The sequence below is a fragment of the Amblyomma americanum genome, chromosome 8, assembly GCF_052857255.1.
Source record: "Amblyomma americanum isolate KBUSLIRL-KWMA chromosome 8, ASM5285725v1, whole genome shotgun sequence".
NCBI classification, from domain to species: Eukaryota; Metazoa; Arthropoda; class Arachnida; order Ixodida; family Ixodidae; genus Amblyomma; species Amblyomma americanum.
In genome coordinates this window covers 151,027,594-151,315,951 of record NC_135504.1, presented here as the reverse complement: position 1 = coordinate 151,315,951, position 288,358 = coordinate 151,027,594, and the positions used below count along the sequence as shown (strand labels likewise).

Genomic DNA, 288,358 nt, shown 5'->3' with positions numbered 1-288,358 from the left:
TTCTTCCTGTCCCCGCAACAGTTTGTCCATGAGGCTTGAAAAGCAGTATGGCGCGTTCTTCAAACCAAAACTCAAAACTTTAGGACGGAATGTTCCCATTGGTGAAATGAACGCCGCATACCTACTAGCCTCTTCTGTAAGTGGAACCTGCCAATAACCCCTGACAAGATCTAGGGTGGAAATAAACTGAGCGCTACTAACTTTCTCAAGGCGCTCCTCGATGTTAGGGATCGGATAAATTTGATCCTTAGTGATGGAATTAAGCCTGCGGTAGTCGACGCAAGGACGAGGTTCCTTGCCCGGTACCTCAACTAAAATCAAAGGGGAGGTATAATCACTCTCACCCGCCTCAATAACACCGAGCTGTAGCATTTTCTTTACCTCAGCCTCCATAATATCGCGCTGGCGGGGTGACACCCGGTACGCCTTGGATCGTACTGGCTCTGGGGAGGTAAGTTCTATATCATGAGTAAGGACAGAAGTCCTACCAGGCCTCTCAGAGAACTGACCTTGAAACTTTTGTAAGAGTTGGTGTAGTTCGGTTTTCTGCTCAGCCGACAGCGGTGCTTTAATGATTAAGTCACTAATGACCTGATCAGTGTCTTCCCTGTTCGTCACTGAGCCTAGTCCCGGAAGCTCGACCGGAAGCTCTTCGGGAACGTTTACCATCATACACACCACTGCTTTTCGTTGTCTATAGGGTTTGAGCAGATTACAGTGGTAAACTTGCTGTGCTTTCCGTTTTCCTGGCAGACTCACCACGTAGTTAACATCCGACAGTTTTTGAACAATCCGTGCTGGGCCCTCCCACTGCACGTCGAGTTTGTTTTTTAGCGATGTGCGCAATATCATTACCTCATTGCCCACCTCAAAACGACGGGCCCTGGCTGTCCGATCATAATAAACCTTGGCCCTCTGCTGGGCCTTTGCCATTGCTTCACCTGACAACTCCTGTGCCCTTCTTAAGCGTTCGAGGAGACTAAGCACGTACTCGACCACGACTGGGTCGTCGCCCCTGCCTTCCCACGAATCTCGAAGCATGCGAAGCGGAGACCGCAGCGAGCGACCGTACACCAGCTCAGCTGGCGAAAACCCCGTAGCCGCATGCGGCGCGGTCCTTAATGCAAACATCACCCCAGGCAGACACAGCTCCCAATCACTTTGTTGCTCAAAACACAATGCTCTCAACACGCGCTTCATGACGGAGTGGAGCTTCTCAACGGAATTCGACTGTGGGTGGGGCACTGAGCTGTGTAACAGCTTTACCCCACACCTTTCGAGAAAGGCTGTCGTCAAACCGCTAGTAAACACTGTGCCCTGATCTGACTGGATTTCCGCAGGAAAACCAACTCGCGCAAATATGGACAGTAGTGCATTGACTATCTCAACTGAGCTGAGTTCTTTAAGCGGCACTGCTTCAGGGAACTTTGTCGCTGGGCAGATCACTGTCAAAATGTGGCTGTACCCCGCGCCTGTTACCGGCAGAGGTCCCACTGTATCAATAACGAGCCGTCTAAAAGGCTCCGTAATGATAGGTACCAACTTCAACGGCGCCCTCGATTTGTCCCTGGTTTGCCAACCCGCTGACAGGTGTCACATGTCCTCACAAAGTGTTCTACGTCACGAAAACACCCTGGCCAATAGTACTCTTGCAAGAGACGGTCCTTAGTCTTCTTAACTCCTAGGTGTCCGGACCACGAACCGCCATGCGACAAGCGCAACAGATCCTGACGGTAACACTGAGGCACGATCAGCTGATCGAACTCCACTCGTCTGCGGTCTAGATACTTCCGGTACAGGACCCCACCTCTTTCCACAAAACGAGCATTTTTCTTGGCGATACCTTCCTTGACATTGCAGCGCATGTTTTCTAGGCTGCCATCCTTTTTTTGCTCGGCTATCAAAGCCGACCGGCTGACTTTTAGCAACCTATTAAGTCCATCTGACGTAGGCGCGATGAGCAAATCTGCAGATAGCTCTTCTAACTTTCCCGTGTCGGGCATTTCCTCTCCAGTACCTGGTGCCTTCAACGCTACAGGCTCAATTTTATTCAGTTCGGACGTGCTCTGAATATCAGCTTGCTGCGCCTCCGACCCTTTCTCATTGTTCGACAACGTCGGCCCCGCAACTACCGCCTTTGCAGCGAGCTCCCGAACTCTCGATCTGGTTAAGGCCTGAACGCTAGCCTCACCAAACAAAAGCCCCTTCTCGCGCAGGAGGTGATCGGACCTGTTCGAAAATAGGTATGGGTACTGGGGGGGGGGGGCAGCATAGATGACACTGCGGCCTCCGTCTCAATTGCTCCGAAAGGTCCTTCAATAAGCACTTTTGCTACGGGCAGACACACGCTGTGAGCTTCCACGGCTTGCTTGATCCATGCGCACTCGCCCGTGAACATATCGGGTTCTACATAAGAGGGGTGAACTACATCCATTGTAGCTGCGGAATCACGGAGCACTCGGCACTCTTTCCCGTTCACGAGGAAGTCTCGCATGTAAGGCTCGAGAAGCTTCATGTTCTCGTCAGTGCTGCATAATGACAAAAACACGACTTTTGTTTTTGTTTCTGGACACTGCGCCGAAAAGTGACCCGGCTTCTGGCACGTATAACACACGCGCGCTTGCCTCGTCTCGAACCGCTTTCTGCGTTCGGCTTCGGCTGCCGCCGTCTCCTTACGTTCGGTCGGACTGCTTTCACTCGCATCCGCACTACGTGTGTCCCCCCTTGCTCTCATGGGTGTGAACTTCGGCCTCTCAGACTTGGAGCCAAATTCACCCTTTTGACCGTCCTGAGCTCCGCGAGCCCGACGCGTCACAAACTCCTCGGCTAGCTCGGCGGCTTTAGCCACTGTACTAACGTCTGGCCTATCCAAGACCCAGTACCGCACGTTCTCAGGTAACCGACTATAAAACTGTTCCAGCCCGAAACACTGCAGAATTTTCTCGTGGTCACCAAACGCTTTCTCTTCTTTGAGCCACTCCTGCATGTTTGACATAAGCCTGTAGGCAAACTCTGTATATGACTCATTTCTGCCTTTTTCATTTTCCCGAAACTTCCGACGGAACTTCTCCGCTGACAGCCTGTACTTTTTTAGCAGACTCGATTTCACTTGGTCGAAATCCTCTGCCTCCTCTCTCTTCAAGCGAGCGACTACGTCGGCCGCCTCGCCGGGAAACAAAGTGAGCAAGCGCTGTGGCCACGTTTCCCGAGAGAACCCCTGCTTCTCGCACGTTCGCTCAAAGTTAACCAGGAACAAACCAATGTCCTCCCCAAGCTTAAACGGCCGCATCAGGTCAGTCATTTTGAACGATACCCGTTCTCCTGCACCGTGTGCCTGACTTCCATTACGAGCGCGTTCCATCTCTACCTCGAGACGCTTCATTTCCAAAGCGTGTTGACGGTCGCGCTCTTCTTTCTCCTTATCGTTTTGTTCTTTACGTTCGCGCTCGTCTTTCTCTTTTTGCTCTTTACGTTCGCGCTCCTCTTCTTGCTCTTTACGTTCGCGCTCCTCAATGGTCTCAAGGCATACCGACAGCTCGTCATCCTCAGCCTCTAACTCAAGAATAGCCCTTAGCAGTTCTGGTTTTCTGAGTTTGAGACATCCAGACCCAACTCTCTTGCAAGCTCCAGCAATTTCGGTTTGTGCAACGACTTCAAATCCATGGCTGCTCCGAATGCTGCTTTCTCTACTGCCTACTATTGTCTTGCCGCAAACTAACCCGGCAGCAACGACAACCACAATTACCAGTTCTGTTTCTGACACTAACAAAAGCCTGGCAAAACTCAGAAGAAGAAAGTCCCGCACTCACCAAACCTCGCAGCCAAGAATTCAGCGCAGTCGTTCCGCTGCAGGCAACCACTCATCACACAGGGCTCGTTGCACTGCTCCCGGATGGTCGTTGTGCTGCTCAGCATACAGTTGACCGCATATCTTCGCTGCTGGCCTCCGTTGTCGGGATCTCACCGCTGGCAACCAGTTGTTGCAAATGGGTTGCAAGCCCCAAGGGTAGCGTTGGCCTGGCGGCCTGGGGCACAGCTGGAAACATCCGAAGGTCCCGGCAAAGGAAGAGTCGACTGGCAACAGAACAACTTGTTTATTCTGGCATCGCAAAAGAGCAGCCGGTCAGGGCGACCACGTTACTCGAAGGAAGAAATCGAAGTCTCTCTTTGGCGTACGGGGCAGCGGCTTTTATACTCTCGGAGTCGAGGGCAAGAAGGAACGGCTTGGGATGAGTCGCCCGATACGGCGACGCTCAGACATGTTCAGACGTGACGTGCGCGTCCGCCGGGCCGGCGCCGGTCAGACCTCCTCGCCTCCCAGTTGGGGAGCTCCTCTCTCCGGCTGCCGCGCTTTGACAAGCGTGGGCACCAACATGCACACACACACACGCACACACGACGACACGTGGCATTGAAACCTGCCTGGACGCGCTTGGCGGGAGGCGTTACGGCAGCACTGAACGGGCCCAAAATGACCGCCACTTTGAACGAAGCCCCGGCGTCCGTTGCATCCGCGCCGGCTATACCGCGCGTCGTAGGCGAAACGTAACAACGGTCATACATCTTAAGCCTATCATGAACCAGAGACACCTTTTGCTTGTTGTCCCTTTCTGCATTGGTAGATTCCCATAATTTCCTTCGAACATCTGCAGTTTCTTTTACATAATCATTGCTGACGCGAAAATATTTTCCCTTATGTTTCTTGCAATTCTTGAGGATGCTATCCTTTTCCCTGCTGTCATATAATTTCGTTATGATAGGTCTATGTTTTTCTGGATTTTTCCTTCCAATGCGGATTTTTCCTTCTTTCTATTGTGGTGACATGGACACCTAGCTCTTTTTTAAAAATGTTATCTGCAACAGCTGCCCTGAGATCTGACTCTGTTTCGCCCGCCTCTTCAGGTACACCAAATACTAAAAGGTTGTTACGCCGCCCACGGTTTTCAAACTCAACTAATTTTTTGGCCTGTTGCCTGGCAGTATCCTCGAGCTTATCTATTTTTGTGGTCATCTCCTGGATTACCACTAGGTAATCTGACAGCTTTTCGGTCCTTGCTGAGAGAACACCAATTTGATCTTGAATTGAATTTTTACGATCGGTTTCTGTCTGGTTTTCTACGATGGTCTTCAAATACTCTTCCGTCGGGGGCCCTGGATTCTCCTCGATATCTCCCGATGTCAACAACAAAAGCATCACTGACCAGCAGTCAACCAAAATGGCGCGACATCTGCGAGGGCACGGCAGAACTACGAGAAATCTATCGTCACTGCGATAGGAAATAGAATTAGACCACAAACCAACTTGGAAAACGAGCAGAAGCTTTTCAGCCATGCTGTCCCTCAGGAGCGTGCCGTGCCCTCTGAGGCCGTGGGAGTCGAGGTGCTGCTTTTGTAGAAGTTCCGCCGATGACCAAATTCTCGAAAGAAGCTTGTCGGCGAATCGGAAACCCGCCGTCATGTCCCCCATGCGGCCAAGTAGGAATAACGGCCCACGCGGCTTGCATGTTGTCGCATCTGATAACATGTCGTTGTCCAGATGACTTGGCAGGCAGAATGGCAATCCATCCCAAGTGATCGCTGCATCCGAAAACCACGATACGACCTGCAAAACGAGCAGAAGCTTTTCAGCCATGCTGTCCCTCAGGCGCGTGCCGTGCCGTGCCCTTGATTCTAAAATTGTTGTGCCATTCACACCACGGAGTATCAGCCGCCGCGGCGGCTGAGTGGTTACTGCGCTCGGCTGCTGGCCCGAAAGACGCGGATTCGATCCCGGCCGTGACGTTCGAATTTCGATGGAGGCGAAATTCTAGAGCCCCGTGTACTGTGCGATGTCAGTGCACGTTAAAGAACCTCAGGTGGTCGAAATTTCCGGAGAACTTCAGTACGGCGTCCCTCATAGCCTGAGTCGCTTTGGGACGTCAAACCCCCAAAAACCAAACCTAAAAACACCACGGAGTATACCTGGTATAGAGGTCATAATAAAAATTTCTGCTTTCTGAACAAAAACTGATCATTGAATTCCTAGTCCTATTCGCACAGCCTTCTTTCCTCTAAATGAACCAACTGGCACGCAAGAACGTTCTGTACTAAAACATTCCTGCTCTACTGCTCAGTGTAGCCTGACCTTACTCACGAACGTTCCCGTCGTCTAGGTGCTTTGTGTCTATTCTCACATGCTCGAATAAGTGACTTCTGTCAGCCTCGTGGTCATCGGATTAAAAGAGGTTGCGGAATTCGCGACTTCCTGACTAGCCGAGGCGGGTACATTTCGATGGAAGTGAAATGTAGAAACACATGTATGCTGTCAGATGTCGATGGACGTTAAAGGGACATTGAGATCACCGCCATCCAAATTTTGTTGTTATTAAAAATAGATTGTGTGGCTCTTTTCGACTATGCTAATGCTGATGTTTTCAGTTGTAAAACACATTTTCGCCTAATAAGAATTGATTTTAAAATTATAGTGCCATTTAGTTTCATCCCACACTCCCACCTCGAAGTAAGCTCTTGCATAGCCAGCCTATTTATGAGATCCTTCCAACGTACAGGACGTTGCCGCTAGTACATGGCCGCAAAGGGAAGCCGCGCCGTCGTTTTGGAATCTTGGTGCCTGCAAAGGAAAGTGCCTGCTCCGGGGCTCTAAGAGTCCGCCATCTATTCAGGTCAATCGCACGGTCAGCTTAGTTACCAAGCCATCATTGAGTATTCATTCGAACACACTGGGCTAATATGTTGTCGTAGCTCGCTTCGAGGGGCGTTCGGCATCCGAGCAGGTGCTATCAGTGCGCTTACCGCAGACAGACCGCAGACAAGCTGAAACTCTTAACCATTGACGACCCTTTTCAGGTGAATAGTTCTAGCCAAGTAATCGACTTCTTGCAAGAAAACCCAGGGGAAGGCTTTTCGGCCTGCTCTATCGATATAAAAGATTTATATTATTCCCTTCCACAAAAGAAACTGCTGGCATACGTAGAAGAATGCATTGATTCCTTTGGTGCGGTAGCTTTCCAGAATTCTTCAGGCATCAGCAATAGCAACTTCGTGGAGCTCCTTTCTTTTTTCCCCAACTCGACATTTTCCACCTGGAATGAATCTGTTTACCTCCAGAGCAATGGCGTCTGTATTGGTTCATGCATAGCTCCGATACTAGGTGGCATTTATCTCGCGCGCCATGACAGGTTCCTTAACACTCAACTAGACGAAAGCGTGGCTCGTGTTTTTAGGTTTGTAGATCATTTTTTTAGATTTTATAACATGTGCAGATACTGACGCAGAGGCCTTGGTCTCGAAAGTTTTATCAATTTTTCACACCTGTCTTGACCCACTTGTTTTGACGCATGAAACACCTTCTGAAGGAAAGTTACGTTTTTTTAGATCGTGCCATGTGCCTCATGGACAGCCATGTGTGCTGGCGTTACGAGCCACGATGCCAGAAGCCTCTCGCGCCTTTCGCCTCTGCATATTCAAAGCTTGTAAAGCGCGGCACCGCAAAGTTGCGTTTAAGAAATGCCCTAGAAAAATCATGCCATTATGTGATGCAAGACAGCTATCAAAATCAGGTGGTACGCTCACAAGCAGCAGGATACCCTTCCGACCTTCTGATTGCAATATCAGAGAGCCTGTTACGAGAAATCATTAATTCAGGCCGCAGAGATTCCACTGAAAGACTCAAGAAAGAAAAAAGAAAGTGTGTGGTTATTCTTTATCTACACCGCATTTCACATAATCTGAAAAGGGTGGGCGCGCGTGCCGATGTAAACGTTGTTTTTTTCGCGCCCGATAAGCTCTCCCAACTCTGCCGTATTGTAAACAGCAATGCAAGGCAAGGATGGTAGGCTGCGATAAGAAACACCAAAAAGGTTTTGTACCATGTAGCAACAATGTTGTGTACAGGTTTCCGCTCTCATGTGGCAAGCACTACACGGGACAAACTGGTCGTTGCCTCAACAACCGGCTGCGGGAACACAATAACAACGTGAGCGGCACCGCATCCCGTCACCTTGGCATTCATTGCAGAGACTGCACAGAGGAAAGAAGAAAAAAACAGGAAAGCGCCGTGTTATCCTGTTTTCAGTCAGCGCCAAGTGCTGTCAGATAATAGAACAAAAACCACTCCTGAAATCATTTAAGCCCATGAAATCTATGGATCCAAAGATGAATGCGTAAGTGTTTCCTCAATAGCTCTGTCTGATAAAGAACTACGTTTCCTTAATGAGAATAGAAAAACGTCCGCAGCTGGTCTTGTGCCACTGTAGACCTGTGCTCAGGAATAGTCATTATCGCCAATCTGTTTTGTGTATATGTTTTTTTTTTTCATTTGAGATTGGTTGCCACTGTATTTAAGTAGTGGAAATCGCCTCAATAAAAACCAGTTGTAAGTTCAGCGCCGTGTCTGTGCACTTGTCCTTTGTCCCCTGCGCTGCCCCAGCTTTTACAGTATCCGCAGACAGACCCTTGCGCCTCAAACTGAGTCGTACGGCTTTTTAAAATTTGCGCTCTCTCGGAGTAAAAAAATCATGCTTCGAGAATATCTGCACTTCTGAGTTTTAGTTTTGCCCAAATATACACAGCACTTGGCGAAGATGCAGCAGGGAAGACGGGATAAAGGTGGCCTAATAGAAGCGTGACTAGCCCCGTTTTCAACACACATGCAGGAAGATCAGGAACCGCTGTGCACATCAGAGCTGGATAGTTTCATACTGGAGCAGCGCCTCCTCTTTACGGCGGACCACGCGAGGGATGCGAAGATACACGATCCGCGTCGCAGAAAGGTTGAGCTCCAGGTCGTCTCGTGTAATTTCGCTCTTGTTGGCACAGCTCGGCCGCGATTCGTCGTCACATCATGGACGTGAGCCACCGCGCCCCGGGACTTGTCGACCAATTTGCATCTCACCTGACCTCAGGACAGTCACCCATATTTTGTTCGCTTAGACTACCATCGCAGCCCTCTTCAGCGGCATTCAGTCGGACGTTTTCGTGTCCTCGAGTGGTGTGCAGCATCCTTTACCATCGATATCAACTGCCCCGCCGATTCTGCAGCACTGGGGCGCCTGAAGCCAGCCCGAACTCACAACGACTGCGTAGCTCCGCAGGTTCCTGCTCGCCTCTCCGCAACAACCTCGGCAACTCGCCGAGTTCATTGGCGCCAGCACCTTGCTCTCGGTCGTCGCCCAGCTCCTAACAAGGGGGCTTCCCTGCAGCTGCGCCACCTCTTCCAGGTGGACCGCGCGCAGAATACGAAGTTACATGAGCCGCGTGGTAGGAAGCTCGGCCAAAAAAAAAACTGCCCTAAAGACAAGAAAACGGCTGGGCACGTGACCTCTTTCCGCGTGCGCTCTGGAAAATACTTGCAGTCAGCCTTTACACTATGGCTTAGTTTGTAATGTCACATGACTCATCATCATCATCATCACCATAAGCCTTACTACACCCGCTGCAGGGCAAAGGCCTCTCGCATGTCTCTCTAATTAACCCTGTCCTTTGCCAGCTGCGCCCACCCTTTGCCTGCAAGCTTCTTAATCTCATCCGCCCGCCTAACCTGCTTCCGCCCCCTGCTACGCTGGCCTTCTCTTGGAATCCACTCCGTTACCCTCAAGGACCAGCGGTTATCTTGCCTTCGCATTACATGCCCTGCCCAAACCCATTTCTTCCTCTTGATTTCGACTAGAATGTCATTAACCCGCGTTTGTTCCCTCACCCACTCTGCCCGCTTCCGGTCTCGTAACGTTACATCTATCTTTTTTCTTTCCATGGCCCACTGCGTTGTCCTTAACTTAGCGTGATCCCTTTTCGTTAGCCTCCACGTTTCTGCCCCGTAGGTGAGTAGTGGGGACATACATCTGTTAAACACTTTTCTCTTGAGGGTTATTGGTAAACTGCCATTCATGATCTGAGAGAACCTTCCATATGTGCTCCACTCCATTCTTCAAGTTACTTCCCTCTCGTGATCCGGATCAGCGGTCACTTTGGTTTTCTGCATCTTAATTGTTAGACCCACCGTTCTGCTCTGCCTCTCTAAATCATTGATCATGCTTTGCAATTCATCTCCTCAGTGACTCAGTAAGGCAATGTCATAAGCGAATAGCAGATTATTTCGGTACTCTCCATTAGCTCATATACCCAACTGTTCCCAATTCAGGCCTCGGACCTCCTTTCTTCCAAGCTTCTGGTACGGTTGAGGTGATACGGCATTGCGTATACAGGGTGGCTAGTTTTAATAGCATAATTTCCCCTCCGTCCTTCAATAGATCTGCTGTTACCTGACCATCACCAGCTGCTGTTCCCCTTTCCATTGCTCCTAAGGCTTTCGTTACTGGCTGGATAACGCATTTGCTTTGCGCTACTGTTTCTCTCATTAACGCTCTAATTACATTCGCTTGTATAGATTTGTGTAGAACTCTTCGGTTACTTTAAAAGGACTATGCATTGAATTAAAAATCGCTTGTAAATGTTTTCCATGCTTAGAAATGATGCTAAGGAGCATTCGCACTAAGTATGAGTCTTCGGAACTAAGTCGGGAATTTATTATGAATTTTTAAACACCGCGTTTTTTAAACTTCGCAGGGCGATTGGTGTTTTCTTAGCGACGGATATTGGAACTGAAATCGTGAAAATAGACGTCACTAGTTCAGTGACGTCGGCTGGCCACCACACGCTGTGATTAGCTGGAGCCACGGCAGCCACGACGTCACGGGCACCCTTCCGGTAGCCGTGAAGGTCGTCTGCTCGTGCGGCCCCGCGAGCCCCTCGAGCCAGGTCACTTCTGCCTTTCATCACTGCCTTTGCGCAGATGGTTTCATTTACCTCTGCCGTCTCTTTTTGTCGGGAGTTGCGGGGTTACCCGCAGTGTATTTTTCGTCCGCGACAAGAGACGACAAGCAACGCAATCCGACGCGCGCCGCAATCCAGAAAGGCGAAGAGAGACCGCAGACACGCTGCCGAGCCTTCTGCTGGGGCGCCGGGAGCGACAGCCGGAAGTTGCAAGCCGAACGTCAGCGGATGACGTATTCATAGGCGGCGCCCTGTCCCAGAGCTGTTTGATTTATTTTTGGCTAGTGTCCCGCGTGTACGAGGTGATGGGAAGAGGAGGAGCGTAATGTATAATCGTCTATATCTTGGTTGTTATTGATGCTAGACGAAAATCCTTGCACTGGGCTGACGAGTGATCGAATTCTTATCTCTCTTCCGATTTATGTCACCACAATTAATTTGCTGCATAGTCACTTTAACTATCTTTTGACATTGCCGTCCTTGTCTCTTAGCGCTTACATCTGGTTTTTACCTATGCCTGGTTTCCTCTCCACTGCTTTCAGGATATCACCGTTCTTTGGAGCATGATCGATTTTCACCATATTGAGCTTCCTTATGTCGACTACCCCGTTGCGCTTATTTATTAACTCCGATAGTTCTGTTCCTTCTCTCCTGTCTGTAGGGTTAGACACCCTCATGCTTTGGCGTTTCTTAATCAGATCTTTCGTCTCCTGATCTAGCTTGCTGTTATCCTGCTGGGGCGTCCACCGCCTACATTTACTGCGCACTCCTTAATGATAGCTGTCAGATTATCGTTCATTGTATGAACATTAAGATCGTCCTCCTCAGTTAAGGCTGATGTTCTCCAGCGATATCCTGAATTCCTCTATTTTCCCTTTTATCGCTATCTCGTTAATGGGCTTCCTCTTCACCAGCTTCTTCCGTTTGCTCTTTAAGCTTATTCGAGACCTTACCATTCTGTGGCCGCTACACCGCACCATTCCGAGGACGTCCACAACCTGAAAGGCGCCAGGTTCACCGCATGGTATTAGGTCAATTTCATTTTTAGTCTCACTATTGGGGCTCTCCGAGGTCCACTTCCTGTCCTCTCGTTTGCAGAAGAAGGTATTCATGATCCGTAGGTTATTTCTATCTGCAATAACTAATAACTCTCCCCTGCTATGCCTAGAGCCTATCCCATAGTCGCCTACCGCCTGGTCGCCAGCCTGCTTCTTGCCCACCTTCACATTGAAGTCGCTCGCCAGTACAGTGTGCTGTGAGTTTACATTGTCCATTGCCAATTCCACGTCTTCTTAGGAACTTTCAACGGTTTTGTCATCTTGGCTGGATGTAGGCGCGTAGGCCTGCACCACCTCCTATTGTACCTTGCTTGTACCTGCTATTGGGCCTAATTGCGATAGCTGCCAATCAATCGTTAATACTGCAGAGCTCTACATTGCCAGCTATATCCTGATTAATGAGGAATCCAGAACATAATTTTCGTCTATTCGTCAATCCTTGTTAGCACAGCATGTGCCCGTCCTTTAATGCTGTATACGCCTCACTTGTCTTCCTGACTTCACTGAGCCCTATGACATCCTCTATTCGTCAATCGTTGATAGCACAGCATGTGCCCGTCCTTTAGTACAGTATACGCCTCACCTATCCTCCTAACTTCACTGAGCCCTAAGAAATCCCATTTAATGCCTGCTAGTTCATCGAACAGCACTGCTTGGCTAGCCTCACTAGATAACGTTCTAGCGTTGAGCGTTGCTAGGTTCAGATTCCAACGGCGGCCTGTCCGGAGCCAGAAATTCTTAGTAAACTCCACTGCGTCACAGGTCTCACCGCCGCCTTGGTGAGTTGCTCCGCTGCCGCTGGGGGCCGAGGGTTAATTTATTTGATCATGATCAAGGATAGAAGGTTGTGGCCAAGTACTACACCAGGGTGCCCAAATCCTGTTCTGGTGAGGGAGTGCGTTGTTGGTTCTGGTCACCGAGCTCAGGCCGCACGCCAGGCCTGGTTATGCAATTCCATCGACATGAGTTTTTTTTTTTAGCCTGGTGGAGAATTGCGCGGCACCGGGACTCGAACCCCGGTCCTCTTGCACGCGAGGCGGATGCTCTACGCCAACGCTGCACTGTGTGATAAATACCCTTCGTAGCCTATATCTAGCCTGCCCATATGACTCAGTTCGAAAGGTCTTAGGTTTTATTCCCCCACCAAAAGAAACAAAATTAACCCGATTTCTATTTCAGCTCAATTTTTTTCTTTTGGTCACAGAGGCCTTCCTGAGAAATTTGGCCTTAATCCAAACTATCTTGGGCCTGTTTCTGAATTTTATTATTTATTTGCTTCCATGGGGGTTTTTCGTTCACGGGCAGTGACACCGACGATGAGGGTGGTTTCTCTGCGACACCGGAAGTGAGGTTCTACACTGAGTGCCTGAGTATTGCGTGCAGAAGCAACGTCTATCCTGAACTATAATAGAAGATTCAGTCATGACCTGTGTGTAGCTTCGCAAATGGCGGAATTCTTGTGGCGACATGTTCTTCCCTGCCTCTCTCGACGAAGAGCGCCTCCTGCCTCACCTCAAAAAGTTGTTGTTGGGCTGGGGAACGCAATCGTCCCCCGAAGATGAATAACCTACTCGTGCTGGGGCCAAAATACTGTGAGCATCCGCGACTCGACAAAACGCAGCTCCTCTCTCTTTTTAGGGTCGCTGCCAGAAGAGCAAAAACTGATGAAACTCTGAGATGCATCAAGGAAGGCATGGAATCCCTCCCCCAGGAGGTGAAGAAAGCAAGCACGAGCCGTCTTACTGCTGCAGTATCGACCCCCAAAGACGCTGGCGTCAAGCTCTTTCATTAGGACAAAGAGGGTGGTTTTGTCGTCGTGGCAAACGACCTCTACAAGGACAAGGGTCAAGCTGCAGCCGCAGCCAACTTCAGACAAGTGAAAACTGTCAAACTGCCGAAAGTGCAAGAGCAGGAAGTGCAGCTTTGTGAACGTGCTGGCCTTTCAAGACTAGCCACTTCTGTCAAGTCTTCGAAGGCATCTAGCCTTACCATCTTCTTCAGCGCCAGGACACACAAAGTAAGCTGTCCTTTCCGTGTCATCGTGTCCGAACGAGGAACGTGGTAGCGCCAGGTAGCGGTGTTCCTGTAGAAGTGCCTGTTGTACATTGAGGTTGACGATCCTTTCGTCATCAGAAAGCCTGAGACTGTTTCAGAGTTCCTTCAAAATGAGTGTTCTGCCTATGCTGGCGCGTTTTCGGTACATGTCAAGGACTTGTATTACTCACTACCGCAAAGAGCGGTGATCGAAGAAATAAGCAGTTGAATTGACCGTCGCGGAGTCATGAAGTTCCAGAACTCTATTGGTATGAATGTTAGCATGTTACTAGAAATGCTCCGCTTTTATTTACAGTCAACGTTCGCAGGAGTAGACGATAGTATTTTCATCCAAAAATAAGGTGTAATGGCCTGTCCTTAGCTTCGTATGATCGACGACTTCAAGCCAAGCTTGACGGCACCGTTGTAAAAGTTATGCGTTATGTTGACGACCTTTTAGTTTTTTATCGCAAAGGTGACGCCCAACAAACTGTTGCTCAGATTTTGGACGTGTCCAGTACTGAACTTAGCGACCCAAAATTGACCATACTAAAAAAAGCAAGCTGGGGTATTTACTTGTGCTGTCATGCGACCAAGTTTGTTGGACATGTACTCCCCGCGCTCCCGGAAGAGCTTTATCCCCTTCCAGTCGGCCAGCTCTAATATAGTAAAGCGCGAATAGCAAAAACCTGCATGAAAGCCGCCCTGTATAGATCATGTGTAGATAAAACCCAAGCCAGTTTCGACGTGCAGCTAGGTTAATAGGCTTACCTCTGCAGGCTACCCGACAAAAATCTTATCTAGTCTAGCATAGTCGATACTAGCCCAATGCAGAAATGAGAAGGTCACGCGCAAACTAGGCAAGCGCATCACGTGTATTCCGTATGTTCACCAAGTATCGCTCGACCTGAAAAAGATTGTGAACACAGCCGGCGTCAAGCTTCTTTTCTCTGCCAGGAATAAGTTCGGAGGCCTGTGCAAGAGAGTGAACCAGGACAATGGAAATAAAGCGTGTCTGAAGAAACACCCAAACAAATTTGTCAGGTGTGCTGTAGTCTACAAGATCCCACCGTCATACGGCCGTTTTCACATCGGCGAGACCGGACGGTGTGTCAATGAACGACTACACGAACTGGCGAAAGATACTGAAAAACCAATCACGCCAAAATAACATTGTCACCCACTCCGCCGATTGCAAAGACTGTGAGGCGTTTCTGAACCGGACCGCTATCATCGCGCCTGATATCAGAGGCTTTTAACATTCAGGATTTGGCTGGCGCATGAGTAAGCCAACCATCGGTGGCTCTATTCCCGCAGGAGCTGGTCTTTTTTAATCAGTGATGATTTGATAGCTCCCGTATGTATGCCACGTCATGATCGTGCCACATTTGCTTCCCTTCTGTGTTTTGGCTTACCCTACTGCTTTATATTGCCCCCCCCCCTTTTTTTTTCGCAATGTACCGTTTGGCTGTTAGTCCAGCGCATGTGTCTGTCTCCTCTTCCGTCCCGTCCGCCAGCGCTGTTTTCTCGCACCTGTCAACTTGAACCCTATCCCGTTTAAAGAGAAGATGGTGATTACAGCTTTATTGCCACAGAATGGAAGGGGTTAGTTGGGGCTGCGGCGAGTCCAGGGTGGCCTCCAGTCAGGGGCGACCTCTTGAGCTCGCGTAATGAAGGCATGCGTCCCGTCTCCGCAGTGCGGGCATGCAGGGTCGTATTCACCGTTTGTGAATAAACATAATCGGTAGGGGCTAAGGATGGCCTTTGTTTGTAGGCGTCTGAATGTGGTGGCTTGCGCCCTGTCCAGGTCGGGGTGAGTGGCGGATACGTGCGTCTTAGCTCGCGATAAAAGTTTGTAACCTCCGTGTACGAGCGAGGCGCTTCGGCGGAGGCGTCCTTTCCCGAGAGGTCTCCCGTTCCCCGGTTGGTTAAACCTCGGGCTAGAAGGTCGACCCCTTCGTTTCCGGAGTTACCCGCGTGAGCAAAGTTTTGGCAGTATGCTACGCAGAATTGCTACAAAATGACAAAAGCAGTGCCGAAATTAGACCCGCAGTGTTTGAGCAAAAGGCGGTTCCAGTGGGAGGAACTCAACTAGAACTGTTGTGCCTCGATGGCTATGCTCTATTCTTGTGTCACAAAGCTAGTCAAGGTGCTACTGATCAGCTTCGCAAGTTTCAAAAACAAAATTGATGCATTCGACTTACTTGTTGCAACGATTGCGCCCCAAATTACCTTAAGCACAAACACATGGCTACATCACTGCACCCAAAACGAAAAGGCCTCTGCACTCCCCATGTGAGGTCACGCACCTTGCCGGTTGGCCAATTCGTGGCATGAATCCGCCTTTTTCACGACGCGACTGCGCATGCGCCCATCCCCTGGCGGCGGTGTCGCGAAACATATTGGAAGGGTCGCGCGCTCCACTCGAGACCGGCCGTGGAAGTGTAAACACACCGGCTTCCTACGCAGGGTGCGTTGTTGCAGCCGTCGGGCGTTCAGCGCGACGCATTTGGCGATACCTACGAAATGTGTAGCATACGGCTGCAATGCCCAATTTGTAAAGGGAAGCAAACTCGGATTTTTTCGCTTTCCGAGCGCTTCCCGGGACAGCCTTCGACGCAAAGCGTGGATAAAAGCAGTTCGCCGGCTCGACGATCGTGGCCGCCCTTGGGAACCGTCAAGCACGTCAAGACTGTGCGGGAATCACTTTGTGACAGGTACGGACGAGGCACTGCGGTTAAATGCGTGTGCAGTCTATCACAAAAGGTATTCTTCATGGCCAGGAAGGCCTCGAATGTCACCGCGGCATTTTGACTTCGTTCCGACGCTTTTTGCTTTCTCAAGCAAGAAGCCCGAATACGCAAGTGCTGTGAGCCGCTTTCAACGCGCGATGGAGCGGGCAACGAAAAAGTAGCTACGAGAGCATTCATGCATGGTGCTAAAATTTTGTCATAATCTCCTACGGAAATTTCCTTGTTTATGCCACTACACCCTGGCCAATCCCCCCGTGTGGGTATGTGTCATGTATTAAGAGGCAGAAGAAGAAGAAGGTGCGTTATGCGTGTGTTCGAATCATATCCATGATGAAGACATCTGCGTGGTATGGCCGGAATGGATCAATGTGCGCCTCTCGCGCTCGTCTTTATGGACGCGCGTGCTTGTTTAACCTTCCGGAGTTCCCGGATTCGAACCCGACCGCGGCGGCTGCGTTTTTATGGAGGAAAAACGCTAAGGCGCCCGTGTGCTGTGCGATGTCAGTGCACGTTAAAGATCCCCAGGTGGTCGAAATTATTCCGGAGCCCTCGACTACGGCACCTCGTTCTACCTTTCTTCTTTCACTCCCCCCCTTCACCCTTCCTTTACGGCGCGGTTCAGGTGTCCAACGATATATGAGACAGATACTGTGCCATTTCCTTTCCCCAAAAACCAATTATTATTTTTATCATTATTATTGTTTAACCTATGCAGTGGTGTGCTTTAGGAAAATACAGTGAAATGCTAGCAGATCTGCTTTGTTGCGAGTACGCTTGTGCTTTTATAGCTCGTGTAGCTATTCTGCAGCGCTTCAACACAACGATTGCTTGTGAAAACTGTTGTCCCCAGTCATTTTCTGTACTACGGCGTGCACGATGTAGTATTCACCTTTCATGAATGGCAGGCATATACAGCGGAAAACGCCAACCTTACTGATCGGGGATATTTCATTGAACATTATGTTCCGAATGTAGCCTTCATCTCTGAAGCGGCGGCCCTTGCTCAGCTGGTGTTCGCATCGCATGCCGGATGATCGGAGATACTGTGATGACCCCATAATGCGCAGGTCCACACGGGACGGAGAGGCAAAGAGACACCGTATGGCTCAGTTTAAACAAACAGGTATATTCAATAATTACACATGATTAAGATTATACATCAGAGGCTGGGGCGTCCGAGCTTACGTGCCGACGACTTCATGGGGGCGATGGAGTGGCTCCGGAGTTGGGCTCGAGCGGTTGCTGGCAGAAGCTGCACGCCGTCGGGCTTCGGCGCTGAAGGCCCTCTTGGCGAACGATGTCGTCCTGAGCGTGTATGCAGTAGAATTTCAATAGTCGTCCGTTTCTTCGAGGATGGTTCACAAACCCTTCCTCTAGTGTCGTTCGGCTTGGAAGATGAACAGGAGGCGAGCTTGTAGATGATGACAGCAGAGCATAATTTTACAACATACATATACAGAGAGTTAAACTGGAAAAAGCAGAACTGAATTTACAAAAGAACAAACTTTGCACTACTTTACTCATCGACCGGGCAGGTTAGTGCCTAAGTAGCATCACATTACATGCTAAGCATGGAGCCCCAGCTCAGACTGGACTGCATCCGTTTACATGTGCTTTTAAGCACTTGATTAACAGAGGACTAAGGGCGGTCATTTCCAGTGGCCCGCCCAAAGCATCAATTCTCCAATCCAAAAATAACATGCGAGATGGGGACCACCCCTTGGGTTGGGCTTAGCCTCGAACCCAGAGTCTGTTAACAATACAAACTAAATAAACAACAAAAACGCCACCACTCTCTCTCAAGTGAGAGTATACACAGGCTCTCTCTTCGGAGCTAATTCACTAGCGCCTGTCTTTCCACATTCTTGGCGAGTACTGCCTGTCCGCCATGACAGGTGTCCGTCACGGCCCTTCTGGGAATGCGCTTTTGTTCACGAGGCACGGCGGGAAGCTGTGGGTGCCTTCCCGGCGATAGCCCACGTCGAAAGGGGAAGGAGGGAAAGAATGTTGTCTTCGCGGTAGCGCATAGCGTCGGCTGTGGTACGGCGCGCTCTGGCCCGCTGACAGCTCCCTTGTCCTGGAATGTGCCCGGAAATTGGGGAGGATAAAGCCTGTTTCCCCGGGGCGGCGGCGGGTCCGGTTGTTCTGGTCGTCACTCAAAGAGCATGGCTGGGTAATTGATGATGCCGCTGTCACGGGTCTCCGTCTACGCCGCGCCGTCGAACGTGGATCCTCGTAGCACACACGGAATGTCACACTCGCTCACCCTCCAGAAGAATGTTCTCCGAACATTTGAGTCCACGCAGCTCCCCTTGTCTTTCTGAATCGCCTCGCACAGTGCGTCCGACAAAACACTTTTCGCTGCACTCAACACCACTGCACAACACCATATGCCTCCAGTTAAACTTCCCTCTTGCTGCCCTCCTACCGAAGCGAACGGCAGTTAGCAGCAAGAAAGAGTACTTCAGGTCTTCGTCCGGCGACACGTTGCCGGTTGGAGCAGCAATCCCAGCTTCTTAAAACAAAACTTGTTTATTAAAGACGGCACTGACATAAAAAGGCAGGTGAGTAAAAGGCAGTTTAAAAAAAGGCTGTTTAAAAAAAGGCTGTTAAAAACGGCCGAGCTTGAGACTCGGCGCGCTCGTCCCAAATCGTTGTTTCCCACGGGTTTTAAACCCTTTGATACTTGGGCGGAGCTTTACCAAACCAGCTCTCGCCCAATCTGAACCAATAGCCATGCAATGTACAAGTGGGCGGAGCCCAGTGGACCCCGCTCCTCCTGGAACGTGCAGGGCGCATGACTCTGCGTACGCAGCTCGCTGCATGCACATTCCATCGATTGCCACGCATCGGATTGACAGCTAAGGAATGTCTTCCGCGGGACATGATCGCTCCTGGAAGCAGGTGCGGGGGGGGGGGGGGGAAGGGCATTGTCCCCATGGGCTGTCGCGAGCCCAGTGGAATGCCGCCTTTCACCCTAAGCGCGGGCGTCACGCCTCGACGTGCATTCCTCGATTCCCCCCCGGGTATGACCGCTCCTGGTAACAGGTGCGGGGGGGGGGGGGGGGGGTTCCATCGGCCTTGTGGGCTTCCACTTAACACCTCCCCACCAAGAATGTTGGAGGGACACTTGCTGTACAAACAACATACCGAAGCCCACAATAGCACAACAAAAAAAATCCGGCCTTCAACAACATACAAAATGCGCGAAAGCAAAAGGGTCCGGGCCCCCACTGGCCGCTGTACCAGCACAAAAAAAAATAGCCTTCTGCATCCTACTAACAATTGAAAGAAAAAAACATGCTAGGGAAGATACCTTCAGGCATGCGGACGCAAGCACAATTCTTAGTTACACATTTCAGTTACAGGACGACAAGCACAAATCAGACACTCTGGTAAAATCATAAGAAAAATCATACGTGCAACAACATTGCCATAAATTCGGGTTAAAGAAAACATACCACAGTTTTCATGAAGTTCTATGTACATCACAACATAATCCTGACGAGGGCAATACACATAATAACATGGTGCTCTTCGTCACACACGGATTAACTGTCACAACGAGAACAGTTCACACAGGACACAATTTGCACACTGGCATGAGCGAATTCTTCGTGTTCCCCCACTCTCACTCACTGCCTCATCGTGTGCTCGAGCCACAAGGAATTTTTATGCCTATCGCAACCTGGCAGTGGCAGAGTGGGTTAAGGCTGTGTGTTCATTATGCATTTGTCGCTATCCACCAGGATCGAACCCGTTGCCCGGTGGCATCAAAGTGAACACTACGTTCTGCAGCGTGCAGCATTCTCGCATTCGTCCTGCTCTCCGGTTGTGTCTCTCGTCTTCCTCGAAGGAGACGCCGACCGTATGCGCATATGAGGTGCAAGCCTCCACGAAAGGCTTAAACTGCTCGTGTCTAGAGAGCCTCTTAGAACGTGGCATGGCCAGCTCAATGAATTCGTCATCAGAGACCTCTATGTTTGCGATTCGCCTGTCGCCCAGACCCGCAAGGAGATCGCAGCATAGGTCGCGCTTCGCTTCTATCAGTGGTAGTGTAACTTCGCTCCTTCCAGAACATGGGATGAATCCCCCGTCGTCACTGCTCTGATTCCCCTCATCTAGAGCCAAGCTTATGGCGGCTTTGAACGAGCCTGAGTTTTCCGGCTCCGAACAACCTTGCCTACCCATCTGTGGTGCTGGCTTCTTCGACGCCGCTGTGAGTGCGGCGCATGCTGGTTGAACGCACATGCCGCTTTCACATTTCTCTGCCTGGCATGCTGGCGCTTCAGTGAACAACAACAGGTCATTCGGGGCAATCGGGCCGACCGAGCAGTTCATGTCGTTGCGCTCATCAGTGCCATTAGCACCGCCAATAACTTGCTCGGCTGCCTCGCAACACTCGACCTGCAGGGTCTGATCACTGTTCGAATTTTGAACAGACATGTCCGTGGAACTCGCCTCCACCTTGGGAATAAAGGACTGCTGGTCTGTGTCAACATTCTTGGTCGACTCGACAACTCGCGGCTCCTCAGCGCTAACGACAGCTGCATCGTTTGCAAGAACCTGGGATTCCTGCTGTCTGTTTTCAATAGGAGCCGACTGAATTCCTCCGCAGTGATCCTCGTTATTTCCCACCTCGATCAGCGTTTCAACAGCGTCATTCGCGCTAATCGAGTATGGCTTTGCCCGTACCGTCTTCGGCAGTACACGCGCCGCTCTCCGTGAGCGTTCCTCCTCCTCAATTCTCTTCCTCTCCTGCCGGAGCTTCTCTTCGGCTACCGCTAACTGGCGCTTGAGCTCTCGAATGATAGCGTCACCTCGCTCCTTTTCGAAGGCCCGCTTGGCCTCTGACATTTCTGCGCGCTCAGCGCCATACTCATAGTCGTATCGACCTACCCAGCCTATAGTAGCCATTGTGCCTTGTTTACGTCTAACCCTGCGGCTCAAGCACTAACGAGGCAAGTAAAGTGAGAATGGGGAAACTCACTCCATTGTCGGGCTGTCGACCATGTCACTTGCTTCGTGGCAGCAGCAAGTCACGTCCTGAGTCGCAGACGTGTTGCCGGAATCCAGAGCCCGCCGTAGACCTATCGCGTCCTCCAAGCCGATGAAGTCGCCAGCCACAGATGCCGCCGAAGACACCGCGCTTCGCTCCGTCGGTCCGCTTCTCTCGCTCCTCGGCAGTGACGTGGAGCCTTGACTCCGAGACCTCGCCTGGACTTTGGTCCCCGGGGCTTCTCCCCAAGATTTTGTGCTCCGTCAATCTTCCGGAAGGTACTGCCTCCAACCGCTCTGCAGGAAGCCGCTCAGACGATCCTGGTCACGGCACCAGTTAAACTTCCCTCTTGCTGCCCTCCTACCGAAGCGAACGGCAGTTAGCAGCAAGAAAGAGTACTTCAGGTCTTCGTCCGGCGACACGTTGCCGGTTGGAGCAGCAATCCCAGCTTCTTAAAACAAAACTTGTTTATTAAAGACGGCACTGACATAAAAAGGCAGGTGAGTAAAAGGCAGTTTAAAAAAAGGCTGTTTAAAAAAAGGCTGTTAAAAACGGCCGAGCTTGAGACTCGGCGCGCTCGTCCCAAATCGTTGTTTCCCACGGGTTTTAAACCCTTTGATACTTGGGCGGAGCTTTACCAAACCAGCTCTCGCCCAATCTGAACCAATAGCCATGCAATGTACAAGTGGGCGGAGCCCAGTGGACCCCGCTCCTCCTGGAACGTGCAGGGCGCATGACTCCGCGTACGCAGCTCGCTGCATGCACATTCCATCGATTGCCACGCATCGGATTGACAGCTAAGGAATGTCTTCCGCGGGACATGATCGCTCCTGGAAGCAGGTGCGGGGGGGGGGGGGGGGGGGGGGAAGGGCATTGTCCCCGTGGGCTGTCGCGAGCCCAGTGGAATGCCGCCTTTCACCCTAAGCGCGGGCGTCACGCCTCGACGTGCATTCCTCGATTCCCCCCCGGGTATGACCGCTCCTGGTAACAGGTGCGGGGGGGGGGGGGGGGGGGGGTTCCATCGGCCTTGTGGGCTTCCACTTAACACCTCCGCTGTCAATACTGGCGTCTCCAGGGGCAGCACTGATCTTCTTTTACAGATAAACATGAAACTCAGCACCCAAGCCTCTCCTTTCTAGTCCAAACTGGACGAAATAAATTTACCACAGTTACAAAGGAGCTCCCACTTCTAGCACGATCACGGCACGGACAAAAATATAGATAACGAAAGGAAGTAGGGCAGGTTCTGCATGCGCTCCGCATGCTCTCCTGTGAAGGTGTTACTTAATGACAGAAAGGTTTAACTACCAACTCCGATAACTTAACACATAAGCACATAGCAATGTTATGAGCTGCGGCATTACACAATTCTAACCAGTTCACAACTCCGCTCTGTTTACGCCATTAGTCCGACTTAGCTTTCCGATTTCGAAGCGGATATCGGCCTTCATGAGTCATACTAAGTAAGTCTGTGCCCCTTTGTCTGCTTTGGGACTCGCGAGGGCTCGTGGCAGGAGCCTCTCCTGGCGTTATCTGCGCGGCAACCTCGCGCGCTTCTTCTTCTAGCAATGCATGAAGTAAATCCGGTGGCATTCCGGCCGTCACCTCGGGCGCCTGCCGAACAAATGCAGGAGAGGGCGTTTCTTGCGAACTATCTGCGCGCTCCGCTTCACTTCTGTCCCCATCAAAATCCGCGCTTTCACTTTCCTCATTTCGTGAATACTGAACCGGTGCCGACTTGAGGCGATTTGCGTGTATCCTTATCAAACGCCGGTTCACGTCTCGGACTCTGAAGTTTACCGGAGAAAGCTTCTCGACAACCTCGCACGGTCCTCTCCACTTCGTCTGGAACTTACGAGCTAGCCCAATCTGCCTTTGGCAGTTTTCAATGTACACGCTGTCCCCCACATCAAACGGCGCGTCTCTAGCACTGAGATCGTGCACCTCCTTCCTGCGCTTCGCCGCTTTTTTAAGGACTCCTTTGCGATGTCCCTCGCCACTTGCAAGCGCGATTCTAGCTCAACCTTATAGTCGTCCAGTGAAGCGTATGGGACACGACGGGGGCCCTCTGGCACTTCACTAGGCTGGTCCGGGTCTCGGCCGTAGAGAAGAAAGAATGGCGATTCGCCCGTGCTCTCGTGTGCTGCGGAATTGTAGGCAAACATTGCATACGGGAGCCACAAATCCCAGTCCCGCTGGTCGCGCGAAACAAAATGCGACAGGAACCCCGCCACGGTTTGGTTCAGTCGCTCCACCGCGCCGTTGCAAGCCGGATGGTACGGTGTTGTCTGCTTCTTAGCGATCTTAAGCAGCTCGCAAACTCTCCTCATTAGCTGCGACACGAAGTTCGTTCCCCGATCTGTCAAGAGTTGCCTCGGGGGTCCATGTCGGAGCACGATCTGTTCGACAAATGCTCTTGCAACCGTGTCTGCCTTCTGATCTGGGAGTGCTACCGCTTCCGCGTATTTTGAAAGGTGGTCGACAAATACTAAAATGTACTTGTTTCCGGAAGTGGTCGTGGGCAATGGGCCCATTATGTCCATACCTGTCCGCTCGAAGGGAGCCGAAACCTCAGGGAACGGCTGAATTGGAGCTGGTCTTCGTCCCTTGGGTGTTTTTCTTTCGAGACAGGAATGACACTTCGCACAGTAGTCTCTAACATCCCGTCGCATGCCACTCCAAAAGTACAAACGCTCCACACGCCTGCGTGTCTTCGCTACGCCAAAATGACCGGCGCATGGCGCATCGTGAAACGCGCGAAGAACCCTTTCTGTCCACGACCGAGGTATGACGACTCTCTCCCAAGCGGTTTTCTCTGGTCTCCCTTTCCTGGTTGGCCTCGTGCGCCGACACAGGGTGCCGTCTTTGTCAATGAAATAACCTAGCTGTTCGGGGTGAGACGGTGCGCCCTCTAAGCTTTCGATTATTCGCTTCAGGTCAGGATCTTTGCACTGCTCTTTGCGTAATTCGGCGGGGTCGACTACGGGGACACACTCATCTATAGCTGCCACGGCAGCTGTGCGGCTGAGTGCATCAGCATTCAGATGTGTCTTTCCTGACTTGTGCTCAACTTCAAAGCAGTATTCCTGCCGGTGTAGATTCCATCTAGCGAGTCGCGAGCTAGGGTCCCTGACACTCATCACCCATTTCAGAGGATGGCAGTCTGTGACTAGCTTGAATTTGCGGCCGTAAAGGTAGCATCTGAAGTGCTTTACTGCCCAGACAACGGCGAGGCACTCCCTTTCCGTAGCTCCGTACTTTTGCTCTGTGGGGCTCAGCTGTCGGCTAGCAAAAGCAACGGGATGTTCTTTGCCCTCGATAACCTGAGATAGCACGGCACCAACTGCGAACTTTGACGCATCTGTGGCCATAACGAAGGGCAAACTAAAATCCGGGTGGCGCAACAGCGGTGCACTCACTAGCTTCCTTTTCAGGGCCCCAAAAGCATTCTCCGCGTTTTCGTCCCAGCGAAAGGCGACATTTTTGGCTGTTAAGGCGGTGAGCGGCTTAGCGAGCTTGGCGAACTCCTCTATGTGCCTTCGGTAGTAACCGATCAGGCCGAGAAACTGCCGGACCTGGCGGACGCTAGTCGGGGATGGAAAATCCGAGACACACCTTAGTTTCTCAGGGTCCGGTCGCACGCCGTCAGGTGAAACAACGTGCCCGAGGTATTTCACCTCGTTTTTGAGGAATTGGCACTTAGAGGGCTTCAGCTTGAGACCCGCTGCTCTTAGTCGCACCAAAACCTGCTCAATATCGCGCAAATGGTTATCAAAACTGTCACTGTATATGATAATGTCATCCATATACACGAAGCACAGCCTCCTCAGAAGACCTGCCAGGATAACATCAGCGGTTCTCTGCCAGACAGCAGGGCTGTTGGCCAGACCCATCGGCATTCTTTTCCATTCATAGTGCCCTGAGGGCGTGTTGAATGCCGTTTTCTCGGCATCTGCCGGATCCATTGCTATCTGCCAGAATCCTGCCGCCATGTCCACTACCGTGAAGTACCTGGCAGAGCCCAGCTGAGAAAGCGTCTCCTGTATATTGGGGATGGGGTATGGATCGATGCGAGTTACGGCATTTAGTTTGCGGTAGTCCACTACCAATCGATACGAGCCATCTGGCTTTTCCACCAATAGTGCTGGTGCTCCCCAGGGTGACTTTGAGTGTTCGACAATGCCGCGATCAATCAGGTCCTGCACCTGCCGCTCCATCTCCTCACGTTGGGAGTAAGGAATCCTGTACGCACGCTGGTAAACGGGCGATGAAGTGCCGGTTTCTATCCTGTGCTTTATAACGCCACAGCAGCCCAAATCCAGGTTGGACGCGGCGAATACCTCCGAGTAGTCGTTCAGCAAACCAGCCAGAGCCTCCCTCTCCCTGGATTTTACGTGAGAAAGATCGAACGACACCTTTGGAGCAGCCGAAGGACTAGCATGCTCTACAGTTGCGAGTACCGTATCGGTGGGCTCACGTTGCTCTATCGCAGAGGTGAAGAAAGCCAATGTTTTGTTCTTGGGAAGGCTCAGTGGCTGCTGGCTACAGTTAACCACCCGTAGGGGCACTCTGTGGGCGTCATTAACTGTCACGAGGCACGCGGCTGCCTTCAGGCCATTGCTGAGAGAGTCGACCGGCTCAAGCACTCCCACGGCGCCGCTCTCTACATCTGAAGGCACAAACGCGTACAAAATGTGCTCCGACCAAGGAAGGTCGACCGCCTCCTCGACAAGCCGGACGGCAACCCGCGAATATACCTTCTCCAATGATCCCACTGTTTGACGGGTGTCAATATCGGTAATGCGAATCTCAGCCCCTCTCCTGTTCAAAAACGGAACTTTTGAGCCGCCCGCATTAACCTCTTCCTCAGAGAATGAGACTACTACCTTCCCTTTTCTCAAAAAATCCTGCCCTAATATACCTGACACTCCGTTTGGCAGTGACACCGTGTCCGGGCATACGTAGCAGGGGTGCTCCAATGCAATTCCGCCGAGAGAGAAGTGTAACCGGTAGAGTCCACTTATGCCAAGAGGATCCCCCGTTATGCCTACAAATTTGGTTGCCATACCACCAGACGCTTCCAACACCTCGCGGTCCCCCTTCCTTCGAAGCGTGTTTAAACTGCTCTCCTTAAGCAATGTCACCTTTGACCCCGTATCTATCAACAATTCCATACAACAACCATTTAACTTGCAACGCACAACAGGGCATGCCTCGTCGGCCACACAAACTACCACCACCTCATCATCTACTGCTCCCTCCCCACGCTCCTCAGGCTGGGGAGGACTAACTAGTTTTTTGTCTCGGTATCTGGAGCCCCGCTGTAAGCTTGCTTAGGGCGTGTCTCGCCTGCTTCTCTTTGTGGCTCCCCACGGCGCACGTTTTGGCAGAACCTGGCGATGTGTCCGCGACCCTGGCAAGCGAAGCATACGATTTCTTCAAAATCTCGCATACCGCGCCTGTAGCTTTGTGGCGGTCTCCGGTTTCCAGCGAATGGGCGCTGTTGAGCGCGCGCTTCAACCTGGCGTTCTACCTGCTGAGATAGCAGCTGTTCCAAGCGATCTAACCGCTCTGTCAAGAGAGCAACCTCAGGGTTGAGCACCGCTCTCTCTATGACGCGTACTCTCGCTGCGGCTGTCGTTAACGCCTCATTTCGTTCCTCATCCAATGCGGCCTCCACGGCTTGGTCGAAATTGCTCGGCTTGCGCGAGAGCACGAACCGGCGCACGGGGTCTTGCAGACCAGCCACGAACAAAGCGGTCATTTCCTCTTTAAGTAGATCCTCCGCGTATTTCTTCCTTAACTGGTCTCCTTCCTCCTCCCTGCTTAACGTATCGCGTGCTAGGCGCTGAAGCCGCGACGCAAATGTTCGCACGTCCTCCCCTACCATCTGTCCGGCGTCACGGAACCTCTGTACCCGCACGTGACGTGGTTCAGTGTCGAAATGCTCAAACGCGAGCTTCTTAAATTCCGCAAATGATTTTGTGGATTTTACTTTTTCGTCTCGCCATGCAAAATCATGAGCAGCTCCTGCCATCTTACACCTCGCCATTCCCAGCATTTGAGCATCGGACCATCCCCCCATTTTCCCAATCTCTTCTAGCATGGAAAAGAAATCGCAGATTGGAACCCCTGTCTTATCTCCCGTAAACGTCGGAATGACGCTTCCTAATGCCAGCATGCTTGCTCCGAGCGACGGCTGTGGAGTGGGAGCTCCCTCAGATAAAGACATTTTTTTTTTCAAGCCCTCCGGTGCCTCAAGCCTCTCAAATGGGGGTAAAAGTCCCACAATCAGTCCCGTGATTCCCTTTTGATTACAATTTTAAAGTCATGAATGTCGCAGCATTCAGAGGACATTTGCTTTTGAGACCCCACTTCTGACACCAGTGTGATGACCCCATAATGCGCAGGTCCACACGGGACGGAGAGGCAAAGAGACACCGTATGGCTCAGTTTAAACAAACAGGTATATTCAATAATTACACATGATTAAGATTATACATCAGAGGCTGGGGCGTCCGAGCTTACGTGCCGACGACTTCATGGGGGCGATGGAGTGGCTCCGGAGTTGGGCTCGAGCGGTTGCTGGTAGAAGCTGCACGCCGTCGGGCTTCGGCGCTGAAGGCCCTCTTGGCGAACGATGTCGTCCTGAGCGTGTATGCAGTAGAATTTCAATAGTCGTCCGTTTCTTCGAGGATGGTTCACAAACCCTTCCTCTAGTGTCGTTCGGCTTGGAAGATGAACAGGAGGCGAGCTTGTAGATGATGACAGCAGAGCATAATTTTACAACATACATATACAGAGAGTTAAACTGGAAAAAGCAGAACTGAATTTACAAAAGAACAAACTTTGCACTACTTTACTCATCGACCGGGCAGGTTAGTGCCTAAGTAGCATCACATTACATGCTAAGCATGGAGCCCCAGCTCAGACTGGACTGCATCCGTTTACATGTGCTTTTAAGCACTTGATTAACAGAGGACTAAGGGCGGTCATTTCCAGTGGCCCGCCCAAAGCATCAATTCTCCAATCCAAAAATAACATGCGAGATGGGGACCACCCCTTGGGTTGGGCTTAGCCTCGAACCCAGAGTCTGTTAACAATACAAACTAAATAAACAACAAAAACGCCACCACTCTCTCTCAAGTGAGAGTATACACAGGCTCTCTCTTCGGAGCTAATTCACTAGCGCCTGTCTTTCCACATTCTTGGCGAGTACTGCCTGTCCGCCATGACAGGTGTCCGTCACGGCCCTTCTGGGAATGCGCTTTTGTTCACGAGGCACGGCGGGAAGCTGTGGGTGCCTTCCCGGCGATAGCCCACGTCGAAAGGGGAAGGAGGGAAAGAATGTTGTCTTCGCGGTAGCGCATAGCGTCGGCTGTGGTACGGCGCGCTCTGGCCCGCTGACAGCTCCCTTGTCCTGGAATGTGCCCGGAAATTGGGGAGGATAAAGCCTGTTTCCCCGGGGCGGCGGCGGGTCCGGTTGTTCTGGTCGTCACTCAAAGAGCATGGCTGGGTAATTGATGATGCCGCTGTCACGGGTCTCCGTCTACGCCGCGCCGTCGAACGTGGATCCTCGTAGCACACACGGAATGTCACAATACTGAAGAATTTGCTCTTCGGTGGGCACTGCAGCCTGCCTCGGACTTCGCACCCAGCCATCAGTCAATCCTAGAAGTCCTCCAGGTACCAGGTGCTGCCCAGGACACGCCATCGTCGACAGATTCCAACAAAATGTGCTCCGGAGCGGCACTCAGTCCGGCCGGGCTCGGCGCGCAGTACCCTACCAGTGAGCTTCCATCGTTGTACGCGAGGTGGCAGCACAGGAAAATGAAAAAGGCGGATTTTGAATCCAACGCTCAAGAAGCGACGGCCGCTGAGACCTTATCGCTTTTTGCTACACGAATGAACAGTGACCGAACAGTGCGAAGCATGTGACCACAGGGTGGACTTAGGCCACATTCTCACAGCCGGCCTCCTCTACGGCGCGGCGACGACGGAGCCGAAAACCGCGGCAACAACGGAGCGGCGCGGTGTCCTAATCGAAATAGGCGCCGGAGACCGGCAAACCAGTTTGGGCGGGCGCTCGCTCCTCCCACGTTTCTCCTGCGTGGAAAAAAAAAAAAAGCGGCGGTGGCGGAGTCCGAAAGAGATGCCGAAGGTGCGGTGAAAGTCGTCTGTCGTCCGCTTTCGCGTTGCTTTCCTTGTCTATTATCGCACAACAAACAAGCGATCTCGCAAGCGGTGGCAAAAGATAGAAGTCAGTTGAATAACTGCGCAATTCCACATTTTTACAGCGAAACACCACGCGTACAGCACCAAAACACATTTATACGAATATAGCAAGCTACTATTAAAGCGCTGCGCGCACTGCAGTCTCATTATTCTGGCCGATGTGAACGAAATTGAACATATGTAGGGGGTAATGAAATCTGTTATCAATACAGGAATGGTTTGTCAGGGCTTGCTGGATTGTTCTTTATACTAACGTTCGAAAATTAGGCTAGCAAAAGAGTTTGGAGATTATTTTACCAGTATCGGCTAGTTGAAGCAACGAGGCCCTAAAGGTTAGCGACAAGTAAACGGGGTTTCAACGCAGCTTTCATAGCAGGAAGCGGCTAAAAGCCGTCAGCTGGGCGGGTTGGTGGCGGCCTTCGACACAGCGCTCGTGTCGTCGTGTTTGTTCCGTCCTCGTGTTTTTGGGCGCTGTTTTACCATGGATAGTAGTAACCAACTTGGTCAGCTTTCCGTACTTTTTCTTCCAATGCTATTCCTATGATACTCTCTTTTATTACTCCGTTGTTTTCATCTCGCGTTTCTTGAACCACTTAACTATGTTTGCAGTTTTTATTTGAGTTTGTTTTTCTGCTCTTTATCTTATCTGCCCCGTCACCTCTATCCTCCTTTTTGTCTTCTTCACCTGAATGGTTGTTCTTTTCATCAGCCATCCCTTCTCTTCGGTTTAAACCTGGTAACAGGCTTTCCGTCCCCCACTTCGTTACCGTCCCGAACTCCCTCTGTTCGCCATAGTCCACTAGCCGTGTTTTTTTTTTTTTTTAGGTTTTGTCTAAGTTAAGGTTCGTTCTTCGGGCTTCAGAACAGGAGCCCCACAATCCGAGACGGTATAACAGACGAGATCAGGCAACACTTGACTGAAGGAAGGCAAACTGAATCTTTATACAGGAATTCACATATTTACAACAGAATAAACGGCGAGTGATTACGTGGAACTGGCTGAGGGAAAATCTTCCCTCCTTGGCATCACCGAAGATGCAAGGAATCGAAATCTAGCTCAGAACAATTTTCCAGGCTCCGGAGCCCGGTTTTGAAACCTAGGAGCCTGTCCCACATTCGGCACCACACAACCACAACAAACTAACACATGATGTGTATACAATACGCATGGCATGTCTTCCAGGTTCCGCAAGGTTCAAACCCCTTTCCCTAAAATACTCAGCACGGTAAGAACATCAAAATTGCTTTTAAAAAATGGCATTCCGGGAACGGGCACTCGAAATGATTGGCCCACTAGGTTTACGTGCCAGGCCCCATATTTCCACAGTAATACTCAAACTCTCTCCTTACCAAGTAAAAAGAGAAACACTCGACAATACGTCCAAGTCACTCTCACGTGTCGCCGGCTTCCTTAGAACCCGTGACCTGGCGGCTCCCAGCATTACGTCAATTATCGATCTCAACCGAGCCGCTACAGCCGCAAGTAACAAACTACTCGTCTTCGTGCCGACTGTTGACAGGCGTCCCTCCAAAATCTGGAAAGCGGCGCCAGCCTGTCGTTGCTGCCTCTGAACGTGTGTCGTCAGCATTCCTTTTGTAAGTACACCTACGTTTCGTGAACCCGGCCCACTTCTCGAAAGCCGTTGATATGTTCCGTCCTCGGGCTTCGGCGCCGCCGCGGCTCGGCCGCTGCGTCTGCTCGCCGCGCCCGCGCTTCACCGTACGCTACGCTTATTCGTTATCAGCGTTGCACGAGCGTCCAGACCCGTCTCGACCGGCAGTGAGGACGCCTCAGACCTAGGTGGGGACCTCTGTGGGGTTCCGGGAAAAACGTCCCCCCCCCCCCCCCTCCTTCCCTCCAGCTCTGCCTCGGTCGGTCAACGCTCGCCTGCGCGTTGACCGGTAGCGCGAGAAATCCAAATACACAACAGTGGTGCTATTTGAGCGCAACACATGCTAATTCGCTTATCGTATATCCCGCGCCCAATGCAAACACTAAACTTATCGGAGACTCGTTTATCTGGAACGCCTCGTATATTGCCAAATGAAATAAAACCGACAACCGCTCTCTGTTCCTTGGCAGCGGGAGCTTTTCGGGGCGCAAGACACGTGCATCTAACGACAGAGAAAATTAAAAAAAAAGGGGGGTGGGGGCGTGGGACTTCTTTTCTTCCGCCCGGTGGTAGTGGTGGGAACTTTATTCGACACCGGGAGTTTAGGACGCGCAGGTCCTTGGGCACCCGCACGGCCCCACTGGAATCAAACGTTCATGTCCCAGAGGCTCATGACGCTGGCAGCCAGGCCTGTGGCGATGACTTGCTTGGCCGGGTACTGGGAGCCCGCGCACCCACGCATCGCCACCGCCAAAGCCGCGACGCTCACCAGCGCCATCTCTCGCTCGCAGCAAGCAAGCCGTGGGCCACGTGAGGCGAGCTCGTGCTGTGATTGGCACGTTTTTTGTGGGGCGGGGCTCCGTCGCCGCCGCTCGACGGAAACGTAGAGCAGGGGACTGCGACATATTACTAGCGTTAAAATACAAAGGAGAAAGAGCAGAAACACAAAGGACAGACGCTAGACTTCAACTGCCGTTTATTGCACACGTAGAAGAAATCACTATGCGCATCTGCACATGCCCGATATACAAGACATTTGATTAACACGATCGCTGGTTATCGCCGACATATAGAGTACAAAAGAAAAAAGAAATGAAAGGTAAATTCACAATAGATTGAAGCGCGTGCTTTTTGCCAGGTATGCAATTTCTTTACTCGTGAGGGCTATTGAAGGGGAGGTCACGCATTTCTCTCCTGCTTTATCGATACAGAAAGCCTCAAATATTTCCCTATCAATCTGCTTATCGAACCGCCTCAGCACGCGAGTGCTGAGAAAAAGAGGGGTGCACTGTTCCTCCTCTGTTTTCCCATCTTTTGTCGTTTTGCACCTGCGGCAATGGGCCGCCAAATGGCCACCTCCCATCAGCGCTGCGACTGTTGTTCTATGCTTCCGCAATCTGTCATTCAGGCACTGGCCCGTATGGCCTATGTAGCACTTGCCACAAGACAGTGGTACCAGGTAGACCACTCCAATGATGCAGTTAACAAATCGCGTGGCGTGCTTGGTTCCACGGGCTCTGGCTTCCTTGGTGGTATTCACCATGCGGCACATCCTGGACATTTTGAACGGCGCCGAGAAAACAGCGCGTACGCCGCACTTTCCCGCCACCTTTTTGAGGCGATGGGACAGGCCATGCATGTATGGCACACACACAGGACGTCCCTGGGAACCATCATTGCTGAGGTGTGCTGACTTACGTCTATGCCTTACCTCTTTGCCAAGACTCTCGGCGATGGATGTGAGAGTGCTGTCTGGGAAGCCAGCACTGCTCAGACCTGTGGTCGGAGCTGTGGAGGCAAGTAAGGCACCTGCACGATTGCCTGCGTGTCGTCTTGTCATCGCAAGTGAGTGCTCAGCATGACTGGGAAGTTGTGCTTAGGACAAGAACTCGTGAGGCTTCACATGTTCGTGGTTTTCTGTGGAAGCAGTGCCTACCAACCCTTATTGCCTGGAAGAATTGTAGTAGAAAGTGCCTACTAAGTCTGCGCAGATAACTTGCATTGGACAGGAACCGCTACCTGCTGAAGTCGAGGAAGTGCTGAAACTCGGACCTAAATTTAGCATTGAACCTGAGGAATCGCCTGTTTCTCTTTTAGGCAAGGTCAGGCACATAGCGCGCCGCGCTAGCAGTGATGATAAGAGTACGTGTGTCTCAGAAACTGTGGAATGCCTCCCCTCAAAACCGCAGAAATCAGCCTTAAGATTGGCGGTAAAAGATACAGTAGAATTTCTAAAGGAAAAGGATCTCAAGTTACTCGTTTCTGATAAAGAAGGGGGATTTGTTGTTATGCCCACATCAACGTTCAGTGGAAAAGCATGCAGAGCTGTGGAAAAAAAATTTGTGCGCTCCAAGAGTGTCCCGGCAAAGGCGAGGAAAAGATTCTTGGCCCTGTGCCATGGAATGAGCCTTGATAGCCTCGCCAGAAGTATTATGGGTACGAAAAGAGACAAGCTAAGCTTGTTTTTCTCAGCTAAGACCCATAAGGAAGGGATACCGCTGAGAGCTATTGTCGCTGAGCAGAGCTGCTGGCAGGGTGAACTCTCGAAGTTCATGCAAAAGAGTCTTAACCTGCGGCAATTGAATGATCCTTTTCTTGAAAGGAACTCGAAGGAGGTTATTGATTTTCTTTCGACACATTACGACAGCGCAGATATGAGTTACTGGTTTTCTATTGACGTGGAGGAACTGTCCTACTCCATACCTCAGGCAGAGCTCTGTATCGCTGTTAGGGAGAGCATCGAGTCCCATGGTCCAGTCACCGTCCAGAATTCTTCTGATTTGTCAGTTGACAACTTCTTGGAGCTGCTGAGATTTTTACCTTTCCTCTACTCTTGTTGATTTTAACGCTGACTCCTACGTACAGAAGCAAGGTATATGCATTGGTTCGTGCATTGCTCCAGTTTTAAGTGACCTGTTTTTAGCCTGTATCGACAAAGAAATCTTTTCGAGCACTGGCAAGACCTTTGTTGCAAAAATTTTTAGATATGTTGACGATTATTTTGTTCTGTTGAAAGGAGTGGCGCCTGAGGAAAGAGACTGCACTGTGGAGGGCGTTTTTAACATTTTTAAAGATTGTGCGAAGGGACTGGGAGGTTCGTGAGGTTCCAATTGAAGGATGCTTGCAGTAACTTGATTTAAACATTAGCTTTAATGATCATTTGGTCTGTTGGACATATTGTCCTCTGTCAAAAAAGCCAATCCTAAGCTATAAATCGGCCCATTAAAAAAATTATGAGAGGGATAGCTTTGAACTGCTTGAGAGCCGCTCTTTAGAAATCATACGAACACAAGGTGAACTTCAGTGTTCAACAACAGACTCACCGTCTGAGCAGTGCTGGCTTCCCAGACAGCACTCTCACGTCCATCGCCGAGAGTCTTGGCAAAGAGGTAAGGCATAGACGTAAGTCAGCACACCTCAGCAATGATGGTTCCCAGGGACGTCCTGTGTGTGTGCCATACATGCACGGCCTGTCCCATCGCCTCAAAAAGGTGGCGGGAAAGTGCGGCGTACGCGCTGTTTTCTCGGCGCCGTTCAAAATGTCCAGGATGTGCCGCATGGTAAATACCACCAAGAAAGCCAGAGCCCGTGGAACCAAGCACGCCACGCGATTTGTTAACTGCATCATTGGAGTGGTCTACCTGGTACCACTGTCTTGTGGCAAGTGCTACATAGGCCATACGGGCCAGTGCCTGAATGACAGATTGCGGAAGCATAGAACAACAGTCGCAGCGCTGATGGGAGGTGGCCATTTGGCGGCCCATTGCCGCAGGTGCAAAACGACAAAAGATGGGAAAACAGAGGAGGAACAGTGCACCCCTCTTTTTCTCAGCACTCGCGTGCTGAGGCGGTTCGATAAGCAGATTGATAGGGAAATATTTGAGGCTTTCTGTATCGATAAAGCAGGAGAGAAATGCGTGAGCTCCCCTTCAATAGCCCTCACGAGTAAAGAAATTGCATACCTGGCAAAAAGCACGCGCTTCAATCTATTGTGAATTTACCTTTCATTTCTTTTTTCTTTTGTACTCTATATGTCGGCGATAACCAGCGATCGTGTTAATCAAATGTCTTGTATATCGGGCATGTGCAGATGCGCATAGTGATTTCTTCTCCTACGTGTGCAATAAACGGCAGTTGAAGTCCAGCGTCTGTCCTGTGTGTTTCTGCTTTTCGTCCTTTGTATTTTAACGCTAGCAATATGTCGCAGTCTCCGGATCAAACGCACCAACTAGCCCAACTTAATTCTTTAATCACATTGAGTAGGGCCCAGCGGCACCGGCCGCCCGATTTCGGGGGGGGGGGGGGGGGGGGTTCGAAATTCATCCCCCTCCGTCACCTCGGTCGCCGCCGGAGCCGACGGAGAGCGGCCGGTGCCAGTGGGCCCTGTGCTACGTTTCTTCTTCTTGTGGCTACGTGGGGGGAATGAGCTCGTTTTCTGCCACCCATATCGCGGGAGCACAGCTTGGAGCGGTACGTTTCCGTCGAGCGGCGGCGACGGAGCCCCGCCCCAGAAAATATGTGCCAGTCACAGCCCGAGCGAGAGATGGCGCTGGCGAGCGTCGCGGCTTCGGCGGCGGCGATGCGTGGGTGCGCGGGCTCCCAGCACCCGGCTACAGTGAAATACCGAGACAGGGCTGGAGGGAAGGAGGGGGACGTTTTTCCCGGAACCCCAAAGAGGTCCCTACCTAGGTCTGAGGGGTCTTCACCGTCTGGCGAGACGGGTCTGGACGCTCGCGCGATGCTGAGAACAAATAAGCGTAGCGTACGGCCAGCTGCGGGCGCGGCTCATCCGCGGCGGCGCCGAAGCCCGAGGACGGGGCATACCAAGGCTCTCGAGAAGTGGGCCGGGTTCACGAAACGTAGGTGTACTTACAAAAGGGATGCTGACGCACGTTCAGAGGCGGTAACGACAGGCTGGCGCCGCTTTCCAGATTTTGGGGGGACGCCTGTCAACAGTCGGCACGAAGACGAGCAGTTTTTTACTTGCGGCTGTAGCGGCTCGGTTGACATCGATAATTGCCGTAATGCTGGGAGCCGCCAGGTCATGGGTTCTAAGGAAGCCGGGGACACGTGACAGTGTCTGTGATGTATTTTCGTGTTTCTCTTTTTACTTGGTTAGGGAGAGAGTTTGCGTAATACTGTGGAAGTATGGGGCGTGGCACGTAAACCTAGTGGGCCAATCATTTCGAGTGCCCGTTCCCGGAATGCCATTTTTTAAAAGCAATTTTGATGTTCTTACCGTGCTGAGTGCTTTAGGAAGAGGGGTTTGAACCTTGCGGAACCTGGAAGACATGCCATGCAGATTGTATACACATCATGTGTTAGTTTGTTGTGATTGTGTGGTGCCGAATGTGGGACAGGCTCCTAGGTTTCAAAACCGGGCTCCGGAGCCTGGAAAATTGTTCTGAGCTAGATTTCGATCCCTTGCATCTTCGGCGATGCCAAGGAGGGAAGATTTTCCCTCAGCCAGTTCCACGTAATCACTCGCCGTTTATTCTGTTGTAAATATGTGAATTCCTGTATAAAGATTCAGTTTGGCTTCCTTCAGTCAAGTGTTGCCTGATCTCGTCTGTTATACCGTCTCGGATTGTGGGGCCCCTGTTCTGAAGCCCGAAGAACGAACCTCAACTTAGACAAAACCTAAAAAAAAAAAAACGGCTAGTGGACTATGGCGAACAGAAGGAGTTCGGGGCGGTAACGAAGTGGGGGACGGAAAGCCTGTTACCAGGTTTAAACCGAAGAGAAGGGATGGCTGATGAAAAGAACAACCATTCAGGTGAAGAAGACAAAAAGGAGGATAGAGGTGACGGGGCAGATAAGATAAAGAGCAGAAAAACAAACTCAAATAAAAACTGCAAACATAGTTAAGTGGTTCAAGAAACGCGAGATGAAAACAACGGAGTAATAAAAGAGCGTATCATAGGAATAACATTGGAAGAAAAAGTACGGAAAGCTGACCAAGTTGGTTACTACTATCCTTAGTAAAACAGCGCCCAAAAACACGAGGACGGAACAAACACGACGACACGAGCGCTGTGTCGAAGGCCGCCACCAACCCGCCCAGCTGACGGCTTTTAGCCGCTTCCTGCTATGAAAGCTGCGTTGAAGCCCCGTTTACTTGTCGCTAACCTTTAGGGCCTCGTTGCTTCAATTAGCCGATACTGGTAAAATATTCTCACAACTGTTTTGCTAGCCTAATTCTCGAACGTTAGTATAAAGCACAATCTAGCTCGGTGGCTGTGCCACGATGCAGTCATCAAACCCGCTCGTTTTCGCTACGCAGGTAAGTAAGCAATACTCTCTTTTCACAAAAAAAAATCGAGCAACTACGGTCTCATGCAGCTACCGAGCCCACAGTGCTGCCTTTCCTTTGCCCTTCAATGTTCTGGTGTTATGCGTGCCCTGTTGCTCTTGGCTGGCGATGTTGAATCAAACCTAGGCCCTGAAAGGATACTAGAGGAACTGAAGAAACTGACTTAGGCCAGTTACAATTAATCGTCGAGGGCCAAGGTCCTAGAAATCAACTTACAACTACGGTACAAGTTATTTCTGATCTCAGTAACAGGTTATCCGCCCTGGAAAATCATTATCAAGATGTTGTAACCCTACGCACCGACATGGATACAATCTGCGCTAACACTACCCATACAGCCAAAGAAATCCGAGGCATAGAAGCCCGTTTGGATGACGCCGAAAATCGCCCGCGACGTAACAATTTAGTTTTCTACAACATAAAAGATGAGAATGCATCCGAAACATAACCCTAATTTGAAGAAACAGACCTCCGCCTCTGCTGTGACCACATTGACCCCAAAGAAATTGAAAGGGCTCACCGTCTCGGGCGTCATTCTCGTGACCACATTCGACCCATAATAGTCAAATTTACATTTCTTAAAACCAAGGAGCTGATTCTTTCAAACGGCCGTAAGTTAAAAGACACGGATTACAGCACAGGGGAGGACTTTTCACGCCCTGTCCGAGAAGCGCGAAAGCACCTTGTAAAATTTGCCAAGGCTACTACCACTAAATTTTCTTTGCGCTACAAAACCTTGTGCATCGGCTCTAAACGCTATGCCTTGGACGAGTCGTCACAATCAGTACATGAAATCTCATAGCATAAGACTTATCGTCGCGCTACTAATCTTCCTTGTAAAAGCCTTCCCGGTAAACTGCCAAATCTTTCTTTTTCTATTATCTTTACCAATATACGTAGTTTCCTCCCAAAGCGTGAACACATTTGTAATCTTGTTTCATCATCTGCCAGCAATATACTCGTACTAACAGAAACGTGGCTATCAGACGACGTCACCGATCCGGAAGTTTTAGCTGATTTACCGAATTTTAACGTTTTTCGCAAGAACCGCAATGGCTCACGAGGAGGAGGTGTTCTTATTGCCACTAACCAGCTGTTGCCTTATTCTGTTATGAACATCCAATCGGAACTTGAAATACTATGGGTAATCTGTCGTTCTGTGCCACAAATCGTCATACTAGGCGTCTGCTCCACACCCCCCTCCAGTAGTCCAATCTTTTCTTCACGGTTAAACGATAGTCAAAATAAAATAACTGGCAAATATCCCAACGCACGCATTCTTCTTTTTGGAGATTTTAATTACCCATCAGTCGACTGGCTGAACCCAACATCAACAGGCAACACCGAAATGACGAACTTTGTTGACGTTTGTTTGAATTTCAATCTCACCCAGTTAGAAACTGAACCCACACGCGTCACTCATGAATCCTCCAACATCCTGGACCTTATTCTAACTAATCATCCAGAAAGTTTATCATCGCTTACTTACCTCCGCGAAATTAGTGACCACAAAGTTTTACACGCTACTTTCACTGTCATCCTGGAATCGCGCCAAACATTCCATAAAACAATCCGCCTTTATGACAGAGGGAATTACGAAGAAATTAATAATAATTTGATGGCGTTCTTTCCAACTTTGATTCGGGTTTCGATAATCGATCACTTGAAGAAAACTGGCTTACATTCAAAACTAAAATTGCCGAACTCACCGCGAAGTTCATTGCCACCATCACATTTCGTGCCAGTCACAACAAACCATGGTTTTCAAAGCTCTTGAAAACACTCGAAAACAAAAAGAAGAGACTTTTCTAAGCAGCAAAACGCTACCCGAGCGCATGCGCCTGGAACAAATATTACGCAGCCGAATCCACATACCTGCAATCTATCCGTAATGCGAAACGCGATTTTTTAAAAATTGATCTGCCCAAGATCCTAACAAATAATCCGAGGAAGTTCTGGAAAGTTCTAAATCCTCAACAGGCTCCAGTCATCACATTAGCTAACCCACTTGGCGAGATGACCAGTGGCACGGAATGTGCAAATATTTTTAACACCGCTTTCTCATCCGTCTTCTCACACGAAACTGATATGCCACCTTCTACCGCAACTGCCAACACGAGTTTGCATATGCCTTCAATCATGTTTTCTGTGCACGGCATTATATGTATTATTTAAAATATCAAGATGTCATCTTCTGCGGGTGCTGATGAGATCACCCCCAAGTTCCTCAAAAATACTCACCATGCTTCCGCAGCGTATCTATCCAAACTCTTTGCACAATCACTTTCAACAGGTAGCATACCCAGCGATTGGAAGGTGGGGAAGGTTGTTCCGGTCTTCAAATCACGTAACAAAGAATCGCCCCTTAACTACCACCCCATCTCTTTAACAAGTGTGCCATTTAAAATCATGGAACATGTCATTTATTGCCACATAATGAATTTTCTTGACTCTATTAATTTTATTCATCGTGCCCAACATCGCTTCCGTAAGAACCTATCCTGCGATACACAATTGGCTTTTTTCATTCATGATTTGCTTGTGAACCTTGACTGTAACCTACAAACTGACGCAATATTCCTGGACTTCACGAAAGCTTGACAAAGTACCTCACAAACGCTTGCTACTAAAACTTTCATGGTTAAACCTTCATCCTAACATATTTCAGTGGATAAGCGAATTCGTGGCTAACCGCACCCAGTATGTTTACGTTAACGACCAAGCCTCTAGTTCTCTTCCCGTAACATCAGGTGTCCCGCAAGGATTAGTTCTTGGCCCGCTAATATTTTTAATATACATTATTGACCTACCAATGCATGTATTTTTGCCGATGACTGTATCACCTATCGCACAATCAATAACTCCTCTGATCAGTTCGCCCTCCAGAATGACTTAATGAGCATACAGGACTGGTGTAACCAATGGCTCATGGAACTAAACACCAATAAATGTAAACTCGTGTCATTGAACCGAAAACGTAATCCTTCTCGTATAAAATCTTGCACGTCACGGTAGCATTAACTCAGACTTATAAATACCTCGGCGTAACATTGTCCAATGATCTAACCTGGAACGCGCATGTGACAAATGTCATGTCATCCGCTAACAGAAGCCTTCGATTCTTAAAACATCTACGCCATGGACCACAATACATAAAATTACTTGCCTACAAATCACTTGTTCGTTCTAAATTAGAATACGCCTCTGCTATTTGGAGCCCTAAACAAAATTATCTAATAAATTCCTTAGAATCACTACTAAGTCGAGCCACAAGATTCATATATTCGTGCTATTCATATAATGTCAGTATATCGTCATTAAAAGCAGAGGCATGCTTAACATCTCTAGCTTGTAGATGTCGTACCACTAGTATGTGCTTGTTTCATAAATTTTATTACAGCTCACTTCGTCATCCGCCCTGCATCAATCCGCCGGCATGCATTCCCCCCGCATTGGTCATCCCCTTCAAGTTGCTCGGCCTCGTACGCGCACTGCTACATTTGCATCGTCATTCTTTCCACGATCAGCTACGGACTGGAACAGCCTTCCGCACGACATCGCCGCAATCACCTGTCCAGCAGCATTTGTGAATTGTTTAGAGACTATATTTAACAGCGAATAATTCATGTACCTTACGTGTTTTCTTTGTTTATTAAATCTGTTTTATACATGTAACCCACCCCTTATGTACAACCCCCAATCCCGGGGGCCTTTAAGGTAATAAAGTGAAGTGAAGTGAAGCCCTGACAAACCATTCCTATATTGATAACAGAGTTCATTACCCCTTACATATGCTCGATTTCGTTCAATTTGGCCAGAATAATGTGACTGCAGTGCGCGCGGCGCGTTAATACTATCTTGCAATATTCGTATAAATATGTTTTGGTGCTGTACGCGTGGTGTTTCGCTGTAAAAACTGTGGAGTCGCGCAAGGTTATTCAACTGACTTCTAACTTTTGCCACCGCTTCCGAGATCGCATGTTTTTTCTGCGATAATAGTCAAGCAAAGCAACGCACAAGCAGACGACAGACGACTTTCACCGCACTTTAGCATCTCCTTCGGACTCTGCCACCGCCGTTATGTTTTTATTTTTTTTCGCCACGCGGGAGAAACGTGGGAGGAGCGAGCGCCCGCCCAAACTGGTTTGCCGGTCTCCGGCGCCTCTTTCGATTAGAACACAGCGCCGCTCCCTTGCTGCCGCGGTTTTCGGCTCCGTCGCCGCCGCGCCGTAGAGGAGGCCGGCTGTGAGAATGTGGCCTTAGACGGTGCCATTGTGCTGGAGCCTCATTGTTGGTTGGCGCTCTCTTCTAACTGAAATCAAGTTCCTTCCTCGACCAGACAGACCTCTGTCGAATTTTTCATTAGACACATTGGCAAGCATCAGCCTCCTGCCCCGCAAAGTCCGCAGCTGGACGCGGTTACGAAAGGAAAATAAACGCTCATAACTGGTCAATGGAGCTCTCGTTCGTGCTTTCAGCTAGTAATGACAGAGAGATGTGCGCTGCATGTGTTGACAGAAACGAGGCACTTGAGCAATAGCCCATCGGCGTTCTTCTTAGGGCAAATTGGCAATAAGAGTGAAAAAGTTAAAAATTCGGTTGATTAAGAGGAGAGTAACGTGGATGATATTTTAAAACGAGCGTGACAAGTGCGGGACAGCTCAGTCTGCTCCGAGATGGATAGCCGGCGCCTGGACCTTCGCAGCAAGCCAGCAACATCAGATGGCGGTGGTGTCCACCTGCAAAAACCTGCTTTCGCACAATATTTCTGGTTAGCAATGCTAAACAGCCATCTATTTTTTATTTTATCTAGAACAGTTGCGAAATTCGCTTGGTCTCAATCTGTGCCTATTTAGCATTTCCCGAACATGTTTTTCGTGTTTTTAGTGCACACTGCGCCAAAGCCAGTGTTCGCGATAAACTTTGGCACTTTGCTGAGACCACTTTGCCGGTTTTCACTTTGTTCCGTGAGCGCATCATAAAATAACGCAAGCACGATTACGTTTTTGTTGCGCACACAGCCGCACTTGGATAGGCCCGTCACAAGCACGCGACATAGGTTGAAAATCTCGACGCTTCCGCTGGTCATGGCAGCTTTTTCGTTGGATCATAGCTTTCTTGCTATGGCGTTGCGCTTCCATTTCGTGTCGCCAAGGAGCGCCACGCTTCCCATATTTTCGCCCTAACTTCGGCGCTTTGATGCCGGTATTCGCCGTGCTTTCTTTCATGCAGAAGTCGTGGTTTCTTCCACCACGAGCCATCTATAGACGATGTGTCCCTCCTCTTAAACGAAATTCCCCATCATGCGCAAAAAAGGAGATGTGTGTGGAAATCACTGCCCAGGTGTCCTACGAAAGAACACCAACAAGCATAAGCCTCAGACACCACGAACCCCAAGTGTGACAGCGAGAGGCACAGCTTAGCCACCCGACAGAGAATTCACATGGGGAACGAGAACTGCGCGTCGAAGCCACCCACTAGCGATTGGCGTCTATTCTTTGTCATAATCAGACCAATTTCAGCGCATCGGGGCAACACAAACTAATTTCATCATATCGACGTCGTTACATTTCGTTGCAGCAGCACCTTCCCGGCCTAATCATTGTCCCATGCTAGCCAGTGCACCCATTTCCGCGCTGTCCCTTTTTCTAATGGCGGCGTAATTTTTACGCGTTACGGAGCCCGTGTCGCAAGAAAGCCGGCATCGTCTTCGATTGCGGCGTCGTTGACCGCGAGCGAAAAACATACGAAAAATCCTCAGAGGACCAATCTAGCGGCCAACTAGGTCATGTGACCATCTGACGTCGTCACAAACTGCCCACCGGACTGTGAGAAAACTGCATATCGTATCAGGTGGCAGTTAACGGTTCGTCGCGAGAGGTTGCTCGGGAGTGGCGACCAGGGTCGCACAAGCCCCCACCGTTGTCAGCACCTGCCATCGCTGGACAGTTGGGCAATGCTTAACCGCTGTTATAGACAAAATTTCATACAAAGGGGAGAAATCATTTAAAAGGTCGTTGTTTGCTCAGTTCACGACACAGAACTGAAACAAGCCATCCCCAGGCTCTGCCATTGTGCGCCTTGTGGTTGTGTATTTGGAGTTGAGGGGCCAGTTCGGGGGTGACTTGCCTGAGGGCACACATTTCCTTTTTTTTTTTCAGCCTTTCTCTACCTCTCCCGAGTTTTAATTTTTCTGCGTATCGTGTTCTGGAAAATATGTTAATGATTCTTACTAAAAATCGCAGTGAGATTTTCGAAAAGGATGGGAAAGAAATGTCCCGATAACCACTGACAAGAAGAACAAAAAATGTTTGCCTGCTTCTGATTCATTCACTACCTGCATTCGAGCAAGGGAGGGTCCCGGATATCTCGTCAGTACTGGATTGGGGTCTGAGACACCCTTCCCCCCTCCCCCCATCCCCCCAGCCCCCTCAGGCCCTTCTGCTTTTAAGCCCTGTTTATAGCATATGCACAAAGAAAGAGGAGGTGTTCTCACTCGATGCTTTTTAAGTTAGAGCAGTGTTAACAATTCGATTAAAATCACATTGAAACATGGGAAGGGGGAGACCCTAAGAAACCCAAGAGTTCACATAAACCTGGCTTAAAGTGCTTTAGAATGGCCGAAAGCCCATTACTCAAGTGCCTGTTAGGTTTCTTCCTAGACACCAGACTTCCTTCAATTTTGTTGTAGCTAGACTGGGTGCCATTACCACGCTAACTAAAGCAGACAGCTTTTGGTGGGTAAATCAACGCGCTCCTACATGCAATTTTGTCTGCAAAAATAAAACCATGCCGGATTGTAAACAAAATGACAGTTTCAACGACATTAAACCGAGAATGACGTACAAAAGCACTTTGGTTTCGAATTAGCGTGACGATTACCTAAACACAGTCTTAACCGGTGCTTCGAATTCGCTTGGCCCCAATTTTGGGACACAGTCCCCAATTTTATTTAAACCTTTCATACCACGAGAGCTTATTGCAGCGCCAACATCTTCCAAACAATTTTGTTTAAAATTTTCCTACTAGGTGACCTTCCCCTAGCCACACCATGCCCATGTCGTTTCAGGTCAAAGGTAAAGATTCAAATGTCGAGGCTTCAGGGACCCATCGGCATTTTATGGACTGCTAGTGAAGTACTGCTCTCGCACTGGAAGTAGGGGTTAACCAAGTCCCGAACCGGTTCGGAACGGTTTCTTTGAATTGCTCCGTTTCGGGTTCAGTGAGAAGATGGCGAAAAAATATGAGTTGGGGTCGGTTCCAAGAAAAATGCGGGTCTGGTTTCGGGTTTCGATCCGGCTCACCGCCCTGCGCGTATCACGGTGCGAGCGGCCGCTTGCCCTGCGGCTATTTTCCATGCTACCCAGTGCAGCGCTTCTCCTTTCCACTCGGTTCGGCTGTTCGGCTCACGAGAGGGGATTACGGGCTCGAAAGCCTCGACCACGGCATTGGCAACGCAGAAAAGAGATTCATTCATGTCTAGCAAAACGAAAACAAAATAACATCTCCTTATGGAAAACGAACGAAGCAAAATCAGCAGAATAACGCTTCTTATAAAACACAATTCATGCAGACATGGCGGAAGCCAACACTCTCCGAAACCAAAGAGGGTGTATTTTGCATTTTTAAATTATTTGCTATGTTCATCCGTGGGAGCTTAATAGGGCGACTATTTTTTTAAGATGATTGATTAGAAACCAGGAAAACCAACCATATACATCCGGTGGGGTCCGAACTCACGACCTCCGAATATTGCACCCGGTCCTGTACCCACTCATATACAAGTTCAAGTTCAAGTTCAAGTTCAAGTTTATTTTCCTTTCTTACAAAGGAGGAGCCGGGACTAAAAGCTGTGGTAACAGCTTGACTGGAGGTCCCGACTCCTTGAGACAGTGGCAGTACAGAAGGGTCACATCATTTACATCAATTAGTAATGTCATGGGTATCCGATGCAAATCCACATTTACGCGAAGCGCGAACACACATGCAAAACGAAAGTCGCAATACACACATGTACTCAAAGCAAATGTTTTACATCACTAAAATCATGTCTGCTTCTTTCACAGATTGAAATTGTCTCGGCAGTAGTCACGGATATTGTGTTTTGAATTTCTGGTAATATCAAAATTGTCATGGATTAGTTTGTTTAGCAAGAGGGGAAGGTTGTAACTTAAGGACTGGTTCATAGAGTAAGTTCTTGGTGTTGGAGTGATCCAAGTTTCTTTGTATCTAGTGTTACGGCAGCTGTTATTTTCTCTCAGTTGTCCAAGTACAATAAAGGGATTGTCACGTTGTTGTGAAGAGTATTTATAGCATAATAGAAGCCTGTAAAAGTATAACGCGAAGATTGGAAGGATATCATACTTTATAAAGATATTTCTTGTGGGGAAAAGGAATGGCACATTTGCTATGGACCGGACGGCTTTTTTCTGCAGCAAATGCAATCTATGAAGATTTGTTACCCCTGTTGTTCCCCAAACCAAGCTGCAGTATTGGATATGACTTAGTACTAACGCGTTGTAGAGCAACATCTTTACCCTTACTGGAAAAATATGTCTAAAGCGACCAAGTATACCTAGAGCTGAGGAAACTTTCGAACAAATGTGTTCTATGTGCTCATTCCAAGTTAGGTTGTGAGAAAAGATAACGCCCAGTGTTTTTACAGAAGTCACAAGCTCTATTGGTTGGCTGTTTAAGGCTATTTTGAGAGGCCTAGATATTTTCTTTCCCTTGGGGAGGTATAACAGAATTTGTGTTTTTGACGGATTTATGCGCAAGGAGTTTGCATCTGCCCATGAGTGCAGTTTATTAAGGGCTTCGCTTGTTTTGCTTTCAACCTCGGCCTCGGAAATACCTGTGACAAAATAAGTTGTGTCATCTGCAAATGACACAACCTGAACATTACTAGCGCTGTAGACGATGTCATTTATATAAACTAAAAATAGCAAAGGCCCAAGAATGCTTCCTTGGGGCACTCCGCATGTTATATGGAGGGTAGGAGAGGATGCTGTGTTTATATCTACATATTGGGTTCTGTGAGATAAGTAAGATTCTAATAGGGTTAGCGCTAGGCCCCGCACACCATACCTTTCCAATTTAAAAAGAAGAATATCATGATTTATGAGGTCAAAGGCCTTAGTAAAATCGATGTAAATACCCATTGTGAGCTTGTTTTCACTGAATGCCCTAATTATAATTTCTTTTTGAGTTAGAAGTGCTGTCTCTGTAGATCTTTTCTTCCTGAATCCATGTTGAAAATCTAGAAATAAGTGATTTTCGTCAAAATAAGAAGTCACTCTGTGATGTATTATTTTCTCGATGCCTTTGGAAAACACAGGCAGTATAGAAATCGGTCGGTAGTTTGTGAATAGGTTCTTATCACCTTTTTTAAAAATGGGTATCACTCGAGCAATTTGCATTCCTGTAGGGAAAACCCCAGTAGAGAGAATCAAATTATAAATATAGGTAATAATCGGGCACAGTATGTCAAGTACATATTTTACGGGCAATATCTGGAAGCCATTTACGTCCAGCGTTTTACTATTCTTCAAGTTATTGATGGAAGAGAAAACCTCAGCTGTTTCAGTCGGGGCCAAGAACAGCGAACTTGTCTTATCGTTTCCTCGCACGTACTGAGCGTAGTTTCTAATGCAACTCCCATCGAGTTCATTATCTTTCGTTTGCTGAATAAAAAAGTGATTGAAAGCATCTGCCAATGTAACACCGGAGAGCTCTTTTTCCCCATGCCTAAAGGTGCCAAGTGTAAGCGTAGGAGTACCGGGACGCACCAGAGTTCAACTTGCGCCAGGCTGCATCTGGCCGCAGTGTAGTTTCAGCATCGAACATATCTATTAGGTATGAATCCTTAGCTTTCCTCAGCGTAGACGTAAGTTTATTCCGGTAGCTCTTAAATTCTGCAAGTATATTTATATCTTTAGTTTTTACAAATTTGGCATACAACGCATTTTTTTGCTTGACCATTCTCAGGTGTTCTCTCGTTAACCAAGGTTTTCGCGCTCTCTTTGGCTTTTTTACTTGTGTTACTGGAAAATGCTGGTGGTATATTTTCTTAAGTATACTTATAAAGATAAGGTACGCTGTGTTGCTCTCATGGCATTCATACACTGCATCCCATGTTTGTTTTTCAACATCCTGGCGGAATGATTCAAGACGCGAAGATGTAATAACTTGACGATATGTGGGCTTTGGTTCATTCCACTTGATCGGAAATTGCTTGTCTACGAATAAAAAGGTTCCCAGATGATCACTTATACCTGTACAAAGAGTGCCAGCAAATGTAGTGTCTGTGTTAACGTTGGTAATAAATACGTCTAGTAATGTAGAACTTTGTTCTGTGATACGCGTTGGGTTGGTGATTACATTAGATAGGCCATAAGTAGAAAGGGTAAGGCTCAAGTCTTTCTGGTAAGGAGTAGGTACAATCATGTTCACATTCATGTCTCCACCTAAGAAGATCTGTGCTTTTTGCTCCGTCACATATTCTAAAAGTTCTTCAAGGAAGGCTAAAAAACGGCTAAAGGTACCAGATGGCGGTCTGTAGACCACGCAAAACATATTGTCAAGGTGTCGTAAGGTAAGCACTTCAAAATCAGGAGTGACAGCACAGAATTTCTCTTCGGTATCACACAGCAGGTTATCTTTTACCAGGATAGAAACACCACCGCCTCTTTTGTCGTGACGATTTCGATAGAAGCATTGATAACCAGATGGGCAGAATATAGCCGTTTCGCGTTCATACCATGTTTCAGTGAGCATGAGCACAGTGAAAGACATTTCAAATACTTCTAGCAAAGCATGCATTTCATTATCTTTGTTTCTTAAAGATCGGACGTTCTGATGAAAAAAAGATAGGGCAGGTTTTTTCTTTTTGACCAATTTATGAATTTGCTGTGGTAGAAAATCCGTGTTTAGAGCATACAAGCTGTACAGATAAGCTGGAACATTTTAAGCAATCCTAGAGAGCTGATCCTTGCTAGTGATAGGAATAACTGTTGATGTTTCAGTTTGGCGAACGTAGATTTTTCCATTCTTGACCCAGGCGTATTCCCATCCTCGTTCCTTTTTCGCGGCATTTACAGCACCGAAGAGGCGTTTCATTGCCGGACACAGGTGCTCATTGACAAAAATTTTATCATCTTGTTCTATCGCGAGGTCACGAGCCGTTAGCCTGTGCTTTCTTGCTTTTTCTAAGAAATAGTTACGCGGAGCTCTGTGAGTAAACTGCACAATTATGTTAGGGGAGGTAGAATTTCCGGCGGTCTGGACCCGATGGCAGACTTCAATGTCAGTGTCCTTCAGAGGCGTCCCGATTACTTCACCCAACTGTTTTGTCAGTTCGTGCAGGTTTTCACCGTCTACCCGTGGCACTCCTTTAATTTCGACGTTCAGGCACCGCGAGTGTTGCTCGTTCTGCATAAGTCGGGATTCCTGCTCTTTTACTTGCGCATAGAGAGCTTCGCGTTCTTCCTTCAACGTGCTTATACTTTCTTTCAGAGCCTCGTTCTCTGCTTCAACTTTTTTCACGGAAGCTTTCATTTCCTCATAGCACTGGTTTATGAAAGTCATGCTGGCCTTAATATCTCTGACATCCTTCCTGAGTTCTCGCTCGAAGCTTTCTTTTAGCTCGCGAAACTCTTGTTTCATCTCACGCTTAAGGTCCTCAAACAATTTCTGAAGTTCTTTGACAGGCGACGGCTGTCGAATCTTCTGCTTTCGGAGGTATTTATGAGAAGTATAACCGAACCTTGAGACAGTTCACCAGCGCCACCATCTTCCATAGCAGTGGACGTAGTACGTCCCGTATTGCCGCCATTGCCACGCAGGAAAGTGGTCGAACGGTGAGGGCGGTATGAGAACCCTTGTATGCTACCTAGGGCATCAGGACGGCCAGAATCGAGGCCATTTTATTGATTTAGCAGACAAGGCAAGGGAAATGGGTGGGGGGCTTGTTATGCCATACATGAAAGAAGCCAACAGTCACCGAAACCAAGGAGCACAGAGCATGAATTTTTCGTTTTTAAATAATGCCTGATGTTCACGAATGGGAGGGTAGTAAGGTAATTATTTTGAAAGATGATTGATTAGAATGCAGAAGAAAAACAACCAGATTCCGCCGGTGGGATCCGAACTAACGACCTCTGAATTTCGCGTCCGGTGCTCTACCAACCGAGCAACGGCGACGGCTGTCTAATGTTCTGCTTTCGGAGGTGTTTATGTTAGTGTAAGCGTACCTTGAGACTGTTCATCAGCGCCAATCTCGTGATGCAGATTGGGAAAGATCAAAACATAATGTAAAAAATACATCGCAACTGGTCCAGTTATATAAAAAGTAGCAAGAGAAGCGGTTAATTGTGCACAATGCAGATTTTTTTCGCTCATAAATTAATATTGGATATTGTTTTTGAACAGATGTGAGTACGTGGGTACGGCTGAAGTTGTAAAGGTGTGATGCTGTCTATAACCGTGATGTGTTCGCAGGGCTTCCTTTCGCGTTAGAACAGTGAGCATCACTCCCGAAACTACTATGTACACGACGGTGTTTCAAGTGGCAGCGCCAAGCCTTGGGCAGCCGTAGCCAACAGTAATTATGGGAGACTGTTGCCCCCTTCCGACATAGTTTCCACACGGTTCGCCCAGCGGTTGCTCAGCGGGAAGCAGACGACGTGATCGGGCGCTTCGAAGCAGACGGAAGGCGTGCGCAGCGCAGGAACGCGGCCTCTTTTGCACTGAGCGGGTGTATGACGTCACGGGACTGGGTTTCCCGCTGCTAAAACCGTTAAAAAGCCAAAAACGGAGCGGGGGAAATCCCGCAACTGGTCATTCGGGCCGAGCTCGCTGCGCATCCTGCCGAGTAGCGGGACGGAGGCAGAGCCCGCAACGGTGCCCCAGAAACGCGCCTCCGACAGTGTGACGCGTCGACTCGACAAGACGGCCGGATTTTCCCCGGGGCGTCGAGAGAAACCGAACGCATTCGTGGCGACGGCCTATGCTTTCTTCGCTGCAGAGGCTTCACGAAAAAGCTACGAGCACTTTGAATACGATAAAGCTGTAATGAAAGCAGATAATCTGCGGCAAAAGACATATTCAGGGTAGTCCATTTGAAAAAAAAAAAAACATGATTTGTGTACACAACACGGTCACACAAGGGACGAGGGCAAGTTGCAACAAGCTTATTTGGAAGCGGTCACCAGCAGGTATAAAACAAAGGCTGGTGCACGAGCAAAATCACGAGAAAAAATATCTTGAAACTGTGAGCCGCCAAGTTCGCTCATATCTTTCGCAGCTGCATTCAAGAGCTCCGCGCGCTTTGAGGACCCCTGTGAACACGGCCCCTGGTCTAACAGAATCGAGACGGACGGGAAACCGCGATAGAAGTTATTTGGTGCCTTCCCGTCCGACTAAGGCCGCGTCGCGAACATCGCTCTCCTGCAGTTATTAGCACTAGTGATGTCGTAGAGCAACCTCGTTTAGTAGCTTGCCACGCAGGAGGGCGCCCATTAGGAAGCGCGAGCATTTGGAAAGGGTTACGTTATGCTTGTTTTATGACAGTCAAGTGAAATGATTTTAGCCCAATCGTAAGGAGAATTCCCTAGGGTGCAGTTAGCTTGTAATAAGGGAGTAATTAGTCATTAGCATCCTCCTGAGCGCGGTATACTAATTGTTCAGATAGTGGTTGTCACAACGTCAAAAGGAGAGCGCGAACAAGAACCGGACACACGCAGCGCTGTTGTGTTTGTGTGTGGGGGGATGTGTGTCGGGGATTTGTGTGTGTGTGTGTGTGTTTGTGGGATGTGTGCGCGCGCGCGTGCGCGCGTACGTGTGTGTGTGTGTATGTGCGCGCGCGTGTGTGTGTGTGTGTGTGTGTGTGCGTGTGTGTGTGTGTGTGTGTGTGTGTGTGTGTGTGTGTGTGTGTGTGTGTGTGTGTGTGTGTGTGTGTGTGTGTGTGTGTGTGTGTGTGTGTGTGTGTGTGTGTGTGTGTGTGTGTGTGTGTGTGTGTGTGTGTGTGTGTGTGTGTGTGTGTGTGTGTGTGTGTGTGTGTGTGTGTGTGTGTGTGTGTGTGTGTGTGTGTGTGTGTGCGTGCGTGCGTGCGTGCGTGCGTGTGTGTATGTGTGTGTTTGTGTGTTTGTGTGTGTGTGTCCGGTTCTTGGTAGTGCCTTTTTTTTAACGCTGTGACTACCCGTATCATGAACAGCCAACTCGGCGGAGCTTCTACCCTTGTAAATGGTTTTATTCCTCTGATCAAATCTGTAATCTAATTTCCTGTCTTAAACCGACAAAGAACAGCGGTGATGTGATTAGAAACCCTTTTTTTTAATTTTCAATTGCTTTCAAAGTTGATGGCCGACTGGCTTCATTACTTAACCCAGGTTCAGTGTAGAGCATTTTGGCGGAAAATTCAGCGTGGAGGGACGAAGGACGCTGGAAGAGGAAAAAAAAAAACAAGCGCTGTCTCGACACTAAATTTTATTGTGAAGGAAGGAAATATATACACGCAGATAAACGACATAGGTGCGAAAGAAAAATGATGCCTGGAAGAAAAAAAGATGTCTCTGTTAGCACTCCTTCCATCACGTTGTATGAAAAACAGATGGGATTTTTAGACTCCTCATGATGTGTCACCTTGATCTGTGGCGCAAATGTACTTCGGTTTGTTTTTCATTGCACATTGGAGTTGATAAAGTGCCCTCTACGGTATCTATGCATGGCGTGCCTTTCGAACCTACGCCATTTATCTGTGTGTATATATTGCGTTATTTCGAAATAAAATTTAGTTGCGAGACAGCGCTTATTTTGTCCCCCTTCCTGTGTCTTTCGTCCCTCCGCGCTGAATTTTCCGCAAAATGGACTGCATCCAACTCACCCAACTCACCATTGTTCTGCATCAGTGTAGATTTAAGCACGCGCCCTGTTACTGTCACAGTCGCCAAGATTTTGCAGCCGCTGAACTGGCTGGCGATGGCCAACATTCTCTTCTGTGCGCCGATTCAATTTGGCGCCGCTGGAAAACAAGTATGGAGTGTATCGTTCTCATGGCTGTTCCTCGCTGCGGGACAAGTGTAGCGCGCAGACTGATCTTGCGCGACGGAGCGCAGTTCGTTGGAAAAGTCGCTTCCTTGACTAAAGGTGCACCCGCGATGGCGTTATTAACACAACGTTGGAAAAACAAAAAACCAAGTCAGTAAAATTGTCGGTCCGCTTGCGTTGTTATCGTCCTTGCACCAGGGGTGCCCACCAGCGCTGGATTAAGGGGGGGGGGGGGGCTGCAGCCCAGGGGCTCACCTCGGACAGTATTAGAAGGGGGCCCATTTATTCTAACCTGCTTAGTATGGGCAACGGAACTTCGGGCGAGAAAACCAGAACGAGCAGACGGGGCCCCCCGCCTAATGTATCAGTATGGCTTTAGCCTGATCATTTGGGGAGAGCTTGTCGAGCTGCAAAAACAGGAATCCCCCGCCACCCCGGCAGGGCCCTCTTTCTTATGAAGCGAGGTGCGTTTGCTTGGAAGAGTTTTCGTGGTTTCCTGTCAGTCCGTCTGTCCAGTGCTGCCTCGAAAGGAGGGGCAAGGGGGAAACACCTAAAACATGTAATGTGGGATGAGGACCTAAATCTCCCTTGCCCCTCGTCACCACCACGCCACCCTTCACCTTTAAAATAGTTCGGCCGCTGTCCTTCTCATAGAAAGGATGTGCTGCAGCACCCAACAGTGCCTCCCATTCGACTTTTCTTTACCGTGATGGTAATTTGGGCGCTAAGTACCCCACAGTGCCTCCCATTAGACTTTTCTTTACCGTGATGGTAATTTGGGCGCTAAGTACCCAACAGTGCCTCCCATTAGACTTTTCTTTACCGTGATGGCAATTTGGGCGCTAAGTACCCAACAGTGCCTCCCATTAGACTTTTCTTTACCGTGATGGCAATTTGGGCGCTAAGTACCCAACAGTGCCTCCCATTAGACTGTTCTTTAGCGTGATGGTAATTTGGGCGCTAAGTACCCAACAGTGCCTCCCATTAGACTTTTCTTTACCGTGATGGCAATTTGGGCGCTAAGTACCCAACAGTGCCTCCCATTAGACTTTTCTTTACCGTGATGGCAATTTGGGCGCTAAGTACCCAACAGTGCCTCCCATTAGACTGTTCTTTAGCGTGATGGTAATTTGGGCGCTAAGTACCCAACAGTGCCTCCCATTAGACTTTTCTTTACCGTGATGGTAATTTGGGCGCTAGGTACCCAACAGTGCCTCCCATTAGACTTCTCTTTACCGAGATGATAATTTGGGCGCTAAGTACCCAACAGTGCCTCCCATTGGACTTTTCTTTACCGTGATGGTAATTTGGGCGCTAGGTACCCAACAGTGCCTCCCATTAGACTTTTCTTTACCATGATGGTAATTTGGGCGGGGGAGGGTGAGTCCGATAGCAGATTATGATGAGTCTAATGGCAGAGTCTAGGCAGGAAAGGAAAGAAGACGTCACACGTCTTTTTGTCCGCGTGCCGTGGGGCGTGGAATGTTCACTGTTCGGGTTAGGGTTGTGGAAGAGTGAAGGGGGTAGTTGGAGAGCTGGACACGCAGGCCTGTCTCCAGGGCCCATTCCTGCCTAGTAGCTGCGCACCCTCGCGCGCGCTCGGCGGAAAAAGGTCAGACTGGCCGCCGAATTTTCCAGAGAGAAGAAAAACATGACTCAGAGGCGACGGAGGGCGCGTAACTTCGTCCGCGCTAGGAGGCGCCCTCTCCACTTCGTTCTCGCGGTAGGCGTCGATGGGGCGAAAGAAAAATCGAGAACCTCCCAGAACAGACGATTGCTCCGAGCCAATAGAAAGACGAGACCGGAATGGGAGAAGGAATCAATTTGCACCGAGAAGGTGGGCATTTGTACAAGGAACTCTATGCGTGTGTGAACGCATGCTTTGGCGCTAGGAACAGACAGACGCGGCGCGCGTCTGTGAACGGAAGTTAATCGCGGGCTGCGATTAGGGTAGGGCAGGGTGAAACGAGACAAACATTTGCAAACTCCCCATACTGTTTTTACTCTTTTATATCAAAACCCGAAAACGTTGTTTGCATCCTTCCTTCGCATCTTAGCTAAGTGGTCAGCAAAACTAAGAAAGCTTGCAACATCACAACTATGAATAGTCATCAATTATAAAAAGTCCCAATTGTCTCATTTTGCCCTGACCCATGGGGCAAAACGAGACATTTTGTCAAAAGCAAACACAATCAGTTCTTCCACTCAGAACACTTGCAGTGCAATCCATGGGGCTGTGCGCACTCTTCATGAGCCCACTCGTGACACATCGTGCATTGGATCCACACAGAACGAGGCGCTGTGTTGCTCCATATTTCTTTGCTCACGAGGCATTCCCAGTCACATTTGTTGCTTGTTAATCGCTTCGCAGAACGTTTTCCCTTCAGTGCGATATCCTGCGATTGAACTCTGCCACCAACAGCCCGCAAAGCTATTACAGGGGCTAGTTGGTTTATCATACTGGGAACAAATGCGCTGCAAGCGACACAAAAAGGACACATACACACGGCACAAGCGCAATGTGCCGTGTGTATGTGTCCTTTTTGTGTCGCTTGTAGCGCATTTGTTCCCAGCAGCACCAACAGCCCTTTCGTTGGATTTCCCGCTTCGTTTTCTTGAGGCCATACCTGACACCTTGGGAGGTTTTGCTGCAACTAGCTTCGCCTTGTAAGGCGATGAGGTCAGAACGGTGCTTGTCCCCGACTTTCCTCTTTTTTCTTTTTCTATAGCAAGCACAGGAGAAAGAACTTCAATGGTTGTGTCACTATCAACGGGCTCTTCATTGTCTTCGGTAGAAGTAGGCGGAGAGCAGTTAGCGCGGGATTCTTGGCGTTGACTGCAAGTCTCATGTCCCGCTGTGCTGGCCAATGGCGCTTCATCGAACACAGCATCATCCAGCGGCGCACGAGAAAATGGCCAAACACCGCACTTCCGCAATCCATTCGTTATGTTACCGATGTTTCCTGATCGCTCAAAGGCTTTGCTTACCAGCTCACCTACATTCTCCATCGTGATGTGACTCCCAATGTTGCTCAGCAGCCACTCCCGGCAGTTGTTGTACGCAGCTTTGAAGGCTGTGAAAAAGCTTACGTCAAGTGGCTGCAGCTTGTGTGTTTGATCCAAGCTGCTTCTTCCAAAGCACGTACGGACCATGCGTCCTGAAGGATAGCCCTATCCCTGAGGGCTATCCCTCAGGACCTGATCCTGGTAGCCTTGGTAAAACTAGGTATTATGGTCGGGAGCGTTGAACGCACACACCGCTTAAGCAGGCAATTAGAAGATAAGTACCGACCAGTGATATTGCTGTTCTTCGATTTTAATAAAAAAGTGAACCTTCTTAGGAATGCGAAGAAGCTGAAAGGCTCAGGAATGTAACTATCTGAGGACTACCCGCTTAGAATTCAAAAAGTACGTAGATTGCTGTGGTCTACCGTTAAAGATAACTCCGAACCTGAGGATAAGGCATACCTAAAATTTGACAAGCTAGTTTTAAACGGTGCCACATACGTTTGAGATGCAGAAAGGAATGAAGGATGGAAACTTACGATTTCAAATGAAAGCAAAGAAGCTTCCGAAGGCGAAGGTTCTGGCAGTGTCAGTGTTGCCTCAACATCGACACGTATTGTCACACGGAATCAGAAATGAATGACTTATAAATGACGAGCTCATAATACCAAACCGTTAAGACTCGTTTCCTTCAACGCTCAAAACATCGCAAAGAGGACAGCCGAATTCGAAGCTTTCCTTTAGGACCTCGGCCAGCACATTACGTTTGACAAAAACCTGGCTTCATTCTGAAGTCCCTGATGACTTCATTGTTCCCCCCGCCTACAGAGTATTGCGATGCGACAGAGAGACACGCGAAGGTGGAGTCGCGATAGTGCTTAAGGAAAGCATATCTACTGTGATGCTGCCGGGTATTCCTAACCACGAAAGTCTTTTTTGTAAGATTGATTTCTGTGGCAACACTATTGTATTAGGCGTAGTATATCGACCTCCTAATGCAGATGTCGCCTTTCTTAAAGAGCTGTGCGATTATGTTCAACGCTTGCGGTGCAACCGAGAGAAGTCGATTTTAGCTGGCGATTTCAACTTGCCTGATATAGACTGGATCCACATGAGTACTATGGGTGCCAATTCTGGCCATTCTGAGCTCCTTTTGGACACTGCCTTAAACGTGTAATCTGACCCAGATTGTTGACTGACAAACCAGGACCTTGTGGAAACCTGTTTCCCCCCTCCATTTCGACGCGGCCATCTTCGTCGGCGGTCACAAAGCTATAGTCTATGGACCTCCTTCACCCCGCGACGTCACGAAGATGCGGTGGCGCTGACGTTAGCAGCGACTTTCGCATGGTAGGCAAAACAGGTTCCGCTTGCCCATGCCTACCGCAGCTGCCGCAGTTACCGGCGGCTGCTTCAAGCCTGTGCACTGCAGAAGCAGCATATATTGACCAGCTGCGTCACTGCAGGATCCGCGTAGTAGCATAAAAAATGTTAAATTAGCCTCGATAGGTTTCTCGCGCATAAATGCCGCATTCGGAAACTGGCTAACAGGCATTGGGCCACGGTAGTAAAGCGCGAAGTCTGGGAGTCGATAGGCACTGCCACTCAATGCACTTAATAGCATGCAAGTTACTGCGTTCATTCACCTGAACTTCAGGATAGTAGGCTGATAATTGCTCAAGGAAAAAAAAAGACATATGTAGCTGCACACGTACTTATCACCTTGAGCCGGAGTGCACGGGGCGCCGACAGGTTCACTCGCCCCCAAGGAATGCGTTTTTTGTTAATAGCACACCATGTTTAAATGGCGCGCTTTGTGGCATTTAATATTTACTTGAAACTGTTATTTCATTCGAGTAGAAAGAAGTCTGGTAAGTTGTGTCAATCTTGCGCGGTCGCGTTGGTGTGCTTAGAATAGCGTACCTTAAGTGTGCTAAACGCCATATGCTTTTTCATTGTATCATGCATGTGTCATGTTTCATGAGGTAATACATGATCGAGAAGCTTGTTTGGAAAGAAGCAGCCGCAGGCGTGCTACTAACAGACACGTGGCGAGACTGAGAGGGGACGCGGCATGAAAAGTGTTTTCGTTATTCATACATGCGATATGTAACTGAACTTGGTGCAAATATGAAATTCCTACGCTAGTTTCAGTCATTCCTTTTATTTATAGCTATACCTGGTGCAGTTCTGGGTAATTATAATTAACACCGTCATCAAGTCCCCCCAAGGTAGGTCTCAAATAATTGAGTACATAGTGCGCAGTTTTTTTATGCCAGCATGTGCATAAAGCCCTGTTCTGTATGATGACGCGATTAGTTCTTTTTCTGTATGATCAGTACTTATGCATGCATAGTTACATGAAAACGTTTCTTACAAAAAATAACTAACACAATACTGCACGTGTAGGGGAAAAAAATCGAGATTTATTACGCTCCTCAACGTCTCAGGAATAGTTTGCGACAAATGGAATCATTTGATTTTCATGCGAATTACGAAGGTGAGTGATCCAGTCGCAGAAAATGTGAGAGGTCAGTAAACGAACCTTTAAGTTTATTCCCTCGTTTATGGCATCTTCGCTTTCGCTTTGGTCAAAGAAATGTGGCACTGAAATCAAAGAAATTACCTCACAATTTTTGACGACCACACTTCTAAAAAGCGTAATTTATAAATTTGTACTCAATATTTTGCTAAAATTTTTCGTCACGAAACTAGACTTCAGGGCTAGGAAAGAAAATAATTCTAGAAATCAAAAATTTTCATCAAATCGACCAGCTTAACAAGAGGACAAGTCGGCCTGGCTGGCGCGTGGTCATGCGGCTAAAAACAGCGCTAAGCGAGACAGGAGATCGGGGACACGACGCTGTCCCCACTTTTCGCGCAGCGCGACACGTACGTATGTCAGCAGACGATGAGCGCATGTCTGCACCGACGAAACAAGGCCAGCACTTTCCCTCACTATTGTCCCGAAGTAAAATCATTCCGGCTAGTGCAGAGTGTCAAAACTTGTTTTATTCAATGCCTAGCGCATAAATAAACGGCAGGAACGTTTTCTACATGTTTACTACTAACCATATATACAATACACAGTGGCAAACTATTTCTCTTTATATGCCGCACGTGGACAACGCGAGCTCGTGTACTTCGACAAATTACTAAGTTGGAAGCATCGACCATCGCTATGATTCGCAGAAACTGGAAACGCGCCTACAAGCCTTGAAAACCCGCGCACAACACCTATCCGCGACGCCACTCCCCGACCTTTTGCCTACCACGAGCTCGCTAGCGACTGCAGCGCCACCTCGTTTGTTTACAAACATGCAGGAGGTCCATAACACAGCACCGGCTGGGTGAGGAGGGAAGTCTCCCTCATGGAGGAAAGGGAACGGCGACGGGAGCGCCACCTCGTAGGTTACGCGTAATTCTGCGGGACCGGAGAGAGTCTCTTCGGTATCCGGCCAGCCTCGTGAGCGGTTGGAGCCGCACGCTCCCGTCACCTTCCGCGGTAGGCATACGGGCATCCGTTGTGCCTTGCCGCTGGACTTCTTGTTCCAGGCAGCGAAGCGAGCGCAGCAGACGCGCGCTCTGGTCGCCATCCCCAGTAAATGCTAGGGAATGGCTTTGCCTCAAGAATGCGGCGCGCACGGGAAAACCCGGCCGCCATTATCGGCGCATACAAACGTTCGCCGCCGATACCTCCGAAGTCGCGCCCCCGCCCCAGCCGGTAAGTCGGAAGCCCTTACGTAGCCTCTATTTCCGAGGAATGCCTCGTTGATGCTTTGTAGCTAGCTGGCCCACTCTGTGTATTAATTGCAAGTGTAATAAATAGCGTATGAATGTTAACGCTATTGTCGTCCCTTCCCTTTGTCCCTCGAGCACGAACCCCATCCACGGTTAGCGAGCGGGAACGCTACATCCGCGGAGTGGGAGTGCGGCAGGGGCGGAAGGTTGTCTCCCGCTCTATTTCCACAACCTGTGCCTCTGTATCCCACTGTCGCGAATTGGTAACGCGTCCCCGACTTTCTGCAGGGGAACGCTATCGCGTCCATATTCGACCAAGAGGACAAAAAACAAAGAGATCAAAGAAAGCAAAACGAAGCCGTATTTTTAATTTAAAGGAAAAGGGGCCAATAATAAACGGACACAAAATCAAGAAAGACACACACTGAACACGCGTACAACACTACAGAATAAAAGGAAAGAGTTTCACCAGGTACTGAGCGTCCCAGGTGAAGCGGAGATGCCTTGCAGACAGGGCGAACGCGGGTCTATGTAGTGCGACGCGTCGCTGGCGATGCGTCGAAGGATGCGACGGAAGGGAGCCAGGTAGTAGCAGGAGCGGAGAGGAACACAAGGAGACGCCGCTGGTCTCCCGTCAATAGCCCGAAGAACTTGGAAGCCGCAGGAAAAACGTAGCCAGGTACCGTCGACGGCGTCACGAAACGCCGGAGGCTTAAAGCAGGCTGTTCAAGGGTGCTTTTAGGCAGCATGGACCCTCAGTCCATCGGGTGCCACCTCAACACTTCCAAAAAACGCAGGAGGCTTACGTTGGTGATCCAAGGGAGATCACGGCAGCACGTACCCAACGCGTCCAACGGCTGCCACCTCCACCCTTGAATGACCCAATGTCCGCTGCGCTGCCTTCCTTTACACGGGGAACGCCGACTGCGCTCGGAGCGAGCGGACGCATCTTATATGCGGTCTGCGATTTTCCGGCGATTTCACTAGTTTCCGGCTATCTACAGCCACCAATTTTTCACAGGACGGCCCGCCACCCATCCGGCGTCACCTGTGGGACTTTTAACTACTTTCAGGCGAGTGTCTTCAACTTTACGGCCGATTTGCGGCAACGCCCGACCGCGGGAGCTAGGCCTAACGGCTCAGCACGCCTAGTGCGTGCTCTGCTCCCACCTGCGGCGGCGACGCCCGCTTCGCCTCGACGGCGCTTCCCTGCATTTAAAGATGCAGTACACAGTCACCGGCACGGATGTTACCGCCGCGGAGCTGGCCGATGGCACTTGGACGGCGCTCGAAATGCAACGCCGCTACAGACGCCCGCCACCACCGGCAACGCCGCCGGCCAACACCCAAACGCCTGCAGCCACCACTGTCCTGTCAGACCAACGACCCCGCGGCCGTCCACCACCGCCGACTAAAAAACGACCACTTCCTCGCCTGCCTACAGAGGACTACAAACTCGTCTTCCGACCGCAAGGTACCGTCGACCTCAACGCAGTCGGCCCGGCCAAATTGGCGATGGCCATCTACAACGCCGCCAAGATCGACGGCCGCCTTGCAATCACCGCCGACCAAGTCCGCATCCACCCCACAAACAACACTGTTACCATCAGCACACCGGAAAAAGAACGGGCGTTCCTGTATGCTAAAATACAAACGTTAACCATTGACTCCAATGCCATCCGGGTAGCCACGTACGCCCCAGCCCCCGATGACTCCGTTCGAGGAATCATATACAGAGCCTACAGTCACGAGACCGACTCTGAGATCCTCGCTGAGCTCCAAGCTCGAAACCCTGATCTCCCCGTAGTCGCCGCACGCCGCATGGGCCGCACACGACATTTCGTGGTGACTATCGCCAATGCCAAGCTACCCCGCTACGTGAGGTATCTCGGCTTCACTTTTGAGGTGTACCCCTACAAACGCCGTCCGGAGGCATGCTTCAACTGCCGGAAGCTAGGCCACAGGGCGGATGTGTGCCCCCACCCGCGACAACCGACCTGCCGACACTGTGGCGCAGCCCATGACCCTCCTCCAGCTGGCCAACCGCCCACGTGCCAAGCCTCATGCATCGTCTGCAAAGGTGCCCACCCTACAGGCAGCAGAAGCTGCAAATACCGGTTCACGTCCTCCACTCGGCCCAAGTCTTCCCCGTCGGTCACTGACACCGATACCGGCTCCAACTTGGCAAACCCCGGACGCCAGTCCCGGTCCCGAGACCGCAAACGCGGCGACGACAACCTACTGCGGGACGGCTCCTTCCCCCCGCTCGGCAGCGACGGCAGCGACAGCCCTTCCAGCCGCACTCGCAGCCGTTCCACATCCGCCTCACCCAGCTCTCGGGCCAGCTCTCAAGCCCGGCCGGGGACCAAAGCAGCCAAACAAGTTGGATGGAAGACTCCTGCACAAGTCACCGCTTCTCCACCAGATTCACAGGTAAGGGAGCTGGCAGATATGGTCAAGGAACTACAGCTACAATTGGCCAACGCAAACGCTAAAATTCATAGCCTAGAATCAGCACAGGCAAACCCCAAATTGCAACCACAGCAGGTGGCTCACGCTCCCACATCGGACCCTGTAGGTGATCCACGCATGGACACTGAGCAGCCTAAGCGCACGAAGCGTAAAGCACCTCTCCCCTCCTCACAAGCAGACGTAGATGCCAAATTCGAGGCAGCTGATGCGCGAATGGCCCAATTCGAGGGCGCCCTCCTTCGACTCGCCCCCACCATTGACCGTCTAGTAGAAAGCTGCACCACAATGGCAGCCAACATCCAAACCCTTCATGCCAGGCTCGATACCCTCACGAATCCCCCGACATCAGCAACCCCCTTGCAGTCGCCAACCCCTCCTAACTACCCAGCACCCATTATTGTCGCCACATCGGAGAGTGCAACCGCGCGCTCACGTGCAGGCGGCATTCTTAAATCACCCGTCGCGCTATCACAGCGCCCCGAACCCTACGGGAAACGCGATGGCTAGCTCCCCCTTCACAGTTTGACAATGGAACTGCAGGGGCTTCAAGGCGAAGCGGCGAGCCTTGGAGCACACCCTGCAGGCCCAGCCGCACACCCCCCACATCATCGCACTTCAGGAAACATACATGGACACGAAACTTACCAGCTACGCCGCATATAACCAACAAACGACACCAGACCAACGGCCCAACACCGCCATCCTGGTCCACCGAAATTTAGCAGCTAATCATATAGACCTTAGTTACCCCGAGGTTCCGCACACTTTCGTACAGGTCCTACCGAACAGTCGCTCACAAGCCCCGCTCCACATCCTTAACGTCTACAGCCCCCCTAGCGACAAAAGCACACGAGTGGCAACCCTCGTTCGTAAGGCCTGCGCGACTGCACAAACAGGGATGCTACTCATCTTAGGTGACTTCAACGCGCCGCATACCGAGTGGGGCTACCCCCGCAAAGCATGCGGTCGTAAGGGAGCCAAAGTGTGGGAGACAGCCCAAACACTGGGCCTGACACTACTCCTAGACCCCGACAGGCCTACTCGCATTGGAAACAGTGTCACACAGGACAGCTGCCCCGATCTCACTTTCGCCCGCAACATCCCAGACGCACGCTGGGAAAACCTCGGCATGAACATAGGTAGCGACCATTATGTTCTCAGCACAACCTTCACGGCTACACACAGCAAAGCCCCCAACCGAACAATCAGGCACACTAACTGGGACGCCTTCCGATACGTGCGCGCCAAACGCACTTCGGCCCCCATAGACGACCTGGACGCATGGGCAAACGCACTTCTCGAAGACACCGCCAATGCCACCTCCACGACTACCCAGAACGAGGATGGCCCCTCTCCCGACGCAAAACTAATACACATGTGGGAGGCCCAGCGCAGTCTTAGGGCTCGCTGGCTCCGCCAAAAGCACAATCGACCCCTCAAGCTCCGTCTCGTTCGCCTCGAGCGAGAGATCGAAGCTTACTCCGTCAAACTGAGTCAGGAGCAATGGCATCAAACCTGCGACCGTCTTAACGGCCAGTTAGGATGCAAAAACTCGTGGTTCTTGCTCAGACATTTACTGGACCCAACTCACACCAAATCCACATCTCACAAGAACCTCACCCGTGTCATACACGCTTTTCAGGGAACAAATGAGGAACTCCTCGCTACCCTGAAAGACAAATACATCAATACTTCCACTGAAATTCCCATCCCTTCAGGATACACGGGTGCTCAGAACACCAACATGGACGCCGAAATCACGGCAGGAGAAGTCCGCGCCGCCCTCAACCAGATTAAAACCACCGCGGCCGCTGGCGACGACCACATAACCAACAAGATGCTTCGTAACCTCGAAGATCAGTCCGTCGAAGCACTCACGGACCTCTTCAACCAACATTGGCATGAGGGTCGCCTTCCAGACACTTGGAAGCATGCCAAAGTGATTTTCATACCTAAGCCAGGCAAACGACTCGAGCTGGGCAACCTTCGGCCCATCTCGCTCACGTCCTGCCTGGGAAAGGTCATGGAACACGTCATACTCAATAGACTCCACACTCACGTAGACCAAGAGGACCTTTTCCCCCCAACTATGATCGGCTTCAGAACCGGCCTCTCCACTCAAGACATTATGTGGCAAATCCAACACGACATCCTCGATCCGAGACCCATCCGAGCTACACGAACCATCCTAAGCCTAGATGTCAGCAAGGCTTTCGACAACGTGTCACATGCTTCCATCCTGGCAAACCTCTCACAAATGAATGTAGGCACTCGCACTTACAACTACATCGCCGACTTTCTTCATAACCGTACAGCAGAACTTCATATTGCAGACCTCCACAGTGAGAAGATCACACTAGGCACCCGAGGAACACCACAAGGAGCAGTCCTATCTCCGTTCCTTTTCAACACTACAATGAGAGGCCTCCCTCTGCTCCTGGAAAAGATACCTCACATTAAACACTCAATATATGCCGACGACATTACCCTGTGGACCAACTCTGGCTCTGACGGGGAAATCCAAAACTCCCTCCAAACAGCAATCGATAAAGTACACTCCTTTGTACAGGCGAACGGGCTCACATGCTCCTCCACGAAGTCCGAATTACTAGTCATCAGGGACAGACGAGCTCGCCTGCCTGTCCCCGACCCGCAAGAACCTATTGTGCTTCAAGTCGACACACATCCCATACCTCCGGTCCGCACTATTCGCGTTCTGGGTATGTTAATACAGAACAACACGCAAAACTCGGAGGCCATTCAGCGCCTCCGCACCACAGCCAACCAGATCAACGGCCTTATCCGCCGCATGAGCACCCGCCGCAGAGGTATGAAGGAGGATGACCTCTGTCGGCTCACGCAAGCTTTCCTCATTAGCAGGATAGTCTACTCCTACCCCTACTATCACCTCCGCCGGAAGGACGAGGAAGCTGTGAACAGCATTATACGTTCAGCTTACAAAGCGGCACTGGGGCTACCTCAGTACGCCAGCACACAGCACCTCCTCCAACTCGGCATCTACAACACGCTCACAGAACTCATAGAGGCACACAAGACCGCCCAAATCCACCGCCTCTCCCGCACTAAACACGGGCGGCTCATACTTGACCGTCTCAACATCAACCCCATAGGCGACGTCCACCCCACGACGCCCATTCCGATAGGGGTCTATAGCCGCCTAGTTATAAAACCAATCTCCAAAAACATGCTACCTGGCCGCCATGATACGCGCCGTCAGCTGAAAGCCCAAGCACTAGATGCCACATACCTTGCCGACGAACACGCAATATACGTAGATGCTGCACGGCAAAGTGCAAACACATACGTGGCTTGTGCAGCCACGCCACAGTCTACTCTCGTCACCGCCGCCACAGTAGTAGCTCACTCTCCGACAGCGGCAGAAGAAACCGCCATCGCGCTGGCCATCGCTGACCCACGTACGCGCACAGTCCTCAGCGACTCCAAAAGAGCAATACAAAATTACTCGGCAGGTTTTATCTGCCACCCCGCTGCACGCATCCTTCGCGGCTGCACTCCCGACCATAAGATCAACCTGGTCTGGGTACCCGCCCACGCGGGAAACTCTGGAAACGAAGGGGTCGACCGACTAGCCCGAGGACTAACCAACCGGGCGGCCGGCCCCACGGACCCAGACGCTCTTGCCGAGGCTCCCCAGACCTTTGCCGAAATTACCAACCTCTACAGAGAGATGAGACGCCAGTTCCCGCCTCCACACCCCGACTTGAACCGAGCGCAAGCCACCTTGCTCCGCAGGTTGCAGACACACTCTATCCTTAGCCATTCTAGACTTTCACTCATCACAGACGGGGAATACGACCCCGTCTGCCAAAATTGTTACCAGGGAGAAATCGCCACCCAGGCTCACATCCTCTGGGGTTGCGCGGGAAATCCGCCCCCTCGAACCTTACTGCCAGCTCCCTCCGAAGATGGATGGAACGAACTCCTCAAAAGGCCAGACAAGAGCATCCAACTGGCACTCATTTCGAGGGCCCAGGAAGTCGCCCCCACCTGGGGGCCACACCAAGCCCACCTGCCCTAAATCCCGCCAATCTATGGCAATAAAGTTGTTTCTCTCTCTTCCTTTACACCTCGGTTTTTTGACACGGCAGCTCTCCGCTCTTCGTGCTCGCCCCGCTCTTTGTCGCCGTCGCCTCGCACACACCCTTCGAGCGCGCACACGCGCAACGCTGGGCTGGTACGCGCAGCGCTCCGCTGTCAGACGCACCACTGTCAACGTACCGCGTTCACAAATCCTCCGAGGATCTTTTGTGCACCTCACATATGCCCCCCTTCGAAAAAGTTTTTTCACATAGAAAAAACTGCCGTTGGTTCACACACTTATGTTCATGTGGTAAACAGACAAGTTAAACGTTGCCGAAGTCACCGAAGGGACTTTACACAGTGAGACATGGAGGCACATAGAAATGCGCACAGAGGAAGCATGGGGTCAAACTTTATACATCTAGAAAAATGGAAAATAAGACCATAAAACCTCAGACAAACTTTAAACCCGTCTGCATCATAAAGGTGAAAATTTACACACTGAACAACAACTCATAACCGGAAAATTAAACAACTTTTAGACCCTCCTAGACTACATTTGCGCAGGTAACCATTGCAAACACCTGATAGTAGCACTGTACATAGGGCATAACCCTCCGGTACTTTACAAACGACTCATGCAATCGGCGCTTATGTTTTCGGAACCTGAGCCGCCTTCTTTGATTACAAAGACAGATGAGGCCTGCATGGTCTCTTGAGATGTACGCTATTCGTACCGTTTGAGCATATTGATGTGGAATAGCTTCTTAAACGAAAGCTGAAGCACTTTTCGAAAACAATGAGTTCTCTACGTAATTTTATAGTTTTTAGTCCACTGAAACAGAATATCTCATTCAAAAAGAGCCGAAATAAACGCAAAAAGCCGTTTTTTAGAAGAAAACGCGCCTCATCGCCTCAGGGCGCCGAGCGAACGCCGCTCTTGCCCGCGATTGGTCGGGACCGTCGTGACGTCATCCACGGGGATCTCTGGCCGGCACCGACGGCGTTGCTGCGTGGCGCGTTGCTTCAGCGGGCTTTTAATGACTACGTTCTGGAAATTATGGATAATTCAAGCAGTGCTGAACAGTTTGCACTGTCACCATGCATGTTCGAGCCATCAGCAGGTTCAAAAAACGGCGGAACCAACGACGCCGCTGAGTGCGCCGGCAGCGAATGTCAAGTCGCGAAATTTTCACGTGTTGGAAATCTCGACTGGATGGATGGCTGGATGACAGCTTTTATTTACATCGGAAATGAAGAGACCTTACTACTCACCGCCCCCAGCACGCAGGGAAGCCTCCGTGACTAAAGGCTAACAAAGAGACTTTATCTCTTCGCGGCATTAGCCGCCAGGCGGATTGGCTTGTTTCTGCCGAGCGGGTTCTTCGCTGCGCAGCAGGACTTCCCAGCTTTCTCTGCTATCAATATCTGCGTCTACTCTGGGGTAGAAGAACTGAGGATTGGGTGAGTTGGTTGTGATCCATTGTATTAAGAACCAGCGCTAAAAACACACACAGAGGACGAGACGAGACACACTGAGTTGTAAGTTCAGCGCCTTCGATGTGTCTCGTCTCGTCCTTTGTGTGTGTTTTTAGCGCTGGTTCTTAATGCTCTGGGGTAGTCGGCGCATTCCCATATTTTTTGCTTCCGGGTAACCGTGGAACCGCCGGACTGTCGGAATCTGGACGAGCGCGCGCAAAACTATTCCGAAATCGTTGAGAACTACAGACTAAACAGAAAACTGGCACCACCGCGTGATAAGAAGCTAATAGAGAAGCGACCGCATGGCGGCGCCTGCAAGCCGGAAATTCCGTTAACCCAGTATGGGCCTTTCACGTCCTACCAGGGTAACACGAAAACCAAATCTCGACTGATACGTATGTTTTGCGTAGGTGTATGCGCGTGCATATCTTTTGTGTAGGTGCATGTGCAAGTGGCAATAAAAAAACAAAATTGCGTCGAAACGTTTCTGTGTACCGCTGCTGCATAAAAGCCTGGCCACCAACTTCTTGTAACGCCTGTAAACATGTTCTAAATCAGATCACCGGCACGCTTACACGAGTCGCGTGAGGTAAAGCATTTATTTGTTCATTTATTTATTGTTACTTGCCTAATTACCCCCGAAGGCCTTTTAGAACTACAAAATAATGCAAAACTGCATGAGTTGGAGTGGGTGCACTGCTGTACTACAGCGCGAAGAGACGAGGCGACCGGGAGGAAGCTCCCGTGTGCGCTTTCCTTCTGTCGCTTGTTCGGGCTACTGTTCAACCATGAAACTTTTGCACTTACCCCCGTGCGTTGTTTTTTTTTTTCATGCTGAACACGCTTTTGAAAATAATTATGGCTGCGTTTCGGAGCTCGCAGTGCGGCTTATCAACACTACTGTGCTGCGAGATATAGTTGCTGCTGTTGCGTATCGAGATAACGAGCAGAATTACTTGTGGCAGATATATGCGTACCGCTGCTCGACCACTTTGCCGTTCTGACTCAAGGACAAATTTGTATGAATTCTGGCCCCATTGCCGACCGTCAGCCATGACCAAGCGCTCACGAATGCAAACGTTTGCTTTGCTCAAGTATACTAGGCCTATATAATCGTTTTTTTTTTTGTTCTGTTAGCTAGGCGCAGCTGCATGTGCTGCGCGCTGATGAAAGATTAAGAGAATTTCTTGTGCTGCCATGAGGTTCAAGCAATCAGGAAAAAGCAAAAAGGCAGACAGTGCGAAACGAGCTCAAAAAAGTTCAAGACTGTGTGCCTCAGTAAAGCATTGCTGGAAGTGGCTTTAGCTCAGCATGGATGTGAACCAGCTGGAAAAGGCAAAGAGTTTACAAACAGGTAAGAAAGTAATATAACGAAAAGGAGAAATCTTGCTGCTCATATTTTGTGCAGGCAGTTTCGGTATGCTGCGTACCACCAGGTTGCCTGGTTAACGTGGAAGAGGCTGGGGGAGAACAACCGACGGATTCTACCACGCTGTGTGCTGAGCGCTGTTCGAAAGAGGTACCATACCAAAACTGGTTAATATACAGGCTTCAAGCATTACAGGGAACGCCGGAACGAGAGAAAGTAAACGCCACTGGCAGAAGATTACGTTGATCTGTGGTTCGCCAAAGCGCGGGCCGCAGCGAAGCAAGCACAGCCGGCCGGCCGACTCTCCGTGAATGGCGTCACTTCCGCCAGTTCTCCCGCTCTGCCGTCCCCCAACCCGGCGCTTCCGGAAGCGACAAGGGCGTGCCGGCGGCGGGTTTTTAAGAAGCGATTGCAGCTCTGTTTGCGGATAGAATCGGGAAAAAGTTTACACACATGATTTTCAAGGTCCTTTCTTCCCAACCACAGCGTTTCATGCGATTTGAAAACCGTTTCAGCTTCCCTTTAAGTGTGGCCCAAGTCGATCCAATTATCCACGTCGTTCTTTATGCAAACAACCACGAATGGACATTTCAACTGCATCAGGAGTTTATTGTGGCTGCTCGGCAAAAGAATGAGGGCATGATCTCCAACCATTAGGTGCCGCTTCGTGCTGTTCCTGTCATAGTGTTTCTTGTGAGACTGTTGGGCACGCAACAATTTTTGATGTGTCGCTATCACAGTTTGCTCGAGACGTTCTCTTAGATCGAGAACGTAACCTAGGTCGTCTTCGTGTCTTCTCCCAGCTCTTCTCTGGTCCAGGGCTCTCTGAGAACTGCGAGCGGTCCTCGCACGTGACGTCCAAATATCAACTCAAAGGGAGAACACCACAGACTCGCCTGCGGCACCTCTCTGTATGCGAACAGAAGCGGAGCGATATAACGATTCCATGTTTTTGGCTGCTCCTGACTGAGCTTCCGGAACATCTCCTTGAGTGTGGCGTTAAATTTCTCCACTATCCCATTGCACATTTGATGACAAGGGGTCGTGCTGAGATGTTTCACCGCCAAGAGATCACTGAGTTCTCTCGTCATTTCGGAAGTGAAACAGGAGCCCTGGTCAAAAAGGATCTCTTTCGGAAAACATATTCGAGAAAACATCTCCACCAAACCTTCAGCCACGGTTGCTGAATTTATCTTTGGCAGAGCCACGGCGTCGGGATACCACTTGGCAAAATCGACGAGAGTGAGCATATATCTATTCCCTTCCACCGATGTGCGCGACAGCGGACCGACAATATCGACAGCGACACAATCAAATGGAGTGTCGATAAGGGGTACGCGCCCCACAAAGCTTTCCCTACTTTGCCTTTCGGGCACGTCCTTTGACAGGAGTGGCACGGCCTGACATACCTCTTAATCTGCTCCTGCACTCCTGGCCACCAGAATTCTTCCAGAACTCGATCTGTAGTCTTCTTAATGCCCTGATGCCCCGCCAACGGGCTATCGTGGGCAAGCTTTCACACCTGTGACCGGCAAGACTTAGGAAGTAATACCACCTGTCGAACCTCTCTGCCAGAGGCGAGATGATAGAGGCGGTACAGCAAACCCTTTTCAGCATAATACGAGCGCGAAGTGCCGTGCTTGCCATGGAGCACCTTTCCTACTTTAACCCAACATGCCTTCAATGACTCATCGTCTCTTCGCTCTGCTTTTAGCATTTCCTTGGTGAACCTCATGAGACCGACGCTTAAAGCAGTACTTTCCCTCCTTCGACCAGAAACTTAATTTCCAGCCAACACTACTTTTGTGCCTCGCCCTCTCCACTTTCTCTCGCAACATCGTCACTGACTATGCCAGGACATAATTCAGGAACGCCCTCTGATTTCTTCCAATTAATATCTGGATTTGACGGCTCACGGGCCTCTCGTGTATTTCCAATTATGACATCGTACACGGGTGTCTCCAAGCACTTTACCAGGGCAGTGCCAGTGAAATAAGGGGCAGCAATATAGACTTCTATCTCGGGAACTTCCAGACTACTGCCATCAACCAGGAACACCGTAGATCTCGAGCCGGTGAGAGCCGAGTCAGGAACCAGGGCTCTCCGCACAACCACTGTATTGCTCCCCGTGTCCCCGTGAAACACATACGGGCTGGCCTCGGAGCTCTTCCTCTAGGGCAGGCTTTTTCCGGGCAAGTCCGACCACCACCTTATCTTCAGCTGGTTCAAGCCTATCTGCTGTTGTGGACACAGTTTCATGCGCAACACTCTCTGGCTGAACACAACAGGACGACTGTTTCGGGCTTTCGTGAGAAGGAGCTTACATACTGCCCTGTTTTTCGACAATGAACGCAGTAAAGCTGCTTCGGTTTAGAGCGACAGTCGGCAGGCTTATGTCGACGTCGCTTACAAATGAGATACCTTCCTGACTGTCTACTTGATTGTACTACATCCTTCTCTCTCGGAATGGCCCCCTCGAACGATTCTTTGAACGAAGACAAGTTTCTTTGCCGCTGGGCCTCTCGAAAGTTGCCTGCTGCCTCAGCCAGTTTCTCCAGTGTCTTGTACTCTCTTTCTCGCAGAAAAAACGCCAGACGACTATGACAGTTCCTCATGAACTGTTCGACCACCACCAAGTCACGTAAATCATTACACGTTGTAGCCGTTCCCGAAATCTCGACCCATCGATCAAACAAAGTGAGCAAACGTGATGCGTATTGCTTGCCTCTTTCTTTAGCAAGCGGCCTAATTTTTACGAAACCTTTCGCGATAACCTTCCGCTGTAAACCGAAAATGTTGGAGAAGGGCTAGTTTTGCCTTAACGTAGTCCATTGAATCTGCTGGAGACAAGAGACCGAACACGCGGAGAGCCTCCCCAGTCAGACATACAAAGGGCTGCAGCCCATTTTTTCTTGGGCCAGCTATGCCCTTCTGCGGTACGCTCAAAACGGTTGCCGTATGCGTCTAAGTCGTCATTGCGATCGTTGAAAGGTGGTATCAACTTGTGTGGGTTAACCGCTGCTAAGGGCCCCGGTTTGGATTCTCGATTTTTTTTTTTCGAAAATGAAACTGAGCACAATTAAATATGTACAATAATAACTGGACCCATAGCCAGGGGCTAGTTTCGGGTCCAACACAATACAATACAACATATTTGCAGCACGCGGAAACGAACATTTCTATTCCTAAAATGAAAATTAGAACGTTATAAGATTTGCGGAGAAAAAATACAAGAATACAAACAAAACGCTAACAAAAAACATATTTCTCTTCGAAAAAAAAAGTAAAAATTCATACCATATACTTCACATATTCATCAGGAACATTTTGAGGGATTGTACAAAATTTGTTTCTGTTTTAACCTCATTAGGAATGCCATTCCAGATTAAAACTCCATTGAATTCTAATAATCTTTGCCCGTAAGTATTGTGACAGGCGGGCAAATTGAAATGTTTTGCACTAGCAGCCCTAGTCTCCCTTTTAGGAGTTATAAAGATACTGTGGGGAAGCGGTTCATTGAGCTGTAGTATTTTATGAATTGTCTGGGCTATCTTTAATGTATACCCCCACCAACTTGTGCGAGCCTTCATTGGAGCTGCAATCTACGCTCTTCAGCTTGTGCTAGCGACTTTGCATGCTCGCGTTCGGCTGCACGCACTGCACTTTCCCTCTCTTGCTCGGCAGCCACCCACGTGCGCAGCTCGGCGTCTTTCAACGCCATGCGTTCGCCTAATTCGACCAAATCCTTTAGTGTTGCAAGCGTTTCTTTTTACGGACCCACGAAAGGAGGAAAAAAACACGCCTTCGTCCTGTCGCGCGATAGCCAATTGTGGCAGATCGGTAGCGCGTCCACGACTTTCTGCAGGGGAACGCTATCGCACGCCGATTCGAACAAGAGGGCAAGAGAACAAAGAGATCAAAGGAACAAAACGAAGCCCTATTTATAAATTAAAGGAAAAGGAGCCAATAAAAAACGGACTCGAAAACAAAAAAACACACACTCAACACGCGTACAACACTACAGAATAAAAGGCAAGAGTTCACCACGTACTGAGCGTTCCAGGTGAAGCGGGGATACAAGGTGGATGCGGGTGGTTTTAGTGCGATGCGTCGCCGGCGTTGCGTCGAAAGAAGCGACGGAAGGGAGCCAAGGGGTATTGAGAGCTGAGAGGAACACAGGGAGACGCCGGCGGTCTCCCGTCAGCAGCCCGAAGAACTTGGCAGCAGCAGGAAAAACGTAGCCAGGTCCCGTCGACGGCGTCCCGAAATGCTAGAGGCTTAAAGCAGGCTGTTCAAGGGTGCCTTTCGGCAGCACGGACCTTCAGTCCATCGGCTGCCACCTCCACACTTGCATAGAACGCAGGAGGCCTACGTCGGTGATCTAAGGGAGGCCACGGCAGCACCTCCATGCTTTAATGACCCGTTCTCCGCTGCGTTGTCTTCCTTTACACCTCGGTTTTGCGACACGTCAGCTCTCCACTCCTCGTGCTCACCACGCTCTTTGTCACCGTCGCTTCGCACACACCCTTCGCACGCGCGCACGCGCAGCGCTCCGCTGTCCGACGCACCACTGTCGACGCACCGCGGTCACAAATCCTCCGAGGATCTTTTGTGCACCGCACACCCACATACTTGGCTTAGTGTTTATTAGCTCTGCCCTGAAGTGTATTTCTGTTGATGTTTTGCAGGGCTTCTCTGATCATAATCTTGTTTCCTGTGTTTTTTTCCCTATCGGCTTATGTTGACAGCAAAAACCGTCCCATTGTTGTCAAAATTTTTAAAAGAGCTGATGATGCAGGGATTTTGGATTTTCTAGAGACCCACCATGACACCTTTAGGGCTGAGGAGAATGTGAATGTGTTATGGTGCAGGTTTAAAAGGATATGCCTCGATTTTTTGACAATGTATGTTCCTAATGTTATAAAGGAAAAAAAAAACATAACCCATGCAGTACGAGGGACGTCATCCACGCTGAGAATGCGGCGTTCAAGAAATCGGAGTAAGTTTAATAAAAGTATGCTAGGCAGTCTATTAAGAATTAAGTTCAAGCAAGCTAAGGACTCCTTTTTTAATGTTACGCTTGGGTGTTTTCTGAGTGAAGCACAGGAAAAGTTTTGGCGGTGCATTAATGCTAATAAGCAGCGCAATGCGTCATTAATAGGTAATATTTTTTTTCTGTTACCGGGTAAAAAGATATTGCTGGTGCGTTTAATGAGTATTTTCAATCAGTGTATACCGATAAAAACTCGACGTTTCCTTCTAAGCCAGACGGCTACCTTTCTTTAATGCCAGATGTTACTATCTCCCGCGAAGGTATTTTGAATCTTCTTCTAAAGGTTGACGTTAAAAAGTCTAGTGGGCTTGATAACATCCCTTCAGCTTTTCTCCGCCCTTACGCAGAAAGCATATCACATTAACTGAAAGATATTTTCAACGCCTGTTTCTCTCAGTGCGCAGTACCATCAGAATGGAAAACCGCACGTGTCGTACCTGTTATTAAAGGCAATGACCCTACTCGCGTATCTAATTATCGCCCATTGTCTTCGGTTTCGACCAGGTGCAAAATGTTAGAGCATGTGATCGGCCGAGCTTTAAAGGAAGTTTTAGAATCTACCCATTTCTCATGTGATCAGCAACATAGCTTTAGGCGTGGCTTATCTACCGTCTCACAACTGATAACTCAATGCCATGATTTTTTTATTGCAGTTAACAACAAACAACAAATGGACGCTGTTTTTCTTGACTTCGCCAAAGCCTTTGATAAGGTGTCGCACACTAAACTGATAGGAAAGCTTTACACTGCCGGAATCGATCCTAACATTAATGACCTTATTAGAGCCTTCTTAGAAGACCGATTTCAATATGTTCATGTTGGAGATGAATACTCTGATGCATTTCTGGTTTCGTCTGGTGTTCCGCAAGGATACGTCCTGGGGCCTATCCTATTTTTAATTTATGTGAATGACGTAATTAATGTGGATGATTGTGAAGTTAAGCTATTTGCGGATGACTGCGTTTTATACTCCTTAGTTTATACTCCACAGCGGACCAAATTAAGCTTAAGAGTAACGTGCAGAAAATCTCAAACTCGTGGAACCAATGGGGTATGTTTCTTAACGTTAATAAATGTTAGGTACTTAGGATTTGTAAAAAGAAACCTGTTCTGACTCATTCATATTGTATAGCTGGCGTGGCACTTGCAGAATCCCCGTCTGTAAAATACCTTGCAGTTCAGATAACTAATCGGCTAAACTCGGATGCTGGCATCGATATTACTTGCGGGAAAGCTCTGAAGACTCTGAGGTGTTTGAGGCGTAATCTGCCGAAGGCCCCAAAACACGTGAAACTGGCAGTGTGTAATGCTTTAATGCGGCCTCGTCTGGAATATGGCTGTTGTTTGTGGGACCCATTTACAGCCAAGAATGGTTACAAATTAAAAAGAGTGCGAAGTATCGCAGCCCGTTTCATTTGCAACAGATATAAACGAACAGATAGTGTAACAACTATGATCAATTCTATTGGCCTAGAATCTCTCCAGACAAGGCACACTGAAGCTAGGTTGAAATTTCTGTACCTAATATAAAATAATCTGATTAAAATAAACACTCATGATCATATTACTCCTGTTTCACGAGCAAGTACGCGTTATAACGATGTAAAAATGCTACAAGAATTTCGTGCATAGTCTAATGCAGTTAAACACTCGTTTTTTGTCAAATCGATTACAGAGTGGAATGAATTGCCGAAGTGTGTGGTGAATATTCCGAATCTAGAAAGTTTGTTGATAATTTGAGAGCCTTTTGTATGCGAAAGCCTTGTTTTTGCTTCCTTTTTTCGCATAACCTGTATGCTTTTCCATGACGCTAGTCTATATCTTGTTTATTCTTTACTTGTATCTGAGCTCACCCCGGCTTTTAGTCAGGCTACTCCGAAGTATTAAACAGATAAATAAATAAATAATACGGCATCGTCATCTCTGCGGCTACGAACTCGCCATGAAAAAAAAAAAAACGCCAAACTCTGCTAAACCAAACTCTGCTAAACCAAGTGCAGACCAAGTACGCGAAAAACACTAAAACCACTTCAGAAGTTGCTCAGATGGAAAAATGGGCTCTGGCTCCAGCGGCGGGAAATAGTAGCGCCCGTCACGGATGCATGGCCTCGTTGAGGCCACAGGAGCCCAGGCAATGATCTGGCTGGTGGCGGGGCGACGCCTGGCAGGGTGGAGTTCTCTGTGTGGAGGCCAGTTGATCTCCGGCTGGACCTTGCGAGCCGGCCATCGAACAACCGGGCTCTAAAGGAGAAATGCGGCAGGGCCACTCCAGCTTCCTCCAAGATACTAACCCTGTTCGGACGCTCACGTGATCAGGCTGGCCCCGCACGCTGCCACTCTCGCTATGCGTAGGTGCAGCACAATCAATATCACTGCAGTGCCCTTGGCGATGCAGGTGCATGCAGGGGTAGAAAGCAAGCCCAGTAGAGGAAGTGGCCGGTGACTCGGTAGAAACAAGAGTGCGCCTTATTATGGCGACATCGGGTGCAAATTTGTTCCTCACTGGAGGAGGTACTGAAACGAGAAAAACCGTGACTGCTGATACCTCCGAGAGAGATGGCACTTGAGCCTGGGCCCTTATGCTGGGCAGTATGTAAAGTTTAAAACTCCACGAGCGCTTCCCGGAAAGCAAACAGTCCTCGTGGACAGATTCCTGCAGCTCGGCCCTAAGTGCAGTGGTCGACACTGAGTCCTCGTGGCAGCGTGCCACGCAGCGCCTCACCTACACGCCTCCAGCCCGGACTCCACGTAAAGAAGCCGTGCGACACACCCGGTGAGCCAGCAGCCGACCCTCAACGTGCCCTGACAGTAAACAAACCGCCGCTCTTTTGATCTAACTAGCCAGGCCTCTCTCGCTCAAAAAACAGAAGCATAGACCCTGTTTGGTCTGGTTGTTTTAAAACACTTGGAGAAGATCGGGGCACAATATGCCAAAACTTGTGGGCTATCTCGTGGCACTGCGATTATCAAATAATGTGACAGCCGCCATGAAGAGAATACTATTCACCAACTATAGCTGAGGTACAGCGACTGTATTCCACGAGTAAATGCGGGGCATGAGCAGAGAACGTGCTGTATCGTCTTGTCATATCTGCAGCTAGAGGTTACAGGGTCGTACCTATAAAAACGATACCGATTAGGGGAAAGCATCGTCAAGCCAAGCCGCAGTACAAACTCAGCCATTGCGAAGTTCTGTTGCGAATCGAACGCTGTTACGTCACACTGGTGGTAGAGATTCGCGCACGCTGATGACCGTGATAAGCGGTGAACTTGGAATGGCGATTCGCCCGGCCACTCTCTCGCCCCTGGAGAAAGTGGCGAGTGCTTGAAACAAGGGCAAGACGAAAGCGACTTGAACGGGCCTTCTACAAAGAGAAGCAGGCGGAATTCAGCAATCGCGCAAGCTTACAGACGTGCCCGCCGTAGGAACAGGGGCGTGGACACGTCCGACGAAGCGCTGAAGTAGACCAAACAAAATTTCGGGGATCCGCTTCAAGAGGTAAAGTGAAGGTCTGCTGCTGCTTCGGGATTGCGCGCCTTGCGTGTAATCTAGGTCGGCCATCTTTGTCGCTTCGCTCTTTTTCCGTGCCAGCGGGACATCGTTACGTGGCGCCGTCCTCTGCAGTCGCTGCTCGGCGAGGCAGATGACGGCTGTCTTGCCTTGCGCTTTATCTTTAACCTTTCCTTCTTTCGGAAGATTCTTTTTGAGTATGCTGTCAGAAAGAGGGAGTGCGTATTGGGCCCCTGCACTCAGTGACTTATACCTTGCACACTTGGACAGGATTCCTCAAGATCAGCCTGCCACTTCTTGCGTGGTAAAGATTTCTAGATATGTTGATGATCTTCTCTCCATTTCTGACGGTACACCTTGTTCCTTGACCAAGTTATATCGGACCTTTTTTTCCATTGTACAAGGGTGCTTTCTCCCGCTCACATTGACTAGTTAAGCGCTCACTGACTCCGCCTCAACTTCATGGAAAACCACATTTGCTGGCGCTATTCACTTCGCGCTAACAAACCCTTCTGAAATACAAGTTAGCTCATTCTAAACACGTGAAACAAGGCATCATTAACCCATACACATAAAATGCCCTCTCAAAGTGATTTGAAACATTCGAAAGCAGCGCAAAAGAACGGCACAAAAAACGGCAGAAACACAGAAACACAGGACGGGCGCTGACTACCAACCGTTTATTGTGAAGCCACCCCGCGCATTAAAAAGCCACAATAAACCACGTGACAGTCATGGAGCCAATGAACCACGATGCAAGAAGGGGGAAAAAGGGAGCAGTACAGTACTTTCACCCACGCGGCCAAAGGGGGATGTCCAAAACCAAAAGTCAAAGCAGGTGATCACGCAATAAACACTAAACACATCGAAGCAAAATCCGAGTGACAAGATAAAACCGGTAAACCTTATGCAATACTAGAGAGGTCAACAAGAAACGCGGCTAAACAGTAAAAAACAACAAAAAAAAACAAAAACATTGATTAGGAAACAGGTGAGCACGCACCAATCCATAAACAACAAGGCAAAAAGCTGTGTCACGTACTAAAGACAGATAAAAGCTTATATATTTGGTGGCCAACACATAACGCGGCTAAAAACTAAAAATCGTAATCAGGAGGCAACCAAAACAGGGCTAAAATTCGCTAAACGCATCATAGCTAAGGCAGAGTCAAACAGGCAAAAGCTTTAAAGTGGCCATCAATATGAAACCTAGAAAGAATGTAAGTGAATTGACTTAAGTATGTTCAGCAGAGAGAATAGAAGGTTTTATGCACGATCAAGGAAACGCATTTCTTTTTGGTGCATTTCTTTTTCATGCAGGGCATTCAGAGGTGGGGAAGCTAATGAGATTTCGACCTCGTGAGGTAGACATCACCCTCAAAATGACCTCAACCTCTCGTCATGAGGTTTGATTGAGGTGAGCTCGACGATGGCTAGAAATTGTGTGAGTCATCATCATCATCATCATCATCATGAGCCTTACTACACCCACTGCAGGGCAAAGGCCTCTCCCATGTCACTCCGATTAACCCTGTCCTTTGCCAGCTGCATCCACCCTTTGCCTGCAAACTTCTTAATCTCATCCGCCCACCTAACCTTCTGCCGCCCTCTGCTAAGCTTACTTTCTCTTGGAATCCACTCCGTTACCCTTAAGGACCAGCGGTTATCTTGCCTTCTCATTACATGCCCTGCCCAAGCCCATTTCTTTCTCTTGACTTTGACTAGGATGTCATTAACCCGTGTTTGTCAAATCAAGTTTATTTTTTCTTTTCGTCTAAAAGAAAGGGGCCAGGACTAAAAGCTGTGAAAGACAGCTTGACAAGGCCCTGGCCCCCTACAATAATTGGCAGAGCAACAGCTCTGCCAATTATGCCAATGTTCCCTCACCCACTCTGCCCGCTTCCGGTCTCTTAACGTTACACCTATCATTTTTCTTTCCATGGCTCGCTGCGTTGTCCTTAACTTAAGCTGAACTCTTTTTGTTAGCCTCCACGTTTCTGCCCCGTAAGTGAGTACCGGTAAGATAAAGCTGTTGTACACTTTTCTCTTGAGGGCAACTGGCAAACTGCCACTCATGATCTTCGAGAACTTGCCATATGCGCTCCACCCCATTCTTATCCTTCTAGTTATCTCCCTCTCATGATCCGGATCAGCTGTCACTACCTGCCCTAAGTAGACGTATTCCGTCACAACTTCCAGGCTCTCGCTGCCAATTGGGAACCGTTGTTCCCTTGCTAGGCTGTTGAACATTACCTTGGTTTTCTGCATGTTAATTTTTAGACCCATCGTTCTGCTCTGCTTATCTAACTCATTGATAATGATTTGCAGTTCACCTCCTAAGTGGCTCCGCAAGGCAATGTCATCAGCGAATCGCAGATTATTTAAGTATTCTCCATTTATTATTATTCCCAACTGTTCCCAATTCAGGCGTCGGAATACCTCCTGTAAACATGCGGTGAACAGCATTGGCGATATCGTGTCTCATTGCCTGACGCCCTTCCTTATTGGAATTTTATTGCTGACTTTATGGAGGACTATAGTAGCTGTGCAGTTGCTATATATATCTTCCAGTATTTTGACATAAGGCTCTTCTACCCCCTGATTGCGCAATGCCGGTATGACTGCTGCGGTTTCTACTGAGTCGAATGCTTTCTCGTAATCAATGAAAGCTATATATAGAGGTTGGTTATATTCTGCACATTTCTCTGTCACCTGATTGATAGTGTGAATATGATCTGTTGTGGAATATCCTTTACGAAAGCCTGCCTGATCATTTGGTTGATTAAAGTCTAACGTTGCCCTGACTCTATTAGCGATTACCTTAGTAAATACTTTGTAGGCAACGGATAGTAAGCTGATGGGCCTGTAATTTTTCAAGTCCTTGGCGTCTCCCTTCTTATGAATTAAGATAATGTTTGCGTTCTTCCAAGCTTCTGGTACAGTCGAGGTCTTAAGGCATTGCGTATACAGGGTGGCTAGTTTTTCTAGCACGATGCACCCTCCATCCTTCAACAGATCTGCTGCTACCTGATCCTCCCCAGCTGCTTTTATATGCAAGTTTTAAATACTCATGGCTTCGAAAATCTTCTCGACATTCCCACGCGTATTTCCGCTAATGGATCAAGCTCCCTCATAGATCAGGCTTTATCCAACCTAATGACCGCCACTGATGGAGGCGTCATAGAAGCCGATATAACTGATCACTACCCTATTTTTATAAAGTTGAATAACTATGTTAGCCATGGCATACTCAGTTCATTAAAAAAAACGTTTAACTCTGCATTATTCCTTGAACGGGTTGCTATTATTGGCTGCTAAGTGACTAAAGCTCCTACTGACGCTGATATTGCATTCAGTAAGTTCTTTCTTCTTATCTCTAACACTATCGATGAGTGTTCTACAATCTATAAATAAAAAAATTTCAACTCCGAATCATTCCTAGATGATTTCTAGGCTTTTAAGAATATTGAGAAAGGAAGATGACCTCTAAAGTAAACGCAAAATTAACCATTTTACTTCATGCTTTTAGTGCGTTATAAGAAATATTCTAATGTATTAGGCTTGCTCCTTACAACAGCGAACAGAGAGTACTATGAAAGACAAATAAATCGCTCCGGAAATAACGTTCATAAGCAATAGAAAGTAATTAATTCCTTTCTAAACAGAAACAACTCTAAAGCTTCCATATCAACAATTACTTCCGGTAAGAAAACATATGCCAATCCAACAGACACTGCTGAAGCCTTTAGTGATTCATTTGCTCTAGCCTCAGGAGTTTTAGATACTGCCGCTAATAAAGCATTACAACGATCTCCTCATAGCATTTTCCTTTTCCATGTCTCTCCTGATGAAAACGGCAAAATAATACACAATCTGAAAGACGCCAGTCTAGGCCTCGATAATATACAGTCATCCCATATTAAGTTAATTAGCATCTCATTTTCGATGTCTTCGCCCATGTTGTTAACCTGGCCTTGAAATCAAGAATTTTCCCTACTGCGTTGAAGAAGGCAAAGCTAATTCCATTCTTCAAAATGGGACATAAAAAAATCATTTCTAATTATCGCCAAATCGCCATTTAATCATTTTTTCAGCAAAAATAGTGAAAAAGCCTTTGTTATTCGAATAAACAACTACTTAACAAAATTTGACATTCTCGTACCTAACCATGCAGTTCGGTTTCAGAATGGGATTCTGCACCGAATTAGCTGTGATCACTCTCACCTATAAAATTAAACCTAGATCGACGCAGGTAACTTTACTGGTGCATTATTCATTGACCTTTCCAAAGCTTTTGTTTCCATCAACCATGCTATTTTATTCAATAAGCTGGACGCTATCGGCATAACTGGGCCTGCACTTTCGCTAATCAGAAGCTATTTATTCAATACAAAAAGAGCAGTGTTCATCTCAGGAATATACTCAAAATTCAAGACTACTAACGTTGGAGTTCCGCAAGGTTCCCTTCTTGGCCCTTTTCTATTTTTATTATATATCAATGATCTTCCGATGTGTCTTTATAATTCCAACTGTTTTCTTCACTCTGACGATACAACAATCTTAACCTCGGATTACCATATAAATAAAGTGGTTGATAAACTTAACATTGGTGCACAGAATGCATTCGATTGGTGCAGAAATAATTTGCTGTCCAATAATGCATCCAAACCTAGCTTTACAGTTTTTAGGTCGCCTAATTAAATTTTTTGCGAAAACCCGTCTGCTAGCATAAGCTCAAACTCGATCCTTTCAGCTGATCCTTTCAGCTTTCTAGGTGTAGTACTGGACAAACATCTTAAATTTCACACCCACATTACATCCATTTCCTGAAAAATGGCATATGGTATTAGAGGACTAATTAAAGTTCGTCTTTATTTTCATGTTCTCGTTATTATTTCCCTCTATTATTCGTTCATCCACTCCCACATTCAGTATTGCATTTCATCTTGGGGAGACACTTATCATTCGCATTTATCTTCTCTTTAAACTATCCGAAATCAAGCAATTCGCATTATCGCTTATAGTTACTACTCTGCAAATGCCCCTCCTCTGCTTCTATCACGCAATATTTTGTGTGTGCCCAAAATAATCGGCTAAAAATTGTCTACCCTTATGTACAAACGTGTTAGAGAGCTACTTCCTTTTTTGGTAATTTCAAGTGACCAAAATCCGCGTCGCAACGACACACGTTTTGCTAATCACAATAACTTCTTACTCCCTAAACCTAACACTTACTTTTTAAAACTTTTTGAAAACAAACAGGCCGTTTCTCTGCTACCACGTCATGGAAATCATTACCAGTTACCGTTAAGCAGTCATCAAATATCTTTGACTTTAAATCCACTCTTAGTCTGTTTTTACAATCGCCCTAATAGTATTTCTCATGGTAAATGGTACCAGGTTTGTCATTTATATCATTCTATGACTTTTGTTTTGTGTTGTACGCTATTAGGTGTGCAATCATTTTTCATTCAAATAAGTGTTTGCATTCTTTCTCGTATCTCACTCACTGCTCTTTACTGATGCCAACAACTTTAAAAGTTTTGCATCTGCTCTCTGTATATTCTTTTTTACAGTTGTTCTAACAGGAGGTCCCGTCCACAGTCCCTCACTTTGGGATCTCTTTCTGTATTCCAGTGCTTTTATAATCTTGTACCCGAAACATGCGGTAAACGAAACTTTAATAAACGAACCTTGCAATGAGACCTCAACGTTACGCATGCGTTTGAGGTCGAGTGAGGTCTTCATTCGATGAGGTCGAAATTTTGAGGTCGAGTCTTTTTGCAGTGGCCGCGGCTTACTTCTACGAGTGCCGCTTCCGAAGCGGAGTTGGAGCGCACCACCGCAGTGTTCATGCAGCGACGCTTGGTGTTCGGTTTCCCGTGTTTGGACTACCGGACGCCACAGCCCGCTCTTAGCTGTTGTGCTGTGCCGTAATATCTGTTCGACCCGAACCTGCACGAAGACGCGCTTCTCTGGTCTTCCTGGAAGGAGTGCTGTGTCACAGGACACCACTCTCCCTCCCACTTCCCCCCCTAGCGTAGCAGCCATAGCTGCCTGCCGATCGGCTCAAACTCCCAGGAGCGCGCAAAGCACATCACTCACGTTGACCCGTGGTAGCTTTGTCTGGTGCCGCAAACAAACAAGTTGAGTACAACAGGCACGATATAAATTCGTCGCAGCGCGGATGGCCCAAAGCAAGACTGCTTCGTGTTCATGCTCACTGCCGGCGCTGACGTCACGGCTCTTTCCTTGCAGTCGAATAAAGGGATCCTGCTGTACACTACGTGAACTTAACAGAAACTGGAGCAGTTCACACAGGCGAGAGATTGTGATCCAGGCAGTTCGTAACAAGGACGCCTGCTGAATGGTTGAAAAAAGAACGAAGCGCCAGAAAAACCTGTATAACACAGTCGAAGCACTTGGTCGATGTCTTCCCGTTTCTAATCTCACACTACTTCTGTTTATACCCGTTCTGTAATGCAAGCAGACGCAAATATAATTGCAGTTTTATATCCTTCTAAAAAACCTATATATGGTCTTATGTTCCTTGTTCCTTTTCGGAAATTCACATATTATGCCGAAACACCGCAGCACGTACCAGCATAGAGGAGTTAGGGCGGTAAAATATGCAAAAGTATTATGAATGTATGATAATGTGGTACCTGCATCCTTTTCCTTTTTTTAATAAAAGGTGTGAATAGAACTGATTACATGCTGGTGCTGTGCTGCTCAGTCGATGTTTCAAACCTTCTAGTACCTACATTTAAGACACTGGGCGTTGTGTTCAATTAAAAAATGACGGGATGACCATGTCTATTTTATTGCCAGCAAACTGTCTCAAATTATTGGTTTAATTTGCAGATACCGCCAACTACTGCCAACAAGAGCAGTGCTGGCCATATATCATTCACTCTTTAGTTCTCGCCTGAATTACAATTTATTGTGGAGAAAAACGTCGGAAGAAAACATCAATAAGCTACTCGTATTACAGAAAAATTTTCTGAGAATAATTGAACATGTTCCTAGAACATTCCATAAACAAGAACTTTCTTCTAAATACAAAATACTTCCGGTAAATAAATTGTACACCTTTCGCTTAAGCCACGCTCTGAAGCGCGGAATTAATAATCACACGTCCTTCCTTCATGAACTGTCCAACATTGAAGTAAGCTGTAAAGTACACAACACAAGAAACGTTGATCAGAGGCATATTAAAACATACAGAACAACTTATGGCTGCCAAACACTTGAAAACATAATACCGCGTCTACTAAATGCTCTTTGTGTCAATAACATTAACCTGCAAACCACCTCACACAGAAAGCTTTTAGAATATTTTTTTTAATTTACAGACACTGCTTTGAGTTTGTGAAACAAATTGACTGTAATGTACTGTTCATTGTTTTGTCATTTTCTTTTCCTTACGGGAAGTATTTGTTGCGATTATATGCAACATTGTATTGTAATTATATTGTATTATAATTTGAAGCTGTGCCCTTGTTTTGTTGCCAAAGTTCGCAGCGGGTGTCCATGGCCAGGTCAAGCAGTCCAAGAGGCCGCTGTTGAAGGTGGGGATCGGGGTCGCTTCTCGACACAACCTCGGTCAAGATGACGCCCGCTCCGTCCAGGACAGGAGTGCTGCTGAGTGAAGGATTCGTTAGTGGAGGAAGAAGACTTGGTTTATTTTACATATTTACAAGCTTTTGAGTTCTGAAGTGAGCTGCTTCAACTGCATCTGAGGTCCAGTTTTATACACTGCGTCTTCCCTAGATTCCCCAGGAAGGGGACGCCCTCGCCGTGGTGGGTGTGGACAAAACTTTCGCTATCACACACAAACAGACACCTCCGCACACATGGACACGCCCCTGGCATAAGTTGAGCCCGAGGGAGAGGGGTGTGCGGCCAGGACCCCGTCTGGCTGGCAGGCGACGTCAGGTGGTCGGCCCGCTCTCCGCCGGTCGGTGAACTTCGAAGAAACCGAGGCGCAGCCCCGTCGGGAGATAATCCCCAGTGGTTCTGCCATTAGGCATGGCCGGCGAAGCCTGCAGACAAGCCACTGTGGCGATCCGTTCCCAGGCTGGTGCTGTGCCCGGGAAGCCAGGAGTGGTCGGGTCGGTGGACACGTCGGGCAAAATCGGAAGACAGCCGGAACCACTTCGCGGCCCGTGGCAGCGACTCCTTAAACGTATTTTCGCAGAACCCTGCTCCCTGCTTGTCCCACGCAGCAACGACCGGGCGAGCGCGGTAAATGCACCCCGCAGACACCTGGCGAGAGATTCTGTCTTGGTGGAAATCCTCGAGACATGCTGGCGCCAATCCTAATACCAGCTGGCGGACATTCCTAATAACTCCTCCGCGGCCAGGAAAATCTCGTTCGGCCAGTGGTAGCAATCCCTTGCCGATGAGAGATGGGCTGGTCTTGGGAAAGGGATGACCGGTTATCTTCTGCGAGCACCAAAACACCCCCCAAACCTCCCACAATGGCAAACATCGGCCGGTTCGGCCCCAGCAACAAGGCCCCACACGACGCGAAAGCACCCAGTCTGTGCCCCCGATCCACCAGGCTTGTCCCAACAGATATGGTAATAACATAACAAATTCTGACTTCGAGTGGTTCCGCCATCTAAGTCAACGTATCATGGATATTTGGGCCACAACAAAGTCAGAGCCGTGCATGAAATGGATCGAAGTAGATAACTAAACTTGAAAAAAAAACATACATAGGTCCGCTAGTAATACACACACACTCATAAAAGCTGGAGGACCCTTTTCACCTTAAGCACTTCAGAATAGCCTGCTTAAATCATCGGCATTGCCATTCATTTTTCCTTTCTTATACCTCACAGAGAAGTTGTACTCCTGAAGGATGAGGCTCCACCGCAGCAAGCGTCCGTTCTTTTGAGACATCTGCCTTAGCCACGTGAGTGGGCAGTGATTCGTCTCAAAAACGAATTTTGATCCGTATAGGTAGCATGACAGTTTTTGTGCTGCCCAGACTAAGCATGCGCATTCTTTTTTTGAGGCGCTGTAAGCTTCCTCCCTTAGCGTCAGTTTCCGGCTTGCGTACAGGATGGGATGCTCTTCGTTGTCTTTTCCGACCTGACTCAATACAACGCCCATCCCCCTATCACTAGTATCGCACTGAACTACAAACTCTTTTTTGTAGCCAAGCGTTCGCAGTACGGGCCGCGAAACGAGTACTTTCTTTAGCTCTTGACAGGCGCTCTCCTTTTCTTCATCCCAAAAAACCCTTTCGGGCTCTTCCTTTCGTAGCGCATCTGTCAATGGACTCGCTCGTTGAGAATAGCGAGGAATGTACCTCTGTAATACCCAACAAGCCCCAGAAAAGAGCGGATGTCTTTCTTTGTTCGAGGCGTTGGAAAGTCCGCTATGGGCTTAATTTTAAGTTCCGAAGGCTGCCTAGTTCCACGACCTACAATGTGTCCCAGGTAGGTCACTTGTGAACAACAAAAGTCGCACTTTTCAGACTTCAGTGTGAGCCCAGCGTCCCGCAACCTTGCCAACACGCTTCTCAGATGCGCGATATGCTCCTCCCAGCTGTTCGAAAAAATGGCTATGTCGTCCAAGTAGGGGACTGCATAGCTCTGCATGTCTTTAAGTACAATATCCATTAATTTGGAGAAACTATACGGTGCGTTCTTGAGGCCGAAGCTTAAAACTAGAGGTCCGAATGTCCCAATGGGTGAAATGAAGGCGGCATAGCGGCTTGAGGTGTCTGAGAGAGGAACCTGCCAATATCCCCTCACCAGATCTAACGTAGAGATGAACTGTGCCTCACTTACTCGCTCCACTCTCTCTTCAATATTGGGAATCTGATAGAGCTGGTCTCTGGTGATTGCATTGAGTTTTCGATAGTCCACGCATGGACGAGGCTCTTTACCTGGCACTTCAACGAGAATCATAGGGGAAGTGTAATCACTTTCAGTTGGTTCGATTACCCCGATTTCGAGCATTCGCTTAATCTCCGTCTCCAAGATCTGCCGTTGACGTGGTGACACTCGATAAGCTTTGGACCTGATTGGTTCGGAGGAGGTCAGCTCGATCTCGTGAGTGATAATAATTGGTTTTTTTGGGGAAAGGAAATGGCGCAGTATCTGTCTCATATATCGTTGGACACCTGAACCGCGCCGTAAGGGAAGGGATAAGGGAGGGAGTGAAAGAGGAAAGGAAGAAGGAGGTGCCGTAGTGGAGGGCTCCGGAATAATTTCGACCACCTGGGGATCTTTAACGTGCACTGACATCGCACAGCACACGGGCGCTTTAGCGTTTTTCCTCCATAAAAACGCAGCCGCCGCGGTCGGGTTCGAACCCGGGTACTCCGGATCAGTAGTCGAGCGCCCTAACCACTGAGCCACCGCGGCGGGGTCGTGAGTGATCAGGTCAGTTTTCCCTGGCCAACTGCTAAACATCGCTTTCAATTCCCCCAAAAGACCCTTAAGTTCATCTACCTGTTCCTCTTTCAGAACATCAGCCCTCGCAGAGCGCGCAAGAATCTCCTGGACGCTGCAATCCGCATCGCGGTCTGTTGCTAACTCAGGTAGATCAGTCTGTACTTCCTCTGGTGCGTTTAACATCATATTTACCACCTCCTCCCTGCCTACATAAGGTTTCATCAAATTGCAGTGGTAGATGGTAACCTCATTTATCCTGCCGGGTTTTTTCAGGACGTAGTTTGTTTCTGACAGCCTGTGCTGAACTTCCACCAGACCCTCCCACTGCACTTCCATTTTGTTTTTCCTGGATGGTCGCAAAATCATAACTTTATCGCCGGTCTGAAATGTTCGTTGCCTTGCGTTTCGATCGTAATAGACTTTTGCCCCCTGCTGTGCCGCTTTCAAGTTTTCTTCTACTATGGTACGCGTAGAACTTAGTCGGTCGAGCAATTCTAACACATAATTCTCGACAGTTTGGCTTTCTCCTGTTCCCTCCCAGAATTCTCGCAAAATCCGGAGAGGAGAACGTAGGGCTCTCCCATACACAAGTTCAGCCTGGGTGAATCCGGTCGCTCCATGGGGAACTGTTCTGAGCGCAGAGTTGCCGGCAAACAGCTCTCCCAGTCTTTTTTCCGTTCATAGCACAACGCGCGCAGAACCCTTTTGAGCACGGAGTGCATTTTCTCGACACTGTTAGACTGGGGATGATATACCGAACTGTGTATTAACTTTATACCGCACCTCTTCAAAAAGGGGATGGTTAAAGCGCTGGTGAACACGGTTCCCTCATCAGCCTGAATCTCCGCGGGAAAACCGATTCGTGCAAAGGTGCTGAGCAAACCGTCCACTATCTCTGTAGAGCTTAGTTTTATGAGGGGGACTGCTTCGGGGAATTTCGTTGCTGGACACAGCATGGTAAGGAGATATTTGTATCCCTATTTAGACCACGGTAGGGGTCCTACCGTGTCAATCACTAACCGCCGAAAAGGCTCTGTGATCAGTGGAACCAATTTCAGGGGAGCCTTCCATTTGTCTCCTGGTTTCCCGACTCGTTGACATGCGTCACACGACTTCACGTACCGCTCCACGTCTTTGAAGCACCCTGGCCAGTAATACTCCATTAAACGTCGCTCTTTCGTTTTCTTGATCCCCAAGTGTCCCGACCAGCTGTTCCCATGACACAATCTCAGAAGATCCGCCCGGTATTTTTCCGGAATCACAAGCTGATCAAACGTCTTGCCTTTGCGATCTCTGTAGTGCCTGTACAGCAGTCCGCCTTTTTCGAGTATCGTGATGTTACGCCTCGCTATGCCCTTTTCCGCGGTAGCATGCAGGTGCCTTAAACTAGGGTCGTTCTTTTGCTCTGCTTTCAGCATATCCCTGTCTATTTCCAGTAGCCGCCCAAAACTGCGCGAAGTCAGGGCCAATACTGACGCTCCGACGGGCTCTATTTCCTGCGGTTCGCTTGGCGCCGCAGCTGCGTCGATGTCGCCTGATCTAGCGACAACCTCGACCCCTTGTTCAGCCACTAGGTTTGGCTCCATGATTTCAGGTTCTGCTCCGATTTCTGCTTCTCCCTGTCCCAGGTCCTGTGTTAACTGAGCGGCGAGCTGGCGGGTTTTAGAGCGCGTTAGTGCCTGCACTTTTCCTTCTCCAAAGATCGGCCCTCGCTCACGCAAAAGCCGGTCAGACCGGTTTGAGAACATATAAGGATATTCCAGCGGAACTGTTTTCGAGACGGCTGCATCCGTCACCAGCTTTCCAAACGGACCTGAAATTTCAACCCTTGCCATAGGTAAGCAAACACTGTGCTCCTCCAACACCTGTTTAATCCACGTTACTCCTCCCGTGAAATCCTCAGACGTAACTGCACTACATCCATCGTAGCCGCACTCTCCCTGAGCACCTTACAAGGCTTGCCATTTACCTCTAACTCATGAAGGTAGGGGCGAAGCAGTTCTAGGTTTTCATCACTACCGTTTACGTACGAGAACACCAATCGCTGATTTCTACATCTTGCAGCGATGTGCCCTGTTTCTTGGCAGTTAGAACACCGCAACGGTTGCCTGGCCTCGAACTCCTTTTTCCCCGCCTTTTCTACCCCTAAGTTTGACTGCCGCTCTTCTCTGGAACCTTTTCGGTGACTTTTTTTTGTGTTACACCCTGCCCCACGTTTCCATTTAGAGCCGGCCGTCTAGAAGAAAAATAATTTCTTGAGGTAGTTCCTCTTTCTGACTGGCCTTCCTCCGCAGTCGCCTTTCTCCGCGTCGAGAATTCGTCTGCGAGTTGAGCTGCTCGCTCTACTGTCTGTACCTTTTCTTTGTCCTGCACCCATAGTTTTACGGACGGTGGAATGCTGCGGAAAAACTGCTCCAGACAGACGCACTCAACTACCTTGTCCCTGCTTTCGTACACGCCTGCCCCCTTAAGCCACTCTACAACGTTGCTTTTCAATGTGTACGCAAACTCCGCATAATCCTCATTGCTTTTTTTTTGTTGCCTCCCTAAAACGCTGCCGGAATGCCTCATCTAAAAGGCGGTATTTCTTCAGTACAGCAGATTTCACCTTTTCATAATTTTCCGCATCCTGTTCGCTGAGCCTGGTGATCACATTAGCCGCCTCGCACGGTAAAAGACATAGCAGGCGTTGTGACCACAAATTTCTTGCGATTTTGCTCTTTTGACACGCCCTTTCATAGTTGATTAGATACAGACCGATGTCTTCGCCCATCTTGTAGGGATACATCCAATTGTCTGTACGGTGAGACTCTACCCTGTTTAATCTGTCACTAATGCTTGCTCCCCCGTTTTGGGCTGCCAGACGCTGGCTTTCGAGTTGGAGCTCCATCATTTTCACCTGTATCTGATCTGCGGCTTGCTTTTCTTTTCTTTCATCCTCTGCTTTCTTTTTTTCATCCTCTGCTTTCTTTCTTCGCCGTTCTAGATCTTTCTTTGCCATTTCCCACGCAATTTGCATCGCTTCTTCGTCCGCATCGCCATTATTGATTGCTTTTATGATTGCCCCTTTCCTCATTCCTTCCCCCACTTCCACATACAACTCATCACACATCAGCAACAGCTCTTCCCTATCAACCTTCTTGAAGTCCATGATGGTTGCCCCAAATGGTGGCTTTGCCCACTCGCTGATGTTCTATGGTTCTGTGCAAACTACACTGTGCTACAGACACCCGATTACCGGCAGTTCAAACATTTTACCCAGAGTTTAAAGCCTGGTGAATCATAGAACAAAGACGAAGCGCTCACCCGTATGTCACCTGGTCCATCCCAAGCGCTGCAAACCAGTTGTTGAAGGTGGCGATCGGGGTCGCTTCTCGACACAACCTCGGTCAAGATGACGCCCGCTCCGTCCAGGACAGGAGTGCCGCTGAGTGAAGGATTCGTTAGTGGAGGAAGAAGACTTGGTTTATTTTACATATTTACAAGCTTTTGAGTTCTGAAGTGAGCTGCTTCAACTGCATCTGAGGTCCAGTTTTATACACTGCGTCTTCCCTAGATTCCCCAGGTAGGGGACGCCCTCGCCGTGGTGGGTGTGGACAAAACTTTCGCTATCACACACAGACACCTCCGCAGCCTCTCCTGCCCTTCAAATCTGCCCACCCTAAACTGGTAAAAAGAGCGATAGCGAACCTGTGCTTTCAAAATGCCCTCCGAAAATCCTGTCCGCATTTGATGTATATAAGTTTGCAACAACAGTGCAGTAGGCTATCGCATGCTGGCTATCCTGGTCTTCTTCAGATTTCAGTAGCGGAAAGTTTGCTCAGAAAGCTGAACACTGAGCTGCAACCTGGAGCGCATGTGCCCTTGGAGAGACAGAGAAAAAGAATGTCCGTTATTTCATACTTGCATACCATCTCTCACAATCTTAAGCGCATTGCTAATCGTATCGATGTGTCAGTTGTTTTTTCTGCCCCTGAAAAGCTTAACAGCCTATACAAGGTTAACAAATGTGCTCGTCCTGTGTCCAATCAATGCGCGAAGAAGCATCAAATTCCATTTGTTGAATGCAAGGTTGGGGTAGTGTACCAGATTCCACTCTCTTGTGGGCGCCAATATGTAGGTCAAACTGGTCGCTGCCTCAGCGACCGCCTCCGTGAATATAATCGCAATGTACGCAACAAAAACGAAAATGACGGATAGCTAGTCAAACATTGCAACGCATGTGATAAGTGCAGGCCGTTACTAGACAAGTGTTTTTTAGTAGGAAAAAGTAAGGACAAGCGCACTCGTGAGATTATAGAGGCAGAAATGATAGCTAGATTAGGAAGTTCTTGTGTTAGCACTTCCGTCAAACTATCGAAAAAAGAACTGGCCTACCTACGTTCACACTGAGTTTTGCGCATGCATTGTGATGACACGGCAATAAGTGCATGTATAAATTGATGTTTTTCCCAATAAAGTTGTTGGAAGTCAGCGCTGTGTGTGTCTACTCGTCTTGGTCCCGTGTCCTGTTTGCGCTATTGCCACGAGATAAAGGAAAGGATAAACGAGGAAGGGAAACTATAAAGCGCGCGGCGCACCCACTCCTCTGTCCCGGTTGCCATGGTAACGCGCATGCGCACAACTTTCCTCCCGCATGTACCATGGTAGCGCATGCGCACAACTGGCGTCTCGCCTGTACCATAATAATAATAATAATTGGTTTTGAGGGAAAGGAAATGGCGCAGTATCTGTCTCATATATCATTGGACATCTGAACCGCGCCGTAAGGGAAAGGATAAAGGAGGGAGCGAAAGAAGAACCGCGAAATGCTCGACTGGTAGCCTAGTGTAGCTTCCGCTATAAAAACTGTGCCGAGGCTCTGAATCGAACCAGGGTCTTTGGCGTTTCAGGCGGAGACGCTGCCACTCGGCCACGACTGTTCAAGCTTTTACCATGAACAAAGGCGCATCTAGAGAATTGTGATGAACCAGTTTCTTAAAATGGCCCTGGGTCCACACTGGGCATGAGGAGATTGATGTACAGACTCCAAAATGATTTTGAAGTGATTTAATTAAAGCATCTGGCTCGATGCCGCTTACGGGACAGAAGCTGGCCTCGTCGTCGCCGGGGCTGAGTCAGCGTGGTGTGGCACGGGCTCGATGAATGGCTGGTTGTCTGCAGCGGCCGGGCTGGGAGTTCCTCGTGGCTGTGCTGCCCTCGTTCTCGGCTGGTCGTTGGATGAGCTGCCAGGCGTGGAGGCGCGTTGGCGAAGGTCGAACGTTAGCGACGGCTAGACCCCGGGCTCAGGTCAATGCGCAGCCCCAGTCTTCTGCCTCGCTCCGTCTCCGGCCCTCTCGTCCACTCGCCCCGATCGCTCTCCCCCTTCCTCCCGTCGGCTTCCGCTTTTAAAGCCTTTGCCTCTTTCTTCAGCCGTGGCCGCGCCTTTGTCCACTCCCCCGTGGCTCTCGAGGGGTGCATAATGACGGGGACACTCAAGCGTCGTTCGACAGGGCCGTCGACGGTTACCATATATGGTCATGTTTCTCCGCCACAACCAAATATGGTCATGTCTCTCCGCTGCGACCCGACGTCAGGACGGCGCGGCCAACCGTCTCCAGGAAAAGTCACTGACCGGCTCGCCGTGGCACCGGTGCATGTGCACGAATCGTCACATCCGCTCCTTCTTAAAAGGAATGTTCATTGAACATTAGGAATTCGTCATACACACACACGCGCACACACACACGCCGCGCTGTTCGGGCCAGTATCCCGCACAAGTCGCTCCTTTCTTCCCCACGAGCACCGACCCAGAGCGGAGTTTCAGAACAATTCTTCACCGTAGATACCACTCGAGTGCACAATATAAGACCATAATTAACAGTATGTACAACATCTCAAACAAGAGAACGAACAAAAAATGAAACTAAACGAAGCGCGCTTGTAATGTACAAAACAAGGAAATGTAGTCTTAGCGAGGTACCTCCCTGTCCACTACTCGGTTACGGAGGTAGTACCTAGCGGCTGGAATACGTCTGCCAGATTGGAATGCCTCCTCCTCGAGAACGGCGCCTCCGAGTTGCGACTGCATGAAGTGTTCCAGTTCATCACATGGACTGAAATTTTTGTGCCGGCCGCTCTGACCGTTTTTCTGCAATGCAGGGTTATTTACAATGGCGGGCTCCGTGCGAAGGTTATCCTCCCCCTCCTGTTCCCTTGAGGCAGCCGTTTCAGAAAGAGGCGAGCATGTTGGTGCTTGCTTTAACCGGTTAGCATGGACCACAGCGGTTGAGGCCCCTGCGATCTCCCGAATCCGAAAATTAACCGGCGATAGCTGCTCTACTATGCGGTAAGGTCCTTTCCATTTGGGCGTTAACTTACGGGCAAGCCCTGCCTTGACCTGCACACACTCAAGGTATACGCGGCCTCCCACCCTGAAAGGAACCGCCCTAGCCCTAGTGTCGAACCGCCTTTTTCTTTTGTCGGCTGCTTCCCGTAATGCTTCGGCTGTTACGTCATGGGCCACTTGCAATCGAGACGTCAGTTCGGCTCGATAATCATCTAGTGACCCGTATGGCACCCGTCTCTGTCCATCAACCACCGCATTCGGTGTGTCTGGGTCGCGACCGTACAAGAGGTAGAAAGGGGAGTCACCGGAGCTCTCGTGCACCGCCGTGTTGTAAGAAAAAACAGCAAACGGTATCCAGAGGTCCCAATCCTGTTGGTCTCGCGAAACATAATGGGATAACAGTTTGCTTGCTGTTTGATTAAGCCTCTCCACAGGACCGTTACAAGCCGGGTGGTAAGGGGTGGTCTGTCTTTTGTCAATTCCCAGAAGGTTATACACATCTTTCATCAACCTCGACACAAAGTTTGACCTTTGATCCGTTAACAACTGCCGCGGAACGCCGTGCCGCAGAACCACTGTTTCTACAAAGGCACGTGCCACAGTTTCTGCTTTTTGGTCGGGCAGTGCTGTTATCTCAGCATACTTCGTTAGGTGGTCAACGCACACCAGTACATATTTGTTTCCTGTTGTCGTAGTCGGAAGTGGGCCTAGGATATCCATGCCAACCCTCTCAAAAGGCGTCGAGACTTCCTCGAATTCCTGAAGGGGGGCCGGCCTGCGCTTTTTCGGAGTTTTTCTTTCCAGGCAAGAACGGCAGTTAGCGCAGTACTCTTTAACATCTGAACGCATGCCCTGCCAATAGTAGTAGCGCTCCAACCTCCTTTGCGTCTTCATTACTCCAAAATGGCCCGCGTATGGGGCATCGTGAAAAACCCTCAAGACGTGCGGCACCATTGACTTTGGTACCACCACTATTTCCCACACCTGGCTAGCCTTCCTTCCTGACCGCGTAGGCCGGGTGCGCTTTCGTAGGGTTCCTTCGTTGTCAACAAAGTAACAATTGTCGGGATCCCGGGCGATCCCCCCAGAAATGGCATGAAATGTTTTTTCTAGCCCTTTGTCCTTTCGCTGCTCGGTGCGGAGATCGTTTGTATCTATGGCCGGACAAAACTCATTCACGGTGCGTACCAGGTTAGCTCGACTTAATGCGTCCGCGTTAGTGTGCACCTTGCCTGGCTTGTGTTCTATCTCGAAATCGTATTCCTGAAGTTGCAGATTCCAGCGCGCGAGGCGCGAGCTCGGATCCTTCACGTTTAGAAGCCACTTAAGGGGTTGGCAGTCGGTCACTAGCCTGAATCTGTGGCCATAGAGGTAGCACCGAAAGTGCCGCACGGCCCAAACCACTGCAAGACACTCCCGCTCAGTGGCACTGTACCGCTGCTCGACTGGACTGAATTGCCGGCTCGCGAACGCGATAGGGTGCTCCTTGCCGTCAAAATTCTGTGACAGCACTGCACCCGCTGCAGACTTCGAGGCGTCAGTCGCTACAATGAAAGGCTGGCTGAAGTTTGGATATCGTAGCAAGGGAGCGGTTATTAATTTTTCCTTTAGTTCTTCGAACGCCACCTCTGCCTCCTCCGACCATACGAACTCTGTGTTTTTTGCTGTTAGTGCAGTCAGTGGCTTTGCGATACGTGCGAAATCTCGCACATGCCTTCGGTAGTATCCGACTAAGCCAAGAAACTCGCGAACGCCTCGAACTCCAGTTGGTCTAGGGAAGTCGCGGACGCTACTTAACTTTCCCGCTTCAGGTTCTACGCCGTCTGCGGAAACGATATGTCCAAGGTATTTGACCTGCCGCTGTAGAAGTTGGCACTTTGAAGGTTTCAATTTTAAGCCAGCAGCTCGCAATCTGACCAGCACTTCCTCAATGGCCTCCAAGTGTTCGGCAAAGGTGCTGCTGTAAATTATTATATCGTCCATGTAGACGAAGCACCTCTTTCCCAGCAAACCGGCCAAGATTACGTCCGCAGTTCTCTGCCAGACTGCAGGGCTGTTAACAAGTCCCATCGGCATGCGTCTCCACTGAAAGTGGCCAGACGGGGTGTTAAATGCGGTTTTGTCGACATCGTTTGGATCCATTTCGATCTGCCAGAACCCCGATGCGAGGTCGACAACTGTAAAATACTTGGCTGACCCAAGCTGCGCGAGGGTTTCCTGCACCTGTGGCAGCGGGTAGGGATCTATCCTTGTAATGGAATTCAATCGCCGGTAGTCTATTACCAGTCGAAATGAACCATCGGGTTTCTCAACTAGAAGTGCCGGTGCCCCCCACGGCGACTTGGAATGCTCAACAATGCCTTTGTCGATTAGCTCTTGGACCTGCCTATCCATTTCCTCTCTTTGTGAGTAGGGAATTCTATAGGCCCGTTGGTACACTGGTGGCGAGTCGCCAGTCGTAATGCGGTGTTTAATCACTCCGCACTTTCCCAGGTCTAGCTTCGATGCAGCGAACACATCCGAGTAGCGCTGTAGGAGACCCTCAACTCTTCCTCGATCCTTGCAGTCGGTGTGAGAGAGGTCAAACTGCAGGTTCCCTTCTTTTCCTTTCCTTTCATTGACGAGGCCCGTAGTGCAAATCGGGGTACCCTGCTCATCTACCTCAGCCGTGGGGAATGTAGCTATGTTTTTGTTTTTCGGCAGGTGAAGCTCTTGTTGCGAGTAGTTACATAAGCGGACGGGAACCCTTTTCTTTGAGTCGACCGTGACCAAACAGCCCGCCACACTCAGTCCTATTGCGAGCCCCTCTATAGGTTCAACGACTCCTATGTGTCCCTCATCAATCTGAGCTGACATCGCTCCCACACAGATTATCTCTGACCGAGGCGGCACCACTGTTTCTCTCGTTGTCCTAACACTAACGCCCGCGTGTGTTAGCGAGCCCTGTTTCGCGCTCTGTTCCCCATAGTCAACTCGTGCAACGTACTCGGCCTCTCGATTTGCTAATGGGACCAAAGCCCCGCGACAGGAAAGGCAGTTCTGGCTTAATATGAGATCGATGCCATGCTGCCGTAACAGGTCCTGACCTACGAGGCCCGATATACCATCCGGCAACGACACAGCATCGGAACAAATGTAGCTGGGATGGTCAAAACTTTCGTTCCCGATTGTGAAGCGCAAAAGGTACAGCCCTCCCGTGCCGAGGTCAGCTCCTGTGATGCCCACGAATCTTACTTTCGGAGATTCTCGGGCCTCATGCACTTGCCTGTCTACCTTCCTTGTCAGCAGATCAAAAAACTTTTGCTTAAGGAGCGTTATCCGGGAGCCAGTGTCAACCAACAGATTGCAAGTGACCCCGTTTACTACGAATTTGGCAATCGGGCAGGATTCTCCAAAAACGCTTACAATAGCACAGCTATTACTGCTCTCCCCCCCAACCGGCTCGGCTGCGGGGGACTCTACGCGTTTTTTGGCACAATATATCCTTGTTCCATCCCCGTGTTGTTCGGCGCGTGCTGCTGCCCATTTGGCGTACCAGATTCGCGGTTTAGCTCGGGACAGTATCTGGCAACGTGTCCGTACCCTCTGCAAGCATAACAGCGAACCTGCCTTCTTTCACGGTTCCGGAAATTGCCCCTGTTATTTAACTGTAGGCCTTCCGCGAGGAGCGCCTCCAGCCGGTCTAGCCTATCGGTCAACTGAGTAACATTCGCGTCGGCGCTTGCACTTTTTGGCTCTGTTACAAGCCGCACCTTCTCCTCACTGGAGACAAGCAACTCATTACGCTCCTCGTCTACAGCTGCCTCTACCGCTCCTTCAAAAGTAGACGGCGCCTTAGACAGAACAAACCCGCGCACCGGATCCCTCAAGCCAGTGATGAACTGGGACGTCATCTGCTCCAGAAGCAGCTCTCTGGCGTGCTTTTGCTTCGAACTATCGGGCCCCGGTTCTCGCGATAGGGTTTCGTTCCCAAGGAAGCGAAGGCGGGAGGCAAACGCGCGTGCGTCTTCCCCCGGCTTCTGCCGAGCGTCGAGGAACCGCCTGAGCTTTACGCTAGAAGGTTCCCTGTCAAAATATTTAAACGCAACTTTTTAAATTCAGCCAACGTGCCCGCCTTCCTGACTCCCTCATCTCTCCAGGCAAAATCATGTGCTGCCCCTGACATGCGACATTTCGCCATTCCCAGCTGTTGTGCATCCGTTAACCCGCCCATTTTGCACACCTGCTCCAACATGTCAAAAAAATTCAACAATAGACGGACCCTGACCGTCGCCAGTGAATCTCTCCACCATGTTTGCTAATGCAAGTACGCTTGCCCCAAAGGGCTGTGCACTCGAGTGGGCTTCTTCCATATTAGACCAAATATAGTCAGTGCCTCAAGCTCCTCTCGCCGGGGGTGCAGTCCAGCTTTTGCCCAATGATTTAAGTGTGGACCCCACTTCTGACACCAATGTGATGAACCAGTTTCTTAAAATGGCCCTGGGTCCACACTGGGCATGAGGAGATTGATGCACAGACTCCAAAATGATTTTGAAGTGATTTAATTAAAGCATCTGGCTCGATGCCGCTTACGGGACAGAAGCTGGCCTCGTCGTCGCCGGGGCTGAGTCAGCGTGGTGTGGCACGGGCTCGATGAATGGCTGGTTGTCTGCAGCGGCCGGGCTGGGAGTTCCTCGTGGCTGTGCTGCCCTCGTTCTCGGCTGGTCGTTGGATGAGCTGCCAGGCGTGGAGGCGCGTTGGCGAAGGTCGAACGTTAGCGACGGCTAGACCCCGGGCTCAGGTCAATGCGCAGCCCCAGTCTTCTGCCTCGCTCCGTCTCCGGCCCTCTCGTCCACTCGCCCCGATCGCTCTCCCCCTTCCTCCCGTCGGCTTCCGCTTTTAAAGCCTTTGCCTCTTTCTTCAGCCGTGGCCGCGCCTTTGTCCACTCCCCCGTGGCTCTCGAGGGGTGCATAATGACGGGGACACTCAAGCGTCGTTCGACAGGGCCGTCGACGGTTACCATATATGGTCATGTTTCTCCGCCACAACCAAATATGGTCATGTCTCTCCGCTGCGACCCGACGTCAGGACGGCGCGGCCAACCGTCTCCAGGAAAAGTCACTGACCGGCTCGCCGTGGCACCGGTGCATGTGCACGAATCGTCACAGAATGCACTTTTCCGATGCAGAAGTCGCCGCGCTCCCGCTACGTATATCCTGGTCTAACAGAGCTAGGCCATCAGCAAGTTTAAAGCGAAAGCTTTCTGGCCGCGAACTTGCGATTTCGCCTTGGCGGTGCTCCGAGGAGACACATGACATCACAACGCGCACCTCCCCGCGGATATTTCTCTCTAGCTCACTCCCTAGTCACTACTGCGTATGCGTCACTAGTAGCACCGAGCCACAGGTCTTCCGCAGCGGCGCAGCGCCGCGCCTTTCCTCAAAATCCCACAACGAATTTTCAGTTCTCTCTTCTTTTCCTTTCTCCTTTATCCGTTCCTTTACGGCGCGGTTCGGGTGTCCACCGAGATACGTGAGACGGTTACTGTGCCATCTCCTTTCCTCAAGAACCAAACAAAACAAGTGAGCCGACGGCGTTCATAGAGTTCATCGGCGTTGACAACTTTTCAAAGGCCGTTCATTTTCACGAAAGGAAAGGTGCACAACCGGCTCCGTGGGTCAGTGGAGACCTCAATCTCGCTTTCATGTACGTGGTGTTGCTGTCCAACTGCAAAATCCTCCTTTGATTGCGTTCCGTACACTGGGTAGGCAGTGCGTCCTTCCTTCCACCCTGGTAGGTAGCATGCAGCATGGAGGTAGCATGGTTGATCGCGAGAAATTGATCACCAAATGAATGCTGTGGCTTAGCTATTGCTGCAGTGCCGCATGTCAGCCACAACGCAGTCAGCGCTAATGCATTCGGGCCACATCTGTCTCGCACCACCGCCACATGTATCAAAGCACGAATGGGGCGTCCGCATATCCAGGCAGCCAGCTTTGCGCCCTTTGTTTCCTCAGAGCCATCGCCGCCTATATAACATTGTCAACGCCAACAGCAATGAACACAGTGAACACTGACCTCTTTCGCTTTGTATATCCTGTATTAGCTGAGCTAATCCACATAATTTTTTATGCGCTTTTTCCAGAAATTCGCGCTTTCTCGCTTTCTTCTTTCACTCCCTCCTTCCTCCTTTTCTTAACGGCGCGGTTCGGGTGTCCACCGACATGAGAGACAGTTACTGCGCAATTTCCTTTACTCAAAATCCAATTTTCAGAGCACATAATCGATGCATCGCTGATGAACTGTCCCGCCTTTTTGTGTATGTGGAAAGCCTCACGCAGAAGTCTCGATTTAGCACTTGCACACCTCCCCAGAATTTTTGCCTATTGAAAACGTGCCACGCACTTGCATACATGTGAGGGAACAGCAATTCACAATTGGTATCGAGGTGGTTGAAGTGGTAAGGGATTTTTAAAATCGGAGGACGCTTAAGTTTCCCTTTTAAGAGTGGAACGCGAGAGTGTTGAAGCTCTGCCAGGAAGTCCACGGAACGCCATCGCCTTGCCTGTGGGATAAATCGCTCAGTCTCTGGGATGCCCTTGAAGACAAGAGACAGAACAACTTTATTTGCCACTTGAGGGTTGGGGATTATGGTTGGTGGGCTGAGTGTGGTCCCCAGGTGGGGGTGATGTTTGGAGGCCACGAGACGAGTGCGAGTTCTGCCTTCTTGTCTGGTCTTGCAAGAAGCTGGATCCAACACAAGGAGAGAGTGCGAAGTAATGTCAGGGGGGGGGGGGGGGGGGTTACCCTCGCCTCCCCAGAGGGTGTGTGTCTGAGTGATCGCAGTTAGGACAGATGGGGTCATATTCCCGTCAGTGATGAGGTATAGTCTAGAATGACTGAAAATCGAATTGCTCTGCAGTCTGCTAAGCATGGTGGCTTGCGCTCGGTCGAGGTCGGGGCGGGTAGGCGAGTATACGCGTCTTGTCTCCTTGTAGAAGTTGGTGATTTCCGCATAGTATAGGGGGCTTCGGCGAGAGCATCCGGGTTCGAGGGGTCGGCTGCCAGGTTGGTTAGGCCTCGCGCAAAACTATCGATCCCTTCGTTCCCAGACTTCCCCTCGTGCGCAGGTACCCACACTAAGCTTACAGTGTAATCGAGAGTGCAGCCGCAGAGTAAGTGTGCGGCAGGTAGACAAATTGAGTTCGTCGAGAAATTTTGAATGGCTTGTTTAGTCACAGAACCGTGCGTGTGCGGGGATCTGCGATGGCCGGCGCGATCGCAAACTGTTCGGCAGCGGTGGGGGAGTGTGTGCGCACTGTGGCAGCGTTGATGAGGGTGGTGGTTGGCGTGGCTACGCAGGCCACGTGTGTATTGGAGTCGCATTTTGCCGCGTCCACGTACGTGGCGTCTTCGTCGGTTGAGTGCGTGTCGTCTACAGCCTGAGCCTTGAGTTGCCGGCACGTATCGTGGCGGCCGGGCAACTTGTTCTCGGCCATGGATTTGACGATCAGCCGTCTATAGACTCTATTTGGAAGAGGAGAAGTGGGTGAATGTCACATTTAGGGTTTATGTTAAGACGGTCGGGAATGTAAGGGTCGTGTTTTGTGCGAAAAAGCCGGTGTATCTGCGCAGTCTTGTGTGCTTCGATAAGCTCTGTGATGGTGTTGTATACGCCGAGCTGGAGAAGACGCTGCGTGCTGGCGAACTGATGCAGTCCCACTGCCGCCTTGTACGCCGTGGATGACGCTGTTTACCGCCTCTTCATCTTTGCGGCGCAGGTGGTAATAGGGGTATCAGTAGACAATCCTGCTAAGAAGGAAGGCTTGTGTGATGCGGCAAAGGTCGGTCTCCCGCATGCCTCTGCGGCGAGTGGCGATGCGGCGGATGAGGCCGTTGATCTCGTGGGCGGTGGTTCGAAGGCGTTGAATGGCTTCCGAGTTCTGCATGTTGTTCTGCCCTAGCATGCCTAACACGCGGATGGTCTGCAGTGGAGGTATGAGGTTGGTGTCGATGTGGAGCGTGATCGGCTCTTGGAGATCGGGGACTGGTCGCCAAACCCGCCTATCCCGTATGACTAACTGTTCAGATTTGGTGGGAGAGCAGACGAGACTGTTTGCCTGCCCGAAAGCGTAGACGGTGTCGATTGCCTGTTGGAGTGAATCTTGTACCTCCACGTCGAGCCGGAGTTGGTCCAAAGGGTCATATCGTCGGCGTATAGTGAGTTTGATATGGGGCATGGTGTCCAGAAGTGACGGGAGGCCTCGCATAGTGATGTTAAAGAGGAAAGGTGACAAGACTGCTCCCTGCGGTGTACCCCGAGTGCCCATGTGATTTTGTCGCTGCAGAGGTCTCCAATGTGGAGTTCTGCAGTGCGGTTGTGGAGAAATTGGGGAATATAGTTGTAGGTGCGGGCGCCTACATTCATCTGGGATAGGTTGGTCAGTATAGATGCGTGCGACACGTTGTCCAACTCCTTATTGATGCGTGTGGCCCGGATGGGACCCGGTTCGAGTATGTCGTTTTAAATCTGCCACATGATGTCTTGGGTGGATAGCGCAGCCCGGAAACTACTCATGTTCGGGGGGGGGGGGGGGGAGGTCCTCCTTGTCTACGTGGGTGTGACGCCTGTGTATAATTATGTGCCCCGTAACCTTCCCCAGGCAAAACGTGAGCGAGATAGGCCGGAGGTTGCCCAGCTCGACTCGTTTGCCTGGTTTGGGTATGAAGATTACCTTGGCATGCTTCCAGGAGTCTGGAAGGCGACCTTCATGCCATTGGTGGTTGAAAAGGTCCGCAAGTGCCTCGACTGAATGGTCATCGAGGGTGCGTAGCATCTTGTTGCTGATGCGGTCGTCGCCGGCGGCCGCGGTAGTCTTGACGTGGTTCAGGGCGGCGCGGAATTCCGACGCCGTGATGCCTCTGTCCATGTTTGGCTTCTTAGATCCCGTGTATTCCGAGGGGATGGGTATGTATGCGGAGGTGCTGATGTATTTGTGTTTCAAGGTAACAAGGAGTTCCTCGTTGGTACCTTGAAACGCGTGTATGACGCGGTTGAGATTCTTGTGGGATGCAGGCTTGGTGTGTGTCGGATCAAGCAAGTGCTTGAGCAGAAACTAAGTGTTCTTGCATCCCAACTGCCCGTTGAGGCGGTCGCAAGTCTGGTGCCATTGCTCCTGACTGAGTTTGGAAGAGTAGGCTTCGATCTCTCTATCGAGGCGAGCGAGGCACAGCTTGAGAGGACAATTGTATTGCGTCGGAGCCAGCGAGCGTAGAGGCTGCGCTAGGCCTCCTACGTGTCAAATCATCAAATGAGTTTATTCAAACATCCTGAGGTGCTTAGGGGCACGTACAAAAAGCCAAAGGTGGCTTGACGAGGTCCGTGCCCCTTACAAGGCATACAGTGGAAAACGCGGAATGTATGAAATACAGGTGCGATGTCAGTGCACGTTAAAGATCCCCAGGTGGTCGAAATTATTCCGGAGCCCTTCACTACGGCACCTCTCTCTTCCTTTCTTCTTTCACTCTCTCCTTTATCCCTTCCCTTACGGCGCGGTTCAGGTGTCCAACGATATATGAGACAGATACTGCGCCATTTCCTTTTCCCAAAAACCAATTATTGTTAGTATTATTATGAAGTACAGGCAGTGAATTAGCAGAAAACGCAGCTGCCCACAAGGCAGAAAAACGTACAAAAGAAAAGAAAAATGCAGGTAACAAAAGGCAAACAAACTTGACCTTTCTAGATCATGAAAAAAATTAGCCTACAGAAGTGGCTAAGAATAAAAAATGCACGGCAAGAAAGTGAAGTGAAGAAAAACGAGAAAAAAATAACGCACATCGCTGTAACTGTGCTTACTTCAGAAACAAAACATAGAAACTCACTATATTTCCAGGTACATTTCCTAGTTTAGAGAAACATACTGCGTAGATCCCTGAACGATTTGTTGAAGACATCTCGGTTATCTTCACCAGACAATTCGTTCAGGATAGCTGGCAGACGATATTTCAACATTTTTTTTTTCGTAATTTGTTCGGCATATATCAACTTTCCACTTTTCCGCATTTCTTCTACAATACACAGGATAGATCGTAGCAAGTGCTGCTAGCGCTGCAAAAGAATGGTCGTGTTTAATTACTTCCGACTTGTAACGACGGATTACTCTATAAGAATATAAAGACTCTATGCCACTTATGTTAAATTTCTTAAACAATTTGGCTCTGTGGGAATAACGAGGGACTTTTGCAATAATGCGGATAACACGTTTCTGCAAACGCAACAATTTATTAATATTGTCAAGCGTTCTATTTCTTCAGACAAGCGCGCCATAACTCATTGCCGGGTTATGGCGCGCTAATAACAAGTTAACTGAGATGGGAAAAGATGAACAGTAGCGACGCAAATAGCCAGTCGCACGCGAGAGCTTCCCGGATAGGTAGGTAATGTGGTCGTCCAAAGAAATATCTTAGAAAATTGCCCCTAATGTTTTAAAACGGGGAACCACTTCAATTGTAGTGTGGTTTATTGCAAGAGATGGAAGGCAAATACATTTTTGACGTGGATGAAAGATGACTGTTTTTGTCTTTGCAACGTTGATCTTTAAATCATTCTCCGTTGCCCAAGTGTCTATATGTCCTAATGGGCTGTTTGCTCGATCGGCTAATTTGATGCTCGATTGTCCAGAAAAAACGCACTTGTGTCGTCGGCGTGTATAATATAGTCAGCAGATTTGTCAGTATTACCAATATCATTGACATCAATTAAAAACAGGAAGGGACCTAAAATACCCCCCGAGGGACACCCGAAACTACTTGTTTAATAGCTGAGCGTTGTCTTTGAATATCGAAAAATTGTGTGCGCTGTTGTAAGAAGATATTAAAGAAGGAACTTTGCCGCGAAAACCGTACTATTCTATCTTCTGAAGCAGGATGCGGTGATTGATTACATCAAAGCCTTTCGTGAAATCTAAAAAGATGCCTAACACGATATTTTTATTTTCAAAATTCTGTAATATCGTTTCCTTTTGAGCAAGGAAAACTAACTGGGTTGATTTATATTTTCGGAACCCGTACAGAGCCGGAGTTAAAATTTTATACTGTCAGAAAATGTCATCAAGCGTATTAACAGTTCTTTTTGGGCTTGTTGGTGCATTCTTGATTTGAAGAAAATAGCGCCAGAGCATGCAAACCACGAAAAGACAAGGACGAGACACAAAGCGCTAACTCACAACTAATTTTATTGAAACCAGGCAGCGCCTTTATATGGCGACATTTCACTGAAAAAAGAAGAAGGAGGAGGGCAGGATAGGTAAAGAAATCTAAGCGACCATCACAGCGAGCACACATGAGCAAGCGGTAACCAAAACAAAAACAAAAAAAGTTAACAAAGATTATTTAAGTGCGGCATCTAAAAATTCGAACTCGGACGAAAAAAGTGAAACAGATGGGGTGCTGACACACCTATTGCCAAGTTTCCTTATGTAAAAAGCCTCCAGACATTCACGTGCCTTCTTATCTGTGCTTTTGCCAAGAATCTTAGTCTGACTCAATCGTGTCTCGCATCCGTCGCAACCCATAATATGCGCCACCAAATGTGCATATTTATCCTTTAAATCTGATAAATTTCGGGCATGTTCCCCCAAGCGCTCGTTGATGCAGCGCCCAGTCTGGCCAACATAGGTCTTCCCACACGTTAAGGGGATAGCATATACCACTCCTGTGGAACACATGATGAATGGAGAGTCGTGCCAGATAAGGCACGACTCGCCATTCACAAATATGCACATTTGGTGGCGCATATTATGGGTTGCGACGGATGTGAGGCACGATTGAGTCAGACTAAGATTGTTGGCAAAAGCACAGATAAGAAGGCACGTGAATGTCTGGAGGCTTTTTACATAAGGAAACTTGGCAATAGGTGTGTCAGCACCCCATCTGCTTCACTTTTTTCGTCCGAGTTCGAATTTTTAGATGCCGCCCTTAAATAACCTTTGTTAACTTTTTTGTTTCTGTTTTGGTTACTGCTTGCTCATGTGTGCTCGCTGTGATGGTCGCTTAGATTTCTTTACCTTTCCTGCCCTCCTCCTTCTTCTTTTTTCAGTGAAACGTCGCCATATAAAGGCGCTGCCTGGTTTAAATAAAATTAGTTTTGAGTTAGCGCTTTGTGTCTCGTCCTTGTTTTTTCGTGGTTTGCATGCTCTGGTGCTATTTTCTTCAAATCATCAAGCGTAGCAGGATTAATTTTTCGAAACCTTTGGAAATGACAGGAAGCATAGAAATAGGACTATAATTTGATAATTCATCTCGGTTGCCTTTTTTATAGATCACGGTAACCCTTGCGCGTTGCATGTTACGAGGGAACAGACCGAACGACTGGCATACGTTGAAAAAGTGCATCAAATACGGTGATATTACATCAATAACATATTTAACTGGTGTGATTTGAAGACCAAGAGCATCTTCTTACTTGCTATTTCAGAGCGATACAAATGCTGCAACAACTTCATCAACAGTGACGGGCCTCAAAAACATACTGCGGCTGGTACTTGGTTCCATGTAACTGAAATTAGCAGCGGTGTTTCGTGCCTGAGCAACGGAAAGGAAGTAATCGTTAAAGGCATTGGCTAGATCAACCCCGGTTAATTCTACATTATCTAACGTTATTTTGTAGGCTATTTCCGATGGTTTTCTGGTCCGAAGACTCAATATCCTCCATACCTCCTCTAATTGGCCAGTTGAGGAGTTAAAAATATTTTCGTGATAACTCCTTTTTGCACCATGTAGTTTTTTGTTGACAAACTTTTGGTACTCTTTATAAAGTTTTAATGTGCCAAGGTTCCTGGCTTGCAGAAACTTAGCATACAGTCGATCTCGTTTTCTAATAAGCTTTAGCATGTCGGTGGCAACCCATGGCTCTCGAGCCTTTTTAGGTCGTTTCAGCGTAACGAGTGGAAAGCAGTCGTGATAGGGATCAGCAATTTTATCCAATAATTCATTGTAAGCTTCTTCAGGGTTTCTAAACTCGAGTACAGCGACCCAATTAAAGCCGGTTGAGCTGTCGTGAAAGGATGATAGCTTTTCTGGGTTGATTACACGGTACTGGAAAGGTTTTCTTTAGTGCCTGTTGGTGTTAACAATATGCTCAATAGCTCAATAGACATAAAGGTTGGAAGATGATCGCTGAGTGCGTAATTTATGACTCCACCTTTCACACGGGATATATCAATATTTGTGAGGAAAGGTCTAACACAGACTGTGCAGTTACTGTTATTCTTGTGGGTGACGCTATTACATTCTTGCATAGGTGAATGTTTTCGAACTTTTCTTTTACACTGTTTTCACCAAGCCAGTTTATGTTGAAGTCCCCACCTAGAATCAGTTGGTATTTGTTCTCGTTTACGTGCTCCAAAATAGAATCCAGAAATGAAAAAAAACTGGCAGGTATCTTCAGATGGCGGACGATAGCAAACACAGAAAATGGTTGACCCTGACCACAGCATCAATGTTTCGTAGTCTGGTGTGACGACACAGAATTCTGGCAGCCGCTCGCAGTTCACATTGTTCAAGGTCAGGGCACAAGCACCACCACGTCGTTGGTCAGTGCGATTCATAAAATATGATCGGTATTCAGGCATACGAAACACATCATCCTCATCAACCAAGTCTCAGAAAACATGACTACATCAAACAGTACTCCTGCTTCGCGAAAGAAACATACTAGATTCGCGTATTGATTTCTGCCAGACCGCAAATTGAAGCGAACACAGTTAAACCGTGCCTGTGTGTTGGTGGAGGCATAGTTGCTAAGTTCCGACATATCCAGATAACTACCATCCGGCGAAGCCAAGATGAGAATAAAAAGCAAGGGAATGCATTCGGGTGTTACATCGTGTCTCTGACGGTTCTTTGTCTTAAGGCGTTTGCTAATTCATGCAGTCATCTAGAGCCATCCAAATGCACGCACATGAGTTTACATTTATCAGTTTCTGTCGAAGCATAAGAACCGGGTGCCTGCCTTCGCTATTATTTGCATTGATAATCGGCCAATGTACGTATTTAAGGTGTTCGCTTTTCAGTAGCCTCCTTCCGAATGCGCGCAGAGCAGCCCCCTTAGTAATTCTGTAGCTGTTTTCTAGTTCAGAACACAAGCGGTGACCCATAATTATGTCTTTTTCGAGTAGTCTGTTGTACGGACGCGCAGGCTATCTGTGTGCCTCTACTGAATCTTATTTAGATCGTTGTCGTTCTTGATAGCAATCAATTCCGAGCCGTCTGACTGCCTGGCATATATCTTTTCTCCTCTGCTCCAGACGTACTTCCATCCGGCCGCTTTTTCTTAGCTACAGCCAAGCTCAGAAGCCGCCGAAGAAATGGACAAAGGTGATCATTGACGAAGACAGCTCATGTTGATGAGTTTCCGAAGTCTTTTTTGCTCAGTCGCAGTTTCCTTGCCTTTTCAGCCAATGTGTCCCATGTCTGGCGCATAGTGAATTGTACGATAATGTTGTTTAGCTTAGATTTCAAGGGAACACGGTGACATGCCTCTATTCCCTCGGCATCAATCGGCACACCAGTGAGCACTCCAAGTTTACATGCAATGTCAGTGATGTCTTCATCGGGCTTTCTTCTATTCCTTTGATTTCAATGTTTTTGCTGCGCGAGTACTGCTCTGAGAACACTAGGCTGACCCAGCATCAGCGAGGCGGGTTTGGGTGGCCTGTATTGCAGCATGCAATGCACTGTTCTATTCTTATAGGGCAAAATTCTCAGCCTTGGCTGCATTATAGTTTCCCGCATTTCTTCAAAGATGCCGTTCATGTACTCCAGGCTCCTAGTATGTTCGGTGAGTTCGCTCCGAAGTGTCCTAATTTCTGCACGCAAGTCACGCTCTACAGCTTCTCGCGCAGCTTTAATTTGAAGGCGGAGTTCATCACGCAAGCCATTCATATCTTCTGCGACATGGCCCCTTTAGCCCCAACCAACAATCACAAACACAGACAATGTAACGCAATATTGGCAGCAGTGGCAGTAGACAGAACATGCAATAGCCCCGTACTAACAGAAACTGAGATTTTGTGAAACCAACCTGCAAAATGTGACAGATAGGCGTCAGGCTGTGAACGATGCGCTGCCACTGCCGCCAAGAAACCGTCGTGTGTCCAGCCGTTCCTTTAAGCTGTATCCAGTTGTCGGTGGCGCCGCCTAGGATGCGCAGAAGCCAGTCTTTACACCCAGGGTGCAGCGGCACGGTGCATTCTGGTCACTCTTCTTTGAGCCTTGCGACGATGCGAGCAGCTGCAAAATGTTGCAGATAAGGCGTCAGGCTGTGAACGACGCGCTGCAACAGTCGCCAAGGAGTTTGGCATGAGTTTGGCATCGGGGGTGGGGCCATCCTCGTCCTGGGTAGCCATGGAGGTGGAGTTAGCGGAGTCACGGAGCAGTGTCTCTCTCCATGTGTCGAGGTCATTTATGGGGCTCTGCGGACGCTGAGCTCAAACGTACCGGAAAGCGTCGCAGTTGGTGCGGGCGACAGTGCGACGGGGGGGCCTTGCTGTGCGTGGCAGTAAAGGTAGTGATCAGAACGTAGTGACCGCTACCTATGTTCATACCGCGATTTTCCCAGCGCGCGTCTGGGATATTGGGGGCGAAAGTGAGGTCCGGACAGCTGTCTTGCGTGACGCTTCTGCAGAAACGGGTGGGTCGTTCAGGTTTGAGGAGCAGCGTGAGACCCAGTGTCTGGGCTGTCTCCCATGCTTTGGCTCCTTTGCGACCACACGCTTTGCGGGGGTAGCCCCACTCGGCGTTCGGTGCGTTAAACTCGCCCACTGTAAGTAGCATCTCGTTCCGCGGGGCTGCACAGGCCTTGCTTAGGAGAGTGGGTATCTCAGTGCGCTTGACACTTGGGGGGCTGTACACAATTAAGATGTTGAGCGGGGATTGGGTTCGGTTGTTGGGAAGGCCCTGCACGAAAGTGTGCGGGAGTTTGGAGCAGTCAAGATCGAGCTGATTGGCTCTGAGGTTGCGGCGTACGAGGATGGCGGTACTCGGGCGGAGATCCGGCGCCACCGGTTGGTTGTAGGCGGCATAGCTGGAAAGTTTGGTGTCAGTGTACCTTTCTTGGAGCGCAATAATGTAGGGTATGTATGGCTGGGCCTACAGGCTTTGCTCCAAGGCTGTCCGCTTTGCCTTGAAGCCCTTGCAGTTCCACTGCGATACGGTGATGGGCGCGCTAGCCATCGCGTTTCGTGTAGGGTTCGGGGCGCTGCGGAAGCGATATGGCGGATTTGAGAATACCGCGAGCTCACGCGCGCGCGGCTGCATTCTCGGGTGCGGAAGTCGGACCAGGCGACTGAGTGCGTGGGGGAGGGGGGGGGGGGGTTAGGTCGACATATTGCTAGGGGCCCGTAAGACGGTCGAAACGGATGATGAGGGTGTGGATATTGGTTGCCATGCCGGCACAGCCGTCAAGGAGACAGTCAATAGTGGGTGTGAGCCGTTGCAGGGCGTCCTCTATTTTAGAGATACGGGCGTCAAAGGTGTCGAATTTGGCATCACTGTCGGAGATGGATGGTGGAGGTGCCTTGCGCTTTGTGCATTTGGGCTGGCCGGCGTCCATGTTGGAGTCATTGGGAATGCGAACCACCTTCTACGGCTGTGGTTTTTCGTGTGCCTGGGCGTACTCCAGGCAGTGAATTTTGGCATAGGCATGTGCCAACTGCAGCTGTAGTTGTTTGACCATGTCTGCCAGTTTCCTTACATGTGGGTTGGCCATTTGGTTTGTAGCTGGTGCGGGCGTCTTCCATCCGACCTGCTTGGTGGGCTTGCTGTCCGGCCTGGTCTGCTAGTTAGCCCGGGAATCCCGAGAGCGTGATGGGGAGCGGCTACGGCTGTTGTGACTGGAGCTGCTGGCGGGAAGGAGTCATTTCTTGGGGGGTCGTTGTTGCCTACCACGGCCTCAAGAAAGGGATTGGCGCCCATGTGACAAGATTCCGGAGTGAGTGTCAGTATCCGTGGATGATTTTGATGAATTTGGCCGGTTGGTGGCCAAGAAATGGTATTTGCAGCTCCTGCAGCCGGTGGGATGTGGGCCTTTGCACACGATGCACGTGGCTTGACAGATGGGTGGTTGGCCGGCTGGTCGGGGCTCATGGGCCACGCCGCAGCGCCGGCAAGTGGGTTGCGGCAGTTAAAACACGCCTCCGGGCGCCCCTTGTAAGAGAAAACTTCGAAGGTAAAGCCCATGTACCGCATGTATCGGGACAGCTTGATTTTAGAGAAAGTGAGGCCAAAGTGTCGTGTCTGGCCTATACGGCGCGCAGCAACGCTGTGGAGGTCGGGGTTGCGAGCCCGAAGCTCGGCGAGGATTTCAGCGTCGCTTTCGTAGCTGCAGGCCTGGTACAGACTCCCCCGCACGGAATTATCCGATGCTGGGGCATAGGCGGCGACCGGTACTACTGTGGTGTCGATGGTGATGGTTTGGACCTTGGAGTAATTCATTGCACGACCCCGGTCGGGCGTGCTAACTGTGACTGTGTTGTTAGTGGGGTGGATTCGGACCTGGTCGGCAGTGACTGCCAGGCGTTCGTCGACTTTAGCGGCTTCGTAGATGGCAACAGCCAGTCGTATGATATGTGCAGGTGCTATGCGCCCTGCGGTTATTTGCCATGGGCGGCTTTCAACCTGCCTTGGTAACGAGGCGCACGTCGGCATCGCACAACCGATGGTAAGCAAATGCGTGCGGCAGGTGTTGGAGGCAATCTGATGGCTTAACGCGCAGAAGGGGTTGGTTCCCGCGGTCACCTCTGTGACACACAGCTACATATATATAAGACACGCTTATGCTGGCAAAGCACTTTATTTTTCCCAGCAAATCGCACTTCGTGGTCGTCCTCTGTTTCCCAAGGGAAAAGAAACAGACCACACCACCCACCACATACTGCAACATTTCACCCTTTGGCACTTGTGTAATTTCTCATCGATCGTAAGCACCGGACGAGACCGACCAATAGTTGTCTTCAGCGATTTCGCTTGGTAGGAGTTTAGTAGTAAGGTCTCCTATTGTTCTTCGTCTTTGTACAGCTACAACTCGTCCAACTGGCCGAAGCCACCGCGGAGACTGAAGACCTTTCGGCCGTCGTCTAGGCGGGTAGCCCCCTGGCTACCCTCTTTCTAGTTGACATTAAATGTTTTCCTATCCTATATTTGGTCGATTTCGTACCAAGTGCTTCTTGCGAGTTTGCTATGTGGGCACGCAGCCTTCACTGCCTTCGTTGAAATTTTTCTGCGCACTTTGGTCAACCGCACAGTAGATTGATCTCAGACAACGCGTAAAAAACAATTAAGCAGCATGGAATCGCTTGGTTTCGTGCAAAGCGGCTTGTTGACGTTTTACCACCATCAGCGCGCCGGCCGCGGCACCGAAAGTTACCCACCAGCATATTTAATATCACAACTTCGTGCACTCCTTACTTTGCTTAAAATTTTTCAACTTTAAACACAATGTTTTAGCAAAATTGGTTTTTATTTTATTTACATAAAACTGCAAACCTCATGCAGTCCAAGCAGGAAGGGCAGATAACAAGGCATATTTCCAAACGCCACAAAGTTAGTACACGCACAAAAGGTTTCACACATGGCACAAATGAGCGTAACAAGTCAAAGGAAATACATGGCTTATCGATTTGCAAATCAAAAATCATTGCTAAGAGCCCTTTCAAAAACTCTCACTTGAGACAATCTCTTCAGACAGTGCATTCCACTCGTTTATTGTGCGCGGAAAGTATGAGTATTTAAACGAGTTTCTTTTCGCGAAGTATGGTGTTATTTGGTGTCGCGAAACACTTGTTATTTTTATCTGCGTAATCATGTCCTTTTGCAAAAAGTTACCAGGCGGTCCCTCGCTGTGCAAATAAATGCTCTCGGGGCGCCGCTTTGCTGCAACTGGCTGATTCCTCAGTGCGTGAATGGGCGACGTCTCGTCGTCTCGTCATTTTAACGTCACTGCCAATCAATTTTTGACGGAATTTGTAATCATTCCATAATACGTACGGCCCCTGTTCAGGGACGAACTACCCTACTCCGACGCAGAAAGGTCGCCAACGCGCGCCATCTGCCGGGCCAGCGCCGTGCGTGGCGATGGGGGATTTATTCGGTGCCACATGGTTGCGCTACGACCGCACGCCAAGTACGAAGGAAATTTACCAGAAACGCATGGTGCTCGCTTAATTCCGACATCTGTAATTTACGTGCTCATAATTACTAAGGCATGCCGCAGTACAGATCCCGAGGATACGTTTTTTAGAAACCCGTACATTCACTAGACGCGTCTTCACTAATGTTCAAACGTCGAGCCGTCGTGGCGGAGTGGAAGCGTCCCCGTCTCGAGCGCCATACGCCCTGGTTCGATTCCCGGCCTAGACCCTGGATTTCTTGAAGCGATAGCTTTACTACCGCCACTACAAATTCGATTCCGCCGTGCCTGTCACAGCCCTATGCTGAGCAAGCGCCACGCGTGACGTCACAGGCGCGCCGCCACTGCCGCCTTCTCCGCTGCGCCGGAGCCGCCGCCGGCTCCTCGGGTCGCGCGTGACGTCACAGCCCCGCATGCGCAGTAGAGCACACATCGCGCTCCGTTGCTTGGCTGCATATAAACAGGCGGCGATTGTGTCTCAGCTTGAGCCAGTGGGCAGGCCCGTGCACTTTACATTTCATTCTTCCTGCAGTCGCAACAACATCAAATGTGCGATGAGTGACGAGGCGGAATATCAGCGCAGGTACTCAGTACGCCATCAGTACAGGCTACTCGAAGCCACGTCGACTGATCCTGAAGTTGTAGCGTAAGGCAAGGCGGGTCAGCAGCGAGCCCAAGAAGGGAGGACGGTCTGGCCTTGCCAGACTGTCTCCTTCAACGATGGGTTGACCAAACTAATGTGAGCCCGTTTAACCCATGGATCGCTATCGCGTACACACAACGTTTAACCGGAGCTAAACCACCAGCAATTTTTATTCATCTTGTGTGCGTGAGTTTTTACGCATCCTCCGAAAATGCGTGGTGCGCACTACTACGACGCCGAGGGCTTTTCGACCGAACGAGCTGTATGCCCTGTCGCGTAATAAGTTTACTTAGGGCAGGTAGTGACCGCTGATCCGGATCATGATAGGGAAATGATTAGAAGAATACCAATGGGATGGTGCGCATATGGCAGGTTCTCAAAATCAACCCAACCCGCCGTGGTGACTCAGTGGTTAGAAGAGCACTCGGCTACTGATCCGAAGTACCCGGGTTTGAACCCGACCGCGCCGGCCGCGTTTTGATGGTGGCGAAACGCAAAAGGCAGCCGTGTGGTGTGCGATGTCAGCGCACGTTAAAAATCCCCAGGTGGACGAAAAAATTTCCGAGACCTCCACTACGGCGCCTCTTTCTTCCTTTCTTCGTTCACTCCCTCCTTTATGCCTTCCCTTGCGGCATGGTTCAGGTGTCCACCGAGACAAGTGAGACAATTACTGCGCCATTTTCTTTCCACAAAAACTAATTTTAAATCAACCCGGCGGTGCAAAAGCTGCCCGGACTTCAATGTTTCTGCTTACTGTTTCTGTGAATTGTTTTTGTTAACTATTATTAGTAATTATGCCGGCACTGGAATGTAGAGGTTTTCCGCGCCATGTCAAACTGTGATTTACAGCTTTTTGCCCAGATATCCGTCCAAACCGCTGGTAAAATGAATTTAATGGATTCTGCTTATTCATTGTAATTTCTATTGAGTAAACAGTGCTCGAACTCTTTTTTTCTGTACATGATATTGTTTTAAATGATGCTTGTACCACCCTGCTAAAATCACCCTGTGGTAACTGCAGTGTCTACAGATAAATGAGCAAATGGAGGCGCGTCATATCTTGTCGTGACGCATGCAGCCAACGCCGTCACCAGACGCAATGCCCCTTGCGGCGCCACATCGCCGGGAAGCCCCACGCGCTAAAGGCTGGACTCCATGTACGCGACAACTCACGCGAACGCGAAGGCGACGGCGGCGGCGACGGCTGGCGTTCGCTCCGTCGCTTGTGGGCAACCTCCATGCAAGCGAAGGAGGCAGGCGACGCGAACCCGCGACGTGCGCAGCGGACTCCCTGCTTTGCGCACTCAAGCTTAGAAACACGCCCGTAACCTGTTCTCTCCCTTAGAATTTTGTGAGTGTGCCTCATAGTCAGGGCCAAAGGAATATTTCCTCTACGGCAGCGGTGTAGCGGCAGTGGAGATAACCAAAGGCGTGCTTGCGGAGACGAAGTCACATCACGGGTTCACGGGGGAGGTGTGCTTTCGTTCGGTGCCTGTGCACTCCGGCTTAGTAAAAACACTACCGTAAACTGTCACCGCAGTTTGATTGTAAGTGAGCAAACTATAATTTACCAGTGAGAATGCGCGCCGCGAGTGTTTCTGTACAGTTGGAGCGCAGCGGCACAGTGGATCGAGCGCCGGTACCCGCGGCTCGACACGCATCTCTCCCTGCAGTACGCCCGCTCGCGTAGCCCGCTCCAAATGCTGTTAGCCCTCCGCACCCAACAAGTAGATTGCTTTAATTATTTAAATCATGCGGGTCTGTCTCTCAGCTACAAAACCAAATATTTTATCGACGGTGGCGATGACCAAGACGACGGGCGGGTTTCGTGAGATGTGCCCGTGAGAAACCGTAGACAAACCGGAAACGGCTTTGGGGGGCTCTGGTTGGCCAGTCGCGTGGGGGACTTCCGGGCGACGAGCGAAATTTTCTGTGGGTGCAGATCCGAGCGACATGGCAAGCGACACATGCATTTTGCTTCGCGCGACGGCGTCGCTCGTCGCTCCTCGCTTGCCGCCGTCGCCTTCGCGTTCGCGTGAGTTTTCGCGTACATGAAGTCCAGGCTTAAGACGGGGGCGGAAGCTGGGTCAGCAGGCCGGAAGAAGAGTCTGCACGCAGTAATGACGCTTCCATCTTCAGATGTGCCGCGAGCCAACTGTCCGCCCAGTCTAGGACAAGGGGAACCTTTTCTCGGCTTGCTTGCTCTTTGCAATCTAAGGAAACGCATTTGTAAACCTAACCTGCATTGGTGGCCATCAGTTTAACGGTGACTAAGTGTAATATACGGACAAAAAGAACTTTGCGCAAATATTTTGAGATACAAAAGATCGTATCCGTGATTTCATTTCAGTAAGTGTTTGCGTTTGCAGTTTGTCTTCTGGTACAACATGTTTTCGCTGCTACTGCATCCGAAAATGTTCCTAGAGGGGCAGAAAATCCCAGAAAAGGGCATGATAAGGGTGCTGGGTATGTGGCTGCAAAGGAGTGGGAAGTGCAGCCACACCATTAGCCTAATAAGTAAAGCAGCAGAGCAGGTAGGACGAATGATCAGCAGGGTCTCACACAGGAGATATGGCATGAAAGAAGAGGACACACTCAGACTCGTTAACAGCCTGATAGTCAGCCGTGTCACATGCTCCTTGCCCTACCAAGTGACAACGAAGACAGAGAGGGAGCAGATAGATGTAATCTTGAGGAAGGCATACAAGATCGCTCTCCATCTACCCAGGAATACACCGAACGAAAAATTGCTCCAACTAGGAATCAGCAACACCTTTTACAAACTGGGAGAAGCCCTGCTCAGAGCGCAAACTATGAGACTCCGAGGCACGCCAATAGGCCGGGCGCTACTGAAAAGGATAAGGGTGGATACACAAGGTCACATGGACAGGTACCAGGACGCCCCAGCCGGAATCAGGGGAATACTTAGGGTAGCCCCCCTGCCTAGGAATATGGATCCGAACCTGCACGAGGGCAGACGGAAAGCGAGAGCCGAGTATGTGGAACGGGGACTGGCCCAACTGGAAAGCACAGTCTATACGGATGCGTCACTGTACCTAACCGGGAGGAAACGCACGGCCGCAGCGGTGGTGGTCGATCACAAGGGAGACCTGGTTACATACTGTGATGACCCCCATAATGCGCAGGTCCACACGGGACGGAGAGGCAAAGAGACACCGTATGGCTCAGTTTAAACAAACAGGTATATTCAATAATTACACAGGATTAAGATTATACATCAGAGGCTGGGGCGTCCGAGCTTACGTGCCGACGACTTCATGGGGGGCGATGGAGTGGCTCCGGAGTTGGGCTCGAGCGGTTGCTGGCAGAAGCTGCACGCCGACGGGCTTCGGCGCTGAAGGCCCTCTTGGCGAACGATGTCGTCCTGAGCGTGCTTGCAGTAGAATTTCAATAGTCGTCCGTTTCTTCGAGGATGGTTCACAAACCCTTCCTCCAGTGTCGCCCGGCCCGGAAGATGAACAGGAGGCGAGCTTGTAGATGATGACAGCAGAGCACAATTTTACAACATACATATACAGAGAGCCAAACTGGAAAAAGCAGAACTGAATCTACAAAAGAACAAACTTTGCACCACTTCACTCATCGACCGGGCAGGCCAGTGCCTAAGCAGCATCACATCACATGCCAAGCATGGAGCCCCAGCTCAGACTGAACTGCATCCGTTTACATGCGCTTTTAAGCACTTGATTAACAAAGGACTAAGGGCGGTCATTTCCAGTGGCCCGCCCAAAGCATCAATTCTCCAATCCAAAATAACATGCGAGATGGGGACCACCCCTTGGGCTGGGCTTAGCCTCGACCCCAGAGTCTGTTAACAATACAAACTAAATAAACAACAAAAACGCCACCACTCTCTCTCAAGTGAGAGTATACACAGGCTCTCTCTTCGGAGCTAATTCACTAGCGCCTGTCTTTCCACATTCTTGGCGAGTACTGCCTGTCCGCCATGACAGGTGTCCGTCGCGGCCCTTCTGGGAAGCTGTGGGTGCCTTCCCGGCGATAGCCCACGACAAAGGGGGGGAGGGAAAGAATGTCGTCTTCGCGGTTTCGCATAGCGTCGGCTGTGGTACGGCGCGCTCTGGCCCGCTGACAGCTCCCCTGTCCTGGAATGCAACCGGAAATTGGGGAGGACAAAGCCTGTTTCCCCGGGGCGGCGGCGGGACCGGTTTTTCCGGTCGTCACTCAAAGAGCATGGCTGGGCAATTGATGATGCCGCTGTCACGGTTCCCCGTCTACGCCGCGCCGTCGAACGTGGATCCTCGTATCACGCACGGAATGTCACACTCGCTCACCCTCCAGAAGAATGTTCTCCGAACATTTGAGTCCACGCAGCTCCCCTTGTCTTTCTGAATCGCCTCGCACAGTGCGTCCGACAAAACACTTTTCGCTGCACTCAACACCACTGCACAACACCATATGCCTCCGCTGTCAATATTGGCGTCTCCAGGGGCAGCACTGATCTTCTTTTACAGATAAACATGAAACTCAGCACCCAAGCCTCTCCTTTCTAGTCCAAACTGGACGAAAATAAATTTACCACAGTTACAAAGGAGCTCCCACTTCTAGCACGATCACGGCACAGACAAAAATATAGATAACGAAAGGAAGTAGGGCAGGTTCTGCATGCGCTCCGCATGCTCTCCTGTGCAGGTGTTACTTAATGACAGAAAGGTTTAACTACCAACTCCGATAACTTAACACATAAGCACATAGCAATGTTATGAGCTGCGGCATTACACAATTCTAACCAGTTCACAACTCCGCTCTGTTTACGCCATTAGTCCGACTTAGCTTTCCGATTTCGCAGCGGATATCGGCCTTCATGAGTCATACTAAATAAGTCTGTGCCCCTTTGTCTGCTTTGGGACTTGCGAGGGCTCGTGGCAGGAGCCTCTCCTGGCGTTATCTGCGCGGCAACCTCGCGCGCTTCTTCTTCTAGCAATGCATGAAGTAAATCCGGTGGCATTCCGGCCGTCACCTCGGGCGCCTGCCGAACAAATGCAGGAGAGGGCGTTTCTTGCGAACTATCTGCGCGCTCCGCTTCACTTCTGTCCCCATCAAAATCCGCGCTTTCCCTTTCCTCATTTCGTGAATACTGAATCGGTGCCGACTTGAGGCGATTTGCGTGTATCCTTATCAAACGCTGGTTCACGTCTCGGACTCTGAAGTTTACCGGAGAAAGCTTCTCGACAACCTCGCACGGTCCTCTCCACTTCGTCTGGAACTTACGAGCTAGCCCAATCTGCCTTTGGCAGTTTTCAATGTACACGCTGTCCCCCACATCAAACGGCGCGTCTCTAGCACTGCGATCGTGCACCTCCTTCCTGCGCTTCGCCGCTTTCTTTAAGGACTCCTTTGCGATGTCCCTCGCCACTTGCAAGCGCGATTCTAGCTCAACCTTGTAGTCGTCCAGTGAAGCGTATGGGACACGACGGGGGCCCTCTGGCACTTCACTAGGCTGGTCCGGGTCTCGGCCGTAGAGAAGAAAGAATGGCGATTCGCCCGTGCTCTCGTGTGCTGCGGAATTGTAGGCAAACATTGCATACGGGAGCCACAAGTCCCAGTCCCGCTGGTCGCGCGAAACAAAATGCGACAGGAACCCGGCCACGGTTTGGTTCAGTCGCTCCACCGCGCCGTTGCAAGCCGGATGGTACGGTGTTGTCTGCTTCTTAGCGATCTTAAGCAGCTCGCAAACTCTCCTCATTAGCTGCGACACGAAGTTCGTTCCCCGATCTGTCAAGAGTTGCCTCGGGGGTCCATGTCGGAGCACGATCTGTTCGACAAATGCTCTTGCAACCGTGTCTGCCTTCTGATCTGGGAGTGCTACCGCTTCCGCGTATTTTGAAAGGTGGTCGACAAATACTAAAATGTACTTGTTTCCGGAAGTGGTCGTGGGCAATGGGCCCATTATGTCCATACCTGTCCGCTCGAAGGGAGCCGAAACCTCAGGGAACGGCTGAATTGGAGCTGGTCTTCGTCCCTTGGGTGTTTTTCTTTCGAGACAGGAATGACACTTCGCACAGTAGTCTCTAACATCCTGTCGCATGCCACTCCAAAAGTACAAACGCTCCACACGCCTGCGTGTCTTCGCTACGCCAAAATGACCGGCGCATGGCGCATCGTGAAACTCGCGAAGAACCCTTTCTGTCCACGACCGAGGTATGACGACTCTCTCCCAAGCGGTTTTCTCTGGTCTCCCTTTCCTGGTTGGCCTCGTGCGCCGACACAGGGTGCCGTCTTTTTCAATGAAATAACCTAGCTGTTCGGGGTGAGACGGTGCGCCCTCTAAGCTTTCGATTATTCGCTTCAGGTCAGGATCTTTGCACTGCTCTGTGCGTAATTCGGCGGGGTCGACTACGGGGACAAACTCATCTATAGCTGCCACGGCAGCTGTGCGGCTGAGTGCATCAGCATTCAGATGTGTCTTTCCTGACTTGTGCTCAACTTCAAAGCAGTATTCCTGCAGGTGTAGATTCCATCTAGCGAGTCGCGAGCTAGGGTCCCTGACACTCATCACCCATTTCAGAGGATGGCAGTCTGTGACTAGCTTGAATTTGCGGCCGTAAAGGTAGCATCTGAAGTGCTTTACTGCCCAGACAACGGCGAGGCACTCCCTTTCCGTAGCTCCGTACTTTTGCTCTGTGGGGCTCAGCTGTCGGCTAGCAAAAGCAACGGGATGTTCTTTGCCCTCGATAACCTGAGATAGCACGGCACCAACTGCGAACTTTGACGCATCTGTGGCCATAACGAAGGGCAAATTAAAATCCGGGTGGCGCAACAGCGGTGCACTCATTAGCTTCCTTTTCAAGGCCCCAAAAGAATTCTCCGCGTTTTCGTCCCAGCGAAAGGCGACATTTTTGGCTGTTAAGGCGGTGAGCGGCTTAGCGAGCTTGGCGAACTCCTCTATGTGCCTTCGGTAGTAACCGATCAGGCCGAGAAACTGCCGGACCTGGCGGACGCTAGTCGGGGATGGAAAATCCGAGACACACCTTAGTTTCTCAGGGTCCGGTCGCACGCCGTCAGCTGAAACAACGTGCCCGAGGTACTTCACCTCGTTTTTGAGGAATTGGCACTTAGAGGGCTTCAGCTTGAGACCCGCTGCTCTTAGTCGCACCAAAACCTGCTCAATATCGCGCAAATGGTTATCAAAACTGTCACTGTATATGATAATGTCATCCATATACACGAAGCACAGCCTCCCCAGAAGACCTGCCAAGATGACATCAGCGGTTCTCTGCCAGACAGCAGGGCTGTTGGCCAGACCCATCGGCATTCTTTTCCATTCATAGTGCCCTGAGGGCGTGTTGAATGCCGTTTTCTCGGCATCTGCCGGATCCATTGCTATCTGCCAGAATCCCGCCGCCATGTCCACTACCGTGAAGTACCTGGCAGAGCCCAGCTGAGAAAGCGTCTCCTGTATATTGGGGATGGGGTATGGATCGATGCGAGTTACGGCATTTAGTTTGCGGTAGTCCACTACCAATCGATACGAGCCATCTGGCTTTTCCACCAATAGTGCTGGTGCTCCCCAGGGTGACTTTGAGTGTTCGACAATGCCGCGATCAATCAGGTCCTGCACCTGCCGCTCCATCTCCTCACGTTGGGAGTAAGGAATCCTGTACGCACGCTGGTAAACGGGCGATGAAGTGCCGGTTTCTATCCTGTGCTTTATAACGCCACAGCAGCCCAAATCCAGGTTGGACGCGGCGAATACCTCCGAGTAGTCGTTCAGCAAACCAGCCAGAGCCTCCCTCTCCCTGGAATTTACGTGAGAAAGATCGAACGACACCTTTGGAGCAGCCGAAGGACTAGCATGCTCTACAGTTGCGAGTACCGTATCGGTGGGCTCACGTTGCTCTATCGCAGAGGTGAAGAAAGCCAATGTTTTGTTCTTGGGAAGGCTCAGTGGCTGCTGGCTACAGTTAACCACGCGTAGGGGCACTCTGTGGGCGTCATTAACTGTCACGAGGCACGCGGCTGCCTTCAGGCCATTGCTGAGAGAGTCGACCGGCTCAAGCACTCCCACGGCGCCGCTCTCTACATCTGAAGGCACAAACGCGTACAAAATGTGCTCCGACCAAGGAAGGACGACCGCCTCCTCGACCAGCCGGACGGCAACCCGCGAATATACCTTCTCCAATGATCCCACTGTTTGACGGGTGTCAATATTGGTAATGCGAATCTCAGCCCCTCTCCTGTTCAAAAACGGAACTTTTGAGCCGCCCGCATTAACCTCTTCCTCAGAGAATGAGACTACTACCTTCCCTTTTCTCAAAAAATCCTGCCCTAATATACCTGACACTCCGTTTGGCAGAGACACCGTGTCCGGGCATACGTAGCAGGGGTGCTCCAATGCAATTCCGCCGAGAGAGAAGTGTAACCGGTAGAGTCCACTTATGCCAAGAGGATCCCCCGTTATGCCTACAAATTTGGTTGCCATACCACCAGACGCTTCCAACACCTCGCGGTCCCCCTTCCTTCGAAGCGTGTTAAAACTGCTCTCCTTAAGCAATGTCACCTTTGACCCCGTATCTATCAACAATTCCATACAACAACCATTTAACTTGCAACGCACAACAGGGCATGCCTCATCGGCCACACAAACTACCACCACCTCATCATCTACTGCTCCCTCCCCACGCTCCTCAGGCTGGGGAGGACTAACTAGTTTTTTGACTCGGTATCTGGAGCCCCGCTGTAGGCTTGCTTAGGGCATGTCTCGCCTGCTTCTCTTTGTGGCTCCCCACGGCGCACGTTTTGGCAGAACCTGGCGATGTGTCCGCGACCCTGGCAAGCGAAGCATACGATTTCTTCAAAATCTCGCATACCGCGCCTGTAGCTTTGTGGCGGTCTCCGGTTTCCAGCGAATGAGCGCTGTTGAGCGCGCGCTTCAACCTGGTGTTCTACCTGCTGAGATAGCAGCTGTTCTAAGCGATCTAATCGCTCTGTCAAGAGAGCAACCTCAGGGTTGAGCCCCGCTCTCTCTATGACGCGTACTCTCGCTGCGGCTGTCGTTAACGCCTCATTTCGTTCCTCATCCAATGCGGCCTCCACGGCTTGGTCGAAATTGCTCGGCTTGCGCGAGAGCACGAACCGGCGCACGGGGTCTTGCAGACCAGCCACGAACAAGGCGGTCATTTCCTCTTTAAGTAGTTCCTCCGCGTATTTCTTCCTTAGCTGGTCTCCTTCCTCCTCCCTGCTTAACGTATCGCGTGCTAGGCGCTGAAGCCGCGACGCAAATGTTCGCACGTCCTCCCCTACCATCCGTTCGGCGTCACGGAACCTCTGTACCCGCACGTGACGTGGTTCAGTGTCGAAATGCTCAAACGCGAGCTTCTTAAATTCCGCAAATGATTTTGTGGATTTTACTTTTTCGTCTCGCCATGCAAAATCATGAGCAGCTCCTGCCATCTTACACCTCGCCATTCCCAGCATTTGAGCATCGGACCATCCCCCCATTTTCCCAATCTCTTCTAGCATGGAAAAGAAATCGCAGATTGGAACCCCTGTCTTATCTCCCGTAAACGTCGGAATGACGCTTCCTAATGCCAGCATGCTTGCTCCGAGCGACGGCTGTGCGAAATCGCAGATTGGAACCCCTGTCTTATCTCCCGTAAACGTCGGATTGACGCTTCCTAATGCCAGCATGCTTGCTCCGAGCGACGGCTGTGGAGTGGGAGCTCCCTCAGATACAGTCATTTTTTTTTTCCAAGCCCTCCAGTGCCTCAAGCCTCTCAAATGGGGGTAAAAGTCCCACAATCAGTCCCGTGATTCCCTTTTGATTACAATTTTGAAGTCATGAATGTCACAGCATTCAGAGGACATTTGCTTTTGAGACCCCACTTCTGACACCAGTGTGATGACCCCCATAATGCGCAGGTCCACACGGGACGGAGAGGCAAAGAGACACCGTATGGCTCAGTTTAAACAAACAGGTATATTCAATAATTACACAGGATTAAGATTATACATCAGAGGCTGGGGCGTCCGAGCTTACGTGCCGACGACTTCATGGGGGGCGATGGAGTGGCTCCGGAGTTGGGCTCGAGCGGTTGCTGGCAGAAGCTGCACGCCGACGGGCTTCGGCGCTGAAGGCCCTCTTGGCGAACGATGTCGTCCTGAGCGTGCTTGCAGTAGAATTTCAATAGTCGTCCGTTTCTTCGAGGATGGTTCACAAACCCTTCCTCCAGTGTCGCCCGGCCCGGAAGATGAACAGGAGGCGAGCTTGTAGATGATGACAGCAGAGCACAATTTTACAACATACATATACAGAGAGCCAAACTGGAAAAAGCAGAACTGAATCTACAAAAGAACAAACTTTGCACCACTTCACTCATCGACCGGGCAGGCCAGTGCCTAAGCAGCATCACATCACATGCCAAGCATGGAGCCCCAGCTCAGACTGAACTGCATCCGTTTACATGCGCTTTTAAGCACTTGATTAACAAAGGACTAAGGGCGGTCATTTCCAGTGGCCCGCCCAAAGCATCAATTCTCCAATCCAAAATAACATGCGAGATGGGGACCACCCCTTGGGCTGGGCTTAGCCTCGACCCCAGAGTCTGTTAACAATACAAACTAAATAAACAACAAAAACGCCACCACTCTCTCTCAAGTGAGAGTATACACAGGCTCTCTCTTCGGAGCTAATTCACTAGCGCCTGTCTTTCCACATTCTTGGCGAGTACTGCCTGTCCGCCATGACAGGTGTCCGTCGCGGCCCTTCTGGGAAGCTGTGGGTGCCTTCCCGGCGATAGCCCACGACAAAGGGGGGGAGGGAAAGAATGTCGTCTTCGCGGTTTCGCATAGCGTCGGCTGTGGTACGGCGCGCTCTGGCCCGCTGACAGCTCCCCTGTCCTGGAATGCAACCGGAAATTGGGGAGGACAAAGCCTGTTTCCCCGGGGCGGCGGCGGGACCGGTTTTTCCGGTCGTCACTCAAAGAGCATGGCTGGGCAATTGATGATGCCGCTGTCACGGTTCCCCGTCTACGCCGCGCCGTCGAACGTGGATCCTCGTATCACGCACGGAATGTCACAATACGCAGCAGCCGGGGTTGCGGACGCAACAGAGGCTGAGGAGATCGCCATAGCCTTGGCGGTAGCTAATGAGTCCAGGGAAAACAAATCCCTAAATATACTTACTGACTCGAAGGAGGCATGCAGAAACTACATTAGAGGGAGAATAGGTAGCGTGGCCCTAAACATACTCAGAAAGGTAAAATTCTTGGATAGAAAACACATACACAACCTGATCTGGATACCCGGGCACGCAGGCATTAAGGGGAATGAGAAGGCGGACAGCCTCGCTCGCGAGTTGAGTTTCCGAGCGGGGCAACCGGACGACTTTACACCCAGGCCTGCGACGGGGGGTACGCGGAGCACCTGGGCCTATACAGGGGCATGAGATATAGGTACCCACCGCCACACAGGGCGCTAAGAAAGGAGGAGGCGACCGGGTGGCGCAGGCTGCAGACGGGTGTTTTTCCCAACCTACACCTACTGAACAAGATGTTTCCAACACAGTACAGAGCCACATGCCCTTGGTGCGGGGCGGTGCCGACACTCTACCACATCACGAGGGAGTGTGAGCGAAACAGAACATTCCACCAACACGAACACCCGAGTGCGGTGCAATGGGAGAGCCGGCTCGTCAGCAGCGAGCTCACAGTCCAAAGGACCCTGGTGCAGCACGCTTGTGAGGCAGCGCGGCTCAGCGGAGCCCTGGAATAGGGGCCCGACTTTGCGAGAACAGGACCCGGGACCGCCTGAGACGAGGACGACGCGGGTCCTGCAGCCGCGAATTCCTCAAGAGATCCAATAAAGTTTGCTTACCTTGCCTTCCGTTCACTGCTTCATTCCTTTCCATTAGTTGAGAAGTAAAATCTCTGCATCAAAATCTACCCGCCGCAATGGCTAAGTGTTTAAGGCGCTTGGCTACTGAGCCGGTCTACCCGGGTTAGAACCCTACCGCGGCGGCCGCCTTTCGTGCACGTTATAGATGTCAGTGCACGTTAAAAATCCCTAGGTGGTCGAAATCATTCCGGAGCCCTCCACAACAGCACCTCTGTCTCTTTTTTCTTTCACTCCCGCCTTTCCCCTTCCCTCACGGTGCAATTGCGGTGTCCACTGGGATGCGAGACAGTTATTGCGTCTTTCAGTTCCTGAGAACCAATCAGCATTGCGTCAATATCTTGCTGTTGTGATTCCGTAGTAGAGTGTCAAGCAGGCGATTCACAGCGAAAAAAAAAAAGTTGTCAAACTGGTAAGGACGCACTCCACAGTTCCTAATTGTAGGGATCTCCATGAGCAGTCCAAGTTCAAAGCTTAAATATCTGTGTTTCTGGATTTCATTTCAGGATGTGGCATAATTTTGTGTAATTATTTTAAGTAATAATCTGTAATAATTTTTATCGTATACATGCTGCTACTCCTGTATTGGCTCTGGCTGACAGTATGACTAAATAAATATCACAAGATTCGGGCGGCACCACGAGAGAAAGCAGGGGTGGAACAGACGAGGCAAAGCTCCCTGTTCTACTACTTTGGTCGAAACAAGTTCACGCCTTCTTCAAGTTATTATGGGTTGGTCAGCCAAATAACAAAGCCATAAATTTCATTAGGGTTCAGAGGTAGTGGCGGTACAAAGGACACCCCACTGCGCTGCCACTGGAGCAACGCGGTGTTGGCATCATCACTATGGGATGTTCAGAGGCAAGATTAAACATCGGCGGCTTGAATAAACCAGACCTAGGCGAGTCTCGAGGACACTGCGGACGGAGCAGCAGCACCAAAGCGAGCCTCGCGGAGTCGGTTGGAGCCGAGTTGTGCTGCGTCCTTCTACTTCGGCGAGGGCGTTCCTTTTAAAGCAGTAGTAACTGCCACGTTACCAAGAGCATGCACGTAATCACTGTGGATAAGACCTGTTTGGCGCATCTGCTATCGGTCGCATGGGCTTCTCCTCGTTTCTGTCCACATCATAGTAAGGGGGCAAGATACCTCTGAATCCCTCTTACTCCGTCTTTGTTCTGCAGAAGTACGGACCTTTAGTGACGTCGCCACTGGCTGCCCGTGCTTATCTAGTCTGCCGCATCTCGCATCACTCTCCGGAGTTCAACCTCCCGACCAGGTTAACATCGTGCGCACTCACTCGCACATGAACGGCGTTAAACTTCGCGCGCGTACCGCGAGCCATTGCGCGCAAAGCCATAAGAGTCTACTGCTCTAAATCAGAATCAACCAGCCTTCGCCTGTTCCGCCGGTGCAGAAAATGCAGTAAGGCTACGCAACGCAGATTTGGTACAGACCCTGGCGCTGCGTCTGGCAATATCTGTTGTGCATCAAGATCACGGAACGAACGACACTCTCAAGGGTCAGGTTCGTGCGCATTTTTCAGTAAATCGCCAGAATAAAACTTAATGCAACGGAATGAAAAATTAAACGCCGGCAGAGCCAAGCCTGAGTGCTGCCAGCACTCAAGAACACGCTGCTGCGGGTCTTGCGACGTTCCTCACAAAATGCGTCTCCTACGGTGTTTCATGCGCTCTCGTTCCTTTCGGCGCTCGAGGAGGAACAACGGTCAAACGCCCCTGAGCCAGCACCCTCCTTCTTTCGCGAAGACAGGGAAAGGAGGAGGGGGGGGGGGGGGGGGCGTGCCTTGCTCGGTCCGCGGGCGCGGTGACCCAAATTCAAGGGTTCTCCCTCGCGTCGGGGGCACTCGTCTATAAAGCGGTGGGCGACCCCAGCAGACCGCGGAGAAAGACCCGGCCGCGCTCACGCGAAAGCAGCTCAGCGCCATCCCATCCCGCACTCGCTGCTGTCGCCCAGGCGAAGTTCGATGTTCCTGCTCACTGCGGAGGAGTAGAACTGTTTCCAGACAGACTCACGAAACCCGTTCCTCGACCTCGCAGAACTCTGTCAGGCCAGAAGCTCGACAAGCACTTTTGGAGCGCACTGAAGAGCTGCGGGCCTGTTTTGTTTCCAGTGGATGTCGGCGATCGTGGAGGAGTGAGGGAACAGACTCTCCTTTGAACACCCTTCGTTCGCTGAGGCCGTCGACAGTTGTGCTGAGTTTCCTAACCGCAGAAGTAGTCTGCGGCTGTTTCTAACTCAGTTCAGGTTCCCAGAACTAAGACGCCTGCTTTGAGACTGCTTGGGCCGCGCTGCTGCGCCGGGAGGACCTCTGGAATTACACACTCGGACACTTCTAGCGGTGAGTGCAATTCTGCTGTAGTCTTGCGCTTCGAAAGTGGAAAGCAGGAAGCCGCCACTCGGAGAATGAAGCGTAGCGAGCGGCAGGAGCGTTTCAAATGCATTTCTACGCAGCCCGTTCATGTTCGTCCAGTTGTGGCTAAAACGTCGAATGTACTGCAAGGACTGCCGCGAAGGACATGATTTGTCATTTTCGCATTTACCCCTTAATGACTTGTTCTCCTTCTGGATATTAGCTAGTGAAAACTACACTGGAACTGAGGAATCTGAGCCTGGATAGAAGAAGCATGGAAGCAGAATTCGAATGACACTCTTCAAGTCTCTAGGTACATTTCGGTTCAAGTGGACCAGGCCGTCTAAATTACTAACGCCGAAAAAAAACCATTATAAGACTTATAGTATCAGACTCATACCGGTTGGATGCTTTGGCAAAACACTCTTCAGCCTGGCTACAACTGAGCGGAAACAGTGTTCTACGAGTCTGAGACCTCGAGGCAAACGGCCTCCCAAGGAGCAGAGCATTATTCCATGAATTAAAAGTTATTAAATACCTCAGATGAACGTTATAGACTTATGAATTCCCAGTAAATCATCTTTGCTGGCTCCTTGACCACAAAATTGTACAAAACCATGAAAGTCATTAGGAAAGAATTAACTACATATTAGATGATCTGATCTCCTGAGGTACGCAAAACCATGTGCAAACACGCAGCCGCATGCAGGAATTCAAGTGGAAAATATAAACATGTTCTATCAGCTATGAGTGCAGGATTGCTACCACAAAAAATTTAGCCAGTTATGTGTTAGGGCTAGCTTTTCCAAGAATTTATCTTTTCGTGGGCCTCCTGCATCTCTAGCAGCTTAAACGTTTGCCTTGCGTTTACAAATATTTTGGAGAAGAGCGTTACCTGAACTATCGTATGCTGGCAGGTGAAGTAGATATGCGGGCAGAAATTAAAATCATTCACATTTTAGCGCTCTGTAAAAATATTCAACGTCTGGAGCCAATGGGTTAAGTTTAATTCCAACCTACGATGCGGAGGCGCTAAATTGGCCCCATTTTATTGAGAGTGTTGTGTTGGGTGTGCTGGCTCGACGGCCATAACTTGGAGCACATTACTTAAGATGTCACTTCCCTCAGCGCTTCTAAACATGTGCGAAAAGCGGTGAACGAACACAGCGTCCACGTTGTTCGCCAACGTGGGCCTTCAAGAAGGGACACCAAATAGCCGATGGTGGTCTGCCGAACCCAAGTGCAATTACTCTACGCCTGCACGAGCTGTGAGATAACGGAAGCAGAAATAGCAGCATGCCTTCATTGTTCTCGGAGTGCTCCAGGGAGTTCCGCCATCTTGGGCAACGTCTTCGCGGCGGTTCAGAAAAAGTCCCCGTTTCTCCGCTCGTGATAAACACAGCGCAGTGTTCGCTGTAGCCCAGCCATGAAGTTATGCAGAAGGCTGGATCAAGTAGCCGGATATCTTTGGGGAAATCACGGAGGCGCTTCCGAAACGTCATTGATGCGCGGAACGACTTCCGCGTGCGGCGGAAGAGGAAAAAGGACGCGGGCCACAATGACATGTGCCGCCCCTTTCAGTGCACGCATGGGGAGAGGCACGAAGTCGTCGAGCATGCGCCACGCATGACGCAACAGCCCCTCTTTCCAACGACTTCCTCGTTGGGGCTCGCACGAACGTATCTCGGGTGGACCAGTCGGGCCTAATCCCAGAAAGTGAAACCACCAAAGCCCTTTCAATCGCCTCCTCCAAGACATTGTTGCGAGCCGAGATCAACTGAAGAGTGTTCTGCCAAGCAATTTTATTGAAGCTGCTAACCAGGAAGATATGAGGAGCATTTCCCAGCCCAGCAGCGTTGGTATCAGAATTATTGCTTAGCGTTCCCGTTTGGGCTTGTCAAAGTTCCTTGTTCGTGATACCTGATTTGTGTGAGGAGACGGACGTGCATTCGAAACATTGCAGCGCTTTGAGCCGACAGCGTTTCTTCTTGCGTTGCAACGGATTACGTTCGCAGGAAGCACTTGGTTCCTGCTCAGTATATTCGCATGGGCTGCCGTTATTTTATCAAAGCCCATCCATGTGACCTGGCATCAAAATAGTTTCCCACTGTCTTCTCTTGCTGTAGTTGAAAGTGCTGCCTGCTATGGGTCTGCGTTAGCGGTCACTTCTTGCGGCTTCTTGCGAATTAAGTAATATGGTGGTAAGTGGAGTGTCTTTGTCCAGGGGTAGCTCCTCGAAGGCTGTGCATTTTGTTTTAACGGGTTCTCAGTGTGAGTTTGGAGCAGAAATAATGAAAGTGCAGAGCACCTCCTCCGACTGTGGTTTGCACCGGGTCGAGCGGGCGAAGGACAGAGGTTTTCAATGCCCGTCGCTCTTCCGTGGATGCAAGCCGAAACGTAGGTTTCGGAAACAATAGCACTTAGCTTCACGAACAAGCGTCGAATATTCGGCGCCAGATGTATCACTTTATTCGTAAGTACAGCAGTGATAAAATCCTCTCAGCACTATTGGTCGCGTTTATCGAAATCGCGCACAGCGGAACATTCGATATAGCGCTGCGCCTCAGCAATTCTCTAACGGAGCTCATCGAAAACTCGTGCGCATAGACGGGTCGGCTGGGCTGCCTTGGGCACCTGTGGGCATCGCTTGCGCTGTGGAGAAGTGAACGTGGGGTTTGATTGAGGGTGTCGTTCGGTGTCTTGCAATAATCTTCTACGCCACGATCCAACCTAATTAAACAAAGCCTAGCGGCGTCCCTCACCTGACGTGCGGAAACCAGCTGTTCCTTCATTTTAATGAGATTGTTCAATTTATAGTGTGCTTGTAACATTTCATAATAAGCAACTTATGTCTAGCGAGGCCCAACACAGTGGCTCGGTGCGTTTTGCTGCAAGAAGAGCGGCACTAGTGTGAGTGCAGTGATTTCTGGCTTCTAGGCTACAGATGAACTGATCTATCACCACTTTTATACGAGGAGTTTTTGTCACAAAGGAACCGAGAACAACGCGGCAGTTTTTTAACGGCCGCAACGCATTGGCAGCTGTTACGTGATATGCTTGAAATTGCTAGTTTAATGGCCTATTTGATTTTCATAATTTTAATGGCAAAGATATGTGAACAAATTTACATTTACAGTTGAATTTCACATAAATTCTGTACCTCAATTTGTCTCATTTCAAAAATAAAAATTCCTCATGCATCGAAATGCTTCGCGATCCTATTCGAGTTAAATATGTCGTGTTCGAATGTGATTCACACCACTTAGTAAGACAACTCAGTCTTTAGCAGAGCCGAGCTGTTGTTACCAAAAGTCGACACATTTTCACCCGTGCCACTATGCCTTACGGCCTATGGCGCTCCCGCGGGAGAACTCACATTTTTCTCAATAAATAACTCTAGACAGTGAAAAGCACCTAATTCGCATGTGACCTAACTACAGAAATCCATAATCATTTTTTTTACTTATTCAACCATCACCACGGTCAACCCTATACTTTTCACAATAAGAATACGGTGTCATTTGCAGACCTGACGCAACAAAATAGGTCAAAAAGGGATCAAAGAAAGCTGAATTCGCCTCGAATGAAAAGTGTGGTCGCGACTTGAATGACCTGTAGAATGGGCGGTTTCAGTTATGTGGACGTTTTTGCCATCCAACCTACTTTGCTTGTAATTAGTGCATTCAATCTTCTTACAGGTTCTTTTATAGACTGTGGCTTCTGGGCCCTGTTACTCGATCTACATCGGACAGGCGCGAATCTAACAGCAACATGCCTGACGGGGCTCGCGGTCAGCGCTTGGCCGATTTAGTTGTCCCTACATCCACTAGGTGGATTTCCACCCCCAGCACCAGGGACGTTTTACAGCGCTATCTGGCCCACTCCAAAGGAATGCATGGTCGCGGGTAGCGACAGTGACGGATGATCGATGCCCCTTCATGTGCTCACTTTTATACGCCAGCGTAAACAGCTCGTCGGGCGTCTGAGTCCCAGATGGGCCGCTGCCAAGTGTTGTGGGAAGTATAAGAATCCCGTCGAAAACTTTTCGCGGCGTCCATGCTGTGGCCTGTCACACATGGTCGGTGCGCATCATGAGGGTTTGAGTCAAAGAAGCATGCCATGCCAGCTGACGTCACAAAAAAGGAAGTCAAGTCACAGAACCGGAAGTGTTGCAACACTGCCTCGACTGGCTCCTTGTGCTATAGCAACCCAGGATCAGCATTCCCTAGGATCCATTCTTGTTGACAGCGGGTTTAGAGCACAGTGACAGAAGAAACACAGAGGACGACGTCACAGGCGCTGAACTTCAACTTTATTTAAGAATCATCGAAACCCTGCATATATACCCATGACAGAGACGCCACCAAGCGGCGAAAGCTTTATGCGCTCGTGGAAACAGAGATGATAAGGCAGGTGGGGCAAAATGACAAAGGCTAAAAAAACCGAAAAATTTTGAACAGAGCAGGAAAAAGCAGAGCAAGAAGATGCAAAAAACTTTACCAAGTCATTTGAAAGAAACACTCCGACACGTGAAAAATGGGGCAGATGACAGACAGAATTTTGAAGACGGTTCCCGAAAAACACTGAATCAAAATATACGCGTATAACAAAAATCAAACGTGGCGAAAAAAGAAAAGCATAGTGGCAAGCAAAAACCAACAATGAAAAAGCACAGTGGTGATTGGATAGGCAAACGAAAATTTAACGATACAGGTGAAGCCTACAATTAACGCGGCTAAACACAGAAGATAAAATGTACTGGATAGATAAAACGGTAACAAACTGGGAGGAGTTACCGTTTTATCTATCCAGTGCATTTTATCTTCTGTGTTTAGCCGCGTTAATTGTAGGCTTCACCTGTATCGTTAAATTTTCGTTTGCCTATCCAATCACCACTGTGCTTTTTCATTGTTGGTTTTTGCTTGCCACTATGCTTTTCTTTTTTCGCCACGTTTGATTTTTGTTATACGCGTATATTTTGATTCAGTGTTTTTCGGGAACCGTCTTCAAAATTCTGTCTGTCATCTGCCCCATTTTTCATTTGTCGGAGTGTTTCTTTCAAATGACTTGGTAAAGTTTTTTGCATCTTCTTGCTCTGCTTTTTCCTGCTCTGTTCAAAATTTTTCGGTTTTTTTAGCCTTTGTCATTTTGCCCCACCTGCCTTATTATCTCTGTTTCCACGAGCGCATAAAGCTTTCGCCGCTTGGTGGCGTCTCTGTCATGGGTATATATGCAGGGTTTCGATGATTCTTAAATAAAGTTGAAGTTCAGCGCCTGTGACGTCGTCCTCTGTGTTTCTTCTGTCCCTGTGCTCTAAACGCGCTGTCAACAAGAATGGATCATTACCAACTAGCCCGGCAATTTGTCCTATTCCCTAGGAGTCAACAAATTTTTTTTTCGCCTTGCTGAGTGCGCATGCTTTGAAGCACCTCCACCAACACCGAAAACCGAAAAGTGCATTTGAAAGAACAGGTACAAAACTTTGGCTGCATAATCGAAATAAATTTCAGTCACCGCAGGTGAATTTTTTTGACGTAGCACATACGCTCTGGGATCTGAAGGTGCAAAGGGCACTGAGGAAAACTTCATTCGGTTTTCTTTCTTCGCGAAAATGCATTCCGTGGCTAGTTCTGGTAAAGTTGATGCTTCTTCGGTAGTAAAACGTGCTTTTGTTACCGCAGAATCGGCTGCACAAGACATTTTCGCTTCTGGATTCAAGTTCTAGACTCCATGATTAACATTTTGAAGTGTATGGCAGTGTAACCTAGGTTCAAGAATCCGGGAAAAGATTAACCCCCTATTTACTTCGTGAAACTAAATGCGAAGTAGATGTGCTAGCGCAATATATATGCACTTTCGCGTGGTTGATGATGACGGTTTCACAAACAATCTAAGCGGTAAATCTGGCGCAATGCCATTTCTGCCGTTCCACTTTGCTGCAACTGCCGCAGAACCGTGTCTCCTCCTCTAGGATACTAGGCTCCAACAGGCGTACTACCCTCCGTTCCACTTGGCTGCAGCTGGCGTGCACGGGCTTCGTCCTTTCCACGTGGCTGCAGCTGCCACGAAACCGGTTTTCCCACTGAACCACGACACACAACGACTCGATGAAGTTTTTTCAGCGCTACAAAAACGAGGACACAGAAAGAAAGAAGTACACAGGACGGGCACTGGCTTCTTCGAGAATCCATGCTTCACCGACTTGCCCCACAACGTCTGGTAGACAACGTAGTGGTTAAGTGAACATAACGACTCATTATGCGATTAGGAAAGGAGGCTTCCCCTCTCCACTTTGCCACCTTCCAACCGCAGCTATCAGGACGGCTTCTTTCGCCAATGACCCACCTAGCGCACTACTTCTGCAAGCAGTGGCAGGTGAAGGCTTCACCATCCAACCGGAGAGTTTTTCCGCAATTAAGGCATCTTGTGGTGGCGCACCGAAACAGTACTTTGACGTCACCACAGTTTAACGGCGTCGCGGCACTATGGGGTGTAAGGATGCGTAAGGCTGCACGGGTGCTTTCACACTCTGTGAAGAGCTTTATGGTTCTTCACCGAAAAACAACTAATATCCCTGCTTTTCATTAAAGGAAAACGGCAGGCTAAATGTGTGCAATTCTGACTGCTATCTATGGCGCCGCAATCTCAGACTGGAATGAATTATCTTCCAAATAGAGTCATAGAGACTGCTGTCAAAAACATGATGGCGTGTGCCCCTGTCTGAAATAGAAGCTCCATTTTAAAGGCACACTAAGAACATTTGGAATTTTATTTTTAAATACTTATTCTGTTGCCCTTTCTGACTATGCTGTTTTGTTTTGCCGCAACTCAGGCATTTATTGCTTAAAAAAACTGGATTTTAAAATATTTACAGAGTCCAAGGACTCTATGATCACCACTTGGTGGTGTAGCCTTACGTCACAGATATGGGTTAAAAGATACGAATAAGCAACGTTGAAATTCGTAATTGTTGGTTCATGCTTCGGAGCAATAGCGCAACAGGACGAGGGACCAAGAATCAGTAGACACACAAAGCGCTAGCTTCTAACAACTTTGTTGAAAACAAGTACTCAACAGCTTATACATACATTATTTCCATGTCAACCCAAAGCATGCTCAAAACCATTGCGAACGCAGGTAAGCAATTTCTATTTTTTGAGTCTGACGTAAGGAGTGGTTAGACAAGCACTTCCTAATCTGGCTATCTTTTCTGCTCCAATAATCTCACAAGTGCGCTTGGCCTTGCTTTCCCCAAATTAAAAACACTTGTCGAGTGACTGCCTGCAGTTTACACATGCATTGCAATGTTTCACAAGTTCTCCGTCTTCGCTTCTATTGCTTACATTGCGATTATGCTCACGGTGCGGTCGTTGAGGCAGCGACCAATCTGACCGACATCCTGCCGTCCACATGAGAGCGGAATCTGGTACACCACCCCTACCTTGCATTCTACAAATAGAAATCGATGTTTCTTCGTGCATTTTTCGTCTGACTTTCAAAAAAAGAAATTGCCTGTCTACGTTCACACAGATTGTGCGCATGCTTTTGGGTGACAGCCGGTGCCTTGTCTTATCGTTCATCATTGACTTGCACTGCGTTGCATTTTGTTATTAGCAGTCACCCTTGTGCGCTGTTGCAGCCTCTTCTTTTCGCCTTTAAATATCTTATCCCGCGTATCAATTCCAGCAGTAGCGGCATCATGCGTTCCCTTCCATTTCCTGTATAAATATCCCCTTTCCGCAATAAAAATTCAGTTGAAGTCAGCGCTGTGGTGTCTTGTCTCGCTTCGCCCCCGCCTTTATTCGCGCTGTATCGCATTATGGAGAAATTGTAGTTGGCTTGTATCGATTGAATAGCAGCTCCTGATCACAAAAACGCCACTCTTACTGAAAACAAAGCTCTTGTAATGTAGAAAATAGCAAGATCCAAAATACAGGTGTCGCCGCCACAGGTCAATCTCGCAAGTTCAAGCATGATGACTTCCTAGGACAAGAGGCGCCACCTTGGAGGAATTTTTCCTTACCTCATGGAAGTCACGAATCTCTGAGGCTGGCAAAGGAAGGTTGCGCACCGCACCGCTAGCCGTCAGAAATCACGGAGTCTGCGTTTACGTCACGTATCACGTCACTCCGTTCTGTGACGTCATAAGAGTTCTCCGTGTCGTCATAAGAGTTCTCGAGTTTGAATCACAGCGGCGGGAAAAAACTTCTTCAACTTCGAATCCAAATTTCTTTGAAATAAATGCATCTTTCGCACCCGGACAAGCGGCAACAAAGCCATGAAATGCCGAAGTATCAGATTTTGCTAACAAAAAAAATGATAGAGTTCTCCTCAGTGTCCCTTTAACATCAAGGTAGTTTGCGTGCGTAAACGGCTGATGGTGGCGACACGTGTATTTCGTTTCTTGAAATTTTTTGGCTAATAAAAGCTCCATTTTAAGTGAAAGTTTTGTCTTACCATTAGAACATAGTAAGTATTGACATGAGCCGAGCTTAACATTTTTCTCAGCGAGGATTTGAGACCAGTTTAAAGAGACACTGAGGAGAACCTTATCAAAATTTTTTTGTTAGCAATATCTGATAGTTCGGCATTTCATGGCTTTGTTGACGCTTGTCCGGGAGCGAAAGATGCATTTATTTCAAAGAAATTTGGATTCGAAGTTGAAAAATTTTTTCCCGCCGCTCCGATTCTAACTCTAGAACTCTTATGACGACACGGAGAATTCTTATGACGACACAGAACGGAGTGACGTGAAACGTGACGTAAACAGAGACTCCGTGATTTCTGGCGGCTAGCGGTGCGGTCTAGCAGCTGCCGAAATGAAAGCTGCCGCCGCCGCACGTTGAAGGCATCTATCGGGGGTCGCCACCGTCGCTTCGTTTACGTTTGCACCGGCGTCTTGCCAACGTTACGATGGATCCCGTTCCCGAACCCGACGACGTAGTTCTCGCCAAAACTCTGGCCTGCATTTCAGCGACCTCAGCCCCACATAGCGTGAGATGCTTTTGAGGGAGCACGGTTAGGTTAGGCGCCGGCGGGTGGTTTCCCCCTTCCTCAGAGAGCAGCCGTTGCAAACTAAATATCATAACCCCAGTGCGGGGAGTCGCGAGGGGTGCGTTGCGCCCATCGGAGGCTGGCCGGGGCTTTGGGGCCAACGGATTGTGATTCCTTGAACGGAGCGGTTGAACGGCGCAGCAGGCAGCGTCGAGGTCTCCCACGGTTGCAAGGGCCAAGTTATTTATTTATTTTTTGCCACAAAAAACAAATCGGTGCTCGACAGCGGTCGCGTTTATTGTCGGCGGCTTGAAACCAAAGCCGGCGCACGACGCTTCAACGGCTTCCGCTAGATCCAACGGGTCCACTGGATCTGGCTCTCTCACCAACTTGCATGTACCTTCAGATATGTACTGTGAATGGATTAAAATAGCCGAGCTCGAAAAGAACAGCTCCGCCGAACTGCCGCAGCTATTGAAAATAACACGCGCACCTCGCCGCGGAGCCAAATCAGTCTGGCCGGGCCGGCGGCGGCTGGCGCACTCGGCGCGAAATAGATACATGCTCCAATCTCCCCGCCAATGCGGTCAGAGTGCGCCGAAGCCGCCGAACGCGTCGGCGGTCAAGCGCAGTTGGAGTATAGAGGGTCTCGCTTTGACCGACGTGACTTCGCAGTGCAGGGCGCGCGTGCGCGCGCGCCTCGCCGCAGCATAAACGCGCCTTAACAGAGCCTGCGCTTAACCGCTACCCAACGTATTCAGCGGCGGCATCCAAGGGAGCCACTGAAACCCCCTGCCCACTCACTAAATAAAAGAAAAGAAGTCCGGTGCTGAGGTTCGGAATCGAACCAGCGCCTTCGGCGTTTGAGGCGGAAGCGCTACCGCTCCGCCACGACGGCTGAAGTTACAGGGTCAATAAAGGCGCATCTAGTGAATGCACATTTCTGATGCAGAAATCTCAGGGCTTTCGCTAGGTATATCCTGGCCTAACAGAGCTAGGCCATCAGCAATTTTTCTGAACTGCCTTGTACTTTGTGTCCCATCCCTAATAAACGATTTCCGTTAAGTAGTTCGAGGTTGACTGGCACAGCCGGGAATGTTTCGCCGGGTAAGCGTGCGAATACACAAGTGCTGCCTTGTACGATCACCGACCATCGTGCCATCATAGCTTTTCATCGACCGTGGCGATCATCTGACAAGCCTTACAGGCTTCTTCAAAGGTTAACTATAGCACTTGAAGCGGCACTTCGAGTTCCTCTGCTGTTCGGCGCTTGTAAATCGAAGCGCGTCAAAAACAAAACCACGGGGCACGCAAAGCTCATAGACGCGAAGCGCCATAAAAAAATCGAAACTCTCCTGGCCGCCTGTGGCGCCGCAAGCATCCGTTTTCTTTGCTTCCAACATTCAGGTTGTCTTTTGCCTACCTTCCTTGTGTGATAAAAGTCCACTACTGGTTTTAAAACAAAACTTACTTTAATATTGAACCGTGCAACCTACCTTTGTCAGCCTCAGAGATTCGCGAAACCAAGTAGGATGGAAAATTCCTCCAAGGTGGCGTCTCTTGTCCTATGGCGTCACCACGCTTGTACTTGCGAGATTGGCCTGTGGTGGCGATACCTGTATTTTGGTTCTTGCTATTTTCTACCTTACAAGAGCTTTGTTTTCAGTAAGAGCGGCGTTTTTGTGATCAGGAGCTGGTATTCTATCGATACAAGCCAACTTCAATTTCTCCTTAGTGTCCCTTTGCAGTTACTTGGGGCTTTTGACTTTGCAGCTTACAAAAGTAAATAGCTGATTGGACTGTGTTCATTCAGTGAATAATGCACAACCACCTTTCCTCTCGTAGCTTGTGTGACACGTAAAATGACGACTTCGTGCACTTTACTTGCAGGAAGCCGCAATGGGAGGTAAAATCTTGGCTCCATTGGTCTTCGCCGCCTCTCTGCTGGTGGCCTCGGCTGAGGCCGACAAGATGAACGGTACGTCACTTCCTTTTGTTGCACATCATTGCAGTACTGAAGAAACTAAGCAATTTAGATACTCTGGGAAAAAAAATGGGAGTTTACCTTAGGCAGCGAAACATTGGAAGCTGTAAGCGAATAGGTACACTTGAGGCAAGTAGTGACCACAGATTTGGTCAACCAAAGTGAAACGGCTGGGGTGGAGTGCGTTCGGCAGGCACTCTGAGATCACGAATAGCAGGCTTCCACCATCGTTTAAGAGAAAATGCATAAAAGATGTAGTGCCAGTAATCACTTATGCGGTAGAAACATCCAGACTAATGAAACGGATTGAAATTATGCAGAGAAACATGCACAGAGCTATAGAAGAGTAAAAGAGAGGTGTCACGTCAAGAGACAGCAAGAGAGCAGACAGGGTCAAGGATCAAACACGGGTTATGCCAGGCGTACGGAAAGTAGCCATGCAGCCTAGGGAACGGACTCGATTCTAGTCGAAGACAGGCATAGCAGGTGGCGACTGCTGCACTGAGGCTTTGACAAAGCGCAACACTGCCAGACAGTTGCTTTGATAGACATAGCACCGATAGGGAACTACATGGATAGAAAGCAGCAATGGCGTGCAGCTAATCATCCGCTCGTGTGCGAGAGGACTGCGGCTCGAATCCCGGTACCGCTCGATTGTCCACTGGGTAAAAAATTAAAAACTCTGCGCGTAAATGGAATTCAATAACTAAGATTAGGGCACATCCGGATTCCGGCGACCAGGGATGAAAACGTACACCCTCACCAGAACAGGATTAGGTCACATATGTGTGGTACATGACCACCGCCTCCTATAAGAATACCCAAATTAAATATCGACACTCAGTACCCACCGTCTGCGGAGCAACTGGACACGGCGGTGGTCACTCCTGTGATGCAGCGGAGGGCGCTGAGAATTTTTGCTCCGGACAGGCCGTCATTGGAAACTGAGCCTCTCCACGTTTAACGCTAGAACCTTATACAGGGAGTCTACCCTAGTAGTGTTATTTGAGGAACAAGTGGGCATTAAAAAGGTTCTAAGGAGAACAGAAAAGGCGGGCATGTAATATGCTATCTTGATTTTTCTGACAACGACAATTAGGTTTCGTATTTCGCATCAATATTTCGCACAAATGTGGAGTAGTTCAATAGCACTAACCAGAGAGTGGCAGTAATCGTAATCAAGCTTAAGAAGACTTAGAAATTTAAGGTATGCGGCCACTTTCTAAAAGCAATGCATGCAGAAAACTAGTGATATTCAACAGTCTGGCAACGTAAGAGCAGTTTGTAATTCGCGTCGAGGCGCTAGAAAGGTGAGGAGGAGAAGAAGAAGAAGAAGAAGAAGAAGAAGAAGAAGAAGAAGAAGAAGAAGAAGAAGAAGAAGAAGAAGAAGAAGAAGAAGAAGAAGAAGAAGAAGAAGAAGAAGAAGAAGAAGAAGAAGAAGAAGAAGAAGAAGAAGAAGAAGAAGAAGAAGAAGAAGAAGAAGAAGAAGAAGAAGAAGAAGAAGAAGAAGAAGAAGAAGAAGAAGGGAATACGTCTACTTACGGCAGGCAGTTTATTAGTATCCCTCCAGAGAAAAGTATAAAACAGCTGTATCTTACCGGTACTCACCATTGGGGCAGAAACGTGTAAGCTAACGAAAAGGGTTCAGCTTAAGTTAAGGACAACGAAGCGAGCTATTGAAAGAAAAATGATAGGGGTAACTAGTAGACCGGAAGCGGGCAGAGGGCGTGAGTGAACAACGCGAGTTAAAGGCATCCTAGTCGAAATCAAGAGGAAGGAACGGGCTTGGGCAGGGCATGTAATCCAAACGCAAGCTAACCGCTGGTACTAAACGGGTAACGGAGTGGTCTCCAAAAGAATGCAAGCGTAGCAGCGATTGAAAACCAAAAATTTGCGGAGATACGGTGCCCGCAGCTGGCAAAGCGCAGGGTTAGTTTGGAGAGACATGGGAGAGGCCTTTGTCTTGCAGTGGACCTAGCCAGGCTAATGATGATGATGATTATGAGTGCAGGGAGTGAACGCAGATTGGGATCACGAGAGCGAAATAACTAGAATAAGAATGGAGTTGAGCGCATTTCGCAGGCTCTCTCAGATTATTAATAACCGTTTACCAGTATCCCTCAAGAGGACAGGTATAAATAAGAGCTGTCATCATCATCACCATCAGCCTGACTACGCCCACTGCTGGGCAAAGGCCTCTCCCATGTCTCTCCAATTCGCCCTGTCTTTTCACAGCTGCGCCTACCCTATGCCTGCAAGGTTCCTAATCTCATCCGCCCACCTAAGCTTATGCCACCCCCTGCTATGCTTGCCTTCTCTTGGAATCGACTCTATTACCCTTAATGACCAGCGGTTATCTTGCCTTCGCATTACATGCCCTACCCAGGCCCATTTCTTCTTCTTGACTTCGACTAGGATGTAATTACCCCTGGGTTTGCTCCCTCACACACTCAGCCCGCTTGAGGTATCTTAACGTTACATCCATCGTTTTTCTTTCCATGGCTCGCTGCGTTGGCCTTAACTTGAGCTGAAGCCTTTTCGTTAGTCTCCACGTTTCTGACCCGTAGGTGAGTACTGGTAAGATACAGATTTTGTATACTGTTTTCTTAAGGGATATTGGTAAACTGCTATTCATGATCTGAGAGAACCTGCCATCTGCGCTCCACTCCACTCTTATCCTTATAGTTGCCTCTCATGATCCGGATCAGCTGTCCATACCTGCCCTAAGAAGACGTATTCTTTTACCACTTCCACCACCTCGCTACCAAATGTAAACTGGTGTTCCCTTGCTAGGCTGTTGAAGATTACTTTGCTTTTCTGCATGTTAATATTTAGACCCACTGTTATGATCTGCCGGTGCAACTCATTGATCATGATGTGCAGTTCATCTCCTGAGTGACTCAGCAAGGCAATGTCATCAGCGAACCGCACATTATTTAGGTATACTCTTGTTTGGGCGAGTTGCTTCATCTTTGAACGAGTACGTTACTTGCGCGAAGAAGACGGGAGTGTTAGAAAATAAACTAGTTAGAAGTTGCGCTGTGTACATGTCGTGTGTGTTCCTTTGTTGCGTCCCGTCTTCGCGCAAGTACTTACCAGATCAAAGATTATATAGGTATTCACTATCAACTCTTATCTCTAACCGTTCCCAATTCAGGGCTCGAAATACCTCCTGTAAACAGGCGGTGAATAACATTGGCGAGATCATGTCCCCCTGCCGCTGTGCAGTTGCTATATATATATATATATATATATATATATATATATATATATATATATATATATATATATATATATCTTGCAGTATTTTGACATAAGGCTCTTCTACGCCCTGGTTCCGGAATGCCTGCATGACTGTGCACTCAGTCAATCGTTTTCTCCTAATCAATAAAGGCTATATACTATATATAGGGGTTGGTTATATGATAATGTGAATATGATCAGTTTTGGAATATCTTTTACGAAAGCCCGCCTGATCATTTCGTTTATTAAAGTCTGAGATTGCCCTGATTCTATTAGCAATTACTTTAGTAAATACCTTGTAGGCAACGGACAGTAAGCTGATCGGTATGTAATTTTTCAAGTCCTTGGCGTCTCCTTTATTATGAATTAACATAATGGTTTCGTTCTTCCGAGCCTCTGGTACGATCGAGGTCATAAGGAATTGCGTATACACGGTTGCTAGTTTTTCTAGCACGATGTCCCCTCCATCCTTGAGCAGACCTGCTGTTACCTGACCCTCACCAGCTGTTTTTCCCCTTTGCATTGCTCCTAAGGCTTTCCTCACTTCCCCTTTCGTTACAGACCCGATGACGCATTGCTGTGCTCTACTGCCCCTCTCATTAAGGTTCTAAATACATCGGGTGCTGTGCGCACTGCAGAACTCTTCGGCTACTTTAACTATAATATCCATATTTCCAAACAACATTGCCCTCCTTGTCCTTTAAAGGATATATCTTGTTTTTGCCTATACTTAGTTTCCTCATCGCCGCGTTAAGGCTACCTCCGTTCTTTAGAACACGATATTTGGTTTGTTCAAAGAAGGTTGTGGCCACGTACTACACCAGTGTGGCCAAATCCTGTTCTGGTTAGGGAGCGTGTTGTGGGTTCTGGCCACCGAGATCAGGCTGCACCGCAAGCCTGGAAATGCAATTACATCAATATGCGCAGTTTTTTTAACCCAGTGGAGAATTTCGCTTGACACGGGATTCGAACCCCGATCCTCTTGCACGCGAGGCGGATTCTCTACCTCTACGCCATAGCTGCATTCCAGGATGAATTTTTCTTTTACTTCGAGGTTTCTGAGAAAGGTTTTTAGCTTTCCTTCGTAGCCGTATGGCTGCGCTGGAGGTGGATGCCAATGAGTAAGAGCTGTACCTTACCGGGACGAAAGCGGTTCAGCTTAAATTGAGACCAAGGCCGCAAGCTATGGAGATGAAAATGATAGATGTTACGTTAAGAGACAGGGGGGCACAGTGGGTCAGGGAGCAAACGCGGTTAATAACGTTCTAGTCGAAATAAAGATGAAGAGATGGGCTTGAGCAGGACAGGTAATGCAAAGGCAAGTTAACCGACGGTCGTGTAACAAAAGTAAAAACAGCGCTACTTTTTACACAAACCACACAGAAAGACCAGACAGGACGGGCGCTGACTCCAACTATGTTTATTGAAAGCAACATGTTACATATATATAGCCCAAAGAAGGTGAACGCATGCGCATTTTTTACATGGTAAAAAAGAAAAAACAGAGCAAAAAACAACAAAAAACACAAACTCAGACCAAACCTACTCATTATCGCGTATTCTTTAGCAGTCTACGCTCACTTTCTCGCAGGGAGATAGAAGTGGTGCTAACGTACATGCCACATCTCCTTTTGATAAAAAAGGCTTCTGCCAGTTCCCGAGCTAATCTATCTTTGCTTCTGGCTAGAATTTTAATCTCGCCAAGTCGTGGTTCACAGTTTTTTTCGTTTTTATCAATGCAGGAGCGGCAATGGGCGGTAGGTTTTCAGAGGAATCTGATGCGTTCCCAAACGACCTTCTATGTTCCCCTGCACGCTCGTTTACGCAGCGTCCAGTGTGGCCGACGTACACCTTGCCACATGAAAGGGGGATCTCGTAGACCACTCCCGTGGCATACCTTACGTATGGTTTCGAGTGCTTATTTCCACACCAAGATTTAGCCTTGGCACCACTGCTAACCTCGGGGCACATCTTGGCCAATTTACAGGGGACGGAGAAGACAATGGGGACTCCGTACAACAATTGTTGCCAACTCGTTTTAAATTGTGGGACACCTTGTAAATGTACAGTATCACCACTGGTTTGGCTTCGACGAAGTCTTCTTTCCGGCGTTGCCCCTTTCGCTTACCCTTAAGTTTTTGCAGCAGTGCTTTGTTCACGGCAGTCAAGACGTGGCCAGGGAACCCTGCTTTGCGCAGTCTATTCACCTCACCCAGGAAGCTCGCCCGCATCATGTGAGGGCACGACTTGAGGAGTGCTGATTCCATAGAAATGGTGGCAATAGCCCTTTTAGCAGTTTTGGATTGAGCCGAATCGAACGGTAAAAAATCTTTCTTGGCCCTAGAAAGGTAGCGCCAGCAAACACTTCCGTCCCCCAGCTTAACGTTAAGGTCCAAAAACTGGAGGCAGTCCTGTTCAGGAAGCTCAAATGTGAAAGAGAGCACTTTCTCATGTTGTGCGAACATTTCTAATATTTTCATGGCAGTCTCCTCATAGCGGTCTGTGTCATGTCTCTTTAAAATCACTAAAAAATCGTCAACATATCTAAAAATCTTTAGGTCCGAGAAAAATGTTACATAAAACTGGCGCGACACATGAACCGATGCAAACGCCCTGGCGTTGTGTGAACCGCCGGTTGTCAAACTGGATGAAGGTGGACTTAATATAAAGCTCTAAAATAGACATAAAATTGCCAACGCTTACTCCTGCCTTGTTTTGAAATGCAATAGTGCCGCTTGCTTCTACATTGTCGAACAGCAATGAACAGGTCGCTATGGGGCACAGAGTAAAAAAGATCTACAACATCTATAGAGAACGCGTAAGCAATCTCCTCTTCCCTCTCCAACACGCCGGCTACATCGAAGGAATTTCTCGTGAGAAAAAGGGCCCGAAACGTGCAAATTCTTTAAGTGCTTAAGCAAAAAGCGGCTGATGTGCTGCTGCCAAGTACCTTTCTCACTAACTATGGCCCTAAACGGTGCCTGTGGTTTATGGGTCTTAACCGCAAAGAAGATTGACAGGTTTCTCTCAGAAGAGTTATTCTCAGGCTATTCTCAGAAGAGTCCGACTGCAGCAGGGACAGGCTGTCGCAGGGACTGTAGCAGGGACGGACAAGGAAGGGAACTTTGTTCTCATGCCTTCAGGCCTTTACAACGAGAAAGCTTTGCAAGCAATTTCGAAGAACTTTGTGCAGATCAAACCGTCCGCTACCAGGGTAAAAGGCAAGGCTGTTGACCTGTGCAAATCCCTGGAGCTGCAGAGCCTGTCAAGAGCTGTTTTGAATTCTTCTGAGAATAGCCTGTCAATCTTGATAGCAGTTAAGACCCATAAACCAGAAGCACCATTTAGGGCCATAGTTAGTGAGAAAGGTACTTGGACGCAGCACATCAGCCGCTTTTTGCTTAAGCACTTTAAAGGATTTGCACGTTTCGGGCCCTTTTTCCACGAGAAATTCCTTCGATGTAGCCGGCGTGTTGGAGAGGGAGGAGGAGATTGGTTACGGGTTCTCATAGATGTTGTAGATCTTTTTTACTCTGTGCCCCATAGCGACCTGTTCATTGCTGTTCGACAGTGTACAGAAGCAAGCGGCACTATTGCATTTCAAAACAAGGCGGTGGTAAGCGTTGACAATATTATGTCTCTTAGAGTTTTATATTAAGTCCACCTTCATCCAATTTGATAACCGGCGGTTCCTACAACACCAGGGCATTTGAATCGGTTCATGTGTCGCGCCAGTTTTATGTAACAATTTTCTCGCATCCATTGACAACATTTTGGCATCACTAACTCACGATGGAACTGTCCTAAAAATTTTTAGATATGTTGACGATTTTTTAGTGATTTTAAAGAGACATGACACAGGCCGCTATGAGGAGACTGCCTATTGCCAAGGTCTATTGCCACACTTTCTTTGGAATCAGCACTCCTCAAGTCGTGCCCTCACATGATGCGGGCGAGCTTCCAGGGTGAGGTGAAAAGACTTCGTAAAGAGGGGTTCCCTGACCACGTCTTGGCTGCCGTGACCGAGGCACTTCTGCAGAAACTTAAGCGTAAGCCAAAGCGGCAACGCCGGAAAGAAGTTTTCGGCCAAGCCAAACCATTGGTGATACCGTGTATTCACAGGCTGTCCCACAATTTAAAACAAGTTGGCAACGAGTACGGAGTCCCCATGGTCTTCTCCGTCCCCTGCAAATCGGCCAAGATGTGCCCCAAGGTTAGCAGCGGTGCCAAATCAACATCTGGGAGTGGAAAGAAGCACTCGAAGCCCTACGTAAGGTGTGCCACGGGAGTGGCCTACGAGATCCCCCTTTCATGTGGCAAGGTGTACGTCGGCCACACTGGACGCTGCGTAAACAACCGTGCAGGGGAACATAAAAGGTCGTTAGGGAACGCATCAAATTCGTCCGAAAATCTACCCGCCCATTGCCGCGCCTGCATTGATAAAAACGAAAAAACTGTGAACCACGATTTGGAGAGATTAAAATTCTAGCTAGCAGCAGAGATAGATTAGCTCGGGAACTGGCAGAAGCCTTTATCAAAAGGAGAGGTGGCATGTGCGTCAGCACCACTTCTATCTCCCTACGAGAAAGTGAGCATAGATTGCTAAAGAATACGCGATAATGAGTAGGTTTGATCTGAGATTGTGTTTTTGTTGTTGTTTTTGCCTTTTTTTTCTTTTTTACAATGTAAAAAATGCGCATGCGTTCACCTTCTTCTGGCTATATATATGCGACATGTGGCTTTCAATAAACATAGCTGGAGGCAGCGCCCGTCCTGTCTGGTCTTTCTGTGTGGTTTGTGTAAAGATTAGCGCTGTTTTTACTTTTGTTACACAATGTTACACCAACTAGCGAAGCAAGAGGTACTGTTAACCGACGGTCCTTAAGGGTAACGGAGTGGATTCTAAAGGCAAGAAAGCATTACAGAGGGAGGAACAAAGCTATGTGGGCGGATGAAATCATGAAGTTCACGGCGATAAAACAGCCGCAGCTAGCACATGACTGAGTTAATTAGAGATATGGGAGGAGGCTTTACAAAGGGAAAAAATTATCTCCTTACCGGCTTTTCTGCACGTGCAAGTTACACAGTAATGTAGAAGGACTTCTTGCTGGGCAAGTTGGTGCTTAGCTTTCTTGGGATCGCGTTGCGCACACCACAAGGCGTACACATGAAATAGCAGAGGAAGACGGATAGAGCGCAAACTATCAACTGAATTTATTGCTTTCACAGCAGAATATATATGCATTATTCACACGTGCAAAAGAAGGGGGAGAGGGAAGACACAAGAAGATGATGATGAGTCAAGCCAGCTTAGGTCAGCAAAAGGCACGGAGAAAATTCTTTTCCCTATCACATAAGGTGACAGAGGTATCGCTAACACAATCATCGCCTTTTTCTTTGATGTGGATTGCTCCTAAAAGTTCGCGGGCTGTTTTGTTTTTACTCTTGCCCGGAATCTTGATGTCTTTGAGCAGTGGCTCACAACTCTGGCATTAAATGCAATCAGCGGGAAGGTTCACCCCTTCACTTTTTTTCGTCAATAAGCGCGCAGGGGAGTATGCTCTTTCTATACAAAAATATTCCAACTCCTTCTAAGACAAACAATGAGAGGGTGTGCTTGTGCATTAGCCATTTACACGATGGATTTCGAAAGCTTCTATGGTTTCCCGGCTGAGAAAATGTCCTATGCTTACGCAGCAATTAAAGTTGGGGCTGAAGTTGCTTTCGGTGTTATGGTTTTTAATTTTGCATTTCTTGCAACATATGGTCAGATGCCCGGAATGGATACGTCGCCTACATCTTTTTCACGCTCTTTATTTCTTGTGTTGATACACCTACCCGTATGTCCGATTTAATCAACAAGCGTGCTTGTCAGCCAACTATAGAATTAATCTTCATCGTCATCAGCCTGACTTACACCCACTGCAGGTCAAGGGCTCTCCCATGTCTCTCCAATTAACCCTGCCCTTTTCCTTCTATGGCAACCTTATCTACAGAGACTTTTTAATCTCATCCATCCATCTATATTTTGGCCGCCCCTTCCTAAGCTTGCCTTCTCTTGGTATCTACGCCGTTACCCTTAAGGAGGACCACCGGCTATCTTGCCTTCGCATTACATGCCCTGCCCAAGCATGGAATTATATCTCGCGAACTTGTACAACGGACAGAAGCAACCGTTCAATCCGGTTTAGAATAGTCCTTTGCTGAGCGAGTTGGTAATCCGCTGAAGCAGGCACTAGTAGCGCACACAGACAAGGACAGCGCTGTGTTCTTCACTTCCCTACCTGTCCTTGTCTGTGTGCGCTACTAGTGCCTGCTTCAACGTTCAATCCGGTTTAGAATAGTCCTTTGCTGAGCGAATTGGTAATCCGCTGAAGCAGGCACTAGTAGCGCACACAGACAAGGACAGCGCTGTGTTCTTCACTTCCCTACCTGTCCTTGTCTGTGTGTGCCACTAGTGCCTGCTTCAACGTTCAATCCGGTTTAGAATAGTCCTTTGCTGAGCGAGTTGATAATCCGCTGAAGCAGGCACTAGTAGCGCACACAGACAAGGACAGCGCTGTGTTCTTCACTTCCCTACCTGTCCTTGTCTGTGTGCGCTACTAGTGCCTGCTTCAACGTTCAATCCGATCGTGAGGGTTCGCCATGCCGCTACTCCTGTAGTTTACTGAGAGAAGTTCCAAGAAAAAAAACTTGTTCTTCATGAGCAACGCCTCATTTGTGGCCTCTGAATCATTTCACGATAGTAAGATAACTTACTCTGTGTAGTTCAGTGCACGAGTCTCCCAAAACTAGGCAGTAGAGAATGTGAACCGGATATCCGCTGATGCGTACTAGTGTATATATGCATCTCCCCTCAGGACCGATAGCGTTTAAGTGAGGTTGCCTAATAAATGTACTATAGAGTGGAAATAAACATACATTCTATTATGTGCGCGATGTCAGAGCACAGAAGTGTACCAACGGCACCGCTTGTCCTGTGTTCCGAACACTGCACGATAAGTCTCGCAGTTTTGCTGCCTGCCGACAGATGGCGACGAAGAAAAGTGGGCACTCCCGCTGTTTGCGCTGTTGTCGTCTGCTTGCAGTGAACGCGCCGTTGAACGTATGTTTTGTTCGGCACGGACTTCCAATTCAGTATGCGTTGTTGTTCTTTCACTCAAACATGACTGTACTTTGATTGTGGTGGCGTATGGCGCTGTCACCGGTGCTTCGGTGCTTCGACGATGGGACGAAAGTGCTTTGCTCCGCGATGCACGACAGGGAACAAGTCGTGCACAGAAAAGTTGTCGCTGTTTTCGGCACGAATGGACGAAGCAGGTTTGAATTTGTGGAGAAATGCCGTCCCACGTAAGGACCGTTTGCTGCAACCTTCAGACTATTCATTTTATAAGCATTTCGAGCATCACCTCGTTTCGAAAACATGGGAAGCCACGTACTAGGGCATACTCGTGCATACACCGAGGCGACCGTGTCTTGCTCAAGATGCGGTGTCAGAAAGGTTCCCTGACTTCCCTGCACCCCTGTCGATAGTCAGGAAGGAACGACAAAGGCCTGCTGAGAGGCACGATATTCCGGTGCTAGTCATATATCCCGAACGAGGTTAGCGGTGAAATATTATGCAGTTTAAGTAGCATGCGGACCGATCGATTCACAGTCAGGCCTGCGCTCTTTCGGCGTCCTGGAGATATTTTTTACTCAATGACAAGAATTTAAAGTTGTATTTATTTAATACCTGTAATACAGAAAATAGAAGCTATCAAATCTTCATAGATTGCTAACCGCGGACTGCACCACTGCTCAGACAACCTGATAACAGGGTGAAGTTTGGGTCACTGACCAAGTCAAAAACAAACGAAAATGACGTTTCGGGTCCCGTACGGTACCCTTGTTCACAATAAGACTGTCGAAGAAGAAGGCGTGGTTATATAGTCTTCAAGATTGTTCCTAATCTTTTTTCGTAGATATGATGAAGAGAGCCTTGATTCCTGTTCAAAGTATCTTTCGTCGTCTGGATGACTAATCATTCTAGATGCAGTCTTTTCAAATTATTTCTTTCTGTGGCTACAATCTCCGTCTCGTTTCAGGCTTTCTCGTGGCCACTGGTCTGCACGTGCTCGGCGATAGCGTTCTTTGATGCGCGATGGTTCCTTACGTCGCCTTGATGATCTTTCATTCGTCGCTGGAAGTTCCCGGTTTCGCCGGTATAGACGGATGTGCAGTCATTGCAAGGAACTTTGTAAACCACACCAGGAAATTTGGCGCGTGGCAGGGGGTCCTTTACGTTCACAAGTTCGGCACGTAGCTTGCTTGTTGGCACGTGGGCGATGTGCACTCCGTGCTTCCTGAAGATTCGGGAAAGGGTTTCACTGACTTCAGGTACATAAGGAACTGCAGCACGCTTCATGGTTTTTGCGGTTCCATCTCGTTGTCCCCTCGTGCGTTGCAATTTTTATGACATATTGTTCACAAGGTTCCTGGGGTAGCCGTTTCGGTCGAGATCCCTTTTTATCATCTTAAGTTCGTTGCTGAAGCTTTCCGGGTCTGCGCAGACATTTCTTGCACGGTTCAGTAGTGGCGAGATAACTGATCGCTTGTGAGCCAAGGGGTGGGACGATTCAAAGTCGAGATATCGTCCGGAGTGCGTCGGCTTTCGGAACACGCTAAAACTTAAGCGGCACGCGTCACGCTTGACGTTGATGTCCAAAAACGGGATGCTGCCATTCATTTCCTCTTCCACGGTAAAAATTATAGATGGCTCCGTGGTATTGAGATGGTCAAGGAAGCTTTGTAGATTCTGCTTGTTGAGAATGCAAAAACAGTCATCCACGTACCTGAGGAACACCTTTGGACGTGGCTTGAATGAGTTCAGGGCTTTGCTTTCAATGGCTTCCATTGTAAGGTTGGCAGCCGTCACTGAAATTGACGCTTCCATAGCAGTACCAAAAATCTGCTTGTACAGCGTACCGTTGTAAACGAAATACGTGTTAGCCAGACAGAAGCGAAGGAGTTCAGTGATCTCGCTAACTTCCAACGGCGTACGATCGGGGAAGGATGGATCGTTCTTCAGGGCCTCTTTGCAGGCGTGTACGGCAAGTTCGACCGGAACACTCGTGAACAATGAGCAAACATCGAATTACACAAGTATATCGTTTTCATCCAGGGTAACGTCCTTGATCTTCTCAATGAAATCTTGCGAATTTTTGATGTGCGTCGCTGACTTTCCCACCAATGGAGCCAAAACTTTGTGCAGGTATCCAGACAACTTTAAAAGCGGGGATCTTGTGTAATCCACGATTGGCCTGAGCGGAGTTCCAATTTTGTGGATCTTGGGCAAACCATATATTGCGGGAGCCGATCCATTTGTGCAAAGAAGCCTGTAGTAAAGCTTATTTTGAGAAGTGGGGAGACCACTGAATATGTCCGAAAGGAGTTTTGGAGACCTGACTGCACTTTTGAAGTCAGGTCCTTGGTCAGCTTACAGTAGGTCCTTTCGTCCTCGAGCAACTCGGTCATTTTTGAGAGGTAGGCGGAGCGCTCAAGGACCACCGTTACATTTCCTTTGTCCGCGGGCAGAATGGCGATGTCGTTATTTTTCCGCAGTGACTTGAGCGCCTTACACTCAGCTTCGGAAAGATTCTGTTGGCAGCATTTCGTCCGCATTCCTTTAAGTATACCGACTGCGTTCGTCCTGACATCTTCTTGGACGTCTTGATCCAGAAGGCTGACGGCTTTTTCCACAGCGCAAATCATCTTGCGTGTGTCTGGCGGCTTTCCTTGATTGAAATTAAAACCTCGGCTGAGCACCATTTCTTCCGCCGAACTCAGGGCATACGATGACATGTTCTGAACCTTAAAGGTTGCTGTTGCTGGCTTGTTCCCTTTTTCGTCCAGCAAAATGCATAGCTTCCTGTTCTGAGAAACCTCGTGCTTTTTGGTTGTGCACCTCATTTCTTGATTGGCAACGAGTTGTATCTCAGGGAACACATCCGGCATGCGGAATTCTAGCTGCCGCTTCGCGAAGAAAGCTTCGTGCTGCAGACGCTTTAAGGTGCACTTACATTCGTCGATGCGGGCTTGTACGAGCTGCCGTTCTGCCTTTGTCACCACCTTGCGTCCGAAGGCAGTGTTCACAGGTCGACGAAGCTTCAGTGACCTTGGGGTAACATTGTTGGATTTGCACTCCAGGCTAAAACGTAAGTGCACGGTGCTGAAGGCAGCCAGGCGTGTAGAGATGCTTATGAAACGCCTTATTCCAATGACAGCTTGTTGGCCAAATTGATGGCGAATATTCACGTAGTCTAACGTTCGACGGAATACCGTCTGGTCAGGATGAAGCATAATAACAGGGTGAAGTTTGGTTCACTCACCAAGTCAAAAAGAAACGAAAATGACGTTTCGACCTGCATGCCGTGTTGGGCTAAATACCGTGAATGCTTATTGGTTTGACAACTTGAATAATTTTGGATGACCTATCAACACAGGCATCCATTATTTATCGGCCTGGTGACAAGCGAATTGTTTGAATTCCCATTGTTTGACACACGCTAAATAACCTGGAGGCCACGAGAACGACTGGAAAATACTGAGAATTATCGGAAAATATGCACCTTAGTTCTTGGTTGTTTACTCATTTTTAAGGAAATTTGCAGCGCAAAAATAAAACGCACGACCGACAAAAGAAACACAAGCGCAAGCGCTGACACAAGCGCTGTTTCTACTGTCCTCCGTGCGTTTTTTTTTTTCTGCGCTGCAAATTTACTCTTCTGTGATGAACCAACAAGCTCGAATCACCACTTTCATCAGTTTACCCATTTTGGCTAAGCTTTGTATTTAAAGTAGTTGCTCTCATCACCTCTCATAATGTATAATTCCCCATTATTACAACATTTTCTTGCTAACATCTACTGCTGCCCAATGCGCTTCGCATTATCTAACTTCAAAAGCGGTCGCAGACGTGTGTCGCCATCTGGCTGAGCACCAAGAACTGCGAGGAATCCTGTATCACCTTCGGAGCGCTCGTTGGGACAACTTTCTATTCTTACACCGTGATTCTGTGTAGTCTGTGTGTATCCGGCTCAATTCTTGATATACCACCTACCTTCTCGATGTTCCTGTCCTGAGTCCGTTTGCATTTCTAGACGAGACAGCAATTACTCATCAGGTTCCATCCATTAGGTTCGGATAGAAAGGAAAGCTTCCGCGGAAAGCTTCGTAGTCGAGGAAAAAGGCGTCGCGGTCTGGGCAACGAACCCAGCACCACTGACTGGTCGCTATAGTCGTATAGCTGCGTTTGGCTGATAGCTAATGTGCAATTGTTCCCTTGTTGCAGCATTCCCTCGAACTCATTTCATTGTCTTCATTTTAGTTCTTGCCGCGTCTGCATGCACCTTTGTTCGCTTCTTTTTTCACTCTTAGCTACCTCATTTAAGTACCGGTTATGTGAGAGGATGCAGCGGACGGTTTTACTTTCCTTCCGAGCGGGGCAGTGAGATTCCGCCAGCGGCTTCCCCAGCGCAATGGAGTCCCAGAAAGAGGGCAGCCCTTCCGAATCTCGGTCAATGGCACGCCCTTGCGGCGCGCTTTCTCGGAGGGCCACGCGGTCATTCGCCTTGGGGTGCCGCTCCAGTGGATGCGGAGGGGCCAAATGCAGCCTCTCGGTCAAGTGTGCATCCGGCAGTAGCAAATGGCGAATAGTGAGCGTGCGCGGGCGTTAAGCGGCTTCGGCTTAGCACAGCCAAGTGGAACCTACGAGAATGATATAAAAGAAATCGCAGTGTATCCTGTCCTCTGCAGTCGTGGTCTTCATATGAAATCACTTGCAATGCATCCGCGTCATTGTCCAAATTACGGCCACTGCGAAACAAAATAGGAGACATCACTGCATTGGTGAACGCAGATCCGGACCACGCGAGTCAAATAGCCAGGAGAATACGAATGATGTTGAGTGCAATTGGAAGGCATTCTTAGGGTATGAATCACAGTTTACCAGAATCCCTTACACCGGAAAGCATATAACGGCTCCATCTTATCGGTTACCTCACCTGAGACGCAGAACCTTGAATGCTATTCAACACGGTCCAGATTTATTTGAAACAGCACAACGATACCTCAGTGCAGGTGAAGGGACAAAAGGCAAATTAATGACACCCTAGCCGTGTTGCCGCCGTTGGCACAAGGCAGGGTGATTTGGAGAGATATGAAAGGGGCCTTTGTCCTGTAGTAAGCGTAGCCGGGCTGATTAGGATCATGATGAGTAGAAATCAAGAAGCACCAATGGGCATTGGTAGCGAGTGTATTTTGGAGGACAACGATAACAGACTCCAAGAGAAGGCAGGCGCAGCAGGAGTGGCAGAAAATCAGGTGGGCCAATGAGCTCAATAAAGTCAGGTGACAAAGTCAGATGCGTGGATAAAATTTTTAATGTCTTAAATTCGTGAATGAACCCTCAAATGTTCTCATTCAAAGAACTAAACAGCTCCCATACACAGAGCAATAAATTCAACATTCTGCATTGTAATATCCGCAGCATTAATAAGAACGCAAGTAGTCTGTCTTTATTATTATTGGTTGAACATAAATTTCATTAAAATGTGATCGCTTTGACAGAAGTGCGACTAAAGCAAGATGAACACATGAACGTAACTGGATATAACGTTTTCTGCTCCTCTTCCTGGCAACTCAAGAAGAGGGGACGTGTTTCTGTACCTAAAGAAGAACATGAATATAAAATTATTTCATTTTCATCTCATAAGACTGGGCACGACCACGATATGCTATTCTCTGAACTAGCAAAGGAAATAAATATTGCAGTATTATATCTATCCCCTAGTTAAAGTGTAAGCACTTTCGTTGATTGCCTGCAACCCGTTTTTGAAAAGTCACCGCTAAAGAATAAGAAATGTATTGTGTGTGCTGATATTGTTACGTGGTGGCCAGCCGAAGAAAGAGACACGATGATCTATGGCAATAAGATGATTTAATGGTTGCTGGCCAAGCGCGAGCGCTCCTTCCCGCGCAACTGCACAGTTCGTCGTCATCTTCGCCACATTACCCTGGGACACCGAGCGATCGTCCCGATCGGTGACAAAGAGATGCGCGAAGTGGTTACGGGCTTAAGAGGATGGTTGTACAGGAACGAGAAAGGGGTGAGGTGCTGGCCGCCACGATGAATGAGATGGCTTAATGGTTCCTGGTCTTGAAGCTACCGGGCCGCAGGTCGCCAAGAGCCGAAGGTCGAGGCTCCAGGACGCGCTGAACGGCCTGGGCAGAGAACGGCGTCTTCAGATGTAAGCGATGTCTTGGGTCGGTGGGGTCGATAGGTCAGGTCCTTGCGTCGGGTTCAGTTCGTCGTGTTGAGTGGTCTGGGCGGAGGACGGGGGGGGGACAACGGCGAGGTCGATTCGGGTCTGAAAGGCTAGGGCACGGCCGAGCGACGCACACCAAGAACTCACGGCTGACGCAGGACGCCGAAGCTCCCCGGACACGGCGGACTTGGCGGGCACGGCGCGCGTCTGGCTTGAGACGCATGAGGAAGAACTAGCCTCCTGGTTGAAAAGGGAACAGCGAACACAGGACGAAGAGAGGAACGTACGACACAGGCGCTGTGTCCTCTTTTCGTCCTGTGTTCGCGCTGTTCCCTTTTCAGCAATGTAATACCAACTAGCCCGCAATCACACCCTCGTTGCCTCCTTGGACACCTGTAAGCAGAAGCTCAGCGACTTATTTGGCAAGCTAATTGGACGCAAGCTGGGCGTTAAAAAAGACCTCGCTTGTGGCCTAAAGGCATTTTTTACATGCACCGTTCTAACTATTCGCGTTCCTTGCTTCTCTTTATGTTCCTATATTGCATTGTTATATTTTTGTGACCTTTGTTTTTCCACATCAACCTTGTATACGCTCCCCCTTATGTAATACCCCGACAGGGGCCTTTAAGGGACAATAAATAATGATGATGATGATCTAGGACGTCCTCGCACTTAGCCATACACGGCGCCATGTCAGAGACCGACAAGGTCGGCCGCATACTCGAGGGGATCGCTGACGACGCTTTTAAGCTTTTAACCTGCTCCTCTGCAAAGACTGCGCAATGGTCGGCTCTGTCCTCCAGGTATGCCGGCAGTTTGATCAAGCCAAACCCCGCCGCATTTCTCCCTGTTTCGACCTCCTTCCGAACACGGCGGCGACATCTTCCTGCGAAGACCTGCCAACACTGCAAACGCCGTCCTATCCAGCCAATTTAACCCGAATTGTACGGAGAGAACTGGAGGCTTTGACTCCCGTCACCTTCGCCCCTCATCCGCCTGACGCTACTACGATTGCCTTGATCCAGGCCGTTGTTCGCCAGGAGTTCGCAACGTGGGTCTCAATTCTGGCCTACCCTCTGCGTCGCCCTGTACACCAACCATCGCTCCGTTGGTTGCTGCTGCTTCGCCGACTCCAGCCATCCCGCCGGAGTCCTGCGGACTGGCGAACCACAGACGACCGGCCTATCTGCTTCAACTGCTCGCGTGTCGGCCACATTTCCCGCCATTGCCACAGCCATTGGTTTTCCCCACCTCGCCGTAGCTGTAATTATGATCGTCGTATGGACTACGGACCTAGCTCTTACTATGATCGTCGTGCCGACTACAGCCCACGCCAGATGTCTTCCTGTCCTGAGTTCTCACACGCCAACGACACAACACCCTGCGCAGGTACAGCCGCTCGCCTTCACCTCAGGTCCGTCGCTCCCGTTCGCCATAACTTCAACGCCTGGCCACTCCGCCCTTACCTGGCTTTCATTCGGAGAACTAACCAATGCAGCTCCCGGAGGTGACGCTGCATTAACGACCCAGCCCGAAAATCCTCTGACCCCCGATCCTCGCTGCAACCTTCTCGATATCTGCGTGGACGGTGCACCAGTTACGGGTCTGATTGACAGTGGCGCTGAAATTTCTGCCCTGAGCTCTTCCTTTCGCCGTCGTCTGAATAAGGTTATGACACCTGCCGTTTCCTCAGCCAGTCGTGTCGCCGACGGCAGTGCTGCTGCCGACGTTGGAATGTGCACTGCACGTGTTTGAATTGCCGGTCGTACTACAGCCGTCCTATTCACTGTGCTCGACCACTGCCCCCACGGTGTGATCCTCGGCATCGGCTTTTTAACGACCCACGCGGCGCTAATTGATTGCCCCACTGGCCTTCTTCGTTTGGAACTGCCGCTCTGCTCTGCAAGCGCCGATTCCAAGCCGATTCCAGCGCTTACGTGGCGCTGAATTTACTCGCCTGCCGCGCGATGCTGCAGTCTATGTTTCAATGTCCCTGGTTCCCCCCGTTCCTGATGGGCCCTACGTTCCTTACCCAATCAAGGACGTTGTCCTTCAGCGAAACGTCATCCGTCCACACACCGTCCTGATCGTCATCGGTAACCGCACCTAGCTTCCGATTCTTAACTTCAGCCTCTCTACTCAAGTTTTACCCTGTAGAATCTCACTCGCTGAACTATTTCCTTTGGCCGAATGCACAGTTTCCGCTCTCGCATCTGGACCTCAGTCTGGTCTCTCTAATCCCCGCTCGGCCGCTTCACCTCCGGACCTTATTTCTTCTGCAATGATCGCGGCGGATTTGCCACCTGAGCACGCCCACGCGCTCTCCACCCCGTTAGTTTCCTGCAGTGACGTCTTCGATTTTGGGAATCGTCCTCTCGGCCAAACTACTGTCGTGACCTATCACATACATACGTGCGATGCCAGCCCCATGCACAGAACGCCCTATCGTGTCTACCTTCCTGAGCGCCATGTCATCCAGAGGGAGGTGGACAAGATGCTGGCGAACAACATTATCGAGCCTTCTAGCAGTAGCGGTGGCTGAGTGGTTATGGCGCTCGGCTGCTGGCCCAAAAGACGCGGGTTCAATCCCGCCGCGGAGGTCTAATTCGATGGAGGCGAAATTCCAGAGGCCCGTGTGCTGTGCGATGTCCGTGCACATTAAAAAACCGCAGGTGGTCGAAATTTCTGAAGCCCTTCACTACGGCGTCCCTCATAGCCTGAGTCGCTTTGGGACGTTAAACCCCCTTAAACCTTCTAGCAGTGTGTGGGCGTCTCCTTTGGTGTTAGTCAAATTAAAGATGGCAGTTGGCGCTTCTGTGTAGACTATCGCCATCTTAATCAAATAACAAAGAAAGACGTCTATCCCCTTCCGAGAATTGATGACGCCCTCGACTGCCTGGACGGTTCCAGCTATTTTTCTTCTATTGATCTCCGTTCAGGCTGCTGGCAAATTGCTGTTGACGAACGGGATCGTGAGAAGACAGCCTTTATCACCCCCGATGGCCTGTACCAATTCAAAGTCATGGCTTTCGGCCTCTGCAACGCTCCTGCCACCTTTGAGCGTACGACGGACTCGCTCCTCGTGGCTTCAAATGGACGACGTGCTTGTGCTACCTGGATGACGTTGTCGTTTTCTGCTCAACTTTCAAAAGCCACCAACACCGTCTTTGACTACCCTTGCCGTCTTCCGCCGCGCCGGTCTCCAACTCAGCTCCAAGAAGTGCAGCTTCGGCCAGCGCCAAATTAAGGTTCTCGGCCAGTTGGTCGATGCTGCCGGTGTCAAGCCCGACCCTGACAAAGTTCGTGCCGTCCCCGAGTTCGTGCCGTCCGCGACCTCCCGTGCCTCAAGCGATGTGCGCAGTTTCCTCGGGCTCTGCTTGTATTTCCGCCGGTTTATCCCAAACTTCGCCGACACGGCTCGCCCCTTACCACCCTCCTGAAGAGAGAGCTTCGCACCGACGCCAGTGGCCATGGTATTGGGGCCATCCCTGCGCAGCGGCAGCACGACCACTATCGTGTCATTGCTTACGCCAGCCGTCTGCTCTCTCCTTCTGAACGTAACTATTCCATCACTGAGCGGCGGTGCCTTGCACCTGTTTGGGCATTAAGAAAATTCCGCCCTTACTTATTGGGCGACCCTTCTGCGTCGTTACTGACCACCATGCCTTGTGTTGGCTCTCCTCTCTTAAAGACCCCACATGCCGACTGCGTCGCTGGGCCTTGCACTTGCAGGAATACATATTTACTGCTGTTTACAAGTCCGGCCAGTTTCATCAAGACGCTGACTGTTTGTCCCGCCATCCTGTCGATCCTCCTGATTCTCACAACCACTATACCGACGATTGTCTTTTGTTCATCTCGGACTTTCTACACATCGACGACGAGCAGCGCCGTAATCCATCTCTGCGCCCTATAATCGACCGCCTCCGAAGCGGCACTTCCGATCCTGATCTGAGCCTGTTCGTGCTGCTTCACGATATTCTGTACCGTCTCAATGTGCACCTTGATGACGCCGAAACTCCCCGGACCAGGATCTCGATGGTATACCGCAAGCTCCACCCAATGTTACGTGGCGGCCAGCCGAAGAACGAGACACAATGATCGATGGCAATGAGATGATTTAATGGCTGCTGGCCTAGTGCGAACGCTCTCATACGTGCCACTGCACAGTTCGTCGTCGTCTACGTCACAATATTAAGAAAAATTTGCTTGGAAGCTCTAAGGATGCCAATTAAACAACGTTTGAGTCTTGCGGTTTTACGAGCGGCACTGAGCACCGAACAGACGTTACTGACACTTCTTCCACGCTCCTTTACCCCATTTTATGCAAGTTGAACTCGAACGACACGGTTTCCGGAGTTAGGGTGCCTCAATGCGCGCGCTCCCCTCCGCCGCTCCGTGGAGGCTGTGGACATCGTTTGAAAGGGTCAGTGGCGCCTCGGAGAGGGCGCGCGCCATATTTGTGCTCACTCTGTCCCGCCTGCGTCAGTTGCACGTGCGGCGGCCTGTTTCCCGCCGACCGCATTTTTTCGTCGGGGTGTTACGGGGTGTTACTTGCCTGCGTGCACAAATCTCACCCGAAATGGTTGGAGAATGTTTGCATTTATGAGACATCAGCAAAGAAGGCCCTGTGTACTGTAAAGGTGAAATGTGACAAGTGGCAGCCAGACAACACTATTTGTTTCGTTTCCTTGCTGCTTGCTCCATAGTTACGTGTACTGGTTTAAATTAATGCCAAACGTGTGTGGTAAAAACGACGTTACATTTTTTATAGGCGTTCAGTTCTATTTCGCCCATGCTACTGAGTACGATCCTTTATGCTAGCGTATACCGCGGAATCGTGCATTCTGTTTAAAATGTTAGCCAACGTACACTTCAGGACGCACAGTTGCGTTCATGAATAGCATTTTTTTAGTGTTAAGAGACTAAGTAGCAAGGAATAAGGGACCTTAAACTCAACAGAACACATGAAATACAAGAGCGCGTTGCACTGTCGCCAGCAAATTTAGGCTCTAGCCCTCTGCCGCTCGTAATGTTTTGCAAAACCTGCGAATGTCTCTGTTACTGATTAAAATTGATATGAAAGCAAACCCAACAGAGATCGTTACTCCGTGGCTTTTACCCGATGTTCTGAAGAAAACAGGTAAATGCGCCAAGGTTGCGCGACAAATTTTTCAAGTTGAAGATTCCGTTAGTCTAGTATGAATATAATGGCATCGAAATATTTCGAGCTGTTTGTTTTTACTGCCTGTGTGCTGATTAGTAGTTCTAATACTAGACCAGTGATTGTTTAATGCACCGTTTCCAAAATTCCGAAAGCCAACCTTCCTCTACGGCAAATGTCCCTTCACCATTGCAGCCCGACCTAGAAGTTGGGTGCAGCTCTTTATTCTAATATTTTAAGACCAATTCCACTTTGCTCGCACGTGGCGAACAATTTGGCACGGCTGTATTTCACCCTCATTTCGTTTCCTAGAATCGCAATTATTATATTTAAGCCCGATAAAATGTCTACTTTACATTAACAGGTTTCACAAATTATACTGTAATATTAGATGTCGCATATACATTCCGAATACCGCACTTTAGCAGCGTTTTTATGTGTGCTCCCGAAGAATAAGTGGTTTGCTATAGGCAGCCACAGAGGTTCTTGATTTCGCAAAAAGTATGATATTTTATCATTTCAGTCATCCGCCTTCTTTTTATACTGATACGCGTCGCTCTATGAGCAAAGCAGCTCACTTTCAATGAAGCGCGATCGGCCCCAGTGCGTGCTCCCGAAGCGCGATGAATAGAGTGGGCACAAATATGTCGGATGCCGTAGCAGCCGACGCGGTTGTCTCCGCCCCAGGACTAATGTACCGAACTACTGTACCGAACTAATATATCGACTAATGAACCGAAACCAGGGCATCGCTCGGTCAGCCGTTTTGATAGCAACCTTCTGCGCGAGAACCCCCTGCAGTTGCAGATAAGATTATATTTGTCTGTGATGTTAACAATATGTAGGCTTCCTTCAATAATGCACTTTCATGATCTACAGTAACCCCTCCTCTCCGAAAGAAATCTTATGAGCATCCGATTCAGCCCTGGGTAACACGCAATACTTCAGAACTTTCTTGCAGAAAAGATTGCTGGTACAAAAAGCACAAACGAAACAATGAAAACAGCTTTCACAGAAACCAATACAAGTTTTTCAGAAACAAGCTAGTTGCAGTGTTACGCAGTAGCAGGAAAGGATACTACAACCAATCCATTATCAGTAATAAAAAAAAACTCAAGAAAGCTATGGCAGATAATTAACGTGGTCGTCAAGGAGAATACGCACTTGAAAAAGTTTTCTGATTGTTCCCTGTATCAATATTCTAAACTGAAGCTCGCGAATGAATTTAATGAATATATTATTAATACTGGCCGCAATCTTGTGCTACAAATACCTCAAGTTAGTCATTTTCTATTATCTGTTAGTATGAAACCATCTGTATTTTTTATATAATAACCGCCGAAATTAGATCTTTAAAGCTCAAATTACCGATTGGTAAAGCAGCTGGTTGTGACGCTGCAACAGTAAAATGTTTAAAATCAAGTATAAACGTGCTCTATCAATTTCTAGGAAAGATATTTAACGCCACCTACCTCTCTGGCACATACTCTGACCTTCTTAAGATAGCAAGGGTGTCTCCTGTGTTTAAGGGAGGGAATCCAGGTATACTCGAAAATTACCGGCCTATACCGGTCCTATCCACTATTATACATTTCCTGCGAGACTTCTAGCAAAACGAATTATATGCTTTTTATTAAAATACGATGTCATATTCCTAACCCGCACGGATTCCAGCCGAGCAAATCAACAAGCACGGCCGTTAATCTACTGTAAATATGATTTATAATTCCTTGCATAAGGGAAAAACAGTAATCGGCATATTCTTAGACCTAAACAAAGTATTTGATACGGTTGACCATCAATTATTGGTAAGGAAGCTGGCTTTCCATGGATTTCCTGATGTATCATTAAATTATTTTGGGGTATTAAAGATAGATATGTAGCTCCACCTCGAAGGCACTCATATCCCGACAGTAGACAGACTGCGGGTGCTGCGCATTTAGCTGCAATCTAACGGCTAAGAGACCAACTCTGTACAGCTGCTCCAGAAAAATTTGCGCAGGTGGCACACGCCATCCGCCGCATCTCGAACAGGCGCGGGGAGGGGGGGGGGGGGGGCGCAAGAAAAATGACACCATGCGAATCGTCCAGGCCTTGCTAATCAGCCGTGTGACGTTCCACGCACCTTATTAATGGCTAAATCGAAGCGAGCTGAATCGGCTGAATTCCCTGCTGCTATCGGCGGTCCAGATAGCCTTCGGACCGCCACCATACCCCTCGACCCACCGTTTGCTCCAGCTGGGCCTACACAACACGACAGACGAGCTGGTGGAAGCACAATAGACCGGCCAGCTCTTCGAGAGATGAGAATGGGCTGGACCGTTCCTCGCCGACTGGACTTCCCGGAGCCGACCACTTCTTTGCACCAAAGGTACCACGCCATCCCGGCTAAAGACGTAGCCCGATCGTAGTCTCGCCAGTCCCATAGAACATGCACCCCGAGCTCCACACCGGCCGTAGGACAGCCAGAGTCAAGGCACTCGTGTGGCAATACGGCTCTGACCAAAACGTCATATATGTCGACGCGGCGAAATACCCGTCCGGCACAAACGCTAAGGCACTAGTGGTTACCAACGCCACTGGCTCATTTCAGATTAAGGGCTCCGTTCGCAGCATGAACTCGAGCATGACCGCCTAGGAGACCGCCATAGCGGTAACACTCGCTTCCATACACCACATGGACACACTTGATGAAAACCACGAAATACACAACTATTCCAGACTCACAGGCTGCGCACCGCGCGAAGAGTACTTATTATGCAGGCAGCGCGGGCGTTCTCACCGATCAATCCTGATATATTCCCCAACGTTCGCATCGTAAGTACCCCTGGCCACGCCTCCCTTGCCGGCAACAAGCGCGCGCACAGGCTCGCCCGAGCAGCAACTTTCTTGACGCTTCCGGTGGAAACGGAACAAGAAGCAGTCACAGAGAGCGCCTGTGCGGCTCTGCACATCGCAGATTATTGCCGTACACAAATTACAACAATGCCATCACCGCACCCAACATTGACGAAGGCCGACATTGTGGCGTGGCGTCAACATCAGATTGACACGTAGCCTATCCTGAATCACGAACGCTTGTTTTCCCCCACTCTCCACCCGGACTCTGCCCCGAGCTACCAACGACACCGAACTCCCGATGGATGGATGGATGGATGGATGGATGGATGGATGGATGGATGGATGGATGGATGGATGGATGGATGGATGGATGGACGGACGGACGGACGGACGGACGGACGGACGGACGGACGGACGGACGGACGGACGGACGGACGGACGGATGGATAGATGGATGGATGGATGGATGGATGGATGGATGGATGGATGGATGGATGGATGGATGGATGGATGGATGGATGGATGATAAGGCTGAACCCTTTAAATCGGGCGGTGGCTCAAACCACCTAGCCATGACTTACGAAATTTTACTCTTGTCTTGATTTTAGCCACCAATCAGATAACCTTTACTTGGTTACTTCTACCCGCTTAAAATTCGACTGGGCCTGCACAACACCTCCTGGCGGCGGCCCACTCATAACCCTCCCCACCCCTTCCCCTTGGAAAGATGGCCTTTCATGCACGGAGCCGACCGACCAGCGCCGGATCATCGATCGTGCCGAGAATACAGAGGTGGCCAACGGGTCATGGACTGAGAGCTCTTCTTCCTGAAAGCGATCTAAATGGCACTAAACTGCAAGACCAGCGACAGCTGCTTGGCAAGCCTGCAAGATCGCTGCGGCGTGTGTAGCCCTGGACTGAAGGCTGCACTGGGGAAGACAAGCGCACTATATATAATAAAAGTTTCTCCTCTTTTACGCTCGGAGGAGCGTCAAACTAGCTGCAGCCAACGGGCCACTGGGACAAGATGAAGACCGAGAATGTCGGCTGCGTGCACATGCCAGAAAGAAATGGTGAAGGACGGAGTTGCCTGAAGAACGTGTCGCTGGTCTCGCGGTAGGAACGATTTAGAGGGCTCTCAGTCCGTGGCCCCGTTGGCCATCGCTATCTTCTCGGCACGATTGATGAGCAGGCACTGGTGGGTCGGCGCAGGGCTTCACAGGGCATCTTCCCTAGACGAAGGAGTGGGTAGGGTTATTTGTGAGACGCCGCCCGGTAGTGCTCTGCACGCCCAGTCAGGGTGGTACAGTGTGGGTTGGTGTTCTTGGCAGCTCGAGCATTTCTCCGAGCAGAGAGTGGGGGAAAACAAGCATTTGTGATTCAGGATAAGATACGTGTCAGTCTGATGTTGACGCCACGCCGCGGCTTCGGCGTTTCGGCGTGATGGGTGCGACTCTGTTCTCCGGTATTATTTGACCTTGGTATAAGCTCCCTGACATTGCGTTCACAAACTCTCTGCTATCAAAAATCTCAGTCACAGTAAGTTCTGTAGTTAAGGTTCACAACCTGCGGACCGATGCTGCTATTCACTCTGACAACACCCTGCCAAGAAATGCAAAAAAATGCCTCCAAATGCTTTAAGTAGATATTAGAAGAGTATCTGGACAAATTCCCAACACATACTGTAGCTTTCGCAGATGCCTCTCAGCAAAAGGAAAACGCAGCTACTGGCATTTAGTCTAGGGCTCTTGATTCGAGTTATTCCTTTCATGCGCCTGATTTTACCTCTATATTCGCTGCTGAATTCGTAGCGATTAAGTAGGCGTTGCATAAGCTCCCTTGCAGCTTTAGTGAGGTCACTGTACTTTCTGACAGCCTTTCTGCCCTGACGGTACTCGAAGGCTCGAGGAAACCTCTTCTGGGCCATTCCCTAACATTTTTCCAACAGAATTTAGAGAAGTGCGCTTTCACTGTATAACTGGACACTATGGCATTGATGCTGATGTGATGGCTGATTTTTTTATCAAAGTCTGGCTTTTGCAGACCTGTGGTACCATTTACTCCTAACACTGTGCAACTGACAACAGCCCACTTCCAGCGGTTTCTGCAGCTGCATTCCTTGATTCATGAGCCTATCCTTCTTGCACGGACTCTGAACATTTCGTATTGCCTTCTGTGCACTTATGTAGTTGACAGCAGTGCGAGATGTCCATGACCCTGTTGCGGTGCAGAATTCCACGACTAAATCTTCATTTCTTCCGAACGGAGTTCTCTGTGTCGAACCTCTGTGAAGCATGTAATGAAATCGAAACACTAGATCACTATTTCCTCTCCTGTCGACGGTTTGCTTCTCTGCGACAAGCTTACCTGCAGATTCCCCTCGCTCTATCAGAGATTCCTCTTTCTATTCCGGTTCTTCTCTCCTTTTGGGCAAGCTCCAGGGGATATGTCCTAAACGGGTGTGTGATTATTTCCATAATTTCACCATTGCGTCAGGGCGACTCCTTTGTTAGTTATGATTCACAAACTTTTTAACACAAAATTCAACCTCAACTACCTTAAATGAGTCAATGTTTCAAAAACTGTTTAACTGTACAAGGCACCTTGGCCAATTCCCCTCTGAGGGTATGAGCCAATCAAACAGAGGACCCCAGCAACGTACAATTTTTTTCTCTCTTATGTTCTCTCTTAGGTTGCATCCTTCGAGAGAAAAGTATACAGCAGCTGTATCTTCACTCAAAAGGTTTAGCCGCACTCACCTTTGGAGCAGAAACGTGGGGGCTGAAAGGGTTCAGCTTAACTTAAAGACAACGCAGCGACCCATGGAAAGAAAAATCATAGGTGTAACGTTAAGAGACCGGCAGAGGGCAGAGTGCGTGAGGGAACAAACATGGTTAATGACATCTTAATCGAAATCAAGTGGAAGAAATCGACTTGGACAGGGCATGTAATGTAATGCCAGATAATCGCCGTTCCTTTCATATTTTATTTTATTTATCACATACTGCGAACCAAATACGGTCCAAGCAGGAGAGGCACAGTACAAAACAATGAAGTACAAAACTTCGACCTTGAAAGAAGAAAAAGCGTACATGACGACGGAACAAGTACTAAAAAAAGGACGACCAACATAGTAATATAAGGATAACGGAGCGGATTCCAAGAGAAGGCATGCGTAGCATGGGGCGGACGAAATTAAGAAGTTTGCGGGGACAGGTTGGGAGCAGCTGCAAAGGACACTGTCAATTGGAGAGACATGGTAGATGCCTTTGCCCTGCAGTGGGAGCAGCCACGCTGATGGTAATGATGATAATTAGACTTTGGTTCTGTAACTTAGAAAAACTTGGTTGTAGACCAGTTGGTAGGACGTCGTGAGGAGCTGTCCTGTCTTGTACTTTTCCGGCCGCGGTTAGTTAAAGCACCCAGCGCTTAGCGAAGAAGTTACGATGCTCGTGGTTATTTTCTCCTTAATTTCTCATAAAAGACTCCACACCGACCCTATATTACTCGTTATTAGCAGTGAGAAACGAGACGAAACTTTTGCAGCATGCAGTTTGGTAGTATACAGACAACCGACATGAGCTGCCTCTTGCTCTGTCGTTGAGTGGTTCTCACAGTGTCCCAAATCACGCAGCATTAAGACTTCAGCCCGTAATTAACACGCCCACCTCTTTCAGGTTTCTATCCCTATCGCCCGCAACCGTCGTCAGTAGAAGTCCACTCAAATACTATATGCATATGCATTCCCGCGGTTCCACGCGTCGTCACAGGCCTGCATATCTTAGTAAGGAACGTTTAACGATAGTGAGGTGTTCCCTACAACGATTCCCTTATCTCATGCCTCATATGGAAGCTACATGGTTCATCACAAACCTATATACGTGCTAGAAGGACAGCCCATACGAAACTCTACCTGACGCAGGGGTGAATTCAGGAGGGGAAAGGAGGGGGTGGGGGGGTGGGGGGTTTTCACTTAGCGAAAAGAGATTATCTTTTTGTAAAACAGCGCGAACAACGTCAGAAAATAACAAGGACAAAGGACGACGTTCCTGTCCGACGTTGTTCGCGCTTTTTTACAAAAGATGCATATATACCAACTCACCCTATTGAACGTTCTGCTTAGCGAAAAGAGATGCCTGGAAAATCCATTAAAAAACTTTTTTGACGACGAAAGGGTAAAAAAATGCTCTGTGCAAATGTGACCACTATCTACAAGAGTCACCCATACATCCGTCCCTTGAACGCAAATAACGCATAAATGAATCGAAGGTTATACGTAAAGGGTACGACAAGCGTGCGGAAATCATATTGCTTCCTATATATTTCTTCATACCATATAGACTCCCTGTTGCCATAATTTCATATGCGTTGGTCATATGAGATATCCCCCTTAATCGCCATCGCTTCGATGGGGCTGTCCAGAAGATACAGGAAAGTATCTGCCGAATCCTCCGCCTTAATCCTTGCGGCAGGCCCCTTTTTTCAATAATGTTCTTCAACTCGTGCGCACGAAGAGTTCTTACAATGGGAAATGCAATTATGAACGGGATGCACACCTGCCGAAGATTCCATCGACCCGGATGACCACGGTAGCGGCAATTTCGGCAGGTCATTTGACCCCATGAGGACCCCACGAAAAAAAGGATGTGCTGGGAACCTGCCTGCGGAATCTGTCCCACGCTCTTCAGGTGGGGGGAGATGGCCTTCCATTTGTCTGGTTCGCCGCGAGACGCGACTGACGATAGACGGAGGAACGAGGAGAACGGCGTCTTTCTTTAATTAACCGTATCTGACAAGAGCTATCCCGACCGGAGAGAGAACCCGCCGAGGTTGTAGCCACGGCGCCACACCTGTGTTTGGGTGGACACGTGCAGCTTGGGGCGAAGTAGAATTTTAAAACAGAACAGCGCGCACTTTGACAGGGACTACGAGGAGACACGACACAGACGAGCGCTGACTTGCAACTGATGTTTATTGCTTGGAACGAGGCATATATACAGTTCCAACAAAAAGAAGAAAACGCACAACCACTCATAGATTCAAGTCATCTAAACATGCTGCAATGAACAAGGACGATAACTAAGATCATCATGTCCCCCTCGCTAAAAATGCCAGTTTTTTGGAACCACTCGATTAAAGAGGGGCTGCTGACGCAGGCGTCTTTTGACCAGTCGATGTGTGCTGCTTCAATTATTTCACGTGTTAGTTGGGTACTGTGCTTGCTGAAAACTTGTGTGCGAGTGAAGTCAGGGTGGCAAGTTTTGCTGTCACAGTTTCTGCAGTGGATGCCGAGATGTCCTTTTGCAGTGTTATGCACAGTGTTAGGCGTTCATTGAGGCACCTCCCCGTCTGACACACATAAAGCTTGCCACATGACAAGGAAATGGCATAAAGTACATCTTGTTCACAGGAGACGAATTGACTTTCATGATTGATGTCGCACTCTCTAGGAACGAAATCGGTATTAACCATTTTTCACATCTTCCAAAGCTTATCTGGAGCCGAAAAAATAACTGACACGTGCTCTATTTGCCATCTTTTTTAGTCTGTGGGAGAAATGATGAATGTAAGGCACAACAGTGTTTTTTTTTTCTTTTTCCTTTCGCGTCAACGAGTCTGCCCGTTCCCCTTTTCTGTTTTTGCTCAAACTACTGAGAATAGATTCTGACACTGACACTAGCAGCTGCTTGGGATAACCAGCCTTTGAGCCGATCAGTTTGGTGAAAGAAGCTATCGTGCGTGGAGTGCATGCAAGATTTGTTAAGCGTATTGTTAAAGCATGATTTCACCACGGCACGTTTAACCAGCTTAGAATGAGATGACGTAAAGGGGAGCAATGGCTTGCTTCTTCGTGGCTCATAGGACCAACACGTGTGAAGGTACATTAATCTGAGTTTGATATCTAAAAACGGGAACTGTATATATGCCTCGTTCCGAGCAATAAACATCAGTTGCAAGTCAGCGCTCGTCTGTGTCGTGTCTTCCTCGTAGTCCCTGTCAAAGTGCGCGCTGTTCTGTTTTAAAATGACTTACCAGCTCGCCCAAGCATCCGTTTTAGCGAAGTAGCAGCGGACCTCCGAATCCTCCTCGCCCATTCCCACGGTGCCTCTGCGTGCTATGTCACTTTTTCAATCTGGCCACGACCTTGTGAAGGGGCGGAGCCTTAGGGTATTTAACAAGCGTCCTAAGCGAGAACGAACGCTCTGGGCCCTGGCGAGTAGCGACAAGGCTCATCCAGTAGCTCGACGCTATGAACTTTTCATTTTTGACTATTTGGTCCTTTCTAAAATATGCAAATAAATTTATTCCCAAAATGCCAGTGAACTCTCGTTTATCGTTTTTACAAATGTCAGCTTCCATCCTTCCTCATCCCTTCTCCGGCCCAACCCCGCTACCCCGCATCACAACAGCCGGTCATGCTACCCCGGCCCGTAACAACTGGTGGCAACGGTGGGATGCTGCTACACGGCCCACGACCAGAGATGGGCATCCTCACGAGGGCTCGCCCTCGTGATGGCGTCTGCACCCTCACCTTATAAGGATTTCAATCGGTGAGGTGAGGGTGAGGGAGGATGGGCGCAAGACAAATCGTGAGGACGAGGGCGAGGCAGGAAAGACATGGTGAGGTGAGGGCGAGGGAGGGAAGACATGATGAGGTGAGGGCGAGGGAGGGAACACATGATGAGGTGAGGGTGAGAGAGGGCAAGATGCACTGTATGAGGGCGAGGGTGGTAGCCCGAACTGCGCTCCGGACTAACGTTTTTTGTCTGTGCAGCCCGTTATGAATTCCCATTTTAAAGTGCTAGTTCTTATGGGAAGACGTAGTTTCTGCAGTCACGAAAGGCGGGGAGCCGCACGCCTTCTCCGTCTTGTCTGACAATCCAAGCCGAAAAAAGCATTCTTCTAACTCAAAAAGCCTATTTTTAAAAACTGTTTAAAGTTTTAGGTGAAACACCCTGTATAGTGCGTTAAGAAGGGTTCACTGGCCGGGCCTTGCGGGTGGCTGCCGATCCAACGGGAACCGTGGTACTGTAGTCAACATTTTCATTATCAACCCCAAGTCTGTTTGATGATCTGAGTGTAGAGTAAAACATGTAGAAATTATGCCTAGTAACATTGTTGAATTCCCAAGTTCTAAGCCCTGTTTCCCGGAGCAAAGTCCGATTTCGGCTCAGTGAGCTTTCACAGAATTAAAATGCTTCTGCGAAATTTCACTGTAAATTAAAGCCTATTGGCGTTGTTGGTGTCCAGTTTTTTTCATTGACACTGTACAGTACGCTGTTCAGTACAGTGATATCTTTTTGCTATTTTCGCTGGAATTGCAGTATAGGAAAGCGGTACTGCAATGTGGTGGGCAAAGCCAACCAGTGTTGTCTTACCATGGATATGAAGCCGCACCTTAACCGCCTTGGTCTGAATCATCGCTCGCTCTGCCTTGCAATGCACGATGTGCTAAAAAAGAAAATGCTCTACTGCTCTCCAAATAACAAGGACATCTATTGGTTTATTTCTTTTCCTGGTAAGACCTGTGGTCAGGTAATCGCGCGCCTGATTTTATGAACCAAATTTCTAGTACACAGGGTAGGTAATTGACACTCGGCGTTTGAGTAAGGCGTAGACGTGCAAGCAAGAAAATCACGGGTGGTTTAGTTGGGTGTTAACCACGAATTATCGGGCTCTCGCAACATTAGCAGTGGTTTGGACAGTTTCTCTTGACTTTCTATTCTTTTGGTTCACCTGAACGGTCTTACTTTGGTTGATACATACTATATGAGGTAATTTTTGCGTGATATTACACCATTTAAGACTTGTATAATGCGGTAGAATTGGCCACTCTCTACATTCGCACCCTGGGTGTCCTGATACCGCTCCTGGCGCACACGTGTAACGGTTAAACTACGCTCCACTGCCCTGGGATGGCAGCTGCTGCCATTAGTGGAGTTTGCAAGACCCATATTGAATCTCTAGCGGCTAATCATTAATTGAACTGCCATGGTGGGCAGTTTGCTCACAATTCGGTGGGCAGCTTGTGATGACGTCGCAGTGTCACGTGACCAAAGCGGCCAATGTGCTAAAAGCAGGCGTCGGACAGACATACAACCGCTTTTCGCCGGAGTGGAAGCGCTAGAGCACTAAAATGGCAACCACACTAATCGTTGACTACAGACTCGGGGAGTTAGTGATTGCCATTATTCAGCCGGAATTTTAGCGACTGGTTTGATTTCGATGTGGCCTGAATAATGCTGTATTTTAAGCTGCAGCATAAGAGCCTCACTGCAGCGGAAATCCGGCATTGCAGTGGGGGAAGACACTAAAGAAATAAACTTCATACCTGGGGCAGCGGGATCCGAACCCCGCAGCGGCGCTAAAAAATGAGTTCCGCTGGCCGCTGCTTGAGACCACTACGCCATCGCCCCAGGGTATTTCTTTTTTAAAGCATGATATTTATTACATCAAAAATATATTCTATTTATATTAACTATAACTTATTTAGGAAATGCCACGAAACACATCGCAAAAAGAAATAGCAACAGAGCACTAGACGCAAGGTAAGGCTGAGCGCATCACCAAGAGGGTGTGCCACTCCGGTTTAAAGTATGTCGGTACATACACTTCCCTCAGAGAAACTATCAGTTGAGAGAAATCTTAACATCCTGGCTCTGTGAACTCCCAAGCTCTCGAGCTGTGCTTGAATTCCCGTCGTCTTCGCCAGGTACTCGCGTTCACGCCTGTTAAACTGCCAGTCTCTCACGCTGTAGTTTGGAAGCGTGGTGTTCATCATCTTCCATCTGTGCGCGTGGAAGCGTCATCAGACGAGCAAGCCGCAAACCGCACGAAATGGCGGGAGATTAGAAGCAGTGAGATTCAGAAGACCCAGTGATATCGCAATGTCATCGGGTAATGGCAATTCAACTATATACCTACAAACTTTCCTTGTTCTGAGCCTATTATGTGCTTAGCACACATTGTAATTGTCGGGATAAACGCTACCACACTTTTTTTTAAATATACTTGGCGTACATTAGATTTAGTATACAGATTTTTATGAGCAGTGTATATAGATGAAAATGAAATGCTTTATGCAGGGTACATGTATGCGCCCAGTGCGTGCAAGAATTTAACGCAGAGTGATATTTTGGGGCTAAACACGTAACTATCTGGGTTCTCTCTCACATATCAGCTTAAACAACACATACGCACGTACACGCACAACAATGTAAGCACCTAGCCTCTCGTCCAATAGTGCCTTCAGGGCTTGTATTCTATGTTTATTACTGAGTAATATTGACAGAAGTTGCTCACTGCAAACAAAATAAATGGAGTTTTAAAACGACCGTTAGTGAGCGTGAGGGCGGGCTGAGGATTTGAGGGCGAGGGAGGGCGAGCAAATTTTTGGAAGTGAAGTTGAGGGCGAGGGAGGGCCATGGATTGAAAATTGAGGGTGAGGGACGAAAAGCAAAAATGAGGGCATTGGCCCACCTCTGCCCACGACACGGCCAACATACTTACTACCATGAGCTTGGGACCGACAGGAGGCAATCCCGCAGCTCCAATCAACCGTGTCCAAGGTGCCAGCTGCGGCCACCTTGTGCCCGAATATCGTCCTGCTACTTTTGCCTTCTCTTCGAACCCTCTGCGATGTCCCAGTGGGCGAACCGTCCACCTTGCTGGGAGCCCTGTCGTTCTAGAAACAGCATCTTCCACCCTTCTATTACCACCCAATCACACAAAAACAAAATCCGAGTGGGTTTCTCATGACGTAAGCACCGCCGATTTCATGGAGTAAAATTACCACACCACCAGGAAAGACGAGATGGCTCATAGTGTGTCTCATAATTGTCTCTCTAGGCAATTGAAACCGTGCGAACAAGACACAGACGCAGGACACACATCAGCGTTGCATCTATTCCTGAAGTAGTCGAAAGTTGGACGAAATCTCTTCTCGTCGGGGTAAATCATAATAAACTTACAAAAACTTGGAAAAGGACGCTGACCAAACGGCATACGGGAGCCCTGTTCACAAAGTGATTAATCAGGTTGCGCATCAGGATTAAATTTATTGCACCTATTCTTGCGCCTCCTGCTGCGTCTCTTCTGCGGCTACTCCTTCTACACAGTCGAAAAAATCGACAAGGCCTTGGCGAAAACACGACAAAATTTTTGATCTTTTGTCGTGACGACAGATATTTCTGTTATTTTGAGGTACTTTTCTGTACTACTGTAGTTTTTTCCGTAGTACTTTATTGTAGTCTGTAGTATTCTTGTGCAGTAACTACACAAAATTCTCTTTCTACTGCAAACGTTTGTGTTGCTACTCTGTGTTCTTGGTCAAAACCCTTACAGAAAATGCGTTCTTACGACAGAAAATTTTCTGTTGTTGTTTACGACTGGTAGACATAGAAATGCTGCTTTCACTATCTAAAGAGCTTCTATAAGCTCTACAAATGCTATAAGAATATATATTATAGGTTTGGCAACCATTCTTGCTAGCAAACGCAGTGACTTCAGGACCGGGAGAGCTGAATGTTGACTTCCATTGACTACCAAACAGCGATCATGATTCGGTTGCGACGTCGTTAGGTTAAACCGAGTAATCAAACGCTTGTAAATCCAAGTTCCGCACCAATAAGCCGGTCGTTTGCTGCTGAAGAGCCAGAGAGGGAATCTTTTTTTACTGTGAGCGTCATTCTGATGGAGTTTCCTTATACCCGTGCCACACGAGCACAATAAATGGCAGTAAATGGTTAGGGCGTAAGTTTGTTATTGCCATTATTTTCGCGGTTGGTGCTACACGTCAACACTTAATGTGATTATAAGAAAGTAACGATGATGATAATGCTTGAAAGGCAGTGAAAAGTTTCACCTAAATATAAACAGCGCTACTGTGCACAGTACCTTCAGAATATTATTCAATTGCAAAATAAATATTATTTCGCAGAATATACCGTCGCTCTTTCTTGACAATTAGAAAAGTAGCCATATATTCGCGTGTCAGCTCAAAAGCCGAGAGTATCTGTCAGAAGTGCCGGTAAAAATGGCGCCCTTCGCATCAAAAATGCAGTGGGGATGCCTGCTATGGCTGAATTTTTATTAATTAACCATTTACTACTGTTATGAAGTTGTTACTAAGTTTCGCGCTTTTCTGCGTGTGGAATGGGGACGAGAATACGCATCACCCGGGCGAATCAGTTGTGGCAGACTCAGTCGATCGCGAATGGCAGTAAGGCTAATGCCATTACATTTCTGCGGATGGCACCGCTCCAATGCAATTAAAGCTTAAGGCAGTAAGCAATTAATGCCATTAAAGTTGCCCGTGTGGCCCGGGTATTTGCGTACTGCACTCTCTCTTCGGCTATGACCTTAGACATGACAACGCTTGAGAATCCTCAGCCAATCGTTTGTGCCTGCGCTGTAACTGAACTCATGTACAACACGAGCCACCACGGCGACTGTTACCGTCAAACTAAAATAACTAATTCTTCCGCGCATCATATTCAATATGGCTCCTGGGGATCTCGGCTTGTGGTAAACGCCGATCGCAGATGTAGGGCAGCCACCTCAAATGTACCGTATTCTATCGCAGAGGGGACAAGTGAGGTAACGGGCAAAGGCGGGCTAGTTGGTGGTTAACAGGGGAGTGCATGTTGCAACCGCGCAAAACGACGAGGGACGAAGAGAAGAAAGCGCAGTACAAAACGCGGAACTTCAACTGATGTTTACTACAAGGAAAACCACATGCATTGGGATGACCCCCATAATGCGCAGGTCCACACGGGACGGAGAGGCAAAGAGACACCGTATGGCTCAGTTTAAACAAACAGGTATATTCAATAATTACACATGATTAAGATTATACATCAGAGGCTGGGGCGTCCGAGCTTACGTGCCGACGACTTCATGGGGGCGATGGAGTGGCTCCGGAGTTGGGCTCGAGCGGTTGCTGGCAGAAGCTGCACGCCGTCGGGCTTCGGCGCTGAAGGCCCTCTTCGCTAACGATGTCGTCCTGAGCGTGTATGCAGTAGAATTTCAATAGTCGTCCGTTTCTTCGAGGATGGTTCACAAACCCTTCCTCTAGTGTCGTTCGGCTTGGAAGATGAACAGGAGGCGAGCTTGTAGATGATGACAGCAGAGCATAATTTTACAACATACATATACAGAGAGTTAAACTGGAAAAAGCAGAACTGAATTTACAAAAGAACAAACTTTGCACTACTTTACTCATCGACCGGGCAGGTTAGTGCCTAAGTAGCATCACATTACATGCTAAGCATGGAGCCCCAGCTCAGACTGGACTGCATCCGTTTACATGTGCTTTTAAGCACTTGATTAACAAAGGACTAAGGGCGGTCATTTCCAGTGGCCCGCCCAAAGCATCAATTCTCCAATCCAAAATAACATGCGAGATGGGGACAACCCCTTGGGTTGGGCTTAGCCTCGGACCCAGAGTCTGTTAACAATGCAAACTAAATAAACAACAAAAACGCCACCACTCTCTCTCAAGTGAGAGTATACACAGGCTCTCTCTTCGGAGCTAATTCACTAGCGCCTGTCTTTCCACATTCTTGGCGAGTACTGCCTGTCCGCCATGACAGGTGTCCGTCACGGCCCTTCTGGGAATGCGCTTTTGTTCACGAGGCACGGCGGGAAGCTGTGGGTGCCTTCCCGGCGATAGCCCACGTCGAAAGGGGAAGGAGGGAAAGAATGTTGTCTTCGCGGTAGCGCATAGCGTCGGCTGTGGTACGGCGCGCTCTGGCCCGCTGACAGCTCCCTTGTCCTGGAATGTGCCCGGGAGGGCCGCACCTGGAACGGCCACGCAAATTGGGGAGGATAAAGCCTGTTTCCCCGCGGCGGCGGCGGCGGGTCCGGTTGTTCTGGTCGTCACTCAAAGAGCATGGCTGGGTAATTGATGATGCCGCTGTCACGGCGGCGGGTCCCTTCGTTCTGGTCGTCACTCAAAGTGCATGGCTGGGTAATTGATGATGCCGCTGTCATCTGGGTCTCTGTCTACGCCGCGCCGTGGAACGCGGAACCTCGCAGCACACAAGGAATGTCACACTGCATACATGATTCGTAATCCCACCTGATATACAGCAGACTCCATCACATGACACAGGCACGAGGGCACGCACGGCATAAGTTAGAATCTAGATAGTTAATTCATTCTTGGATAAGGATACGGAAGTGGTGCCTATGCAACGGTATTTTCTTTTTTTTTATGCTGCAGACTTCAAAAATTTCCCTGCTAAGCTGGGTCGGTAATTTTTTCAGGACAACGCATGTGACATGAGTGTGGATGACTTTGTAAGATGCTCTGTTTTTATCTTGCTACGACCGTAGTCAATTTTGAGAAAAGAAAATTTCATTCATAAGCACGGTGTTTGCCTCGGTTAATGTATTTCCCCATTGTTAAGCGACATCTTTTTATCATGTTGTGAAAAGCGAATCGCTGCAAGCCTTGACACAGCCCACTCGGCTAAGATTTTTAGCTATGAACACGATTATGCCATTTTCTAGAAAGCGGTATCTCGAGAAGGGGCCATTATAGTAGTGGACCGAGTTCTTAAAACCTTCAGTGAGTGTTCCTTTGGGTTGAGCTTCACGTATGAGCTGACGTCGCAGGGATGCTTGCCGTTTTTGGACATCTGTATTGTTACTAGTACTAGCAGAACCGAGGTGTGCTGGAGGTACCAGCCTCGCTCAGAAAAACGTATTCTAGCTCATTCAAACTCAACCAGTCAGCTCATTCAAAGCTTATAAAAAGGGGACTAGCGAAAAACTGCCTGCGCGCCGCTCTTGATAAGTCTCGCCCACATGAAATGCAGCATAGCGTGCAATTTCACTTACAACGACTGACTAGTGCGAGTTTTCCTTGTGAGATGGTCACCTCCGTGATAGAAGCCCTTGCCAAGGAAGCTCGATGCCAACCTAAGCACTGCCCAAGTGAAGAACCGCAACGCCGGAGACCCGTGGCTATGCCACACTTCTACCAGATTTCCCATCGCCTCAAAAAAGTGGCCATAAAATGTGAGGTCCCTGTGGTCTTCACGGCGCCCAAAATGCTTTCGGGCATGTGCAATATGGTGCAGGGAAAGGGAAAAAAGAACGGGTGCCGCACTAAGCACGTAGACAGGTTCGTTCTCTGCAAAACAGGTGTGGTGTACCGAATGCCCCTCACATGTGGGAATTGTTACATAGGGCAAACTGGACGTTGCTTGAATGCTAGACTTCAGGAGCAGCGCGCAGCCGTTGAATCATTGGCGGGGAGGCGGTGAACTGGCGAAACATTGTCGCCATTGCCGTAACTGCACACCCAGGTTCCGAGACACAACTGTCCTGAAAAAAATTACCGACCCAGCTTAGCCGGGAAATTTTTGAATCCTACTGCATAAACAAAGAAAATGACTGTTGCATAAGCACCACTTCCGTATCCTTATCGAAGAAGGAATTCAACTACCTAGATGCTAACTTGCGCCACCCGTGCCCGCGTGCCAGTGTCACGTGATGGTGTCTGCTGTCTATCAGGTGTCATTACGAATCTTGTATGTATGTGGTTTTTCTTGTAGTAAACCTCAGTTGAAGTTCCGCGTTTTGTACTGCGCTTTCTTCTCTTCGTCCCTCGTCGTTTTGCGCGGTTGCAACATGCACAAGGGAGGTGTTGTGTTTCTCTGGACCAAGTCGAAGGGAACGTCTTATCAGGTAAAGAGCGGAGTGTGCATTTGGGGTGATTTATGTCACCTGCTTGCTCCGTCGTAAGTCCTATGCGCACTCAACCAACTTGAGTGTCTTACGTTCGACTTGATATGTTAAGTTTAAGAAATTTTTCTTTCTGGTGAAAGTCATGCAGACAGTTTTTTTCTAGGTTCAGGCCATCTGCCAATTGTTACGCCATTTCGCTGTGCACTTCAGCGAATTGTTTAACGCTATTCGGTAGGGAAGGCTATTTCTTTGTAGACAGCGAAGTTTTCCGTGTACTGCATGCTCACTATTGCGTCGATACTCTTGCCGAGGTCAAAAATAAGGAAAAGATGTAGGAAAAATGTATTTATTTATTTATTTGTTTACATACCATAAACGCCCTCCCGAGCATTACGTAAGGTTGGAAGGGGGGATATACACAACTCATTCTTGCACATTTTAAAACACATTCTTTAAAGACGCACTCCACCGCAGCCAACAACCAGCGTGTATAACAAGATAGGAGAGACAGACAAAATATAACGAACATCTTGAATAATAAATATAGCAATATCAGAAAAAAACAAACACTGCTCTACAGTAAACAGTCCACATGCATGAACACACGTCTCACATGAATACAACGAACAAACAATGCTTTAGTCGACGGTTTGACGGCATACCGTCTGGTCAGGAATCATGGTGATGAGAGCAACTGGTCACTGGCCAATATCAACAAATAAAGTCAATAAGTCCATCTTTATTGACTTTGGCCCGTGCCCAGTACTCCTCATAACAAACAATGGTTATCATGGAATTGTTCCAATGGCATTAAACAAGCTTTTGCCCTGTTGTGATTGTCCCTCTACCGAGAAGGCAGACTTGCACCTTTGTTTAGAATGAGATAGCCGGTTGAAAGCTTTTAACAAATCAAGAGATTACATGTGTGTTTGGCCGCCTTTATTATTTATTGAAGATTGATCAACGATGGTTTCTATTAATTGCGCTGTTGTAGGCGAACTTTTTCTCTGCCGTTTCCAGTGATCATACCAAATAACCATCAAGCATTTGAAAATACATTGAACGTATAATTTCAGAAATGCCTTAGATATATGGTCTGGTGTGCACATTGTTGGGGGAGTCGGTCGTACGTACTTAAAGAAGATCAGTCGCGAGTTTGCGCCCGTCCTTGTCTTTTCTCGTCCGTGTCTTTTTTAGCGCAATTCCCTTCTTTAAATATGGTCTGGTGCCACCGATTTCCTCACGCTAGTATTGAGTAGTAAGCTAAATACTCCTGCTTCCGTGATTGTTATTTCATCTAGTGTATTGCTGTCGCTAATCTGTTTCTATCGTGGTGTTGGTGTCATGGTGTCATCATAAACAACGAAATCATATCTAATGTATAAGTTCAAAGATGAATCCCCAAAAAGGTGAAAGTTTTCCTATATTGACCTGTTTAACTCTTGAAGGTAATATAGTAAAATAAAAGAGTAAGTACGAATAATAAATAAATAAACTGAATAAACATTTTTGACGCGGATAAATGCCTTAAATCACATCGTGAAAATGAAGAGGGGACGTAAATCCACAAAAATGCCAGAATTTTACGGGGACGCAAAAACTCATGTATTAAGAAGCGTAAAGGATTGGCCGAGTTCGTGATACAAGCTATGGGGAGAATGGCACCGCAAATGCTTCCTTCTCGTTCTTTTCAGTTTCTTCCGCGAAATTGATCCCAACTCATGTACTGATATGCACAAAATGTTCGTTCTGCTAATTTCAGTGAGCGGCGGAGTCTTCGTTGCGCCATTTGAAACACTAAGGCATGAGCAGTGATGTTGCAGGTCTTTTTACCCCCTCCTCCCCACTTACTCCAATGAAACTGCAACCCCTATAGTAAAACTTCTGCCGCAATGCACAGTCTCCACATGGCGCACTATGGCTGCGAAATCCACCTTCGCGATCGCGAAGGACCCGCGGTCCACACTTATGTGCAATATAGTAAGACCGCTGCTTCCACAATATCACTCCCTTGCTGGTCGGCCACGAGGCAGCGGAAAGAGTGCAACGTGACAGCAGAAGTTAGAGACATGAAGCAACAAGTGTAGCATTTGAATGATGTCGTCTGCAGCCGTAACTATACCCTGTTTCATAAATCAGGTGCAGTGTTGCGAAAGCTAGCGCTCTAGACTGCGCCGCTCACATCCGCGATTATTCGCCTGCAGTCTTATTACATGTTCTTATTTCTGGCGAGCTTTATTAAATTAGCTCTTACTGCTGAGGGCACGCTGTCGCTTTCTCGTGCCTTAACCACTCGGGCACAAAACATCGCGGAACAACACACCTCGCTTTATTTTTTCATGCAGATTACTTCCTCACCTATCAGAGCGATGTATTGTAGAGGGGAGAGCACTTGCCTTTTTGTGCATGCGATTACCGTAGGAGACGAGGTACGATTTTAGGGGGCGTCTTCTTAACAGAGTGCGCAGTGCGTAAGGCCCGAATGTGTCATCAGCGCTGCCACTCGACGAGCACATGCGCGTACGCAAGTAGGCCGCTGCATTGTTTGCACCCAGAAAGAGAGAGAGAGAGTGGCCTTGAAAAGCGACAGCCGCAATCGGCCAGAGCTGAGCTGACCCGTCGAGCACGCAGAAAGTGGCCTAGTGGGTTACTGCGCACGAGTCGACCCCATTCGGAGGAGGCACCCCGGCAGGGCGTCTTCATCGGCGCCGGTCTTCTTCGGTGGCCGAGCGGCTGTAACGACCTAGAGAGAGGGGAGCCCTCCCCTGCAGCGTGGCGGCGACATTGTAACGCGGCGGGGGTCTGACCGCAATAGGGCGCCATTGTTGGCCAGTGCGCGCTCCTACCATCGAGTGCGCCGGACCCCTTTGGACCGCGAGAATGCGGCTGCGTGTCGCAACTACTCACAGCTGCCTAACACGGAGCTGCTTATATTTTTTTATTGTAATTTAAAGGCGCCAAAGGCCCCCCCCCCCCCCACACACACACACACAGACACACACACACATGCCCAAGCGCGCGCACACACACACAGAGACACACGAGAGAAGAGGACTGGACAGCGCGACACTCACAAGTGGTTCAATTTGCAGAAACCACATACATACGTATATATACAGTCAGCCAGGGCCTGCGCAAGGAACAAATTCACACAAGTCGTACACGATAAGCATCGCGCAAGAAACTTTTTTCCGCCTTATACTAAGATATCGATAGCAAGGCAGCAATGTGGGCTAGTTGGTTGTACATTTGGTGACGCGCGACACACTAACAAAAACGACAACTGGAACGGGGGAACTGGAACGCGCTTGTCCTGTGTCCCCCGTTCCAGTTGTCGGTTTTTCTTAGTTTGTATGGCGTTATTCACACCAAAGATAACGATGTTTCGCTCACGGACAAACTGCCTTTCTTGGTGATTTAGAACGCTTCAATCCGTTCTCTGGCTTTCACATTGCTACTCCTGGCAAGAATCCGCACCACTGAAAAACATTGCTCACAAGAGCCTGAACGGCACGATCTTAGGTAAATTTGGGCCCTCTTATTTTGTGTGGACTATTTTTTTTTACGTGTGGACAATTTTTTACACTTTTTAGAGCTTATGATTGAGTTCTGTACGGATCAGGTGTGTTGGGCTTACGCTCGATACGAGCAAAAAAAAAAAAAAAAGGATCCTGCCATTTGACTCCTCGCAATCCAAATGAGTGAAAACAGGCATTGCTTCACTGTGTCTTGAGTCTGCGCTAAGGAAGTCGTGTGTTCACAAGATGCGACCCAGTTTTGATAACCAAGTGGCCAGGCTGGCTTCAGTCGGGTTCCCTGGATCGCTCGTGACAGGGGTCGCCGAAAGCCGCTTGCAGAAGATGAAGTCTGGGGAAGTGCGAGCTGGGACAGAGGTCCTCCGAGAAGAGGTCAGATCTGTGGCGGTGCCGTGTGTGCACAAGCTGGCCCACAATCTGAAAAAGGTTGCGAGCAGGCACGGCGTTCCGCTCGTCTTCTCAACCCCCCTGAAGCTCGGAAGCATTTGCCCTCGAGTCGAAAAACGAAAACAAAAAGAAAAAGAAACAGGCTGCGGAACCAAGCATGGGCGACCATTCATGAAATGTACCCAAAGGGTAGTTTATGAAATTCCCCTCTCGTGCGCTCGTTCCCATCTAGGATAAACCGGGCGCTGTGTCAATGACCGAATCAGAGAATATGAATGAAACGTGGAACAAAATAGAGAGGGCCCAAGCTTACCTAATCGTATTACATTGTGCCCTTCGCGCTTTTGTGAGCCATGTTTTTCAAAGGTGTGGTTTCTTGCCGGGAGTAGCAATGTGAAAGCCAGAGAATTGATTGAAGCGTTCTATACCAACAAGAAAGGCAGTTTGTGCGTCAGCGAAACATCGATATCCTTGTATAAGGCGGAAAAAAGTTTGAGCGATGCTTATCGTGTACGACTTGATGTGTGGACACGTTCCTTGCGCAGGCGCTGGCTGGTCTTCCACCCGAAACGTCGTGAATTAAATCCTGTTATGTTTCTTCAATTTTTGGTGATTTTATATTATATTGACCAAATCAACTGCCAGAAATCACTTTTGATATATATATATATATATATATATATATATATATATATATATATATATATATATATATATATATATATATATATATATATATATATATATATATATATATATCGAAGTATACGCTTCATTTAAGGAAACATTTTTATTTTACTCGACGTTTCGATCGGAGGGCCGATCTTTTTCAAGAGTGGCCATAAAGTGCATGGGCGCGTGTTCTTATAGCATGGGACTTGATACACAGAAAGCTTAAAAAAGAAAAGAAATAAAGAAAAGTAAAGAAAAGAAAAGGCGGTAGGGGGCGGCCGGGAGAACGGAGCACAACAGACACCTATGGCATATTAGGGAAGCAAAGGTGGCGCGTCGCGTACCCGTGAACTCACTGCACACACACACACACGCGCGCGCACACGAGGCGAAAGAGGGAGGCCGGGCTGGGTGCGCACGTGGCTACTGCGACAAGAAAAAAAGAAAAAGAGAGAGAAAGAAACAAAAGCAGAGAAAAAGGGAAAAGCAAAGGAGAAACGTGGTGGGGCTTAACAAAAGAAGGGATGCGTCCGTCCGCCAATTGTGGGTTTCGGTATGCCTCTGGCCGCGTATGTGCGGCCCCGTGCGGCTCCGGAAGATGGCCCAGACGAGGCGGAACAGGTTGAGACCGCCCAAAGTGGCTCCACATGGTGACACGCGAGCCGCTAAAACCAGATGAGCTTCCCATAGGAGGAACAGATGGAAAGGCTTGTTGACAGGAATGCAAGAAAAGAAGAGATATAGCACAAAGAAATTTCAAAAAATAAAAAAATATATATAAAAATGACAAAAAAAAGAAGAAAGAGAAGGGGACATATGGCCCTCGCGGGACCAAAGAATGAGTTGAACGGCAGATGGAAACAAGCCGAAACTGACATGCAACAGGGGTATGACCTCAGACGACTCAGTCAGTGGTGGTACTTTGTCAATTAGGGTTGAAATTTTCTTCGGTTTCTGCCATCGAAAGAGACGATAGGGTGCCATGGTTTTCGTTGATGCCCTTTTGCACCGTGTTAAATTTGAAAAAAAAAAAATATATGATTCGCGTTGTTCGCGCTCCCGAGTGTTTTTAAAGCCACTCTGCAATATCGTTACTTTAAGTTTATCAAACTCATGGCCTTTTTCGCGGAGGTGTCTCGATAGTGGGAGGCCAGGGAGAGATTTAGTATGTGAGCGGTGGTTATTAAATCTTAATCGGAAGGAATTGTCTGTTTGGCCAATGTATTGCATCTGACATTCGCCACACTCGAGCATGTAAACAACATTACTGGAATCGCAGTTTAAGTACTCTCGGATAACATGTTTGAAATCTGAATGGGTACTTTTAGTCAGTGCTGTGGTTTGCATGTGTTTGTAAACTTAGCATCTGCTCTTTCCGCAAGGTGGCAACCCACCGGCCTCGGTTTATTAACCGTTGAGTGCACAAGGTGGTTTTGTAAATTTTTTGGCCTTCTGTATGTTACCTGGGGGACCATTGGAAAAATTTTTGAGAGCCGCTCACTTCTTTCTATGATATTGAATTGTTTTTGAAGGATTTTGTTAATATTCGGTAGGTTGTCTGTAAATGTCAGTACTAGATTAGAGCGATGCGGTGTTGGCGGGGATTCCGCAGGGAGTTGATTACGGTTAGTAACTTCCGCCTTATATATATATATATATATATATATATATATAGTTTACGTAGTCTAACGTTCGACGGAATACCGTCTGGTCAGGATGAAGCATAATAACAGGCTGTTATTATATATATGGTTTCTGCAAACTAAAGCTGTTGTGTGTGGCGCTGTCCCGTTCTCTTCTCTCTCTCACTCTCTCTGGCGCGCGCGCTCGTGTGTGTGTGTGCGTGCGCGCGCGCGTTTGTGTACCACTAGCCCAACAACAAGTTCTCTTATGCTTATATTTTATTTATTTGCACTGCACCCAGCTGCGCGGAGACATTTCTGCAGGCGGGACAGTGTGATAGATAACATAAAAGTAACCACAGTTGCTCAGGCGAGTGAAAGGACAAAAAGTTAATGTTCAGCTTAGCAAACAAGCAAACGTGTCGCCGCTGGCACAGGTGGCATGCGCTGGCACTGGTGGCGCTCACCAATGAGATACTGTTTCGCAAGGAGTGCTTTATTTTAAAACAACTTGTAGGCGGGCGACATGGCTTACGTTTCCAGGAAGCATTACAGGGCAAACAACAGACACAGAGAGTAGCGAGGATGGAGGCGGGACAGGTGCTTCTGTTCGTTTGTGCGAGCATCTCAACGCTACATTGATTCGACTAAGTGCACAAGGGAGGGGGAGAGTATGCATAGGAATAATAAAATTGCTAATCGAGGGGTTTAACATAGCGGTGCATGTGCTATTAAGGACGCCGTATGGAGGGTCCCAAATTAATTTATACCATACAGTGCGGGTTGTTTAATGTGCGCTGAAATACACTCCGAATCGAACCTGCCACATTGGCATCAGCAGCCGAGCCACTTCGGCAGGTTCAAGGAAAAAATACGACCAGCCGTACGAGAGAAGCCATGCCCCTGTTGTAACTGATCCGGTAGTAGTAACTTCAAAAGTAGGGTACTTTATCTGACATTTTTGGTTGGTTGCGTTTACGTGGTTTAACGCGCCAAAGGGACTTATGCTATGAGGGACGCGGTAGTGGAGGGCTCCGGAAATTTAGACCGCCTGCGGTTCTCTAACGAGCATTGACGTCGTGCAGTACCCTGGCTTCTAGCAGTTCGCCTCCATCGAAATGCGACCGCCAGGGACGGATCAAACCCGCGTCCTTCAAGTCAGTAGCCGAGCGCCATAGCCACTGAGCTACCACGGCGGCTCACATTACTGATCGTCGTAAACTATGGTTTGCAGAAAATACAGAAAAAGTGAACAGAATTAACCGAAACAAAGGAAGTGTACCGGTTATTGCTTTCCTAAAAATGATTACGTCTCGAATGTAAGTCACATGGCCACGAACGGTATGCCAACGTGTCACAGGACGTCACAATGTTGACCCGTGCATCCAAACAAACCTTGATGGTTGCGTAAGCGGCGGGAGGCACGGCACGGCACGGCTAGGAAAGGAGAAAGGTTGTCGAGTATTGCCTGTGATGTACATTTGTGTAGTCCTGGGAAGATGCTTTGGTTGACTCCGCATTCAGGCTGCCCGGTGCTCGCGCGCTGGGTTACAGTAAGAACACTACAGGTTCTGAAAAGAAGAAGCAGAGTCGTTCAAGGTTATTGTAAAAGGTGCGAAAAGGGTCATTACAAAAAGAAAACAATAAATGTGTACATGGGCAGAGTAGAGCCAAACCCGACTCGAAACTGCAAATCCTCTGCAGAAAGAAATGCATCCGTGCAAGTTGGTGATCCATACTTGAGAAGAAAACCATATATATATATTCGTTGAGGCGAGGACAGAAGCTGCCGCTACGGGCGTCACTGGCATTCTAAGGGCACGGGAGCAACGACAACACTGGCGCTTCATGGCGCACCTTGAACTGTTCATAACCTTTTTCCAGCGAGATAACGTGCCGGTGGCAACAGCAGCGAGGGCGTAGAGGTAGAGCATCCGCCTCGCGGGCAAGAGGACAGGGCTTTGAATCCCCGTGCCGCGTAGTTCTACACCGGGGTTTGAAAAAAACAATGTGGATTAGCTCAGCTAATCCAGGATATACAAAGTGAGACGTCGGCATTCACTGTGTTCATTGGCGTCGACAATGTTGTAGACGGCGACGGCTTTGAGGAAAGGAAGGGCGCATAACTGGCTCCCTGGATACGCGGACGCCTCATTCGTGCTTTGATACATGTGGCCGTGGTGAGAGAGATGTGGCCCCAATGCATTAGTGCTTACAGCGCTGTGGGTGACATAATAATAATAATAATTGGTTTTTGGTGGAAAGGAAATGGCGCAGTATCTGTCTCATATATCGTTGGACACCTGAACCGCGCCGTAAGGGAAAGGATAGAGGAGGGAGTGAAAGAAGAAAGGAAGAGAGAGGTGCCGTAGTGGAGGGCTCCGGAATAATTTCGACCACCTGGGGAACTTTAACGTGCACTGACATCGCACAGCGCACGGGCGCCTTAGCGTTTTTCCTCCATAAAAACGCAGCCGCCGCGGTCGGGTTCGAACCCGGGAACTCCGGATCAGTAGTCGAGCGCCCTAACCACTGAGCCACCGCGGCGGGGCGGTGACATGCGGCACTGCTGCAATAGCTAGGCCGCAGCGTTCATTTGGTGATCAATCACTCGCGATCAACCATTAACTGCATGCCGCCTACCAGGGTGGCAGGGAGGGCGCGCTGCCTATCCAGTGTGCGGAACGCTATCAAAGCAGGCTTTTGCAGTTGGACACGAACGTTACGTACATGAAAGCGAAATTGAGGTCTCCACTGACCCACGGAGCCGGTTGTGCGCCTTTCCTTCCGTGAAAATGAACGGCCTTGGCAAAGCTGTCAATGCCAATCAACTCCATGAAAGTCGTCGGCTCACTTGTTTTGTTTCGTTTTTGAGGGAAGGTAATGGCACAGTAAACATCTCACATATCTCCGTGGACACCCGAACCACGTCGTAAAGGAATGGTATGATAAAGAAGGGAGAGAAAGAAGAAAGAGAAAACTGAAAATCGAAAGTTGGATTTTGAGCAAAGGCGCGGCGCAGGAGAGCGGTGGAACACCGGTGGCTCGGTGCTACTAGTGGCGCATGCGCAGTAGTGACTAGGGAGAGAGACAGAGAGAAATATCCATGGCGAGGCGCTCGTTGTGACTTCATGTGCCTCCTCGGAGCACCGCCACGGCGAAATCGCAAGTTCGCGGCCAGTAAAGCTTTCGCTTTAATAAAGAAAACATCTGCGTGTCGATGGGATTGCAGAACCAGGCCTGGGGTGCGGCCTCATCTCGGTGACCAGAACCGACAACGCACTCCCTCACCACAACAGGATTTGGCCACCCTGGTGCAGTACTCTGCCACAACCTTTTATGAACAAACTAATTAACCCTTTTGGAAAATAAGAGACGCCGACCAGTGATGAAAGGTTCATTATTGACGTTTCGGCTTCCACACGGAAGCCTTGTTCACAATGAATTCATCACTAAACAAGGGTCGTTTAAATATGGTTGAAAAATCGGCGCAAGGAGCGTGCGTATATCGGGTTTAGATTGCCGTCGTTCCGGTTTAACGTGTCTGACGTAGTTTGTATGATTAGGGATTCCAAATGAAGTCGTGATGCTGCTATTTTTAGGTTGCGATGATCCTTGCCTTGTCACAGTCAATTTTGTGGCCATTCACGACAGCGTGCTCCGCTAAGGCGTTGTTGCGAATGTTTTAATTTTTTACGTCCCGAGCGTGCTGTTGTATTCGCTTGCGGTAGTTTCCAATTTCCCCGATATACACACCGTTGCAGTCAGCGCAGGGGATTTCGTAGACAACTCTGGGGAATCTTTCCTTTGGCAGTGTGTCCTTCGCCTTTACAAGCTGATGGCGCATCTTTCTGGCCGGGACATGTGCCACCTACACGTCATATTCCCGTAGGACACGTGCCAGGCATTCACTAGTATCCGGGACATACGGCACAGAAGCCCGTTTTTTGATCGGAGGGCGGGCGTCCTGTTGTCCTTGTTTTGACAGCTGACGTTCTACCGCGTCGACGAAGCGCCTAGGGTATCCACAGTTTCTGAGGTCAACCAGTACCTTTTTCGCGTCCAGGGTCGCATCCTCGGGCCTTGTGCACAACCTTTTCGCACGCTGCAGTAACGTGCTAACAACGGCCTTCTTATGGCTGGCAGGGTGCACTGAGTTGAAATATAGGTAGCGGCCAGTGTGCGTCTCCTTCCGGTATACGCTGTGTTACGTCTCGCCTTCGACGCGCGGTATAGCCGGCGCGGATGCAACGGACGCCGCGGCTTCGTTCATCGCGGCCGCAACGCCTCCCGCCAAGCGCGTCCAGGCAGGTTTCAGTGCCACGTGTCGTCGTGCGTGCATGTGTGTGTGTGTGCATGTTTTGCCCACGCTTGTCAAAGCGCGGCAGCCGGGGAGAGGAGCTCTCCAACTGGGAGGCGAGGAGGTCTGACCGGCGCCGGCCTGGCGGACGCGCCCGTCACGCCTGAACATGTTCATGCGTCGCCGTCTTGTGCGACTCATCCCATGCCGCTCCTTCTTGCCCTCGACTCCGAGGGTATATAAAGAGAGCTGCCCCGGACGCCAAGGAGAGACTTCGATTTCGCCCTTCGAGTAACGTGGTCGCCCTGACCGGCTGCTCTTTTGAGATGCCAGAATAAACAAGTTGTTCTGTTGCCAGTCGAGTCATCCTTTGCCGGGACCTTCGGATGTTTCCAGCTTTGCCCCAGGCCGCCAGGCCAACGCTACCCTTGGGGCTTGCAACCCAAATGCAACAACTGGTTGCCAGCGGTGAGATCCCGACAACGGAGGCCAGCAGCGAAGATATGCGTTCAACTGTATGCTGAGCAGCACAACGACCATCCGGGAGCAGTGCAACGAGCCCTGTGTGATGACTGGTTGCCTGCAGCGGAACGACTGCGCTGAATTCTTGGCTGCGAGGTTTGGTGAGTGCGGGACTTTCTTCTTCTGAGTTTTGCCAGGCTTTTGTTAGTGTCAGAAACAGAGCTGGTAATTGTGGTTGTCGTTGCTGCCGGGTTAGTTTGCGGCAAGACAATAGTAGGCAGTAGAGAAAGCAGCATTCGGAGCAGCCATGGATTTGAAGTCGTTGCGCAAACCGAAATTGCTGGAGCTTGCAAGAGAGTTGGGTCTGGATGTCTCAGACAAACTCAGAAAACCAGAACTGCTAAGGGCTATTCTTGAGTTGGAGGCTGAGGATGACGAGCTGTCGGAATGCCTTGAGACCATTGAGGAGAGGGAACAAAAAGAGAAAGACGAGCGCGAACGTAAAGAACAAAAAGAGAAAGAGGAGCGAGAACGTAAAGAACAAAAAGAGAAAGAGAAAGAAGAGCGCGACCGTCAACACGCTTTGGAAATGAAGCGTCTCGAGGTAGAGATGGAACGCGCTCGTAATGGAAGTCAGGCACACGGTGCAGGAGAACGGGTATCGTTCAAAATGACTGACCTGATGCGGCCGTTTAAGCTTGGAGAGGACATTGGTTTGTTCCTGGTTAACTTTGAGCGAACGTGCGAGAAGCAGGGGTTCTCTCGGGAAACGTGGCCACAGCGCTTGCTCACTTTGTTACCCGGCGAGGCGGCCGACGTAGTCGCTCGCTTGAAGAGAGAGGAGGCAGAGGATTTCGACCAAGTGAAATCGAGTCTGCTAAAAAAGTACAGGCTGTCAGCGGAGGCGTTCCGTCGGAAGTTTCGGGAAAATGAAAAAGGCAGAAATGAGTCATATACAGAGTTTGCCTACAGGCTTATGTCAAACATGCAGGAGTGGCTCAAAGAAGAGAAAGCGTTTGGTGACCACGAGAAAATTCTGCAGTGTTTCGGGCTGGAACAGTTTTATAGTCGGTTACCTGAGAACGTGCGGTACTGGGTCTTGGATAGGCCAGACGTTAGTACAGTGGCTAAAGCCGCCGAGCTAGCCGAGGAGTTTGTGACGCGTCGGGCTCGCGGAGCTAAGGACGGTCAAAAGGGTGAATTTGGCTCCAAGTCTGAGAGGCCGAAGTTCACACCCATGAGAGCAAGGGGGGACACGCGTAGTGCGGATGCGAGTGAAAGCAGTCCGACCGAACGTAAGGAGACGGCGGCAGCCGAAGCCGAACGCAGAAAGCGGTTCGAGAGGAGGTAAGCGCGCGTGTGTTATACGTGCCAGAAGCCGGGTCACTTTTCGGCGCAGTGTCCAGAAACAAAAAGAGAAGTCGTGTGTTTGTCATTATGTAGCACTGACGAGAACATGAAGCTTCTCGAGCCTTACATGCGAGACTTCCTCGTGAACGGGAAAGAGTGCCGAGTGCTTCGTGATTCCGCAGCTACAATGGATGTAGTTCACCCCTCTTACGTAGAACCCGATATGTTCACGGGCGAGTGCGCATGGATCAAGCAAGCCGTGGAAGCTCATAGCGTGTGTCTGCCCGTAGCAAAAGTGCTTATTGAAGGACCTTTCGGAGCACTTGAGACGGAGGCCGTAGTGTCATCTAGGCTGCCCCCCCAGTACCCGTACCTATTTTCGAACAGGTCCGATCACCTCCTGCGCGAGAAGGGGCTTTTGTTTGGTGAGGCTAGCGTTCAGGCCTTAACCAGACCGAGAGTTCGGGAGCTCGCTGCAAAGGCGGTAGTTGCGGGGCCGACGTTGTCGAGCAATGAGAAAGGGTCGGAGGCGCAGCAAGCTGATATTCAGAGCACGTCCGAACTGAATAAAATTGAGCCTGTAGCGTTGAAGGCACCAGGTACTGGAGATGAAATGCACGACACGGGAAAGTTAGAAGAGCTTCCGGTCGAGCTTCCGGGACTAGGCTCAGTGACGAACAGGGAAGACACTGATCAGGTCATTAGTGACTTAATCATTAAAGCACCGCTGTCGCCTGAGCAGAAAACCGAACTACACCAACTCTTACAAGAGTTTCAAGGTCAGTTCTCTGAGAGGCCTGGTAGGACTTCTGTCCTTACTCATGATATAGAACTTACCTCGCCAGAGCCAGTACGATCCAAGGCGTACCGGGTGTCACCCCGCCAGCGCGATATTATGGAGGCTGAGGTAAAGAAAATGCTACAGCTCGGTGTTATTGAGGCGGGTGAGAGTGATTATACCTCCCCTTTGATTTTAGTTGAGGTACCGGGCAAGGAACCTCGTCCTTGCGTCGACTACCGCAGGCTTAATTCCATTACTAAGGATCAAATTTATCCGATCCCTAACATCGAGGAGCGCCTTGAGAAAGTTAGTAGCGCTCAGTTTATTTCCCCCCTAGATCTTGTCAGGGGTTATTGGCAGGTTCCACTTACAGAAGAGGCTAGTAGGTATGCGGCGTTCATTTCACCAATGGGAACATTCCGTCCTAAAGTTTTGAGTTTTGGTTTGAAGAACGCGCCATACTGCTTTTCAAGCCTCATGGACAAAGTGTTGCGGGGACAGGAAGAATTCGCTTTACCGTATTTAGACGACGTAGCGATATTCTCCGCCTCCTGGTCTGAGCATATGACACACTTGCGGGCAGTGCTAACCCGCCTGCGCGAAGCGGGCTTGACAGTCAAGGCTCCCAAGTGCCAATTAGCACAGGCCGAGGTTGTCTACCTCGGTCACGTGATTGGACAGGGTCGTCGCCGCCCCTCTGAAATAAAGGTGGCCGCTGTGCGAGACTTCCCGCAACCGCGCACGAAGACCGATATTCGGTCGTTCTTGGGTGTCGCCGGCTACTATCAGAGGTACATCCCCAGGTACTCCGATATCGCGGCTCCCCTGACGGATGCTCTAAGAAAAACAGAGCCCCAAACAGTCGTCTGGAGCGAGACAAAGGAGAGAGCTTTTAGCGCCCTAAAGAGCGTCCTAACAAGCCAGCCTGTGCTACGATCGCCAGACTATACCAAAGGGTTCGTTGTTCAGTGCGATGCTAGTGAGCGAGGCATGGGCGTTGTACTGTGCCAAAGGGACAATGGAGAAGTGGAACACCCCGTCCTGTATGCTAGTCGTAAGCTGACCTGTCGTGAGCAGGCGTACAGCGCCACCGAGAAAGAGTGTGCGTGTCTCGTGTGGGCCGTTCAGAAATTGTCATGCTACCTAGCCGGCTCGAGGTTTATCATTGAGACGGATCACTGCCCTCTCCAATGGCTGCAGACCATATCTCCCAAAAATGGCCGCCTCCTGCGCTGGAGCCTCGCTTTGCAACAATATTCCTTTGAGGTGCGTTACAAAAAGGGGAGTCTCAACGGTAACGCCGATGGCTTAAGTCGAAGCCCCTAACGTAGGAATCCGCCTCAAAGTTGTTGGTTACTGATGTTTTCTTCCTGAGGCAGGATTTTTAACATATTGCTTTTGTTTAGTGTTTCAAAGTGATTATGTGCTTTCTAGTGCAATTTTCCAATTTGTGGACGCGTTCTGAGTGCTGCTTGACTACTGTAAGGAACTAGGCAGTAGTATAAAAGGGGAAAGAGCCTGGCAGAGCTTAGTGAGGGTTGTCTCGTGCTTGCTGACTGAGCGGTTGCGTTTCGGCGTAGTTCTAACGCTTGCTGGGAACGAGCACAAAAATGGCAACTCTCCCGAAGTGACTTTGCAGTGTCCTATGTGATCCTGAACCCGAGAACGAGGCCTTCTCTGTGCGCTGCGCTCAAGCAACGTCGAGGGACGATCGGTTTCGATTACGAGCATCATCGAGCGACATCCCTCTGGACAGCGGATGCAGTCCCCTGACCATCGGGATCTCCTTCTCCCGGCGGGGCGGTCTGTTACGTCTCGCCTTCGACGCGCGGTATAGCCGGCGCGGATGCAACGGACGCCGCGGCTTCGTTCATCGCGGCCGCAACGCCTCCCGCCAAGCGCGTCCAGGCAGGTTTCAGTGCCACGTGTCGTCGTGCGTGCGTGTGTGTGTGTGTGCATGTTTTGCCCACGCTTGTCAAAGCGCGGCAGCCGGGGAGAGGAGCTCTCCAACTGGGAGGCGAGGAGGTCTGACCGGCGCCGGCCTGGCGGACGCGCCCGTCACGCCTGAACATGTTCATGCGTCGCCGTCTTGTGCGACTCATCCCATGCCGCTCCTTCTTGCCCTCGACTCCGAGGGTATATAAAGAGAGCTGCCCCGGACGCCAAGGAGAGACTTCGATTTCGCCCTTCGAGTAACGTGGTCGCCCTGACCGGCTGCTCTTTTGAGATGCCAGAATAAACAAGTTGTTCTGTTGCCAGTCGAGTCATCCTTTGCCGGGACCTTCGGATGTTTCCAGCTTTGCCCCAGGCCGCCAGGCCAACGCTACCCTTGGGGCTTGCAACCCAAATGCAACAGCTGAAAGATAGACCGTAGCCTTCCCGTGAAACAAGGACGTCAAGGAATGGCAGTTTGCTGTATAATTCTTCTTCAATAGTGAACTGAATGGCTCTTTCCAGGCTGTTAAGATGGGCCAGAAACTTGCTCACCACGCCTTTTTGGATGATGCAGAAGCAGCCGTCGATGTAGCGGAAAAATACCTTCGGGGAAGGGACAAATGAGGCCAACGGCCGCTGTTCCAGCTTTTCCATGGTGAGATTCGCAGCCGTAACCGAAACTGAGGCGCCCATGGGGGTCCCGTGCACCTGTTTGTAAAAATTGCCCATGAAAACGAAGTACGTGTTCTTTAATTAGGCAGAAGTCTAGAAGCCTGCGCAGGTCTGGTACGTCTATCGGTGATCGTTCCGGCAAAGTTACATCAGCCTCGAGGGCTGTGGTGCAAACGCTGACAGCAAGGTCTGTCGGGACGCTCGTGAACAGGGACTTAACGTCAAACGACACCATCACCTCATCTTCATCGATTGAGGTGCCGCGGTTCTTCTCGACAAAGTCGAACGAATTGCGGACGTGACTGGGACTCTGACCCACGAGCGGAGAACGGACCTTGCGCAAGAACTTCGAGAGGTTATGCAGGGGGGAGCGAGTGTAATCCACGATGGGACGCAAATGAACGTCTGGCTTGTGGATTTTGGGCAATCCATAGAAAGCAGGTGCGGATCCATTGTGGCTAAGCAGTTTGTAGTAGAGAGCTTTATGGTTCGGAGGAACGGCCAGAAAAACGTCGGACAGCAGCTTTTGCAATTCTCTTTCCAGCTTTAGTGTCGGATCATTCTTGAGGCGGACGTAGGTTTTCTTCCAGAAGAGATAGCATCTTCTTTTCATAGTCGGCCTTGTCCAGGAGAACAGTCGCAATGCCTTTATCTGCTGGTAGAATCACAATGTGTTCATTTTCACGGAGACTCTTAATAGCGTCCCGTTCTACACGTGACAACGCAGAGCGGGAAGGTCCGCGATGAACGGCGTTTAGTACGCCCACCACTCGGGTGCAGGCCTCTTCGCGGCGAGTGTGTTCGACTTGGCTGACAGCATATTCCACCGCGCACACTAGTTTCTTCTTGTCCGGTGCGGGTCCTATGTTGATATTCAACCCAAGATTCAGCACATTCTTTTCAGCTTGGCTCGGTCTGTACGACGATAAATTATGCACTCTGATTCATGAAGTCACCTTAGTTTTGACTGATAGCTCGGAAAGAAGCTTGGTCAGCTTATTGTCGTGGACGAGCTCACCTCTCGCGTTGAAGGTCACACTTGTGATTCGCATGCAACTGGATGCCGGCGAATACGCCATGGTAGTGGTGCTCCAGGCGGCGCCAGGCACAGAAGGCATCGTTCTCCAAAGCACGAATGTCCTCTTTGCAGTTCAGGATACCGCCCTGTGTTGTCGCCTGCCTCAGTCCCGTCCTGTTTTGCGGTTTTGCTCTTCACGATGTCATACCAACTGGCCTACACCAAAGTCCTTCCAGGATCCTAGCTTGTAGAAGCTGTCGTTCTGCCTTTCCGACCACACTGTGCCCGAAAGGCGTAGAAACAGGTCTGTTGAATCGTATGGAGCGGGGAACTAGGTTACGGGCTTTACATGTTAGGTTGAACTTAAGATGGTTCCTGAATGAAGTGACACGACAGTTAAGGTTGACATATTTGCGGATCTCGGTGATGAATTCCTGGCCATACGCCTGGCGAAGGGCGATGAAGTTGAGCGTGTGACGGAATCCCGTCTGGCCGGGAGCGTACATTTGGAAAATAAGAGACGCCGACCAGTGAAGAAAGGTTCGTTATTGACGTTATTTTCCAAACGTTATTTTCCAGACGTTATTTTCCAAAATTTACACTCCCGGCCAGACGGGATTCCGTCACACGCTCAATTTCACTAATTAACCCTCGGCCCTCAGTCCTCAGCGGCTGCGGAGCAACTGACCAGGGCGGCGGTCAAACCTGTGACGCAGCGGAGGGTGCAAAGAATCTCAGGCTCCCTACAGGCCGCCATTGGAAGCTGAACCTTGCAATCTTTAACGCTAGAGCCTTATCCAGTGAGGCTAACCTAGTAGTGTGGTTTGAGGAACTAGCAGACATTAAATGAGATGTCATAGGCTTTAGTCAAATTAGGAGGACAGGTAAGGCGTATGTAGTACTAAAGGGCGTGCACATACTGTGCTATCGTGTATAAGCGGATAGACGAGAACTAGATGTGGGATTCCTCACTAATCAGGATATAGCTGGCAACGTAGAGTTCATTAGTGTTAACGAGAGGGTGGCAGCTATCGCAATTACGCGCCTACATCCAGCCATGATGACCAGATTGTTGAAGGCTTCTGTGAAGACTTGTAGTCGGCAATGAAGAAAGTAAAATCACAGTACAGTGTACTGTTGGGCGACTTCAATGCGAAGGTGGGCAAGAAGCAGACTGGCGAACAGGCGGTAGGCTACTATGGGTAGGTTGTAGGAATAGCGAGGGAGAGGTATTAGTAATGTTCGCAGGGGGGGGCAATAGTTTACGGATCGCGAATACCTTCTTTTACAAACGAGAGAACAGGCCGTGAGTGTAAAAATGAAATGGTGAGACTAAAGTGAAAGAGACTTCATACTATGCGCGCACACTGGCATCGTGCAGGATGTGGCTGTCGTCGGTAAGATGCGCTTTAGCGTCCACAGAATAGTAAGTTCTTTTGTTGACAGCGCTTAAAAAACACGGACAGAAGACATAGAAGACTCCGTCACAGGCTCTGAACTTCAACTTTATTCAAGAACACCGAAACACTACATATATACCCAAACACAGGCGCCGACAAGCGGCGGAAATTTTATGCACTCGTGGCAACAGAAATGATATGACAAGTAGTTGTAAAATGACAAGGGCTAAAAACCAAAATATTAACAGGGCACGATAAAACCAGAACAAGATGAGACAAAATATATCTTTTGCCAAGTCATTTAAAAAAGAAAACCCTCCGACACGTGAAATTGTGGTACGGTTTGACTAAAGTAATTTGCAAGAAGGGGTCCGATAATATTGAACGAAAAAATACACACCAGCAAAGATCAAACGTGGTGGAAAATGAGAAAGGCGTAGTGGCAAGAAAAAAAACACGCAATGAAAACTGAAAAGTGATCGGGTACGCAAACAGATGAAGCCAAGAATTAACGCAGCTAAACACAGAAGATGAAGTGCGCGAGATAACTAAAAGGATAAAAAACGGGGATGAGCAAGAAAGCTGAAGCCAAAAAAAAAAACACGGCGAAAGGTATAAGAAGAGATAAAGTAAAACCGAGAGAAAAAGATAAAATATCAAAAATGAAAGTAAACAAAAAGTAAGTCTAAAAGCAAGAAAAATATAGTAATAAAATCGATAAAAGAGAGATTCGCCAAAAAAGCAGAGAATGTAACTCCTTTGTAAAACCAAGATTAAATCAAACAGATCCAGAAAGAAAGGCTAACTCTTTTTCCGACAATGAAACCAAGGGTGGGCTTACACATTGACCCTCGTGCACAAACACCGAGGTTTTGAGGCACGAGGGTGAATGTGTAAGCGCACCCTCATCTTGTTCTGGTTTTATCCTGCCCTGTTCAATATTTTGGTTTTTAGCCCTTGTCATTTTACCACCACTTGTCATATCATTTCTGTTGCCACGAGTCCATAAAATTTTCGCCGCTTGCCGGCGGCTGTGTTTTGGGTATATATGCAGTGTTTCGGTGTTCTTGAATAAAGAAGAAGTTCAGCGCCTGTGACGTAGTCTTCTATGTCTTCTGTCCGTGCTTCTTAAGCGCTGTGAACAAAAGAATCGATCACCACCAACTAGCCCGACAAATTGTCCTGTTCAAAAAAGTAAGGTCTCGAATTCGCCTAGATTTGATGAAGGAACGAAAGAAACTAGTGAAGCGGAACCCCATTAACGAGTTAGCGGTTAGAGGGACACTAGAGGAATTAAGGATTTCGCTACAGAACAGATAATCGGCTTCAACTGAGCAAAACAATCTTAACGCTCAAGCAATGAACGATAATGTCAATGCTATCATTACGGAGTGCGCAGTAGAAGTAGGCTCGACAGGGTACCGGCAGGGTATCACAGCGGATGTCTGATTAAGAAACGCCAAAAGCATGAGGGCGTCTAACCCTACAGGCAGGATAGTACTAGCAGAGCTATCGAAGTTGGTAAATAAGCGCAAGGTTGCCGACATAAAGAAGTTTAATATGGGCAAAATTGAACATGCTCTAAAGAACGGAGGTAGCCTAAAAGTGGTGAAAAGGAAGCTAGGCATAGGTAAAAATCAGATGTATGCGCAAAGAGCCAAGGCGGGCAATGTCATTAGCAGTATGGGTAAGATAGTTGAAAGAGCTGAAAAGTTCTATACAGTGGCTAATGTAATCAGGACGTTAATGAGAGAGGCAGTAGCATACAGCAATGCGTCATCCCCTCAGTAACGAAAGAGGACGTAAAGGAAGACTTAGGATTAATGGAAAGGGAAAATGCAGTTGGGGAGGATCAGTTAACGGCAGACCTGTTGAAGGACGGAGGGGAGATTGTGCTAGAAAAACTAGCCACCCTCTATGCGAAATGCCTTATAGCCTCGACTGTACCAGAAGCTTGTATGATCGCTAACATTATTTTAATCCTTAAGAAAGGACGCGCCACGGACATGAAAATGACTGGCCGATCACCTTACAGTTCGTTGCCTACAAGGTATTTACTAAGGCAATCGCTAATAGAGTCAGGGGAACCTTAGACTTTAATCAACCAAATGATCAGGCAGGTTTTCGTAAAGGATATTCCCGAATATATCATATTCACGCTATCAGTTTGGTCATACAGAAATGTGCAGAATATAATCAATTATGGAAAATATGAATAACTGCGCAAAAAGAACGGGACAAAAGAAAAGAAGTACAGAAACACACGAGACAAGCGCTGACTAACAACTGGTTTATTGCACCAACGCCTCCTTCCTTCGACAACAAAGCGCATGCGCACCAACAGCAAAGACAAAAGCCATAATTATCACGCCAAACCAAGAAACTCCAACTCCTTTTGGTACAGGTGTATGGAAGCCTCGCTAACACATTTGTCAGGCCCTAATCTCACGATTTCCAAGGCTTCGATAACTTCATTCTTTCTTATCCCTCGCGCGTCCTATAATCTTAGTGCTGCCGAAAAGCGGAGTGCAATCTTTATCGTCATGCTTGCAGATCTTACAATGGCTAGGCAGATGCTGCCCTCTAGAATCAGCTAAGGAATTGGCATGCTCTAATAATCTAATGTTGATTCATCGGCCAGTTTGCCCTACGTACACCTTACCACAGCTCAGTGGAATCTGATAGATTACATTCACTCTGCATTGCACAAACTTGTTCCTGTGGTTGGTGCTACACTCAATCTTCTTTTGCCTATCTGGTATGACCAAATTGCACAAACGCGCAGATAGGCAAAAGAAGATCTGCGCGTTTGTGCAATTTGGTCATACCAGATAGGCAAAAGAAGATTGAGTGTAGCACCAACCACAGGAACAAGTTTGTGCAATGCAGAGTGAATGTAATCTATCAGATTCCACTGAGCTGTGGTAAGGTGTACGTAGGGCAAACTGGCCGATGCATCAACATTAGATTATTAGAGCATGCCAATTCCTTAGCTGATTCTAGAGGGCAGCATCTGCCTAGCCATTGTAAGATCTGCAAGCATGACGATAAAGATTGCACTCCACTTTTCGGCAGCACTAAGATTATCGGACGCGCGAGGGATAAGAAAGAACGTGAAGTTATTGAAGCCTTGGAAATCGCGAGATTAGGGCCTGACAAATGTGTTAGCGAGGCTTCCATACACCTGTACCGCAAGGAGTTGGAGTCTCTTGGTTTGGCGTGATGATTATGGCTTTTGTCTTTGCTGTTGGTGAGCATGCGCTTTGTTGTCGAAGGAAGGAGGCGTTGGTGCAATAAACCAGTTGTTAGTCAGCGCTTGTCTCGTGTGTTTCTGTGCTTCTTCTCTCTTGTCCCGTCCTTTTTGCGCAGTGATTTATATTTGCCATAATATCGTACCAACTAGCCCCTCACCGCACTCTTCCATATAATCAAACCCTATAAGTAGCCTCCATTGATCACGAGAAAGCATTTGACTGAACGGAAGCCTCAGCAGCCACGCAGGCACTGCGGAATCATTCTGTAAAAGAGCCTTGTGTAAAAATACTGGAATATATATATATATATATATATATATATATATGAACTGCATAGCTGCTATAGTCCTCCATAAAGTCAGCAATAAAATTTCAATAAGGAAGAGCGTAAGGCAGCGAGACCCGATCTCGCCAATGCTATTCACCGCCTGTTTAGAGGGGGTGTTCCGAGTTCTGTATTGGGAACAGTTGGCAATAAGAGTAAATGAAGAATACCTAAGTATTTTGCAATTCGCTCATGACAGTACCTTGCTGAGTCACTCAAGAGACGAACTGCAAAGCATTATCAATGAGTTAGAAAGGCAGAGCAGACCAGTGGGTTGAAAAATTAACATGCAGAAAACCAAAGTAATCTTCAACAGTCTCGCAGGGAAACAGCAGTTCACAATTGGCAGCGAGGGGCTGGAAGTGGTAAAGGAATACGTCTACTTATGGCAGGCAGTGATTGCTGATCCGGATCACGAGAAGGAAATAACAGAAGATTAAGAATAGGGTGGAGTTCATGTGGCAGATTCTCTCCGATTGTGAATGGCAGTTTACCAATATCACTCAAGAGAAAACCATGAAATAGCTGTATGTTGCCGGTACTCGCCTACGAGGCAGAAACGTGGAGGCTAATGAAAAGGGCTCACCTAAAGGACAACGCAGCAAGCCATGGAAAGAAAAATAATAGGTATAATGTTAAGAGACCAGACACGGGCAGAGTGGGTGAGGGAAGAAACGCCGGTTAATTACATCGTAGTCGAAATCAAGAAGATATGGGCCTAGCCAGGGCGCGTAATGCGAAGGCAAGATAACTGGTGGTCCTTAAGGATAAGCAGACTGGATAACAAGGGAAGTGAAGCGTAGCAAAGGGCGGCATGAAGTTGGGTGGGCACATCAGATTAAGAAGTTTGCGGGGGTAGGGTAGCTGCAGCTGGCAGAGGAGAGTATTAATTGGAGAGATATGGGAGAGGTCTTCGCCTTGCAGTGAGATGATGACGACGAGGAGCCACTGACTGCATATATGCTCCGCAGGTGAAGTTAGTATACAATACTGCACAGCTGTAGTCCGCAAAACATTTAACATCGACAATACAGGCCCCCTTAACATTCTCAGCTTGTGCAAGTTCAGCTAAAACTTCACATGCACAAGAGAAGACAGTGGGTGTTTTATCTATTCATTACAGTGTTGCAATCTGTAGAAACTCATTCAGTGCTGTACTAAAACTGATCGTTTTTCTCCCCCTCCCCTCCCCCCATGTACGCATCGCGCTGCCAGAAGCATGACTCAGGAAAATGTTTTCGCATTCTGCTACACAAGAAAGTTTTGCCCACCTTTTGAATGCCATACTTTCTAAAAATGCATCGATCACTTGCTCTCACTTCTTTCAGGCGAAGCAGATTCTACGAGCACTACGGGGAAGCCTGAAACCATCACCTACCGCATGACTGTTTTGGACAGCCTCCACAATGACACTGAATTGTACAACACCACGTCGGGGAGCGTTATCATCGTGGGTCGCAACGCCAGGCAGCGATCCAAGTTTTTCGAACGAGACCCAACCCTCACGAACGCCGAGTCGAGGACGTCGGGCTTTCGCAAGGCAAAGATTATCAACGACGGCAGCTCGGTTGACGCTACGAGCGGCAGAAGCAACGGTTTTTCTGATCCAATTCCCGAGTCCAGGATAGTGAACGATCCCGAAAGCTACTTTCCCATCAAAGGCTTCATTCCGATTATTGGAGTTCCCGAGAAAAAACCTGACCGCCTCCGTCCTGGCCCTCAACACTTTGTTCCCAGCGGCTTCTTCTCGACGGCGGCCAAGAACCGTCCCAGCGGCCCCACCATGGTAGAGTACTCGCCCGCGGCCCCTCCGACGCCTGCCGGCCAGCCTGCCTATTTCCCGCGCAAGCCGCAGGGGCCTCCCAACGGCTTGCCGCCTATCGTTCGGCCCGAGAGAAAGGGCGGGCCTTACGGGGAAAAGCACACTGCGTCTTCGACCATCAACCGCAGCGGTCCTCGGCCCGGGAAGCAACTGGACGAAGGGCGCGGACCGTTCGGCAACGCCCTGGGGGCGTCATACGTGAGCGGCTCGGATCTGCCTCCCGAGTACCCAGTGGCTCCGGACTTTGGCCAGGAGTGCGTGTGCGTGCCTTTCTACCTGTGCAAAGACGGCTACGTTGCGAGCCCTAGGCTGGACCAGGCCGCTTCGCCGCCCCCGTTCGGGGAATCCGGGCTGCTGATTCCCATCGACGAGCGAAGCAACGACCAGGTCGGCAACGACGCGGTCCTGGGTGAGAGAGCGTCCAACGAGAGCACACCGGCTGTAGAGTCTCGCATGAGGAGGGACACCGAGAACAAGGTGAGAACCTTCTCTCGCACGAAGCTTTTCTCGCGCAAAGCGGAGCCGGCAGTGATTGCAGCACAGTGGGCGTGCATGTCTAATTCTCTGCTCGTCCTTGCAATTTGTCATCGTCTGTGTACTCGCTCCACGCGCGCATATGTCGTCTACTTATGGAATCTTTTAAACCCGTGGCTTTGGAACCATGTTTCATTAAAAAAATTCCATTTGCTGTGCAAAATTTCTTTCCTTTCCTTGGTTTCCATGCCGCCTCTGGTCACAGCGTCGAGAGATGCTTATGGCCCCGTGACGGCGTCGATGTCGTGGGGAGGCCAGAGCACTCCGCAATTACTCATGAGGAAAGAGAACCTGAAACATTTGTAGTACGAAAACGTGTATGTTCTTATTTAACGCATACCTCTACATTTCGGACGGAGTTTTGCGTCACTTTAGTCGTCGGCTTCAGCGCAATTCCACGAAGATTTCCGGCTGAATTTATCGATAATAAGACCTAAAACCATTTTATGCTTAAAAGCGGAAGCCAGATGTGACGTAAAAGCATGAGAAGCTTAAAGAAGGGAATTGCGCTAAAAAAGACACGGACGAGAAAAGACACGGACGGGCGCCCGTCCGTGTCTTTTCTCGTCCGTGTCTTTTTTAGCGCAATTCCCTTCTTTAAGTACGTACGACCGACTCGCCCAACAACGTGCTCGCATGAGAAGCACTTGTAGCTGGGCGGGTTGGTGAATAATCAGGAAAGACAGCAGCACAAAAGGCGAAAGCGGACATAATGAGGGAACAGGACGAGCTTTTTACTTGCAACAATCCTTATTTTACTACGATCGCTTATATAGCTTCATTTCTAACCATTCACCAAGGCACCAGCAGCAGACAGTAAACGTGTCAACACCTGTGAATCAAGAAGTGAGACCATTACACGCGTTTAGAGATATGTGTCAAGAAACGCCATTTCACTCCCGCGAAGCACAACAGAGGTATAACTGATACAGTTGTTTGCACGTTTCTTGATATAAAACGCTTCTTCAAGCTCTCGTTCTGTTTTGACGCTGCTCTTCAGTAACACTTTGCAATCCGATAAACGAGGACCGCAGGCGACCCGGTTTTATTTTATTTACAGTGCACCCTGCAGCGCTGAAGCCTTTTAGCATGGGAGTGGCTACAGCATAAAGTGACGAGCACGTGAATATAATCACACCGAAAGGGAGGGATGACAAAGGAGCAATGCATCAACATCAGTAGAACAGAAAAAACACTAAAGAAACATGCATGCGCTTTAGGACAAAGCGTACAGCTAGGCAAACCAGGCAGCGGTATTCAAGATGGCAACCTTTCTTTTTTTGTTAGTGAATTCTCGCGCTCATGCAGCCGATCATTAAGACAACGTCCGGTTTGCCCGACGTATACCTCGCCGCATTTGAGCGGGAAATCATATGCAACCCCTTTCTTGCAGGGGTTTTTGGTGTTTTACACCGCACTCTTGCACTTCCTCGTTTTTCCTACCAATGCGTGAGCACAGGCCGGCTAGCTGTCGCAGAGCAGAGAATACCACAACGACCCCCTAACCCACCTTCTTGAGGTTGTGGAAGGTTTGGTGAACAACCCTTGGCATTGATCGCTTCCTTGCGTTTTGTGGCAGGTTGTTCTTTTTGCTGCCGTTTAACTTTTCAAGTAAGGACTGCATCTCAGTGAGTACGAGAGAGGCATGGAAACCTGCCTTCTGCAGCCTGGACACCTGTGACATAATGCTTGTGTGCATGGTGACAGGACTTATTAAGGATAAAGTGCACTAAAACGCGATAGCCCTCTTGACAGTCATAGAATGATTGGAATGATTTGGCAGCAAATCTTTCCTTGCGCGTGGACAGCATCGCCAGCAAACCTGTGGGGGGCAAAAGGTTAAGATATCTAAATACTGAGGTTGGTCCCATACCTTTTCGACCAAACGTATCTAAAACATCAACTACGGCTTCGTTGCAACTAAAATCACCTCCATTGAAAAGTACTAGGCCATCATCTACATATCTAAAGGCGCGGATTATACGGTCTGTGCCAAAAGCTTCACTAAAAGAGCGGTCAATTTCCGATAAAAAAACTATCACAAAAGACAGAGATACAAAGAAGCATATGCAAATTCCCTCGTTCTGTAGATGCGTTTGGTTGTTGAAATCAGTAAAAGTGGCATTGAGGTGAAGCTCAAGTAAGGACACAACGCGGCGCCGTTGCTCTGTTACGCCACCGTCAGTAAACAGTGAATGAAGCTCACTGACGTCTTTTCGTTGCAAGATAAAATAAAGAAAAGGAGGAAAAACGCAGGTGGACTTTCGGCTGAAGGCTGACTGAAGGAGCCATGCGATTTTGATGAGGAAACAAAGCAACCCTTCTGAAACGTTCCATACCAACGCCTCACATGAAAGTACAGGAATATGGGGTCAATATGAAACGGAAAAATTAAACGAGAAATCCGTACGCTTCCTATATGCTTTTTGTATGTTCTCTAAATTCCTTCTATACGGCATGCATATGATTTCTGAATGATATGCGCACGACGTCGCAAGGATTTACTATAAATTTTTATTTTTCTACGCGCAGATTGATTTGTACATTGTGAGTTTCAAGGTCCGGGATAGACATATGCGCTGAGAGACGCCGCAGGAAAACGTGCCGGACACATGGATTCTCCGTGTAGTCCGTACTGACTGCGCGTATGTTCCAAATGGTTTCCGTATTATTCGATCGCAAAAGTTATAGAATTATTAGAATCGTCGTGTGAAACGTTTTGGTGATGAAAATTATGCAAACATGCAGAATCATTCGGAACTGTTAGCGAGCGCAAATATTTCAGCGCCCAACTCGTGGGTTTGACTTGTATGGGAGAGTAGGCTGCGAATATCTGAAGCGCTGAACGGCAAACTGAGCAGACACGATAAATGATAGGATGACTTCCATGCGATCTCTGCTCGTTTCAACTCTCGGATTATGCCCTACTAGCACTGAGCTGTCCCGCCAAAGCGCCCATAATTTCCGACTCGCACTTTTGCTGCAGCATATATTAACGCGGTTCCGGGACTGCGACCCATTAATTTTCTCGTGTGTTGCGAAAAACTAGGAATGATATTCAAAACAAATTCTTTTTAAAGGTAAAGAAAAGTGACGTCTGCCAGAAGTGCAGCGTCGGGAAGGAATGAAGCAGAAAGTGAAATAAGGAGGAGCGAAAGAGCGGAGAGCTGGATATTTAACGTATACCTATACTGCACTGCACGCTGGCGTCTTTTGCGTTTCTCCGCCAACGAAATGAAGCCGTCATTCTTCTAGGTTGTAACCCTCGATTCTTGGTTGCACATTTGTACAGTTCACTTCAGATCAACAATCAATACAATGCCACAATACGTTTAGACTAGAGTGTCCTACACGAACGTGAGAAGTGCGAGAGATTTTCGACTAAACTTAACGGTGAACATTAGCGACGACTGACGGCTGCAGCTGAGCAGATAGCTCGCGGTAGCTTCACCAACCAGTTTGCCTGAGTTGTGCGCCTGTGCCGTTGTTGCTGCCTTGTGTTCGTGCTGCTACCAAAATGTCATATAGCCCTAACCCTGTATCGGGCAAATGGACTAACAGCATAAAAAAATAAAAAGGTTTTAAGCTGTGTGCTCATAGCTATGAAATTAGCTTTATATAAAAATGAATCTGATGAAATATACACTGGAATACTCCCCGCAGGGGGCGTCTGCAGCTTGCAGGCGTTGGTGAGTTGCGACACCACAGGTTCCCGAGCATCCGCAGGGACATCCCCGCAAGGGGATGATAGGGAACAGTGCATCACTACGGGCTCGAGCACCCGCGCCTAGCCGTGCGTGGCATCGCCGTGTCAGGGGAAAAGGGAATCCTGGTGGTTGAGCTAATGCTGACCGTTTCGACCTGTAAGGCCCCTCGGCGGAGGTAACACACCACTTTGGCCCCAGCTTCCTGTGTTCGGCACCTCCGGCCTGACCCGCGCGGGGGAAATCGGCAGTAGCCTTTTCCTGTCCTCCCTTCCATCTTTCACTTTCCTATCTCTGTCTCACAACTCTCCTGTCTCCTCCTCTCTTCTTGGTTTTTCATTTTTTCCTGTCGGCGAGGGTTAACATTGTGTGACCAACTATGGACCTCCTTCACCCCGCGACGTCACGAAGATGCGGTGGCGCTGATGTTAGCAGCGACTTTCGCATGGTAGGCAAAACAGGTTCCGCTTGCCCGTGCCTACCGCAGCTGCCGCAGCTACCGGCGGCTGCTTCAAGCCTGTGCACTGCAGAAGCAGCGTGTATTGACTAGCTGCGTCACTGCTGGATCCGCGTAGTAGCATAAAAAATATTAAATTAGCCTCGATAGGTTTCTCGCGCACAAATGCCGCATTCGGAAACTGGCTAACAGGCATTGAGCCACGGTAGTAAAGCGCGAAGTCTGGGAGTCGATAGTCACTACCACTCAATGCACTTAATAGCATGCAAGTTACTGCGTTCATTCACCTGAACTTCAGGATAGTAGGCTGATAATTGCTCAAGGAAAAAAAAGACATGTGCAGCTGCACACGCACTTATCACCTTGAGCCGGAGTGCACGGGGCGCCGACAGGTTCACTCGCCCCCAAGGAATGCGTTTTTTTGTTAATAGCACAGCATGCTTTAATGGCGCGTTTTATGACATTTAATATTTACTTGAAACTGTTTCTTGATATGACGACGTAATTATTTCATTCGAGTAGAAAGAAGTCTGGTAAGTTGTGTCAATCTTGCGCGGTCGCGTTGGTGTGCTTAGAATAGCGTGCCTTAAGTGTGCTAAACGCCATATGCTTTTTCATTGCATCATGCATGTGTCATGTTTCATGAGGTAGTACATGATCGCGAAGCTTGTTTGGAAAGAAGCAGCCGCAGGCGTCCTACTAACAGACACGTGGCGAGATTGAGAGGGGACGCGGCAATGAAAAGTGTTTTCGTTATTCATGCATGCGATATGTAACTAAACTTGGTGCAAATATGAAATTCCTACGCTAGTTTCAGTAATTCCTTTTATTTATAGCTATACCTGGTGCAGTTCTGGGTAATTATAATTAACACCGTCGTCAAGTCCCCCCAAGGTCTAAATAATTGAGTAGATAGTGCGGTTTTTTTATGCCAGCATGTACATAAAGCCCTGTTCTGTACGATGACGCGATTAGTTCTTTTTCTATATGATCAGTATTTATGCACGCATAGCTACATGAAAACGTTTCTTACAAGAAATAACTAACACAGCACTGCACGTGTAGGGTATAAAATCGAGAGATTTATTACGCTCCTCAACGTCTCAGGAATAGTTTGCGACAAATGAAATAATTTTATTTTCATGCGAATTACGAAGGTGAGTGATCCAGTCGCAGAAAATGTGAGAGGTCGCAAAACGAACCTTAAAGTTTATTCCCTCGTTTATGGCATCTTCGCTTTCGCTTTGGTCAAAGAAATGCGGCACTGAAATCAAAGAAATTACCTCACAATTTTTGACGACCACACTTCTAAAAAGCGTAATTTATAAATTTGTACTCAATATTTTGCTATAATTTTTCGTCACGAAACTAGACTTCAGGGATATAGGAAAGAAAATAATTCTAGAAATCAACAATTTTCACCAAATCGACCAGCTTAACAAGAGGACAAGTTGGCCTGGCTGGTGCGTGGTCATGCGGCTAAAAACAGCGCTAAGCGAGACAGGAGATCAGGGACACGACGCTGTCCCCACTTTTCGCACAGCGCGACACGTACGTATGTCAGCAGACGATGAGCGCATGTCTGCCATCCTTGTGTCTGCTCCGACGAAACAAGGCCAGCACTTCCCCTCACTATTGTCCCGAAGTAAAATCATTCCGGCTAGTGCAGAGTGTCAAAACTTGTTTTATTCAATGCCTGGCGCATAAATAAACGGCAGGAACGCTTTCTACACGTTTATTACTAACCATATATACAAAACAGTGCAAACTATTTCTCCTTATAGGCCGCACGTGGCCAACGCGAGCTCGTGTACTTCAACAAATTACTAAGTTGGAAGCATCGACCATTGCTATGATTCGCAGAAGCTGGAAACGCGCCTACAAGGCTTGAAAACCCGCGCTCAACACCTATCCGCGACGCCACTCCCCGACCTTTTGCCTACCACGAGCTCGCTAGCGACTGCAGCGCCACCTCGTTTGTTTACAAACATGCAGGAGGTCTATACACTGAGTTGTGTCATATTTGGTTATAGTTGAGGTGTACAGCTGGCGTGGGCACTACTTGCTTTCAAGTTCCGGTGCCGTCCCCTTGTTGGACTCCGTGGTGGGTGGCTGGCACCATGACCGAATAACTACATTTTTTATAGCTCCACCCTTTTCAAACCAGATCACTCTCTCAAGAGAGGACGGAACAAAGCAGCAGACATTTTTGTCAAAAAGAAACAGACGTTCACCAAGTTCCATGTAATCCACAGTCAAAGTGATCAAAAACAAGCAAGAATAATTTCTCCATTCCTTGTGTCTATATGTTTAACCGGTACCTTGACCTCTGGCTATAAGGTCTCAAAAATGGCCAGCGGCGACCTTCTCCTTGAACTGCGCGAGTGCATCCAATGCTCGAAACTCTCAAACATTGCTTTTATAGGGGACATACCGGTCTTTATAACGGCACATCGCTCACTGAACACTGTCCGAGGCGTCATCTCTAAAAATGACTTCATACACCTAACTGAAAAAGAAAGGCTGGAAGGCTTGTCCGACAAAAATGTCACAGATGTATACAGAATCAAAACCAGGAAAGACCACAAATGGACACAAAACACTTGGTTCTAACAGTCAACACAAGGACACTACCTGAAACCATCGAAGTAGGATACCTAAAAGTAACTGTCAGGCACTATATTCCGAACCCAAGAAGATGCTTCAATTGTCAAAGGTTTGGCCATGGCTCACAGAGATGCCGCGGTCGCAAAACTTGCGCAAAATGCGCTTCGAAGGATAACGCTTCTGAGGAATGTGACGCAGCCCTATGCTGCACAAACTGTGAAGGAGACCATGCTGCATACTCCAGGCCGTGTCCGTCCTGGAAGAAGGAAAAGGAGATAATCACCATAAAGACCAAGGAAAACATTTCACTTAGAGAAGCGAGAAGGCGATTTTCCCTCAACAACCAATTCTTCTTCACAGCGAAATCCAGCTTCGCTGATGTGGTGCGCAGGGGCGTAGCACCACACAGCACTATGGCCCCTACCGAGGCGGCTTCTACCGAGCCGATGGCAGGGCTACCCACGCCCCAGGCAGGGACAGCGAAGGCTGCTCCGTCACCCCGAAAGCAGGGAGCGCCGGTCCATGGGTCGGCATCCCGCGCGACTTCCCCCCGTCGGGGGAGGTCTGAAACGCCAACAACCGCGGTCCTCCAGCACCTCTCGTGAGGTGATGGACACAACTCCTCTCTCGCCCCCGCTGCACCGGCGGCAAAGCTCTCTTGAGCGCAAAAAAAAAAAGGATAAAGTCCCTATAACAGGTCCAAAAGACCGCCAAACCTAGTTTCTAAAACTTATCCTTAACTAGTCTACAATCATAGCATTTCTAATTCACTGGAACTGTCGTGGACTTTTAAACAACTACACTGACGTAACAGATATTTTAAATTCATTCTCCCCGGTAGCACTGTGTCTCCAGGAGACTAGCCTAGGACCACAGAAAAAAAACAAAAACATTCTTAAAAGGTATCAAGTCTATCGATGTGACCGAGAGACCTCCAGCATGCTCTCTGGAGGCGCTGCTATAGTTGTCCAGGGTGGTGTTGTTACTCGAAAAAATTACCTAAAAACCTCATATGAGGCAGTTGCTGTCACTGCCCTCTATTTTAAGATAATAACAATATTTTCCATATACATTGAACTTCACCTAACAGTCATACTTCACGTTTTAGAAAGTCTTTTATTACAAGTTCCGGAACCATATCTTCTAGTTGGGGATTTTAATGCTCACTCCACTTATTGGGGAAGCGAACAAACGGATGTCAGAGGCCGAATTTTAGAAGATTTTATCCTCTGCAACAATGTATGCCTCCTGAACACAGGCAAACAGACTTACTGTTCTCCAAGCAGTGGGAAAATGAGCTGTCTAGACTTATTTTTCTGTTCACCAAGTGTTTTTACTGATTTTAAATGGGATGTTCTTGACAACCTGTATGGGAGCGATCACCTTCATGTCATAATAAGCCTGTCATCCTCACCAACAGTCATCCCGACAAAACGACGCCGTTGGAAGTTACATTTAGCTAACTGGGAATTGTTTAGAGAACAGGCAAGTTTAGAGAATATTGCATTAGAAAAACTGGACATAGACGAAATAAATGACGCATTCATATTGTAACGTGAAGATGTGCACACCAAAAGGGAAAAATATATTTACAGGGAAACAGCTTACAGCCACGCAGCCGAACAACCGGGCACGCGAAGCCCAGCAGCAGAAACGCACTTCGTCCTCTTCGCGTTCCAAGCGCGAGCGCACCAAGCACGAGCGTTCCAAGCACAAGCACAACCGTAGCATAAGTCCCGGCGGCAAAAGCACCGTCCCGGTGCTAAGTGGATGATGTAGCAGGCGTGTGGTACGGTTTGAGACGGACTACATGAACGACGTCAGTCAAAGGGCTAGTGGACGACGTCGGAGCATGAAGAGGTGTAATCTCGTAGGTCACGTCGGTCACCTGACGGAGAACTCGATAAGGGCCACTGTACTGACGTAGAAGTTTCTCAGAGAGACCGACATGGCGAGAAGGAGACCAAAGGAGGACGAGTGAGCCCGGCGGATAGTGTACTGGGCGATGCCGGCAGTCGTAAACTGACTTCTGGTAGGTCTGAGATGCGGTGAGCCGGTCTCGGGCGATTTCACGGGCCATAGTTGCTCGGGAGATGGCGTCACGTGCATACTCTGTGGTCGAGGCAGTAGAACTCGGTAGTAATGTATCCAATGGCAGCGCAGGATGCCGACCAAACAGAAGGTAGAAAGGAGAATAGCCGGTGGTATCATGCCGCGACGAATTATAAGCAAATGTTACATAAGGCAAGGCAACGTCCCAATCGCGGTGGTCGGGCGAGACATACATGGATAGCATATCGGTCAGAGTCCTGTTGAGGCGCTCGGTAAGCCCGTTCGTCTGGGGATGGTAAGCTGTAGTGAGCTTATGCTGCGTGCCACAGGACCGGAGGATATCGTCAACTACTCGGGACAAAAAGTAGCGGCCGCGGTCCGTCAGCAATTGGTGTGGAGCGCCGTGGTGAAGGATTACGTTCTGCAATAGGAAGTCGGCGACATCGGTTGCGCAACTTGTTGGTAACGCACGCGTGATAGCGTACCGGGTCGCATAGTCGGTCGCGACAGCAATCCAACGGTTGCCGGAGCAGGACGTCGGGAAAGGTCCGAGAAGGTCGAGTCCAACACGGTAGAATGGTTCGAGAGTACGTCAATAGGCTGTAGAAGGCCAGCAGGCAACGTTGATGGTCTCTTCCTGCGTTGACAGAGGTCGCAGGAGGCAACGTAACGCCGAACAGAGCGGACAGACCAGGCCAAAAGAAGCGGCGTCGGACCCGATCGTATGTGCGGGAGACGCCGAGGTGGCCTGCGGTCGGTAGGTCGTGTAGTTCCGCTAGGACAGATGAACGGAGACGCTGGGGAACGACTAGCAGGAGCGGAGGTCCGTCAGGACGAAGGTTGCGGCGGTATAGGACGCCATCCTGAATGACGAACAGTTGCAATGAAGGATCTCGGCTGGCACAGTTGAGGCGATCAATGAGAATACGCAAGGAAGAGTCTTGTCGCTGCTCGTCCGCGATGTTAACCAGATCGGAGATAGCGAAGAGGCACGGGCCGAGGTCGTTGTCTCCAGGATCAGGCGGCTCTACAGGGTGCCGAGACAGGCAGTCGGCGTCTTGATGGAGACGCCCTGACTTGTAATGAACAGTGTAAGAATACTCTTGGAGGCGCAACGTCCAACGTCCGAGCCGGCCTGTGGGGTCTTTCAGTGAAGACAGCCAACAAAGGGCGTGGTGATCGGTCACTACGGAGAATGGACGGCCAAACAGGTACGGTCGGAACTTAGCTACGGCCCAAACAAGAGCTAGACACTCGCGCTCTGTAATTGAGTAATTTCGCTCAGCTGGAGAAAGGAGGCGGCTGGCATATGCAATAACGCGTTCTTGCCCTTGGTGACGTTGGGCTAGCACGGCGCCAATCCCATAACCGCAGGCGTCTGTGCGAACTTCAGTCGGAGCCGACGGATCAAAATGGGCCAGAATAGGTGGGGAGGTGAGTAAGTCGACTAGCGAAGAAAAGGCCTCCTCTTGGGCAGGGCCCCAGGTAAAAGGGGTGTCTTTCTTTAGAAGGTCGGTCAGGGGGCGAGCGGTGCCGGCAAAATTTTTGATGAAACGGCGGAAGTACGAGCAGAGGCCGACGAAGCTGCGCACATCCGTAGACGACTGGGGAATAGGGAAGTCCTTGACGGCTTTAACTTTAACAGGATCCGGGCGGACACCAGAAGCGTCGACTAGATGTCCGAGAATGGTGAGTTGGCGGCGACCGAATTGACATTTCGACGAATTGAGCTGTAGCCCGGCTCTACGGAAGACAGAAAGAATGCTCGCCAGTCTTTCGAGGTGCGTGGTAAACGTGGGCGAAAAAACCACAACATCGTCGAGGTAACATAGACATGTGGACCATTTAAAGCCGCGAAGCAAGGAGTCCATCATTCTTTCGAAGGTAGCTGGCGCATTACAGAGACCGAATGGCATAACTTTAAACTGATATAAGCCGTCCGGTGTGACGAATGCCGTCTTTTCGCGGTCATTGTCATCAACAGAGATTTGCCAATACCCGGACCGAAGGTCAATTGAAGAGAAAAATTTGGCTCCGTGAAGGCAGTCCAAAGCATCGTCTATTCTTGGGAGTGGATAGACGTCTTTTTTTGTTATGTTGTTGAGGTGCCGGTAATCAACGCAAAAGCGCCAGCTGCCGTCCTTCTTTTTAACCAGCACAACTGGTGAGGCCCAAGGGCTCGACGAGGGCTCTATGATGTCTTTACTGAGCATCTTGTCCATCTCTTGCTGTATGATGGTGCGTTCTGTACTGGACACTCTGTAGGGTCGTCTGTGAATAGGAGCTGCGTCACCGGTGTTGATGCGATGCGTGACCACAGATGTTCGAGCCAAAGGGCGGTCATCGAAGTCAAAGATGTCGCGAAAAGACGACAGAAGATACCGAAGGTCGTGAGCTTGCCCTGGTAAGAGGTCAGCAGCAATCATTTTTGCATATTCATCAGGTGGTGGGACGTCAGAGTCGCGGCAGTTCGACGAGGGTGGGACGCTTCCCACCGCCGATACGACGCATTCGGCAGCAGGGCACAGCGTGGCGAGCGACATACCTTGTGGGAGCGGCTGAACGTAAGAGGCAAAGTTGAGAACCGGAAGGGACGCTTGATTTGCCGACATGGTGACAACTGTATGCGCAAGGGCAACACTGCGTGTAAAGGGCACATCAGGAACCGGAGTAATGATGTAGTCACCATCGGGAACTGGCGGGACCGAGGAGAAACGGACATAAGTGGCGGCATCGGGGTCCAGGCGGACAAAGTCGGCGGTGCACAGTCGGTGAACAATTGGATCCGGTGGCTCTGAAGGAACAGGTAGAGCGAGTTGAACGATGCTTGTGGCGCAATCTATAAGGGCGGAATGGTCGGTGAGAAAGTCAAGGCCGAGAATGATGTCATGAGGGCAGTGTTCGAGGACAGTGAAGAGCACAGAAGTATGGCGGCCGGCTATTGAAACACGAGCAGTACACATTCCGACGACAATAGACATACCGCCATCTGCCACACGGACCACAGTTGAGGGGGCAGGAGTGAGCACTTTCCTTAGGCGACGGCGAAGACGAGCATTCATGACTGAGACGTGCGCTCCAGTGTCGATCAGAGCGGTAACAGGGACCCCGTCCACGTCGACGTTAAGGATGTTCCGATGAGCATGAAGAGTTAAAGGAGGGTTTTCTGGTCGGGTCGTCAGAGCAGCATCACCCCCAGACGCTGCAGCCATCAGTTTTCCGACCGGGAGCGGGCATATGGGGCCGGCGACGAAGGGCGGCGAGGTCGGGGCGATGGAGATCGACGGCGCTGAGGTGACGACGAACGGTTGGTAAGCGGGGTCTGAGCGTTGTGGCCAGCAGAGGTCGTTTCCGAGGGCGAGAGAGAGCGGCGGGAATATGCAGAACCCGGCGGGTAGCGGCTGTAGGTCGAGGACGGACGGCTTCGGCAGTGTCGAGATATGTGGCCAACTCGGGAGCAGTTAAAGCAGATGGGCCTGTCATCAGGTGTTCTCCATTCATCTGGATTGCGGCTGCGTCGAGGGTAGTATGCACGTTCAGAACCGAGCTCCGGGGACATGCGGCGAGCATATGGGGCACTAACTGAGCAAACAGGTTGAATCCCAAGATTGGCAAATTCTTTGCGAACGACAGCCTGTATAAGGGATACTGCTGGAGTACTGCCTGTTGCGGGTGGATGAAACGCAACGGGGGACATTGCCTCTACTTCTTGGCGCACAAGTCGTGTCAGGCTCTCAGATGTCGGCAGACGGCTCGGTGGAGTCGAGTCTACACAGGACGACGTCGCAGTCGTATTCGGCAACCGCGTGAACTGCGGAGAAATTCGGCGGCTCTTCGCTTGTTCGAACCGGCGGCATTCCTTGATGATTGCGTCAACCGTTCCGCAGTCATTGTATACAAGAAGGTTAAAGGCGTCATCTGCGATTCCTTTGAGCACGTGACCTACTTTGTCGCACTCTGACATAGTGGCGACGACTTTCATGCAGAGAGCTAATATGTCCTGAAAGTATGATACATAGGACTCTGTGGACGTTTGTGCACGGCATGCGAGCTCCTTCTTCGCAGCGAGCTGACGCCCGAATGGCTTACCAAACAGGTCACAAAGCTTGCGCTTGCAGAGATCCCAGCTGGTGAGTTCATCCTCGTGGGTCTCGAACCATACCCTGGCAGTGCCCGTCAGGTAGAAGATGACGTTGGCCAACTTTAGGGTCGGGTCCCACCTGTTGTGTGTGCTCACGCGCTCGTACATTGCGAGCCAGTCCTCCACGTCGACGCCGTCCGTTCCGTTGAAGGTCCCAGGATCTCTCGGATGGGCAATGATGAACGCCGGGTTGGCGGACGCCGACGGAGCGGCCCCTTCGCTGGTCATGGTTGAAGAGCCGGCGAGCTGACGACCGCTGCGAAGTTCCGTGCTTGCTGTGGCTGTACCCAGCACCTCCACCAATAATGTAACGTGAAGATGTACACCAAAAGGGAAAAATATATTTACAGGGAAACAGCTTACAGCCACGCAGCCGAACAACCGGGCACGCGAAGCCCAGCAGCAGAAACGCACTTCGTCCTCTTCGCGTTCCAAGCGCGAGCGCACCAAGCACGAGCGTTCCAAGCACAAGCACAACCGTAGCAATATCAAGCATCCTTACTGCCGCACACTTATCAATCCCAAAATCATAAGGGGTGGTCCCTCAGAACCACAAAGTGTGGTACACACGTGAATGCAAGGAAGCAAAAAAACGGCAAAATAAAGCGTGGGGGGTCTTTCGCAGATACCCAACTTACGAGAACCTCATCCATTTCAAAAAGGCCAAAACACAAGCACGGTATATTCGGCGCAATGCCGAAAAAACATCCTGGAGAGCTCATGTGTCTTCTACAAATAGTTCAATCCCATCGAAGAAAATGTGGGAGCAAGTTCGAAAATTAAATCGTAGCTACTCACCCTTCACAGTTCCTTTTTTGACAACGCCCGGTACACAGCCAAATATAGGAGAACAGGCAGACATATTAGGGCAGCACTTTGCTGCAGCTTCAAGTTCATCATACTATAGCCAGTCATTTTTGAAATACAAAAGCACGGCCGAAAAACACAGGCTCCAAACAAGTGGAGGGGTAAATGAAAATACAATGGTCTAATTACGCTCCAAGAAATAAATAAAGTACCGTATGCCGGCAAAAAAACTGCTCCTGGACACGACCAGATACACTACGAAATGCTTGCCCAGCTTTCCCAGCCTGCCATAGAGGCACTCTTGACTTTTTTTAAACAACATATTCAAAGAAGGAAAAATACCTAAGGAGTGGAAGAAATCCGTCATAGTGCCACTCCTGAAACCTGGGAAACCACCAACTACCCCAAGTAGCTATAGGCCGATAGCTCTCACAGGCTGTCTCGCGAAATCTTTTAAAGTGTCCTTAATATAAGATTGAACTATATTATATTAAGAAAGTGTCTTTAATATAATATTGAATCCCGCGAACTTCTTGATGTCCATCAATGCGGTTATAAAAAGGGATGCTCAACGACAGACCATTCAGTTCGCCTAGAAAACACAATAAGAGAAGCTTTTATACACAAAGAGCATTGTCTTGCCGTTTTCTTTCATATGGAGAAAGCGTATGATACAACCTGGAAGTTTGGGGTCCTCCGCGACCTAGCGGACCTAGGTATCCGCGGCAGGATGTTGAACTGCCTAAATGACTACCTTTCCGACCGCTCATTTCAAGTACGCCTGGGATCAACCCTTTCCAGGAACTTCGTTCAAAAAAACGGTGTTCCTCAGGGGTGTATTATAAGCACAACACTGTTTATTGTAAAGATGAATTCCAAAAGGAAAATAATTCCAAAGTCCATGATGTACTCAATCTATGTCGACGACCTTCAAATAACTTGTACATCATCCAATGTAGCAACATGTGAGAGACTAACACTGTTAACAATAAACAAACAAGAGACATTGGCAGACAAAAATGGATTCCAGTCCTCCACACAGAAAACAGTGGGCGTGCTGTTCTCGCCAAAACGAGGTCTACAATCCAACCCCCGCTTACATCTAAACAAAATCGAACTGCCTATAAAAAATGAAGTAAAATGTCTGGGCATTATCTTTGACAAAAAGCTGACATTCCTACCGCATATTAATGCTCTAAAAACGAAAGCCTCCCAGTCTTTGAACATACTTAAAGTACTTTCCCGGAAACACTGGGGTTCTGATAGGATGTGCCTTTTACAAATTTATCGGTCTGTTGTTCGTTCTACTTTTAGACTACGGATGTATAGTTTAAAGGTCAGCGAGACCCTCGTACCTGAAACGACTAGATACAATACAAATTTTAGGTTTGCCTCTTTCCTTTGGTGCTTACAGGACGTCGTCCAAAAATAGTCTTTATGTAGAAATCAACGAACCGTCACTTACAGATAGAAGAACCATGCTCACATGCTCTTGCATTTTAAAAATTCGTTCGCTGCCCAAGCACCTATGTTACCCAATAGTCACAAAGTGCCCATCTAGAACATTGTTTAACAATAAACCGCTCGCTATCAGGCCACTCCTCCTGCGCTTTGAAGAGATGAGCCAAAACCTCGGCGTGCTAGATACATTACCTGAGATTGCTCGGAGACGAGATCCACTACCTCCACGCTACAATTTTCCTGCAATCTGTGATCTCATTCTTACTCAGTTTTATAAAAAACAAACTCCACAACAACATATACTACAAGAATTCCTTGCACTCGAAGAAAAATACAGTAGTTTTAAGCAATTTTATACAGATGGTTCAAAAACGGACGTTTACGTAGGAAGCGCACTGGTCCGAGGGAAGTCAGAGAAAACAGTACGACTTCCACAGTGCTCATCCATCTTCACTGCAGAATGTTACGCAATCTGTGTGGCCGTAGAAAAAATTGAAAGCGAAAACCTCACCAACAATATTATTTACACAGATTCCCACAGTATATTTGCAGCTCTGCACTCTAGATGTAGTCACTCCGGTCCTTGGTGACTGTCACCACTTCGCGCACTTTTGCGTGCGCTCCCAGACGCCCTTAGAGCGTGTGGGGGTAGCGGCCTCGGTCACAGAGGAGATGCCCTCGACTCGGCGTGTCAAACTTAGCCGGAGACCAGCTACCAAGTGACAAGGGTTGGTCGTTTGGTGCCCAGCTTTCGCCGGTCGCAAGCCAGAGAATGGGTCGGAGCCAAAGGTTCACAAAACAAAACAAAGTTTATACAGCGAAGAGACGATACAAAGGATTGCACTATCACTCGTACGAGCACATACAAAGAGATTCGCCAATACCATGCAACGCGTGCAAAGTAACACTTGAGAAAGATAACAATTCCACAAAATCTTTCCATCTAAAGTGCACTAACACAAGGAGAGACAAATAAACAAAACACAATTTGTTCACCGGGCACTGCGACAGTCCGACGACTTGAGGAGCACGACGGGGCCGATCCGCAGACCGGCGCACGTTGTCTCGCTGGTCCGGGCTGGACGAGTGGTGTTCTCCCAGGAGTCGAGCGGCCGCGCTTCTCGGAAGCTTGAACGGCGGCTCGGGTTAACAAACGTCTGTCTGTCTGTATGTTGCTGCCAGAAAGAAAGGAAAGTGCACAGGCCTGCTCACTGGCTCAAGCCCAGCCACAATCGCTACCACGTGCAGATAGAAGGAAGTTGAAAGATGGGTAGATAGCCAGGATAGTAAAGACGCGCTAAAGACAAGGCCGATCCCGGAGGTAGTGCGATACCGGGCTAACCGGTGGCGGGAGTGAAGCATCCTTCAAACTCTCCGCCACATTTCCAAAAATAAGTCCAACTTGGACCCGTAACAGATACTCTACGGGTCCGGACAATCGCTACCTAACAGACGGCGGTTGTAGCCCCTCATTTGTAGGCGCGGACCGCGTCTGTTTGTTCTTCGCGCCCAGGCAGGCGCGAACATACACGCAGCTTTAATCGCACTAACTCCTTCTCCTTGTTGCGCCGGGCGCGCGACCACCTTCTAGAACAATCTAGGTCATTCGCGGCACGCTGAGTCATCGGTGCCGGAGCGAAGAAGGGGGGGGGGGGGAGGGTATTCTTTGGCGCGAAAGGTTACCCCCTTTCCGTCGACAACAAGGAAATTCTCCAACATTCGAGAAGAATCGACGCCGCGCGTGTCTATGTTTACTTTGGCGCCCTGGCAGCGAGCGGAGTGAAAAGCACCGTGTGCTCCCGGGGTTCTTCCTCGCTGTTTTTTTGTTTTACTTTACCGCGAGCGGGCGCGATTGCTTAGGCGCTGCGCCGGTTTGTTTCGAACATGCGCCGAATTTCGTGACAGTGACATCATACACAAGATAGTAACAGCGACAGCTCGAGGACAAAACATAAAACTCTGCTGGGTTCCCAGTCATGTCGGAATAAGATGCAACGAGAGCGCGGATTTCTGCGCTGCTAAAGCCCGTAGCAAGGAAATAAAGAATAAATATACCTTTTGGTGACTGCATGAACTTAATACACCGCAAATTAAGAGCAAAATGGCAGTCCGCATGGAACGGCGAAGTGAACAACAAACTACACCTGGTAAAACCGGTTATAGGTGAATTTAAATCATGCGTTCACCAGGAGCGTTTTAAGAAAGTGATTTTATGCCGTCTCCAGATGGGCCCCCCGCCCCTTACGCACAACTTCCTGCTAACAAAACAAGACAAGAACTGAGGATTGGGCGAGTTGGTTGTGATCCATCGCATTAAGAACCAGCACTAAAAAACACACACAGAGGACGAGGCGAGTTGTAAGTTCAGCGCCTTCGTGTGTCTCGTCTCGTCCTCTCTCTGTGTGTGTTTTTAGCGCTGGTTCTTAATGCGATAGAAAACAAGACAAACCTGTTTGCAAATGCGGAGATAATCATACTGTTAATCACATTTTAATTTCACGTGTGAAACTTGAAACACTAAGACGGAAGTATTTTACTCAATTTTATAATGAATGCATTCCTTTTCATCCAGCACTGCTCCTAGATGATAATGCCATTGTTAATATACCTTCCGTTTTTAGCTTTTTAAGAGAAGCAGGGGTACTTGAAAAACTGTAAATTTTGAACCACTGGTTCGCTTTATTGCATGGACACCTCAGCCACTTTCTCATTCCTGAGAAGAATGCTGAGGCTTTTTATTCGATTAGTTGGGAGCCTCAGGATCCTTGCGCAGCCAAGGATAGCTACTGAGGCTACCTGCCCTTCTGTGGAACTTTTACCATTAGCTATTTCCAGATTTCTTCTCTGTTTTTTAACAGGCAGTTCAATATTTTTAGGCCATCTACACCATCGACGATTTTTCATATTCCTAAACATCTACAGAAAACCATTTCTATTCCCTGAGCTTGGCGCACGATGGCCTTCGCTGCCTTTGTGCCATAAAATCCAACACAACACGACAATTTGGCATACACAAAGACGTGTACAATGCAGAGAAATTAACACGACTGGATAGGGCGTTGATTTCTACAGCAAAGCACTGCTGCTTTCATCTGAATGTTCTGGACATAATTAACAGTGCAAATATGCCTTTAAACAGATTTGAAAAACTCGTCACTTACGAATTATTGTCACGTATGAAGTTAATGTAACTAAAACAAAAGCTTTGTTCTTCGTCCAAGGAATAAAGTTTTTGCCTCTGTACCTGCTCTGCATGTCTGCTCAGAACGAATTGATGTTGCAGAAAGCATTCGTATGTTAGGTGTTCATTTTACTAGGCAGCTGAGCTGAGGTTCATTCATTCATCTTCATTCAAAAGCTTTAGAGAGGTCTGGAGCACAGACAAAAAGCTGCAGAAAACAGCTTTACAGGGTTTTTGCCCCTGTAAAGGGATCGTACGACTCGCAGTGTCATTAGAACCGGTCGCCCGCTCGTCGTCTCCCTGAGGCGGCCTCCTCTTTGAAACTCTCCCCCTCCCCTTCGGTGGTGGGCGGCGGCGGGGCGCCGCACTGAAAAGGAGCGTTCTTGGGGTCAAGAGCCCCTGACAGCGACGGTCAAGCGCGTTGACCCTCGCATTGTTCGGTCCCCTCGTCAGAACGGCGCCAAACGCGATGCGACCTTGCGACAAGCATCTCGTGAAAAGGGGTAAGCTCGTCAAGGAGGGTCGTAAATAAAAACGAGCAGACGGGCTGCACCGCGGAAGCGCCCCGCTGTAGTCCGATGACAGAGCTAATTGCGGAACAGCTTCAGTCAAGGGAAACCGAGAGTGAAAGGAAACTGCTTGCACGTGCGGGTACGATGTGTGGTTGTTTGTGCTTTTTTTTTTTATTCTGAGGGAGAGAGTTCGAATCATACTGTGGAAGTATGGGGCGTGGCACGTAAACCTGGTGGGCCACTCGTTTCGAGGGTCCATTCCCGAAATCTATTTTCTTATAGCGATTTTGATGCTCTTTTCCTGCTGTGTATTTTAGGGAGAGGGTTTTGAACCTTGCCGAAACTGGAAGGCGTGCCATGCAGTTTGTAAACCAATCATGAGTTGGTTTGTTGTGATTGGATGATGCAAGGGATGGGCTGGGCCTTTAGGTCTTTAAAACCAGGGCCCGGAGCCCTGGAAAATGTTCTGGGCTAAGGTCAGATGTAATACATCTTCGGCTATGCGGAGTAGGGGCCTCCCCTAGTGTTAGCCAGTTCCAGCTTTTTCTTCTTTAACCTTTTTACCGTTTTCAATTTGCCTCATGTATATCAAAGTGCTTGCAATGTAAATATTTCGTATAATACAGTCAATTCATACTCCCCTTAACGCCTGCATTCTGAGTCGTCGCAATACCGTCTACGACGGAGCACCCCGGGTGCGGAAAAGAAGTCTGCGGTCATCCAACAAAGCAACCGTCTCGGGCGGTGGGCACCTCTGGTGCGGAGAAGAAGCAACTCAAAGAACCTAGTAAGGTCTGCAGCAAAAGAAGAGACCTTACGACGGTAGAACGTTTAGTGCCCCTTAACAATTTATGTGCGTAGGGACTTATATATATGATAGTTCCCATCACCAGTTGCCAATTTTCATTTCAGAACATTAAGAGTCATGACTGAAAACTAAATATGCAAATTTCCTTATAAATATCCTGGACATACAATTAACAATATACTAGTAAAGATATTCTCGGTAATGGTACAAGGTAGATAAATGGATAATAGCTGTTTAAAACAAAGGACGACCGCGGGGAAGCGCGGGTGAATACCGGATAACAAAGCCAACAATAGGAACGTTAGGAAAAACAAGAGAAAGTTGCAAAACCTGTAGTAAAAGACATAGTCTTTCTTCTACGTTTTTTTTAGCTTAGTGAATTTTTTTTTCATAGATAACGAATATTTAGTAGGGAAGGTAATCTCACGCGAAATGACTGAGTGCCGTAGTTGGTGCGCACTGATGGAATGTGCTAAATTTCATGGTGTGGTGTTTCATAAACATCATTATTTCTCATTCGGTTCGATAATGTCGCAGTGAAATTATTTCCCTGGTTTCTTGTTTTGAAGTATCGCTTGAGTAATGTGTCATTATGTGTAAAGCGAACTGGGCGGATTTTCAGATTATCAAAGACGGGTTCTGTATTAGCATCACATGAGGAGTCGGAAATAACGCGCAATGACTTTTCTGCAGTAACAACAGCTTGTTCGTGTTAGAGGCAGTGGTAGACCCCGAAATCAGATAATAGCTAATGTACGAAAGAATGAGTGAGTCATAAATAACTAATTTTATTCTGGTCATTAAAAACGAACATAATTTGGACATTACTCCAACTCCTTCGGCAATTTTGTTAGCCACCATGTCGACATGTGAATTCCAAGATAGATGTTCCTCGAATATGGCCCCAAGACATTTAACGGAATGAACGATGGCAACGACTGATGTTCCGATCATAAGATTACCAGTAACGGACACGCTCCGATTTTGTGCCCTGAAGAGAAGGGCTTTGGTTTTATTAGTGTTGATTGATAATGACTTTACAGAACTCCATTTGTGCAATTTTGACAATGTAAGGTTTGCCCTGTCGAATAAGCCCACCGCTGTAAATGAAGTAACAAATATGGTAGTACCATCGACGTAAATAACAAGTGCAGCTGAATCATCAATAGCTGTTACGTCGTTAATGTAAATATTAACAGCAATAGACCGAGGATACTCCCTTGAGACACACCGCTGTTAATTTGCCTAATTTCAGCCATGTGAGTAATAATGTGCACTCTTTGTTGGCAATACAGGAGAGGCCTTTGAGAAATCAATAAATACAATTACCGTTAGTAATTTGTTTCCCATTGCATGCAAAATGTGTTCATTTTGAGTTATAAGTGCTAATTGAGTTTAAAGTTTCTTTCCAAATCCCAACTGTGATTTAGCTAGTATGTTAGGCTTTTCACAAAATTCAGTCATCCTGTTATTAACTTTTCTAATCCCTTTAAAAAACTTCAAGAATAGAAATCGGTCTGTAAAGTAATTGGTTACGCTATGTTTATTTTCGCCTTTTAAAAGAACGCTCACTTTTGCTATGTGCATATATATATATATATATATATATGTGTGTGTGTGTGTGTGTGTGTGTGTGTGTGTGTGTGTGTGTGTGTGTGTGTGTGTGTGTGTGTGTGTGTGTGTGTGTGTGTGTGTGTGTGTGTGTGTGTGTGTGTGTGTGTGTGTGTGTGTGTGTGTGTGTGTGTGTGTGTGTGTGAAGGAAGCGAACACTCACCGAAACCAAGGTGCATTGGGGAATGTTTTTTTTAAATTTATGGTGCGGATTAGTGGGAGAAAAATACTTCAAATAAGCTTTGATTTTAAAGAAAACTACATATAGAGCAGCAGAAAAAACAACAATGCCGCCGGTGGGTTGGTTGTTTTTTCTGAGGCTTTATAAGTAGTTTTCTTTAAAATCAAAGCTTAATTGAAGTATTTTTCTCCCACTAATCCGCACCATAAATTTAAAAAAAAACATTCCGCAATGCACCTTGGTTTCGCTGACTGTTCGCTTCCTTCATGTATTTGTCAAACGAGCCCCTCATTTCCCTTAACCTGTCTGCTAATATATGTATCTATATATATTGGACAGCCGTCGCCGTAGCTCAGTTGGTAAGAGCACCGGACGCGATATTCGGAGGTCGTGGGTTCGGATCCCACCGGCGGCATGGTTGTTTTTTCTGCTGCTTTATAAGTAATTTTCTTTAAGCGATTTATTAGTCTAAGTAATATTATCCCACTGATAAGCATAACACATTAATAATAATAATAATAAAAAAATATTAACGTTCCCCTATGCACCTTGGTTTCGGTGACTGTTGGCTCCCTTCATAAATTTGTCCAACGGGCCCCTCATTTCCTTTAACTTGTCTGCTAATAGCTTAACGAGGGTCTCGGTTCTGGCAGTCTTGATGCCATAGGTAGCATAAGAGGGCTCTCGCACAGTTTCCGCCCTCACCGTTATATGACGTTCTACGTCACGCTCGCGGTATTACAGGACGTGCTACGTCCGCCGCTGTGGTCGAGGGTGGCACTGGTGAACACTCTCAAGGCTCGCTTACACCCAGTAAACATAAATACCCACGAGAGCAGCAGATTGGACAGCCGTCGCCGTAGCTCAGTTGGTAAGAGCACCGGACGCGATATTCGGAGGTCGTGGGTTCGGATCCCACCGGCGGCATGGTTGTTTTTTCTGCTGCTTTATAAGTAATTTTCTTTAAGCGATTTATTAATCTAAGTAATATTATCCCACTGATAAGCATAACACATTAATAATAATAATAATAAAAAAAATATTAACGTTCCCCTATGCACCTTGGTTTCGGTGACTGTTGGCTCCCTTCATAAATTTGTCCAACGGGCCCCTCATTTCCTTTAACTTGTCTGCTAATATATATATATATATATATATATATATATATATATATATATATATATATATATATATATATATATTCTGCTTCTGGCAGTCTTGTTGCCGTAGGTAGCATAAGAGGGCTCTCGCACAGTTTCCGCCCTCGCCGTTAGATCACGTTCTACGTCACACTCGCGGTATTACAGGACGTGCTACGTCCACCGCTATGGTGGAGGGTGGCGCTGGTGAACACTCTCAAGGTTCGCTTACACGCAGTAAACATAAATACCCACGAAAGCAGCAGATTGGACAGCCGTCGCCGTAGCTCAGTTGGTAAGAGCACCGGACGGGATATTCGGAGGTCGTGGGTTCGGATCCCACCGGCGGCATGGATGTTTTTCTGCTGCTTTATAAGTAATTTTCTTTAAACCGATTGATTGGCACTATACATATAAAAAAAGATTAAAAACATTCCCCTACGCCCCTTGGTTTCGGTGACTGTTGGCTTCCTTAATAGATATATATAAAATCACCAAAATTGAAGAAACATAACAGGATTTAATTCACGACGTTTCGGCTGGAGGACCAGCCTTTCTTGAGTGTAGTACAGCGTTTGAAACACGCACCTTTTCTAGAGCGTGCGCGAGGTACGAAGTTACAGCACAGCACGAGTTCAAAAAACTAGGGGGGGGGGGGGGGGGAAGAGACAAGGAAGAACAAAAACTTTTTTACAAAGGAAGAGAGAGAATCCGTGACAATCTAAGAAGGCGTCTCCTAACCTGAATGCAGGTATATATATATATATATATATATATATATATATATATATATATATATATATATATATATATATATATATATATATATATATATATATATATATATATATATATATATATATATATATAATGTGATTTCTGGCAGCTGATTTGGTGAATGTAATATAAAATCACCAAAAATCCAAAATCACCAAAAAATGTGTGTGTGCGTGTGCGTGCGCGCGCGCGCGCGCGCGCGCGCGTGTGTGTGTGTGTGTGTGTGTGTGTGTGTGTGTGTGTGTGTGTGTGTGTGTGTGTGCACGTGTGTGTGTGCACGTGTGTGTGTGTGTGTGTGTGTGTGTGTGTGTGTGTGTGTGTGTGTGTGTGTGTGTGTGTGTGTGTGTGTGTGTGTGTGTGTGTGTGTGTGTGTGTGTGTGTGTGTGTGTGTGTTTGCGCGCGTACATGTGCGTGTGTGTTGTAATAAGGAACGTCTTCCAAAGCACAGTGTGGCGAAGAACCAGGGGTACAGTCCAGCGTATGTGACAAAAAGGGGAACGCGGTCCCAGTTACAATGGTCGGAAGCAACATGTATGGCCAGCATGTCTCCGAGGGTGCTTTTGAAACGCTCAACCATACCATTTTTCTGGGGATGGTAGGCGGAGCTGGTGCGGTGAACGACGTTGCATTCCTGAAGGAGAGCTTCAGAGAGGAAGGCCGGACCTCTATCACTGAGCAGCTCTTTGGGAGCACCATGGCGAAAAATGATGCGATGAAGAATGGAGGATGCAATGTCGTGGGCTGTAGCGGATGGTAAAGGCGACGTTTCAGCGGAGCGTGTAAGATGGTCGATGGCGACGATGATCCAGCGGTTCCTGGTTGATGTGCTTGGAAGAGGGCCGTAGAGGTCGATGCCAACACGCTCTAAAGGCTGCGCTGGGCAAGCCAGCGGCTGCATAGGAGCAACGGGTCGGCGAGGTGGATGTTTGCGTCGCTGGCATGCGGTGCAGGGCTGAACAAACTGGCGGACATAACGTACCATCCCACGCCAATAGTGCCGCTGTCGTAGACGTGTGAAGGTCTTCAAGAATCCGGCATGGGCACACTGGGAATCATCGTGGTAGGAAGAGCGGATGAAGGAGCGCGGATGTGTCTGAATGACGAGAAGCAACTTGCGACCATCCGGGAAATAGTTGCGGCGTTAAAGAAGCTCGTCTCAGATGGCGAAATGGTGGGACTGACGATGGAGAGCACAGGAAGGAGGTCGAGACGATTGGCCAGATAAGAGATCTAAGAGGCAAGTGATCCACGTGTCTTAGCGTTGCTCGGAAGCCATATCAGCGGACTCAAATGTCACAGAAGGCAGGGCGGATATACCAGGCACTGCCTCAAATGGTAGAGGGGAACGTGAGAGTGCACCAGCATCGGCATGTTTGCGGCCAGAACGATAGATAACGCGAATGTCGTACTCTTGGAGTCGCAGATCCCAGCGCGCCAGTCGACCAGAGGGAGCTTTCAAAGAGGTCAACCAGAAGAGGGCGTGGTGATCGGTGACGCCAAAAGGGCGCCCGTACAGGTAGCGGCGAAATTTTACGATCGCCCAAACAATGGCTAAACACTCCTTCTCGGTGACAGAATAGTTCGTTTCAGCTTTTGTGAGTGTCCGGCTAGCGTAAGCGACAACGTATTTGTCAAAGCCCTGCTTGCGCTGAGCGAGTACTGCACCGAAGCCGGCGCCGCTGGCATCGGTGTGGAGTTTCGTCGGAGAACGAGGGTCGAAGGAACGCAAAATTGGTGGAGTGGTCAGGAGGCGACGGAGTGTCGTAAACGCTTCATCACAGGCTGGCGACCAGGCCGAAAGGTTTTGGCTGGAAAGGAGCTTGGTCAGGGGGTCGATGATAGTGGCGAAATTGCGGCCAAAGCGGCGGAAGTAGGATCAGAGGCCGACGAAGCTGCGGAGGTCTTTTACAGAAGTGGGCTTTGGGAATTCGGCCACAGCTCGCAACTTGGCCGGGTCCGGGAGAACACCATCCTTTGACACGACATGTCCGAGAATAGTGAACTGCCGAGCTCCGAAGCGGCACTTTTTCAAATTGAGTTGGAGGCCAGCGTCGGCCAGGCAGCGAAGAACAATCTGAAGGCGCTGGAGGTGAGACCAAAAGTCCGGGGAAAAGGTCACAACGTCGTCTAGATAACAAAGGCATGTGTCCATTTGAGCCCTCGCAGTGCATCAGCATCGGCATGTTTGCGGCCGGAACGACAGATAACGCGAACGTCGTACTCTTGGAGTCGCAGAGCCCAGCGCGCCAGTCGACCAGAGGGATCTTTCAAAGAGGACAGCCAGCAGAGGGCGTGGTGATCGGTGACAACGTCAAAATGGCGCCCGTACAGGTAGCGGCGAAATTTTACAATCGCCCAAAGAATGGTTAAACACTCCTTCTCGGTGACAGAATAGTCGGCTTCAGATTTTGTGAGTGTCAGTGCGGCGGCACTCAGCGGCTGACACGCGGTACGGACGTTGGCGCAAAGGGGCATGGGTTCCAGTGTCAATACAGTGGGTAACGGTGGTGGTGTGGCCCAGGGAAGGGTGCTGGTAGTCAAACGAAGCTTGAAAACGCTGCAGAACGGCGATAAGCTGGTCTCGTTGGGTAGACGTCAGGGTGGCGTCGACGGAACGGTGAAAAATATCGACAGACGACTTATTCGTGATGGCAACAGGCGTAATGGCGCTGACGCGAAGGCCGGCCGTGCTATCGACGAGGAGGTATGCTGAGGGCCACGCTACCAAGCGATTGGCCTCGGAGTAAAGTGGTAGGGCAGGATAACGGGTCGGCCACATAAATAGCGCTGGAGCCACGAACAATTGTCGGCACGGCATGAGGCAGCAAAACAGACTTCTGGTCAACGCATCGTAAAGAGGGGGTATAAGTGACAGTTCCATCTGAGAGAGCAGCTCAAGAAAGCGGCACCAGCACTGAAGAGAAAGGCGGAACGCCTGTGTCCTCTGCGACGACCACAGTAGCGGCAGCAGCACCAGGTATGTCCAAGGGGGCGTCACTGTAGGGCGACAAGTCAAGCTGAGCACGGGCGCAGTCAATAACGACCCCTGGCAAACTGAGTGCCATGTGCAGACAAGTGCCGCAGGCACAACCAACAAAAAAGGTCGGTTGCCACGTACGACATGTGTCGCCCTCCATTGACTGCAAAGAAAATGTCTTATACCAGACGCCCTTCGAGTGTGGTGCCGCCTATGTTGGGCGAACAGGAAGATGCCCAAATAAGAGCTTAATGGAGCATGAATGCGCAAGAAAATATGACCCTCTTTGCCATGTCGCTGCTCATTGTGCTAGGCACAAGTAAAAAAGAGCATGAAAGGAAACTAGAAAAAGATGGCCGGGTTCCTGTGACAAAGTTTCGTTGCAAAATGTAAATGTCAACCGATTTACACAAAGACAGCAGTGCTGTTCTATTATAAGAACAAGGTGACGTGCGAAATCATGGAACCGTATCACATTCACAACCTTGGAAAAGAATGCATCAGCAGTCCTTCCGTGAAATTAAATGTCAAGGAAATTTAATGTCTTGACTTGCACGTGGCATAGGTTGTATACCCTTTTGTCGGTTTTTCTCTTTTTGAATTTTATTGTTGGCGTTCACTATATATTACCCACCATGAATGCTTACCAACTCGACCAAATCTCAGCTTTACTCTATCTCTATCCGACTTTATTGGTACTTCTATCTTATCATCTCTTGAGCTAAGCAACACACCGACTTCACAACGTCGCTCAGTGAGAATGATACAAACGCATGCTTATGAATTTGACTTTTATGTATTCAGGAGAGCTTTAAGTGGGCTGTTGGCTCATCTTAAACAGAAAATCCGTCAACTTGCAGTTGCAGCGAAGAGATGCCTGTAAAGACAAAAGCCACACTGCTTTTCTGTTTTTCTTCGTCCTAGCTTCAAATTGTTCTTTTCGAAGGTTCTCCTTCCTATCGATGCCTCAATTAATTTATTTGCCTTGAAAACTAAACTGGGAGTGAAATAGGTATATTTGCTGAAGATATTGAGAGTCAGCATCTAATGGCACACTATGAAATTCAACATACGTTAAGTTATACGAACATCAGTTACCAATGCTCACTTTTGCTTGCTAGCTTCGGAACTGGTCACATTTACATTCAGTCTCTGTACGTTTTGCTGATGAGTGAAAGTAACTCTTCAGCGTTGCTTTTAAGTTGTATCAGAGAACACATGCATACATGATTGTCATATTCCTCAATGGCTTATAATTAATTTCATTTTATTATGCGACTTCGTAGGTGTCACACTGGAAATCAAATTTTACAAATTCTGCTTGAAATGTTAGAGTTTTCACGAAATAACTAGATAATATGGTCATCGTATCCTGTTTTCTTCACTACACAAAGTATTCTTTCCTAGCCTAAGCCAGGAGCCGTTGCAATGTAAACGCTCCAAATTAGTTCTTGCATTTCCTCTACCTGTAATCCAGTTAACTGGCTCCAAGATCTCATTATGTTTAGATTAATGACAATGGCACGTACAGACGTTTATGCAATACAAATGCACCTACTCTGCGTTCACAGCGCGAGTTGAGAATGCTTCGGAGTTGCAGAGTGTATATGCCAGCTTGTTTTGTACATGACAACAATGACACGCCATTTAGCAGAACTTCTCATACTTGTTTTCAAAGCTGCATTCTGGCTTGAACAACTGCAATATGAGCTCAAGAAAGAATGCTAAAAGGCAACCTGCGTGCCCGCTGTCACTGCGCAGCACAAAGCCGTGCACTTTAGCCAAGTGATTCCACTCTAAGGCCCTTTGCAGCCACACAGGGCTATTTCTATTTTGGCTTTCGTGATGGCCTGAAAAACACGAGAAACTATAAATTTATATTGTTGCAATGTCACTGCTCTGTGAAATTCAGAACTGCTTTAAATACAACTGATTTTACTTGTTCTAAATTGTTGGAAACATCATACATTCTTATATGCAATTTTATTTGTCTTTGACAGCAGTGGGCTAAAATGTGAATTTCTTAATGTATGTGCAATTCAGACACGCAAACACACCTTACACAATGAATAGATGTTTTTTTTCGATAACAGTCAGCGGGGAGCCAGGGAGGAGGCCGTTTACATATTACAGTGACAACGACTGTGCAAATGCTTGGGAAAGGCTGCAAGGGCCACAATTTTTTTCTCGGTCAGCAATGCAAAAAACACTGCAGTGGGCTATCTTGAATGACTAAAAATTTTAAATATGTAATCCTAACTATTTGAACAATGTTATTATCCCGATTATGATTACGGACCGTTCTTAGAAGCCTGTACTGTAGCCTGGCCCGGTGGAGAATTCGCAAAAAGGATCGCGTCGTTCTTAAATTGTTGAGGCAGCGTAACTTTCAGAGAAGGCAGCCTTCTGTTATTCTGGGGCAGAAATCGTATACTGTTGTGAGAGCATAGCAATAGAACGCGAAGGAGTACGCGATTGCGATGTGACACGTTTTTCAGTCTCTTCGATATAAATGGTCCAAATACACAGCGTTTCCCACGACATCGCTTCAGATGATCCGGCTCACCTGCGATGTTGCAAAGTTTTGTCGCGAATTGCTTCGCGACCACCAGGGTCGGCCGCAGCGATATCCTTGCCATTACATCCGCCTGCGATTTTACCTTCGACAAAAATCCCGCAGCAAGAAAACGTTAACGCAATGAATATATCGAGTAATTTCTACCGCAAAATATGTGCGTCTTTTGCTACAAGCACATGTCTGTTCCACCGCACACGATTAGACGGGAGGCTCTGCTGGGAGCACCAATCGGAATGCTAGAGCCTCAGCCGCCAGCAGCAAAGTGATCGTGCAACACCTTTGCGCCCCACGTCCGCACGCAGGCTGAAAACGTGCGGAATCTGCACAAAAAACGATCGTACGACGGCTTTAAGAAAGCCGGGGGCTCTTGTCCACGGCATTGCCGGGCGGTGGGTTTGGAATCAACCACCTCTAGCAGCCAAGGCGGCTGCCACTATGCCACCAGTGACTTCACACCCCTGCTCCTTCCTCTCCACTAAAGTGAACAGCGCGACCTCTCCACTTACCTAAATACCAACCGAGGCAGGTGGAAGGCGGCAGGTGACACTGAGGAACTCTGAAAATTCAATGCGGAAGGTGGAGCCAGCCACCTCCCGATTCAAAGGGGATGAAATCCATCCGTTCGTCGAGGCGTAGTTTTTGCTGCCGCGAAAGCAGCCGTCTGACGGCGTTTTTCTTCCCCGTACAGACGGAGGCGCCGGCGTACGCGACGGACATCATGGAGCGGATGCTGGGTGGCAGAAGCTTCAACCCGTGCGGAATGCTGCGCACGTGCTGCAAGCTGCCGGAGTCGCCTCACCGCGGGGGCCCCGTCTTCCAGCCGGGGAGCCCCGTTCCTCCCGAGATCCTCGAGCAGCTGTTCCCCAAGAAGCACGCCTTCGGACCGAACCGCAGGCCGCCCGCCGCCCACCCCATCGTGAGTGATTCCCCGGCTGTGCAAGGAATAACGGCGGAGGAGACCGCTGTCCCTCCCGCTCATATCGTAGATTTCACGCGAAGGGAGGGGACTCCAAGAGAAGGCCAGCGCAGCAGCGAGCCGCAGAGTCCGGTGAGCGGATATCATTAGGAAGAGATTCTTTGGTCGCATCTCTTATTTTACGTTTCGGTCTAACATCAACGCCACTTATGCTACAGACTTAATCCCTCACGAAGATCGCCACCCGGCGCCCTTTGCATATGCGATCTCTGCCACCTGTTCAAATTAATCGATGTGCGGGCAAATTCTTCCGAATCACCGCGCCATATAAAAGTAGATGCTATCGCATTAGAGTTGGCGTCACACCAAAACTCCGCCGATGTCCGAAAACACACGAAGAGAACAAACTCGCACACTACAAGCACGTGCGAGCACGGGCAGGCACACGTATACGAGGAAGGCTATAGACACGTTAACTAACGCTCAAGAGAACGCGTAGCAAAAAAAAAAAAAAAGACGCCGCGCATTCCGAAACCATAAACAGCCGTTTCTCCACGGAATTTAAGCGCACACTGTAAAATTCCTGGTATCGCTCCTCCAAGAAAGTGCAGACAAAACGAGTTCGAATGCCACTTTGCTCACGGCGCCGTTGGTCTGCCGTCGACCGTCAGAGCGTAGTGGTGGTCGTATAGGAGCAGAAGTCAGTGGCGGAAACGCAGCTGACGAATGATCTGTCAGTGTCAGAGCTGGGTTTGCGGTCCGTTGCTGTGGATGCGGCAGAAAGTGACAAAGCCGGCGAAAAGCCGGCTGAGCTTCTTCTCAACCGTGCTGTCTAAGCCGCGGATCAGAACAGCCTGTTGAGGACGGGCCTGAGCGTCTCCTTTCTCATCCGCTCCACGTCAGCGCACGCGCTTTGGCACCCACTGCTTTGTACTCTCCGTCGAACACATCCTGCCTCGCAATGCATACTCGCACTCAAAAATAGCATATCGAAACTTCAATAATGGTAGGATTGCCCCGCTTGCGTCCTTGTTCCTCCAGATCAGACAAGCATACGCTGACGTCAAACAGTGTGTGGCGATACCTGGCCAACAGGGTACAGAAGGGAACGAGGTGGCACACAACTCAAACCGAGCTTTACTTTCCCGAAATCCGATAGATGTACCCCGCAATCGGACCGGTTCGATCCACTCACAACGTAAAACGAGATACTACACCACCTCAGATTACAGCGGCAGACATATTTTCTACTTGCCAAAATGCTTAGCAAAAACGAGGTTTATCTCAGTAGAGTAAGACATGCATGAAATATATATGGTTTGGCGCAAATAAATAATGGCCACAGTGAATACCTGTTTTAGAATGATACATATTATGGAAGAATTTCCGCTCAAGTACGTATCAGGGTTTCTGCAGTGAAACCCATCCTAACGGCTTCTGCGCTGCTGGCACAGTGAAATTTCTGCTGCAAGTAATTTCTGCTGCAAGCGGAAAGCTCCTTAGTGAAGGGACTAAGAAGCATTACTGTTCAGCCGTTTGTATTCATCGATCCAGCTTTTTAGTTCGTTTCATAACATATTTATTGTCCAATGACTGAGAATAGACCAAAGACGAAAGCGTTAGATTTTAGCTTACTGGAGTCTGTGGGCTTATAAATATGCGAGCACAAACAAGATGGAAATAAAGGCAGCTCGCGCAAAACACTGCATTACACTCTTGCAAGAAGCAAAACAAACATCACACAGCATGGTGGCAAAGAAATATAGAAGCTGCTAGACAACTATAAATAATATAATCGGCTCTATTCACAAAATATAACCTAAAAGCGTTTTGTAGAAGAGAGTACAGGTTGGTTCGGTTGGTGTTGAAGTGTTTTAAAAGATCAGGTAGCAGGAATTCAAGGGGTTGTGTCCTGTACTTAGTGGTGCGGATGCGGGGATCGAAGCGCCCATGCGTCTGCTGAGCTGGTTAAAACTAACCTTTGTCTTGGCTTTAGTTGGGCGCAGCACACGAAAAAGTTACACTGCAGATGAAGAAAACCGAATGCAGTACAGTAAACGATACTCAAATAAGACACTGAGACGAATAAGTTTATACTGCAGAAAAAACATGCTGTGTAGGCAGTGTACAGCAAGTCTGATCGCTTTCTTTTGCAGTCGTAACCGTTTGTTGAGATTTGCTTTTGATGTGGCGCCCCAGGCCAAGTGGCAATAGTTAATACGCGACTGAAATAATGAATGATAGATTATTAATTTTAAACGCGGAGTGAAATCTGGGGCCGAATCCACGAGACTGTTCCGTTTAGAAAGGGCTCGTGGATTTGATGGATTTATAGTGTTTCCATCGCTCGATGCAAGCGATGGAAACACTATGAAAGAAAGATTTTGCTACATATCGGAAGAATAGATCATTACCTTCATTATTCCTATACCGGTACCTTACTGCTCTCCAATATTCAGAACTTTTGCCCAGGAACGTTGGACATGATACGCCCACAACAGATTCCTGCAGCAGTGGTGTGGCAAGCCGTCGCTGCCTACAATTCACGGCGCTTGCAGATAACCATGAGGAATCGTCCTTATCACTGGCGTTTTCAGCATGAAAAGCAATGTCAGTGCACGACGAAGTTAGTGAACAAGTTTGCGATGCTCTCGGCCTAGCCCAGGCCGCCAGCTCGGCAGACTGCCAGAAATGAAGCAGATTCAGCGTGTTCTCCGTGGGTACCAGATGTAGAGTAGCATAGGCTTGGCCGACCAATGAGACGCGCTTCACGGCAAATGCAGCGCAAGCCTGTTAGGCGGCCCCCGGTGCCCGTGGATGCGACGCTGCCGTTCCCAGCGCCCTCGGTGGGCGTGCTGGGGCCCGTGTTCCCGCAACCTCAGCTACCCGAGGCTGCCCCGTACCCGACGTGCGGAGCCCGCAACGCGTTCGGCATACACGGGCGAGTCAAGAATCTGCACTACCCGGAGAGCGGTGCCGACTTCGCCGAGTTCCCGTGGCACGTGAGTATCACAGTGCAAATCAATCAATCAGTTTCACTGCAGCGCCAGATACGAAGAGACAAGTGGTGAATGCAAAATCACAGCCACGACAGGTGCTATTAAGACAATAAAAACTATTTGCTTTCATCTATCTATAGTAATGGAGGAGAGAGGGACGCTTGGCTTCTTTGCAGCAAGCAGTGGAAGGGTGCAGCTTATTTTGTCAAATGCACGCTCGCAGCCTGGTGCAATGAAGGCCAGGAAAGTTGAAACAAAATAACGAATTCCTAAATGATCAGACAACATAAAGGGACATTGTAGGTACGGTGAATGGTCGAGTAGTATTTCATGAACGATAATTGATAGACATGCTCCCGAAAAGTAGGCCGGATACGCAGGATGCCCGGAGAAACCACATGAGGGAAAGGTATTCAGCAAAGTTGTCGTGGTGCCGTATTTAGAGAAGCTCTCGCACTCTCATAAAAAAAAAAAACATAAGCCATGATGTGGCCATCATATGATTGGACCAGTTGGGGATAAGAGTTAATCGAGAACAGCTAAGTAGCTAAGTAATTTGCGATTCGCTGAAGACATTGCCTTGCTAATTCACTCAAAAGATGAACTGCAAAGCATGATCAATGAGCAAGACAGGCAGAGCAGAGCGGTTGGTATAAAAATTAACATGCATAAAACCAAAGTAATGTTCAACAGTCTCGCAAGGAAACACAATTGGTAGTGGGGTGCAGGAAGTGTTATGGGAGTACGTCTACTTAGCGCAGGTAGTGGCCGTTCATCCGGAACATGAGAGGGAAATAACTAGAAGAATAAGAACATGGTGGAGCGCATATGGCAGGTTCTCTCAGGTCGTGAATGGCAGTTTACCAATATCCCTCAAGAGAAAAGTATAAAGCAGCTGTATCTCACCGGCACTGACCTATGGGGTAGAAGCATGGAGGCTAACGAAAAGGTTTCAGCTTAAGTTAAGGACAACGCAGCGAGCTATGAAAAGAAAGATGTTAGGTGTGATGTTAAGAGATCGTTGTGAAGAAGGAAGCGCAAAAAACGGACGATGGACGGAGCAGGGGACACAAAAACCGGTCACATTCACTGCGGGCACAATGGGTGAGGGAACAAACGTGGGTTAATGACATCCTAGTCGAAATCAAGAGGAGGAAATTTGCTTGGGCAGGGTATGTAATGCACAGGCAAGATAACCGCTGGTCACGAAGGGTAACGAAGTGGATTCCAACTGAAGGCAGGCGTAGCATGGAGCGGCAGATGGTTAGGTGGGCGGATGAGATTAATAAGTTTGCGGGGATGCGGTGGATGCAGCTGGCAAAGGACTGGGTTGATTGGACAGACATGGGAGAGGCATTTGCCCTGCAGTGGGTGCAGTAAGACTCATGATGATGATGATGATGATGATGATGATGTGAAGGTTAGCCACATCGGGATCCTGCACATCCGATGGTGTGCGATGTTTCTGTGGGTAACGTGTCACCAAGTGCTGCCAAGCCTAATGCTCAAACTCAAGAGTACTGAAACGCACACCAATTTCTTGCGCCTTTTCTGCGAAAAATGCCGCCAGTTGAATGCCGTTTGAGGCGTCTGTCCTGTCTTCCTGTCTGACCGTCGTTTTTCCTCGCCCTACAGTTGATCCCGAACTCGCCCAACTTGCGTTATCAAACACCATAAGACCTTTCATTCATGATATTATCATGGAATCACAATGATTTCGGAAAGTGAACGATATAGGGACAGCCACAGGATCGGCGGCGTAACACGCCAAAATATAGAGCAAAAAAAAAAACAACGAGAACGGTGGCAGCGACACCTGTCATGCCTCGGTGCAGATATCTTTCCCAGATGAGCTCGGCGGCTTACACCGTCCCTCGGGGAGAAATTTCTGCTGCAGTGCCGTAGTAGCTTTCAACGCTAACTGTGTGTCCCTCCCGTCGACGATCAGCCGGCTTACTGCACTCCCCGTGCAGGTGGGCATCATGAAGAAGCTGGCGCCCCAGGAGAGCCTGTACGTGTGCGGCGGGACCCTCGTCGCCAGCCAGTGGGTCGCCACGGCTGCGCACTGCCTCAAGAAGTGAGTGCCGAGCGAAATTCAGCGGGTTTAATCTGATTATTCCAGGGCACTGTTTTCAGCTAACCGATTATTTTAAGCCTCTTTAGAGGAGTCTTTTCCATGGTGCGGCTTCATGTGGCGCCCTCTGGGGAGCGAACGAAATTCTTCTTGCAAAATTGCTGAAAACACATGGATGCGGGCGCAGACCACGAGGTGCCAACTGCAGGTGGCAAGCATTTGCTTGACATCGCTTACATGAACTGCGCATGCACAGCAGAAGCTTGTTCTCAAACAGTGAAGCTCGAGGAAGAGGACGCGTGCGTGCAGAGCGGCCGCGTGAAGCAGCGGATTCGAGGATAGGTTTAAAAAGTACGCTTCAGAAGCGGAACGCCTAAGCAGCGCTGCTGATAACTGAGGTGGGCGTGATTTCATCATGCAAGCTCCTCACCAAGGACGCCCACTTTTGCGTTTACAAGGGTTGCTGTCCCTTCCAACCGAGTTTTAATTCGCACTGTACAAACAGGGCATATATGCGAAGGTCCTATTTGCGCAATGAAACAAAAAAGAGAAGGAATCGGGGAGAGGGGGGGAGGGGGGGGTGAGAGGTAGGCCTGGGCATGCTCGGGACGAGATATTTTAATTCTCAGGGCGGAATAATTCTAATAAATGAGAAAAAAGCTGATTTGGTAAACCGTCTTCAGTGCAGCCTGCCATTTCCATATTTCTCCATAAAAAATGGTAGAGAAACAGAGCATTTCGTGCGATGCGCAAAAACGAGTGCTTACGGAGAACTCACTTTAGCCGCAAAAAAAAAAAATCACCCGAAAAAATTTCACTTACGGAGGTGTGCTTAATAAATAACCAGATTTGTACCCGACTTCGATTTAAAAAAATGTCGCCCGATTTTTCTCCCCTATTCAGGAGAGAATAAAACCCAATAACGGAGGACCGCTTGCATAAGTTACCTATTAAAGCCAAGGTTGCGTGTTCGCTGTCCATGCGCGGCTCGCGCTACTTTTCGCCAGATTCCTCCAAAGCATCCATACATTGCAGAGAAGCCGACACCGCCAAAGCATTTCCCATTTGACTGCTGCCGTTAGTTACCTACTGTTCTCGGGCTTTGGGTGTGTGCTATCTACCGAAGTGCATTTTTTTCATTGAAAAATTGGTTTTCATGCACAATATTTCACACCAAGTTTCCGCTTACAGCAGAGAAAGAAACGACAATGACTTATGGCTTTTACAATAGTAGCGCCACCAATCAACAACGCAAATATTTGGTTCTTAACTTGTTGAGAAAGCTCTTCGTGCTGCTAAATGCAGCTTTCTCTCTGATGCATTTTTCCCCCTCAGTAAACTGAGTGCGACATCCAAAGATAATGCAATTGAGCGAGCACTCGTGCAGTGTTCCGGCTTGACCTAGGGGCGTCCTTTCCTCATAACTCGAATGGTTTGCGAGCTAGATGGCGGGCCATGCGACTTCGCCCGTGCAAAAAAAAAAAAAATCAAGTCAAGAGTTCTTGCACATCACTTTTCATTGTCAGTAAACTGTGGAATACTGTAGGAGACTGTTACGAACATAGTGATTGGAATGGTCTAATCTTTTAACGCGCAGGTAGATCTTGCGTTTAAATTTCGTGCAATTCTCCGACCAGGTAGTTAAGATCGCCATAAAATGCCAATGTGGTTCGTTTTTGCAATGCTTAGCATAAAACTGCAAGCTTCCGAGGGAATACCGGTACTGAGTGCTATTGTGCATTCTTAAGATACGCCAAAAATTATCATTCATAAAGAAATTCGCTTTGAAAATGCGCTTGTGCCGAATTTGTGGTTATGTTCCAGCAACCTGACAGCACATGCCGCGGCAAGAACATCCAGACAGTACACTATGGGTGCTTTTAGAGTCGCTCTTCCATGACGGCGCCGCGTTGAGGAAGGCGCGCGCGCGTTTGATGAGCTGGGTGCGCTAGTTGCCATCGATGCCGCGGACATTTGGCGCATGCTTTTTTGCATGAACAGGTTCGGCAAGTAAGTTCACTCGGTGATCGTAGTTGCAATGTTTGCCAAAGCGGGTAAAAGATCCAAAGACGGGTCCGGTTCCGGAAGGGTCCAAACCATTCATGTGCAGACTGAATTCTCCTGGTCAGCACACAGCGTACAACGGCGCCCATCTCTGTCCGGCGTAGAGCGGCGGAAAGCTGATGATGGCGCGCTGCGGCACTGCTCTCAAGAGAACATACTCCGCCAAGTCAGAATGCGCACTAATACGCAACCGTGCTAAGGTCAAGGTCATAAACTACTACTGCAACACCTAGCGTAGGCAAAGGCAAAATATCTGTTACTCGAAATAAACAGGCAAGGGGCCATACTGGCGGGTGGGGCTCCGGCGCCAGCAGCTTGTCTCGGAGCCAAGTGACGTTGTTTCGCATTGAACTTCCCTTTAAAGTTCAGTGAAGGCAATGGAAACCTATAAATCATTGCTCATTAGTTATTGATCAAGTAGGCCTTCGAATCTGGTATGCGTGTCAGTCAGCATAGCTGGAAGAGCAGTGAATAGTTTTGTTGTAAAGGTCGTTTAAGAATTTTTGGTGGTCTGAGTGAAAACAATGCACGGGCATTTTGAGTAGACGGTCATCTGCAGTAGATGGCAGCGGAGGCATTGTGGCCGCCATTTTGTTACCCGCCGGTGTGACAGGCACTTTCTTGCTCCCCCTAATCAGGGCCATAGCCACTGGGCTGGCCTGGTACACATTTCCCAGCATAGTTACGTAGACTTCCTTAGTTGTACGACGCGCGCTTGTGTGTTTTCAGAAAAATTCACTTTCACATTTCCCGCAGCCTCGCCCTGTTTCCTCTCTCTGCACGTTTCCGAGCAAGTCAGCAAAAGGCATAATGTGGTCTTCTTCCAAGGATCGTGTCCGTGCGTCTTTTGTTGGGTTATTAAGTTTTAACCAGCTTTTTATCTAATCTGCGGTTACCTCAGTAAAGTTCCTCATGTGGAACCTGCCAGGATGACCAGATCGTCGAAAGCTTCGATGAAGAGGTGGAACCAGCAATGAGTAAAGTAAAAACAAAGTGCACTTTATTGATGAGTGAATTCGCTGCCAAGGTCTGCAAGAAGCAGGCTGCCGACCAGGCAGTAGGCGACCACGGCATCGGCTCTAGGAGCAGCAGGGAGTAGTAGTAGCGGTCTTCTAACTGAAAAAGTCTACTTTTAAAAATTGTGGAAACTCTTAGGTGAAGTACCCTGTGTACCAGAGCTCTGTATCATACCGGTACTCACTTTTGGGGCATGAACGTGGAGGCTAACGAAAATCGTTGAGCTTAAGTTAAGAAAAACGCAGCGAGCAACCGCAAAATGATTGGTGTAACGTAAGAGACGAGAAGAGAGCAGAGTGGGTCAGGATACGAACAGGGGTTCATGACGTCCTAGCGGAAATCAAGAGGCTTGGTAAATAATGCGAAGGGAAGATAACGTATGGACCTTAAGGGTAACTGAAAATGTATTCCGAGGGAAGGGAAGCGTATTATCAGGAGGCGGCAGAAAATTAGGTGGGCGCATGAGAGTAAGACGTTGGCGGAGCAGCGGTGGCCGCAGATGGCAACGAACAGGGCTAATTGGAGAGCCACGGGAGAGGCCTTTGCCCCTCAGTGGGCGTAGATATGCTGATGACGATGATGATTAAGTATTGGGAAACGGAGCGCGCCTGATGTGGACAATTTACCGATAATGCATTGCTCTCATACATTTTCGGTATAATTTCTTTATCCTTTTCGAGCAGTTTCTGGGTGATTTTCATATGATGCGCATGACGTAATACGGAGTCCACGGGAATTCTGGCTTCTCGATATACGTTGCCCGTGTACACTTTGCATGTTCCACATTGTTTTCATACGAGTCATACGGAAAACGTATTGAATTACGGCAACCGTCCTATGGAACGTTTCACTACGGGAACCCTTTTAGACGAGACTGAGCTAATTAGTGCCGCAGCGCCTTAAAAAGAAACGAAGGCGCCACCTGACCCTGCATGGCTCTGTTCAGCCTTCGTCCGCAGGACATCAAGATCCGCCTGGGCGAGTGGGACGTGAACAGGGACGACGAGTTCTACGCACACGTGGAGAAGCAGGCGGCTCAGGTGGTCATCCACCCGGAGTTCTTCCCAGGGAACCTCAACAACGACCTGGCCCTCATCCGCCTTGACTCCCCCGTCGACCTCAATATGCCGCACATCGGCGCCGCCTGCCTGCCCGAGCCCCGGGAGAGCTTCGAGGGACACCGCTGCTGGGTCACCGGGTGGGGGAAGGACGCCTTCGGTGAGCAGAGGCAGTATGCGCCAAAGAAACTGATTTCGCAAGCAGCGCTACGGCCACCGTTGCGCGGGATTAGGGGCAAGGAGAAGTGATCACAAACCTCTCCTGATGGCAGACCTGAGTACAGGTTCGGCGTTGCTTCATTCCTTCCTACCGCCATAAATTTGAAGGGAGCAAAGGATTGAACGCAGGAGGACAGATAGATAGAAGGAGTGCCAACTACTAAGTGAGGTTCTTGCGGAAGACACCACCACCTTTATGCGCCTGTACGTTATCATTTTTCAGTGCATTTTCACAGCCATAACTAGCAAACATGAAAAAAAATGTACAGAAACAAGATCATATTTATGCATCAAAGCCAGTAAATTGCTACTCACAGAACAACGCATGAAATAAAATTAAACAACACAATAACATGAGAGAATAGCATGATCTACACACGACAATGTAAAAAATTCAGTTCCCGGCCGGTCGGTGTAACCGACGAAGTGGTTATGCGCGTGTACCCACCTTTCCCTATGTGAAACGCCTCGATAACTTCCCTGTAAACTAGTTCTCTGCTTTTGCCAATAAACTTTGCTCCTTCCAGCGCAGGTTGGCTGTCTTTACAATCTCTGCAGTGATCAGGAAGGCTCCCACTTCCATTGTTTTTTCTTGTCCGTTTGTGCTCGTTCGCTCTCTCGTCGAAACAACGGCCAGTCTGGCCAATGTAGACACGCCCAAACTTCAGCGATGCCTCGTATACGACTTCAGACCCGCATTCAGTATACTGCAGCTTATGCTTGATAGCGCACCTTGGAGGCCGTTTGTTGAAAATCTTTGCAAGCTTACATGGTGCCCAAAACATCACATTCACCCCGTAACGACCGCCTGTCTTCTTGATGCGCGCTATTTTATACAATTAGGGAATCACCGCCGCAGGCCTCTTATCTCTCTGCTTGCTTAGTAGATCACCGCTCGAAGCGAGTTTGATTTTCTGTATAGCAAAGCACGGACCGGCCGTCGTTTCAATGAGAGAGCGATTGAGCACAAACGCACAATGAAAAGCGATGAAAGTGAGAGCCTCCCTGATCACTGCACAAATTGTGAAGAATGTGAACCAGTATCGGAAGGGGCAAAGTTTATTGGCAAAGGCAGAGCGCTAGTGGAAATTGAAATAATCGAGGCATTTCGCATAAAGAAAGGTCGGTCCACGTGCATAAGCACTTCTCCGGTTAAACTGAGTGGCCGGGAACTGGATTTTTTATATGGTCATGTGGAGATCATGCTATTCGGTCATGTTAGCGTGCTTCCTATTTTTTATACCTTAGTAACGCACTGGCGTTTATAATATGATCTTGATTCTGTACATTTTTATTTGTTACTTGTTGGCGTGTTCTGGCTGTGACAATGCACTGATAATGATAGTGTACTGGCATATAAAAGGTGGTGTTTTCCCACTAAACTCATTTGTTAGTAGTAGGCGCTCTTTCTATCTTTCTGTGTTCGTGCGTTCGCTTCCTTGCGCCATTTAAATTTGTTATGAGCCAACCAGCCCAAAAGCAAGCAGTACTTCTTCTCACCGCATTTGCCGGGGTCACCGTTGTAGACAGCTTCTTCAAGCACGCAGACAGTCTTTGCAGAGATTTGCAAACTTGTCCTCGTGACACACGCGCTGACAAGATGTGCCCGCCTACTGGAGAGCAAACATTGCGGAGGTTGCTATAGCAGACAGAGCAGGGCAGGTACGTGTCTATGTCGTCAAAATCGCGGTGCGAGAAGCACTACTTTCTTCCTTTTTTGGCAGTCTTTTCTTTGCCATGATCGTCGAGAGCCTGTCGCGTTGGTCATATTTTAGGTTAATCTGTCGAAAGTAATAAATAAACTGACGGCTTGATCGCCGCTTTTAAATAAAAAAGACACACGCAATCTCTCCCCCTCTAACCAGCTATGTGTGGCACGGCGGAGGAAAACCAGAAGATAGGCACAGCTTGTCCGTACTGGCCTCCTTGTTTGTCCGGGGTGAGCGTCGTGTTTTGGCTTTGTTTCTCACGTTCTGTAACAAAAGTAAAAACAGCGCTAATTTTGACACAAACCACACAGAAAGACCAGACTGGACAGCGCCCGCCCTGTCTGGTCCTGTCTGGTCTTTCTGTGTGGTCTGTGTCATAATTAGCCCTGCTTTTACTTTTGTTACACAATGTTACACCAACTAGCCCAGCAAGAGGTACTGTTAAACAAACTTTCTCACGTTCTCTTACACACAGTGGATAACACACTACATAACTGTGTTCTTCCTCTTCCGCTTCAGCACGAGAAATGAGATGCTTAATACTCCCAAGATAAAGTCACTGCTGCATGTTTATTGAACTGGGGCTCAAAGCACGTTATTACTGACAGCACACGTACATTCGTGAAACTACCATTGACTATTGAGCATAAAGTTAGTTGGTCGCAGCAGCAGCAGCAGCAGCGGTGACACTTTTGAACACGAATTCTATCAGACCGCACCTTTATGAGGAACACGAGCTAAGCACAGCTTCTGTAGCCGTCATACATTTCTTGCAGGAAAGCGTTGCGGGTTCAAAGCGCCAATGCCAAGTCAATTAAAGCTGGCCAGTCGGTAGCGATTCGTGGTGAAACAGCGCAAGCAGACACAACACACGAAGAAAAGGCACGTGCTGACTCGCAATTCATTTTTTTATTCAGAGAAACACTCCTCATAAGTTTTCCTTTCGAGGAAAAAAATGCAACAAAGACCAACCTTAAAGACGAAGAAAAAGCCAATATTCATTCAAGCTTTTCATTCCACTTGAATGCACACGCTGTGAAGTTTACTCGGTGCTGAATAGACCGCGTCAACGCTGTGTCTCCCAGCCATATTCTTTAAACTGTGCACAATACCGTGTGTTTTTGGCGCTATCACAAACTTCTTTTTTCCTGGTCTTGGCTTATCACCTCTCTTCAAGCATGCAAGTTTATCGCACGCCCGAGAAATCAAATGCGAGAGGTCGCCACTCGATTCAATCCAGCAGCCTACACATCACACTTCCATTGACTCCCTTTTCACATGAATTGCTAATGGCTGATTTTATGCATGAGAAAATAATGCCATTTCTTACCAGTTTTATGTGGCCCAACTTAGAGTTCAGGACAGACTTGGAGGAACGAGGAAAATATAACCAGCACACATGGTGCGCTTCTAGGTGTAGCTGAAGTCTAGAAATTGGAGTATACCTCGTCTTTCGGCAGTTCCGTCGTCAAAGTCCTAGCGCGCTTGCTTTAAAAACGTTCGATACGTCTACTAGCCTTCGCGTGATGTCCCCCTTAAGAGAAAACAAGATAGCGAAAACATCTTAAAAATAACCCTCCACAAATACTATAAATTATTCTGTCTACCCGGGTGAGGAAGGTGTTGGAAGGCACCGGTGCTACTTTAAACGGATACATACACCATCATTTTGCAAAAACGACCTTTCACATGCCATTCAATTACTGTCGACTGGAGGTAAAAAGACACGATCTCTAAGAAGCCCTCAAGGAAACATTACATCTTGCGATGAATTCTGTTTCATCATTGTAATCAAAGATGCCCATCGTTACACTTTTCAATATTTACCATGCGGTATAAGATGAGTAGCATCAGTTTTTCTTCTTTTTAAGTTTGTTGTTTCTTGTGCTTGTTCTGGAAACAGAAACATATAAGGAGCCTTCGCATAAAAAAAAAAAACAGATGCTAGTCAGCGCTTCTGTTACGTGTCTCTTCTTCGTGTGTTCCTCTTCCCGCGCTGATTCACTATGAATGCCAAGTGAAATCGCCAGACTGAGATTGCCAGAGTGAGATCGCCCTTGGAACTACGTTTAGCGAAAACTTAACAAGGACAATAAAGGCAAACACTGGACAGGGAGAGCGTTGAGTACCAACGCTGCCATCATCATCATCAGCCTGACAACGCCCACTGCAGGGCAAAAGTCTCCCCATGTCTCTCCAATTAGCCCTGTCCGTTACACATAACAGGTATACAAGATGCCATCATTGCCACTCAGTCATCTTACAAATTGTCCAAAAAGCAACCATAAAGAGTAGGTAGCCAGCGCCTGGCCTGCATTGCGTATGCGTGTCTTTTTTGTCCTTGTCAAGTTCCGCTGCCTTTGTTTAACTTACGCAATTACCCACTCGCTCTAGATGAAATACTGATCCTCAATTCAAAGGCGGCCTGCCAGCGTCAGCAGTTAAGCGCTCTATTTTCGCCGTGCGCGAAAGGCATCAGGGATGTCGAGCGAGCATTTGCCGTGCGCAGGAAACCAGGGCGAGTACCAGCACATCCTGAAGAAAGTGGACGTGCCCGTGGTGAGCCACGGCGAGTGCGAGCAGCGGCTGAAGAGAACGCGCTTGGGGCCATACTACCAGCTCCACCCGGGCTTCGTGTGCGCCGGAGGAGAGCCCGGCAAGGACGCCTGCACGGTACGCGTGTCCCTTGTGGGCAGTAAGCCTTCTTCTGCCCCGTTTCTCTGATCTCCGCAGAGCTGTCCCGCTTCAGTGAGAGTGAGGCCAGGCCTCTGTTATGCGCCAAACTAAAACTGCGTGGAAACGGAGCCCGGAGCAAGCGCAGGCGGCGCATTACAGTTAGTGGACGGAAGGCTACAGTCAACGAAATCAAGGAGCACAGGGGATGTTTTTTTTGTTTAATATAATGGTGTGGAGATCACCATAATCAGCCTGACCACGCCCTCTCCAGACCAAAAGTCGCTCCCATATCTCCCCAGTTAACCTTGTCCTGTGCCAGCTGCGGCCACCCCATCCGCCCATCTAACTTTCTGCCGGCTCCTGCTGCGCTAGCCTTCTCTTGAAATCCATTCCGTTACACCTGAAGACCATCGGTTATCATGCCTTAGCATGACATGGCCTGCCCACGAACGACCATTTCTTTCTCTTGATTTGGACTAGGATATCATTAACCAGCGTATTTTCCCTCACCCACTCTGCCCTCTTCCTGTCTCTTAAAGTTACACCATCACATTTCTTTCGATTGCTCATTGCGTGGTCCTCAGTTTAAGTTGATCCATTTTCGTTATCCTCCACATTTCTGCTCCATATGCGAGCACCGCTAAGATACGGCTGTTATATACTTTTGAGAGATATTGATATTGGTAAACCGCCATTCATAATCTGAGAGAAACTGCCCGATGTGCTACACCCCATTTTTCTTCTAGTTATTTCCCTCTCGTGATTCGGATCAGCGGCCACTACCTGTCCTAAGTAGACGAATTCCCTTACCACTACCAGCACCTCGCCACCGATTGTTAAATGGTGTTCCCTTCCCACAATGTTCAAAATTACTTTGGTTTTCTACATATATTAATTTCAAGACCCACAGAACTGTGCTTGTCTAACTCGTTGATCATGTTTTGGAATTCATCCCCTCATTGACTTAGCAAGACAATGTCATCAGCAAACCGCAAATTATTAAGGTATTTCCATTAACTCTCATCCCCAAGTATTCCGAATTTAAAGGTCTGAATACCTCCTCTAAACAAGCGTTGAATAACATTGGCTAGATCATGTCTCCCTGTCTGACACCTTTCCTTATTGGAATTTTACTGCTGTCTTTATGGAGGATTGGGAGGAAATCGGAGACTTATAGGATAATTAATTATAGCTTATTTCTAAAACAAAAAACAACCACATGCTGCCGGTGGAATTCGGAGGTCGTGGGTTCGGATCCCACCGGAAGAATTAGCTATAAATAATTACCCTATTAATCCCGTTTTTCAACACCCCCTATTTAAAAAAAATCCCTTCGCTCCTTGGTTTCCAAGACTTGGCTTCCGTCATGAATGTCAGAACGAGCCCCTCTTTTCTCTTCCCTCGTCTGCTCAGTGCAGTCAGTTGAAAGAGTTGGTAACGATTTACAGTGGCGAACAGCGCAGACTGCGGGGGAATTAAAAGACAAAGGAAGGGCGCTGACTAAAGTACTATTCGCAAAAGCTTGCGTTTAAAAAGTAAATAACGTAAAAGATTCGCAGCATCGTAGACAATAACAATTAAAACCGTACCTTTCACAGGTCTGCTAGATTACAGGTCACTTTTCTCTGGCTTTTTTATCTTTGGTTTTTGTTATTTTGTGTGGCAACATGAAATGCCTTATATCATGTGGTTCTTCGGAGTTAAACGTAAGGTTCTGCGAATAATGTCATAGTTGAGAGTGAACACCGATTTTTTTTTTCGCCTTTCGTCCTCTGCACTGTTTGTCACAATGAGCCTCATTTTCGTCCAGGCTAGTCCTCGCGAAGTTCCGTGCAGCAGTCAGGAAACTGGCCCAAGATGTCTTGCTGCGAATGATGAACTTTTGCTAATTTCAACCAGTGATGGTGCGTGGTGGGCACTGAGGAAATGCGGATACGGCTAATTGTACGAAGGAAGCAGATAACAAGGAGTAAATGGCACCGTTTATCTTGTTGCGTAAGACGCTAAATTCACCGAAAGCTTCGCTTTCTTTGGAGACTCGTTAGTTAATGATTAAGACGGATTAATTCACAGCGCTAGAAAGAGCACTTAAGGCAGACGGGACAAGCGCCAACTCAGGCCGTTTTATTCGGAAAGAACGCGCGTACGTGTATATATTCCTGAAATCATTCATCAAAAAAATAAACATCTACATGATACCAAGAAAAAAGGTTCTTTTTGTTTCAGGCACACTGACGTGCCGGTGATGCGCTCGTAAGCTTTTTTTTGGGGACAAAAAACGCTTCAAGAAGCTCGTGTTCCACCGCATGACGACGTCTGTTTCTGAATTTCACATGGAACAATTTTTTCTCGCAGTCTTTACAATTGTGATGAAAGTTCGCACTATTATTTATTGATAGCTCATACTCAATGTAATGTTCTATCAGTTGGATTGGATTGCTAAACATTTATTTCGTCTGAAGATATAATGCCGAAAATCTGCGCTAGGTGTCTATCAGTAACAAAAGAACTGTAGCGCGACCAAGACGAACACAAGACAGAGGCACACAGGACTAGCGCTAAACTTCATCTAACTTTATTCACCGGTAGCGCAGCAAATATAAGGAACAAAAAAACCCCGATCACGTGCAGACACCAGGTCACATACACCACTATCAACAGAACCGTTCAAGATATGCCATCTCCGATTTGTATAAATTCACAGACGTATCGCTAAAACAATATACGCCTCTCTTCCTTATATGAAATGCCTCCAGTAGTTCCCTTGCCCTAGTATCTTTGCTTTTGCCCAAAATCTTTATCTCATGACACCGTGGTTGGCAGTCAGAACACTCAGTGCAGTGCTGAGGAAGATACGCACCACTTAGGTCTTTCAGTGAGCGCGCGTGCTCACCTGCCCTTTCTATCAGCCCACGGCTGACAGCGACCTGAGTAGTCCAATCAATGGCCCAGGTTAGAACGCCGAGGTCTGAGCTGACCAACGCTGCCTCCCATTGCTCAAGCGTAAGAACTTGCATTAGAGATTCTGGTGGCGGCTCCACTTTAAGGTTCCACAATATGTGAGCGTAAGTGGCTATTTGTCCGCATAGTGTAAATTCCTGTTCGTAATCACCAAGGTGGAATTTTAGAGTAAGTAACGAGCCATTAAAGATCGCGTCTAGTCGCCTCCAGGTTGTCTCCTGCTACTTATTTAAGGTTTTGTCTCGATGGGGGGAAGATCCTCCTTCGAGAAACTCTCAGTAACTACCGTCCCCTACTCGGCTGACAAATACTGGAGCTTTGATGTGTGCCACTTCGTTACCGGGGCTCCCCGAGTGAGCCGGGACCCATATCAACTCAATATTTCTGGCGAAGTTTTTTGTTTGACCTGTAGGCTTAACGCCTCAGGAGCGAAAGAAACGAGACCACTGCTACGAGCCGACACCAGAAAAGAACTGCCCCCGTGGCTGCACGAGCCACGACCAGGTGCCGTCTTTATTCTCCTCGCAGGGTGGCGCGCGCTAGCCGGGTTGTCGGCGCCGCACAAGAGAGGGTGCTACAGGGCCCCCCCGCCTAGACTGGAAGTCGAAACGGACGGAGGGCCGGCGATGGCACTCGAGCACTAGGTCAGGCGGCGCTGAGAGTCGTTCCAGGGCGGTCTCCATGTAAGCCGGTTTAAGGCGGTCTAGACTGACGGTCTCTTCGCGGCCGTTTTGGAGGATGGTGGCGGTTTTCGGGGTGCGGCGGAGAACGCGGAAAGGTCCGTCGTAAGCCGATGTGAGTGGGGCTCGGACAGCGTCGCGACGCACAAAAACGTGGGTCAAGGTGGCCAGGTCGGGGTGTACGAAAATGGTATGGTGGCGGGACGGCCGTGGGGGAGTAGGCCGGAGGTCTTTAACGCAGTCCCGCAGGCGTTGGAGGAATTCTTGGGGCTGGGCTGGAAGCTACTGGGATGTAAAGAAGTCGCCTGGAAGACGCAAAGCACTTCCATACACGAGCTCTGCAGCTGAGCACTGTAAGTCTTCTCGGATGACGGCCCTAGACCAAGCAGCACAAGGGGCAAGGAGTCGACCCAGGAGGCGCAATTGAGGCGGGCAGAGAGGGCTGCCTTCAACTGGCGGTGAAGGCGTTCCACCATGCCGTTAGCACACGGTTGATATGCAGTGGTACGGCAATGCCGGGCGCCGAGGATATTATTAAGGGAAGCAAACAGGGAGGACTCAAACTGGCGTCCACGGTCGGTTGTCACAGTGCCAGGACAACCAAATCGAGATACCCACGCAGAAGTGAAAGCGCGCGAAACAGTCTCTGCGGTGATGTCAGGAATGGGGACTGCCTCCGGCCAGCGAGTGAAGCGGTCGACTATGGTCAGCATATAGCGGTAGGCACCGGCGCGTCCAAGCACGCACATCAGCTTTGATTCCGGGCCAAACATAGCGCTGGGTGAGAAGGCGCTGAGTAGCCCGAATGCCTGGATGGCATATGTCATGGAAAGAATGGAAGATAGGGCGACGTAGTGAAGCCGGAAAAAAAGGGCGAGAAAAGTCCGTTGAAACATCGCACCACAAGGGCTCAGGCGAGCAACGATGGGGCACAAGCCGTAATCGGAGAGAACGAGGGTTCGCTCGAAAAGCAGCGAGCTCATCGTCATTCTGCTGGGAAGAAGAGAATGCGGCCCAGTCGACGATGGAAGATGGAGCGTCTACCGCGACTATACGAGAGAGGGCTTCAGCGGCGGTGTTGGCTGCACCTTTCACATGCCGGATGTCGGTAGTAAACTCCGAGATATAAGCGAGCTGACGGAGTTCCCGTGACACGTACTTCGATGAGTTGGTCCGGAACACATATGCCAGCGGTTTATGATCGGTTAGCACGTGAAACTTGCATCCTTCTACAAAATGCCGAAAGTGCTGGATAGCGGAGTAGATGGCTAGGAGCTCTCGACCGAAGACGCTGTAGCGGGTCTCAGCAGGAAGTAGCTTCCGAGAGTAAAAAGACAATGGTCTCCACTCGGAATTAATGTACTGCTGTAAGACGGCTCCGATGGCCACGCTGGAGGCATCCACCATTAATCTTGTAGGGGCGTCGTTGCGCGGATGGACTAGAAGCACGGCGTTAGCGACTGCTTGCTTCGCGGCAGTAAAGGCGGCCTGGGCTTCTGATGACCAAGAGATTGCGGAGGACGGGCCTGCGGTTGACCGGAGGAGGTCGGTGAACGGGCGAAGTAGCTCTGCACAGTGCGGGATAAAGCGGCGGGAGAAATTCACCAGCCCCAGGAATTGTCGCAGGAGGCGCAGGGTTGTGGGCAGGGGAAAATTCTCGATGGTCTGGACGTGGGACGCGAGAGGGCGGATACCCACTGAGGATATGTGATGGCCCAAAAACTCGAGCTCTGATGCACCGAAAACACACTTGGAGGCATTCACAACCAGGCCGTAGTGCTATAGACGCTTGAACAAAGCACGTAGGTCTTGCTCATGATCATGAGGTGTAGGGCTGGCGATGAGGACATCGTCAAGGTACGCGAATACACTCGGTAGACCCCGCGTGACCTCAGCCATGAACCGCTGGAAGGTTTGAGCCGAATTGCGTAGTCCAAAAGGCATCCGGACGTACTCAAACAAACCAAAGGGCGTCGTGATGGCGGTCTTAGGTATGTCGGCGGGTTCAATGGGAATTTGGTGATACTCCTTAACCAGGTCAACTTTGCTAAAAATGGCGCAGCCGGCGAGGCACGCTGTAAAGTCTTGGATGTGGGGCAGCGGATAGCTGTCGTGGACAGTGTTGGCATTCAACGCCCGATAGTCGCCGCAGGGACGCCAGTCACCGGGATCACGCTTGGGCACCAGATGCAGCGGAGACGCCCACGCGCTGGACGACGGGCGTATAATGCCGAGCTAAAGCATGTGGTCAAAGTCATCACGTTTGGCGGTAGCTAGACGGTCTCCAAACAAGCGGCGCGGTCGAGTAACTGCGGGTGGACCCCGGGTGACGATGTGGTGTGTCACAGTATGTTTAGGCACCTGAGTGAGGTTGCATGGCTTAGTGAGCTCCGGGAAATCTGCCAACACTTTTTAGAACTGAGAGGAAGGTATTAGCGTACGAATGCCCATGGGAGCAAGGTTGGACGAGACTCCCGAGATGGAGAGATGAGTCAGACCGTTGGTAGGGCGACGATGCCGCATGCTGACGTCTAAGTAGAAGTAGGAGAGGAAGTCTGAGCCGATGATCGGGCGAACCACATCTGCGATGACGAAGACCCATCGAAAAGTGCGGCGTAGGCCGAAGTCGAGGGTGAGAGATCGTAGCCCATACGTGGGCATAGACGAGGCGTTGGCAGCACAGAGCGACAGTCCTGATGGCTTGGAACGATCTGCCTTAGTCGGTGGAACCACGCTGATTTCCGCGCCCGTGTCGATAAGAAACCGGGTGCCGGAGAACTTGTCAGTGACCATGAACAGGCGGCTCGAATGACTGGGGGAACCACACGCCGCCGTTAGTGATCCCGGCGGGCGTTTCCCGGCCACGAACAGGGCGGTGTACACTTCGTGGCGCGGTGGCGAAAACGCCTGTGGTACCAGCAGAGAGATGTAGGGCTGGGACTACGAGCTTGACGTGAGCGCGAAAGAGCACGATGATCAAGACGAGATGGACGGGTCTCCAGAGGTCGGCTCCGGAGTGCGGCGACTGAGGCGGCAAGTTCCTCGAGACGGGCCTCAAGGCGCGAAATCGCTGGGTCTCTTGGCGGCAAAACAGCAGTGACGGACGGGGAGGTGGCCTCATGAACGTTACCTGCGAGCTCAGCCAGGCGGTCGAGGCTGACGTCACCGGCCGCCCCAAGGTCGAGGCGGATGGGCTGGGGAAGGCGTTGGAGGAAAAGCTCTCGAAGCAACGCTGAGTGGTTGGGGATGTCGCGCTCCCCGAGAAGCTGTTGCATGCGGCGCAGAAGCTGGGAGGGGCGCCGCTCGCCAAGGTCTTCCCCGGTTAGGAGCTGCTGGAGGCGGGTGCGGTCCGACGGCATAAATCTCTCCAGCACCTTGGTTTTAAGGTGCTGATATGGTGTAGCACCCATGGGGGCGGAGAGAACGTCGGAGAGCTCACCGGCAACGTCAGGAGGCAGGCTTGAGGCAACATGGTAGTAGCGCGTCGTTTCCGACGGGATGCGGGCTAGGCAAAATTGCGCCTCAACCTGGTGGAACCAAACTTGCGGGTTCTGGGGCCAGAAAGGTGGAAGGCGACCTGCAGCGACGTCCTGCTGCGTGGATGTTGCGTGATCGGTAATTGCGCGTCCTAGGTCACCAATGTAGGCTTAACGCCTCAGGAGCGAAAGAAACGAGACCACTGCTACGAGCCGACACCAGAACAGATGTTGTTGTTGTTGTTGTTGACCTCACACAATGGCACATAACCACAAGGGGGATTGGCCATAACCAGGCGGTGACTATTTAAATGACCAGTTGCATGTGGCAAGCATGGGATGACCTACCAAAATTTGGATCGCACAGTTTCCGTAGCCGAGGTGGTTGCAGGAGGTTAGGGGGGTTATACAAACTAAAATTTAGGCAAAGAAGGGGTAGGGATTACTATAAGTGGTTGTAAAAACCGAAATACAGAAGCTGATAATGGGATGGGCAGGACGAAAGCTCATGATGGTAGACGTTTTGATTCTAGGAGATAATTTTGAACGGCAGAGCAAACATTCCCATTGGTATGGCCAAGCATAGAAGCGCCAAGAGACAGAACAACCGCAGAAGACAGGCGCAAACTGATATTATGTATTGGAACTTATAAAGTCGCCTCCTTATCGATGAGTAGCGACGGCAAAAAAGAAGAAAGTGCTCTATTGTTTCCGGCTCCGCACAATACGGACACAATGGGGAGATCGCCAGACCAGGCCTGTAGAGGTAAAAATTTAGTTGCGGCACCCGGCAACGAAGCCTCGTGAAGGAAACTTCAAGATTGCGCGATCGCCAGACTGAGCTTCTCCAAGGGAACAGTAGGTGCTGGAAGTCGTCCAAGGAAGTAAGCGCTGATGCGCCCAATTCGTTCATTACAGTGTACCGTCGAAAGCGTGCCGCCGTGATGTAAGCAGTTGTTGGAAGCGGGTCAACAATCGGTCCACTCAGGGCTGCCTTCGCTAAAGCATCAGCTGATTCATTTAATAGAAGACCCCTGTGCCCAGGAACCCAAAGAAATCGAATTGCTGTGATGTGTGGAGGGATCAGGAATTTTAGTATCCGAAAGAGCTGCGATTCAGTGGACGCCGAGAGAGAAGTGCATAAAGATAACGAGTCCGTAATTATTATTACTGCTGATAAAGAAATTGGTACCTTGCGCAGAGCGAGAACCACTGCTAGAAACTCAGCCAGATAGATAGGAGTGAAATCTTGGAGACGGAGAGAAAAAGACCAGTCAAGGGACTGGGAGTAAATACCTACACCTACCTTTTCTGCACGCACCGAGCCATCAGTCGCAATTGCAACATGTGAGCTGAAGGTCGACAAATAACCCTGCAACATACCATTTAACCATGAGAAAGGCAGTAATTTTACATTACATGGATAAATGTCATCGTAGATGATAGACACAGTTGCGGGGATGGACCGCACCGGAACAATTTCAGGTATTCGCACGTTGAGGGGGCCAAGCAAAGATTCAACGAAACAGATTTGGGGAGTTTGAAGGCGAGACCATCCGACACCCAAGAACTCCGCTCGCTGCCCTAGGAAGATCAACTCGGATGCATGCTGCTCCGAGTCGCAAAACTTTAAAAACGTTTGTACTGTCAAAGGGCGAAACCTTGCAGTAAGAGACAGCACCCGCGCTTCCAGATACAAAACATTGTTTGCCACGTATTTAGGAAGACCCAAACACAGGCGCAGAGCTTCTCGCTCTAAGAGCAGAAGTGGGCGCAGTTTGTATGCAGCTGCTCCAGAAAACTCCAAGATTGGCCGGATATACATTTTGTAAATCAGGAGAAGAGCATGTCTGCGCATACCGCAGCGAGGGCTACTCATCCTTCGCAGAAGGCCTACCGCCCGAATCCCTTTCGCAGCAACCTGATCTATATGTGACCGCCAAGAGAGAGAGGAGTCATAAGTTACCCCGAGATACTTTAGGGAACATACCTGAGGAATGACATGATGACGATAAGACAATGAAATGTGTACCTGTTGAGTAACCGGAAAAGGTAACAAAGGGCACTTGTTTACATTAAGACTTAAGTGTAATTCAGGTAACCATCGGTCAAGGGAATTTAAATATGACTGTAAAACCATATACACAGAATTTAAATCACTCGCAGCAGCAAAGAAAGCTATATTGTCTGCATACACGTACGTAGTCACGTCAGGGGAAGTCGGAATCGAACTGAGTAAGAGGTTGAATAGAACAGGGGAGAGAACTGCACCTTGAGGCACACCTCTAGATTGATGAAATTTCCTTGTAGAAACTCCGCGTCGACAACAATAAAATTCTCTGTCAGCCAGGAAAGCTGACACCCATTCCACAAAATAACTTGGCAAGCCCAGAGCCCGTAGTCTGTACATCAGAGGCCCATGTTCGACACTGTCATATGCTTTCGAGATGTCTAGAGTTACCAGCGCAGCATACTATCGACGCCGGCGCGCTAGTCGGACACGGCTTTCGAGGTCAGTATGCGCACACCATATAGAGCACCCAGGCTTGAAACCAATCTGACAGGGGTTAAGTAGTCCCTTTTCAGTAATAATGGGCATGATTCGTCCATACAGCACGCGTTCAACCAATTTCACCAGATTCGATGTCAATGAAATTGGTCGAAAGTTGTCTAAGACCAACCCTTCGCCTGGCTTTTTAAGCACCGGGATAATTTTGGAAACACGCCATACATCCGGGATCCATGGGGTTCTAATAGAGTAATTTACCAGCTCCAATATAGCATTGGGGGATTCGTCGAACAGTATTTTAATCATCGCAGAGGTGACACGGTCAGGACCAGGAGCTGCAGAAGGTAACCGATTTATCACCTGGGAGAGCTCAGAAACCGAGACATTAAGGAAATCATCATAGTGATTCCCAAGCAGTTGTGGGCGAGAGAGCGCAGCCGAAAAACGGTGTTCCAAGCCTTTGCCAATTTCTTCTAATGACCTGGCAAACTCTACTGGAGTCAGCACATTAGAGGGAATGTTGTGAGACGGTGGCAGCCTGTTCTTTGACCTCAGAAAGCGAAACAAGGCTTGTCTGTTATTAGATTTTGATAGATGGTCATAATTCTCTTCATCATATTTTTCTTTTGCCCTAGCGACTGTGCGTTTGAAGGTAGCTGCAAGAAACTTATAATCAATCCAATTCCGGGGACATTGATTATGGGTAAGTTTCTTCCAGGCTGCCTTGCGCCGCCTATAATCCTTTGAACATTCTGCATTCCACCAAGGGCTCAGAGAAGTGCCTATGCTATCGCACACTGTAAACTCTGATTGCCTCCGTACCCGATCTAAAATAGAGCATAAGCCTAACACCCTGCTCTCCTGAGACAAATTCGGCAAAGAGTGTAGTTCTGAACTTAGTGAACTTTTGAACTTGTTGTAATCGACTAGGGTGCAACTGAATCCGCCGATAGAACTGCCCCCGTGGCTGCACGAGCCACGACCAGGTGCCGTCTTTATTCTCTTCGCAGGGTGGCGCGCGCTAGCCGGGTTGTCGGCGCCGCCCAAGAGAGGGTGCTACAGACCCAATTTGTTCATTGCTGTCTGAGAAATTCTGCCGCTCTCATAACTGCGTTTAGTGAATTTAGAGTCGCTTGTGAGCGTTGGTATTAATAGCGGCAAGGGCGATAGCCTGCCTCTTCTTCCGTTTCTGGGGATCTCGTTTTAGTAGTGCCGGATTCTATCAGACTGCCTTGTGTGTCCACTGCCGCTATTGCGGGCGTTGTTTCTGTGAGTAGTCTGCTGCATCTACATATACCGCTTGTTCATGTTAGCTGTGCGTTCTGTGCAGAGCCTTTGCCCTAGCTTTCCTTCTCACTTCTTGCAGGATGCATATTCTTAGGTAGTGGCGTGACTATAGAGTATTGCCTGAGCGATGCGCTTACGTATTTGTGTCTTGGTATCTAGTGGTGGAAGCTTCACGCCTAGTCCTAGGCTATCAAGTATGGCTATTCGTGCTTTGGTGCGGGAAAGCCGGCCTCGTTGTATTGTTAAGTGTGCTTCCTTACCCTCATCCAAGGTGTTGAGTTGCGCACTCACAAGACAGGACATGAAAGGGACACGCATGTCTTGTTTGTGCGCAGTCATTTCCAATAAAGCATGCAGTACCGACTCGGCCAAAATGCAGTTTCTTTAATTAGGTTGGACCATGACTTTTGTCTGGTCCCGTCCTGTCGTGTGTGTTCCCTCTTGTCCACGTTTTTCGCGCTGTGTTTTCTTTAAATACTGAAAAAAAAGGTCCACGTAGAAAGTGTGTTTATAAAAAAATGGATCGGTTGTTTCTTATGTCTCTACTATTACCACTTAACGAAACGAACTTGACATCAAAGTAAGTAATATAAAGTTTGCGTAACTCATTTTAGCTTATTTTTGATTTAGGCGGAATTTAAAAATACTTTGAGGAGTGCAACAAGGCGGGAAAGTATGTAGTTGTTTCCCCTACCTGCGTTGCAATGCTTCGTTTAAATCTTTGGTTCACATGATGTGAAACACCGTGTATATACAGTAACTTCAGTGGAAGGCACTCCATTTCCCACCAGACTCTACAGTAATATCATGGATAAAACAAGCACGTGAGAAGATACTACGAAATTCTTTGATTGCAAGGTTAAAACATTATTAATACAAGGCTCTGAGAGCGCAGCGGTGGCCTAGTGGCTTGAGTATCCACATCACATGCGGGAGGTGCAGGGTTCGATCCCCAGTGCCACCGGGTGCCCACAAGGGATATAATGGGCACAACCCTCTCCTTACCTGGTGCCTCGGCTTATTCAGGGCGAAATTCTCTAAAAATGGGTCTTTGAACCTACCTCCAGTAAACGATAATACCTTGTGCTGCGGCGCCTTTTGGCCGCGGATACCCTTGAGCCATAAGAATTCACTATCATCCTTACAAGGCCCTATGGATGTTTCCGCAACGAAGCAGCGAACTCGCTGGCTCGTGCGAGTGCTGTCCGAGCACGAAGCATATCCAGCGAAAAGAATGCGACGTAACGTGACAAGATTATAGCAGCCCACTGAATGCAATGCAACATCATCTAAACTGCACGTTTTCCTTCCCACACGCATCATTCACCAGGGAACGAGGGTCACTACTCCGACAAACCACTGCCTTCCGCACGCCATTCTGGCACACGTATGCTTCCTCGCCCAGCCAACCCCTAACCTGTATATCATGCATCCAGCTACCTTGGGCACTCCATGGGGCCAGAATCGAGAACGTTATTTGGCGAAATCAGAAATGGAAACTGTATCCCTGGTTTCGGGGCCAGTGCGGCGGAATCTAGAGGCAACTTTTACTGTGAGTGTGGCTGACCTGGCTAGACAGTGAGTCACGGCAGCGAAAAGCAGAGAACAGCTCTAAACTCCAATTTAGTTTCTGTTGCGCCCTTAGGTCTTTGCGTTGGAGTTTCGAGCTGTTTTCAGTTTTACGGCGAAAGCTGCAAAATGGCTCATCATCAGAGAAACTCGGCCTCCAGAGAAAGTACTCCACAAAATCCCCACAGTCGTCATCAGCAATAAAAAATTCTTCCCAAGGTTAGGGAAGGACGTCCAGATTGCGAGGCGAGCACGCAACCCATAGGCGATAAAACAGCCTTGCTTCGTGGCGAATAAAGGCGACCCTACCGCATGCGTTGCCGTACGACTGTATGTTAATGAGCAGGTGTGTAATTAGCGAGGAAGGAAAGAACGTAATCTAAAAACGAATGTTTTCTCCTTCAAAGCACGTAAGTAGTCTTAAGTGGCGTCACAATTTTTTTAGCTTTAAACTTTTACTGACCAGCTGAGTTTGGTTAAACACACGATCTAAGCATTATAGCTACGCCAGGAACATAAACAACGAAGCGTAGGCGCCGGAAACGAACATTGAAAAGTAAAGTTTTGTTATAGTTCGCCTGCTTGTCGGTTAAAGATGCGATTCACTGAGTATTCTTGAAGCTGTGAAATTGTATATGGAATAAATTGTGCGGATAATGCGTCGCACGGCACCAGTAAGTTGCGAGCCAATTAGATTTATCCATATAACCTCTAGTTGGAGGCAGTGGAAATAATGGTTTCCTTGGACGTCAGTGCCACGGTCGATCTAGCCGATCGAACAGGCTAGGAACCTTCGAAGAAAGCCAACAGTGTAGCAAGCCGCGCTCCGTTTGGCATTCCTGAGCAACTCGTACAGAGTTCCGCAGATTTGTCTATAGCGCTCGACCGGGGCTGTGCGGTGGAAATGAGCTGAAATTCTACGGCAGGTGCGGACTTCCGCTGATCAGACTTGTACTCCATCGCGGCCGAATCGGCATGCGAACAACAGAGAAGCTTGCCCCGGAAAAACGGCTGCAATAAGCTCCACATCATTTTCTCCGCAGCACACCGCTCTAGACGAGCCTGCTCACCTCTGTACTTTCCGTATGATTCAACAGCGCACTGCACAGTGGTGGGCGCTTCTATGTCGCTTGAATCCCGAGCCAAAACCTCGTCAACGAAACACGCAGGAATATTACTGCAAACCTGGACTCCGACGCCAAAGGTCTTTTAACCGGTATGCCGACGACTGGTTCTCTAATGTGCGCAAAGAAGACGCGTCATGATTTCTACAAGAGCAAAACTCCGTTGAAGCAAGCTTGAAGTTTAGTCAAGAGCTTGACAGAATACTGTCTGGCGAGAAGTCAACATTGCAGAAATAAACATACACTCGCCAAAATTTATGATTAAAGGAAGCACGACGTTTCGGGGCCCATACGGGTCCCTTGATCACATAGAGCGCCGCATGGAACGACGGCGGCTAAAGTACGGTTAAATTTGCGTAGCGTACAATTGTAGTTTTATGAAAGATTTCCACGCGTCCTGTTTAGAGCATCCTTCGTGTTATGTATATGAACAGATTCTAAAAGAAGGCGCGATGGTAAGTTTTTCTCAGTGGCAATGATTCATGCTTCTTCCCATCGATGGTGTATCGCATTGATACGCTGTGTTCCGCCCAACCATTAAATGTGGAGCGGCCGTTCGTGACGTCATTCTGACATCAGTCTGCGTCTGAAGTTTCCGGTTTCGCCAATGTAAGCAGTGTTACAGCCTTGACACGGTATCTTGTACACCACGCCCGGGTACCTCGAGATATCTAGACGGTTGAGATATCTAGACCCGGACGAGCTGTTATTTCAACTTTCTGGAAGGCACATATTACAGCACTATTGTCAGGTAGCACAGAAGCCTGATTATTTTCGCGAGCCAATAAGTTCCTAAATACCTTCACGAGTTGTGAAGAAATAACAGTCTGAAAGTGAATTCTGATAATAAGAAGGCCGTTTTATTCCGAACAAGAAGCAAAACTGCTCACGCGAACTTCACCCTCTCACTTGGAGGCAAAACGATTGCAATCATGCCAAACATAAAATGTTTAGGAGTAATCTTCTCAGAGTGTCTCACCTGGGCCGAGCAGGTCAATCATGTCCGGAAACAACTAAATCGCTTCAGCGGTATTATTTGCCAACATAGGGACACACTTCCGTCTCAAGTAAAGAAAGGTCCTTATTTATCAAGCATTATTTCTCCCATCACTAACATACTGTCTCACAGTTTGGGGAACGACGACCCACCGCAACATATCGAAACTAATAACAGCACAAAAGCGGGCTATTATACTAATAGCAAACGTATCGTGCCATACCGACACACATCTATACTTCATTAAATTTGGCATTCTAAAGATCACTTCTTTGTTTCCTTTCAGATTGCGCTCAATGTACAAAACTGCGGTTATTACTAACAATGAAACCGCTCTCTCGCTTCTAAAAATATCTCGCTATTCAACAGTGAATGATACGCGCTCTCATTTTCTTTGGTCATTGCCTCTTTGTCGCACCAAACACGGTATGCAATCATTGTCTTCTATTCTTTCAAAATACCTGAACATTATAGAAAATAACAACATATCGCTAAGAGATATCACAGTGAAGAGCCTAAAAACCACTTTGTACCTTTTTGAAGACGTTTAGCTTGAACTTTCTCTGAACTGTAAATAAGATTATAACGCAGATAAATTCTGCTTATGTTGTACACTTGGATGATGTGATGCTTTTGTTTTGAGTATTTATATTGCTTTTTGTTTTGATTGTGATGCTAAATGTTGAAATTTTGCATTTAATTCGTGTTCATACTTTAGTTTTTGTTTCGACTGCCTAACCTGTAGCTGTCTTGTGAAAAACAGGCAATACGCTGGCTCGGAAATGTGGGCGTAGGGTGCCTCTCAAGCTGCATTCAAGGAGCTGTTTTCCCTGCGTCCTCTCTCTTCCAGTGATACCTGTACCACTGAGAGCGAGGAATAAACTTCAACTTCACAAGTCATAGTCTTTGAAAATGCGTGAAAGTGCTTCGCTTACCCCGGAAGCATACGGAATGCTCGCTTGCTTGGCTTCTGCGTTTTTCTGCTCTTGGCCACGACGGGAGGCGTGAGCGGAGCGCTCTTGGCTTTTCATTTTCAAAAATTAACGACTAGCATCCTTTCAGTACCACCTGCAGTTCAACCTGCGCTGCAAGTCCCAGGGCCTCATTCCGAAGTCTCTGAGGTTATCGCACCTCGTGGCTGCACCGTTTTGAAGGCGTCACCGCCAAAGCCGAAAAACTCCTGCTGCAAGCGCGGATCACCGAAAAGAAAGCCACGATCAAACAATTTGAAGGGGACGTATTCTTTGCGCAACGAATTCACTCCATCGTGACCTGACCGACACCTTCCCAGAAGTTATGCTGCACGCTAACAGCGTCGCCGCTAGGACGAGAGACAGGAGAATGCCTGCTCAAGAAGGCAAGTTGTCATTGCTCCTACAGAGGAGCGTCCGTACTCGTGGCTGTCCTGGCATCTGCGATTTTTCCTCGCGTGGACTAGATTCTGCTGGGCATTCCCTGCTGAGCCATGGACTGAACTTCAACGCTGCTGCCCCGAACCCTGCAAGAATGATCTGTGCGGTAGAACACGCTCTTCGACAGGTTGAGCCCAGACAACGAGAGCAGGCACGTTCCCGTGCCATTGGAGCCCTTGAAAAACTGTCGCAGGCGAAAACAGGCTCCCTATAGCTGTCAGAAAAGAAAGCCATCTAACAGTTGTAGACGAACAGTGAAATCGCAATCTTACCTGTAGACAAAGGCAACGCCACCGTCGTTTTGGACCGTTCCGATCACATCACGAAGATGTCCGCACTTGTCGAGGATGCAGACACTTGTATGAAACTCAACCGCGATCCAACGAAAAAAAATTGAATCAGAACTGCAGAAGCTGTTGACTGAAGTGTTCAAGTACGTACCTCCTGAGAAGAAATACTTGTACAAAAGCTTCTTTGCCACAACAGCTCGGCTCCCGCGATCTACGGAGTTCCAGAAGTGCATAAGCCAGGTGTGCCACTGAGACCAATCGTGGACTACAGGCGTTCACCGCTGTACCAACTGTCCCGTCATCTGCACGAAGTCTTTCGTCCGCTAGTGTGAAAAATGAGGACCTACGTTAAGGACTCTCGCCACTATGTGGAAAAACTAATGCAGACATCGATTGAAGACTACGGCGCCATGGTTTCATTTGACGTGAAATCTATGTTCACATGCTTCCCTGCGGACTTCGCAGTACAGTGCTGCAAGGAAACGCTTTCCGTAGACGGCTCATTGCCTTCAATGACTCCGTTTGACGTGGACGACCTATGCGGTCACTTGCGATTTTTTATCTCGTCTCGACAGCATGTATTTTGGAGTTGGCATAACTAGAGTTCAGCTCATGAGCAGCGATGGTACTGCGCGTGTCCTCACGTTCTGTGCAAGATTGTACTTTTTCAGGTTTGTTGCTTGGCTGTAGTGCCACAAGAGATAAACTGTCAGTTTTAGTGCGCCTTACGTGCGTGTTGGCGCCGGACGCTTGAACTAAGTCAAACCAAGTTGTCCATCAGCACATTCTATCGGATAAGTGAAACACTTTCCCGATTGTTTTTGGAGCTGTCGCTTTCGCATCACCCACGTACAAGCTTTGGACCCACCTAATGAATGTAAAATACCGACTGCCAAACGCAAACTTCCCAGGAACTGTCGAAAAGATCGCACGACTTGATTCTATATTATTTACGTCGGTGAGACTCAGAAATTGTCCACATGCATAAAAGGGCATCATCATCATTTACCTGAATACGCCCACTAAAGGACGTATTAAGGGCCCTGTCCTGTGCCAGCTGCGGCCACCTTATCTCTGCAAATTTCCTAATCTCATCCGCCACCTAACTTTCTGCCGCCCCTGCTACTCTTACCTTCAGTCGGAATCCATTCCGTGAATTTGAGGGGCCATCGGGCCTTCGCATGCATATATGCCCTGCCCATGCCCATCTTTTCTTATTTTCAACCAGGCTATCATTCAGACGCGCTTGTTCCCTGATGCACTCTGCTCTTTACCTTTCTATTAACGCTAGGCCCATGTTTACCTTTGCACATCAAGCTGCGCTCTTCTCAACTCAGTTACCACTCTTTTTCTTAGCCTCCACGTTTCCGCCTCATAGGCGAGCACTCGCAAGATGCAACTGTTGTATACTTTTTTCTCTGGAGGAATACTGCTAAGCTGCTTTTCGTGGCCCGCGCGAGTACCGGCGAATACACTCCAGCCCACTCTTCTTCTAGTTATTTCGCTCTCGCGGTCTCGGTTAGCAATAATTACCTTCCCTGAACCGATGTGCTCAATGACATCCAATGCTTCTCTGTCTATCGACAACTGTTGTGCCTTTCCAAGACTACTCAGCACTACTCGAGATTTCTTCATAATTTTAGACCCACCGTTCTACATGCCGTGATGTCAAAAGCAACAAACACGCTGCGAATGCGCTTGCGAGCCACGCACATGAAATTGACGACCAGATCGATTGGCAGGACGGTTCTTATCCCTACCAAGTAACCGGATAACGCTCCTTTTGCCATCCCTATTCATCCAAACCTTGTAAGCAAAACCTTGAGCAGGAAACGAATCACCCTGCCCTCACACCCAACCATTACGTCATATACTTCAAATGTGAAAACGCAACCGCTCCTGTCCCACTCATTGTAAACAAACACGTAACGGTCTGTCCCACTCATTGTAAACAAACACGTAACGGTTTTGGGGCGCCTTTGTTTATTCTCAGCTATAGTCAGCGACTGATTGTTCTATTTTCTGCGCCGGGTAAACGCACGGCATATTCCAATCGCTGATTCGACACACGTTCTCCCTGGCTCCACGAACCGAAAAGCGCGCTTCAGTGGGCGATTTGGATATAAAACCTAAGTACCGAGACTGATTTTGTGCTGTGTCGTGGATTGAGAGCTCGGCTTCGGATAGCCGATTGGTATAAGCCATTACAAAAGTATGAGCTCAAAAGGTAAAACGAGGATAGCATGAAGTGTGCGGTCATCAATAGCCTGACCACGCCCACTGCAGGACAAAGGCCTCTCCCAGGTCCCTCCAATTAACCCCATATCTTCCCCGCGGTTTGTTGGATATGCTGCGCTAAGAGGCCGCCCACGCGAGCACATGAATTCGGTCAATGGACAGCTGCACTGTGCAGTCTCGAAGGCAGGTCGTCACCCAAACGGTCGTTTTTATTTCATTGCGGTGCTCGGGTTGACTGTAGGTATGGCCAGTGCGTATAGCTCTCACTTCTGTAGCGGACCTTACATGAGGGTCAAAGAGTTCTTCAATGATGCACGCTGGCTTTGTGTGCATTCTTGGGTGCTTTTGGTTTTCTCGTCCGCAGAGCAGAGAGAATAAATGTGGCTCCTTCCTCTCGCAGGGCGACGGCGGCAGCCCCCTGGTGTGCGAGTACAACGGCTTGTGGAAGGCCGTGGGGCTCGTGTCGTGGGGCATCGGCTGCGGACAGCCCGGAGTTCCCGGCGTCTACGTTTCACTCGCCCAGTACCGGCAGTGGATCGACAGCGTCATCTCCGGCCTCGGCTGACGCCGCGCCCACACACGGAATCCTTCCAGCGCTGACCCGGCTCTGTAGGCCATCCCTTCAGCGCCACCTAGATTGTCGCGAACAATTACGTCTTTGCCGTCCGACTCGCAAGGCCATGGGCTCGGCTTCACCTGGTGCCAAGGCATATTTGTTGACCCTTACATCAAAGTGGGCGGTGCCCTTCATCTCACTGGGGTGAAAATCAGTTTTTTTCTTGTTAACTGTGGCGCACGAGGCGCCCCACGTCTGCATACTGTTCCTTTTCAAGGAGCGCGGAAATGGTATTGCGTGATACGAGTGGCAGTAGCGCTGATTTCTTTTGGGCTGCTTTGTTCGCATCTGTCTGCTCCCACTGCGCCGGATATTCGAAGCTGGTAAAACCGCATTGCAGAAGAAGTCTTCCAAGGTCAACAACACTGCACAATTGGGGCCTCGGACTAACGCCATCGCCATGGAAAACACTGAGATGGAAATGTGTTCCTGTAGTTTTCATGTTATTGCTTAGCGGAAGCGTATTCATTAACAAAGCCACATTCTGTTAACTCAGGCAGCAACAGTTAAGAAACTATATTCCACTGTCCACTGACGTGATGCTTGTACGTAAGCTAGCTTTTAGCACTCATACGTGCGTACGCGCTTAAACGAATAAAACCAGCGACGTGGACTTGCTCAAACATTGTTCTCCACTTTGATCAGCCAAAGCAGTCATATTAATTTTCGTTTCAAGGCGCGCCTCGAAGGCAGCCACGCCTTTTGCCTCTCGCTCAGCGCATGCAGACTTCCTGTGAGTCCTCTTTTTGTGTTTTTGTGATATTATGACACCACTGTCTGTAAATATGTAACGGGCATCCACGCTACTGTCAAGTGTTCTCCGCTTTGTGAAGGTGGCGGGGTAAATGTTAATTTTTGTCTTCATGTAAAAGTGGCACTTTTCTGCCTAAGTGTTTATGAAGTTTCGCCATTGTTTTAGCCATGAAATTAAACTAAATGAAGCAATTCTTGGATGCTCCAACATCGGAATACGAAAGTTCTTTGCCTCTCCTCCCCTTTAACAAAAAACTGCTTAGCGTCCTTGGTCATAATTATATCGCTCTTCTATATTGTTCTTTCAAATTTTTCGAGTATACTACGAATGCAGGCCGTTAAGCGCTCTTTAGAAGCAAGGTAAAGCCGTTTTTTTTCTTGCAAATCGCCGAAACAGGGTGAATATAAAACGAAAAATGAAGAGATTCTGCACCAAACCAGATAAGACAGCAATTTTTAACGATTTTCTAGCTTACAGTACCAGTCGCCTGCATGGATGGAAGCGGGGAATCTACTAACAAGTGGGAAGTAATTTGAACAAAAATGTGCTTCTAGTCGAACGTGCTCAGGAGAATTCCTTAGCACGGAGCATATTTCTTTGTAGGAGTTATCGCAGCAACTGTGATCAAGCAAGGATGCAGCGAAGCGGCAACAAAGGAATGATCCCAATGCTTTATCAGACAGAACTTTCTAAAGAAATTTCCCCGGCCCTAGAATTCGCACCCTTTGAACCGCTTTACAGCTCATGTCTAAACGCCATGCAAAACCATAGCAGTAGATTTACGTGTTTGATAGCGCTGCATTTGTTCCAGAAAAAAAAAAACGACGGAAAACCGTGGATTTTCAACCCTGTAGTGCCCAAGCGACGAAAATTCGCGTAGAATTTATGCCCTTCGACTATTTCTTCTTCAGCGTTGCTCTATATCTCCATTCTATAGATCAGAAAGTAAAAAAATTGTCCGGCCTGTCTCGAAAGTTATTACTGCAGAATCCAAATTAGCCAAGCCAATAAAACTGTGCACAAATCCTCAGTCGCAAGCAGCAATTCAAAACCGCTGCGTCGCCTGCCAAGGCAATGACATTCCAGAGAACAATTTAACGCGATTGGGTCAAGGGTCTCGTTCCGCGGAAAACCTTCGTCCTCATCGGCGGCGGTGTGAGCGAAAAATCCAACCCACCTACCACCTATAGGTCACGTGGCCTTTTGACGTCATCACAACCTGCCACTGGATTGTGAGCAAACTGCCCCACCGGAACAGGCGGCAGTTAAATTAATGATAGGTCACGAGAGCCTTCTCGGGAAGGGCACCCTGGTTGTCACAAGCCCCATTGGCGGCTGTGTTTGAAACAGCCAATCGCTGGGCAGGTGCAGTGGCACATCGCTTAACCTCTGCGCCACTGCGCCAAGAGGGGTATAAGGACTGCCAGCTATCTACGAATGCTGCGTCGAGAATGACCAATTCTACATATGTGGGCAGAGCAGGAGTACTTGCGCAGGAGGGATGACTAATGCCATCGCATTGTACTCTTAATGGTATATGTAAGAGAGAACAGTATCCGCGCCATACCTTTATGGCGGAGCTTAAGCGTTAGCTCAATTCTTTGGCCGTTGTGTTGTGAGAGCTGGCGCTTGTGCTCAGTGATCCTCCGCAAGACCACCTGTGTCCGCGGTGGCTGAAACTGTGACCTTGCATTCACGGCTACGTTTAAAACGGTTGTTTCTGTGCGGGCATAAATGAAAATCAATCGTCGTTTTACAGCCCTGCATCGTACGTGATATTGCAGGCATTACAGGGCTACTGTGAGCAACCGCAGCAGCTGATCGACTGCGTGCATATTTCCCTGCCCACGAAGTTTCATGTTAAATGACGCACCGATTTCTGGCGTCGCTCAATACGGAATGGTTCTTTATTCAGTGCGGTCACCTTTGGATAACGTAACGAAAGATGCTCTGAATGTGGAGATTGCTCGTGGCACAGCTCCTGTCATTACAAGTGTATCACTCTGCACGTCCCCATTATGACAACTGCCTGCCTGTTTTAATTCGTGTCCACGGAGTGAAATTTCAGCGCGAGTATATTTATTTTTTCACTTAATAAACGTTTCCAGTGCAATGCAAATTCTGTTCTTAAACTTAATTTAGTGTGCTCCAATGAGTAGCCATTAACGCTGCACGCCTCCGGGAAATATAGTTGGTGTACTACCATCACTCGACGCAGTGCCTTTCAGTGCCGCGAAAAGCTAGCAAAATAGGGTGAAAAAAACACACAATGTCGTCATGCTTACAACCTCATCTCAGGGAACAAACACCTGGCGAACGGACGGCTATCACTGGCCCGAAAGTATCCAGAGTCGTAATGAAAAACACGCTCCTCTCAGTGAAAGTGGAGCTTTTAAAAAGCACAAGCAATTGAATGCACCACCGTCGGCCAGGTATTTTTATGTTGCGCGGATCACTGATGTCATGCTACACCGCCATTTACTCTTCGGCTGTGCTCACGGAGCCCTTTTCGCTCTTCACGTAACGAGTATAAATATAGCGGCGGAAAAGTTTTCAAATGCATTTTTCTCAGCAAAAAAAAAAAAAAATACGTCTGTCGCCGCCAAAAAGAAAAAAACCTGAAAAAATCACCGAATATAATTAGCAAGGTGTGGCCTTGTATCTAACAAAACTCACATACCATCAAAAGCACAGCGGCGTTCCATCGAGCGATGCGCGCGTTGCAAGAGGGCGGCTGCTCCGATTTCACGGTTGACGTCACCGCCCGGTGTCATAAGAGGACTGCTGGCAATAAACGGGGGAGTTTAATGCGAAAGCATATCTTGCCTCATGAGTGGCGTGGACAGGATGTGTCCTCGATCTCCTCATGAACTGTCGATCATCCAGCAAGAGTGTCATTATGGTTTCTAATGACTGATAATTATTGAATGAAAAGTCTAAGTGACAGAATTACTGAGTAAAATAAATAAGGAAAAAAATTCGCCAATTACTACCACTAATTGACGCAGTAATATTAATAATAACAATAAATTATTTATTTGTGCAATGTCATGGTACCCACACGGGTCTGCCCATGCCAACAGCATGGGTCAAGTCATAGCATAAGGCACTTTCAATTACCGTCGCAAAAAAGTAGAGTGAAACAAAGGAATTGCGAGGAAGAAAAAGGAGAGAGAAATGAGAGAAAGAAAGAAAAAATACTGCACTTTTTTTAAAGATCAAGCACACAAATATAAGATAACGGACTTCACGCCTTTCTGGCTGCTTAAAGAAAAGACATCACTTGGTAAGTCGTTCAACGCACCTGGCACTGAAAAAGCACGTAGGCGTTCACGATATCCTGTCCGTACTATGGGCAAAATAAAACGACCGCGTGGACGTAATGCTCGAGCGGGAGCTTATGGGAGATAAAACTCCTTACTCCACAGGTACTTAAGAACAACAGTTTCTTTAAATAACAACGTGAATGAAGGCATACGCGAGCCTGAGAACAGACTGCAATGGTTGGCGATTGGTACACCATACATCGCAGCACAAATTATAGATTTCAATAAGCAATCAACCTTGTTGCGCCAAAACACTGAGCAGAAGTCAAATGTACAAATGCCATATCGCATGCAGCACACTGTACGCCAATGCATGTGCGCTTTTATTTTCCTTATGAAAATTGGGCAAATTGCTTTATGAGAGTGTAGCAGGCAAGCTATTTTGCGCAACCTTTCACAAACGTTAGCTAAATGGCTGTTCAGGACATGGTGGAATCAAGATGAACACCAATATAATTGACACTTGAAAGGTGTGGAATAGGAGAGCAGGCACAGTTGCTACATTGACGAAAATAAATAAACACTCAGGGGCAACTTTAAGGGCATTGCAAGAAAAAACTAACGTAGTTTTGTCTTGGTTAACAGAAATTAAGTTATTAGTACCAGCTCATAGTATTTACAGCGTAAATTTGTAATTCTGCCACGACCTGATCGTAATTAGTACGACGGGATACTGAAAGCGCGTCATCTGCATACTGAAAAATCCGGTTAGGAAGAACGGCTTGGCTGAGGTCTTTAACGTGCAAGTTGAACAAAAGGGGGTAACATCGCTCCCTGAGGAGCTCCAGAGGCCAACTTTCTTGGCTTGCTTTTAATGTTTTCGATAACTGCTACTCGGGTACGACCATGCAAATAATTCTCAACGAAAGTGAAGAAGGGCCCTCGGAAGCCATAGCTAAGGAGTTTACGAAGTAGTGTATCATGGTTCACAGTCAAAAGCCTTTGATACGTATAAAAGTACTGCACAAGCGAATTCAATGTTTTCGAGAAAATTCAATGTTAAGGAAACCAGTTCTTCTCATGCTTGCCTAGTGCCGTGCCCGCAGGTAAATCCATATCGGTTATGCGATAACATGTTATGTGCATCAATGGAGCTTTGCATTACATGGCAGATATGCCTTTCAAATATGAGAGCAATGAATGAAAGTATCGAAATAGGTGTACAGTTTGCGACAACATTAACTTGTCCGCGTTTGAAAAGAGGAGCTGCAAGAGCTTCCTTGAGGCCAGGTGGTATGATTTGTGTTGCTATAATGTTATTTGTATTTTAATAAAAGAACATTCTTCAGGGCCTCGAAGTTTCCGTGGAGAACGTCCGCAGAGAAGTCACCTGTTTCCACTGACTCGAGTTGTTCGTAGTTTAATAAGTTAAGACGGATATCACCTTCACTGTACTCTGTCAAAAATGCCAACTCCAGCACCGATTGAGGCACACGGTAACCAGCCGTATTACCATACGCGCTTGTCGCAACAGGCGAGAAAGAGGAATTGAATTTGTCAGCTAACATTATTGCTGGTGGTCCAAACTTCTTAGCAGAAAGTGGTAAATTATCAGTAATTCCTCCAGAATTGAACAAATATAGTAATGAAAGTACTTTACTGGAAACTAATAAAAACTAAATAATTAAACAAGTAATTTAATGGAAAATGTAATAGTAGCTACAAATAAATAATTTAAAATCAATTGATTGGTTCATTGACTAACTAGCTAAATAAACAAGTACACTTGATTATTAATTACATTACTAAGTAACAGAAGAGGTAACGGAACTCGAAATGCTTTTGCATTTCAGCACGTAAGGAGACTGGAGCACACCTTTAACTCTTTTTTCAGTTGAGGCGTGCACGGTTGTTTCTTGAGTGTTTTCTTCAGTGCGCCTGCCGGACACGGAGACAGCAACGCGGCAGGTGGCGCTACTGGTAAGGATTCATTAGGGTGCCTCGATACCCACTCGCCACCGCTTTCAAGGTGAGGACACAGCCCGCGACGGCAACATGTTGGGTCACACTCTCCCTATCGGCTGCATAGAGCGCAATGCGGCGGCGGGCCGTTCGGAAGACAAAACTGCCACTACCGCGTGAAAATCCGCAAACCTGGTGTTCTAACAAGAAAGGGTGGTACCAGAGATGTTTCAAACAGTGAATCGGACTTAGTTAAGCTAAAATATGTCATGTTTCGCAGCCCATCTGCTCAGAAATTCGGTGCCTTGCGAACAATCGTTACATTCTTACAGCGGGTGTAACATTTCCAGCGCTATCTGTACACCCGGATAGTCTACATCTCGATTGCTTTTCCAACAGTCAGAATTGCTTATTTAGAGCTGGAGTTTCATAATTGCCAAACACTGCCAATAGGGCAGTTGTAATGAGAATATCAAGCTTTCCTGTAAACGACAGTTTCGAAGATGTTTGGGCATTAACTTGCTCCTCTGTTGCTACTGCGACAAAGCAGTGGCAGTATATAAGAGATAAATATATGAAAGCATAACAACTGTCAGAAGATTTTGACATACATTGCTCACCTCGTGTTTGGGGTGTTGTTGAAACAGACCAGTGAACTGTGAAGGACTCTCACTGTTTATTGGTAGCACGAAACTGACACATTATTTTATAATTTGTCTTGCTTTCAAGAAATGTGTGAAACGGTCACCTTTGTTGAATCTTCTACTGCGTGGTTTCCTTTCGTAGTCTGCAATTAACTTGTGCGTGTGCATGATTCACTTTGCACAACAGCGTGATAGCCATAACCACTGCTTATTCGCCGTGAAATTTTGACTTCAGTTTTGGAAAGGTTCAAGGCATAGCCAGCTTGTAATGATCAGCCTGTCCACTTCAACAAAGCCAAATTAAAAGATATATTTTGTGTGTCGCTACTCCAAGCCTCCGCACTTTTCGCCATCGAAATACGGCGGACATCAAATGCACTGAACATACGAGTCGGTGTTGCTGAATGAAACACCGCACGTAAATATCAGAACAGCAAAGAATAATCCATTTATTTACAATATACATGATATTCAATGTACACATTCCGCTCTGCGTTCTAAAACAAAAGGCAACTTGCATTAACTGAAGGCCTGCGCCTGCTACTGTTTTGCTTCCATAGAATCGATCAGGAAGTTCAGGTGTGTTCAGCCATCGTGCGAAAATACGAAGCTTAAGGGACACAAAACGGTCAACAAGTTTCTGGAAAATTTCTGAGCGCTGTGTGCACGAAACTTGTGGGAGGGCCACACTACTGATAATCATTTGTATTAGTGTCTTCATTGGCTTTTTGACTCGACTAATATCCCTTGCTTCAGAAAAAAAAAATTAAAAGTCCTTTCGCACTGCTCAACAATTTTCAGAACTTCTTGGCTTGCGTAAGTTCATTTTTTCCCACTTTGTACAAACTCTTTCAGCTGAACGAGTTTGTGCTGTCTCCGGGCTCTTCGGCGTTCAGCATGCGCATGCAGACCGAGCAATGTTCCACAGTAGACAAAATTGGCCTAACTAAGAATCCTGCTAAATGAGAAAGTATGTCGCTCTCGGACACTGGGTGCAGATCGACATCAATGACTTCCTCATTTTCGTCAGATTCGCACTGCCTCGCATGCTGTATTTCTGGAGAGAGAAAATGAGCTCTCGCGAATTTCGTAGCCAGATTTTTTTTTTGAACTTTTAGAAACTGGCTCACTGACACAATTTTAAGGGCATTCTTTAGATGCAGGGTATGTTGCTGGGCGAGGTGGTGGTGATCGAACATCATGGAATTGCAGCGATAGCAGACAAGGACACAGGGAGGACACAAACACACACTTGCGCTGAGATCATATGAGCTGGGCACAGGCGCCCACATTCGAATTACGTAAAATAAATTATCCAAGCAGTCTTGGACAAGCCTGCCAGTCAGGACAAATTTGTACTCGCAGTCTTTCAGGAGGCAAAGGTGTAGCTTCGGCACAACATCTGTCGACATGACTACGCCTGACTGGCAGGACTTCCAGATTTTTCGCACTCCAATGTTGAGTTCCCAGACAATTTCTGACGCAAGGTTCAAAATTGAAACTGCTCGCTCATACTTTTCTTTGTCAATCATGCTTAAGGCGACCAACGGATGGCGAGCTGTCATTATCGTGTACCACTTGAATAAAAGTTCAAAGAACCAAGCAGTGGTTTCAGCTTCCGATGGTAACGCTCCTTGATCTACAAGGTACCTAATTACTGCAGTGGCTTCTCTGATAGCTGCACAGCGATTCCGACCTTCATTTTTGTGAAGTGACCGTCTGAAAAATGAATTTCACCGAGGTTTGAAGCAACCTTGAGCTGTTCGTCGTGCTGATGCTCAAATTCTCAACATGCCCTATCAAAATTTCAGTGCTCGGCAAATTAAATCTTGACATAATCTTTTCACTAAGATGCATGACATCCTTCCTCACAAGATGTCCTCTAATATTCTTAAGTACATGAGCAGGGTCGGGCATAAAGTAAAGCTCTCTTGCATCACAAGGGTGGGGAACACTGCACACAGTAACCGAGTTACGTGAGCTCGACAGAGTTAAAGACCTCCACATGGCTCGGTTGGAGGCACCCATGTCACAGGTTACACAGAGTACGCGAAGAGAGATCTCCGAGCAGAGTCGTATGAGATGAAACACAAAATCTCTCAACGTGTCACCAGAAACGTAAGCACCTGTAAAATGATAAGCTATCACTTGCTTCCAACGGCTGTTCATGCCTCCAACCATGAACACAAGAGCATGATTAGCTGGTTGATCAGGCTCCGGCAGAATCGTCGTTCCAAGAAAAACATCAGAACTGCGATCTAGCTCTAGCCCTTTTCTGATCTCCATTTCGACCAGGAACAATATGCAGTCTTTTTCAATATTGGCCATCATGAATACCTTGGTCTTCATTATTTCAAATATTTCAGTGAGCACGCCTGGTTGAAATGGAAGATGCTGTAGCCTTCTGCAGAGTGTTCTCCTTGACGGCAGCGGATTGCCTTGCTCAAGCAGAACATCGTATCCTGTAGAGCCACAAGCAAACTTCAGCTGCAAAGCCTTCTTTACTGTCGCTGGGCTCCATGAACAGCCCTTTCTGTTGTGCTTCTGCAGGGCGACTTTTTGATCTTCGTTCAAGAATCTGAGATTTTGGGTCAAAGTAGACATCTCTTTCTGAAGGCGTTTTGTAGTTCTAATTTTTCTTTCAAGCTCTTTTTAATCAGGGAGCATCGTTCCCTCAAAATGGAGTTCTTATTCTGAAGGTCCTGTACATTGTTTCACGAGCTCAGTTGCGGACATAGAAAACACATCTACTGTTCGTGCTCCACTTTCCCTTGCATCTTGATGCTCTTCGCTCACATCACGGTCAGCGCTCTCAGAACAGCATTCTGCGGCTGATGAGCTCTGGTCACTGTCACTGACAATGGTAGCTGGGAACGTTCGTTAACGAGGCTGCTTTCTGTAAATAGGTCGAGCTGAAAATGTTAAAAAAAAACAGAAACAAATTGCATTGAGGACACGAAGCACTGGACTTGTCTTCAATTTCGCATATGCTTTTAAGTGGTTCCCTTCATCGGATTTCGAACGACGTGCATAAGCTTGCAAACACAGGCCCGTGATCAGGATCCGACATGCTTAATTCCGCCATCTGAACTGGAGGAACTATTGGGCAGATCAGCGAGAAAAGGTCACTATTATTTCTTCCTCCATTTTTATGCCATCAGCATTTCGTAATATAATTCTCTCGCAGTACATCAAGACCCTTTTGGAGAGTATTTAAATAGCATCAGGATAAGTAGAGGTTAATGACCCGACGTTTCTGAGTCGAAATTTTTACTTTCGAGGAAGTATATATATTTTCATACGACTGAATTCAGAAATCGTCGGCACAGCTGTGGATTTAAGCAGGCGCCGTCCATCCTGCCGAATGGCTTCAACTTGGTTTTGGTCAAAATAAAGCTGAAATAAAGTAATGCATGGTAATACGGTGAACTGGAGTCTTTCATCAGTCAGATCTAAGGCTCGTGGCGTCATCATCTCGACAAAAAGCAGCGATACCCAGCAGCAGTTGTAATAAATATAAATAATCTTAGGGTATCGTGCCGAAACGCATGCAATAGTAAATTCATGAACAGTACGTTCGCTATTAATACCCCTGTCACACGGGACGTTGAATGTCATTCGCAGCGAATGACATTACGTTTGAATGGCGTTTTTTTCGCTGCTACACGGGCACAGTCAATGATATTCACAGCTAACGACATTCGCCCATTGAATGAGTTTCCCGAACTCATGCACGCGCGACCTGTGTAAGCTCGACGACAGCGGCTTGGCGAAAAATTACAAAACTGATTAGTGAGAACAAGACGTATTCAAAGAAAACTTTATTTTAATTGCTGCAATGAGCTTTTGAATCATCTTTTGATGTAAAATAAGGTATTTGAAGCGATTTGCGCAACTACACTCTTGTTCCCAATCGCCGCCAGTTACTGTAGAGACGGCCGCGTTTGTTTACAAACCGTCCTCCATCTTGCCTGAGTAGCGTGGTCGTCACTCCATTTGCCTTCAGTGCTCGCAATGGAAAACAACTCTGCAGCTTCGCCAGCCCAGCAGAAGGCGTGTGAACAAGCAATGTTCGCTTGCACTGTTGCTCATCAGCGACTGTCAAGAATTCGGCACCAATTTCGCAGCCCTCCATAGTGCCGACAGCGGGAGGAAGGGCGGGCGACATGTACGGGAGGGATCGTGAGCGGCTTTGAGCCTGTCTTGCTTTGGATATTTCAGTGGATTGCTTGTTGACTATTGCTGCCGCAAGGCGTTGCAAAAAAGTTTTAAACAGTCTATTGATGTGTAACAGTGTGATACAAGCAATAAACATAAAATATGTGTATGAAAAACATGATTTGTAACGTTCTGCTGTTATAGCAGTTAGCCGATGGACATCGCCATCATTTGCAAATGCCGTTTTGTGTACCCGTGTAGAACGGGAACGCCAGCAGGCAATGACATTCGTTGTGAATGTCATTCGCTGCGAATGACATTCAGCGTCTCGTGTGACAGGGGTATAACACATAAATATGCACCACCTTGACATGTTCGCAAATATATATATATATATATATATTGTAACGGGGGGTTTGTTACGAGGTACTGGGGCGACGGGAACGGCAACGGCAGCAGTCTGGGATCAGATCGGCAAAAGACACACAAGCGTAGCGCTGGCAAAAACTCTCGAGAACACTGTCACCTCGTCTTCGTCTTTTCAAATCATCAGACGCATCTTCTTCTTTAGCCTTACAATCACCCCGGGGACAAGAGGAGCCATCCTGGCGACTTAGGATGATGGCAAGACGGCGGGGTCGTAGTAGGGCTTGAGGCGCTGGACATGAACGGTCTCCCGTCCTCGGCGGCGGAGATCAGGAGACGGCGTGAGGGGTTCCACGATATAATTAACCGGAGAGGTGCGCTCCAGCACACGGTAGGGACCATGGTACTTCGCAAGAAATTTGGAGGAGAGACCGGGAGTTCCTGAAGGGATCCAGAGCCACACAAGTGCACCAGAAGTGGAGTTCGGTGGGGTTTGGTCTTGGTCGAGGCGGGAGCGCTGGCGATGCTGGGTGTTAGTGGTGAGTGACCGGGCAATTTGGCGGCAGGCTTCGGCGTGTTGCGCGGCGTCGGAAACAGGCCGATATTCGGATTCATCAGGGCGGTAAGGGAGGATAGTGTCGATAGTAGCAGAGGGTTGGCGGCCGTAAAGTAGGAAGAAAGGAGAGAATCCGGTGGTAGACTGCGTAGCGGTATTGTACGCATAAGTAACGTACGGAAGGACGAGATCCCAATTCGTGTGGTCAGAAGCGACGTACTTGGAGAGCATGTCTCCGAGTGTGCGGTTAAATCGCTCAGTGAGGCCATTGGTCTGCGGATGATAGGCGGCGGTAGTTCGGTGAATCGTGTTGCACTCTTTGAGAAGCGCCTTCACCACCTCAGATAAGAACAGGCGGCCGCGGTCACTGAGCAGTTCACGAGGTGCACCGTGGCGAAGGATGAATCGGTGCAAAATGAAGGAGGCGACGTCCGTCGCTGTGGCAGCCGGAAGGGCAGCAGTTTCGGCATATCGTGTAAGGTGATCCACCGCTACTATAGCCCAACGGTTGCCGTCTGCAGTGTATGGAAGCGGACCGTATAAATCAATGCCAACGCGGTCGAACGGGCGTGGAGGGCATGGTAACGGCTGCAGCTCAGCAGCAGAACGATGGGGAGGTGTCTTGCGACGTTGGCAGGGAATGCATGCGCGCACGTACTTCATGATAAAGGTGTACATTCCGCGCCAGTAGTAGCGCAGCCGTATGCGGGTGTAGGTCTTGAAAACGCCCGCGTGACCGCTGTGGGGGGCAGCATGGAAGTATGCGCATATCTCCGAGCGTAAGTGACGTGGAATAACGAGCAGCCACTTGCGACCTTCGGAGTTGTAGTTACGTCGATAAAGTAGGGTGTCACGGATCGCAAAATGGGCAGCTTGGCGGCGGAGCGCACGTGACGGTGAAGCAGCCGTCGGGTTGGCGAGAAAGTCGAGAAGGGAAGCGATCCAGGGATCCATGCGTTGCGCTGAAGGCATGTCGCTGAGGCGAAGCAAGGGCAGAGAAGCGTCGGAGGTGGAAAGGCTGGCGATCTCGGCTGGAAGGGGGCAGCGTGACAGTGCATCGGCGTCTTGATGCTTGCGGCCGGTGCGATACACGACGCGGATATCATATTCTTGCAAGCGAAGGGCCCACCTAGCGAGGCGGCCGGAAGGGTCTTTCAGGTTGCAAAGCCAACAGAGCGCATGGTGGTCGGTCACAACGTCAAAAGGGCGCCCATAAATGTACGGTCGAAACTTCGCGAGGGCCCATACAATCGCCAAACACTCTTTTTCAGTTACGGAGTAGTTGCGTTCTGCTGGTGTGAGTGTGCGGCTAGCATAAGCAACAACGTATTCGTCAAAGCCAGGTTTTCGTTGGGCGAGGACAGCGCCGAGGCCAACACCGCTGGCGTCCGTGTGAACTTCGGTAGGAGCAGCCGAGTCGAAATGGCGCAGAATGGGCGGCGCCGTGAGGAGACGGCGCAAGGTGGTGTATGCGTCGTCGCACGCTGGAGACCACAGTGATAAATCCGCACTTCCAGACAGCAGTTGAGTCAAAGGCGCAGCAATGGACGCAAAGTTGCGAATAAACCGGCGGAAATATGAGCACAAACCCAGGAAGCTGCGCAGGTCTTTGATGGAGGTAGGTTTGGGAAAGTCAACCACAGCACGAAGTTTCGCTGGGTCGGGACTGACGCGCTGCTTAGAGACAACATGACCTAAGATGGTTAATTGACGAGCGGCAAAACGGCATTTTTTTAAGTTCAGCTGCAGGCCGGCGTCAGAGAGGCAGGTCAAGACGTGCTTCAAACGGGAGAGGTGGGTGTCAAAGTCCGGGGAAAAGACCACAATGTCGTCGAGGTAGCAAAGGCATGTCTTCCACTTAAGTCCGCGCAAAATGGTGTCCATCATCCTCTCAAAAGTCGCGGGGGCGTTACAAAGCCCGAAGGGCATCACCGTAAATTCATACAAGCCATCCGGTGTCACAAAGGCGGTTTTGGGGCGATTGGCTTCTTTCATAGGAACTTGCCAGTACCCGGAACGCAAATCAAGAGATGAAAAGAGTTCGGCCCCTTGCAAAGAGTCCAGAGCGTCGTCTATGCGCGGGAGGGGATAGACATCTTTGCGCGTAATCTTATTAAGGCGGCGGTAATCTACACAAAAGCGTATGGAGCCATCCTTCTTTTTGACGAGCACCACAGGCGACGCCCATGGGCTGCTTGAGGGCTGAATGACGCCGCTCTGGAGCATCTTGTCGACTTGGTCTTCAATAACTTGGCGCTCGGCGACAGACACACGATAGGGACGTTGTCGCAGCGGTGCGTGGTCACCTGTGTCGATGGCATGGGTGACAGTGGAAGTTTGGCCCAAGGAACTTTGATGTGAGTCAAATGATGAGCGAAACTGATTAAGTAAAGTGAGAAGCTGTGCCCTTTGCGGCGCTGGAAGGTTGTCGTCGAAGGAGCGAAGGAATGCTTCGGTTGAGGAGGGATCGGGCGCAGCAGTAGGTGGGCTGAGTGCGGCTATGGAGAGGTGCGGCGCGTCGTCCGTCTCTTCGCGGATGAGCAGAGACGCGAATGGTTGTACCGTGCCGAGACATTCACCTAGGCGCAAGGCGTTGGGGAACGAGAATGGGTTAGACATGAACAGTACGGAGAGGCCAGCGGATATAGTCAGTACAGCGTATGGCAGAGGCAGACACTTGCGGTGCAGAAAGATAGGGGACGGAGTGAAGAGGACAGTGTCGTCGCGAAGAGGGCCGCAAGAGAGGGGTACGAGGACTGAAGAGCAGGGAGGCAGGTCAATGTCTTCGGCAACTAGGGCCTTAACACAGGCACCAGGAGGGGCAGTGTCCAAGACAGCTTCGGGCAGGTGAGAGAACTCGACTTCAGCTCGAGCACAATCGATGATAGCAGCATGGCGCGATAGGAAATCCCAGCCCAGGATAACAGCATGAGAACAGCAGGGCAGTACGACGAATTCGACGGCATAAATGGTCCCCTGGACTACAACGCGAGCGGTACACGCTGCTGACGGCTGGATGTTCTGAGCGCTGGCGGTGCGCAGTGAGAGTCCAGCAATTGGCGTCCTTACTTTTCTTAAAGAACTACACAGCTTTGCGTCCATGACGGAAACGGCAGCACCAGTGTCGACAAGCGCCATGACAGAAACGCCGTCGACGGAAATTTCAATGAGGTTAGCGGCTGACGGATGAGGCCTTTCGAAGTTCGTTGTGGACGCAGTTCTCGCCTCAGGAACTGCGGCGCCTAGTTTTCCTCCTGGTTAGCAGTGGGGCGACGTCGCATAGGCGAAATAGACCGGCGTCGTGGAGAAGAGGGCCGGCGGCTGGAGAGGGTAGAACGGTCCGGCGAGGAAGTACGACTTTGCGGCGGCGCAGCTGGTACAGAGTATTGACTCGGTGGGGGCCAGTACCCAGGAGCTTGGGGAGGAATTTCCGCGTCCGGGAGACGACGGCGGCAATGCCGAGCTACATGACCTGGGAGACCACAAAAGAAGCAAATCGGCCGATTGTCCGTTGTGCGCCAGGAATCGCTGACCCTTGGAGTAGGTCGTCGGTAAGCCACTGGCCCTCGCAAATGCGCCGGAGGCGCACTATAGATTGGCGGCTGCGGTCTTGCTACGACATCGGCATATGTCACTGGAGCCGCGACAGGAGGCGGTCTCGCGACGGCTTCGGCATATGTGAGCGGAGCCGCCACAGGTTGTGGTCTGGCGACAACGTCAGCGTATGTCAGCGGAACCGTGACAGGTGGTGACGGATGAGCCGGTGGAAGAGCCTCAGCAACTTGCTCTTGAATTGTATGTCGGAGCGCTGGAGTCAGATATGATGGTCGGTCGTGAGCGCTCGGCAGAAAGGAAAGTTGACGTGCCACTTCTTCCCGCACGAAGTCTTTAATCTGCTGTAGCAGCGAGGGGTCAGGAGCAGGCGTGAGCCCAGCGAGCGACTCAACCTGCTGTGGCCGCTGGCGTGTCAGAATCCGCTGCTTGCGCAACTGCTCAAAGCTTTGACACAGCGTGACGACTTCAGCAACGGTACGCAAGTCGCGCGCTAGAAGCATCTGAAAAGCGTCGTCATCGATGCCTTTCAAGATGTGTTGGATCTTGTCGGCTTCCGACATACGAGCGTTGACCCGCTTGCACAAGTCGACGACATCTTCAATGTAGCTAGTGAAGCTTTCACTAGCCTGCTGAGATCGTTCACGCAATCGCTGTTCGGCTCGGAGTTGCCTGACAGCCGGTGGACCAAATACGTCTGCAAATTTAGTCTTAAAAATGGACCAGGTTTGAATATCTGCCTCATGGTTGCGATACCAGAGGTTAGCCACACCGGCGAGATAAAAGATGACGTTGTTTAGCTTCGTCACATCGTCCCATTTGTTGTATACGCTCACCCGCTCGTACGATGTGAGCCAATCTTCCACATCGTTCTCGTCAGTCCCGCTGAAAATTGTCGGGTCCCGTTGACGAAGAGAGCCGGCACAGATGACAGCCTGGCCCACTTGTACGGCTTGGTGTTGGACGTCCTCAGGCATCGTGCGCGCCGGGAGAGCACGACTACGGAGCTCCAGGGCCGATGTTTTTACCCCGGCTCCTCCACCAAATGTAACGGGGGGTTTGTTACGAGGTACTGGGGCGACGGGAACGGCAGCAGTCTGGGATCAGATCGGCAAAAGACACACAAGCGTAGCGCTGGCAAAAACTCTCGAGAACACTGTCACCTCGTCTTCGTCTTTTCAAATCATCAGACGCATCTTCTTCTTTAGCCTTACAATATATATATATATATATATATATATATATATATATATATATATATATATATATATATATATATATATATATGTGTGTGTGTGTGTGTGTGTGTGTGTGTGTGTGTGTGTGTGTGTGTGTGTGTGTGTGTGTGTGTGTGTGTGTGTGTGTGTGTGTGTGTGTGTGTGTGAGAGAGAGAGCACTCCATCCCCTGTTCTTTTGCTTCGTTCGCCAAGAAATGAAGACCGACAAGTCGCCTTTGACGGCTGCTATATTTAGTAATTATGAAGGTCCAACATTTCAGTTTTGCATTATGCCTCCGCCCCAGCAAATATTTTTCTGAAATAAATGGAAGCGCTGCGCATGCCTTACCTCGCATACTTTGGAGTTGTCTGTTGGCTTCCAGCCGTCTCGTTTTACCTGCATTTCCCACTTTTTTCTGCGCGCACTGTCTCGAGGAAAGCGAAATAGCCGCTGTCCTTTTCTAGTGCTGGCGGAACACCCGTCATAGCTTGATATGCGACTGCTTCATCACACACACAACACGAGCTCACTTCAAGCAGCCGGATCGGTAGTGCCACGAACAGAGCAAGACCCCATCCGATGTCGCGCCACGAACGAGGGGCGCGACATGAGGCACAAAAATTTTCACTACCGCCTTGGCTTAACATGTTTCCAGCATTCCCCGCCGCCTTTATCCCCCCGATTAGAGACGCCTCGGTACAAAATGCACCTTCTACCTCACTTTTTCGGAACCCCCCCCCCCCTCTCGCCCCATCTACTTCTTGGCGCCAGTTCACCACGAATATCCCGGCGCCGTACCTACCTTAAGCGCGTCAGTAAGCAAGAGAGCATGCGTGACGAATTACACTGTCGTCAAGAAGAGGCGCCTTATTTTTGGTATCGCTTTTCAGTAAATCCCTACTGGGGAAAATATGCTACTTTGGTTGCCGTCACGTATAGCCACGAGATAAGTAAAATTCGTCTCGCGTGCTTCTGGGCAGGCATGTCCTGGAGCTTACTTTTTTTCTCTATCTTGATGACAGCAGCGGGAATGAGAGCTTGCCTGCCACGCGTCTTTCTGCTCAACATGAGTCAAATCCTCTCCTCCTGATTTCATTTCTCTATTCTGTCTGCTATCCTTTATTTCCGCTGCCCCAACTCAGGTGCTTCCGTATCGATGGCAGATGCCGGGGCTAGCAGAAATCGTTTCCTTCCTTTTTATTATTTTAATAAAACCACTTACTACAACTAGCCCGGACCAGTACCTAATGAGAACTATACTGCCTTGGCCAGCGACTATGGAGTAAGGCGGCAAGCCAGCGTCTTTTGGCAACTGGAGCAGACAATTCCGCTGAAGCGAGAAAGGCGGCCTGTGTTGCTCCGACTCCCCTTAGTTGAGTTTGGCGTGCTTTGAACAGAAGCAAAAACTAACGTTTTTGTATACTTACCAACTGAAATTTGTTGTTGCTATGTTGCCTTATTCAACTGCAAATTTTACTGAACCGTTTATTTTTAATTCTTTCCAAGAAAAACCAATCAAAACGACAGATGTCTTGCTGAATAATCAGCAAGGTGTCGCATCGTACTATCAATCAACTTCTATTCAATACTATTCAGAGGGAAACTCTGGCCATGTGCATAATTTTTTTTGCGGATTAAGCCTTTGGGCACCGTGCAGGAGACCAGGGGGCAGCACTCTCGACGAACAAGCAGCGCCGCCGGTGGCCGCCGGAGCAGATGCGTTGGGAGAGTCGCGGCCGCCTGGGTCGGGCGCGCGCCCAGTTTGGGGCGGCCGTCGGAAAGTTTTCGGGATATTTGCAGCAAAGTGGTGGCGATTTGGCCTAGTTGGAGTGACACAGCGATAAATAAACAGTGCGGGAACATGAAGACACCACACAGAGAGACATGAATGAGCCCTCGTTTTATGCTGGGCGTCTGTTTCCAAGTAGCAAAGCACGAGAAACGGAGCAGACGACACAAGGAGAAGGGTGCCCAAGGGCAAGAAGCAACACGCAGCAACGGATTGAATGGAGGGGATAAAAATACGATGAAGAAAGAAGTAGAAAAATACAGAACAAGATTTGTGGCACCCCCCACATGTGGTACAACGCGACAAAAAGCCAGCCATGAGCAAGTCGATCAAGCGGGACGGCCGGATCGTTGTGAGAGGTGAGGACGCACTTAGGCAAAAGCTGCGAGAATGAAAAGAAAAAGAACACTGCGAAGGAAGTGGCGGCGGAGAAGGAAGGAAAGGGTACGGAAGAAAAAGAGGAATGAACGGAGGGGGAGCTGAAACGGCGAAAAAATACCAGAAGCTGACGAAAGGCCTGAAAATTCGCGTACGTCGGCCAGTTAGGCTCATAGAAAGCGACATCTCCCTGTCTGTGAGAATAATTGAGATAACTGACGTAGTAGATTGGCAGAATTTTTTTCAAAGGCTTCAATTATCTCTCCGGTGGGTCGGATTCCTCTTCTCCTGATGACAGAATAGTTTTTAAAGGACGTACGGCATGTAGCGGTGGTCTCCGCAGCGAATCTCAATAAGACGCCCTTTGATAATTCTCTCCACACTGCACTGGTATGCGCACAGAAAGTGGCTGATCCAGTATACTAGGTTGACCCTTTAATTACAAATGTTCCGACTGGAACATACGAATTAAAATTTTTTATTTGCCTTCGACATACACTTTTCTTTAAAAATTTTGTTTTCGCATCTGTATGATGATTGAGGAAATCATTGTAACTATAAAATTTCGTATCGTTTTATTTAAAGACTGTATTATTATTGGAAAATTGACACAAATTTTTTAGCTTGTGTCGGAGCCGAGTGTTTGTAGGGCCCTTCCCGGAAAAAAAAAGTTACAATCTTCAAACGGGAACAAAAGCACTGATAAACACTTGCTGATATCGTGACCAAACCACAGGTTAATTGAGCATTATGTAAAAACTACCTGCGTCGGCGTGCGCCACCACACGCGTTCTGTGGTTCCTAGAGCACGCCCTTTCGTTCTGTCGGCTAGGCTAAATGGGAACACAAAATACAAGGGCCACATTGCCGAATAGCTCGATTTTTTTTTCAGATGGTGAGAAAAATTACGAATGCAGGGGTTTGTGAGTGCCTTCTTCTTCTCTTTTGGCAACGTCATGCGGCGAATCCTGACATGATCGCCGCCTCACTGCCCGTCAGGACAAGAGCCATTCAAGTCGCTTCGGATCGTAGAACTTGTTTGGGGACGTGAAAAACATTGTCCCTGGTGAGTTCAAGTATGTGCTATTGTAGACTGCTGCGCCGCAATTGAAATGTGACCACAGAATATCCCCAAAGCAACGAGCGAAGGAAGAATACGACGCGCTCCCAGGCAGTTTTGCTGCATCCGAGCGGCGCGGGCCGGCGCACGCCTCCCACCCGGTCTGCACTTTCCGCCGCGAGAGGCGCGCGCATCGCGCCGGAGTTACTCCTGCACGGTGCCTTTAGCAAACGAGAAAATATAAACGTATTGTTTCAGACATGTCCTCAGTTGTCCGCCCCAGAGGAGAGTGGCGACGGATCGTTTGGAAAAGAAATTTCCTATTACTGCTTGGCATCCTTTACATATGGCGGAGTAATAAGACAGAGTCATCCCAGTTAACGTTGGACAAGCGGGTGTTAACCACGCAAACAATTGTTATGTTCGGCAGATCATCCTCCGCGCTGCTGGCATACCTGAGAAACTTGGGATCTAGTAAACAGTTTTTACGTTAGAACCGCAAATGTAGCATAATCCAAAAGCATTTGGCGACCCTGATGCTGTAAATTATGACTACGAAGGAGGGCCACTAACCACAGGCTCTTTTTCAGTGTAGCCAGTAAGTGGAGAACGCAGCGGCCAGTCATAATTTTTCGATCGGCGTGCATTCGCAGCGACTGCATCCTGTAAGAACATTCAAAACTGGCAGAACATTGCTGCCACGAACGAAACAACCATGCAGCGTCAGTTTCCAGTTCGCATCATTGCAGTCGCCACGCAACCGCACAAAAACGACGCCACATGCATAGCGCGCAGTATACGCGACCGGCGCGTGTGACCCAACATGCCGCTGCGAGAGGGAAAGGGCGGCGCGGAGTGCTACAAAGGGTGTCCTCACCCTGAAAGCGGAGGCGAGGCGAGCGGGCATCGAGGCACCTAGTCACCTAGAGTGAAGTGGTAAGAGGGATCTGGAAACGGGTGATGGTTCCTGGCCTGAATTTCGGTAATGCGGTCCTGTGCATGAGACCAGATGTTAAAACAAGGCTAGAAATTAAACAACGTGGCGTAGGGAGGCTAGCTTTGGGAGCACATGGCAATACACCAAATCAGGGTGTACAGGGTGATATGGGATGGGCGTCGTTCGAGAGCAGAAAAGCTAGCAGTAAGATAGCATTTTAGGAGCGTTCGAAAAATGGGAGAAAAGCAGTGGGCTAGGTAAGTTTTCAGATAGCTGCATATAAAGAATGTTGACACGAAATGGAGAAGGCGAACTAGAAAATTGACAAGCAAATATCTGGACAGCAGTAGGGGGCAAATCAGCCATTATCGGTTAAGAAAAGGTTAAAGAAACAGAGAGAGCTCTGTGGAAAAAAGGGATGCTGACGAAATCAGCACTGGGAACATACAAGATTTTTAAGCAGGAAATTGCCAAAAAAATATCTATGATAATTGTAGGGGAAGCACTTTGTTGTTTGAGGCCAGGACGGGAGTTTTGCGGACTAAGACATATAGAGTCAGGTACCACGACATAGACATGTTGTGCGTTCGTACTGAGAGGAGCAGGAAACAGATGAACACTTGATACTTTTCTGTAAAGGGATTCACCCTACAGTGTAAAGCAGCGGGGTTGATCCAAGGCCTTAGGTTTTAAGGACAGTGAAGGGAAAGTAGATTTTAGGCGGGTAGAAGTAATCAAGCGAAGGCTATCTCATTGTCCGTCCGTCCGTCCGTCCGTCCGTCCGTCCGTCCGTCCATCCATCCTGCCGCCGCGGTGGCAGAGTGGTTATGGCGCTCGGCTGCTGACCCGAAAGACGCGGGTAGATCCCGGCCGTGGCGGTCGAATTTCAATGGAGGCAAAATTCTAGAGATGTCTGTGAGCGGTAAGGAACCCCAGGTGGTCGAAATTTCCGGAGCCCTTCACTACGGCGTCTCTCATAGCCTGAGTCGCTTTGGGACGTTAAACCCCACTAAACAAAACAAAACCAAACCAAACCATCCATCCGTCCATCCATCCATCCATCCATCCATCCATCCATCCATCCATCCATCCATCCATCCATCCATCCATCCATCCATCCATCCATCCATCCATCCATCCATCCATCCATCCATCCAATTTCGGTTTCAATGGCTGAGAGACTGCGATGCGCGGCACCCGATCATGTGCTCCTTCATCCTTTTTTCGAGCTTTGAGCAACAATTTAATTTGTTAGTGACAAAAACATGTTTTCGAATGTCTCAGAGTGCAGAAAATACTTAAGAAGTCTAAGCTGACTTCCACAAAATACTGAAAGAGGATCATCAGTTGCGATTTCGAAATCTGAAATCGTGCTCTGCACTCCGTTCTATCATGCCGTCAGGACCTTTTGTCTGCTGCATAATCAGTAACTTTTGGACGGTTTACAACAAAAAGAACAAGTTCGAAACATCCATATTGCAAGTGCTTGAAGTGGCTAGAAATACCGCAAAATAATTATTTTCACTGCATGATGCATGGTTGTATATTGTACTGCTGCCAATGGCAGGAAATAAACTACTTCGGACAAGCAAAAAGGGAAAATAATTTATGAGACAGAATAGAGAGAGGAGGAACTCCGGAATTACCTGAGCTCTCATCTGTAGCCAGGTGACCCTTGGGAAAGGAAGACTACATGGCGCTCATGGATGGAAGCCGGAGACGTCGTGGTAACCTGCCTAGGGAGTCGTTGGCCCGCAGGGGGCACATCTCTCATATTTAGTGTTCTTAGAACTTTGCGAAGCGCGCGTCTGTTACAATTTTGCTGCGGAGCATTGCGAGAGATGTTTCGATAGGGTGAAGCAGATCTTTCTGGTTATTTTTCCGACGATCTTTCGCCGAACTGTGCCTCCTTGAATAACCTTGACATTTTGCAAATAGACCCACTTACCTTTTCTCTATTCTTTCCGCAAGAAACACACCTCACTAGGTTCCTTTGTGATGCATAAGCGCACAATGACTTTGGGAGTAACACAGAAGGCCTGACTGGCCGTATTTCTCCAAATGACAAGCACGTGCGTTGATGAAATGGCAGCTTGAACAAGGGGAGTATTAGACATGGCGAGCGACTTGTGAATAAAAAAAAAACTGCGCTTGAAGGCACAGACACGTACGCACTTACAAGAAAAAATGGCATGCGCCAGTGCGATGAAGGCGGCGGAAAT

The 288,358-nt window shown here is 48.8% G+C and overlaps 1 protein-coding gene and 1 non-coding gene across 2 annotated transcripts; both read left to right on the top strand.

The window, feature by feature from the left end:
- Positions 1 to 127,856: 127,856 nt before the first annotated feature.
- LOC144102117 (uncharacterized) lies at positions 127,857 to 268,459 on the top strand. Its single transcript, XM_077635409.1, has 9 exons — positions 127,857 to 128,300; positions 139,197 to 139,284; positions 201,585 to 202,555; positions 232,294 to 232,521; positions 235,305 to 235,523; positions 237,494 to 237,597; positions 241,622 to 241,893; positions 246,171 to 246,334; positions 265,281 to 268,459. The coding sequence occupies exons 2-9, from the start codon at positions 139,206 to 139,208 to the stop codon at positions 265,443 to 265,445; spliced, it is 2,202 nt and encodes a 733-aa protein (XP_077491535.1). The 5' UTR covers positions 127,857 to 128,300; positions 139,197 to 139,205; the 3' UTR covers positions 265,446 to 268,459.
- On the top strand, positions 225,551 to 225,624 carry TRNAS-GGA (transfer RNA serine (anticodon GGA)). The gene has a single exon. It is a non-coding gene; the product is annotated as a tRNA-Ser (tRNA).
- Positions 268,460 to 288,358: the final 19,899 nt, after the last annotated feature.

What these genes read in the sequence shown, in the direction of transcription:
- LOC144102117 (XM_077635409.1), top strand. Translation starts at nt 139,206, where the DNA reads ATGGGAGGTAAAATCTTGGCTCCATTGGTCTTCGCCGCCTCTCTGCTG. An exon ending in TGAGGCCGACAAGATGAACG is followed by an intron (nt 139,285 to 201,584) that starts GTACGTCACTTC and finishes CACTTCTTTCAG; the next exon opens with GCGAAGCAGATTCTACGAGC. An exon ending in GCTGCGCACTGCCTCAAGAA is followed by an intron (nt 237,598 to 241,621) that starts GTGAGTGCCGAG and finishes GGCTCTGTTCAG; the next exon opens with CCTTCGTCCGCAGGACATCA.